Raw genomic sequence first — 288,358 nt, 5'->3', positions numbered from 1 at the left:
AGAGATTGAAAAACTGGAGTGATTAGACAAAGTCCTGATGCTGGTAAGAGAGCTATAACATCCCTCCCCTGGCAGGGGAGCCTGGAGGAAAGAAGGGGAAGGGGTAGAGCTGGCTGTTTGCCTGCGGGAGACTCAAGACAGTGGGTCCTTAGCAATGAGAATACACAAAAGGCAGCGATCGGAGAAGGGGCCCTGGAAAACCCACCTTCAGGAGTTTTAAGGCTAAAGAAAAGGAGGAAGAAGGGAATGAGTTAGTGAGAGAGTACACAGAAATTATCAGATCCAACTGTGTGGTAGTAGCCAGTGGGACAGACACAAATTAAGAGTGCATGGAATTATGAAGGGCTGGACATGGTGGCTCACGCCTGTAATCCCAGCATTTTAGGATGCCAAAGCGGGCAGATCACTTGAGGTCAGGAGTTTGAGACCAGCCTTGCCAACATGGTGAAACCACGTCTCTAATAAAAATACAAAAGTCAGCCGGGCGTGGTGGCGAGTACCTGTAATCCCAGCTACTTGGGAGACTGAGGCAGGAGAATCGCTTGAACCCGTGAGGCGGAGGTTGCAGTGAGCTGAAATCGTGCCATTAAGCTACAGCCTAGGATACAGGGTGAGACTCCATCTCAAAAAAAAAAAAAAGTGCATGGAATTATGAAGTCAGGACTGTGGTGTGGTCTGGGCTGGCAGATGACCAGAAAACAACTGGCCCATGTAGGTATAAATACAATTTATTGGAGACCATTGGTTTGGACTGAGCTCCTGCACTAGGTCCAACAGACCAAACCAAAATGAAGTTACTCATGCTGAAGTTTCATGTCACCAAGCTGAAACTAAGTTTATCTGACCTTCTAAGAAATCAGGAGAATGAGAGATAATAGCCAAATTTCCAAAAAGGCCAGTTTTAGCCAGCGTGATAAGGAAGTCCCCTCTGCTTTAACCTTTATGAGAAAAGTAACTTTGAAACGATGAATCCACTTTTCGTTTTGTTTCTGCTTTCTTTCTCTAAAACCAACCTCCTCTGCTCGGCTCATGGGAACATTCACTCTGCCTTGTAGAATGAGATATTGCCCAATTCTGGAATTTCAAATGAAAGCCAGTTAAAATGTTTAAACTAAATTTGTTAGAATTTTGTCTTTTGACGTGGGAATCAGTGGGAAGGTATTGGGACTCTGGTGTGAATGCCCAGAATCAAGAGTGGAGAGCTGGGCAGAGCTTGGTCTCAGGCCTAAAAGCTTTGATATCAGTAGAGTTTGAATAAGAGCTGGTCCCAAGGAACAAGGCAAAGTGAAAGACACTGATTTTTTTTTTTTTTTTTTTAGATAGAGTCTTGCTCTGTCGCCAAGCAGGATTGCAGTGGCGCAATCTCAGCTCACTGCAACCTCCGACTCCCGGGTTCAAGCAATTCTCCTGCCTCAGCCTCCTGAGTTGCTGGGACTACAGGCACATGCCACCATGCCCAGCTAATTTTTTTAATTTTAATGGAGATGGCGTTTCACCATGCTGGCCAGGATGGTCTCGATCTCTTGACCTTGTGATCTGCCTGCCTTGGCCTCCCAAAGTGCTGGGATTACAGGCAGGAGCCACTGCACCCAGACTTTTTTAAAAACAAGGTCTTACTCTGTCGCCTGGGCTGGAATGCAGTGGTATGATCTCAGCTCACTGCAACCTCTGACTCCTGGGCTCAAGCAATCCTCCCACCTCAGCCTCCTGAGTAGCTGAGACTACATGCGTGCACCACTGCACCTGCCATTTTTTTTGGATTTATAGAGAGGGGGTTTCACCATGTTACCCAAGCTGGTCTCAAACTCCTGGGCTCAAGCCATCCTCCGGCCTCAGCATCCCAAAGTACTGGGATTATAGGCATGCACCACTGCACCAGGCAAGGACACAGATTTTTATTGTTCACCCACAAAGTGCTTCACATGCACTACTTTGTCTGACCCTCACGACAACCTGCAAGGTAGGTATTGTATTCCTACTGTACAGATGAGAAAAACTGAGACTCACAAAGGTTAGTTACTAGCTCAAGATCATGTATGCCTCAGTGGCAGGGCCAGGATTCAGAGCAGGGTGGCCTGGAGGTCTGAGGTTGGAAGCAGGTGTCACCTTAATGACTTAGCAATGAGGTCAGTGTCAGTGTCCTCCAATTATGGTGCCAGGCTCAGTCTCTACCAATGCCTGGAGAATATGTCAGCACTTACTGTAGCTTCATGTTTAGGCCAAGAAAAGGCTGAGATGAGATGATCCATGAGAGTTTTTCACAGAAACACAGACCAAACACAGAAGCAAAATCTTGGTCTTCATATTGCCCCAGACTTGTTCTCTTCTGGGACTGAACCTAGTGTTAGAATCCTGCTCTGCAGGAATAGGGGGGTGTCTTTACATTTCATTCTGGTTATTTGCCTAAAGCAAATCCCAGAGATACCCAGAGAGGGAAGACTTTCCTCTGCAGATGGTGGAAGATGCTGGCGCCCAGGCCATCCTATGTCATCTGTATCCAGACACAGATTCCAGATCCCTGTTCATGCCTCTGAGGACATGGAGCGGGCCTTTTAGCTCTCTTCAGAGCTAGAGTTTCAGGCATATGGTTGCTGCCCTGGATGACAAGGGTAGCACATGGGTGGGAACTCCAGATGCATGTAAGGGAGCAAGAAGCTGCCCACTGAGGAGAATGCTGGGATAGCGCAGGGCTGGGCTGGCCCAACTAGTTCAGCTCAGCCAGGAAAGGGCAGGTCAGATCTGGCTCAGCAGGGGAGGCTGTGTAGGGGAGTGGTGCTGACTCAGGGCCTGGTGAGTCAGGTGACAGCCAAGGACAGCTGTTGCCTGGGTGTTTTTAGAAAACTTTGGCTGCCAACCACTCTCTCATGGGTGCTTCTGCACCTACTCAGAAGCAGGCAGAAAAAAGGAGGGCATCTTCTGTATAAGAAGCTCTGGGTGAGGGGTATTAATATCTGGCTCTACTTATGTTGATCCTTCCCATGAAGTACCTAGAAAACGGAGCAGAAATTAATTGAGAGGCTTCCAAATCCCTTCTGAATTCTCTGAAAATCACTTATCTTTTCTGCTTAGCTCTTTTTAGGCACCTTGCCAGGTATCCAGCATAAAGGTTAAGAGAGCAGGCTCTGAAGTTAGGAGGGCCTGGGATCAAAACCTAATTTCATCATTTATAGTTGTATGACTTAGATCAGACTAAAAACAACTTTTAATTATGGAAAGCTTCAAATATATATGAATGACACACATTAGTATGATGAACTTCCATATACTCATTATCCAGCTTGAATAATCATTAACCCACTGTAACTTTATTTCATCTATACTCTACTTATCCCCCTTGCTCCCACTTATTTTGAAGGAAATACCAGGCATCATCACATTCCATCTTTTTTTTTTTTTTTTTTGGAGACGGAGTCTTGCTCTGTTGCCCAGGCTGGAGTGCAGTGGTGCAATCTCAGCTCACTGCAGCCTCCTCCTCTTGGGTTCAATGATTCTCCTGCCTCAGCCTCCTGAGTAGCTGAGATTACAGGTGCCCGCCACCATGCCTGGCTAATTTTTGTATTTTTAGTAGAGATGGCGTTTCACCATATTGGCCGGGCTGGTCTCGAACTCCTGATGTCAGGTGATCCACTCTCCTCAGCTTCCCAAAGTGCTGGGATTACAGGCATGAGCCACTGCACCCCACCTTCCATGTCTTTTCACATCTTTTTCTTTTCTTTTCTTTTCTTTTTTTTTGGAGATAGAGTCTTGCTCTGCTGCCCAGGCTGGAGTGTGGTGGTGCAATCTCGGTTCACTGCAACCTCCGCCTCCCAGGCTCAAGCAATCCTCCCACCTCAGCCTCCCTACCAGCTGGGACTACAGGCGCGTACCACCGTGCCCTGCTAATTTTTGTATTTTTTGTAGAGACGGGGTTTCACTATGTTGCCCAGTCTGGTCTTGAACCCTGGGCCTCAAGCAATGTGCCAGATTTGGTCTTCCAAAGTGCTGGGATTACAGGTGTGAGACACCATGCCCGGCCTCTTTTAACCTATTTAAACACTTGTTTCTTCATCTGAAAATGGGGATGATCATAGTTCCTACATCAATGTATTATTGTGAAGTCATGCCTCTAAAGGGCCAGAACAATGCAGGAACTCCATAAATGAAAACTCATGTTGTTAGATAAAATATAAAAATACCCCAGGCATGGTGGCTCATGCTTCTAATTCCAGAACTTTGGGAGGCTGAGGCAGGAGGACTGCTTGAGGCCAGGAGTTCAAGACCAGCCTGGGAAACATAGTGAGACCCCATCTCCACTAAAAAAAAAAAATAATAAAAATAAAAAAAAAATAAGCTGGGTGTAGTGACTCACACCTGTAATCTCAGCTACTTGGGAGGCTGAGGCAGGATAATCACTTGAGCACAGGAGTTTGAGGCCACAGTTAGTTATGATTGAGCTATTGTATTCCAGCCTGGGTGACAGAGTGAGACCCACCTAAAAAAAAAATTAGCTGGGTGTGATGGCACACACCTGTAATCCCAGCTACACGGCAGGCTGAAGCAGGAGAATCAGCTTGAACCCAGGAGGCGGAGGTTGCAGTGGGCCAAGATGGTGCCTGGACAGAGCAAGACTGAGTCTCAAAACAAGCAAACAAACAAACAAGCAAACAAACAAAAAAGGGAGCCTCTGCAACTTTCCTATCTCTTTGCCTGTGTCCCTCTTTCCTCCTGGTGACCCTCCCTTCCAGCATCTGAGGACTCTGCCCTGCCAGCACGAGGCCCACTGCTGACATCATGACAGGGTTAGGATGACTGCCCAACCTGTCTAGGCCTCAGGATGGGCTGGGAGCACAGGTCACCTGAACCTGGGGTAGAGGGGGCTAGAAAGAGGCAGTGGAGACCCAGGAAAGAGGAACCGAGGCTGCAGCAGCCTTGGAGGGCAGGCAGGAGCCAAGTTTCAGCAGAGGTGCAGCACATTCAAGTGGCAAGGTCAGCAGAAGGTGGGAAAGAGGAAGTGGACGTGCACAAATGTCAGGTAGAGCTGGAGTCATCCTGGGAATTTTACCAGAAACAAGTGTATCAGTCACGGGTTTTGGTTGCAACAGAAACTGATATTTGGCATTTAGAAGCAGAACATACATTTACTGAAAGGCTATTGGGAAGCTCTCAGAATTACTGGGAAGGCTAGAGAAACAGGCTCAGGGATCTGGGGAAAGAAACAGGCCACAGATTCAGTCTGTTAGGCCAAGCAGTGAGTCCATCACTGCCCCTGCCGCACCCCAAAGAGATTCTGTAGCCTATAGCACCATGGTGGCCAGCACTGGACTTGTGATCCCATCCAGCTCTGGGGTCCAGAGGTGGCCCAGAAACCAAGTGCTACTGCTCTCAGTCGCCCTCACTGTGCCTGCTTCTTTGTGTAGCTGTACACCTGTAATCCCAGCTACTCAGGAGGCTGAGGCAGAAGAATAACTCGAACCCGGGAGGTGGAGGTTGCAGTGAGCTGAGATTGTGCCACTGCCCTCCAGCCTGGGCGACTGGGTAAGACTCCATCTCAAAAAAAGAAAAAAAAAAAAAAAGAAAGAAAGAAATAGCATCCTTATTTGGCCTTCAAGGACACAGGGCAGGTTTGCCCTGTGGACACCAGTGCCCTGAGGGAGGGCAAAAGGTAGTGGAACCCTGAATGCATAAGCTACATGGGCAAAAGTCTGGCTTCCTCTTGGGAGTATTTTTTCTTTTATTTTTATTTTCAATGTTTGTGGGTACATAGTAGGTGTATATATTTATTGGGTACATGAGGTGTTTTGAAACAGACATGAAATGTGAAAGAAGCACATCATGGAAAATGGGGTATCCATCCCCCCAAGCATTTATCCTTTGAGTTACAAACAGTAAAATTATACTCCTTTAAGTTATTATTATTATTTTTTGAGACAGAATCTTGCTCTGTCACCCAGGCTGGAGTGCAGTGGCGCGATCTCAGCTCACTGCAACCTCCACCTCCCAGATTCAAGCGATTCTCCTGCCTCAGCCTCTGCAGTAGCTGAGACTACAGGCGCACACCACCATGCCCGGCTAATGTTTTGTATTTTTAGTAGAGACAGGGTTTCACCATGTTGGCCAGGATGGTCTCAATCTTCTGACCTCGTGATCCGCCCACCTTGGCCTCCCAAAGTGCTGGGATTACAGGTGTGAGCCACTGCGCCCGGCCCCTAAGTTATTTTTCTTGGAGGTATTTTGGACAACAGAGATGGCTGCTTTTAGATATTGTCTTGACAGTGACTGACTCAATTAGCAGGTGTGTAAGGGCTTTTGATAACCTATACTTCTACTCTTTCTCTGGCTCCAGGAAAAAGGTGAGGTAGCTTGCAAATAACTGGATTTTTCCAAACAGCTAGCACCAGACAGGGAGGGGAAAGAGCTGACAGCTGAGAGTTGAGCACCAAGCTTCAGAAACTGACAATCCCATAAAGTCCATGGCCAAGTTCATATGATGAAATAAATCTGTCACATTTTTAAATTTGCATGACTATTGTTATGCTATGTGGCAGTTAGGCATAAAAGCAACAGCCAGAATCTATATTTTTTGTATTGATCCAAACCAAATATTTAGGGTTTTTCTTCTCATTTTGATATTTTTCTGCAAATGATAACTATAAAGAGTATCAATATCAATGTCATCTACCTCCATGTGCAATTTGATCTTCTCAATTTGTTTAAAAATTTAGATCTGGGATGCTGAGCACTGAGTTAATCACATTCCTCACTTTCTAGCACATTGACCACTGACTATGTGGTCTGTGCAAGGTCCTACTCATTTTATATTTTTCCCCCTTCTTTTTTTTTTTGAGACAGAGTCTTGCTCTGTCGCCCAGGCTGGAATGCAATGGCATGATCTCAGCTCAATGCAACCTTCACCTCCCAGATTCAAGCAATTCTCCCGCCTCAGCCTCCCGAGGAGCTAGGATTACAGGCACCTGCCATCATGCCCAGCTAATTTTTGTATTTTTGTAGAGACGGGGTTTCATCATGTTGGCCAGGCTGGTCTTGAACTCCTGACATCAGGTAATCAGCCCGCCTCAGCCTCCCAAAGTGCTGGGATTACAGGCGTGAGCCACTGTACCCAGCCTATTTTTCCCCCTTCTTCCCTCTCATTGCCTTCTTCTTCCATAGGTTTCATGTGTAATATGTTTGATGTATGTTATTAAACATGTGTGAAACCTCATAAAAGAAAGTTGTTGTTTGTAATTTACCTGAATGGCATTGTATTATAAATCTTTTTTTTTTTTTTTAATGAGATAGAGTCTTGCTCTGTCACTCACGCTGGAGTGCAGTGGTATGATCTCAGCTTACTGCAACCTTCACCTCCCAGGTGCAAGCAATTCTGTCTCAGTCTCCCGAGTAGCTGCGATTACAGGCGCCTGCCACCACATCTGGCTAATTTTTGTATTTTTAGTAGAGACAGGGTTTCACCATGTTGGACAGGCCAGTCTCAAACTCCTGACCTTGTGATCTGCCTGCCTAGGCCTCCCAAAGTGCTGGGATTACAGGTGTGACCACCACGCCCAGCCTATAATTCATTTTCTGTTTCCTTTGTTTCAGTTCACTATGTTGCTGAAGGTGCAGCTAGTTAGGGGCTTAATAGTGCATGTGGGATAGGCCACGGGCAAGCCTGCTATCGGCCCAAAAATACAAGAAACTTTCTTATATGGTATACGGTTGGCCCTTGAATGCTGACCTGGCCTCCTCCTGTGGTTAATCCTACAAAAAAAAGCTAGTCCCAGGCTGGGCGCGGTGGCTCACGCCTGTAATCCCAGCACTTCGGGAGGCCAAGGTGGGTGGATCGCCTGAGGTCAGGAGTTTGAGACCAGCCTGGCCAACATGGTGAAACCCCATCTCTACTAAAAATACAAAAATTAGCCGGGTGTGGTGGCATGCACCTGTAATCCCAGCTCCTCGGGAGGCTGAGGCAGGAGAATCACTTGAACCTGGGAGGCGGAGGTTGCAGTGAGCCGAGGTCACGCCACTGCACTCCAGCCTGGAGAATAAGACTGAGAATTTGTCTCAAAAAAAAAAAAAAAAAAAAGCTAGTCCCAACTCTAACCTCATTAGACCAGTTTTCTCCCTATGAATGTGGGATAGGCCATGGGTAAGGCCTGCGGTGATCACCAGAACTTAGGCATGTTTCTGTGAGGAACTAGAAAAGCATTGTTCTTTGCTTATTTGTGTTCTTTGCTTATGTGCTTATTTCACATTGCATGCCTGTATCATTGTTCTTTGCTTAGCTTGTTTGCCAATTTGTTATTTTTATTTTTATATTTTTTTTGAGCGGGAGTCTTGCTCTGTCACCCAGGCTGGAGTGCAGTGGCATGATCTCAGCTCACTGCAACCTCTGCCTCCTGGGTTCAAGCGATTCTCCTGCCTCAGCCTCCCGAGTAGCTGGGATTACAGGCCTGCACCACCGCGCCCGGCTAATTTTTTTTTTTTTTTTTTTTTAGTAGATACGGGGTTTTACCGTGTTGTCCAGGCTAGTCTCAAACTCCTGACCTCAATTGATCCACCCGCCATGGCCTCCCAAAGTGCTGGGATTACAGGCTTAAGCCACCGCACCTGGCCCAGTTTATTAATAAACAGAAGTGCTAACAACCTTAACTTGGGTCTGAGTTGTCGTAATAGCCAATTTTCAAACCCAAGCCAACCCTTTCTGATCTGCTCTAAATCAGTGAGCATCCATTGTATTTTATTTACTTATTCTCCTAGTAATAGATGCTTAGATTGGTTCCAATCCAACATCTAGCTACGACAAAGCAATGATGAACCTGTGTGGGAATTTCTCTTGGATGCCCCCAGGAATAGTGCTGTTGAGTCACAGATATGTACATTATTTATTAAATATTGCCTTGTTGCTTCCCAGAATGGCTAGACCAGATTGAATTCCTGTCAGCTATGCATGAGAGTTCTCATCTCTTCACATCTTTACCAACACTTGGTATTATCCATCTTTCTAATTTTTGCCATGCTGATGGATGGAAAATATTATCTTATTGTTTAATTTTAATTTCTCTGTTTACAAACTTGAATATTTTGTTTCAGAACATTTCTTCATATAGTCATACACTTCTGTTAATTGCCTGTTCTTCTTCTTAATTTTATTTTTTTAGAAGAGGTCTTCCTTTGTCTCAGATTTGAGTGCAGAGACACCATCACAGCTCACTGCAACCTTGAACTCCTGGGCTGAAGTGATCCTCCTACCTCAGCCTCCTGAGCAGCTAGGACTACAGGCGTGAGCCACCATGTCCAGCTAATTTTATTTTTTGTAGAGACAGGGTTTTTTTTTTTTTTTTTTTTTGAGACAGAGTCTTTCTCTGTTACCCAGGCTGGAGTGCAGTGGCGCTATCTCGGCTCACTGCAAGTTCCACCTCCCGGGTTCACGCCATTCTCCTGCCTCAGCGTCCCGAGTAGCTGGAACTACAGGCGCCCACCACCAGGTCCAGCTAATTTTTTTGTATTTTTAGTAGAGACGGAGTTTCACTGTGTTAGGCAGGATGGTCTCGATCTCCTGACTTTGTGATCCTCCCGTCTTGGCCTCCCAAAGTGCTGAGGTTACAGGCGTGAGCCACCGCACCCGGCTGAGACAGGGTCTTGCCATATTGCCTAGGCTGATTGGGATCAAGTGATCTTCCCTCCTCAGCCTCCCAAAGTGTTGAGATTACAGGCACGAGCCACTGTGCCTAGCCTTCTTGGTCTATTTTAAATTTGTAAATGTGAAATGTAATTTTAATCATAATTTATTGTATAGCTCTTTAGTTACAATGCAGTTAACCTGGAAGGTGGTTTTGAAACCATCTTCATCTTAGATATTTCTACTACCTGCCAGTGGTAGCTTGATCTGGTTATTTCCATGGGATTATGCCCTCAACTCAAACATAATGTTCAATTATGGGTGTCATACTCTAAGAGAGACATAAGCAAAGCAGAATGATGGTGATGATAGTTTTCTGAGAATCGTCTTATATGAAAAGAGTTTCAATACCTCAGAAGGGGAAGAAAAAGAGAGAGGGTTAACTTGAAGCAGCCTAGAGGAAAACACCAATACTATGTTCAGATAGTTAAAGCACTGTCATGTGAAATTACGGAAAGATTTATCCAGTGTTGCCCTAGAGGATGGAATTAAAACAAATGGGTGATGTTATAGACAAACATAGTTACTCTCAGTCTGTGGAATGCTTTTTTGTCACAAATACCTAGCCCTGCAATCAGCTGTCTGCAAGGCAAGCTCACTGGCCATGTTGATATAGAGGCTGGTTGGGGCATTTTTTCATGGAGCAGGAAATTAGTTACAACTTCCAACATTTCTCCCAATATAGATATAATTTAATTTAACTAAAGTTTATTGAGCTCCCACTACATGCAAGACACTGGGCCAAGGTAGGAGGATTACTTGAAGCCAGGAGTTCAAGACCTGCCTGGGTGACATAGTGAGAACCTATCTCTACAAAAAAATAAAATAAATTAGGCATGGTGGCACATTCCTGTAGTCCTAGCTGCTTGGGAGGCTGAGGCAGGAGACTCGATTGAGCCCAGAAGTTTACTGTGGGAATACAGAAGATAGTGTGGGAAAGAAGTCTCGTTCAGCTTCTCTGAAGATTAGCATATGGAAGCTAGGATAGAAAATAAGACTTGTTGGCGAGGGCCTGGAGCCCCTCAACAGCCAGCTGAGATCAGCATTTCAGAACTGAGGCATCCTTGGCAGTGGATTAGAACAAACATATCCAAAGGACTGGGGAAGACTCCCGGGGCAATCATTTTCTTTTCTTTTTTTTTGAGACAGAGTCTTGCTCTGTCACCCAGGCTGGAGTGCAGTGGCACAACCTCAGCTCACTGCAACCTCTGCCTCTTGAGTTCAAGTGATTCTCCTGCCTCAGCCTCCCGAGTAACTGGGATTACAGGCACGCGCCATCATGCCCGGCTAATTCTTTTTTTTTTAGTAGACACAGGGTTTCACCGTGTTGGCCAGGCTGACCTCGAACTCCTGACCTTGTGATCTGCCTACCTCGGCCTCCCAAAGTGCTGGGATTACAGGCGTGACCCACCGCACCCGGCTTTGTTTTTTTTTTTTTTTTTTTTTTTTTTTGAGACAGGGTCTTGCTCTGTTGCCCAATCTGGAGTACAGTGGCGGGATCTTGGCTCACTGCAACCTTGACTTTCCAGGCTCAAGCAATCCTCCTGCTTCAGCCCCCTAAGTAGCTGGGACTACAGGCATGTGCCACCATGCCTGGTAGGGCAATTATTTTCTAACAAGAGGAGGCCTAAGTCAAGATATGCAGGCAGAGCAGAATACTGACGGGCTGCCAGCCACTAGGCAATCAGTACTTAGCATCAGGAAAGTCTAACCAAGATCTATCCTCATGAAGTCCCTGCAGGAAGACTGTGGGTGTGAACACAGGAAATAAGCAGTAGTAAATACACAAAGTCCTGGAGACTGGAGGGGAAGGTTTCATAGCAAGGTGATGACGTAGCAGTCGGCTGGCCCTTCAAGGGAAGACTCGATTCTCTCTTTTTTTTTTTTTTTTTTTGAGACGGAGTTTCCCTCTTTTTGCCCAGGCTGGAATGCAATGGTACGATCTCGGTTCACTGCAACCTCCGCCTCCTGGGTTCAGGCAATTCTCCTGCCTCAGCCTCTCAAGTAGCTGGGATTACAGGCATGCACCACCATGCCTGGCTAATTTTGTATTTTTTAGTAGAGACAGGGTTTCTCCATGTTGGCCAGGCTAGGCTGGAACTCCCGACCTCAGGTGATCCACCTGCCTCAGCCTGCCCAAGTGCTGGGATTACAGGCGTGAGCCATCACGCCCGGCCTGGAAGACTCAATTCTTATGAAGAACACGGAGAGCAAGTTGGGGAGGGATAAAAGAGTAAGAAATCAGGTATAGAGACTGAATATGCATGGGAACAGTGGTAAAGATGATCCTGCTTCAATATCTTTTGAGGCAGGAGTTTTTTATAAGGTAGACGCAGGTCCTAAAAGCTTAAGTTGAAGACTAGAACCATAAACTGGTCAACTATGCTTTTTCTAGAAAAATATAGAGATAATACCTTAATTGATAGTATAAACATATAAATATGCCTCTTTTTTCTTGGCTTTGCAAATATTTGGACTACTACTTTCTCTTTTCCTCCCTCCCTCCTTTATTTATTTATTTATTTATTTATTTATTTATTTAATTTATTTTTTTGAGACAGAGTTTCGCTCTGTCGCCCAGGCTGGATTGCAGTGGCACGATCTCGGCTCACTGCAAGCTCCGCCTCCCGGGTTCACGCCATTCTCCTGCCTCAGCCTCCTGAGTAGCTGGGACTACAGACGCCCACCACCATGCCCGGCTAATTTTTTGTATTTTTAGTAGAGATGGGGTTTCACTGTGTTAGCCAGGATGGTGTTGATCTCCTGACCTCGTGATCCACTTGCCTCGGCCTCCCAAAGTGCTGCGATTACAGGTGTTAGCCACCGCGCCCAGCCTCCCATTTATTTATTTATTTTTTATTTTTATTTATTTATTATTTTGGTTTTGAACCTTTAATGAGAAAAAATATATAATATCGAGCTCAAGAACACTGTGTGTTTGGTGTCATCGGATCAAGGGTTGGGGATACACACGGCAGAATTCGGAAACGGTATATATCAACAAAAATACACACAGTCATAACAAGAAAAACTGGCGCCTGGCACAATCAACTCTCAGTTTCCTCTTCACTCAGCAGCATGTTGGGGATCCCGCGGCTGATGGGGAACATACGTCCAGATTCCGGGCACTGCAGGGTGCCCTCTATCACTTCCACCTCCAGCAGCAGGTGGTGCATGGTCCTCAGAAACTCTTCATTCTCCTCATATCCCTCAACTGGCCCTTTAGGCACCTGGATCAGGCGCAAGCTATCGGCCGCCTCCAGGAACGCCGACCACTCCACCTTAGGTATCATATGTACCACGTATGATATGTGCCACGTATGATGCCACGTAAGTTGGGGGTTGAACTCCACAGGGCAGATACGGACCTTGGTGGCCTGGAGGCACAGGGGGAAGCCACGGGACCCCACCCCCCGCACATGCGAGCTCAGCAGATTGTGGGTGAGCAGTTTCATGTCGCCACACAACTATTTTTTATTTTTTGAGACGGAGTCTCACTCTGTCGCCCAGGCTGGAGTGCAGTGGCGTGATCTCAGCTCACTACAACCTCTGCTTCCCAGGTTCAAGCGATTCTGCTGCCTCAGCCTCCTGAGTAGCTGGGACTACAGGTGCACGCTACCAGGCCCAGCTAATTTTTATATTTTTAGTAGAGACAGGGTTTCACCATGTTGACAAGGATGGTCTGGATCTCTTGACCTCGTGATCCACCCGCCTCAGCCTCCCAAAGTGCTGGGATTACAGGCGTGAGCCACTGTGCCCAGTCTATTTATTTTTTTGACAGTGTGTCTCACTCTGTTGCTCACGCTGTAGTGCAGTGGCAGGATCATGGCTCACTGCAACCTCAGCCTCCCAGGCTCAAGCAATCCTCCCACCTCAGCCTTCCGGAGTAGCTGGGATCACAGGAACTCATCACCATGTCAGGCTAATTTTTTCTTACTTTTTTTAGAGATGGGGCTTCACCATGTTACCTAGGCTGGTCTGGAACTCCTAGACTCAAGCTCTCTGCCTACCTTGGCCTCCTAAAGTGCTGGGATTACAGGCATGAGCCTCTGTGCCTGGCCTGGACTACATTTTTTGTTGTTGTTGTTGAGATGGAGTCTCGTTCTGTCACTCAGCCTGGAGTGCAGTGGCGCGATCTCGACTCACTGCAACCTCGGCCTCCCAGGCTCAAGCGAGTCTCCTGCCTCAGCCTCCCAAGTAGCTGGAATTATAGGTACCTGCCACCATGCCTGGCTAATTTTTGTGTTTTTAGTAGAGATGGGGTTTCACCAAGTTGGCCAGGCTGGTCTCAAACTCCTAATCAAGTGATCCACCCGCCTGGGCCTCTCAAAGTGCTGGGATTACAGGCATGAGCCACTGCACCTGGCCTCTGGACTACATTCTTTATAGCGCAGTTTTGAAAAAAGCATAACCCCTAAACTAGCAGTAGATTGGCATTTTTTTCACTGTTTCCACTTTTATGAAATATTTCTTCATAACTCTAGGTTTATCCTTTAGGCCTGTGTAGATCCCCATTTTACTCTTCTTTTCTAGAGTCAGAGATCTTCCATACCTTGATCACTTCTGCTTGCTTCACTGGCAGATATAGCTTGATGCTTAGGCCTCACTCCAGCAAAACCTTTAATTAACTTTAGAGAATCCAAATGCTAAGTACTGGCCGAGCCTCTCAATCCTCGCAATTCTCACCTTGAGGTAATACGGTGTCCTGTGGAGGTTTTCTTCTCTTTTCCCTTGCCCGTATAGTCCAGGCTCTGCACTAACAGTGTGACCTCTGGGAAGGCCCTAACTTCTCTGAATCTTAGACTCCTCACCTGTGAGTTACGTGCAGGGGTCAAATTATGATTTAAAATATATGGTGGGGCATGTTGGCTCGCACTTGTAATCCCAGCATTTTGGGAGGCCAAGGCTGGCAGATTGTTTGAGCCTAGGAGTTCAAGACCAGCCTGGGCAACATGGCAAAACCCCATCTCCACAAAAAATATAAAAATTAGCTGGGCGTAATGGTGCACATCCGTAGTCTCAGGGACTTGGGAGGCTGAAGTGGGAGGACTGCTTGAGCCCAAGAGGCTGAGGCTGCAGTGAGCCATGATGGTTCCACTGCACTGCAGCTTGGGTGACAGAGTGAGACCCTGCCTCAAAAAAAAAAAAAAAAAAGGTATGATCCTGGCCGGGCACAGTGGCTCACGCCTATAATTCCAGCACTTTGGGAGGCCGAGGAGAGCGAATCACTTGAGGTTAGGAGTTCAAGACTATCCTGGTCAGGCATGGTGGCTCACGCCCTAGTTTAGGGCTTATGCTTTTTTCAGAATTGCTCTATAAAGAATGTAGTCCAGGGGCTGGGCGCGGTGGCTCATTCCTGTAATCCCAGCACTTTGGGGGGCTGAGGAGGGCAGATCACTTGAGGTCAGGGGTCTAAGAGCAGCCTTGCCAACATGATGAAACCCCATCTCTACTAAAAATACAAAACTTAAGACAGGCGTGGTGGCGGCGCCTGTAATACCAGCTACTTGGGAGGCTGAGGCAGGAGTTTCACTTGAACCAGGAGGCAGAAGTTGCAGTGAACCAAGATTGTGCCACTGCACTCCAGTCTGGGTGAAAGAGTGAGATTCTATCTCAAAAAAAAAAAAAAAGTCTATGATCGATAATTTGTTAATAAATGTAATAATTCCTAAAGTTTCAGAATATGAGTTCATGGGGAAAGGTTTCTAAGTGATAAAATTGTTGGTTACAGGATAAAAAATAAAGTGAAAAAATCTTTTTTACTTATATTTGTACATATTAATGGAAGTACATGTGATATTTTGATACATGCATACTGTGTGTAATGATCAAATCATTACAAATGAGGTTACCCATCACCTCAAACATTTATCATTTGTGTTGGGTTTTTCAAATTTTTCAACTGTCCATTATCCCCAAAATTTACGTAGTGGTATTACTCTCCAAATTAGGCTTTTTTTTTGAGATGGACTCTTGCTCTGTCACCAGGCTAGAATGCAGCGGTGCAATCTTGGCTCACTGCAACCTCCGACTCCCTGGTTTAAGCAATTCTCCTGCCTCAGCCTCCTGAGTAGCTGGGACTACAGGTGCATGCCACCATGCTCAGCTAATTAATGTATTTTTAGTAGGGATGGGATCTCACCATGTTGGCCAAGATGGTCTCGATCTCTTGACCTCAAACGATCCACCCACCTCGGTCTCCCAAAGTGCTGGGATTACAGGTGAGAGCCACTAGGCCCGGCCCAAATTAGGCCTTCTACAGGAAAAAGTCTTGGCTGGGCCTGTTGGCTCACACCTGTAATCCCAGCACCTTAGGAAGCCAAGGTGGGAGGATCGCTTGAGGCCAGGAGTTTGAGGTTGCAGTGAGGCCTCCACACTCCAGTCTGAGAAACAAGCAAGACCCTGTCTTAAAAACAAACAAAACCTTTAACACTTAATTTTTTCACAGATGGAGTCCACTCTGTTGTCCAGGCTGGTCTCAATCTCCTGGGGTCAAGCAATCCTCCCTCCTCAGCCTCCTGAATAGCTGGGACTACAGGTTCAGTCACTGTGCCCAGCTTAAAAACTTTCAAGACTTTTAAAATACTTTGTAACATTGAGGCTTGCGTTAATCTAACTTATTTTGAAAGGATTAATCAAGGTAGCAAGATTTTCCTTCTGACGCTGAATTGACGACACACCTGTGCTGCACTGACCATCACTCACTTTGTGATTTGCATAACTAGTCTATTTTAGAATTGTTATTATCGTAAGGCATTCCCGACTAGAGTCAGAATGATTCATAGAGGATAAGAAGGTTTAAGTGAGGCCAGGCGCAGTGGCTCTCACTTGTAATCCCAGCACTTTGGGAGGCTGAGGCGGATGGATCATCTGAGGTCAGGAGTTCAAGACCAGCCTGGCCAACATGGTGAAACCCCGTCTCTACTAAAAATATAAAAATTAGCCAGGCTTGGTGGCACACGCCTGTAATCCCAGCTACTAAGGAGGCTGAGGCAGGAGAATCACTTGAACCCGGAAGGGCTGCAGTAAGCCGAGATTGTGCCACTGCACTCCAGCATGGGTGGTAGAGTGAGAGTCTGTCTCCAAAAAAAAAAAAAAATGTTTAAGTGACAAGACTAGGAGCAATTGGAGAAAACAACTGAAGAGAAAGCTGTATTAGTGAAGACAAGTATCTTCGGTAAGGACGCTTTAGGGGTGGTTGAGAAGAAAGGAAAAATGTAAGACAGAAATGTAAGACGGAATTGCCTGAAAGTCTAACTTTAATTACATATCAAATACACATTTTGGTGATTTGGCGATCTTGGGGTGGTGTGTGTGAAAATGTAGTTTTTACTTCTCTATCCCTGTTTCTTGTTTTCCATATACTTCAGCGTTTTCCACTTTATCAGGTTGAACCAGCTCACCAGGTTCAACTCCTGTGCCATCACACCTAGGTGTGCTTTGAGGGATGGATGTCCCTGAGAATGGAAGGTCAGCAGCATGCATACTGCAACTACAGAAGGGTAGGAGAGAAAAAGGGTGGCGTAAACAGGACTGATGGGGAGAGAGAACAGAAGGTAAAGCAAATGCAAAGAAAATGCGAGGGCCCGGGCGCGGGGGCTAACGCCTGTAATCCCAGCACTTTGGGAGGCCGGGGCGGGCGGGTCACCTGTCAGGAGTTCGACACCAGCCTGACTAACAGGGTGAAACCCCGTCTCTACTAAATACAAAAAATTAGCCGGGCGTGGTAGCACATGCCTGTAATCCTAGCTACTTGGGAGGCTGAGGCAGGAGAATCACTTGAACCCAGGTGGTGGAGGTTGCAGTGAGCAGAGATTGTGCCATTGCACTCTAGCCTGGGCAACAAGAGCGAAACTCCATCTCAAAAAAAAAAAAAAAAAAAAAAAAAAAAGAAAGAAAGAAAAGAAAAAAAGAAAAAGAAAATGCGAGGAAGCAGGCTGTGTCGGACTGGGAGTAGGCTTGACCACCTTTCAATTTTCAACCCAGTGGTACGACGCTGGCGGCAGGCAGAGGCCCCACCTCCTCTGCAGAGCGCTCTCGGATTCTCCCGGATTCCTAAAGGACGGCAAAGGCCTGAAGCAGGTTCTCTGAGCACCGCACAGAACCTTCCGCTTCGCAGGGAGGTTCTTCCTGCGCCCAGGTGTTCCTCAACCTTCCTCTCCTCGCCCAGGAAGAGGTTGTGAGGATTACCTCATCCCAACCCGAGCAGCGTGGCCAGCTTTTCCATCTCAAACTCTTGCTCTTTAAGTCAATCCGGATGGAGCGCTCATGTTTCCCCGTCAGGGCTGGCCCTGGAGAGGGGGCACGCCGGGAGGCGTCTCGTTCTAGCAAAGAGGCTATTAAATGACCCAGGGCGCGGCTTTTTCTCGCGTTTACGAGCTCCACCTACACGGGAACACATGGCCACCCAAGCCCGTCGCTGCGCCAAGACCTCCAGCTCAACACACCCGACAAGCGCTGTGCAGAGAAACCGCAGCGCAGTCCAGCGGGAGACCCCGGGAGGGGAAGGAGGTGCTGGGCTCTGTAAGGGTGTCCCGGGGAGCGGGGAGCGGGGGGCGGGAGGCGGGGGGCGGGGGGCGGCGGGGGGCGCTGCGCCTGCGCAGTCGCTAGGCAGCTTCTCCCCCGGGGCGTGCTCGTAACGCCGCGCACCCTATCAGGCGGCCACAGGGAGCGCGCCCGCGGCCTCGCCCTTTCTCGCCCCTCCCTTCTCCCCTCTGGGTCCAGCCTCAGACTGAGGCTTGGAGACCGGAGCATTCCACTCGCCACTTCGGCGCGCCCCCATGCCCTCTTGTGCGCGTGCGCAGAGGCGGACCGCAAGGCTAGGGCGTGAGGGAAGGGCGGGCGTACGTCCTTGCGTGCGTCTCAGGCAGCGCGCACGCCGGCGTGGGAGGGCACGGGGAAAAGGTGGCTCTGGCCGGGGTGGCTCGGTTTCCTGGGGCTATGTAACTGAGCTCGTTGACTTGGGGGTCCTTCTTCGCTGCCCTCGCCGCGTGCTAGCAGGGAGTTTCCGCTCGGGAGAGAGACTGTCCTCACGCCCGCTGCGCCTCCTCGACGGCAGAGCAGGCTTGCTCGCCCGTGGGAGCGTCCCGGCCGAGAAGCCCTGAGGGGGGAGGGGAGGCCATTTTGTCCCGACCGACTCCCCGGAACCGGGCGGAGCGGCTGGGAGAGGCTGCGGAGCCGCGGTCGCCGCCCTCGCCGCCCTCGGAGGCACTGGACGCCGCCACTGTCGGGGCTTCCTCAAAGCTGTTCGTAGGTCGCCCGCGCCCTCTCGAGCCTTTTTCCCACGCTTCCCCGGTCCTCCGACCTGAGAACGCCCGAGTGAGGAGTTGGCCGTAGTGAGAGGGACCGATCCCTTGGGGCCGCCGGCGGCGAGAGCCCGAGCCGCTCCTCCCAATGGCGAAGAAGACGTACGACCTGCTTTTCAAGCTGCTCCTGATCGGGGATTCCGGAGTGGGGAAGACCTGCGTCCTTTTTCGTTTTTCGGATGATGCCTTCAATACTACCTTTATTTCCACCATAGGTAAGACCTGTGGGAGGACGGTGTACGGTCTCGGTAGCTGCATACCGTTTATTTTGCTCCAGACATCTTGCTTCCCGTAATATACGCCTTTGTTTCAGTGATTCCGATTCCAAACGACACATCCAAGTTACTGTTTGAATCGGCATCGAGCTTACTGGGGCGGGGTCTTCCCATGATTTCCATCCAGTCTTTTGCTTTCGAGTCTCCCACTATGCTCAGTGCCTTCTGTTACAAAATATGCATCATTTAACCATGTTCCAGAACCTTATTTCTTCAGGCGACTGGACTGGCTTTTTCCACATTTGCGTGGAATTAGTAGATGTGTGATATTTTTAAGGTATTTATTTCAGTGGTTGCGATTGAAGCAGTACTAGCTATTTGGGAAAGGCCTGAATTTATACTTTGGGGCAAAGAAAAGATTCCATATGGTGATAACTTAGAGTAAACTTGAGGGTTTCTGAGAAGAATAATTAAGGTAAATTAGAAGGGAAGAGTGAGTTGCCCTCATTCACTAATCCATTGATGTGTCAAACAATCGGAGGCTCTTCGCGCTTGGGGTGGGATTCTGGCATATTTGCCTCAGTGCTTTTCGAGACATCAACAGAAGCAGTAATCTGAGGGAGATGATCAGTTTCTGTCCTCAAACCCAACGGAGTGAAGTCAAGTTCTCTCTTCTATTTTATTTGACTCTAGTATTTACAGGAAAGTATTTTGCCAGTCATAGCCCTATGGACTTACAATGCACTTTCACCATGTTTCAGAATTACTTAGTGTGGAAGTAAGAGCTAAAGAGTGACCTTTTTAATCGAATTTCCCGTTTAGGAAAGGAAAAGGGAAGGCTCTAGGAAAGTCCCTTTTGAATCTGGTTAGAAAATTTAAGTGGCATTGACGCTAATTGTGCTATATTAATTGTGAAACCCATCCGCTCCGCAATAAATTTCTTAAAAGACACATGGCTCTCAGCATTGTGGCGGTGCAGTTGAACCCATTTTTAAATGTACTTTTATATTGAGACGCTTTTAAAAAGCAACTGCAGTCGTCTTTGAACTCTGGGAATTGTCAAAATTAAGCTGATTTGAAACAGTTTGTATAGCGTTACTGAAATATTTGGTTTGGGTTTTCTTTTGTGACAAATACCTGCTTCATTCTCACAAAAGAAATTATACTGAAATTAAATTGGACAAGTGATTTTTTAAATAGATTTTTATTTTGCTTACCTTTTTTGGGAGGCAAATTATCATAATCCTTATTTCCAGAGTATCATACTGTTTTCTTGGTCTGTCATAAATTTCATGAAACTTAGAGCTTGTTCTCTAACTTGTGGGTTAGAGAATACTAGCACTTAGCGCTAGCACTTCCCTAGCACTGTTTGCTTTTAACACTCCACTTTTAGCTGTAGCTGGCTAGGGTTAGGTGATCAGATGGGTCAGCAAATATTTATTGAGCACCTAATGCTGGGCACTGTTTTTAGGCACTGGGAATAAATGATGAACACAACAGACCCCTTGAGGAGCATTCCGGTGAGATCAATCATAATAGTGTGGAAGATGCTACAATAGTAAGCACAGGGAGGAAGAGTGGCTAGTCTAAATCGTGAGGAGTTTGAGCAGGCTTACGTAGAGATGATACCTAAAATGAAGTCTGGGCCGGGCGCGGTGGCTCATGCCTGTAATCCCAGCACTTTGGGAGGCCTTGGCGGGCGGATCACAAGGTCGGGAGGTCAAGACCAATTTGGCCAATATGGTGAAACCCCGTTTTTACTAAAAATACAAAAATTAGCTGGGCGTAGTGGCAGGCACCTGTAGTCCCAGCTACTCAGGAGGCTGAGGCAGGAGAATCACTTGAACCTGGGAGGCGGAGGTTGCAGTGAGCTGAGATTGTGCGCCAGCCTGGGCAACAAAGCCAGACTCCGTCTCAAAATAATAATAAATAAATGAAGTCTGAAGGACTAATAGGAATTGAGTCAGAGGGGTAGGATAGGGCCTTTCTGGAAAAGGGAGCATAGAACAAATGTATAGTAAGGTTGAGGATTTAATTCATGTGGTCAACTTTATTTATTTATTTTGAGACTGAGCCTCACTCTGTCGCCCAGGCTGGAGTGCAGTGGCGTGATCTCGGCTCACTGCAACCTCTGCCTCAGGGGTGCAAGCAATTCTGCTTCAGCTTCCTGAGTAGCAGAGACTACAGGTGCCCACCACCACACCTGGCTAATTTCTGTATTTTTAGTAGAGATGGTTTCACCATGTTGGTCAGGCTGGTCTTGAACTCTTGACCTCAAGCAATCCACCGCCCCAGCCTCCCAAAGTGCTGGGATTACAGGCGTGAGCCACCACGTCTGGCTGTGTGGTCAACTTTAACCTATCCTTAGGAACAGTGTGGAGTAGGAAGCAAAACATTAACTCTGTCTACTCCAATCTTTTTGTAAAGGGTGCATGCCCCCAACTAAAACTCAATCCTGTAAGATAATGGTATAATCTTTTTGTAGCCCTTTTACTTGGGAAGATGTGTGATGATTTTGGATCAAGTCTGCTGGGTTGGAATCTTGTTTCCACAGGTTACTAGCTGTGCAACTTTGGCAGATTACTTAACCTCTGTCGGCTTCAGGCTCTTTAAGAGTGTTAAGGCTGGGCACGGTGGCTCACTCCTGTAATCCCAGCTCTTTGGGAGGCCGAGGCAGGCGGATCACCTGAGGTCGGAAGTTCGAGACCAGCCTGATCAACATGGAGAAACCCTGTCTCTACTAAAAATACAAAAATTATCTGGGCGTGGTGGCGCATGCTTGTAATCCCAGTTACTCAGGAGGCTGAGGCAGGAGAATCGCTTGAACCCGAGAGACAGAGGTTGTGGTGAGCTGAGATCGTGCCATTGCACTCCAGCCTGGGCAACAAGAGTGAAACTCTGTCTCAAAAAAAAAAAAAAAAAGTGTCAATCATAATATCTACCACATAGGGTAGTTGTGAGGATTTTAGGGGTTAGTGAGAGTAAAGCACTTCACATGGTGCCAGGGCCAGGCACTTTGTAGGAGCACAGTGCATATTAGCTATATATAGAATATGTGACTCTTCTGCTGTGGAGGTGTGCCAGAACATGTTATTTTATGGATTGAACATCCTGCACACCGTGGTACCCAAGTATTTGTTGGTGCTCCACTAAACAATTTCTTTTTTTTTTTGAGACGGAGTTTCGTTCTTTTTGCCCAGGCTGGAGTGCAATGGTATGATCTCGGCTCACTGAAACCTCCGCCTCCCAGGCTTAGGTGTTTCTTCTGCCTCAGCCTCCCAAGTAGCTGGGATTACAGGCATATGCCACCACACCTGGCTAATTTTGTATTTTTAATAGAGACGGGGTTTCACCATGTTGGCCAGGCTGGTCTCGAACTTCTGACCTCAGGTGATCTGCCCGCCTCAGCGTCTCAAAGTGCTGGGATTACAGGCGGAAGCCACCACACTGCCCTCCTTTGTTTTTTTTTTTTTTTTTTTTTTTTTGAGACGGATTTTCGCTTTTGTTGCTCAGGCTGGAGTGTAGTGGCACAATCTCTGTTCACTGCAACCTCTGCCTCCCAGGATCAAGCGATTCTCCTGCCTCAGCCTCCTGAGTAGCTGGGATTACAGGCGCGCACCACCACGCCTGGCCAATTTAGTATTTTTAGTAGAGGTGGTGTTTCATCATGTTGGTCAGGCTGCTCTTGAACTCCTGACCTCAGGTGATCCACCTGCCTCAGCCTCCCAAACTGCTGGGATTACAGGCATGAGCCACTGCGCCCAGCCTAGACTCTGACATTTTCATACTTTCAGGTAAAAATGTTTTCATATATAAGATGTTGAATAGTGTAAGTTGAGAAAATAAATGATTCTGAGTACAGCTTGAACACATACATGTATTAGCTCTGTGCACAGGTTTAAAATACCATTGGGCGGGGCGCGATGGCTCACGCCTATAATCCCAGCGCTTTGGGAGGCTGAGGTGGGTGGATCAGGAGGTCAGGAGATCGAGACCATCCTGCCAAACATGGTGAAACTTCGTCTCTACTAAAAATACAAAAAATTAGCTGTCCGTGGTGGTGGGCGCTTGTAGTCCCAGCTGCTCGGGAGGCTGAGGCAGGGGAATGGCATGAACCCAGAAGGTGGCGGAGCTTGCAGTGAGCCGAGGTCGCACCACTGCACTTCAGCCTGGGCAACAGAGCGAGACTCTGTCTCAAAAAAAAAAAAAAAAAATCTACCATTGCGTTTAACCAGTGCCGTTCAAAAGAAATAATGTGAGCCACATATATTACTTTTAATAGCCACTTTTTTTTTTTTCTTTTTTAAGATACGGAGTCTTGTTCTGTTGCCTAGACTGGAGTGCAGTGGTGCAATCTTGGCTCACTGCACCCTCCGCCTCCTAGGTTCAAGCAATTCTACTGCCTCAGCCTCCCAGGTACTTGGGATTATAGGCGTGTGCCACCATGGCCAACTAATTTTTGAATTTTTTAGTAGAGACGGGGTTTTACGATGTTGGCCAGGCTGGTCTTGAACTCCTGACGTCAGGTGATCCGCCCATCTTGGCCTCCCAAAATCCTGGGATTACAGGCATGAGCCACTGTACCTGGCCAAATAGTCACATTTTAAAAAGTAAAAAAATTTTTTTTCTTTTTGAGATGGAGTATCACTGTGTTGCCCAGGCTGGAGTGTAGTGGCGCGATCTGGGCTCACTGCAACCTCCGCTTCCCAGATTCAAGCAATTCTCCCTGCCTCAGCCTCCCTAGTAGCTGGAATTACAGGTACCCACTACCACGCCCAGCTAATTTTTTTGTATTTTTAGTAGAGATGCGGTTTTGCCATGTTGGCCAGGCTGGTCAAGAACTCCTGACCTCAGGTGATCCACCCACCTCGGCCTCCCAAAGTTCTGGGATTACAGACGTGAGCCACCACACTTGGCCTAAAAAGTAAATTTTAATAATATATTTTAACTCATATCTAGAATGTTACTTTATTGTGTGATCAAGATTTAAAAATTGTTGAGGGCAGGTTCAGTGGCTCACACCTGTAATCCCAGCACTTTGGCAGGCCTAGGTGGGAGGATTGCTTGGGCCCAAGAGTTCAAGACCAGCCTGGGCAACGTAGTGAGACCCTGTCTGTATGAAAAAAAATTTAAAATTGTTGAGATATTTCACATTCTTTTTCTCTGGTTTGTAAGCTATGCTTACAACTCATCTCAATTTAGATTAGGCGTATTTCTACATGGATGTATATTATGTAATGAAAAAATAAATTTTAAAGAGGCATATTTCAAGTGATTAATAGCTACATGTGGCTTGTAGCTACCATACTGGATGGTATGTGTCTAAACAATGTAAAGTAGCCAGTTGGTCAACGTGCAGATGACTAGAAATACTTTGAATGTAGACTACTTTCAGGAATGTGTTAAATGTTATTAAGTGACGAGGGTTTGTTGTTGTTGTTTAAAAGATTAAATCTCACTCTGTCACCCAACTTGGAGTGCAGTGGTGCAATCATAGCTCACTGTAGCCTCGAACTCCTGGGCTTAAGCAATCCTCCTTCCTCAGCCTCTCAAGTAGCTGGGACTACAGGCGAGCACCATCGCATCTGGCTGTGTTGTTTTTAAAATCTAGAGCATTCTCTATAAATGATAATGAAATTTTTGAGTGGTCACTTGATTGTTAAAACATCCTGAGGACTGGGCGTGGTGGCTCAAACCTGTAATCCCAGCACTTTGGGAGGCTGAGTTGGGAAGTTCACTTGAAGTCAGGAGTTTGAGACCAGTCTAGGCAACATAGACCCCCATCTCTGCAAAAACAAAAAATTAGCAGGACATGGTGGCATGTTCCTGTAGTTCTAGCTACAGGGGAGGCTGAGGTGGGAGGATCACTTGAGTCCAGGAGTTCAAAGGTGCAGTGAGCTCGGATCACACCACTGCACTCCAGCCTGGGTGACAGAGCGAGACCGTGTATGATAAAACAAAAACAGAAAACATCCAGAGGTTTGTATAGAAGTAGTTATCTTGCAGGAGTTCAGAAGGACCTGACTGCCAAAATAAGGCAGGCCCTCATTATTTCAGGTGCAGTCATTTAAGTTTCTTATTGGCTATTGGTTTTTTGAAGAAATAATTTTTATAGATTTATAGGATGGTGTTCACAAAGACTACTGTATTTGAATTTTTCTATATATTTTCAATTCTCATACATCCGTATTAGAAATTATGTATTGTATTTATGGTCAGATTTATTGGAGACTGCTGCAAAAAACAAATTACTGGTATGGTACACTCAACCAATCTCAAAACGAATCCAAGGGCACCAGAATATAAGTTGCACAAAGGCAGAAATCTTTGTCTTTTTTTTTTTCTCATGTGTGCTAAACACCTGGAAGAGTACCTGCATTTAATGGGTGCACCATAAATAATGAATGAAGGCAGGCAGGTAGGCAGACAGGTGGTACAATCAGGATCCTCTTAATATGAATTGGGGGTAGTTTATGTAAAATTTTTCCTTTTTACCTACTTTCTGATCATTATATGAAGTAGATTGGGATCGGACTTACCAATATTAGCTGTGGCCGGGCGCAGTGGCTCATGCCTGTAATCCCAGCACTTTGGGAGGCCAATGCAGGTGGATCACCAGAGGTCAGGAGTTTGAGACCAGCCTGGCCAACATGGTGAAACCCCGTCTCTACTAAAAATACAAAAATTAGCTAGGCATGGTGGTGTGTGCCTGTTGCCCCAGCTGCTTGGGAGGCTCTGAGGCAGGAGAATTGCTTAAACCCGGGAGGCGGAGGTTGCAGTGAGTCGAGCTCGTGCCACTGCACTCAAGCCTGGGCGACAAGAGTGAGACGCTGACTCAAAAAAAAAAAAAAAAAAAAAATGTTAGCTGTTTGGCTTAATAGGGCAAGACTGCTCTTAGAAATTGAAAGGTTGGGGCTGGGTTTGGTGGCTCACGCCTGTAATCCCAGCACTTTGGGAGGCCGAGGCAGGCAGATCACCTAAGGTCAGAGTTCGAGACCAGCCTGGCCAACATGGTGAAACCCTGTCTCTACCAAAAATACAAAATTAGCCGGGCGTGGTGGCGCATGCCTGTAATCTCAGCTACTCTAGAGGCTGAGGCAGGAGAACCGCTTGAACCAGGGAGGCGGAGGTTGCGGTGAGCCGAGATCGTGCCATTGTAATCCAACCTGGGCAACAAGAGCAAAACTCTGTCTCAAAAAAAAAAGAAAAGAAAAAGAAATTGAAAGGTTGTTTGAAAAATAGTCTTAAGAGAGTTACTGCTTTTGGATGAGAAGATTTCAGTGGTTGATTTGACCATAACCATCTTGGTAGTATGAGCTCAGGAATGAGTTACTTATTAGTGATGTGGGAATTACATGGATTTGTCCCCAAAGCACAAGCTTTTAGTGGGCTGCTTCTATACTGGATGTGCTACCTTTTGGTGTCATTAATCCTTTCTCCACCACAGGCTTACTCATTTTTTAACAGGGAATATTTTTCACTGGGAATTGGAGTCTCTCAGCTCCATGTAAGAAATCAAGTTGGTAAAGGCTCTTGTCCCTAAGAGAGGTATAATACATACATTTTGTTGTCAGGATGATTTTGCTAAGTTTTGGAAGAGTAGGTTGGTTCCACTAACCTGCATTTAAGAAACGATTGATTAGGCTGGGTGCTGTAGGCTCACACCTGTATTTCCAACACTTTGGGAGGCTGAGGCAGGAGGATAGCTTGAGCTCAGGAGTTCGAGACCAGCCTGGGCAACTTAGCGAGACCCCATCTCTACAAAAAAAAGCTTTTAAATAAAAAATTAGCTGGGTGCGGTGGTGTACACCTGTAGTCCCAGCTACTCAGGAGGCTGAGATGGGAGGATCACTTGAGCCCAGGAGTTTGAAGCTGCAGTGAGCTATGATTGTACCATCTCACTCCAGCCTGGATGACAGAGTGAGATTCTGTCTTAAACAAAAAACCCCAAAAGACCATCCAGAGTGCTTGTCTCGGTAGCATATATACTAAAATTGGAAGGATATGGAGAAGATTAGTATGGTCCCTGCGCAAGGATGACACGCAAATTTGTGAATTGTTTCATAATTACTATTTAAAAAAAAAAACCTCTGTAGGTATTTCTCCAAAGAAGCTAAGCAGATGCCCAATAAACATATGGAAAGATGTTCAGCATCACTAATAATTAGGGAAATGCAAATCAAAACCACAGTGAGATGTTATTTTGTGACCATTTAGGATAGTTATAACAACAACAACAAACGACAAAAGCAAGTGATGAGGTTGTAGAGAAATTGGAACCTTGGTGCATTGCTGGTGGGAATGTGAAATGGTGCAGCCACAGTGAGAAACAATAGGGTGGTTTCTCAAAAAATTAAAAATGAAATTACCGTATGATCTAGTGATCTCACTTCGAGTTATATCCAGGATAATTTAAATCAAAGATTCAAACAGGGCCAGGCAAGGTGGCTTATGCCCGTAAATTCCAGCACTTTAGGAGGCCAGATCACTTGGGCTCAGGAGTTCAAGACCAGCCTGGGCAACATGGTGAGATCCTGTCTCTACCAAGAAACCCCCCAAAATTAGCTGTACATGTTGGCGCATGCCTGTAGTACCAGCTGCTTGGGAGGCTGAGGTGAGAGGATCACTTGAACCCGGGAAGCGGAGGTTGCAGTGAGCTGATAATCATGCCACTGTACTCCAGCCTGGATGACAGAGCAAGACCCTGTCTCAAAACAAACAACAACAAAAAAGACTCAAACAGCTATTTGTACACCAGCATTCATAGTAGCATTATGCACGATAGCTGAAAGGTGGAAACAACTCACATGTTCCTCAGTGGATAAATGGATAAACAAAATGTGGTATACACATAGAATGGAATATTATTCAGCCTTAAAAGGGAGGGAAATTCTAACATGCTACCACATGGATACGCCTTGAAAATAGTTTACTAAGTAAAATGAGTTGGACACAAAAGGACAAATAATGTGTGAGGTACCTATAGTAGACAAAATTAGTGGAATAGTGGTTACTGGGGCCTGGGAGACAGAGTAATGGGGAGTTATTGCTTAAGGATCACAGAGTTTTAGTTTGGAAGGATGAAAAAGTTCCAGAGAGGAATAGTGTTGATGGTTGTATAACAGTGTGAATTAATTTAATGCCACTGAATTGTACACTTAAAAATGTTTGAAATGCATGAAAAGACAAATACTATGTGATTTCATTTATATGAATATGAGGCTATCTAAAGTCAAATTCATAGAAACAGAAATAATGGTGATTACCAGGGGCTGGGGAAGAGGGAAATAGGCAGGTGTTTAATGAGTATAAAACAACGCATTACAGTTTTGCAGAATGAAAAGGCTCTGGAGATCTGTTGCACAGTGGTGTGATACACTTAACACCTACTGAACTGTACACATTAAAAATGGTTAAGATGGCAAATTTAATGTTATGTTTTAGAAAATGGTTTAAATGGTAAATGTTTTAGATATATTTTCCCCACCGCTCAACAAAACCCAAAAAACTAACACTCCACCCAGTTCTCTAAAAGAGCATTTGATCACAGACGGCCCCTCCTGTTCCAGGTGTTAGCTACTGTTAACCAGTGGTTGTGAATCAAGAGGATCCTTTATGGTACTTTCCCATGCTTTAATATCACTGGTCTGTACTTTCAGTTGTTGAAGGCAGATTTGTCTTTTTGTTGTCTGTATTTGCATAGACCTTCTTGGAATGTTAGAATCACAGAATGTTAGTGCAGGAATGAACCCTTAAATGAATTTTCAAAGTGGGAAAACTGAGACTGGTGAGGTGAAGTAACTTCCAGAAGGCCAAAAGGCCACATGGCTAATTTTTTTTTTTTTGAGATAGAGTTTCACTTTTGTTTCCGAGGCTGGAGTGCAGTTGCGTCATCTTGGCACACTGCAACCTCCACCTCCCGGGTTCAGATGATTCTCCTGCCTCAACCTCCCGAGTAGCTGGGATTACAGGCATGAGCCACCACTCCTGGCTAATTTTTGTATTTTTAGCAGAGACAGGGTTTCGCCCTGTTGACCAGGCTGGTCTCAAACTCCTGACCTCAGGTGATCCACCTGCCTCGGCCTCCCAAAGTGCTGGGATTACAGGTGTAAGCCATTGCGCCCCGCCAGGAGTTTTTATTAGAATCTACAACCAATCTTATTCATAACCACATTGCTCATTCTGAGAATTTCATTGTTGTGTTAAAAAAAATCAATGATAGTTTTCCTGCTCATCAATTTCAATTTGAAAAGTAGAGTTGCTGTGGTTTTGTTTTTGTTTTTTTTTTTTTGGAGGGGCACGAATAGGTAAGTAACAAGTCTTAGAATAAAATATCAAGGATTTTGTTCGGGTTACTTGTCCTTTGCCATCTTAGTGCATAATAGAGAAGAGCCGATGATGTTTCTTTTCAAGAATTGTGGTGTATAATGACGCACAAGCATGGCAAAGGAAATACTGGTATTCTCGTTTTGTTTGCAAAAGGGAGAGGCTAATAAGGGAAATACTGGCAATCTCTTTCAACTTTTTTTTTTTTTTTTTTTTTTGAGACCGAGTCTCGTTCTGTCGCCCAGGCTGGAGTGCAGTGGCACAATCTCGGCTCACTGCAAGCTACGCCTCCCGGGTTCACGCCATTCTCCTGCCTCAGCCTCCTGAGTAGCTGGGACTACAGGCGCCCGCCACCACGCCCGGCTAATTTTTTGTATTTTTAGTAGAGGCGGGGTTTCACTGTGTTAGCCAGGATGGTCTCGATCTCCTGACCTCATGATCCGCCTGCCTCTGCCTCCCAAAGTGCTGGGATTACAGGCGTGAGCCACCGCGCCCGGCCGTCTTTCAACTTTTAACAGTAGAAGGTTGCCCAGGCAGAGCTGTGGTAGCAGTTGTGAAGAACGGAGGAGTAGGAGCTTGTTGAGTGTTGATTTACAAGTAAGAGACCATTATTTAGCACAAAATATAAATTGTATGATTAGCTGAAGAGATTTGCCTGGGAAAACTGTTTATTGAGATGGTTAAGTCATAAAGGAGGAGTTTCATTTTTATTTGATTTGATTTTTGTAGAGACAGGGTCTTGCCGTGTTGCCCAGACTGGATCAAATTCCTGGGCTCAAGCAGTCTTCCTGCCTCAGCCTCTAAAGCCACCAAGGCCAGCTTTTTAAAACTTTTATTTTATATATAAAAAAAGAGTTTAAAGGAGTTACAAAGGATGTTGAGGTTAACAGGACATCTGAACCCAGAAGACTAAAAGTCTTGTAAAGGTCATAGAGGTGGGTCCTTCAAATAGATGAATAATTGAGGGTTTATGAAATTAGTTCATTAAATTTGGACTATAAGAAAAGGAATTTGAGGCCCGGTGCGGTGGCTCACGCCTGTAATCCCAGCACTTTGGGAGGCCAAGGCCGGCGGATCACCTGAGGTCGGGAGTTCGAGACCAGCCTGACCAACATGGAGAAACCCCGTTTCTACTAAAAATACAAAAATTAGCTGGGCATGGTGGCGCATGCCTGTAGTCCCAGCTACTCGGGAGGCTGAGGCAGGAGAATTGCTTGAATCTAGGAGGCAGAGGTTGTGGTGAGCCGAGATCACATCATTGCACTCCAGCCTAGGCAACAAGAGTGAAACTCCGTCTCAAAGAAAAAAAAAAAAAAGAAAAGGAATTTGAAAAGTTGATTAAAATGAAATTTTAGTGAAGAAAACTCAGTCTTAAGGGAAATCTGAAATGAGAAAAACGTTTTTATTTGAAGACAGTGCAGTGTATTTTGGGTTGCAAGCATAAGTGATTGCTTGATGTTTATTCTTCTTTCCAGAGCTGAAAAATAATATTTTTGAGGAAAACAGCAACTATTAATGGAATGCTACATTTCTTTTTTTATTATTTATTATTTACTGTTGATTAAAAAAAATTAATAGAGATGGGGTCTCGCCATGTTACCCAGGCTGGTTTCGAACTCCTAGGCTCAATCAGTACTCCTGCCTCAGCCTCCCAGAGTGCTGGGATTTATAGGTGGGGACCACCACGCCTGGCCTAGAATGCTGTGTTTCACATATGACCCAGAAACAGAGCTTCCAAGGTTTAAAACATTAGAAAATGGAAAAACCATTATTCTGGAGACCCAAAAAGTACATCATATCAAAATTAGAACAAAGGACAGTGTTGATTTGTTTCTTTCATATAATTAGCAATGCTTCTGTACGGACTTTTTTTAAGTTGAAATTTTTATTAAGATAATTGTAATTTCTCATGCAGTTGTAAAAGATAATACAAAGGGATCTCTTGTATACTTTGCCCAGTTTCTTCCAATGGTAGCAGTTTTGGGAAACTTTTATAACATCACAACCAGAATATTGACATCTGGTGTAGTACACCAGCCTTATTAAAATTCCCCAGTTTTATTTTTATTCATTTGTGTGTATATGAAATTTGGTACAATTTTGTCATTCATAGGTTCATGTATCCACCACCATAGTCAATATACAACAGTTCCAAGGAACAAGGACCCTTCATGTTCTTTTGTAATTATAGCCTCCCGATATTTCTACACTCCAAACCTTGGTAACTATGAAACTGTCCTCCATTTCTAAAATTTTGTCATTTTACAAATGTTGTATAAATGGAATCATATAGAATGTAACCTTTTGGGATTGGCTCCCCCCCACCCCCCAACTCAGCATAATTCCCTGGAGATTAATCCAAGTTGTGTGTATCATTTGTTTTGTTTGTTTGTTTGTTTGTTTTTTTATTGAGACAGAGTCTTGTTCTGTCGCCTAGGCTGGAGTGCAGTGGCACAATCTCGGCTCACTGCAACCTCTGCCTCCCAGGTTCAAGTGATTCTCCTCGCCTCAGCCTCCTGAGTAGCTGGGATTACAGGCACCCACCACCATGCCCAGCTAATTTTTGTATTTTTAGTAGAGATGGGGTTTGACTACATTGGCCGGGCTGGTCTTGAACGCCTGACCTCGGGTGATCTGCCTTGCCTGCCTCGGCCTCCCAAAGTGTTGGGATTACAGGTGTGAGCCACCATGCCTGGCCTGTTTTTTTTTTTGGAGACAGAGTCTCACTTTGTTGCCCAGGCTGGAGTGCAGTTGCACAATCTTGGCTCACTGCAACCTCTGCCTCCTGCGTTCAAACAATTCTCCTGCCACAGCCTCCCAAGTAGCTGGGACTACAGGCATGCACCACCACACCCAGCTAATTTTTTTGTATTTTTAGTGGAGACGAGGTTTCACCATGTTGACCAGACTGGTCTTGAACTCCTGACCTCAGGTGATCTGCCGGCCTCGGCCTTGGCCTCCCAAAGTGTTGGGATTACAGGCGTGAGCCACCGTGCCGGGCCCATTAGTTTTTTTTTTTTTTTTTTTTTTTAATTGTTGAGTAGTATACTTAATGGTATGTACCATTTTGTTTAATCTTTACCCATTGACTGACATCTGGGCTGATTCTAGTTTTTAGCTAATATGAATAAAGCTGCTAGGAATATTTTGTGTACAGGTTGTGTGATCATAAATTTTTGTTTCTTTGGAATAAACACCCAAAACTGCAATTGTTGGGTCACATAGTAATTGCATGTTTCGTTTTATAAGAAACTGCCAGACTGTTTCCAGAATGGCTATACCATTTTACACCCCCATCCTCAGCAGTGTATGAGTGCACTTTCTCTGCATCCTCACCAGCATTTGATAATGTTATCATACTATTTTGTACTTTAGTCATTCTGATAAGTGTGTAGTGATAATCTCATTGTGGTTTTTAATTTGCATTTTCCTGATTGCCAAAGGTGTTGAAAAGTCCTTTTATGTGCTTATTTGCCATCTTTGGAAAAATGTCTGTTCATGTGGTTGCCAATTTTCTAATTGGATTGTTTTTTAACTGTTGAGTTTAGAGAGTTCTTTGTACATTTAAAATTCTAGTCTTGACCAGGTGCAGTGGCTCACACCTGTAATCCCAGCACTTTGGGAGGCTTAGGTGGGTGAGTTGCTTGAGACTAGCTTGGGCAACATGGCGAAACCCTATCTCTACAAAAAAGAAAAAAATTAGCTGGATGTGGTGGTGTGCACCTGTAGTTTCAGCTATCTGAGAGACTGAGATGGGAGCATCAGCTGAGGCCAGGGAGGTTGAGGCTGCAGTGAGCTGTGATCACTCCAGCCTGGGCGACAGTGAGACTCTATCTCAATACAATAAAATAAAATTCTAGTCCTTTGTTGGATATGTGGTTTACAGATATTTTCTTCCAGTCTGTAGCTTGTCTTTTCATCCTCTTCACATGGGCTTTCACAGGGCAAACATTTGGAACTTTGATGCGGTCCAATTTATAAATCATGCTTTTGGACTTTCCTCTCTTTTTGTGGATCATGCTTTTGGTATTTAGGAACTCTGTCCATCATAGATCCCAAATATTTTCTTCTGTGTTTTCCTAAAAGTTTTATAGTTTTATATTTTACACCCTATTTTGAGTTATTTTTGTATATGGTGGGGGGTTTAGATTGAGGTCGACTTTTTTTTTTTTTTTTTTTTTGCTTGTGGAAGGGATGTCTGATTGCTCCCGTACCATTTATTTAATATGAAGGCCTTTTCCCCTCTCCTAATTTCATATAGTTAATCAGATGATGTAGGAGTTCTCAAGATTTCAGAGATTCTGTATGACCTGACAGGAATGAAAATTGACTTAGTGGTTGACTCTTGCCATAATTTACACTGCGCTTTCTGAAAGTTTTTTTTCCCTCTTTTTTTTTTTTCTTGAGATGGAGTTTAGCTCTTGTTGCCCAGGCTGGAGTGCAGTGGCACGATCTCTGCTCACTGCAACCTCCACCTTCTGGGTTCAAGTGATTCTCCTGCCTCAGCCTCCCAAGTAGCTGGGATTACAGGCACGCACCACCACGCCTGGCTAATTTTTGTATTTTTAGTAGAGATGGGGTTTTACCATGTTGGCCAGGCTGGTCTCGAAATTCTGACATCAGGTGATCCTCTTGCCTCAGTCTGGGATTACAGGCATAAGCCACTGTGCCTGGCCTAGATGAGAATTTTAACCTTTTATAATCTCATCCCACTCTCTGTTTCAGTTCTTTGTTAAAATGGTATGCAGTGGTTACATTACTATGCCTGTATAAATATTCCATTTAGTTAAGTAGCCTACTATATTTCCTTTGTTCTGAAGTTAAAAATTCCTCTTTATTTGATTAATCTCCATCTTCCTATGTACTCCAGCAACCTCTCAAAATGAATTTCCACATAGCCAAACCACCAGATAATAATCTTTTGGTTTCTGTTGTTTTCCTGGACACCTCTCTGCTAGATACTTTCTCTGTCCTGCTTCAATAATGGACTGGTTATTAATTATGCCTGGTTGCACAATTAATGCCTTGGGAATTTCCTAAGGGTCTCTCCTGTATGCGATACCCTGTTTTTTTGCAATACCTTTCTTTGTTGGTTTACTGCCTTTGAGCATATCATCCTATCGTAGCTTTTTGCTAAAAGGGTACATGGTAAAGGAAATTTTTTGAGGCTTTCCATGTTTGACAAAGTCTGAATTCTTCCCTTTTCACTCAGTCCAGTGTTTGACAAGGCATAGAGTTCTAGGTTGAAAACAGTTTTCCCTTAGGACTTTGAAAACATTACTCCATTGTCTTCTAGTTGCTGACAGTTCTGATACCATTCTGATTCTTTATCCTTTATTTGTAGGATAATTATTTATTTATAGTAGCCTAGTTTATCTTTGGAAGATTTCTAATTTTTTAAGTTCTTAATAAAAAATTTCATAATTACGTACCTTGGTAGGTGGGTCTTTTTTATAAATCTGTTGTTCTGGGTACTGGGTGGGCCTTTCCAGGTCCTTCCAACTTTGTTAATTTGTTCTACTGCCTGGGAGATTCCTTTGACTTTATCTTTTTACCTTTATATTGAAGGTTTTCAGCTGTCATATTTTTAATTTCTGGTAGTTTTTTCTTGTCTATTCCTTAATTTTTTTTTGGAGACAGGGTTTCACTCTGTCACCCAGGTTTGTGACAGCCTTACTGCACCTCAACCTCCTGGGCCCAAGCAATCCTCCCACTACAGCCTCCTGAGTGGTTGGGACCACAGGTGCATACCACCACACGTGGCTAATTTTTTCTCTTTTTTTTCTATACATGGGTCTCATTTTGTCTCCTGGGCTCAAGTGATTGTCCCACTTCAGCCTCCCAAAGTGCTGAGATTACAGGTGTGAGTCCTTGTGCCTGTCCTTAAATTTTTTTGTTTGACTTTTCTTTTTAGAGACAGAGTCTTGCTCGTCTCCCAGGCTAGAGTGCAGTGGCGTGATCAGGGCTCTCTGCAGCTTCAACCTCCCGGGCTCGAGAGATCTTCCTGGGTTCAAGTGATCTTCCCACCTCGGCCTCCTAAGTAGCTAGGACTACAGGCATGTGCCACTGCATCTGGTTAATTTTTAAATTTTTTGTAGAGACTGGGCCTCACTATGTTGTCCAGGCTGATCTTAACTCCTGGGCTCAATTGATCCTCCTACCTTGGCCTCCCAGAGTGCTGGGATTTTAAGTGTGAGCCACCATGCCTGGCATAAATTTGTTTTTTAAAATTCTTGTTTTTTGAATATACTATTTTCTCTTCTTGGAGGATAGCTTATTTGATGTTTTCTTCTATTTCTTACTTTCTCTTCCCTTCCTTCAAGTCCTCCCTTTTTGCCCCCTCCCCCTTGTTTTATTGTAAATTTTTTTTGGAAGCCTTCCTCAAATGATTGTTGATTTCAGACTGCACATTCATAATTAAGAATGAGTCATTAAAGGCCAGGCGCAGTGGCTCACGCCTGTAATCCCCGCACTTTGGAAGGCCAAGGTGGGTGGATCACGAGGTCAAGAGATCGAGACCATCCTGACCAACATGGTGAAACACCGTTTCCACTAAAAATACAAAAAAAAAAAAAGCCGGACGTGGTGGTGAGTGCCTGTAGTCCCAGCTACTCGGGAGGCTGAGGCAGGAGAATCACTTGAACCCAGGAGGCAGAGGTTGCAGTGAACCGAGATTGCGCCACTGCACTCTAGCCTGGGTGACAAAGCGAGACTCCGTCTCCAAAAAAAAAAAGAGTCATTAAGGCCAGGTGAGGTGGCTCACGCCTGTAATCCCAGCACTTTGGGAGGCCGAGGCAGGTGGATCAGGAGGTCAGGAGTTCCAAGACCAGCCTGACCAACATGGTGAAACCCCGTCTCTACTAAAAATACAAAAATTAGCTGGGCATGGTGGCACGCACCTGTAATCCCAGCTACTCAGGAGGCTGAGTCAGGAGAATCACTTGAACCCGGGAGGCGGAGGTTGCAGTGAGCTGAGATCCCGCCACTGCACTCCAGCCTGGGCAACAGAGCGAGACTCAGTCTCAAAAAAAAAAACCAAAAAGTCATTAAAAAGATGTTTGCAGCAGGACGTGGTGACTTATGCCTGTAATCCTAGCACTTTGGGAGGCTGAGACAGGAGGATTGTTTGAGCCCAGGAGTTTGAGATCAGCCTAGGCAACATAGGGAGACCCCGTCTCTACAAAAAATTTAAAAAAAGAAAAGTAACTGATCATGGTGGTTCACGCCTGTAGTCCCAACTACTTGGGAGGTAGACGTAGGTAGATTGCTTGAGCCTGGGAGGTTGAGGCTGTAGAGACCCATGATCACGCCACTATTCTCCAGCCTGGGCAACAGAGTGAGATGCATTCTCAAAGAAAAGATGTTTTCAAGGTCTAAACATGGGCAGGGCTTTTCACTGGTGGGCTCTGCTACAAGATGATGGAACCGTGAGCCAATTTTTTTTTTTTTTCCACTGAGAGATTCCAAGCATTAATGTTTGTTGGTCTTGTTTCTGGAGCCATTCTGTTTCTCCAGAGAAAGACTCAGATCACCTGCCTCGAATTTGGGGAGGAGAATGTAAGCTTGACTGCCTGCTTTCTTGAATCTGAGCAGCTAAAGGAACTTGGGTGGGCAGGTGTGGGGTTAACTTTAGTTTCATTGTACACATTTGTATTTAATCTTATTTTTTCAAATCTCCTATCTGTAGTCTCATTCCCATACTCCATTTAGCCTGGTGTTGCTGAGTGTATCTGTTGCAGATTTTCTAGAGAATGAGCCTTTAGACACCTGCTTGGTCTTGAGGGATGACAATATTGGTATGTGAGATGGAAGCTATGTGTTGGGGTGTCCTTATATACACCCCTCACTTTCTGCCTTGGTGTCTGATATCTCTTACTGCTAAACCCTCCCAAATGAATTGACTTGTTCCTCTTTGATGTCTTCAGTGGGCCTTGAAGTCATAAGCTTGTTTTCATCTACTGTGGTTACAGTTGCAATGTCTATTCATTGAAATGGAGGAAAAGTTTATATTTCTTGTTTTCTCTATGTTGGTGTGACTTTGGAGAGAAGGGGTTAGAAAGATCTCTCTGCTGTCTCAACTGGAGGTTGAGGTAATTTTTGACTTCAAATGATTTTTGACTCCACTTTTTTAAAACTCGTAACATTAGTAGAGTTGGGGTGAATGATATTTTGCTATTGTTTTTGTAAATATCCAGTCCTCCTTCAAAATAATGAGATTTTTGTTCTTTAGGATAGTGGAATGTAGTATTGAGTCCAAGTAGTTCCACCACTATCCAGATCAGTGACATTTAAAGGAGACAGCTTTAATTTAGATGTGTAATTTTAAGCTGATTTACTTGGGGGGAAATGGAGTATTTTTGCTTTTTGAACAAAGTAGAACTGTAGTCTTAAATTTCAATCTTATGATCTTGATGGATACTATTTTATAGAATACTGAACAGCAAGTGATTCAGCAAATTCATAATCTATTAGAGGATTTCAGTGGGTCCTATATATCATAGCACTTGGCATTGAATAATAAGTTATCATTCTTGATTTTTTGCTGGTTTGAAACCTGGTAAATATTCGTGCTTACAAAGTGGGAGTATTGTTCATCTACCTCTTTATATATTCTTAGTCTTACATAAATGCTTTTGCTTTCCTTAAATTAGATATTAATGGACAAGTGTATATTTCTTTTTTTTTTTTATTTTTTGAGATGGAGTCTCACTCTTGTCACTCACGTTGGAGTGCAATGGCACAGTCTCGGCTCACTGCAACTTCTGCCTTCCGGGTTCAAGCGATTCTCCTGCCTCAGCCTCCTGAGTAGCTGGGATTACAGGCGTGTGCCACCACGCCCAGCTAATTTTTGTATTTTTAGTAGAGACAGGGTTTCATCATGTTGGCCAGGCTGGTCTAGATCCTCCTGCCTCAGCCTCCCAAAGTGCTGGGATTACAGGTGTGAGCCACCACACCCGGCTTCTTTTTCTTTCTTTCTTTTTTTTCCTTTTGTTCTTTTTTTTTTTTTTTCCTGTTTTTTTGAGCTGGAGTCTTGCTCTGTCGCCCAGGGTGGAGTGCAATGGCGTGATCTCGGCTCACTGCAACCTCTGCCTCCCAGGTTCAAGCAATTCTCCTTCCTCAGCCTCCCAAGTAGCTGGAATTACAGGTGCCCACCGCCACGCCCAGCTAATTTTTTTTTTGTATTTTTAGTAGAGACAGGGTTTCACCATGTTGACCAGGCTGGTCTGAAACTCCTGACCTCAGGTGATTCGCCTGTCTTGGCTTCCCAAAGTACTGGGATTACAGGCTTGAGCCACGGCGCCCGGCCTAATGTTTGTATTTTTAGTAGAGACGGGGTTTCACCATGTTGGCCAGGCTGGTCTGGAACTCCTGACCTCAGGTGATCCACCTGCCTCGGCCTCCCAACATGCTGGCATTATAGGCGTGAGCCACCACACCTGGCCGGATAGGGGTGTAATTCTAAAAAATCTAGTAGTTTCTTTTTGCATATTTTAATGTGGGGATATATATTCAGCATAGTTAATAGGCAAGAGTGCTATGGAAGGTAAATATAATATCAGAATAGTTGTTCAAACATTAACTCTCTAAGAGATTAAGCATTTTTAAAACTTTTTCATTATTTTGAAAAATTTCTAACCTGCAGGAAAGTTAGAACACTCATTACGATGAATCCCGTTAGATCTTCCAGATTCACCAGTTGTCAGCATTTTGCTACATTTGTTTTTATATCTCTCAAGAGAGTTTATTTTGCTTGTGATGTAATGTCTGATTCAAGATAGATTAAATTAACCAAGTCTGATGGCACACGCCTGTAGTCCCAGCTACTTGGGAGGCTGAGGTGGGAGGGTTGCTTGAGCCCAGGAGGTGGAGGTTGCAGTGAGCTGAGATCACATCACTGCACTGCAGCCTGGGTGACAGAGTGAGACCCCACCTTAAAAAAAAAAAAAGATTAAAGATCTGCATTTTGAGATGAGCATAGTCTTTTTTTTTACGAACTAGAAAATTAAGTTATAATCCCCTGTGTTTGCCATTTATTGAAAAAAAAAATTGAGGCTTTTAATATGTTAGGCACCCTCTACTAAGCACTAGGGATGCAATGGTGTGTAGTATACAGTTGGTGGCTGCTCTTGTCTAGTTTCAGTTCTAGTGGAGGATTGTTAGAAGTGCACTAAAATCCAACTACTTTCTTATCATCTGAAGTTAGAATATGATTCTCAGTATCTTTGTTGCTCTTCTAAGACATTTTACATTGTGGGAAATACAGGCTTTATGCCTTTTAAGTCACTATTTTTGTTTTTTGAGACAGTAGCTGGGATTACAGGCATGCGACACCACACTTGGCTAATTTTTTTTTTTTTTTTTGGAGATACTCACTCTTTCTCCCAGGCTGGAGAGCAGTGATGTGATCTTGGCTCACTGCAACCTCTGCCTCCCGGGTTCAAGTGATTCTCTGGCTTCAGCCTCCTGAGTAGCTGGGACTACAGGTGCACACCACTGCGCCCAGCTAATTTTTTGTATTTTTAGTAGAAATGGGGTTTCAACATGTTGTCCAGGCTGGTCTTGAACTCCTGACCTCAGGTGGTCTGCCTGCCTCAGCCTTCCAAAGTCCTGGAATTACAGGTGTGAGCCACCCTGCCTAGCCTAATTTTTGTGTTTGTAGTAGAGATGGGGTTTTGCAGTGTTGGCCAGACTGGTCTCAAATTTCTGGCCTCAAGTGATCCACCTGCCTTGGCCTCCCAAATGCTGGGATTACAGGTGTGAGCCACCATGTGCCTGGTCTGTGTTTTTTTGTTTTGTTTTCTTACCTTACATAGTTATTGTTGATGTACCTCCAGAAAGATGTAGAACTTTTTTTTTTTTTTTTTTTTTTGAGACAGGGTCTCACTCTGTCACCCAGGATGAGCGCAGTGGCACAATCACAGCTCACTGCAGCCTCAAACTTCCAGGCTCAAGCGATCCTTCCACCTCAGCCTCCCAAGTAGCTGGGATGACAGGCACACACCACCACACCTGGATTAGTTTTTTTTAGTAGAGATGAGATCTCTCTATGTTGTCTAGGCTGGTCTCGAACTCTTGAACTCAAGGGATCCTCCTGCCTCAGCCTCCCAAAGTGTTGGGATTACAGGCGTGAGCCACCGTGTCTGGCCTTTCTTTTTCTCTTTTTTCCGTTTTTTGAGATGGAGTCTTGCTCTGTCGCCAGGCTAGAGTGCAGTGGCGTGATCTCGGCTCACTGCAACCTGCGCCTCCCGGGTTCAGGCAATTCTCCTGCCTCAGCTTCCTCAGTAGCTGGAACTACAGGTGCGTGCCATCACACCCGGCTAATTTTTGTATTTTTAGTAGATACTGGGTTTCACCTTGTTGGCCAGTATGGTCTCGATCTCCTGACCTCATGATCCACCCACCTTGGCCTCCCAAAGTGCTGGGATTACAGGTGTGAGTCACCGAGCCTGGCCCTTTGTTTTAAGATGTAGAATTTTAAACACTCAGTTTAGTAAGACTACATTTATCTAGAAATTAGTCTTTTATCAATCTTTGAGTACAATCCAGACTCAAAATAAACAAGATATATTTTAATGTATTCCCTAAATTATTTATTTTTCTTGAGACAGATTCTAGGTCTGTCACCCTGGCTAGAGTGTAGTGGTGTGATCATAACTCACTGTAACCTTGAACTCTTGGGCTCAAGCAGTCTTACCCATTAGCCTCCTGAGTAGCTAGGACTACAGATGCATGCCACCACACGCAGCTAGATTTTTTTGTTTTTTGTAGAGGCAGAGTTTTGCAGTGTTGCCCAAGTTGGTCTCGAACTCCTGGCCTCAAGCGATCCTCTTGCCTCCTAAAGTGCTGGAATTACAGGTGTGAGCCACTGAGCCTGGCCCTAAAAACTGTGTGGTGCCAACTATGAAGGACTCTGATCTGACAATAAGCTTGTACTTTGCTATATAGAGGCGTCGTGAGTGGCAGCATTAGTTCTATGCCACGTATTTCTGGTACTGCCACTGGCTGGGCCAATTGGTGCCATTAACTTAGGGAATATGCAAGAAGGAGCAGATCTGAGAGGCATGATATTCCACCCTGTGACATGTGCTTGTAGGATATCTAAGTTAACGTGTCCCGTAGACATTTGTATGTTATGTCTGGGAGGTAAGGAGTAGAATCTAGTCTTGAGAAATAAAACTACTTGAAGTCATAGTGGCTTCAATGAGCATGGAGTGAGAAGACCTCCAAAAGCTAAGGAAGCTGAGCATGGTGGTGGGTGCCTGTAGTCCCAGCTACTGGGAGACTGGAGGCAGGAGGATTGCTTGAGCCCAGGAATTCGAGGTTGCATTGTGCACAGTTGCACCTATGAATAGCCATTGCATTCCAGCCTGGGCAACATAGACAGTCTCTAAAAAAAAAAAAATTAAAAAATAAAAACTATAAGGAATACTAACATTTAAGGTGTAGACAGGATAGGAATCCAGCCAAGAAATTAAGAAGCAGTGGCTAGAGTGGTTGGGGGTATGGTGTAGAGAAAAAGAACATGGATTAGTTAAAATTTGTTTTGTCCCTTATTTGACTAAAGGCAAGTTTCTTTCTTTCATTCATTCATTCATTCAGAGACGGGGTCTCACTCTTTCCCCAAGGCTGGAGTGCAGTGATGCGATCTCTGCTGACTGCAACCTTCATCTCCCGAGTTCAAGTGATTCTCTCACCTCTGCGTCCCCAGTAGCTGGGATTTACATGCAGGCGCAACCACACCCGGCTAATTTTTGTATTGTTAGTAGAGACGGGGTTTCACCATGTTGGCCAGTCTGGTCTCAAACTCCTGACCTCAAGGGATCCACCTGCCTTGGCCTCCCAAAGTGCTGGGATTACAGGTGTGAGCCACCATGCCTGGCCTAAAGGCTAGTTTTAAAGTCTCTCTGAACTTCTCTTTTAGATAGGGGCTGATAACCCCTACTTTGAAAAAATTGATTGAATTAAATGGAAAGATGTGAAGTGTAGTACAGAACCTGGACCATAGTAGATACTCAGATATTTGTTAAGAAGACTAAAAATCTTGGAGGTATCCTTGATGCCTCCTTCACTTGTATCTCACATTAGCAGATTCTTTTGGATTAACCTCCAGAATTTCCCTGCTTCTCATTATCTCCGCTGCTACCAGCCTGGTCCATGACACCATCATGTTGCCTGGATTATTGTAAGTTCTTAGCTGGTCTCCTTGCTTTCTTTCTTGTCCTCTACAACCCCTTCTTGACAAGGGGGCACCTATAATGATTCATTTAAAGTTGAATTCATATATGTCACTCTTCTACTCCTCTGCTTAGAGCCTTTAGTGGCTTTCAATCTCAGAAAGAACATGTAAGGCTCCGTGTCCTTACATGATATCCTGATGCTTTTTTCTTTTCTTTTTTTTTAAATTGAGACAGGGTTTTGCTATGCTGCTCACTCTGGCCTGGAATTCCTGGGTGCAAGCAGTCCTCCCACCTCAGCCTCCTAAGTAGCTAGGATTACAGATTTATACCACTGTACTGTGCCCCGGCTAAATCTGATACCTCTTTGCTTTGAGCTTCAACTCCTAACTTAGATTGTTTGTTTTGTTTACCCTGCGGCAATTCATCTTTGCTCTCTTTTGAACTTGCCAAGCACACTCCTGCCTCAGGACCTGTGTGCTTGTTGTTCTCTGGCTGTAGCCACTCTGCCTAGGTACTTAACTTGCGTGGCATATTCTCTCATTTCTTCCAGGTTTCTGCTCAGATAGCATTTTGTCAATGAAGTCTTCCCTTTCTATCCTATAATAAAATAGCAACAGCTCCCCTCTTCCAGTTCAGATCTACCATTCTGCTTACCTGACTTCTACACAGTAATTAATATGACTTCTGATTAAGTTTTACTTGTTTTGTTAATTGGCCATCTTTAGAATCTGAACTGCTGAGGGCAGGGATGTCTGCTCACCTCTGTATCTCCCTAGGACAATGCCTGTACATTCTCAAATATTTGAAAGACAAAAATGATTTAATATCTGTTTCTAGTGATCTCTAAATCATAGACCACATTTAACAGTTCTGTATCTTAAATACAGTTCCTTGTATATAGTAGGTGCTTTATAAAAGTTGATGTTGCAGTGTGAAGTATTACACTAATTGCTTTACCAGTTTGGAAATCTGTACTTGATCATTACAGTGGATTCTTTATTTAGGAGCCCAAACAAACTTAAAGTTGGAGATGCAGTATATTTTTGTTTTGCTAATGCATTCATTCATTCGAATGTTTGAATAGTCCAGTATGTGCTAGATATTGGGGATATGGCAGCAAAGTTCTTATGAAATTTTATTCTAGTGGGAGAGACAGATGTATTAAATAAACACAATGTACTAGAATATAACTTCTAACATTTAGTAGCATAAGCAAGGATACATTAGAATAACCCTTAGTTTAGGGATTTTGTTTTTTTAACCTAAATGCAGAATTTGAGAAGCACATGGTAAGTAAATATTTCAGAAATTTGTTGGGGTAAAAATTGTGAGTACTTTGGTATTAAAATTATAATTACTCAACAAATTAAAAATGGAATTACCATACGATGCAGCAATCCCACTTCCAAGTATATATCCCAAAGAACTGAAAGCAAGGTTTTGAGATCTTTGCATACCCATGTTATAACAGCACTATTCACAATAGCCAAGAGGTGGAGACAACTTAACTGTCCATTGGTGGTTATCAGGAGCTGGGGGAGGGAAGGGATGAAGGGGAGTTGTTTAATGGGTATGGAGTTTCATTTCTGCAAGATGAAAAAGTTCTGGAGATACGTTTCACAACACTGAAAATTGCTACTGAACTGTACACTTAAAAATTGTTAGTGGTAAGTTTTAATAGCTTTGATGTGTTTTAAATTATGTGGTTTTTTTTACCACAATAAAAATATTAAAAGATTGTCATAACTAGGTTGGGATTGCATAGCATAGTTCAGGCCATACCATCATGGTCATGTTCTAAGAACACATAATAATAGCTAGAATTGGAGGTAGAGGCTGATTACTTATAATGCCAGTCTTTCAAAATCCTCCTTAATTGGCAAGAGTTTGAAGAAGCTTATTTGGATTTAGAATTTGTGAATTCGTGTGAATGCCATGAATTCTCTAATATGGAGGGGGAAAGAGAAGGAAATTATTGAACAACTGCTGTGTGCCTGGCACTGTGTGAAGTGCTTTTATATCTATTACTCTTTCATTTTGTTCTCACAGTAGTTCTTTTTTGTTTTTTTTGTTTGTTTGTTTGTTTTTTCAGACGGAGTCTCGCTCTGTTGCCCAGGCTGGAGTGCAGTGGCACGATCTCGGCTCACTGCAAGCTCTGCCTCCCAGGTTCACGCCATTCTCCTGCCTCAGCCTCCCGAGTAGCTGGGACTACAGGCGCTCACCACCACATCTGGCTAATTTTTTGTATTTTTAGTAGAGATGGGGTTTCACCGTATTAGCCAGGTCTCGATCTCCTGACCTCGTGATCTGCCTGCCTCGGCCTCCCAAAGTGCTGGGATTATAGGCATGAGCCAACGTGCCCGGCCTGTTCTCACAGTAGTTCTCTGAGGAAAATTGTATATCCTTATTTCGCCAGTGAGAAAATTTTGGATTAGAAACATTAGGTAATTTATCAAAGAAGGTTATGTAGCTAATAGTAAGTGGTAGAACCAGAATTGCTAATCCAGGTCTGTCAGACTCCAGAAACCATGTTCTTTCTATCACATTATGCCAGAGAAGCTGGAAATAGATATTTTCTTTTAAAAAAGTAAAACTTACTAGTTACAAAAACACAACAATAAAAAATCTGCTGGCCCGACTTAAATGTCTTTCAAGATGGCTACAGAGCTTCCATTTTGCTACTTGAAAAAAACTTCGTTGAAAAATAGCTTCTAGATGAGTGATTTCTTCAGTTACATATAATTTTGGGAGTGGTTATAGACAGACTAGATGTAGTTTCTTTATATACAATAACTTGATTTGCTTCTTTAAAAATATAGGTTGAAAGAGCTGATACTCAGTTGAAAATTTTTTTTTCCATTTATCTCTCTCTTTTTTTTTTTTTTTTTTTTTTTTGTTCGTTTGTTTTTTGAGACAGGGTCTGGCTCTGTCACCTGGGCTGGATTGCAGTGGTGCCATCTCAGCTCACTGCAACCTCTGCCTCCCGGGCTCAAGCTATCCTCCCACCTCAGTGCCCCCAAGTAGCTTGGACCACAGGTGCACACGACCAGGCCCGGCTAATTTTTTGTGATTTTTATAGAGACGGGATTTTGCCATGTTGCCCAGGCTGGTGTTGAACTCCTGAGCTCAATTGATTTGCCCACCTGTGCCTCCCAAAGTGCTGGGATTACATGTGTGAGCCACTGTGCCCAGCCCTGTTTTCTTTTGAGAGACAGGGTCTTGCCCTGTCACCCAGACTAGAGAACAGTGGCACAGTAATAGGCCACCACAGCCATGTTGGCTGCCCATGTAGCTAATATTACAGGTGCATGCCACCATGCCTAATTAAAAAAATTTTTTTTTTGGTAGAGACAGGGTCTTGTTAGGTTTCCCTGGCTGGTCTCGAACTCCTACCTTCCATTAATCCTCCTGCCTTGGCCTCCCAAAGGGCGGTGATTATAGGTGTGAGTCATTGTCCCCAGTCTTATTTTTCTCGCTTAACGGTAATTTTAAGCAGTCATCTCTCTTCACTTCATATCTGCTCCCCACCCCACCCCCCCCTTGTTTTTGAGACAGAATGTCACGCTGTCACTCAGGCTGGAGTACAGTGCTACGATTTCGGGTCACTGCAGCCTTGACCTCCTGGGCTCAAGTGCTCCTCCTGCCTCAGCCTCCCATGTAGCTGGCTAATTTTTTTTTATACAGGCAGGGCCTCACTTTGTTGCCCAGGCTAAACATCATATGCTTTTAAAGGAACCTGCTGAAACAGCAAAGTCTCTTACCATGAACAGTTGATGGTTCTAGGAGCTTGGGGAAAAGGGGTGGAGTTGGGGTTTCTGTATGTGATGTCTTTTTTGGTTCAGAATAAATTTTTTGTGTGTGTGGTAAGTTACTATAGTAAGGGTAATTTCCCATAATAGGCAATAATATATACATCTGTTTTTGTTGGAATTATATTTAAACTTAAATTTTAAAAAGTAGTGCCTGTTAGTTTAAAAACATAGTAATAGATTGTATAGCATAGAAAGTATAAATACTATAATCCTTCATTGCAGCCCATCCTCTGCTCCATAGCCTTAGTGTAATTTTGGTGGCAATACTTTTTCCAGCGGATCTATGTATTATGATGCTTTTATTTGGAAGTGACAGCCCATCCCCTCCTCCCCAAACAAACAAAACTACAAAAGTGCTGCTGGGCATGGTGGCTCATGCCTGTAATCCCAGCACTTTGGGAGACTGAGGCAGGCAGATCATTTGAGGCCAGGAGTTTGAGACCAGCATGGTCAACCTGGTGAGACCCCAACTCTACTAAAAATACAAAAATAAGCTGGACCTGGTGGCACATACCTGTAATCTCAGCTACTCGGGAGGCTGAGGCACGAGAACTGCGTGAACCACGGAGGTGGGGGTTGCAGTGAGCCGAGATCATGCTACTCCACTCCAGCCTGGGCAATAGAGCGAGACTCTGTCTCAAAAATAAATAAATAAATAAATAAATAAAGAAAGAAAGAAAGAAAGAAAGGAAAGGAAAAAAACCCTTCAAACTGGCTTAAACAACAACAAAAAGTTTAAAGAACTTTAACCTTCTAAAGAATTGCCACTTCTAGGGTTAGTTTGTTCAGCAACCTCAAGAATCTAAGTTATCTTGGCCAGGTGTGGTGGCTCATGCCTGTAATTCCAGCACTTTGGGAGGTTGCAGCGGGTGGATCACCTGAGGTCAGGAGTTCGAGAACAGCCTGGCCAACGTGGTGAAACCCTGTCTCTATTAAAAATACAAAAATTAGCCAGGCATGGTGGCAGGTGCCTATAATCCCGGCTGCTCGGGAGGCTGAGGCAGGAGGATGGCTTGAATGCAGGAGGCAGGGGTTGCCGTGAGCCGACATCACACCATTGCACTCCACCTTGGGTGACAAGAGTGAAACTCCATCTCAAAAAAACAAAAACAAAAACAAAAAAAAAGAATCAGGAATCTAGTTATTTTTAAAATCTAATGGTCAATCTATTAGACTGTCCTCCTCAGGCTCGCTTTCTTGTGTAGATAGCCTTGGCAGTTTTAGACTCCAGTCATGTTGGACAGATCGTCTGGGAGAAGAGGGACCATCTGTTCCTTATGTCCCTTTTCCCTTTCAGCTTTTTATTTTGAAAAGTTTCATACCTACTGATACTCTGGAAAAATTGTGCAATTGAACATATACCCTTCATGTAGATTTTCTCATTATTACCATTTTATTACATTTGCTCACTCACATTCTTTGTGTGATTTTTTTTTTTTTGCTAGACCATTTGAAAATTTGAAAAGTAAGCTACAGATGTTTTGACACTTCATCTCTAAATACTTTAGCATGTACCTCTTCAAAACAAGAACATTGTCTTACATAAGCACAGTATCATTACATGCAAGAAGTTTAACATTAGTAAATAACATATACTTTATAATCTTTATTCAAGCTTCCTCAACTTTTTTGCATTTTGGCAAGTGGTGGTTCTGGTAAGATGTCTAGAGTTCAATTCAGGATCATGCATTGAATTTAATTGCCTTATCTCTTTATATTCCTTAATCTAGAACAGATCCAGTCATTACATTGACATTTTTCGATGAGTCTTAATAGAATGTTTCACAATTTGTTTTCTCACCATTTTTTTTGGAGAGACAAGAGTCTCACTCTGTCGCCCAGGCTGGAGTGCAGTGGCGTGACCTCAGCTCGCTGCAACCTCTGCCTCCCGGGTTCAAATGAGTCTCCTGCTTCAGCTGCCCAAGCAGCTGGGACTACAGGTGTGTGCCATTATGCCTAGCTAATTTTTGTAATTTTTAGTAGATAATGGGATTTCACTATGTGTTGGCCAGGTTGGTGTCGAACTGCTGACCACAGCTGATCTGCCCGCCTTGGTGGTAATGTCTTTCTCAATTCATCCAGTAGGAGCTGCTTAATGTCCTTTTGTTCTATTTTTGGAGATAATAAATTTGAGCTTTTTGGTAGGATATAGCCTGCCATATTTCTTCATTGAAAGTACTCTTCCCCTTTGTAATTAATAAATAATAATGAGGTCCAAATCCTGTGATAAAGCGAAGGATGTATAAGCACAGAAGCTTTTGCTTTGGTGATTGCAGACGTTTATTTTTGCTTTAATGAATACAACTGTATTTGAAAATAGTTTTTGTAGAGTGTTTGTTTTTGTATTTTGAGATGGGGTCTCCTTCTGCCACCCAGGCTGGGATGCATTTCTGCTCATTGCAACCTCCACTTCTGGGCTCAAGCAATCCTCCCACCTCAGCCTCCTGAGTAGCTGGGACTACAGGGGTGTGCCACCACGCCTGGCTAATTTTTTGGGAAAAAAAAATTTTTTTTTCATTTTTTTGTAGAGATGGGGTGTACACCATGTTGCCCAGGGTGGTCTCAAACTCCTGAGCTCAAGTGAACCGCCTGCTTTGGCCTCCCAAAATGCTGGGGTTACAGTGCTGGGAGCCACTGTGCACAGCCTGAAAATAGTTTTTAAATAAGTAAAAATGAACAAATTATTCAACAGATGAACAAATATTTCAACAAATTATGTAATCATTTTAACACCCTCTTTCTCTTTCAAGAATGTTTCAGTTTGGGCTGGGTGTGGTGGCTCATGCCTGTAATCCCAGCACTTTGGGAGGCTGAAGTGGGAGGATCTCTTGAAGCCAGGAGTCGGAGACCAGTGTAGTCAACCTAGCAAGACTCCTGTCTCCACACATGTGCGCACACACTCACTGTCTTAGCTGGGTATGGTGGTGTGTACCTGTAATCCCAGCCACTCAGGAGGCTGAGGCAGGAGGATCACTTCAGCCCAGGAGTTAGAGGCTGCAGTGAGCTCTGATCGCGCCACTGCAGGCTCTGTAGCCTGGGTGACAGAGCAAGACGCTGGCTCTTTAAAAGAGTGTTTCAGTTTGGATAATAAGTCACATGGTCATTCCAGCCATTAGGCATTCTCAGTTTTTCATTGTGCCCATAGTGAGTATTCAGTGTGTTTGTTGACTGACCAAACAGCAGTGCTTGTTAAAAACATGACTCTAAGAAGAAAGAAAAAAAGAAAAAGAAAAAAAAACATGACCCAGGTAGAATCATTCTTTGTGCATTTTCATGTGCCTTTATTAGCTGTATCTCTAATGCCATGTTCCTTGTGTTTTTCTGGATTGTTTTCTCCAGTATGGCTATATATATTTAATATAATTTTTTATAGCCCTCTAAGTTGTATTTTATGGTTGATAAGTTGGAAATGGTCAACACTTTCATTTGGCACTTCCCTGTTTGCAAGCTTTTGTTTTCAACAACTACAATTTGCCAAAGACTTCAAAACCTGAAGGTTTTTTTTTGTGGCACTTCAGTTTATTGAATACTTTGATTGAATATTTCCAACTGATTAGAAGATATTTAATGATTTTAAAAAACATTCAACCAAAAATCAGAAGACTCATTTATAAAACTTGATACCATTGTAGGACACTTAAGTTGATTTATGAAGTAGTTCTTCAAAGGCTCAAACATTTCCAAAAATATCATTGACATGTAACAGAAATCACATGCTGTCATTTATATGTATTTAATATGTAAATTGTCATCTTGATCACAGATTTTATAGTTCAGTTACTATGTATATTTGTACATTTCCACATCTACAGCGTATCTTTCAGTTGGTAAAATATTATAGTCTTTTTGCATATAGTTATGAGTAATGTATACTCCATAATCATTTCAAGTATATTTTTTGTTTTATCCTTTTTTTGTTTTAGCTTAGTGGGAATATTGTTTTTACCATGACAGTCTACTTAACCAATATTTGTATTCTCATCATCACTAAAACAAAAATTTTATCTTCAGTGTTACATGTTTTTAAACAATTCACAACATACACAGTAATGAGAGATGTTTTACTTTGAACAGAGTTAACTTTCAAAAGCTTTATTTTGATTCCATGAATTGGATGAAAGAAATCAAGCAGTTAATGTGATGATGGTTTTTCTATGGAAGAGGTCTCATGGTAGTGATAAACTTGCATCAGTTGTCTCTGGGAATTTCTGCTAGTGAAGCCAACATGAACAATTACTGATTTTTTTTTCCAGTGGACAAGAAAACTTGGAATTGAAAAAAAAAGATTAATTTAGAAGAACAGTCATTGGATCTAATTACAAGTTACGTTTCATAGAATGTTTTGTAAAGGCATCTTTTACAGCTGCATGTATTGTCATTTTCAGACACAATTTTACAATAACTGCTTATTGCCTTTGAATTAAATGTTGATTGTATTAGTCTATTCTCATGCTGCTATGAAGAAATACCAGAGACTGGGTAATTTATAAAGAAAAGAGGTTTGATTGACTCACAGTTCCACATGGCTGGGGAGGCCTCAGGAAACTTACAGTCATGGTGGAAGGCAGGGCGGCAGGAGAGAGAATGAGAGACGAGCAAAGCCCCTTACAAAACCATCAGATCTTGTGAGAACTCGCTATCATGAGAACAGCATGGAGGTAACCACCCCCGTGTTTCAATTACCTCCCACCGGGTCCTTCCCATGACACTTGGGGATTATGGGAACTACAGTTCAAGATGACATTTGGGTGGGGACACAGCAAAACCATACCATCAATTTTTTTTTTTTTGATACGGAGTCTCACTCTGTCACCCAGGCTGAAGTGCAGTGGCACAATCTCGGCTCACTGCAGCCTCCACCTCCCAGGTTCAAGTGATTCTTCTGCCTCAGCCTCTTGAGTAGCTGGGACTACAGGCACATGCCACCACGCCAGGCTAATTTTTGTATTTTAGTAGAGATGGGGTTTATCCACATTGGCCAGGCTGGTCTCGAACTCCTGACCTCAAGTGATCCACCTGCCTCAGCCTCCCAAAGTGCTGGGATTATAGGTGTGAGCCACCATGCCGCTCTAATTTTTGTATTTTTTGTAGAGACGGGGTCTCCCTATGTTGCCCAAGCAGGTCTCAAACTCCTGGGCTCAAGTGATCCTCCTGCCGTGGCCTTCCAAAGTGCTGGGTTTACAAGTGTGGACCACCTCACCTAGCCAAATGTTGATGCTTCTTCAGATTTGCTGCTTGAAGTCATTGTTACCACTTTAAATATATACTTGAGTGCATTGCTATCTAAAGGGCTTATTTCAAAATACATAGATTAGTTGTAGATATACACTGTGTAACAATGAAAAGGTCATTGTAGCAAAAGGGTTTTATACTGTATCTGCATACTCTATGAAAGGACCACTCATACACATTTCCTATGTATATATTTTTTCCATGTTTCCTACTGATCTCACTGACAGTATTTTGATGGCTTCTTGTTGGCTGAGGAACTGGCCATGGCACAGATGATGGATGGGGGCAACAGCCTTGAATATTCTCCTTCCAGCAACTGTCAAGACCTGAAGGAGGGAGTTAGCTGCCTGTTACCATACTGGATATTGACTTGGTGTCCTAAAAAGGAAAATGTCAATTGTTTCAAATTTGTAAAGGGTTAAGAAAAGAGGCAGACTACCACTAGTCATCTTGTTAGATTTAATCATGTGTTAAAATGTGATAGCTGTTTACAATGCACATCTCACATGACTACTGTGTAAGACCTTGTCAGAAGTTAGAAACACCAATTCAATGTCTGTGAAACCATCAATACTTATTTTGATGCAACTTTGTTAAAAATGTAAAGTCTAAGACAGTAGATTTGTACACGATGTTTGGAAACACCAATCATAAATGAAGACTTGAGGTCAAACAGACTTATGGTCACCATACTTGCAGCAGAATTTGCTGGGGGGGTGATATATGTTCATCAAGTAAACAGAAACATCAAACCAGAGTAGTTCTCTAGTTAGTAAAATGAGAATAAACAGGTTATTAATTAATCTATTTCAGAGGATGGTCAGGTGGCCTAGAGAATGCTGTCCTGGGGAAATGACATTTATACTGCTACATGAGATATGATTAGAAGTTAGGTAGAAGAACATCATTCCAGGCAGAGGGAGTGGGCACAAAAAGGTCCTTAGTAAAGGAGCTTTTTGAGTTCAAAGAACTGAAAGATGATGTGTGTTGCAAATGTGACTTGTGAGGCTAGCAGAAGCAATAGATGTTGAAGAGGTGGGTTTGAGCCAGATTGTGCAGAGCCTGGTAGTCCATGCTAAGGATTCGAATTCCATGGAAGGTTTGAGCAGGGATGTGACATGGTTAGTTTCAATTTTTGAAAGATGGTTGGCCCAGAAAATGTGGAAAATGGATTGGAGTTGGAATTTTCTAATTAAAGACTTATCAAAGATGTATTTAAACTCTTACTGTATATTATTTAATCTTTAAGGATTATGAGCGATTATATGTGAAAATACCTGTCAGTGACTGTGACAGTGAGCCTTTAATTTTTTTTTTGAGGTGATCTTTTTAGTGCCAAATACATCAGACAATCCTGAGCCAAGAGACAGAGTTCTAATCATAGTTAATTTGGTTTGTGAGCTTGAGCAAGTCATTTAAACTCTGAGCCTCTTTCTTTATCTGTAAATTGGGCATGTTTGAGAAACGTGTGCTTAACTCTAATTGTGTTAATCGCTTAACTCTGGTTAACATATGGGCTGAGTCTTGCTGAGTCATTTCCTCAGACGTTGTGGGCAAGGCTTAAAACCAGCTAAGCAAATTTAGTGACGACACATTTTACCTCTTCTGTAGAAGTCAGATGAAAGAGCTGTTTCAAAAATGTTTCATTTATTGTTTTCATGCAGATTATCTCTTCGTGGGGGAGAGAATACAGTACACATAGCTCAGGAACTACTGATGCACTGCCTTCCATTTTAGTGGCAGTTTGAAGTTAAGAATTTCTAGTTTGTCTTAAGCTTTTCTGTAATCTCTCACATATATATTCTTAATTTCAACTGATAATTTCTTTCTTAATGTCTAATATAGCCTATTTGCCCTCTGAACAGCATTGAGATGCTTTGAAATTTTAATGCCCAAAAAGTTGGCTTTGGTAAGGTGGTTTTCATTTCTGCAGTAGAACCATGGTTGAGGCTAATGGTCCCATCAGCATTAGCAGGCCTTTGGCTAGTTGCACAGTAAACTGCATGTTTCCCACTAGTAAAAGAGATAACCCCAACAGTTTTAGGATTAATGCTGAGTCGTAGTGTTCTTTGGGATTTACAGATTTTTTTCTATAATTTAAACTTTTTGAGACATATCCTGAGGATAATAGAAGGGCATTTAAAAAAACCAACTGGCTGGGCTTGGTGGCTCACACCTGTAATCCCAGCACTGTGGGAGGATCACAAGGTCAGGAGTTTGAGACCAGCCTGGCCAATATGGTGAAACCCTGTCTCTACTAAAAATACAAAAATTAGCTGGGCATGGTGGTGGGCGCCTGTAATCCCAGCAACTTGGGAGGCTGAGGCAGGAGAATCACTTGAACCCAGGAGGTGGAGGTTGCAGTGAGCCCAGATCGCACCACTGCACTCCAGTCTGGGCGACAGAGCGAGACTCTGCCCCCCTACCCCCCCAAAAAAAAGAAAAAAGGAAAAACAACTACTCAGATACTTTTTTTTTGAGATGGGGTCTCACTCTGTTGCCCCGGCTGGAGAGCAGTGGCATGATCTCATCTCACTGCAACCTTCACCTCTCAGGTTTAAGTGATTCTTCTGCCTCAGCCTCCCAAGTAGCTGGGACTACAGGCACGTGCCACCATGCCCCACTAATTTTTGTGTTTTTAGTAGAGATGAGGTTTCGCCACGGTTGCTGCTCTCGAGCTCCTGACCTCAAGTGATCTGCCCTCCTCGGCTTCCCAAAGTGCTGGGATTACAGGCGTGAGCCATCACACCTGGCCTCCGATACTTTTGACAGTAATCTTGGTTTGGGGGAGCTATGTGTGTGTCAGTCTTAGATTTATATTCACTCTGCATTGTGTGTTATATTGAGCTATAATGGATGTGCAGCTACACGAATTCTTCTAGAGATCCTTGGACTTGAAGTTATGCGTCCTTGGCTTTATCACAGGATGTGGCCTTCTTGGCCTCAGTTTTTCAGAGTAGAGAATTTGCTTTTGGCTCTTCTAGGACGTGTGCAGATGAGAACTTGCTACAGGCAGATAGGCTTGAGAGCTCAAAAGGAAATGGTGGGAAAAGACTAGATTAAATCAAGTAGTTGTGTGATTTCAGTGAAGTAGTATTAAATCTGGTTTTATCTGTTTTTCACCTGTTTTAAAACATAGGTACATTTTCACAGTCACTTAAAGTGACTATCTTTTTGAACCTCAAGGATTTTTTTATTCTTGGAATTGAGTTTTGTTCGTTTCATCGTACTTAAAATAGTTTAAGAAAAATTTTAGAGTACTGTTTTCCTTCTTGTGAACCTTGTACAATATTATGAAGAGGGCAAGCTACGTAGGTAACTATTATCATTTTACAGGTAAGGAAGCAGAGTTTAATGACCTGCCCTTGATAATATGACAAATATATCAGAGCCAAATCTTAAACATAGCGATGGAAAGCTTTGTAATTATAGAAACATTTGGATTTGTCTTTTGGTTCCACCTAAATTTTCTTACAGTTTAAAAAATGTCTTTTAAGATTATTGCAAGGAGCAAATGAATACATAATAGAAGCATCCCATTGTATGGCATGTAAATTCTCACCAAGTGTGATTGTTTCTCAGTGGTTTTCAACATGTGGATCCCCACTGACCACCACCTAGGGAGTTTTTTTGACCAGAAGGTCAAAACTTTTCATAATAATTCTAAGACATTTGCCTTTTTCACTATGTTGATGCTTGTACTGATGGTACAGAAGCAATGGTATGTAAAATTGCTGACCTTAGCATGAATCAAGACAATGGAACCAAGCTGGACTAGTAGTCATTGTATTTACCACCATGTACTCACAAGAGAAAACTAAAATAATTTTCCTCAAGAATATCCTTGATGAAGTAGAATTAATTTTTATTAAATCTTGACCTTTGAGCATATATCTTTTTGGTGTATGATGAAATGGGAAGTAAATATAAAGCACTTCTGCCTCATTTTGAGACAGTGATGGTTGTCTCAAGCAAAGGCACTTGTGAAATTGTTTGGATTGGCCACCATTTTTATAGAACATCATTTATCCTTGAAAGAACAACTGGCAAACTATGGTTATTCAGACTTGAGTCCTTGGCAGATACTGTCTTGAATGAATGAAGTGACAGTATTTGTTGCCACTGATAAAATTTATGCTTTTAAGATTGGAATTTTGGCCAGGCGCGGTGGCCCACTCCTGTAATCCCAACACTTTGGGAGGCCAAGGCAGGTGGATCGCCTGAGGTCAGGAGTTCAAGACCAGCATGGCCAACATGGTGAAACCCCATCTCTACTAAAAATACAAAAATTAGCCAGGCATGATGGTGGGCACCTGTAATCCCAGCTACTTGGGAGACTGAGGCAGGAGAATTGCTTGAACCTGGGAGGCGGAGGTTGCGGTGAGCCAAGATGGCACCACTGCACTCCAGCCTGGGTGACAGAGTGAGACTTCATCTCAAAAAAAAAAGGAAGTTTGGAATTTTGAGCCAGTCAAGGTCACTCTTGCCTGTAATTCCAGCTACCCAAGAGGCTGAAGCGGGAGGATTGTTTGAGCCTGGGAGTTTGAGCCTGAAGTGAGCTGTGATTACGCTACTGCATTACAGCCTGGGTGACAGAGCAAGACTCAGTCTCTTAAAAAAATAAATAAATAAAATATATTTGGAAAACTTGTGTCTGCTGCTGTGTGACAGCTTTTCTGTACATACTCTCTTGATGAGGTCCATGGTGATAATATTATTTTTTTCATATTGTATAATGAAATACGCCAACATTTGGAAGAACTGTGTTAATGAACTATTAATTTCCAAATGACCAATACATGCTGTTATAAAATTGTGCACAGATAAAAAGACCTATTCAGAGTGCAAAGTAACTGATGGATTTTAATATAATAGAACATGGCTGGGTGCGGTGGCTCACGCCTGTAATCCCAGCACTTCGGGAGGCCGAGGCGGCTGGATCATGAGATCAAGAGATTGAGACCATCCTGGCCAACATGGTGAAACTGGTCTCTACTAAAAATACAAAAATTAGCTGGGCATGGTGGCACCCACCTGTATTCTCAGCTACTCGGGAGGCTGAGGCAGGAGAATCACTTGAACATGGGAGGTGGGGGTTGCAGTGAGCTGAGATCAAACCACTGCATTCCAGCCTGGCGACAGAGTGAGACTCCATCTAAAAAATACATATATAATAATAATAATAAAAATAATGATAGAACATGAAAACACCATTGACAGGGTTTCAGATTCTACCTTGCAACTAATGTTTAAGAAATTACTGCTTGTTCCTTGTGACTCGTGAAAAAAGAAGAAAAAAAGAAATTACTTGCTGAGCTTTGTAGTGTTGAAGAATAATATTTAGGATTATCTGAATAGGTTCTTAAAATACTCCTCCCTTTTCTAGCAACATATCTGTTTGTAGCTAGATTTTCTTCATATACTTCATATTCTTTGTATGCTTCATCAGCCAAAACAGCATATTACAACAAATTGGATGCAGAAGCAGGTATAATCCAAGTGTTATCTATTAAGCTAAACATTAAAGTTGCAGTTGCAGTTTTGGAAAATATAGTAATTTTTAACAAAATGTCATTTATGTTAACATGGATTGGATTTATTTTAAATTGCATTAAATACTTAAATTGTTTTCTTAGTTTTAATTTGTAATATGGTAAATATGAATTTATGGAACCTACACAGAAGTTTGTTGAGATCCTCAGGAACTTGAGGAGTGTAAAGGAGTTCGCAGAACAAAAAACTTGAGAAGCAGTGGTGTACTTCTTTCATTGCTTCTATGTAATAGATTTGATCCAAGTTTCAGTGATGAGATTTATCTCAAGCTTATCTCTTAAGCTTGAGAGAGTAAGAGATTTGGTGTGTATTGGTAGTTAGTGTCCCATCAGAAAAACAGGAACCACTTCAGGTTTGATTTGGGAATAGTGTTGTTGATTTTAAAAGTAGAGAAGGATTTAATGCAGGAATTGTTTCAAAAGTGATGGAAGGGCTAGAGGAACAAATGGGAGAAGGGGCTATTAACCAGAGATCAGCAAACTGCTGTTTTGTCTGGACTGGATCTCCCTAAACCTGTACTTGTTGCTGAGCTGCTAGAGGTATCCCTTTGCTAATTAAGCAAGAACTGTTCTCGTTGCTACTACTGGTAAACTATTGGGCTATTGCCATTGTACTGGGCTTCCCACCATTGTGTTGCCTATGAGCTCAAGCCGCAGCCAGTGACTATGTTGTAGCTGTCACCAGGATCAGATGGATTTTCCTTTTGTCCTACTTTTTAGTTTTCTGCCAGTTCCTTTCATTGGCAGAACCTACCCAGAACTCAGCTTGCAAGGGAGTCTGGGAAATGTAGTTTGTAGGCTTTCAGAGCTTGGCAGCATAGATAAGAAAACAGAAGAGTAAATACAGTGCTAAGAGCATCAGATAGTTACAGTCAGCTATGAACACTGCATAAATAAGAAAGGACTCCACAGTTACCTTCCAGTTCCTAGTCTGGTTGCCATATTACACTGTAGTAAAGGGAGGAAAAAGTACAGAAGGGAATGATTCGAGCTCAAGTGTTATGAAGAAAACTAAAAATGGATGTAGATAAGATTTGACTGAATAGGAAGAATCGGAGGGTTTCTAGGCAGTTAGTTGATCAATATAAATAAAGGGAGATTACAATGGGTACATTGATTACAGTTTAGAGGATGTTATATATTTTAGAGCAATGAGAAATCAGGTTGAATATGTAGACCAGAGGCAGTTTATGTGGAGTGCTGTGAAAAACTGGCAACGGAATTTGGACTTTGTCTAGTAGAAACGTCAGCAAGATTGACATGATGGAAGGCATCTTATATTAAGATCAGAATGATGAGAAAATGCAGGACGATACAGAAGAGGAGACAGTATCAGGAAGATTGCCTTGGAGGTCATTGGTAATCTGAGCCTGAGATGATGGTATGGTAATGGAGAAAAGACCCTTACAAAGAGTATTTTGAATGAAACAGATTTGAGAACTTTCTAGATTATAAATGGTGGAATGAAGGCAAATTAGAGATGACTTAAAATATTTTAAACAGCTTCTCTCTAATCAAATTGTATAGTTGGGATTGGAAGCAAGTGATTGTGGAATTGAGGGCCTAGAAACGGTGAGAAGTGTACTTTTAAAGTATTTTATTTTTTTAATTTTAATATTTTATTTTTTTGAGATGGAGATTCACTCTTGTCGCTCAGGCTGGAGTGCAATGGCATGATCTTGGCTCACTGCAACCTCTGCCTTCTGCGTTCAAGCAGTTCTCCTGCCTCAGCCTCCCGAGTAGCTGGGATTACAGGCACCTGCCACCACGCCCAGCTAATTTTTGTATTTTTGGTAGAGATGGGGTTTTACCATGTTAGCCAGGCTAGTCTCAAACTCCTGACCTCAGGTGATCCACCCGCCTTGGTCTCCCAAAGTGCTGGGATTACAGGCGTGAGCCACTGCACCTGGCCTTTAAATGTTGAAAAAAGTGAGAAGGAGCGTTCATAGTTAAGAGCATGGGATCTGGAGTCGAACTCATGTCACTTATTAGCCTCGTGTGCCTGAATAAGTTACTTAACTTCCTTCTGCCTTCGTTTTTCTCATCTATAACACTCCTTAAGAGCTGTTATGAGGATCGAATGAGTAAATACTTGTAAAATGCTTGGAACGGGTCAGGCATGTAGTAAGCACTATAAATGTTAATAAAAACAGTAATAAAAGCCAAGGGCTTTTGGGAGGGACAAAAACTTGGGAAAGGTCGAAGTTCTTCTCTCACATTTCTTGGGAGTAGAAAATAAGATTAATTGGTAGCTCTTGGAGAGACTGGACTGGTTCTAAATTTTGGAGCAGCTAGATGGAGTATTATCGGAGTACAGGCTTCCTGGAGAGCAAAATACAAAAGATGCCAAGGTGAGATAAGTTGAAGGTAAAATATAGGTAAGGAATTAAAGAACATTGTGTTCAATTTTTCCTAGTACCTTTCTGTCTCTTTTTTTCCCAGTCATACTTTCTTAGCAAATCATTGTACCCTAAATTCTTTAGTACCAAAAGTAGAGCTATTCTTTCTTTCTCCAACAGGGAGAACAGTCCTTATCTCCTCCATTAAGTCATGTATTGCCCGATACTGTTTGAAGATACTTCCCACCCACCTCCTCCCTCTTTGTTGGAATGAACTGTTTTTGTGCTTTGACTGGAGGGGTCTTGAATGGATAAGCACAGGTTTAACTTGTTTAAGCAGATGTTTTGTCTCTCTGATTAAAAAAAGCTCAAGAACAGTTTGCTTGAAAGGTTTTACAAAATTTTTTAAAAGGAAAACATAAAACCTGAACTGAAAGCTAGAAGGGGAGAAGGACGGAGGTAAACAAATCAGCAGGAATTTAAAGTGGTTATGTTTCTTCTAATACAGAATAATCATGACCAAGGGACAAGTTGTCATGACATTATGTGGGAAGTAAGCATTATACACTAATAAATTTGAAACAGTTAATCAACAAGTCTTGAATTCTGAGGATTTGGTGGCCTTTAAGGATAATATCTGAATTCATTTTTCAGTGATGTAGAAAAATATGAAAACTTACAAATGTCCTTAAAAGGTGGAGGGTTGGGGGTGGAAGACAAGCAGGGGGTTAGGAGATAAGTAAGCAGGTTCTGAGAAAATTGAGAATAGAGTTGCTGACCTGAGAGTCATGGTGTTTGGGATACAGTTTGGGCTGGATCAGGGAGATGTATCAATAAGGGCAGGCCAAAAAGAAGGCAGACATTTGGCTCACTAGTGGCAAAGGGATGGATTGGGAGAAGGCTGAAATTGAGTAGCTAGAGTAGTATCCAGAAGCAAGAGAATTTAATAGCTTAATTGAGGGCTGTTTATGTACCCAGGCCCTGTCCTAGGCTTCCTATGATCTCATTTAATCCCCATAACATATTGGAGATAGAAATGATAATACCCACTGTAGGTGGGGAAAACAGAGACCTGGAGAAGTTAAAATTTCACCTGATGCCACAAAGCTAGAATGTGGCAGAGCCAGAGACCATGTTTTTCTGAATTCTCTTAATTACTACCTTCTGTACTGCTTTTCTTAATTCTGAAAGTGAATCTACTGTTGACATTAAACTTATATTTGCTTATTGGTGTGTAGTTTATAACCTGACACCATCACAATTTTTTGGGAGTAGCTTTGTAGGAATCCAGGTAGTTATTTGAGGCAGGATTACTCTCGATGATCTCCTCCTGATAAGGACATAAGATACTGCCATGTTCTGGAGAACACCTTCTTTTGGAAGGTGCCCCCAAAGTATTAGATAGTGGAGGTGACAGCAAAAGCGGCAAAATGGGGTTTCATCGCAGAATCTACTTAGTTCTTTTACACAAAAAAGTTTCTCCTATATTTAGAAAAGTGTCAAAAGAGGTCAGGCACGGTGGCTCACGCCTGTAATCCCAGCACTTTGGAAGGTAGAGGCGGGCAGATCACCTGAGGTCAGGAGTTCAAGACCAGCCTGGCCAACATGGTGAAACCCCATCTCTACTAAAAATACAAAAATTAGCTGGGCGTGGTGGCAGGTGCCTGTAATCCCAGCTACTCGGGAGGCTGAGGCAGGAGAATCACTTGAACCCGGGAGGTGGAAGTTGCAGTGAGCCGAGATCACACCATTGCACTCCAGCCTGGGGGACAAGAGCGAGGAAAAAAAAAAAGAACAGAAAAGTGTCAAAAGAGCACTATAAAGAGAGCTCAGAAATAAAAGGAATGAAGGAATTCATTAGGAACTCAAGGAATTAATTACACATGCCAAATTTGAAACCACCTCTGGATATACATCTTAGGACTTTTGTGAAATCTGCATTAATTTCTACTACACTAATTTTGAATTCAAAATAATTCAGACATATGATTGTGTTTTTTTCAAAGCATTTGATTTTTTAAAAAATCATGTGAAATGTAAATTGTTTATTTTTTTGTTAAAAGTACATGTGTATTACAAATATAGATATTAAAGAAAATTTTAAATTGTCAAATGAGAAAATTTCTTATTCTGGTGGAGTGTGAAAGTCAACACATCTTTTGTGCATAGAGAAACACATTAATTTCCTGCTTTTGTGGTGTTGCTTCTCTTGCTTTTGTATTATTGTCCATTAGCTGGTACTGTGGAATTCATCAGATTTCTGAGAATCTTAATGACCTTATGAATCTTTCTAAAATAATGCGTAACAAACAAGACTTTCTTTATTCTGACTTACATCTATTGATTCAACAGTTTTTAGGCATTAAGAATTTATGATACATTACTGTGTAATGTCAGCTTCTTTTGTTTACTTGGATGACTTTTTTATTAGAATGACTTTTGTTTTAATTTGTAATACAATTTTAATGCCGTATAATGTGCAGGAACTTCAGAATAGAATTGCTACCCTGCTTAAAGTCTGTAGATGGGAGGCTGGGCACAGTGGCTCAGGCCTGTAATCCCAGCACTTTGGGAGGCTGAGGTGGGTGGATCACGAGGTCAGGAGACAGAGACTATTCTGGCTAACACAGTGAAACTCCGTCTCTGTTAAAAATACAAAAAATTAGTTGGATGTTGTGGCACTCACCTGTAATCCCAGGTACTCAGGAGACTGAGGCAGGAGAGTCACTTGGTCCCGGGAGGCGGAGTTTGCAGCGAGCCAAGATCGCGCCACTGCACTCCAGCCTGGGCGACAGAACGAGACTCCTTCTAAAAAAAATAAATAAAAAAGGTAAAGGTCTGTAGATGGGATATACAAAAATCAGTTGTGTTTCTGTACACTAGCAGTGAATCATCCAAAAATTAAAGTAAGACAATTCCATTTACAGTAGCATCAAAAAGAATACCTAGGAATAGATTTAACACAAGAAGTATAAGACTTAATGAAAACTAGAAAGCATTGTTGAAGGAAATTTTAAAAGATCTAAGTAAATGGAAGGGCATCCAATGTCTGTAGACCAGAAGACTTAATATTGTTAAGATGGCCATGCTACCCAAATTGCTCTATAGAGTCAATGCAATTCCTATCAAAATTTTTGATTACAGAAATTGACATATGGCTCCTAAAATGCATATGGAAATACAGAGGACCCTGAATAATGAAAACAGTCTTGAAAAAGAAAAAGTTGGAAGCCTCAAATTTCCTGATTTCAGTACTTAAAAGAAAGCTGTGGTAATAAGACAGTGTGGTGCTAGCCTGAGAACAGATGTACAGATCAGTGGAATAGAATTGAGAATCCAGAAATAAAACTTTAGATTTCTGGTCAGCTGATTTTTGACAGGTATTTACTGCTCAGTAGGCAGGACTAGGGTGATTTCTAAGGTGATACATGTAATTGGAGTCTAGGAAAAGAGGGGAGGGGTTGCGGAAAAAGTATGAAGAAATAATGGCCAGCTAGAGTTTCCACATATGATGAAGGCTATAGACCTGATGAACCTAGGTAGGGTAGATACGAAGAAAATCACATTGAGGCACATCCTAGTCAAGTTACTAAAAGCCAGAGTAAAAAAAGAACATATTATATAGAGGAGCAAAGATAGGAGCTGTTGACTTTTTTCTCAGAAACACTGCAAGCCAACAAATGAACAGCATAATCACACTGAGGAAGAATAAAAGAATAAAAGAAACTTTGGAAAATATTTTGACTTGGCCAGGTGTGGTGGCTTACACCTGTAATCTCAGCACTTTGGGAGGCCGAGGTGGGCAGATCCTGAGGTCAGGAATTCAAGACCATTCTGGTGACATGATGAAACCCTGCCTTTACTACAAATACAAAAATTAGCTGAGTATGGTGGTGCCCGCCTGTAGTCCCAGCTACTCTGGAGGCTGAGGCATGAGAATCGCTTAAACCTAGGAGGCGGAGGTTGTGGCGAGCTGAGATTGTGCCATTACACTCCAGGCTGGGCAACAGAGCAAGACTCCATCTCAAAAATTTTTTTTGTGAACTACATACTGTAAGGCTAAAGAGAAAAAGAACCACATACATGTATTTTATTCTAGTTAGTAAATCTGGTTCCTCATGGGGTGGGGGTAGGAGCTAGCAAGTTTGAAACACACACACACACACACACACACACACACACACACACACATTATATACACATACTAGGATTAAACATTTAAGTAAAAATTTGTAGATAATGACAGCTGGGTTTCTCATTGTTGAAGAAAGAAGTTGAAAGGAAGAAGGCTAGAATGAACTGTGGTATTGGATTGGAATTGGAGGTATCAGTATGAACTCATGGTTCAATATAGATACGTAAATGTAAATATTTCCTCTCTCTGCTGGGAAGTCATAGAAGAAATGATGCTGAGGTAGCAGTAAAGACACTTAATGCCCAGATCTTGGACTATAAATACAGTTCTTTCCTCCATCCCTCCTCCCTTTTCTCCCTCCCTTTTCTCTTCTTTCTTTTCCTTTTTTGACAGAGTCTCACTCTGTCACCCAGGCCGGAGTGCAGTGGTGGGATCACAACTCACTGAAGCCTCAACTTCATGGGCTCAAGTGATCCTCCTGCCTTAGCCTCCCTAGTAGCTGGGACTACAGGCATGTGCCACCATGCCTGGCTAAATTTTGCATTTTTTGTAGAGACGAGGTCTCATTATGTTGCCCAGGCTGAACTCCTGGGCTCAAGCCATCCACCTGCCTCAGCCTCCCAAAGTGCTGGGATTATAGATGTGAGCCACTGCTCCTGGCTTAAATACAATTTCTTAATAAAAGGAACTAGGGCTCCCTGAAGAACTCGTTTATTTCAGAGCTGGGGTAGGAGAAATACAGAATGATCCTGGAACATCTTGTGATCCTAGAAAACAAAGAAGTGCTCAGAAAAGGATGGGACATGTTAGAAGTACACAGGAGCTGGCTTGAAGGAGCTGTTAATGGCCAGAGCTGGAATGAAATAATGGTAGTATTGAATTAAAACCAATAGAATAAAATATCTTTGAGTCCATAGTAGCAAAAATAAATAATTGAATAGACAAATGAATGGGGTGGAAGAAACAACTTGCAAAAGCAGAATTTCAATTAAGAACTGTAAAAAGAATGAGAGAAACACCGAGTCACTGTTAGGCAAATACTACACTAAAAGTTGTTGCGGCAGGAGCCAGGAATGGAATGTAAAATCAGTGGGCAAAAATATGATGAGAAACATGATAATTATTTAGTCTGAAAGGATCTTCTCCAATAATTTTTTTTTGTCGTGATACATTCCTGACTTCTCCACCCCCAAATGCAAACAAACCTAAATTGAGGGAAATTCTATGCAATACCTGACCATTATTCATCAAATGTACACAGGAGTACAGTGACACAATCATGGTTCACTGTAACCTTGAACTCTTGGGCTCAAGTGATCCTCCTGCTCATCCTAAATAGTTGGAACTACAGTCACACACTACCACACCTGGCTAGTGTTTTGTTTTGTTTTGTGTTTTGTTTGTAGAGATGGGATCTTGCTATATGTTGTTGCCCAGGCTGGTCTCTTAACTCGTGGCCTCCCAAAGCAATGGCATTACAGGCGCTTGGCTCCCAAGAAATTTATTAATTACCAAGTGGAAGACAGTAAATTTGCAATAGAGAGAAACTCTGTAGATACCACCTTAACCAAGTATTTGAAGTGTATTCAGGGTTAATAGCACTAGTAATAAGACCTGTTGATATGGTCTGGCTGTTGATATGGTTTGGCTGTGTCCCCACCCAAATCTCATCTTGAATTGTAATTCCCACAGTCCCACATGTTGTGGGAGGAACCTGGTGGGAGGTAATTGAATCATGGGGACGGGTCTTTCCTGTGATAGTGAATAAGTCTCATGAGATCTGACGGTTTTAAAAATGGAAGTTTCCCTGCACAAGCTCTCTCTTTGCCTGTTGCCATCCATGTAAGATGTGACTTGCTCTTCCTTGCCTTCTGCCTTGATTGTGAGGCCTCCCCAGCCATGTGAAATGTAAGTCCATTAAACCTCTTTCAATAGTAAATTACCCAGCCTTGGGTATGTCTTTCTCAGCAGCGTGAAAATGGAGTAATAGATCTGTTCATAGTTTGTACTCCCTGATATGATCAACTGAGAAAGGTAAAACTTCATATCTGTGATGTTCTGTGACATTCCTGACTCCTCCACCCCAAAATGCAAACAAACCTAAATTGAGGGAAATTCTGTGGAATACCTGACCATTATTTGTTAAATGTATGAAGGTCATGAAAGAAAGGGAAAGACTGAGGGACTGTCTTAAGTTGGAGGAGACTAAGGAGACATACAGCTAAATGCAATGTGGGAACCTGAATTGGATCCTGAAACATAAAAAAAGTTTAAAAAAAATCTGGCGAATTAGGTTTGTAGTTTAGTTAATTGCACCAATGTTATTTTCCTGTTTCTGATTGACGTACTTGGGTTATATAAGTTATTAACATCAGGAGAAGTTGGATAAAGAGGTATTTGTGAACTGCGTACTATTTTTTCAACTTCTCTGGAAAGTTATTTCGAAATAAAAAGTTTCTTAAATTTACTTTCAAAAAAGGAACTTAAAAAAGGAAACAATGTAAGCCGCAAGACAATGGAGTAATATTTAAGTTCAGAAAGGAAAAGCTATCAATTTAGAATTCATTCCTGACAAAAATATCATTAATAAAGGCAAAATACATTTTTCAGACAGACAAAAGCTGAGAGAATTTTTTACCTGTGCTTTTAAGAAATGTTAAAGGAAGTGTTTTAGCCTGAAAAAAATTATTCCAGATGGAAATCGAAACTTACACAAAAGGAATGAAGATGACAGGAAATGGTAAAAATGTGTGGAAATAGAAAAGATTTCTTCTCAATTTTTAATTTATTTAAAAGATAATTGTTTACAGTAAAATATTTTAATGTTTTATAGGATTTATAGCACTTAGCAGTAAAATGTAGAAGTGTAACAAAGAAATTTTTAAAAACAATAATAGCCCAATGATGGGAGGGGGAAAAAATGGAAGTATAATTCTGTAAGGTTCTCATATTATGTTAAAAGTGGTATAATACCATTTGGAGGTAGATGGTACTAGTTACGATGTTTATTATGAACCTTAGAGAAACTACTAAAAAATATACTGGGCACATCTAATCAGCGACCAAATCTTAAAGTTGGAGTGCTATATTAATATTAGACAAGGTAGATTTTAGAGCAAGGAGTATATTTCTAGAAATAAAGAGGATCTTTTTATAATGATAAAGGGGTCAGTTTGTCATATATACCTAATAACAGAATATCAAAATACTTGAGGCAAAAACTGACAGAATTGGAAGGAGAAATAATCTATAATTGTATAGTTGGATATTTTAACAGTCCTCTCTTAGTAATTGATAGAATAAGTAGACATATATTAAAGAAATGAGATCTTAATTTAAAACCTTTCTGAAAGAAACCTCAGGCCCAAATGGCTTCACTGGTGAATTATATCAAATGTTTAAAGAAGAAACAATATGAATCTTAAACTCTTCCAATAAATGCAAGAGGGTATGCTTTCCGAGTTGTTTTATGGGATCAGCCTTGTCTTGGATACTAAAACTAAAGATATGACCTATCCCTAATGAACATAGAGATTTTTTTCAAGAACATAATAATTATTAACTAAATAATTGCAAACCAAATCCAGGAATTTATGAAAAGAATAATACATCATGACTCAAATGGACTTTATTCCAGGAATGCAAGGTTGGTTTCACATTTAAAATCAAAGTAATTAGCTGCCTTAATGGAGTAAAGAAGAAAAATCATACCATCATAGTAGGCATAGACAAAGCATTTGATGAAATACACCTCATGATAACTCAGGAATCTAGGAACAGGAACATTTGTTTAATGTGCTAAATTTTGTACAGTTAACACACTTTAATGGCAGAGCATTTAGTCTAGAGCTTCCTAAGGTCAAATAAAGAACAACAGTATATTAGAGGTTGTAGATAATAAAATAAAGCAAGAGAAATAAGTCAGAAGATGTAAATGTGCCTTTATTTAGACTGTGTTGTTATATACATAGAAAATCCTAAATAACCTACCTTCTCCACAAAAAAAGAGCAACTAGAATTAATAAGCGAATGTAACAGGTTGCAGGATACAAGGTCAGTGTACCAAAACCAATTGTATTATTTTTCTTTTTTCTCTTTTCTCTCTTCTCTCCCCTCCCCTCCCTTCCCCCTCAGCCTTCCCCTCTTCCCTCCCCTCCCCCAAAACCTTCCCCTCCTTTCTCCTTTCCTTCCCTGTACTTTCCTTTTGTCTCACTCTGTCACCCAGGCTGGAGTGCAGTGGCACCATATCAGCTCACTGCAACCTCCACCTCCCAGGTTCTAGCAATTCTTATGCCACAGCCTCTGCAGTAGCCGGGATTACAAGTGTGTGCCACCACACCCGGTTAATTTTTTGTATGCTAGTAGCTGGGATTACAGGTATGTGCCACCACACTGGGCTAATTTTTTGTATCTTTAGTAGAGACTGGGTTTTGCTGTGTTGGCCAGGCTGGTCTCGAACTCCTGGCCTCAAGTGATCTGCCCACGCCGGCCCCACAAAGTGCTGGGATTACAGGCGTGAGCAGCTGCACCTGCTTAATCAATTGTAGTTCTGTGTTTAGCAGCAATGAGAAAATGAAATGTAAAAATATATTATTTACAATAGCATCCAACAAATGAAAATGAAATGGGGATAAATTTTAAAAATATATGCAAGGCTTAGACATGGAAAACTACAAAATATCGCTGAGAGAACTAAAGACAGCCCAAATAAAGAGAGCTATACCGTATTCATGGATTAGAAGGCTCACATCACTCTGCTCAAAATGCTCCCTGTGTTTCTTGAACATGCCAAACATATTTGCATGTCAAATCCATTGTACTTGCTATTTTCTCTGCCTGGAACACTCTCCCCAAATAGTCACATGGCCTGTTCCCTTACCTTAAGGTCTTTGCTCAAATATCTCTCAGTGAGTCATTCCTTGGCCACCTCATATAAGATAGCTCTTCCTCCTGTTCTTGTTCATAGGATTTATTATTACTAACATCAGAGATTTGAAATTGGGGGCAATGGGTAATCCCCTTTCATAAGTTCCCCCAACAGAAGGACTTTGCCTTATTCATTGCCAAGTGTGTAGTAAGTGTGGTTTACCCTACTGAAACTCATGTTACTATAATGTGAATTAGCTCATAGCCAATTGTTAAAAAGTGAATGATATCGCAATAATGAGGAAATCATGTTGGGTCATATGTGCTTTTCCCTAGTGTATTATGTTTTGGTACATGGTACACCATGTTTTGGTACATGGTACATGTTTTTGGTACATGGTATACCAAGTACATTATTATTACAGTTGATTGCAGCAGTATGTCCCAGAGGAATACAAAAGTGTGCACATGGAATTCATCCCTCAGCCTTGCCATTGGTACAGTTTGGCCAAGGGAAGTTTATAAGGTTCTATGTAATTTTTGTACATTTTACCCCTTCTTTCATAGTTCTGCAGTTTCAGTTGTTATATCCCTTTTCATCGAGTTACCTTCATCTTTTTTAAGGGTAAAATTCGATACTTATTATGGTTGCTTCTTTATTAAGAATTCATGTATTTTTAATAGTGCTAGTATTTTTAGTTTTCTGGACAAAGTTGCTTATGAGTAACTACCTCAAACCTAACTTTTCTTATAAGCCTGATTATTTTTAATTTGTGATTTTGCAGAACTAAAGGGTTATTTAGGAATGTGTATATTGCATTGTACTAGAAATGCTTGTGTTATCCCCAGTTACAACTAGTCTCTTAGTTGTAGTTGGCAAAAGTTCAATTTAGCTTTGATTCTGTCACCCAGAATTTTTCAGTATCAAGGAACTTCTTCCATCTCAACCCATTTCAGAAATCAAAATGAGTGGAGCTACAGCATGTGGCAAAAGGAATAATGGATAAAATAATTGGACTTCATCAAAATGAACTCTTGTGCATCAAAGGGCATATTAAAGTGAAACAACAGGCCGGGGGCGGTGACTCACGCCTGTAATCCCAGCACTTTGGGAGGCAGAGGCGGGTGGATCACTTGAGGGCAGGAGTTTGAGACCAGCCTGACCAACATGGTAAAACCTCATCTCTACTAAAAATAAAAAAAATTAGCCGGTTGTGGTGACGCGCGCCTGATATTCTGGCTACTCGGGAGGTTGAGGCAGGAGAATCGCTTGATCTGGGAGGCAGAGGTTGTGGTGAGCTGAGATTGCGCCACTGCACTCCAGCCTGGGCGGCAGAGCAAGACTGTGTCTCAAAAAAAAAAAAAAGTTATGCAAAAAGACAGCACTTTCAGGTCACCAGCTTGACCTTCTTCCAAGTGTATTTTCCTTCGCTTTGTTCCTGCTCTAAAGCTTTTTAATAAACTTTCACTCCAGCTCTAAAAAAAGAAAAGAAGTAAAAAGACGGTACAGAATGGAAGAAAACATTTGCAAGTCATGCATCTGATCAAGATTAAGATTCCAAAATATATAAAGAGACTGGGCGCAGTGGCTCACACCTGTAACCCCAGCACTTTGGGAGACTGAGGCGAGTGGATCACCTGAGGTCAAGAGTTCGAGACCAGCCTGACCAACATGGAAAAACCCTGTCTCTACTAAAAATACAAAAAAATTAGCTGGGCATGGTGGCGCATGCCTGTAATCCCAGCTACTTGGGAGGCTGAGATAGGAGAATCACTTGAACCCAGGAGGCAGAGGTTTCGGTGAGCTGAGATCACACCATTGCACTCCAGCCTGGGCAACAAGAGCAAAACTGTCTCCAAAAAAAAAAAAAAAAAGTGGGCAAAGGGGCCCGATGCGGTAGCTCACGCCTTTAATCCCAGAACTTTGGGAGGCTGAGGAGGGTGGATCACCTGAGGCCAGGAGTTCAAGACCAGCCTGTCCAACATGACAAAACCTCATCTCTACTAAAAATACAAAAAAAAGTAACTGAGTCTGGTGGCAGTCCCCTGTAATCCCAGCTACTTGGGAGGCTGAGGCTGCGGTGAGCCGAGCTTACACCATTGTACTCCAGCCTGGGCAACAAGAGCGAAACTCCGTCTCATAAAAAATGGGCAAAGGACTTGAGTGGAGTTCAAAGACGTACAAGTGATCAACAAACACATGGAAAGTTCTCAACATCATTAGTCATTAAAGAAATGCACATAAAAAACCACAATGAGGTATCATTTCCTACCCACTAGGATGGCTATTTAAAAACACAAAAGGAAAGTAACAAGTATGATTGAGGACGTGGAGAAATTGGAGCCCTTATACGTTGCTCATGTGAATGTAAAATGGTACAGCCACCATGGCAATTCCTTAAAAAGTTAAACTAAGGTTTCCCATGTGACTCAGCAGTTCCACCTGTTGTGTATGCCCAAAAGAATTGAAAACAAATACTCAAATACATGTATATGCATATTCATAGCAGCTCTATTCATAAAAGCCAAAAGGTGGAATTTAACAGCTCTATTCATAAAAGCCAAAAGGTGGAAACAATTTAGATTTCCATCAGGAGATGATTGGATAGACAAATTATGGATTACGCATACAGTGGAGTATTCAGTCATAAAAACGGTATACTAATACGTGCTGCATAATACAGACGGACCTTAAACATACTAAGTGAAAGAAGCCAGACACAAAAGCTTACATGTTGTTTGCTTCTATTTCATGAAGTATCCAAAATAGGTAAATCCACTGAGACAGAATACAGATTAGTGGTTTCCAGGGACTGGAGGGGAGGGGAGAATGGGAAGCTGCTGAATGGATATGGGGTCGTTTTGAGGTGATGAAAACATGTTGCAACTATTTAGAGGTGGAGGTTACACAACATTATGAATTGTTCACTTTATTTTTTTCTTTTTTTTTGTTCGCTTTAAAGTGGTCAGTTTACTGTGAATTTTACCTCAAAAAATAAAAATGAACAGAACTTAGTGTAGGTTAAAAGCATGCGTGGTATGAATCAGACATGGTACTGAATACTGGTTCTGCCATCTGTTAATCCTGCAACTTTAAGTAAATTACCTTGAACTCCCTGTTTTATAAAATAGGCATATTGGTACTCTCAGGATTTTTATGAATAGTGAGACAGTATATGTGAAATGCTTAGCACTCTTAGTAATTACCTAGTAAACATTAGTATTACTGCTGTTATTGCTGCTGCTGCTGCTGTTGTTGGTGTTACTATTATTATGACGAATTTTCGCTCTCGTTGCCCAGGCTGGAGTGCAATGGTGCAATCTCGGCTCACCGCAACCTCTGCCTTCTGGGTTCAAGTGATTCTCCTGCCTCAGCCTCCCTGGTAGCTGGGATTACAGGCGCCTGCCACCATGCCCAGCTAATTTTTGTATTTTTAGTAGAGACGGGGTTTCACCAGTTGACCAGGTTGGTCTCGAACTCCTGACCTCAGGTGATCTGCCCACGTTGGTCTCCCAAAATGCTGGGATTACAGGTGTGAGCCACCACGCCCAGCCTTTCTGCTGTTACTTTTTATTTTATTCCTCATTTGCAGAAAGGAAATAATACTATGAACTAGGATTATCCTGAGGTTTTAATGAGTTAATCCATGCAAAGATCTTCTAACAGTGCCAGGCACATTGTAAAATGTTAACTATGCTGTTACTATTATTACACAAAAGGATCTTTAGAGGAAACTTTCACATTCTACATTTTCACATCTGCATACAGATAAAGAAACAAATACCCATATTGGAAAATGACCTTTTCAAAATGTATACTGTTAGTAACAAAGCTAAGACTAGAACCTGGTCTTGAAATCCAGTGCCTAAGCGGCATTCAAACGATATAGGTGTATGATTATTTCCTTTCCAGGTAGGTGGAAAACACTTGATTTTCACTTGTTAAAAACCCCAGAAATTGATCATTTAACTATAAATGATGGTTTGGTTATTTGGTTGGTTGGTTCTGCCTGCATTAATTACTGTGTATTGATAAGTCATCAGAAGCCAAGCTCTGGAAAACTGATATTTAGAGTGGCTAGAGGTTGCAGTTACTCCTCTTGCCACTGGATGGTGCTTCTGCAACATCATTAAGGCAGATATGGTGGCTGATACTGTTTTTCTCTTGAGCAGCTAAAAATTGAAATACTCTTGAGCTGGGCCCTAGGAATCTGTAAAAAGTGAGAATTTCCTTTAGTGTGTTTTTACATAAGCAAAACCAAAAAAGGAATCACTGTTTGGATCAAACCCTGTGATTTCTGTGCTAATTTAGCAAATGATAATGTTGCAGGAGAGTCTGATTATTTCTTCTGACAGAATTTCAGAGGGTGGTAGGCTTTTCTAGCATCTCTTATTAGCTGAGCTATTGACTCCTCTCATCTCTCAATTTTATAAGCTTTTCCACCCTGTTCATCTTTAGTTTAACTTGCCCCCCCACCAAGATGGAGTCTTGCGAATCTTGCTGTGTCGCCCAGGCTGGAGTGCAGTGGTGCGATCTCGTCTCACTGCAACCTCCTCCTCCCCGGTTCAAGTGATTCTCAAGTGATTATCCTATCTCAGCCTCCTGAGTGGCTGGGATTACAGGCGCCCGCCACCATACCCAGCCAATTTTTGTATTTTTAGTAGACACAGGGTTTCACCGTGTTGGCAAGACTGGTCTCGAACTCCTGACCTCGTGATCCGCCCACCTGGGCCTCCCAAAGTGCTGGGATTACAGGCATGAGCCACCATGCCCGGCTTATCTTCAGTTTTTCTTAGGTGTTTGCATGTGGGTATATAGGGTGGGGGAGGGTGGAAAGTACACACTAATGAAACCATGATATTTACTTGAAAAAAGTTTAGCGCTATGAAAGTTGTGTTTGAATGTGACTACAGGAGAAAAACTGGAGGGAATAAGACTGGAGAGGTGGCTTGGGGCCATGCTCAGAAATATATTTATTCATAGAGAGTGATGATTGAGGCCGGGCACGATGGCTCATGCCTGTAATCCTAGCATTTTGGGAGGCCAAGGTGGGTGGATCACTTAAGGTCAGGAGTTCAAGACCAGCCTGGCCAAAATGGTGAAACCCTGTCTTTACTAGAAACAAAAATTAGCCGGGCATGATGGTGGGTGCCTGTAATCCCAGCTACTCAGGAGGCTGAGGCAGGAGAATTGCTTGAACCCAGGAGGTGGAGGTTGGAGTGAGCAGAGATTGCGCTGCTGCACTCCAGCCTGGGCGATAGAGTGAGACACTGTCTCAAAAAAAAAAAAAAAAGAGAGTGAGAGTGATGGATTGAATTGAAGTGGTTAAGCAGTGGAGAGAATGCATTTGTAAACATACCTCCTTCTCTGTTAGCCTAATTTTTATTTCTATTAATAGGTACAGATTTTTAGAAGTCTTATTACTTAAGGGCTGTGACAGTGAAGCAGCAACTGCAACAACAAATTCTTGCCCTGTATGCACCTGTGCCTTACCTTTCCCACACATTTTTAGGCTTTTTCTTCTGTTATTCAACTCCATATTCTCTAGTCATATGTTTCTAAACTTTAAAAAAACCTAGTCTTAGAAACACTCTTCTTGTTATTGAAGATGAGAATTTAATACTCTTACACCACCAGATATTCCTGGCACCTCTTTCTTAATCATTTCAATTAGTAATAAATATTTTGGTTAACTGCTAAGCCAAGTAGTGTACTATAATTGCATTTTCTTTGTCGGACAACTTTTTGTTTTTATTGTAGTTTACAGTTCGTTGTTACATTTGCCTAGATTTCAAGGCACTGTCTCTTCTTTATCTCATGTAGAATTGTCAGATCCTTTTGTTTTTCATATAAATTCTAATACTGTTTCCTCCTTCCCACTCCCAGGAAACATCCCCCCTGGAACTTTTCTGTTCTGAACTGGTTGCTCTCTAGGCAATTTTGTCTACCCTTTACTTCACACTGTTGAATGGATTTCATTTCTTCCTCTTTGTTGGTTTGGTAAAGCAATTTCTTAGTGCTATCTTAGAAAGGATGCATGGGAGCTAAATATTTTGAGATCTTCCGTGTCTGGGAATGCCTTTCATTTGGTTTTGGCTGGATATAGGTTGAAAGTATTTTTTAAAGATACTGTCATTTTGTCTTCTGGATTTTAGTGTTATTGAGAAGTTGAGAGTTGATCTTTTAAGGTGGCTTAGTTTGTTTCTGCGCATACTTTTATAAACTATTTCTGGTATTTTGAAGTTTCATTGTGATGTACTTTGGTGTAAGTTTTATGCTTATTGTTCATTATGCTAGGTTCTTGGTGGGTTTTTCAGTTTAGAAGTAGATTCTTTTAGTTCTGTTTTCTTGCCTTTTTTTTTATTATTTTCTATATGTCACTTTCTCTGTTCTTTTTCAAACTTTTGTTAGATGTCAGACCTCTTGGTTTGCTTTTCTAATTTATTATGTCTCACACTGCCTCTGTTAACTTTTTTTTTTTCCTTAATTGTTTTGATATCTGGCTGGACGCAGTGGCTCATGTTTGTAATCCCAGCACTTTGGGAGGCCAAGGAGGGCGGATCACATAAGGCCAGGAGTTCAAGACCAGCCTCCCCAACATAGTGAAACCCCCTCTCTACTAAAATTACAAAAGTTAACTGGGTGTAGTGGCACAGGCCTGTAGTCCCAGCCACTCTGGGCACTGCAGCAGAAGAAAGGCTTGAACCTGAGAGGTGGAGGTTGCAGTGAGCTGAGATCATGCCACCGCATTCAAGCCTGGGCAAAAGAGCGAGACCCTGTCTCCCCCCACCCAAAAAAAAAAAAAAAAGTTCTGATATCTCATTGGAACCTTTGGCCTGAGGCGCTAAAAAGCTGATGGAAAGCAGAGTAGAAAAGGGTGGGGCTTGTCAAGTGATATTTCAAATTAAGGGCAAAACATGTTTCTCAGGGACTCTTTAATTTCTCCAGAAAACATCATTTATCTGTTTATTCGACAGATATTTCTTGGATTGCCTGCTAAATGTCAGGTATTGTTCTAGGTATGGGGAATTTAACTCAATTAAACAGATAAAAATCTCTACCCTTTTCAGTCTCACATTTTGGCAATGAGAGATGAATAATAACAGAAATAAGGACACGTTAAAGTTTAAAAGTCAGGAAGAAGGTTAGAAGTGTTAATAGACAATGGGTGGGAAACATAGAGAAATATTGCAACTTAGGGTAGCTAGGGGAAAGAGCCATGATGGATGAGAAAGGTAGTCAGAGGTTAGGGGAATAGTACCTTTATGGAAAGGTAGTGAGAGGCGAACCTGGCTGTCTTGTGCATAGAGCAACAAAAAGGAAGTCAATACAATTAGCTAGATCAGAGTGAGATGATGTAGAAAATGTTGAGGGCAGGGTAGAAAGGGGTAGGTGGGAGAATATGTAGGGCCTTATTTATGGATTTAAAGAGTTTTCCTTTTAGTCTTTGTAAGAGATGGGATATGGAGATAACTAATAAGCAGTTGGGTATCTTGGGTTTGGAGTTCAGGGGAGAGTTGAGGTGAGAGATCATCAGTGTGTATGTGGAATTTAAAGCCATGAAACTAGGGAATGCGTCAAGATAGAAAAGAGAAGTCCACTTCAATTTTTAGGGGTCAGAGAGATGAGGAGAAACCAGCAATGAAGATTGATGAGTGGCTAGAAAGGTAGGAGAGTCAGGAGTTTTCATGCAAAAAAGAGTGAAGAATTCCTTTATCTACAGCTAGTAAGATCAGATGAGGACCGGGCATGGTGGCTCATGCCTGTAATCCCAGAACTTTGGGAGGCCAAGGTGAGTGGATCGCCTGAGGTCAGGAGTTCGAGACCAGCCTGGCCAACATGGTGAAACCCTGACTTTACTAAAAATACAGAAGTTAGCCATGTGTGGTGGTGCGTGCCTGTAGTCCCAGCTTCTCAGGAGGCTGAGGCAGGAGAATTGCTTGAACTTGGAAGGCAGAGGTTGCAGTGAGCTGAGATAGTGCCACTCCACTCCAGCCTGGATGAAAGAGTGAGACTGTGTCTCAGAAAAAAAAAAAAAAGAAAAAAGATCAGATGAGGACTTAGGAATGATCATTGGATTTGGGAACATGGAGATCATTGATCATAGTGAGAGCTGTGTGTGTGTGTGTGTGTGTGTGTGTGTGTGTGTTGGGGTGGTTAATAATAACAACAACAACAAAACCTGTTTGGAAAGGATTCAAGAGGTGAGAGGAGAGAAAACTAGAGACAGCACATATAGGTAACTTCGAAGAAGTTTGGTAAAAACAAAAAGTGAAATGGAGAGGAAACTTAGTGAAGAAGGATCCTTAACCTCCAAATTTAAAAGATTTAGTAATAGAACCTAGTAGTTGTGATTATTGACTAGAAGAAATGTGAGGGAAACTCAAGGAGTCCAAAATGAGGCTTCTATCTTGACCAATTAGATTAAGTAGTTACCTGAAAACAGCCCACATTCTTAGACATTTTCCAGTGATGCCTAGTTTCCATCCCAGGGGGTTTAGAGCTTTCAGATTGTATCCTTATTTCATCTTTCTTCAGGCAAGTTTCCTGAAATAGTATCAGTTGTCACACTTGTCATTAAGATTAATTAATAAATTGTATACCTAGCTGAAGTTGTTGGTCATGTTCAGAGTTAGTCTAGACAGCCGGGTCATTTTAGGATGATTTTCTGAGAAATTCTTAAAGAAAAACAATATGGACTGTAGAAATAGGGTTAGGTTAAATGGTGGGTAAATGACCCTTTTTTCTTTTGATTGTGTGTGAGAAACATAATGGGGCAAGCTGAAAGATTTTGACTGATTAAAAAGCAGACTGGCTCAAATTAAGAGGGGAGCAATAAGGTAAACCCAAGAGTTTGAAGGGATAGGGGCATTATTGTAGATTCTAGGGATAACAGGTTTTGTTGAAGGTTGGTGTTAAACCATTTCTTGGTGAGAGGTTAGTTATGAAAAATGAGATGCAGAGTAGAGCTAAGGTATGGGCAGGAAACTCACTGAATGATATTGTTTCTTCCTTTTATATGGTGAGCATTTCCCTACCCCAGGACCTCTTTGCAGAAGTTTATGGGCAAGGACTTTGTTTTCTTTTTTCTTCTGTGGATCCCCAGAATATTTGGACCAAAAATAATTTTTTCCCTGGAAAAATGTATGAAGTCTTTATTTGAAGTTTTAATTATTGGTGTATACTATCATCCATCTGCCATGGAAAGACAATGTCAGCAATATGGATCAAACCAATATTCTTTAGAAACACATAACAGGTTTTAATTATCTCATATATATATATATATATTTAAGATTGCAGCACATATTTTCTTCTGAAGTTCGATTTACCTTTAGGTCTGTTTATGTATTTAGATTGCTTAATTAAATGTTCACTATCAGTTGAGGCTTGCATAGATACCTCTTTTGTGTTTGTTCCACAGGAGCAAAACTGAATCTCGAAAGATAAATGAAGTTTACCAGGAAAAGAAAACTGGGATGAGGAGAGGATTTAGGAAGTAGCATATGCTAAACGAGAGACATGAGAAAACATGATGATCAGGGATGTCATGTAGACTGAAGACTTTGATACTAAGAGGCATTTTCACAATTTTATCCTGAAAGCATAGAGAAAACAAATCAACTTGTCATTTTCAAAAACTTACTCTGGCTGTAATCTCAATAAAAGGACATCTTTTAAAGTCAAGCTTTATGAAAAATTTACTACCTTGTTTTTGTTTTTCTCATGTTTATTATTTTATTTATTTTGAGGAGTGGGGTGTTAACTGTGTTGCTCAGGCTGGAGTGCAGTGGCATGATCACAGCTCACTGCAGCTTCAACCTCCTGGACTCAGGTGATCCTCCCACCACAGCCTCCCAAGTAGCTGGGACTACAGGTGTGCACCACCATGCCTGGCTAATTTTTTTGTAGAGATGAGGTTTTGCCTTGTTGCTCAGGCTGGTCTTAAACTCCTGGACTCAAGCGATCCTCTTACCTTGGCCTGCCAAAGTGCTAGGATTATAGGCATGAGCCACCACACCCAGCCTTTTTCCTTACTTAAAAAAAAAAGCCCCCTTATTTTATCTATTTCATTTCATCTCATTTTTTCACTTCATTTTATGTTTTTGAGACAGAGTTTCATTCTTGTCACCCAGGCTGGAGTGCAGTGGCACGGTCTTGACTCACTGCAACCTCCACCTCCCGGGTTCAAGCAATTCCCCTATCTCAGCCTCCCAAGTATCTGGGATTACAGGCGCCCACCACCACACCCGGCTAATTTTTATATTTTTAGTAGAGATGGGGTTTCACCATGTTGGCTAGGCTGGTCTCAAACTCCTGACCTCAGGTGACCCTCCCGCCTCAGGCTCTGAACGTGCTGGGATTACAGGCGTGAGCCACCGCACCTGGCCGTATTTATTTATTATGTATTTTTTTGAGACATAGCTTTGCACCGTTGCCCAGGCTGGAGTGCAGTGGTGCGATCTTGGCTCACTGCAGCCTGCGCCTCCCGGGTTCAAGCAATTCTCGTGCCTCAGCCTCCCGAGTAGCTGGGATTACAGGCATGTGCCACCATGCCTGGCTAATTTTTGTATTTTTAGTAGAGACGGAGTTTCACCACATTGGCCAGGCTAGTCTTGAACTCTTGACTTAAAGTGATACCCCCGCCTCAGCCACCCAAGGTGCTGGGATAACGGGCGTGAGCCACTGTGCCCGGCCCCCCTTAGTAATTTTAATCATGTTAAGTAATTATTGCATTTGAAAATTTGGGGGTTCGGTTGTCTTTGTTAACTTACTCAAAATGGGTAAGTTTTATGTGGCGTTTAATGTTTCTTAATTTAATAAGCTAGTATTAAATAGAGTTTTATTTGTGGGAATCCTGTAGGGTCTGAAGAAAGGATTTGTACCTTCAGACAGTTTTTACGTTTGCTGTTAATAGCCAAGGATCATTTTTTATGTATTCGGATTGTCAAATCTGAACCATGAGGCCTGGTATCAGAAACTTCCTTATGATCGCCCTTTGCCAGTGAATAGTTGTGTTTTGTTTTTTTCCCTAGGCAACTCTCACTAAGATTGTAGTCCTTTCTGGGTTTCAGGCAAAGAATGTATTGGTTCCAATTACTTAAAGCCTCCAGACCTAGACCTTTCATCGTGTTCTCAGTATGGCTGTTAAAAATGCAAGCTCAGGCCGGGCGCGGTGGCTCATGCCTATAATCCTAGCACTTTAGGAGGCCGAGGTGGGCGGATCACGAGATCAGGAGATCGAGACCATCCTGGCTAACACGGTGAAACCCCGTCTCTACTAAAAATACAAAAAATTAGCCAGGCATGGTGGCGGATGCCTGTAGCCCCAGCTAGTCAGGAGGCTGAGGCAGGAGAATGGCATGAACCCGGGAGGCGGAGCTTGCAGTGAGCTGAGATAGCGCAATTGCACTCCAGCCTGGGCGACAGAGTGAGACTCCGTCTCAAAAAAAAAAAGCAAGCTCAGGTTGGATGCAGTGGCTCACGCCCGTAATCCTGACATCTTGGGAGTCTGTGGCAAGAGGATCACTTGAGCCCAGGAGTTGGAGCACCAGCCTGGGCAACATATTGGGACGTCGTTTCTACAAAAAATACAAGAATTAGCTGGGCAGGGTGGCACATACCTGTAGTCCCAGCTACTCAGGAGGCTGAGGTGGGAGGATCACCTGAGCCCAGGAGGTCGAGGCTGCAGTGAGCCATGACTGACACTGCACTCCATCCTGGGTGACAGAGGGACAGCCTGTCTCCAAAAAACAAAACAGAACAAAAAGCAAGCTCTTTGGTTTTGTTCTCACAGCCCTGCCACTGCCGAAGTGCAAGTAACGCCTATTTATCTGCTCTGGTTTTCAGTTCCGTCTTTATTTCTGGTGTACAGCAATTTCTCTTGGAGAAATTTATTACCAGTGTGCTTGATATATGAAACATTTCTGGATGTTTTGTAGTGAAATAAGTTTCAGTTTATTGGGACTGCTCTATTGCTGGGATTGAATAACTCTAATTTGTCTGCAAATTTACTTAATATTCCTTTTATAAACAGATGTTAGACCTGTCTTTCACTTTGCTTTTTACTGTCTTTTTACTCCACTTATTGCCTTCAAGTCAAATGGACTATTGCTGTCATTCATAACATGATACAGTCACAGAGCAGCTTCAGAATTCTGATGTAGAAAGTGTAAGGATGTATGCCAGAACTTTAGAGTATTTTTGTAGCGTGCTTGCCATAGTGGGTGGGTGGGTGGATGGATGGATGGCTGGCTGGATGGATGGATGGATGGATGGATGGATGGATGGATGGGTGGATGGATGGATGGATGACTGGCTGGCTGGCTGGCTGGATGGATGGATGGATGGATGGATCTTCTAGTAATGTTTAGTTTGCGGCTTATGCCTTTTTCTGGATTGACTTTGTTTTGAAGGTACCTTTTTCTTTCTCTAGTAACTTCTTTTCTACTCTGTCAAGTTAAGCCCTATAGGGAACTACTTTTGAAAACTTGGCTTTTTTGATCTTTGGAACATACTTTAAGAATTACTGACTTAACCTCTTCTTTTGGTATTTGACCCCTTCTGAAACAATGCTTGAATTTTGTTACAGTTTTATTTCCTAATGTGAACTATGAATACTAATATAATACTATGAATTTCTCTCTGAAACATTGCTTTAGCTGTATCCTACAAATTTTGATATTCTCATTTTAATTCATTTCAGAAATTTTCTAATTTTCACTATAATTTCTTTTTTGACCATGAATTTCCAAATATTTGGGAGTTTTCCCAGATGTATTTCTGTTATTGATTTCCAGTTCAGTTTTGTTGCAGACAGAAAACATACTTTGGGCTGGGTGCGGTGGCTCACGCCTGTAATCCTAGCACCTTGGGAGGCCAAGGCCGGTGGGTCACTTTGAGCGTTCGAGACCAGCCTGGGCAACGTGGCAAGACCCCGTCCTACAAAAAGATACAAAACTTAGCTAGACATGGTGGCTCGCGCCTGTGGTCTTAGTTACTTGGAAGGCTGAGGTAAGAGGATCACTTAAGCCGGGAAGTGGAGGTTACAGTGAGCTGAGATCATGCCACTGCACTCTAGCCTGGGTGACAGAGCAAGACCTTGTCTCAAAACAAACCAACAAACAAAAAACCAGAAAATGAAAACATATTTTGTATGACCTCAATACTCTTTTCTTTGTTTGTTTTTGAGACGGAGTCTCACTCTGTCGCCCAGGCTGGAGTGCAGTGGCGCAATCTCAGCTCACTGCATCCTCCACCTCCCGGGTTCAAGTGATTCTTCTGCATCAGCCTCCCGAGTAGCTGGGATTGCAAGCATGCCCTACCACACCTGGGCATGGTATTTTTGTGTTTTTAGTAGAGACGGGGTTTCATCACATTAGCCAGACTGGTCTTGAACTCCTGACCTCAGGTGATCCGCCTGCCTTGGCCTCCCAAAGTGCTGGGATTACAGGCGTGAGCCACCGTGCCTGGCAACTTCAATACTGTTAAATGTGTTGAAACTTCTTTTACGACCCTTATGTTTTCTCCTGATACATACTCAGTCTGCACTTGAAAATGGTATGTATTCTGTTGCTGTTAGATGGAGATTTCTGTATATGTCAGTTATGTCAAATTGGTTAATATAGTGTGGTTTAAGTCTTCTGTATCATTATTGATTTTTCTGTCTACTTAAAGAAATCTGGTTTTGAGGGAAAGGATGTTGAAGTCTCCAACTATAATTGTAGGTTTATGTATTTCTCTTTGCAGTTCTATTAATTTTTGCTTCATGCTAAACATTTGTATTTTTATCCCTTCCTAAAGAATAGACTGCTTTATCATTATGAAATGACCCTCTATCCTTGGTAGTTTTCCTTTGTTCTGCAGCTTAGCAAAGGCAATATTTTTCCCCCACTAGGAACCTTTTTATTCGTATGTGTTAGAATATTAGATATTTTAAATTTTACTTTCTTATATCCTAATTTGTAAAAACTCACTCTTCTTTTTCTTTCTTTCTTTCTTTCTTTTTTTTTTTTTTTTTTTTTTTGAGACATGGTCTTGTTCTATTGCCCAGGCTCAAGTGCAGTGGCACAATTAAAGGCTCACTGCAACCTCTGCCTCTTGGGTTCAAGGGATTCTTCCACCTCAGCCTCCTGAGCAGCTGGGACTACAGTTGTGTGCCACTATGCCTGGCTAATTTTTTGTGTTTTTAGTATTTTTGTATTTTTAGTAGAAACAGGGTTTCACCATGTGCCCAGGCTGGTCTCGAACGCCTGGGCTTACACCATCTGCCCACCTCAGCCTCTCAAAAGTGCTGGGATTAGAGGCGTGAGCCACCATGCCCAGCCCAAAACTTGGTCTTTTCTGTATCTATTTTTCCTCCTATCCTGGATCTTGTATTACTCAGGTTTAAAATTGGATACATTTGCTCAGTGTTGCATACTTGGTGAATATCTGGAATCAATCAAACAGACAAGTTTAAAAGATGTGGGCGTTTTTACTGTGATTAATTTTAGTATAGCCAAATGTAAAGCCACAGTTACAGTTTACCTTTTTTTCTGCATTGTAGGAATAGACTTCAAGATCAAAACAGTTGAATTACAAGGAAAGAAGATCAAGCTACAGATATGGTAAGTGATGCTAATTTACTTTATGTAGCAGAATGTCAGGTTCCTTAAGGTTTCACAGTGAAATTCTTTTTTGTCACAGGTTTAGATTCTGTGAGACTTTTGTTTTTAAAGCAGGCAGCGAGGTGACCTTTTTGTGCAGTAAAAACCATTGCATGGACTCAAGTCCATGAGATCTAATAATCTTTTCTACTTACCATGTGAACTGAGGCAAGTTATATACTCATTATTAGGCTTTTTATCTTCATATGTAAAGGGAGATAGTAACACTCGTCTCAATGGATTGTTATAAGGATTACATGAAATAATATATGCAAAGTTTTTAGTGAAATGCATTGCGAAAATGTTTGTTTTCTTTAATATGTTTTTAACTTTTTATGGGCATTATTTTTATTAGTTTGTGTTAGGTTTGCCTGAAGAAGTACAAACCTTTGAATTTGTATTTGTCTGAATCATAGAATTTAGAATTATAATGGCAATATTTTCCAGCAAATGTGTTTTATGTGTATTATGTATATTAACCCATTAATTACTAAAAAGGACCCTGTGAAATCTGTTACTCCTTTTGAGAAAACAGCTTTATTGAGGTATAATCTAACTGATACAGAATAAGTGCACATAAAGTGTAAAATTTGTTAAGTTTTGACATACGTGTAAACCTGTAAAACAATCACCAGTCAAGATAGTGAACATATTTGTCACCTCAAAAGTTTCCTCAAGCCTCTTTGTGATCTTTTGTAATCCCTTCTTCCCTGCTACCCCTGGTCCCCAGGCAGCCACTGTGCTTTCTGTCACTGTATTTCTGTTTCTTGTTTTTTTGGTTTTTTTTTTTTTTTTTTTTTGAGGTGGAGTCTCGCTGTGTCGCCCATGATGGAGAGCAGTGGCGCTATCTCGGCTCACTGCAAGCTCTACCTCCCCGGTTCACGGCATTCTCCTGCCTCAGCCTCCCAAGTAGCTGGGACTATAGGTGCCCGCCACCACACCTGGCTAATTTTTTTTGTATTTTTAGTAGAGATGGGATTTCACTGTGTTAGCCAGGATGGTCTCGATCTCCTGACCTCGTGATCCGCCCGCCTTGGCCTCCCAAAGTGCTGGGATTACAGGTGTGAGCCACTGCGCCTGGTCAATTTTTTTTTTTTTTTTTTTTTTTTTTGAGACGGAGTCTCGCTCTGTCGCCCAGGCTGGAGTGCAGTGGCGCGATCTCGGCTCACTGCAAGCTCCGCCTCCCGGGTTCACGCCATTCTCCTGCCTCAGCCTCCCGAGTAGCTGGGACTACCGGCGCCCGCTACCACACCCGGCTAATTTTTTGTATTTTTAGTAGAGACGGAGTTTCACCGTGTTAGCCAGGATGGTCTCGATCTCCTGACCTCGTGATCCGCCCGCCTCGGCCTCCCAAAGTGCTGGGATTACAGGCGTGAGCCACCGCGCCCGGCCTCGGTCAATTTTTTTTTAACATTCTAGATCCCATTTTCATTTATGTATTTCAAACTTTTATACTTTTCAACATGACTGTATCTACCCCGCAGAATGACCTAGCTCCTTGATTTTAAAGTATCCTTTTCCTGGGTCCTGTCCTGGGTCCTACCCGGACTCTGATTATACCATCCCCCACCAGTTGTTAAGGCAATCAATAGTTTATTTCAAATCAGGGAACAGGGTCCTTGCCTCACTATTTCTAGGCTTACTGATGATCTGTTGCCCAGGGCTAAAAATAGCCACAGCTGCTTGTTTATTGGTGACATTATTTTTAGGTTTGCATACACACATATGCCCAAGTCTAATCCAGTCCAGCAGGTCAAATCCAATAAGCAAAAGAAGGTGTTAAATATCTGAAGGGACAATTAAACATTGTACATGTTCACAGTATCTTTTTATGTCACCATAATACAGGTTTCTAAGCCTGCTTTCAAAACTACTCTCTTATCCTCTGCCATTAAAAAATTATTCCCTGACAGTCTACTTAGTAAGATCAAGTTTCTGAAATTACAAGACAATGAGAATAGAATTGTCCTTACTTAAAGTAATAAATAGACAGCCAATAATTGCTGTGAAATCCTACTTTTCCCACTGACATTATAAAAAAGAAGTGATATGTTTCTAGGAATTAAAAAGGTATATTTCCTTAATTGTTAGTACCACACTTGGGGTTGGGGAAGCTGTATACTCTGGCTGTTATTGTGACAGTTATTTTTGGTCTGGGCACTGACAAAACCAGTACAGGCCAGAGGCATATCAATCTGCTCTGCAAGGCAGAGACCCCAGATTTCATAACTCTGTGTTTTCTGGTAACATAATGAAGTTATTCCTTACCTTATAAATTAGGATGTCAAATTTCTCATGTTGCATTTTATTTTAAGAAGACCTGGATTTCTTCAGAGATAAACAATTTGTCTATACCCAAAATACCATGAACTTAAATTATGTTTGTCTTCATTCAAGGATTTTTTTTTTTTCCCCAAAAGTAGACAGCTGACACCTGCCCTGTCAGAGCTCACACCCATAGGGACAGGAGCAAACAAGTAAATAAATATATCACAAATTGTGATAAATGCTAGCAAGGTGAATAGGGTAAAGTGTTGGAGAATGGGGTAAGGATGAGGGAGGAAGTGATCTAGATAGAATGACCAGGGAGGTCCTCTCTATAGAGGTGATGTTTAAGATGAGAAGTGAAATACGAACAGTAAGCAACCAAAGTCATTTAGTCAATAAATGTTTGTTGAGTATGTATTTGCCAGGTGTTGGTGGTAGGAATATAAGCATAAATCAGACAGATAGGAGCCCTGCCTGCAAAAGCTTACATTTTAGTGGGGTAAGTCTAGATCTTACTATGCTTTTTACCATGTTGCCCAGGCTGGACCCTCTCCCTTTTCAGAGTCCTAGTTAATTCACTATATTTTTCTTGTATAAAAGCACTACATAGCAGCCACAGCTGGAGCCTGGGTCTTCTTCATGGAGACTCCGGTATGGGTCTTACAAGATGGTCAGTGAATTCCTGATAGGGAGACTCATTGAACATGTTGTCTTTCTTGAGGTGTTGGGGATGAGATAGCTATAGGTCTTGAAGATAGTATTAAAGGTGACCTTGGCAAAGGTGCCTAGGGTAGCAGTGTAGCTCCTGGTGGAGGTGTAGCAGTCATTGATAGGGGCCATCAGCAGCAGCTTTTGGGCACAGGGGTGGGCAGTGCTTCTAGGGACTGGGATGAGGCCACCAGCACAGAGCTGCAGCGGTTACCTGGCAAGGGACTGTGGGTCTTAATGATCTTGTTCCCCAGGTAGCCTCACTGCACATGGGAAATGGAGAGGTTGGCCAGTGAATGGTGGCCCTGCAGATGGCAGGGACTACTTCCTTTGAATACCTAACACACAGACTGATGTGACTCTTGTCCCTGACTGTGACAAATCCCTTGAACCTGGTCCACTGGCCAGCATAGGTCTCTTTTTGCATGGGCATAATCTTCAAAACCTCATCTTTGAGGACATCCTTAGGAAAAAGTGAACAATCTCAGACTCCTTGATGGGCGGGGAGAATAGAGAGATTTCCTCCAGGAACTTGTCATGTCTTTGATCAGGTAACCCACCTTGGTGACAGAGAGCTATTCCTTGTCCTTGTCCTTGCCTCCTTGAGCTCCTAGGCCTCAGCAGCAACCCTGGCCCAGTCACCACTCCTGAAGCCTCCCAGTCTAGGGCCCCTAGTGCCTTCACACCCTCCCATAATAGTGGCAGGATCTGCCATTTGGTATTTTCTCTGAGAAGGCTTAATCTCTTTTCTTGCTCTGCTTTCTGTTTCCTTAACACTTAATAATTCTCTGACATTCCATAATGTTTTATTTATGTGTTTATCTTTAATAGGCAGGAATTTTTATTTCATTTACAGCTTTATCTCTTGCGCCTGGAATAATGTCTAGTGTGTAGTACTTAATAATACTGGTAGAATGAAAGAATGGGATATTGTCTTATTTTCCAGGGCAGATCTATATATTTTGAGATGAAATGAGCAAGTGACAGGGCTGTGATTTTTTTTTCTTTTTTTTTTTTTTTGAGACGGAGTCTCGCTCTGTCACCCAGGCTGGAGTGCAGTGGCGCTATCTCGGCTCACTGCAAGCTCTGCCTCCTGAGTTCATGCCATTCTCCTGCCTCAGCCTCCTGAGTAGCTGGGACTACAGGTGCCTGTCACCACGTCCAGCTAATTTTTTGTATTTTTAGTAGAGACGGGGTTTCACCGTGTTAACCAGTGTGGTCTCGATCTCCTGACCTTGTGATCCGCCCACCTCGGCCTCCCAAAGTGCTGGGATTACAGGCGTGAGCCACCGCCCCTGGCCAGGCTGTGATTTTCTTAAGATTAAAAAGTCCAAGTCTTTCACTTAGCTAAACACCATTTTATTTTACTTACATAGAAATAGGCTACAGGCAAAGCCAGGGTTTTCCTTGTGAAGCAGCTTTGAGTACTGCGTAAGCACAGATAAATATTAACTTGAGAGCTCTTAATACCATAGAGCATCTGTCTGCAAAGATGGTCTTGACTTAGAGCATTGTTAGGACATCTTAAAAACATAGAATGAAATTTTGAGTCTCACGGTGACATTATTGCAGCCTTGCGTATTTTTATGGAAAATATTTCTTATTGTTCATTATCCCTCCTTATTGTTTATAAGTGAAAACAACAACAACAACTACTAAGGTCCAAGGAAGCTAAGTACATTCAAGGTCACTAAGCTGGGAGGGGTAGAACCTGAGGATAAACTTAAGCCTGACCCCAAACCCATGTTCTGTGTATATTCTTGCATAATGCCCAACCTATAGTAGACATTCAGTTAATATTCGGATTGATGGATAAATGAATAGATGGCAGATATGTGAACATGCTAAGTGCATTTAAGATATGAAAAGATTTTGAGAATCCAGTCATATGCAGGTAGTGGGAACAGATCTTGCAGAAGCTCTTAGTAGGAACAAACTTACGAATTTAAAAATGGTTTCTAGTGATTGGGGAAAAGAGTACCTCAAAATGAGAGGAGCTGGAGAAAGGTTTAAACTACTGTAAGGCTTTGTAATCCCCAGAATAAAGAGTTTGGAATTGATTCTGGTTATAATGAGTTTTTATTGGAAGTTTTCTGTTTTTACTTTTATTTTTTTGGAAAGCCTAGTCATATTTTCAGTTTGTTTTATAATGACTTTTTTATACATAATTCACATACCATACAATATACCCATTTAAAACAATTTAATAGTTTTTAGTATATTCACAAATTTGTACAACCATCGTTACCATTTCAGAACATTTTTATCTCCCCTACAAGGAAACCCCATACCTGTCACTCTTTATCCTCCCAATCCCCTGGCCAGGGAAACCACTGATCAACTTTGTCTGTATAAAATTTATGTGGACTTTTCAAATAGATGTAATCTTATAATATATGGTCTTTTGTGACTAGTTTCTTTCACTTAGCATGAGGTTATCAGGGTCTGTCTGTGTTGTACATGAATCAGTACTTCATTCTTTTTTTTAATGGCTGAATAATACTCCATTGTATGGATATACCACATTTTATTTATCCGTTCATTAGTAATGGACCTTTCAGTTGTTCTGCTTTTTGGCTATTATGAATAATGTTGCTGTGAACATTCACGTCTATGTTTTTGTGTGGACATACAAGTTTTCATTTCTTTTGGTTATATACCTAGAATTGTTGGATCATATGGTACCTCCATGTTGAACATTTTGAGGAACTACCTGACTGTTTTCTAACATGGCTGCATCATTTTACATTGTCACCAACAGGGTATAAGGGTCCCAGTTTCTCTACATCCTCACTAACATATATTGTCGTTTGGGTCATAGCCATCCTGTGGTGGTGGGGAGCTAGGTTGGTATCTCATTATGGTTTTTATTTGCATTTCACTAATGACTAAGGATGTTGAGCATCTTAAGTGTTTATTGGCTATTTGTGTATCTTCTTTGGATAAATGCCTGTTTAGATCTTTTGCTGATTTTTAAGTTTGGTCATTTGTCCTTTTATTGTTGAGTGGTAAGTTATTTGTATATTCTGCATACCCAAGTCCCATATCAGACACACAAGTTTGCAAATAGTTTCTTCCATTCTGTGGGTTGTCTTTTCACCTTGTATTGTTCGCTGAAATACAAGTTTTTAATTTTCACGTCCCATTTACCTGTTTTTTCTTTTGTTGTTTGTGCTTTGGTGACATGTTTAAGAAACAGTTGTCAAATCCAAGATTTGAGGATGACCCCTATGTTTTCTTCTAAGAGTTTTTATAGTTCAGCTGTTGGATTTAGGTCTTGATCTGTTTTGAGGTAATTTTTTTTTTTTTTTTTTTTTTGAGATGGAGTCTTGCTCTGTCGCCCAGGCTGGAGTGCAGTGGCACTATCTCGGCTCACTGCAAGCTCTGCCTCCTGGGTTCATGCCATTCTCCTGTCTCAGCCTCCTGAGTAGCTGGGACTACAGGTGCCCACCACCACGCCCGGCTAATTTTTTGTATTTTTATTAGAGTTGGGTTTTCACTCTGTTAGCCAGGATGGTCTCAGTCTCCTGACCTCGTGATCCACCCGCCTCGGCCTCCCAAAGTCCTGGGATTACAGGCGTGAGCCACCGCGCCCTGCCATTTTGAGGTAATTTTTATATATGGTATGGGGTAGAGGTCCAACTTACTTCTTTTGCATGGATATATTCAGTTGTTCCAGCACCATTTGTTGGAAAGCCTGTTTTTTTCCCCAATGAAGATATTAGAAGTTTTAAGCAGAATAATATGATCAAACATAACGTTTAAAGAAGATCACTCTGGCTGGTGTGTGGAGAACGGCAGTCCATCATCTCTGAATCTTAGAATGCCAACAACAGGTATTGTGAACAAGCAGCCAGTGACTTAGAGACCAGAAACTTATCCAAAGAGTCATGAGAATAAAATGTTACAAGAAGAGAATGCAGTCGGCTGGGCACAATGGCTCACACCTGTAATCTCAGCACTTTGGGAGGCCGAGGCAGGCAGATCACCTGAGGTCAGGAGTTTGAGACCAGCCTGGCCAACATACATAGTGAAACCCCATCTCTACTAAAAATATTAAAATTAGCTGGGTGTGGTGGCACACACCTGTAATCCCAGCTACTTGGGAGGCTGAGACAGGAGAATCACTTGAACCCGGGAGGCGGAGGATGCAGTATGCCGAGATTGTGCCACTGTACTCTGTGAGACTCCGTCTCAGGAAAAAAATAAAAAGAAAAAAGAGAATGCAGTCAACTGTGTAGAATCCTACTTAGTGATTAAGATGCAGTCATACAGTGCATAATGATATTTTAGTCAGTGACTACATACACAATGGTTGTCTTATCAATATTGTAATACCACATTTTTACTGTACCTTTTCTATGTTTCGACATATTTAGATACACAAATACTTATTGTGTTACAGTTGTCTACTGTATTCAATATAGTCACGTACTCTACAGGTTTGTAGCCTGGGAGCAATATACTATATACCACATAGTGCAGGTATGTTGTAGGCTCTAATCATTTAGGTTTGTATAAGTACGCTCTATGATGTGTGCACAATGATGACATAGTCTAATGATGCATTTCTCAGAATATATCCCTGTCATTAGTAGGTGGATGATATATAAAGAGGAAATAGCTATTGGATTTGGCATCCAGGTTATTGGAGACCTTCTGAAAAGGAGTAATAGCAATCCTATTAGAATCAGTTAAGGACTGAAAGTGGGAAAACAGCAACTAGAGAAAACTCTTTAAAGAAATTTGCTGGGAAAATTTTTATGTAAATATAGACAAGCTTATCCTAGTATTTATATGGGAAGGCTAGGGTAGCTAAAACAATTTGACAAAGTAAAATAAGTGGGAAGAATCAGTCTATCTGGTTGTAAAGCTTTTTATTTAGCCATAGTAATCTAGGACAGTATGGTAATGGAGGAGGCCTAGACACATAGGAGATTGCAACAGAATAAAGAACCCAGACACAGATTGAACTGTGGTATGGCCTGCAGATTTTTGACAAAGGTACAAAAGCAATTCAATGGAGCAAGGTTATTACTTCGACATTTCAAGCAAATGGTGTTTGAGCAATAGGACATTCATAGAAATGTCCTATTTGAAATTAACTCAAAATGTACCATCGGTTTAATAAAACCATAAGGTGGCCGGGCACGGTGGCTCACGCCTATAACCCCAGCACTTTCGGAGGCTGAGGTGGGCGGATCATCTGAGGTCAGGAGTTCAAGACCAGCCTGGCCAACATGGCGAAAACCCATCTCTACTAAAAATATAAAAATTAGCTGCACGTGGTGGCACGTGCCTGTAATCTCAGCTATTCCAGAGGCTGAGGCAGGAGAATCTCTTGAACCTGGGAGGCAGAGGTTGCAGTGAGCCAAGATCGTGCCACTACACTCCAGCCTGGGCAACAGAGCGACACCCTGTTTCAAAAAAAAAAAAAAAAAAAAAGACTAGGTGAAGAATTCTTAGACATAACACTAAACACATGATCTGTAAAAGAAAAAAAAATCAGTAAATTAATTAGACTTTCACAAAATTAAAAGCTTCCTCTCTACAAAATACCCTGTCAAGGGAATGAAAAGACTAGCTACAGACTTGGAGAAAATATTTACAAGCCAGTGTATCTGACAAAGGACTTCTGTATAAAAAGAACTTTCAAAAGTCAGCAGTAAAAAGACAAAAAAACTGACAATCCAGGCCAGCCACGGTGGCTCACGCCTGTAATCCCAGCACTTTGGGAGGCTGAGGCAGGCTGATCACCTGAGGTCAGGAGTTCGAGACGAGCCTGGCCAACATGGTGAAACCCCATTTCTACTAAAAATACAACAGTTGGCTGGGCGTGGTGGTGGGCGCCTGTGATCCCAGCTACTTGGGAGGCTGAGGCAGGAGAATCACTTGAACCCAGGAGGCAGAGGTTGCAGTGAGCCGAGACTGTGCCATTGCACTCCAGCCTGGGCGGCAAGATCGAAACTCTATCTCAAAAAAAAAAAACCCAAAAACAAAAAACTAACAATCCAATTAGAAAATGGGCAAAAAAAAAAAACCAGACATTTCACCAAAGAGGACATGTGGATGGCAAATAAACACATGAAAAAATGTTCATCATCTTAGCCACAGGGAAATACAGATTAATGTGATGATGAAATATTACTATGTGCCCTGTTAGAACTACAGAAATAAAAAAGTGACAGCATCAAATGCTGGTGAGGATGCAGAGAAACTGGATCTTTTATATGTTGCTAGTGCAAATGTCAAGTGATAGAGCCACTCTGGAAAAAGTTGGCCAGTTTCTTACCATTATACACTTACCATATTACCCATAAATAACATTCCTGGGCATTTATTTGAAAGAAATGAAAAATTATGTCCACATAGAAACCTGTAAATGAATATTCTTCGAACTTTGTTATAGCCAAAAACTGGAAACAACCCTGAATGTCCTTCCATGGGTGAATGATTAAGCAAATTGTGATACAGACATACCATAGAATGCTACCCAGCAATGAAATGGGACAGACCAGGATTATGTGCAAAACTTGGAGAGGACTTCAAGAGCATTATGGTGAAAGAAGTGTTAAATGCCGATTTCAAAAGGTAGCATACTACATGATTCCACTTACGTAACATTCTGGAAATGAAAAAAATATAAACATAGAAAACAGATTATTGATCAGAGTTTAGGGACTATGGGGAGTAAAGAGGTGATGTAATAGTTCTTTGTCTTGTGGTAGTTACACAAATCTGTACATGTAATAAATTGTAGAGAACTATATATACACACATACACAAATAAGTGCATGTAAAAAAAAAAAAAAAAACCCTGAAATCTTAATAAGGTCTGTAGATTGTATCCAATGTCCATTTTCTGGTTTTGCTATTATGCTGCAGTAATATAAGATGTTATCATTAGGAAAAGCTGGGTGAAAGGTACCCAGGACCTCTCTGCACAGTTTTGTAACTTCCTGTAAGGCTGTAATTATTTCAAAATAAAAGTTTTAAAAATATTAACTCGAAAGAGGAGCGGGGATAGTTGGAGAGATACAGGGTTGAGATTGGGGTCTTTTGCTTTATTTTTATTTATTTATTTATTTATTTTGAGACGGAGTCTCGCTCTGTCACCCAAGCTGGAGTGTAGTGGCACCATCTTGGCACACTGCAACCTGTGCCTCCTGGGTTCAAGCAGTTCTCTTACCTCAGCCTCCCGAGCAGGTGGGATTACAGGCACGTGCCACCATGCCAGGCTAATTTTTGTATTTTTAGTAGAGATGGGGTTTCACCATGTTGGCCAAGTGTCTTGAACTCCTGACCTTAAGTGATCTACACGCCTCAGCCTCCCGAAGGGCTGGGATTACAAGTGTGAGCCACTGCGCCCGACCTTATTTTTGCTTTTTTAAAAAAGATACTAAAACATGTTTGTAAGCTGATGAGATGATCCATAAAAGAGCAAAATGATGATACAAATGAGAGGGCATAGTTACAGGAGCAAAATACATCTTACATCTTTGGCTTTAAGCATTAAATAATGGAAAATACTACTATTTACATTTCTGTCTTATTATTTATAAGTGAGGTTATCTTTACAACTTTTGGCTAATGATTCTAAATGTAAATATGACTGTACTATGGTATAGTTCTCTAATGTTCTAAAAATCCTACCTGCTTTTGTGTTACATTATGGAACTAAATTATTAAATAAAATGAAATTTTAAGAGTTTCTATGGTGTTTGCTAGTGCTTATTCAATAACGTTGAGTTTTATGTGTCACTTCCTACTGTTTTCCCTTTCAGATTTTCATCCAGTATGGGTAGGTTATTAATTTCCTTCAACTAAAAAGTTTTTATATATACTTAGGAAAAACTATTCTTGTTTTGTCCTTTATGTGAAATGTAGTAATATCAAAATGCTTAATAGAAATTATTGGCTGTTTATTTCAGGGATACAGCAGGCCAGGAGCGATTTCACACCATCACAACCTCCTACTACAGAGGCGCGATGGGTATCATGCTAGTATATGACATCACCAATGGTAAAAGTTTTGAAAACATCAGCAAATGGCTTAGAAACATAGATGAGGTAAGACCTAGAACTTGTATAAACCCTTCATGAACACACATTTGTGTGCTTGGTTAGGAAGAATAAATATTCCAACTGATCTTCAGGATATAATGTACTGTTGAAGTCATTATTATTGAAGTATTTCTATTTTCTAAAAGTTAATGTTGGCCGGGCATGGTGGCTCATGCCTGTAATCCCAGCACTTTGGGAGGCTGAGGCGGGAGGATCACCTGAGGTCAGGAGCTAAAGACCAGCCTGGCCAACATGGCGAAACGCCATCACTACTAAAAATTACAAAAATCAGCTGGGCGTGGTGATGTGCACCTGTCGTCCCAGCTACTCGAGAGTCCAAGGCAGGAGAATCTCTTGAACCTGGGAGGTAGAGGTTGCAATGAGCCAAGATCGCGCCACTACACTCCAGCCTGGGCAACAGAGCAAGACTCCGTCTCCAAAAAAAAAAAAAAAAAAAAAAAGTTAATGTTGTTATTTGCTAATTTTTTCTTAAGTTTTTGGACAGTCTATCTAGAGCCCCATTCAAGACAATTAGTAAATTACTCCAAAACTCTGTATAGCCATCTTACAAGATGACCCCAAATAGAAGCTACCAGTGATTTTACAATGATTTTCTGGAAATGAATTTTTTCTTAATAAATTTTTATTGAATGAATGAATGAATGAAATGTCCAGTAGTAATTTTTTAAAACTTTATTTTTCATGTTATAGAAATATAATATTGCTTCTAGGCATTTTGAAATATATGGAATACTAATATAGTAAAAACCTAACTAAGAAAATAGTTCCATTGCATGTGAAAATGTTGGTTTTTTTCTGTATTCTGGGTTTTTTTGAGATAGAGTCTCACTTCATCACCCAGGCTGGAGTGCAGTGGCACAATCTTGGCTCACTGCAATCTCTGCTTTCTGGGTTCAAGTGATTCTAGTGTCTTAGTGTCTTGAGTAGCTGGAATTACAGGTGTGCACCACCACACCCGGCTAATTTTTGTATTTGTAGTAGAGATGGGGTCTCGCCATGTTGGCCAGGCTGGTCTTGAACTTCTGGCCTCAAGTGATCTGCCCACCTTGGCCTCCTGAAGTGCTAGGATTGCAGGCTTGAGCCACTGCACCCAGCCTGATGTTACTTTTTATAAGTTAAAATTATGTATCAAAGCATGTCTGTTTCTTTGCTACAGCATAGGTGGCTTCTTGTTAAGAGTTGTTTTTCATGCCTTATTGCTACCTTCTAGGCTTTGAGTTTTGTTAACAGTAACTCTTTGAAGCAAATTTTGGCCAGATACACAAAGACCAAGTCTTAAACCAATATTAGACCCAAGATAATACCCCTAATGGTAGCAATCCTAAGGGCTCATTACCACTGTTTTGTTGCTACAATAAATCTTTGGGAGAAGCTTATTATTTTTTAATAATTATTTAAAGATACACAGATCTTGGCTGGGCGCGGTGGCTCACGCCTGTAATCCCAGCACTCTGGGAGGCCGAGGTGGGCGGATCACCTGAGGTCAGGAGTTCGAGACCAGCCTGACCAACATGGAGAAACCCCGTCTCTACTAAAAATACAAACTTAGCTGGGTGGGGTGGCACATGCCTGTAATCCCAGCTACTTGGGAGGCTGAGGCAGGAGAATCGCTTGAACCCAGGGGGTGGAGGTTGCAGTGAGCTGAGATCACGCACCATTGTACTCCAGCCTGGGCAACAAGAGCGAAACTCCATCTCAAAAAAAAAAAAATACAAATCTTAAAACAAAAAAGCTTTATTTTGATTTCCTTATTCTTTATTTTATTGTTCAGGTAAGTAGTCTGTAGTAAGAGCGGTTTAGAGATTCTGCAGTATGTTTCCAACAACCACCAATTCTCTGATTCTACCACATGAACTGGTGTCCTGCTATTCAATGCTATTCTGACACTGACTACCCTGAATTAGTATCAGACTCCACAAGTTTAAGGACTCATTCCTACAAAATTGCCCTCACTTGAGATGCCATTTGCAAGTCCTGGGTCCCCAGGCTTACCCACATTTCTGCCTTCTGTCCAAGCTGGCTATAGATTTTGGGGATGCCAACAATGCCCCTCCATGTGATCATTTGCTAGAGTGAGTCATAGAACTTAGGAAAATGCTATACTTAGGATTACAGTTTTATTATAAAGTATACAATTCAGGAACAGCCAAATGGAAGAGAGGCATATGTGGGGAGTAGCAGCAGGGCTCCAGAGCTTCCATGCCCTCTCTGGATACGCCACCTCTCCCAGCACCTTGATGTGTTCACCGAATTGGAATATTCCTTACCCTCAGTTTTTCAGATTTTTGAATTGAAGTTCCATCACTTAGGCATAATTGATTAAATCATTGACTTCTGGTGATTGAGTGTAATGTCTGTCTCCCTTCCCCTCCTAGGAGGTCAGGAAGTGGGACTGAAATTTCCAATCCTCTTATCACTTGGTTGGTTCCTCTGGAGACCAGCCCCCATTCTGAAGCTAGATAGGAGCCTTGTCATCAGTCACCTCATTAGCATAAACTCATTATAGTCAAAAGAATCTTGTTATGAATAACAAAAGACAACCCTGTCACTCAGGAAATTGGGAGGTCAGTGACAGGAACTGGGAACAAAGACCTAATATATGTTTTTATTATACCGCAGACTTAAACATCTGACATGGTAGACTGGATGGTTTGTTTCCCAAGATAAACTGAGAAACATACAACCCAGGTATCAAAAAGGAAAATTGTGGGTGTGGTGGTGCACACCTGTGGTCCCAGTTACTTGGGAGGCTGAGGCAGAAAGATTGCTTGAGCCCAAGAATTCAAGGCTGCAGTGAGCTATTATCATACCACTGTGCTTCAGCCTGGGTGACAGAGTGAGACTCTGTCTCTGAAAAAGAAAAGAAGTAAAGTTATTTAAAAAGAAAATCTTGGCCAGGCGCAGTGGCTCATGCCTGTAATCCCAGCACTTTGGGAGGCCGAGGCAGGCGGATCACCTGAGGTCAGGAGTTTGAAACCAGTCTGGTCGACATGGTGAAACCCTGTCTCTATGAAAAACACAAAAAATTAGCCGGGCATGATGGTGGGCACCTGTAGTCTCAGCTACTCAGGAGGCCAAGGCAGGAGAATCACTTGAACCCAGGAGGCGGAGGAGGCTGCAGTGAGCCAAGATTGCACCACTGCACTCCATCCTGGGCAGCAGAGTGCAACTCCGTCTCAAAAAGAAAGAAAGAGGAAATCTTGTTTCTCTGGTGTATTAAAGGATTATATAACATGATCAAGAGGAACTTACCCAGGAATGCAAGGGTCAGAACCTGTCAATGTAATACACCATATTAATAGACGACAAAACCATACAGTTATCTCAGTTCACACAGAAAAAACATTTGACAAAATCCAACATTCTTTTATGATTAAAACAGTCAGCCAAACGCAGTGGCTCACACCCGTAAATCCCAGCACTTTGGGAGGCCGAGGCAAGTGGATCACCTGAGGTCAGGAGTTCGAGACCAGCCTGGCCAACATGGTGAAACCTCGTCTCTACTAAAAATACAAAAATCAGCCAGGTGTGATGGCAAACACCTGTAACCCCAGCTACTCAGGAGGCTGAGGCAGGAGAATCGCTTGAGCCCAGGAGGTGGAGGTTGCAGTAAGCCAAGATCGTGCCATTGTGCTCCAGCCTGGGCGACAGAGCAAGACTCTGTCTCAAAAAAAAAGTCAACAAACTAGGTATAGCAAAGAACTTCCTTAATCCTGTAAGTGACATCTATAAAAATACCATAGCTATTATCGTACCTGTCCCCTAAGATCAAGAGCATGGCAAGAGTATCTACTCTGGCCACTTCTGTTCAACATTATGCTGAGATTTCAGCCAGAGCTAAAAAAAAAAAAAAAAGAAAGAAAGAAAAAAAAGCCATCCAGAGTGAAACAACTATTTATAAATGGTAGAATATTTTATATAGAAAATCCTTAAGAACCCACAAACATATACCCAGAAAACTCTTAGAACTAATAAACAAGTTCAGCAAGGTTACAAGAAATGAGATCAACATATAAAAATCAGCTTTATTTCTGTACACTAGCAATAACCTAAAAATTACATTGAGAATAAATTTCCATTTGTAATAATATCAAAAGGCAAAAAATACTTAGGAGTAAATTTAACCAAAAGAGTGTAAGACTTGAACACAGAAAACCACAAAATATTGTTGAAAGAAATTAAAGATCTAAATAATTAGATAGCCATTATTTGTGAATTGGAAGACAATATTAAGATGGCATTACTACCCAAAGTGATCTACAGATTTAGTGCAATCCCTATCAAAATCCCAATTGCTTTTTTTAAAACTCCCCCGCGTAGAAATTGACAAATTGACCCTAAAACTAATATAGAAAGGCAAGGGACCCAGAGTAGCCAAAATAATCTTGAAAAGGAAGTACACAGTTGTAAGATTTATACTTTCTGGTTTTAAAACTTAACCGCAAAGCCACAATAATCAAAACATTGTGATACTGACATAAGGATAGTCATAAAGATTGATTGAATAGTATTGAGAGTCTAAAAATAAACTCTTACATATATGGTCAGTTGACTTTTAACAAGATGGCTAGACAATTCAATGGGCAAAAGAATAGTCTTTCCAACAAATGGTGCTGGGAAAACTGGCTATCCTTGTGTGGAAGAATGAAAGTTAGACACCTACTTCATACCATACAGAAAAGTTAACTCAAAATGGACCACGAAGGTTGGGTATGGTGACCCACACCTGTAATCCCAACATTTTGGGAGGCCAAGGTGGGTGGGTCGCTGGAGCCCAGGAGTTTGAGACCAGCCTGGGCAACACGGTGAAACCCCATCTCTACAAAAATATACAAAAACAAACAAACAAACAAAAACAATTAGTCGGGTATGGTGGTATACACTTGTAGTTCCAGCTATCTGGGAGGCTGAGGTGGGATCACTTGAGCCCAGGAGGCCGAGGCTGCAGTGAACCATGATTGCATTACTACAGTCCAGCCTGGGCAACAGAGTGAGACTCTGTCTCAAAAAAAGAAAAAAAACCAAAAAGGATCATGGACCTACATGTAAGATCTAAAGCCATGAAGTGGCAAAAGAAAAGAAATGGATAAATTGGGCTACATCAAATTTAAAACCTTTGTGCTTTGAAGGTTCTACCATTTAGAAAGTAAAAAGCCAACCCACAGAATGGAAGAAAAGAGGACAGACTCTAACAAGCATTCATAAAGATGGAGAGAAATTGTAACCCTCATATATTGCTGGTAGAATTGTAGAAAGATGCAGCTGGTTTGGAAGATATTTTGGCAGTTCTCAAAATGGTTAAACATACAGTTACCTTATGACCAGCAGTTCTACTCTTAGGTATTTACCCAAGAGAATTAACAATATATATCCACAAAAGGTGTACACAAGTATTTATAGCAGCATTATTCACAATAGCCAAAAAAAAACCCAGAAACAACCCAAACATCCATCAACTGATGAATGGATAAATAAAATGTGTATATTCATATAAGGGAGTATCACTCAGCCATTAAAAGGCATGAAGGACTGATACTTGGTACAGTGTGGGTGAACCTTGAAAACCTTATGAAAGAAGCCAGACATAAAAGGCCTTACTTGATTCCCTTTAAATAAAATGCCCCACATTGACAAAAACATAGAGACAGAAAGTAGATTCATGATTGCCAGGTGCTGGGGGTGATGTTTGGAGAGAAAAGAGTGGTTGCTATGAGTACAGGTTTATAGGGGAGTGATAAAAATATTATAAAGTTAGTAGTGGTGATAGTTGAACTGCCTCGTAAATAACTAAAAAACACTGAATTGTATATTTTTACAGGGTGAATTTTATGATATGTAAATTTATAAACTCAAAACTGTTATTTTTTTAAAAACTGAATTGAGCTTTAATACCTTTCCTTACGATTACAGTTGACCCTTGAACAATGTGGGTTTGAACTACACAGGTAGAGTTGTTATTACTGTTTTTTTTTTTTTTTTGAGACGGAGTTTCGCTCTGTCGCCCAGGCTGGAGTGCAGTGGCGCCATCTTGGCTCACTGTAGTCTCCACCTCCCTGGTTTAAGTGATTCTTCTGCCTCAGCCTCCTGAGTAGCTGGGACTACAGGTGCATGCTGCCACGCCCGGCTAATTTTTTTTGTATTTTTTAGTAGAGACGGGGTTTCACCATCTTGGTCAGGCTGGTCTGGTCTTGAACTCCTGACTTCGTGATCTACCTGTCTTGGCCTCCCAAAGTGCTGGGATTACAGGCATGAGCCACTGCGCCCCACCAGTTGTTAATATTTTTTAATTAAAAAATATTTTTGAGATGGGTGTCTCACCATGTTGCCCGGGCTGGTGTTAAAACCCTGAGCTCCAATAATTCTCCCATCTCAGCCTTCCTGGTAGCTAGGACTACAGCCATGTGCCACCATGCCTGACTCACAGGTCCACTTAATATACATTTTTTTCAACTAAAGGCAGATTGAAAATATGAATTTTGATACTCACATATAATATAGGGTGGTGTGGAGCCTTCTTTGTATATGTCTGTTTCACAGGGCTGGCTGCAGGACTTGAGTATGCGTGGATTTTGATAAAGGAAGTAGGGTCCTGGAACCAATCAGCCATTCCCCATGGAGACTGTATTTCTTTTCTTTCTTTCTGTCTTGTGTTTGTTTTTTTTTTTTTTTTTGAGACGCAGTCTTGCTCTGTCGCCCAGGCTGGAGTGCAGTGGCGCTGTCTCAGCTCACTGCAAGCTCTGCTTCCTGGGTTCACACCATCCTCCTACCTCAGCCTCCCGAGTAGCTGGGACTACAGGCACCCGTCACCGCACCCAGCTAATTTTTTGTATTTTCAGTAGAGACGGGGTTTCAACGTGTTAGCCAGGATGGTCTCGATCTCCTGACCTCATGATCTGCCCACCTCGGCCTCCCAAAGTGCTGGGATTACAGGCGTGAGCCACCACGCCCGGCCTTTTTTTTTTTTCTTTTTCTTTTTTTAAGAGAGAGGGTCTTGCTGTGTTGCCCAGGAAGCTGGTCTCAAATTCCTGAGTTAGCTGGACTTCAGGCGTGTGCCACTGTGCCACTCTTTGTATTTCTTTAGCAAAAGGAGACAAATACAAGTTTTCTGTTCCTTGGAATAGAGATAAGAAGAATTTATATACTCTTAAATCTGTGTTTTCTGAAGCGTGTTCTACTTTTTAGTAGTATTACTTGGCATATGACATTCTGTGGACAAATACGTTAAATAGGTATTTTTATTCAATTTTTATATGCTTTAGTGTGTTGCGAATGTCCAAGAGGGGGAGTTGTTATATGAAGGTTTTGAAACTTGTTGAGGTGAAACTTTACATCAAGGGACAACTCTTGGGATCAGTGTTTTTGAACTAGGCTGGGGATGCAGCGTAAACAACATAAATGATCCCCTACTTAGTGTTAAGAGTTGGGAAGGTCCGGGCGCGGGGGGCTCATGCTTGTAATCCCAGCACTTTGGGAGGCCGAGGCTGGCGGATCACCAGGTCAGAAGATTGAGACCATCCTGGCTAACACGGTGAAACCCCGTCTCTACTAAAATAAGAAAAAAAATTAGCCGGGCATGGTGGCGGGTGCCTGTAGTCCCAGCTACTCAGGAGGCTGAGGCAGGAGAATGGCGTGAACCCAGGAGGCGGAGCTTGCAGTGAGCCGAGGTCGTGCCACTGCACTCCGCTGCAGCCTGGGCGACAGAGCGAGACTCCGTCTCAAAAACAAAAAAACAAAAAACCAAAAGAGTTAGGAAGTACAAAGTTGTTAACATGTAAATAAAACAAGTACCTAACTAACATAGCCTGGGAGGTGAGAGGAGCAACTTTAAACTGAGACCTGAGGAGATGAGAAGTTACCCAGATAAAGATGGGACTGATAAAAAAGTGCAGTGGATTCCAATTTAAGAGAGATCATATATGTTAATTTACTTTGGGTAACTGGGGAACATAACTACCTTGGCTATAGGAATATTTAGAGAAACGTACTTTGGACCAAATAACTTAGCTTAGGAAGGACAAATCCTTAGGAAACCCAAGTCTCAGATTATTTCTCTAATAGATATAAAAAGATGTTCTTTTTTTTTGAGACGGAGTCTTGCTCTGTTGCCCAGGCTGGAATGCAGTGGCGCAAATCTCAGCTCACTGCAAACTCCACCTCCCGGATTCAAGTGGTTCTCCTGCCTCAGCCTCCTGAGTAGCTGGGATTACAGGCGTGTGCCACCACGCCTGGCTAATTTTTGTAATTTTAGTAGAGACGGGGTTTCACCATGTTGGTCAGGCCAGTCTCGAACTCCTGACCTCATGGTCCGTCGTCCTCAGCCACCCAAAGTGCTGGGATTACAGGCGTGAGCTACCACGCCAGCCAAAAAGATGTTCTTTTAGCTCCAATTTTTACAAAGTAACGTCCCCTCCTCCCCCTTTTTTTTGAGACCGGGTTTCACTGTTTCCCAGGCTGGAGTGCAGTGGTGTGAACACAGCCCACTGTAGCCCAGACCTCCCGGGCAAATAAGTGCTTTAAAAAAAAACAAAGGCCGGGGGTGGGGTGGGGGTGGGGAATTAACAGGTTCTCATGTACCTAGTCAAATATCAGAACAACTATGAGGCTTATATTTGTGAAACATATATTGGTTTCTGAATGGTTTCATTATTATTAAACTTCAACATCCTTTTAAAGTATTTGTTGTTTCTATTTAATGATAGACAGTGATCTCTAAATCTGTGATTCTCAGTCAAGGACAGTTTTACATTTGTCAATATGTGGAGATATTTTTGGTTATCACAGCTTGGGTACAAGAAGAATGCTGACCCAAAATGTCTGTATGGCCGAAGTTGAGAAACCTTGGTCTAAATGCACCTCTCTGTATTAGTACTTTGGGAAAATTAACCATATTTTAAGCTAGTTACAGTCTGCATGTGTAATTCATAGAGATGTGTGTCCTCCTGCATAAACATGTCTCTTTATGGATATGTCTGTGTGGTGCAACTACCAATCTTTCTTTGGGTGTTTTTGCCGTAAGTGGTTGTAAACACAATGCGTATCCGACTGAAAAAAGATTAATGTGCATGTTGGCATAAGAAAATGTATGAGAGAAGTTCTATGTATTCTGAGTGCTGTTTTATTGGTCCCCTGGCTCAGCAGTGAAGTCTTTAACCTCATCATGCTTGCTGCTTATTGTTAGTAAGATCATCCAAGTAAGGATGTATAGGGCCGTGCACAGTGGCTCACACCTGTAATCCCAGCACTTTGGGAATCCGAGGTGGGAGGATTGCTTGAGTTTAGGAGTTCGAGACCAGCTTGAGCAACATAGCAAGACCTCATCTCTACTAAAAAAGTTTATTTTTTAAAGTCGGATATGGCGGTGAGTACCTGTAGTCCCAGCTATTTGGTAGGCTGAGGTGGGAGGATCACCTGAGCCCAGGAGATCAAGGCTGTAGTGAGCTGATTATAGCAGTGCATTCCAGCCTGGGTGACACAGCGAGACCCTGTCTCAAAAAAATAAAATAAATAAATTTTAAAAAGAGTTGTATAATACTATTTTGACCTTTTTCTTAGTTTTTGTGTTTTCTTATTCAAAGAAGTGTATCCCAGGTCTTTTCAGGTCTTAGCTTTGCTTTTTTTTTTTTCTTTTTAAAGACAGGGTCTCACTCTGTCAGGTTAGAGTGCAGTGGCACAATCACAGCTTACTGCAGCCTCTACCTCCTGAGCTCAAGCTATCCTCCCACCCTAGCCTCCCAGGTACCTAGGACCACAAGCGTGCTCTATCATGTCTGGCTAATTTTTATTTTTGTGGTGATGGGGTCTCACTATGTTGCCCTGGCTGGCCTCAAATTCTTGGGCTCAAGCAATCTTCCTGCGTTGGCTTCCCAGAATGTTGGGATTATACACATGAGCCACTGTGCCCAGCAGGCTTACTTTCAAATATATTTTTGAGCTAGAATTATATTTATGCTCTGAAATGGTACACATGTATAAAGAATTATACCTATTTCCTCACTAGCCCCAGAATACTGATGTGAGTTGGCGTGGAGGTGTAGTAGGTTGTAAATTGGTGGTCTGATTGCTAAAGCTTTTTTAAAAAAACAGGCTGAAAATATCTTAACACTTATAAATTTATATATAAGGTAATTTTCCCTTTTTTATACTTCGTTGATCATTTATTTATTGGCTTCGGCTTCGTTCCATCAGCCTGCTTGCACCTAACTTACAGGTGTTCTTAGTAGAAGAGTGACTTCTAAAGCTACAGATAATTTATCTTCTCTTTGAGTGGAGGTTCATGTTAGTGGCTCTGGTAACTTGCAGTGTTTAGGATGTGGGTAGATTATTACAGGTCACTGTGATAATTTGTCCATTTAGCAGCTGGGAGCTTTTAAAACCATGCTTCTGTACTTCTTTGGGATCATGGACCCCTTTGAGAAATTAGAATCTTACCAGAATGATGTACTTATACAACTTGCAAAGTTTTATGTGTGCTCCTTGGAATTATTGATGTCCCCGAAGTCCATCCTTAGATTCTGAGATCAAAATGCCTCTTACTTTTAGCACATGGCAGGATTTTAGGAGCACCTGGTATATTGCTGCTTATTACTGGATATTTGCCAAGTTGCCTTTGTTTTAGCAGTAACATAAATTAAGAGGCACTAAATTCAGATAAGACCATGGAATCCCTAAATAGGGAGTTTCTTTTTTTTTTTCTTGAGGTGGAGTCTTGCTCTGTTGCCCAGGCTGGAGTGCAGTGGTGCTATCTTGGCTCACTGCAAGCTCTACCTCCCGGGTTCACGCCATTCTCCTGCCTCAGCCTCCTGAGTAGCTGGGACTACAGGGCATCCATCAACACACCCAGCTAATTTTTTGTATTTTTAGTAGACACGAGGTTTCACTGTGTTAGCCAGGATGGTCTCAATCTCCTGACTTCATGATCCGCCCGCCTCGGCCTCCCAAAATGCTGGGATTACAGGCGTGAGCCACCGCATCCAGCCAGCGAGTTTCTTTATAGTATATTATAATTTTTTTTTTCCCGAGACAAAGTCTTGCTCTGTCACCCAGGCTGGAGTGCAGTGGTATCATCTCAGCTCACTGCAACCTCCACCTCCTGGGTTCAAGTGATTGTCCTGCCTCAGCCTCCCAAGTAGCTGAGATTACAGACGTGCATCACCACACCCGGCTAATTTTAGTAATTTTAGTAGAGACAGGGTTTTGCCATATTGGCCAGGCTGGTCTCGAACTCCTGACCTCATGTGATCCACCCGCCTCAGCCTCCCAAAGTGCTGGCTTTACAGGCGTGAGCCACCACATGCAGTATAATTTTTCTTTGTTAAGCTTGTGATTCTACTAAGGGTATCGTCCTTGCAACAAAAGAGTTGTTTCCTCCCTAATCCCACCTTTGTCTACCCCCTTTTAAACTGTCATTGACCCTTGAAATGCAGGTTCACTTACACATGGATATTTTTGTTTAAAGAGATGGGGACTCGCAGTGTTGCCCAGGCTGGTCTCAAACTCCAGGGGTCAAGTGATTCTTCCTTCTCAGCCTCCCAAGAAGCTGGGATTACAGGTGTGTGCCACCACACCCAGCTCTATAAACAGGTTTTTAAAAACAAATCTTTTGGAAAAAATGTTAGAGACTTGGCAACAATTTGAAAAACTCACAGACAAGCCACATAACCTAGAAATATTGGGCGGGGGGTGGGGGAGATTAAGAAAAAGTTAAGTATATTATGAATGTCTAAAGTATATGTAGATACTAGTCTATTACTACCATAAAATATACACAGATTATTATTATTTTAATTATTATTTTAATTATTATTAAAACTTTAAATTTATTAACACTCAAACACACAGAGCCCATACATGGCACCTTTTGCATCAAGAGAAATGTAACAGAGATGCAGTATTAAATCATAATTGCATAAAAATAACTAATACATACTGTACTACTGTGATAATTTTGTAGCCACCTCCTGTTGCTATTTTGGTGAGCTCGTATGTTTCCAAGTGTCTGCTTAAAACACCATGTGATGCGGATCATCTCCCCATGAACAGTTTGTGTCTCCATTAAATCCCATATTGCAATCAAAAGAGGTCTTTTGTGGTTCTTGCGTGTTTTCATCGTGTCTAGTGCAATACCATAAACCTTGAATAACACCATCAGACCTATACAAAGTGCCACTAGTGATGCCAGAAGCAATCCTGAGAAACAGAAAAGTCATGACATTACAAGAAAAAATTGAATTGCTTAATATGTACTGTAGAATGAGGTCTGCAGCTGTGGTTGCCCGTTATTTCAAGATAAATTAATCCAGCATAAGGACCATTTTAAATAAAAGAAAATTTGTGAAGCCATCACTGCAGCCACAGCAGGAGGTGTGAAACCTTGCACTTTTTACAGAATACCTTTTTATCTCATGTTGAAAATGCAGCTTTTATGTGGGTACAGGATTGCTATAAGAAAGGCATACTTGTAGGCTGGGCGCGGTGGCTCACGCTTGTAATCCCAGCACTTTGGGAGGCCAAGGCGGGCGGATCACGAGGTCAGGAGATCGAGACCATCCTGGCTAACACATTGAAACCCCGTCTCTACTGAAAATACAAAAAATTAGCCGGGCGTGGTAGCGGGCACCTGTAGTCCCAGCCACTCGGGAGGCTGAGGCAGGAGAATGGTGTGAACCCGGGAGGCAGAGCTTGCAGTGAGCTGAGATCACACCACTGCACTCCAGCCTGGGCGACAGAGCGACTCTGTCTCAAAAAAAAAAAAAAAAACAAAAAAAAAGGGCATACTTGTAGACTATGATATTCAAGAAAAAGTGAAGTTATTATATGACAACTTAAAGCAAAACGGAAGAGAAGCTAGAGGAGTTAATGCCAGCAAAGAATGGTTTGATAATTTTAGAAAGAGGCTTGGCCTAAAAATGGCAGGCTAACAGGAGAAGCAGCTTCTGCTGACTAAGACACAGCAGACAAGTTCCTGGGCACCGCTGAACAAGTCTTTAATGCAGTTAAAAGTGTCCTATTCTCGGGGTGGCAGGGAGGGGGGCAGGCCACAAAGGACATGAGTGTTAGGAAAAGAAGAAAGCACAGGGAATTAAGGCAGGAAGGGATAGGCTAACTACTGTTCTGTGCAAATGCAATTGGGTTTATGATCAGGACTGACTGCCCTTACGTATAAAGTTGCTAACCCCCAAGACTTGAAGGGAAAAGTCTTTTGAAGCTGCCAGTTTTTTGATCATTCAACAAGAAGACCTGAACACTGAGAATCCTTTTTCTGGATTGGTTCCATCAATACTTTGTCCCTGAAATCAGGAAATACCTTGCCATTATGGGACAGCCCTTTAAAGTTCTTTTGATGTTGGACAGTGCCCCTGGCCACCCAGAACCCCATGAGTTTAACACCGAAAACATTGAAGTGGTCTACTTGCCCCCGAACACAGTCTCTAATTCAGCATCTAGATCAGGGGGTCATGAGGACCTTTAAGGTTAATAACACACGGTACTCTAACCTCAATAGAACATCATGAAAATCTGGAGGAATTACACTGCTGAAGATGCCATCGTTATAGAAAAAGCTGTGAAAGCCATCAAGCACAAAACAGTAACTTCCTGCTGGAGAAAATAGTGTACCGATGTTGAGCATGATTTCACAGGATTTGTAGCAGAGCCAGTCAAGGAATTTATGAAAGAGACTGTGGATAAGACAAGAGCTAATAGACATCAACCAGAGGAATCAACAGAAGATGATTTAATGAAGATGCCGGTGCTTCCAAACCAGCGTTGGACGATAAGGAAGAAGGCAAAGAAGTAGTGCCAGAAAACAAATTGACTGTAGACAATCTGGCAGAAGGGTTCTGATTATTCAAGACTGCTTTAGACTTACTGTACAACATGGACCATTGTGTGATACAGGCACTGAAACTGAAGCAAATGATGAAAGAAGGATTGGTTTTGTATAGAAATATTTTTAAAGAAATGAAAAAAAAGAAATTACAATGTTTTTCCATAAAGTTAAACTGAGTGTGCCTGCCTCCCCTTCCACCTTCTCTACCTCTTCTGCCTCTGCCTTCCCTGAGACAGCAAGACCAACCCCCTCCTCTTTCTCCTCCTCAGCCTACTCAATTTGAAGACATTGAGGATGAAGACCTTTATGATGATCCACTTCCACTTAATGAATAGTAAATATATTTTTATTCCTTATGATTTTCTTAATAACATTTTCTTTTCTCTAACTTTATGGTAAGAATACAGTATAGAATACATATATAAAATATGTTAATCGACTGTTACTGATAATACTTCTGGTTAGCAGCAGGCTGTTACTAATTAAGCGTTTGGGGAGTAAAAGTTATACATGGTATACCCTTACCCCCATTGTTCAAGGGTCAACTGTATGTTGTTTTAAATCAGCATATTTTATAACTTTCCTAGTTTTTTTTTTTTCTTATAGCTACAGGAAATGAAGTAACCGCAGCCATTTGGCAGTTTTGTTGCTGTTATTTTTCTTATTGTTGTTGTTGCTTTTTTTTTTTTTTTTTTTTTTTTTGAGACAGGTTCTTGCTTTGTTGCCCTGGCTGGAGTGCAGTGGCAGTGATAATAGTTCACTCCAGCCTTGAGCTCTTGGGCTCAAGTGCTCCTCCTGCCTCAGCTTCTTAAAGTGTTGGGATTACAGGCATGAGCCCCCGTGCTCAGCCTATTGTTGTTTTTGAATACTTTTTAAAATTGTGGTGAAATACATACAACATGAAATTTTCATTTTAACTATTATTTTGGTGTATAGTTCAGTGGTGTTAAGTACATTCTACTGTTGTGCAACCATCACCACCATCCATTTCCAGAACTTTTTCATCTTTCTGAACTCAAGCTTTGCATCCATTAAACAATGATTTCTGTCTCCCCCTTTCCCCATCTCCTGGCAACTGTCACCATTCTATTTTCTATGAATTTGACTGTTATAGGTACCTCATATAAGTGGAATCATATAGTATTTGTTCAATTTGTAAGTAATTTACTTCATTTAACATAAAGTTTTCAAGGTTCATCTACATTGTAGCATGTGTCAGAACTTGTTTATTTTTTGAGGCTGAATAATATTCCATTGTTTTTATATGCCATGTTCTGTTTATTCATTCACCCATTGTTGGATATGTGGGTTGTTTTCACCCTTTTACTATTGTGAATAATGTTGCTGTGAACACTGGTGTGCAAATATCTGAGTCCCTGCTTTAAATTCTTTTGCGTGTATACCCATGAGTGGAATTGCTGGATCATATGATAATTCTATGTGTAACCTTTTGAGGAATCACCAGACTTTTCCACAGTGATTGCACCATTTTACATTCCTACCAACAGTACACAAAGGTGTCGGTTTCTCCACATCCTCGCCAATATGTGTTTTCTGTTTTTTTAATAGTAGCCATACTAATGGGTATGTAGTGGTATCTCTCATTGTGGTTTTTGATTTGCATTTCCTAATCTTAGTGATATTGAGCATCTATTCATGTGCATATTGTTTGTTTGTATATCTTCTTTGAAGAAATGTCTATTCAAATCCTTTGCTTGCTTTTTTTTTTTTTTTTTTTTTAATTTTTTCCAGACAGGTTCTTGCTCTGTTCCCCAGGCTGGAGTACAGAGGCATGATGATCATGGCTCACTGCAGCCTCAACTTCCCAGGCTCAAGTGATTCTCCTACCACAGTCTCCTAAGTAGCTGGGACTACAGGCACACACCACCGTGCCTGGCTAATTTTTAAATTTTTTGTAGAGATGAGGTCTCACAGTGTTACTCAGGCTAGTCTCGAACTCCTGGGCTCAGGCAATTTTCCTGACAGCCTCCCAAAGTGCTGTTGTTTTTTGTTGTTGTTAGGAGTTTTAGGTGTTTTTTATATATTCTAGGTATTATTCCCTTTCAAATACATGATTTACAAATATTTTCTCCTTTTTGTGGGTAGTCTTTTCATTCTCTTGATAGCGTCCTTTGTTGCACAGTAGTTTTTAACTTTGATGAAGTACAGTTTAACTACTTTTTCTTTTATTGCCTGTGCTTTTGGTATCATATCAAAGAAACCATTGCCAAATCCAGTGTCCTGAAGCTTTTCCCTATGTTTTCTTCTAAGAGTTTTATAGTTTGAGGTCTTTGATCTATTTCAAGTTAATTTTTTATATGGTTTAAAATAAGGATCCAGCTTCATTGTTTTGCATGTGGATATCTGGTTTTCCTAGTGCTATTTATTGAAAAGACTGTCCTTTCCCTATTGACTGATTTTGGCATCCTTGTCGAGGATCATTTGACTAAGTATGTGAGGATTTATTTCTGGGCTCTCTATTCCATTCCATTAGTCTGTGTATCTGTCTTTATGCCAGTTCCACACTTTTTGATTTGCAGTAAGTTCTGAAATTTGACTCCCCCAGCTAATATTATTTTGGCTGGGCTCAGTGGCTCATGCCTGTAATCCTAGCTCTTTGGGAGGCCGATGGGTGTGGATCACTTGAGGCCAGGAGTTTGCGATCAGCCTGGCCAACATGGCAAAACCCCCCGTCTCTACCAGAAAACTATAAAAATTAGCTGGCATGGTAGTACACACACCTGTAGTCCCAGCTACTCACAGCTACTCAAGAGGCTAAGGCAGGAGAATCGCTTGAACTCGGGAGGCGGAAGTTGCAGGAAGCCCAGATCACACCACTGCACTCCAGGCTGGGCAACAGAGCAAGGCTCTGTCTCAAAAAGAGAGATTCTTTTGATGTTAGATTCCATATGAATTTTTGGATAGATCTTTCTATTTCTGCAAAAATTGTCATTGGGATCTTAAGGGGACAACCACTTGTTTTTAACTGATTTTTCTGCATGGACCTCCTTGTGCCATAGCAGCACAGCTATTTGAGAGTTTAAGGGCTCTATAAAATTTTTAATTAAGGCTTCTATAGGGTAGTATGCATTATAAAATCTGAAATGATCCAGCCTGGATTTAGATTATGCAAGTTTCTTTGCTTGTATCTTCTCTTTTGGTAAGAAAGAACATACCTAGAAAGTAGACAGCCTCCTTTAGGGAGGAAATAGTATTTGACATGGATATGTCTTGGGAATTGCGTTTCTTTTGCTAGGTAATCTAAGAATTTGTGTAGGCTTTTAGTATGGAGTAGTTTTAGGGTGACTGCTTTAAAACTTTAAAGCTATAGAAATGACCCTCTAAATTGAGAGAATAAAGTCACTTTTAAAGACTGTTAAGCCGTACGTAATTCATGGTAGTATGTAAAAGTAAAATTTTATTTCATTTTAGCATGCCAATGAAGATGTGGAAAGAATGTTACTAGGAAACAAGTGTGATATGGACGACAAAAGAGTTGTACCTAAAGGAAAAGGAGAACAGGTAAAAATCTGAATTAAACTGATATTCTGCTCTTTCTTTGTAAAGGTAATGCTACTTTTGATTATTTTTATAGTAATAGTGATCGAACACACTAAGCTAATTACATAGTTTTTAAAATGCTTGTTGGAAATAATATTTTATCATTTGAGTGAATTTTTTTTCAGTGCATATTTAACATGTATGGGAGAATCAAATGTGCCCATAGTATTTTTAGCCTTATTTAAACTACAAAGAGAGAAAAATATAAGTCATTAATCCTCAGTTTTTAAACTTAGGACTTTAAGGAAATGTATCAATTAGTATGGTTCTAAAATGTGACAATCAGGAGCCTATGGTGAGCAGAAATTAGACCCTAAGGAGTCAGGTTGAGCTTCTCATAAGTTTGCCCCCAGTGTGAAGTATCTGACTTAGAATATCTGAAATAAACTTTTGGGGTAAGGAGATTACTTTTCCTTTGTTTGTTTTATGAAAGAGCTTGACTTGCTGAAATATTCTGTGTTATATATTCTAGTTGGGACCACTGCCTTCAGAATAAGATTAATATTTAAGATGTTAAAGTCAGCAGTTGGCAACCCATGCTTGATAATTTTACGATGATATTTTGTTTCTGTTTTAGATTGCAAGGGAGCATGGTATTAGGTTTTTTGAGACTAGTGCAAAAGCAAATATAAACATCGAAAAGGCGTTCCTCACGTTAGCTGAAGATATCCTTCGAAAGGTAAGTTCCTGTTTTTATATCCTGCCAGGTACCTGAGTATCTCTGTTGAATATTTTGTCTATTCTGAAGTACTGGATTTACATACAGAATTTGAGTTTGGGTGGTATTGTTTCTGTAGGGCAGCAGTCCCCAGCCTTTTTGGCACCAAGGACTGGTTTCATGGAAGATAATTTTTCCATGGACCGTACTGGGGGGTAGTTTCACCCAGAAACTACCCCACCTCAGATCATCAGGCGTTAGATCCTCCTAAGGAGCACGCAACCTAGATCCCTTGCATGTGCAGTTCACAGTGGGGTTTGCACTCCTGTGAGAATCTAATGCTACCACTGATCTGATGGGAGGCGGAGCTCAGGTAATAATGCTCACTCACTTGCTGCTCACCTCCTGCTGGGTGGCCCCGTTCTTAACAGGCCACGGACCGGTAAGAGTCCACAGCCCCAGGGTTGGGGACTTCTGCTATAAGGAACTGGGGAAACAGAAAGCCATCTAGAAATCTGAAGGATCTAGTCAGTGGTAACCATTAATATTCTGAGCTCCACAGTCACTGTCTAGTCCCTAGTTCAATTATTTTTTCCAGCTTTTTGTCTTTTCTAGCCTTTTTACTCTTGGACTCATTTCTCTTAATGAGTACTTTGCATTCTCAAAGATAATTTAGGAAATTTTAAGATAAGAAATGAATCTATTAAGTAGTTATTGCCACAGAATTGCTATTCTGCCATATTAGTCACTTCTCAGGCAAATAAAGGGCGTGTACATATTCTGTACGTACTGAATAAAACCTATTATGTAAGAAAATAAATAATGCTGAAAATGTGATCTTGGGGAATTCATGTTTTACCTCAGGTTTGTTTCTGGGTTTAAGATTTGTGACTCTCAATATTTGCTAGTGTAAGTAACATGTAGTCAAATTAGGAAATCGGATTTTCGTATTTTCCCTCGAGTGAATAGGTATAATGCATGGATTTGGTTATGAGTCCTGAATTCTCTGTTCAATCTGTTGAAATTTTAAATGCAAATAAATACAGATAAAATCTGACATACATTGGCCAGGCGCGGTGGCTCACGTCTATAATCCCAGCACTTTGGGAGGCTGAGGCGGGTGGATCACGAGGTCAGGAGATGAGACCATCCTGGCCAACACGGTGAAACCCCATCTGTACTAAAAATACAAAAATTAGCTGGGTGTGGTGGCACGTGCCTGTAATCCCAGCTTCTTGGGAGGCTGAGGCAGAAGAATCCCTTGAACCAGGGAGTCAGAGGTTGCAGTGAGCCGAGATCACGCCACTGCATGCCAGCTTGGGGACAGACCAAGACTCCATCTCAAAAAAAAAAAAGAAAAAAAAATCTGACACACATCCTAAAAGAGAAGCAGATGTTGTATAGGAGAAAATGTAATTACATTTGGTAACCTTTCTATTTTTATATTTGAAATATTAATATATTTTTCTAAAACCAACCTATACATAAAAGGTAGATGTTTGTTTTTAAATTTTCTTAACCAACCAGTTTTCTTTCTCCACTTTGGAAGGACAGAGACATTAGCTGTAGTAGAGGTGGTATGTCACATATAAATCTAGTGAAATTTCTGAGCAATTATAAGAGATTGAGTTGAGATATTTACATTGAAGTAAATTATATAGAGGCATTAAAACTAAGGGACCTAATTTTTAGAGTGAAATGTAGGTATCTGTTTACTACAATTGAATATTCAAACTGGAAAAAACAGTCATCAGTTATTGCTCTTCAATGGGACTAAAAAATTGGTGCCCTTTTGAGTCTGCCAGCTTCCTTGCATATCATATTTTGGGATTTCCTGCTTTAGGAGATGTTTTTCTATGAGAATCCAGTCAGATCAAAAATTGAATTTTATTTCAGAGAATGAGAGAGGCCGACAGCAATTAAAATAAGTATAAAAGATCTCCATAGTGTATTGAGTGATAAAAAGCAAATTAGGATATAATATGTGAAGTGATCTCATTTTTCAAGATTATATGATACCAAACATACATATGTACACGCAGATACATTTTGTTATTTTTAGCAACTAGAGAACTGGAAGGGTAGATACCAAAGTCTAAATAGCACTCCAAGAGAGTGATGGTGGTAAGGGGGAGGGATCATAGGGCAGATTCATTTACCGACTATAGGCAGTTTAGTTTTGAAATTTCAACAGCTTTCTTTTTTGAATTATAAAAACAATTTTAAGATTTTTTTTTAAAGAATAGTCTTTCACAATTGAGTTAAGGTGAAACCCATTAGAATTTCTTGAGAAAATAAATCTATATTATTTATTGTTCTTTTGAAGAGCAAAAGAATAGAAGAATACAACTAGGAAAAAATGTGTTTCTTTCTTTCCTTTTTTTTTTCTTTTTGTGACAGGGTCTCACTGTGTTTCCCAGGCTGAAGTGTAGTGGCTGTTGGCAAGTGTGATCATGCTGGCCGTAGCCTCAAACTCCTGGCCTCCAGTGATACACTAGTAGCTGGGACCACAGGGGTATGCCATCAAGCCTGGCTTGGTCTCTCTCTTTTTTTTTTTTAAATTGATGGGGTCTGACTATGTTGCCCAGGCTAGATTTGAACTCCTGGGCTCAAGCCATCCTCCTGCTTCAGCTTTCTGAGTAGCTAGGACCATGAGGACACATCACCATCCCTCACTAATTTTCAGATTTTTTGGTAGAGATTGGGGGTGTCTCACTGTTTTGTCCAGGCAGGTCTTGAACTCATGGCCTCAACTGATCCTCTCACCCTGGCCTCCTGAATTGTTGGAATTACAGGTGTGAGCCACGTGCCAAAAATTGTATTTTTAATTAAATGAAGGGAATAAAAGAAATAGAAAAATGCTTGTTTTAAACTTGGTGGAAGGTACTTTGTATTTCAGACATTAATGGGTCAGGATGAAACATTATCCAGTATTCACAATCGAGTTAAAGACCAGGATAAGACTGGCAGGAGTTACTGCAAGACCTAGCGAAACACTCTTGTCTCTGTGTCCTTTCTCTTTCTGGGCTTTTTGGTCTTCGTGGTTTCTGCTTACTTTCTGTCTATACTATGTCCTTTGATCTTCTCATCAGTCTTGGCTTTTTTTTTTTTTTTTTGAATAGTGCTATATAGCCATTATATATATAATTTTGTGCCCCAGTGAGATAGAGCTTTCCTTATTATCATTATTAAAGGTTAAAGTATGAGTATACTATTAAATAAAGATCTCAGTCTAGACTTGCAGGGGTGTCCAATCTTTTGGCTTCCCTGGGCCACAGTGGAGAAGAAGAATTGTCTTGGACCACATATAAAATACACTAATACTAACCATAGCTTGTACGCTAAAGAAAAAAAATCACACACAACAAATCTCATCATGTTTTAACAAAGTTTACGAATTTGTTGTATTGGCCTGTGTGCAGGCTGCAGGTTGGACAAGCTTGGTCTAGAGTTTTCCCCAAGTAAGCAGGCCCAAATACTAGGTAGCAATTTTTTTTCATACACATCCATACACTTAGATGTGGTGAAGTTGTGAGTTAAAACAGCAAATGTAAACTTCCTTCACATTAGAATTAACTTAAAATGAAAGCAATTTAAAACATCTTTTAATTTAATTATTTGGCTACATGATTCATTCTCTTGCTTCAAACATTTTAAAAGGAGAAAAAAAAAGGATACAGAAATTTCCCACCTTGTTCCCTTTAATTCCCTCAATGTTACCAATTCCTCATTTCCCCCTTACTCCCCAGGTAACTGATGTAATTACTTTATCAGTTATTACTCTGAGTAAATATGAATATATATTTTTGTCCCACCCCACCCCCACAACCTTTTCTTTTTAACAGATGAGGTAACATACTCCACTGATTGTCACTTTGCTTATTTCACTTACTATAAGCAAAATAATTTTACTTTTTAAATAATTACATGCTATTCCTTTGATTGTTTATATCATAATTGAACAAGTCTCCCAGTGAGGGACATTTAGATTATTTTCAAACTTATGTGCACATTAACTGTGTGTGTAGTACATAATCTTGTATTTAAATTATTTTCCACACGCACATACATTTGAAGGACAGATTCTGAGAATTGGCCAAAGAGCGTACATATATGTACATTTGCAATTTTGATAAATACAGCCAAAGTCTGTCCTGAGGGTTATACCCATTTACACACCCACTTGCAGTATATGAGAATATGTGTTATTCACACCCTGGTCAGCACAGTGGATTTACAAGACTCAGATCTTTCCCAGTCTAACAGGTTAAAAGATGTAGATTTAATTCACAGGTAATTTCTGAGTAAGGCTGAGCATTTAAAAACATTTGTTTGTTTTGAGACGGAATTTTGCCCTTGTTGCCCAGGTTGGAGTGCAGTGGCACGATCTCGGCTCACTGCAGCCTCTGCCTCCCAGGTTCAAGAGATTCTCCTGCCTCAGCCTCCCAAGTAGCGGGGATTACAGGAGCCCACCACCACGCCTGGCGAATTTTTATATTTTTACTAGAGACAGGGTTTCAACATATTGGCCAGGCTGGTCTCGAAGTCCTGACCTCAGGTGATCTGCCCACCTTGGCCTCCCAAAGTGCTGGGATTACAGGCGTGAGCCACCACGCATGACCTGAAAACATATGTTTAAGAATCACTTTTACATTTCCTTTTCTGTAGTTTTTTTTTGTTTGTTTATTCCTTTGCCCAATTTTTCTATTTGGTTATTGGCTTTTTCTTATTCTTAGCTAGGAGCCAGCCTAAAACTTTTAATAAACTTAATTAAAACTCAACTTCAACTTAATAAATATTTTGGCTGTAAAAGATTTTGCTCCGCAAGAGATACCCCCCCCCCTTTTTTTTTAAATCTGTTTCAAGGATCTAAGTTAAATTCTAAAAAGATAAGAAAATCAGTGTAGGAGCCTCCCTGGTTGTCTTTAACCTGACTCATACCTGGAAGTTCCCAGAGAGAGAGTATTTTCAGTGCAACTGTACTTTTTTTTCTTGCTGGATGATGGTCTGCCCCTTTTTCTTCTTTACATTTTTCTCAAAGATCTGTATTAGGAGCAAAGTCACTTGTACTGGAAACCCCACAGAGGTCTTTTTAATGCATAATTTTCTGCTTTAACATACATGGAGGAGAAGAATCCCAATTAGGCAGTGGGAGTAAGTAGGAGAGCTCTAAGGGCAAGTAGCAGTGTCACTTCAGTATGAGTTAACTAGGCTTGTCTTAGGCTACTTGAGGTTTTAAAATATTTTTAAAATATTTTAATTTTTTCCCTCTTGGGCTACAAAAGCCCTTAACTTTATATTGTTTCCATGAGAGAATAAGTTCTCAGGTACGTCCTAGCTTTCAAAATGTTGTGATGAACTACTGTTCTATACAATAGCATCGATAAATCTCAAAGACTGATACTGAGTGAAAGAAGCCACAGAGAAGAATATATTCAACTATGGTTCCATGTATATGAAGGTTAGGAATAGAAAAAAACTAATCTTAGATGATAGAAATCAGAATATTGGGTAACTTGAAGAGAGCAGTACTGGCAGGAAAGGGGCACAAGGGAGCCTTCTTGGGAGTATTATGTTCTATATCCTGATCTGGTAGTTTGACAATATATACTAAAAATACATCAGGCTTACACTTAAGCTTTATGTACTTTTCTGTGTGTAAGGTATCACTTTAAAAATATTTTTAATATATAAAAATGGGCCTACCCTTTTAAAATACTGTATTCTTCTGATTTTTTTCTTTTTCTTTTTCTTTTTCTTTTTTTTGATATGGAGTCTCACTCCGTCGCCCAGGCTGGAGTGCAGTGGCGGGATCTTGACTCACTGCAACCTCTGCCTCCCAAGTTCAAGCGATTCTCCTGCCTCAGCCTCCCGAGTAGCTGGGATTACAGACGTGCAACACCACACCCAGCTAGTTTTAGTAATTTTAGTAGAGACAGGGTTTTGGCATGTTGGCCAGGCTGGTCTCGAACTCCTGACCTCAGGTGATCCACCCGCCTCGGCCTCCCAAAGTGCTGGGATTACAGGCCTCAGCCACGACACCCGGCCCTTCTGATTTTCAAAGTAATATTTAGTGTTGGGAAAAAGCAGAATTATACTAAGAATAAAATTAAATCAACCATAATTTTACCACCTAAGGGTTGCTACTGTTAGTATTTTGTTGTATCTCCTTTGGGGTTTTTCGGTGTTTTTAGAGGAGTTGGGAGGAGTCTTACTCTCTTGGTCTGTTGCACAGGCTGGAGTGCAGTGGAGTGATCATAGCCCACTGCAGCCTTGAACTCCTGGGCTCAAGTGATCCTCTTGCCTCAGCCTCCTGAGTAGCTGGGACTACAGGCTTGAGCCACTGTGTCCAGCTAATATTTTAAATTTTTTATACAGATGGGGGTCTTGCTGTGTTGCCCAAGGTGGTTTTAGCTCCTGGCCTCAAGTGATCCTCTCACCTTGGCCTCTGAAAGTGCTGGGATTACAGGCGTGAGGCACTGTGCTCAGCCATCTATATCCATTTTTAACATGAATTAGATAACTACATTTTGCTCCACTCCTTTTCCCTTAATCAGTTGAGGTTGCCTTTTTAAAACTATGATACAGTAATAAAATTGGTCTAAAAAGGCAGATAACAGAAAAGGGCAGTTTTATTTCTGTGACGTTACATATACCTAACACTGGTTTCATACAACTTGCTCCACAATGCCTTTTAAGTACTAAACATATTCAGAGGTCAGGGCTAGAAGATAACAAAATCTATTTAAGAGTTAGAGCTGAGAAGATTTCAGAAGCTTTATAAAGGCATGCCAGGAAATGTCTACAATATTTCACAGCTTGGAGGAAGCAGGCAAAAAGAAAATCAAAACAAAGCTTCCAAATCTTTACTTTGCACGGAGGGGAAACCTATCTCCTGTGATTGTAGTTGTATTTTGTTGTATAAATTGACATGAGAATATTCCTGTTGAATCTTGATTTTATCCATGGCAGTGTTTTTTCATGAGTTATTTTCCTTGTGTGTTTGTTGCAGACCCCTGTAAAAGAGCCCAACAGTGAAAATGTAGATATCAGCAGTGGAGGAGGCGTGACAGGCTGGAAGAGCAAATGCTGCTGAGCATTCTCCTGTTCCATCAGCTGCCATCCACTACCCCGTTTTCTCTTCTTGCTGCAAAATAAACCACTCTGTCCATTTTTAACTCTAAACAGATATTTTTGTTTCTCATCTTAACTATCCAAGCCACCTATTTTATTTGTTCTTTCATCTGTGACTGCTTGCTGACTTTATCATAATTTTCTTCAAACAAAAAAATGTATAGAAAAATCATGTCTGTGACTTCATTTTTAAATGTACTTGCTCAGCTCAACTGCATTTCAGTTGTATTATAGTCCAGTTCTTATCAACATTAAAACCTATAGCAATCATTTCAAATCTATTCTGCAAATTGTATAAGAATAAAGTTAGAATTAACAATTTTATTTTGTACAACAGTGGAATTTTCTGTCATGGATAATGTGCTTGAGTCCCTATAATCTATAGACATGTGATAGCAAAAGAAACAAACAAAAGCCAGGAAAACACTCATTTTCGCCTTGAATATGTAAATGGGATTAATTTTGTCCTGTGCCTTATGTGGAAAGGAACTTCTTTGGTTTTCCTTTTTTGTTCTGGTGGAAGCATGTGCAGGAGACATATCATCCAAACATAAACCATTAAAATGTTTGTGGTTTGCTTGGCTGTAATTTTCGAAGTAGTTAATTGAGGACAAAGGGTAATGCAGAAGTGATAGCTTTGGTTTGCTGAGTCTTGTTTTAAGTGGCCTTGATATTTAAAACTATTCCTGCCACCATTTCTTCTCCTTGGCCACTTCTTCCTTGCGTCTCCCTGCATGCTGCTTTATTTGCTTCTCCCTCCCCAACCACCTCATGGTATATTTAAGAGTGAAAGGGACAAACTAGTAGGTTTGTCAAGTTTAATATAAAGCACTGATGTAACTTGCTAGGTAAACGGAAAGATAAGTTCTAACTGCCTACTATCCAATGTCAGTTAATTGGTGTCTTCCCCCCTCATTTGCTCTCTTCCCTAAAATGTGTCCCAGATGCCTTCATTTGCTGTTTTATTTCTATGTTCTGCTTTTCCTCCTCTCTTTGTTCCCTTCCTGTCTATCCATTGAGTTTATGAAATGGAAGAGTTAACTGCATGCACTAGTGTTTGGAGGGTGTTGTGGTTTGTCTTTCTAATTAGGTGTATAGCCTATTCACTTTCCTAGAATAAATCTCTTAACCTAAATTTGAGTAGTCTGCATTTTGGCAACTCCTCTAGCAGCTTGGTAGCCTAGTACAGGTGGTTTTTTTAAAAAAGAAAAAGCAGGAAGGAGGAGTGAATTTTATTAACATGTTTGCCAAATGTATTGAGATTTGGCCTCTGAAGAACACTTTTTCAGTGTTAAGTTTCTTTACCTTAAGATTCAGAAATACTTTAGAATATTATTAATTTTAAGTCCTGTCTTTACATCCTTTTGGAAAACTTGTATTACCATGGGTTTGGAAAAAGGACAACGAAAGGCTTTTCATGTAAAGATAAGATCTTTAGCTATCTCTAACCCTGTCCTTTTTTCACTGCATTTTTTCTAGTTTTGCTTCATTGCTTATCATTAGGATAGGGTAAGTGAAGTTTGCTATGCTGCTAGCATCCTAAGATGATACCTTTGTTGAAAGAATTGTGAATAGCATGATTCATTTCTAGCAGAGGCTGAGTTTAGGACAGCAGCTTCCATTGAGAAGTCTTTCTGTGTCGTGAATAGCATTTTAATGACCTCTTGGCTCACATAAGCAAACAACATAGGGATGTATCTGCTATGAAAATCCACAAATTTTTCAGATAGTGCCCTAAAAACAATTTTATATGCCTCACTGGTTGTTATTCTTAGGTTATTCCCACACTTGACTTTATCATTGTTTACTACTAGTAAAAAGCAGCATTGCCAAATAATCCCTAATTTTCCACTAAAAATATAATGAAATGATGTTAAGCTTTTTGAAAAGTTTAGGTTAAACCTACTGTTCTTAGATTAATGTATTTGTTGCTTCCCTTTATCTGGAATGTGGCATTAGCTTTTTTATTTTAACCCTCTTTAATTCTTATTCAATTCCATGACTTAAGGTTGGAGAGCTAAACACTGGGATTTTTGGATAACAGACTGACAGTTTTGCATAATTATAATCGGCATTGTACATAGAAAGGATATGGCTACCTTTTGTTAAATCTGCACTTTCTAAATATCAAAAAAGGGAAATGAAGTATAAATCAATTTTTGTATAATCTGTTTGAAACATGAGTTTTATTTGCTTAATATTAGGGCTTTGCCCCTTTTCTGTAAGTCTCTTGGGATCCTGTGTAGAAGCTGTTCTCATTAAACACCAAACAGTTAAGTCCATTCTCTGGTACTAGCTACAAATTCGGTTTCATATTCTACTTAACAATTTAAATAAACTGAAATATTTCTAGATGGTCTACTTCTGTTCATATAAAAACAAAACTTGATTTCCAGCTGTGTGGTTTGGTTTTCATTTATTTATGGAATTGGAAGATTACTTCTGAAAAAAATGTGGAATCGCAAACTAAAAGAGTTGACAAAAATGGGAAATCACTGTCAACCTATGGAAAACCGGAAAGGCAATTTCAAGAACTGTCTTTGCTGAGAAACTACATTAAAAAATAGAATTATCTCTGGGATCCTAAAGCGGAATCATCCTTGTGCCAAAATAGGAGATGCCACGATCCTAATCACACCTGGCTTACACTAGTTGGATGTGCCAAAGGCCACTACAGCTGAGGTCACCTGATTCCTCAGGGGGACCAAGCTGGGCTCCTCATACTGGAGGGTAAATCCTTGTTTTAGCAGCAGCTGGCCTCTTACTAAGAAACAAAGTATTGGCCAGGTGCGGTGGCTCATGCCTGTAATCCCAGCACTTTGGGAGGTCAAGGCGGACGGATCACGAAGTCAGGAGATGGAGACCATCCTGGCTAACGTGGTAAAACCCTGTCTCTACTAAAAATACAAAAAAATTAGCCGGGCGTCGTGGCGGGCGCCTGTAGTCCCAGCTACTCGGGAGGCTGAGGCAGGAGAATGGCGTGAACCCGGGAGGAGGAGGAGGAGGCTGCAGTGAGCTGAGATAGCGCCACTGCACTCCAGCCTGGGCGACAGAGCAAGACTCCGTCTCAAAAAAAAAAAAAGTATTGGCTGGGCGCTGTGGCTCACGCCTGTAATCCCAGCACTTTGGGAGGCCGAGGCGGGTGGATCACCTGAGGTCAGGAGTTCAAGACCAGCCTGGCCAACATGATGAAACCCCGTCTCTACTAAAAATACTAAAAGCCGGGCATGGTGGCGCATACCTGTAATCCCAGCTACTCGGGAGGCTGAAGCAGGAGAATCACTTGAACCCAGGAGGCAGAGGTTGCAGTGAGCCGAGATCGCACCACAGCACTCCAGCCTGGGCGATAGAGCAAGACTCCTTCTCAAAAAAAAAAAAAAAAAAAAAAAAACAGTATTTCCTGCTTTTATTATACATAGCAACAGCCTTGTCTTTATGTGTAGGGAAAAGAAATGTTTGATCCTATATTCAGGCTTTATTAGTCAATAATAAAGATAAATATTTGTTGACAAGATTTTCTCTGCTGAAAGTATATGTAGAGTTTTTCTCAGATGCAGTGATTTTAAGAATCACATGGAGTGTTTTTAATGTTCTATTCCTTCCCCCCAACATACTTGTTTTGTTGGGACCTACAATTCTGCCTTTGCTGGGTGCGGTGGCTCACGCCTATAATCCCAACACTTTGGAAGGCCAAGGCGGGTGGATCACCTGAGGTCAGGACTTCGAGACCAGCCTGGCCAACATGGTGAAACCCTGTCTCTACTAAAAATACAAAAATTAGCCGGGCATGGTGGCGCATGCCTGTAATCCCAGCTACTTGGGAGGCTGAGGCAGGAGAATCGCTTGAACCCGGGAGGCAGAGGTTGCAGTGAGCCGAAATCATGCCACTGCACTCCAGCCTGGGTGACAGAACAAGACTCTGTCTCAAAAAAAAACAAAAAACAAAAAACAAAAAAAAAAAACACCAAGATTGGTGTAGGGAAATAGGATATGGTCTCCCCCCTTAAATCGATGGTCTAGTTTAGAAAACAAAAGTAATTCATCAAGTTAAGCATATACAAGAGCCAAATAATTGTAATCTGGATTTTAATTGCTGTATTAATATATCAAGTTCAGTTGGTGAGAATGGGATTGCTTTTGGGGGGAGGAGGGACATTAATTGGTTCTTCGAAATGTCGATTCACTGGCTAGGGCAGATGGGGAGGTCATTGTAAGAAGAGACCAGAGAGACTAGACAATGACAGGCCCTGGGGAGTCATGGTAAACTCGAGAGTGGCGAGAGCAGTGTGTTTGTGGAAAGCAAGTTTAGATGGATTTGAATAGGAGAAACAAGGGTTCTAGAGGTCACATGGGAAGTCGTGTTAATCAAGGTTTCAATAAGACCGGGCTAAAATGGCAGAGGGAAATGCAGGGTTGAAGGCAAAGGTAGTGTGTGAATGGGGGCGCGGTGTATTTCTGGTGAGCCTGCTAGGTGCTTTTTTGGCACTGCTCTAGGTACTTTGGGTTAGGTCTTCAACGTCCTTGTGAATTAGTACCCAAGAAGAAACGGCCTCAGATTAAGTCATTTCCTTAAGGTTGCACAGCCAGTTGGTGCTGGAGTCGGATTTTGAAACCAGGCCAACACCACTGTCCCTCCTGTGTTCACTTCACCTTATCACAGTTCTCAGGAGGGCCTGGGGTAATGAACAGGTGGCAGAGACAGCAGGAAGAGTCTGGAGTGGTTGTGTGACCATTTAGCCCAAACTTGGCACCTTCTAACAAAGAGTAATACCCTCGAAGTATACTTCATTTACTACTGTTTCTGCTTTATATTACCCCTCAGCATCTCGCGCAGAAGAAAGCAAAGGGAAGCAATGGGGCATCTGATTGGTCTGGGAGCTCCAGATAGCCAGCAGGTACTTGAAGGCTGCAAGCCAGCTTGAGAGCGGTGGCTGGAACTGGAAGGGGTGTGCACACTACCAATAGCAAGTGAGCAAGAGAGACCCACAATAAACTGAAGGTTATTACAGTACTACAGTAGGCTCTAAGAAAGTCCCTTCTCCCACTCTAAGAAACAGGGCTTTTTTTTTTTTTTTTTTTTTTTTTTTTACTTTTAAAGGAAACAATTTATTTGCTAGAAAAACCTAAAAAAAAAAAAAAGATTATATACAAAATGGTTGTCTGAATGTGGATTTTGTACTGCAGCAAAAGCAACCCAGCTCTGGAACTCTATTCGGCTTCCTCAGTTATCAGGTACATCATGCTGCTGATGAAGGTGAAGGCGAAGGCCACCCACGCCAGGATGTAGGAGTAGCCATAGCTGCCTTCTTTGGTCAGGTAATAGAAATCCGTTGTTTTGCCACGCCTGTCTGTATAAATGGAGGCTGCAATCATGAGGCACAGATATGACATTGTAGCATGGTGTACTCTTTTTTTTTTTTTTTTTTTTTTGAGACGAGTTTCGCTCTTGTTGCCCAGGCTGGAGTGCAGTGGCGCGATCTCGGCTCACTGCAACCTCCGCCTCTCGGGTTCAAGCGATTCTCCTGCCTCAGTCTCCCGAGTAGCTGGGACTACAGGTGTGTGCCACCACACCCGACTAATTTTGTATTTTTAGTAGAGATGGGGTTTCTCCATGTTGGTGAGGCTGGTCTCAAACTCCCGACCTCAGGTGAACCGCCCGCCTCGGCCTACCAAAGTGCTAGGATTACAAGGCGTGAGCTACCATGCCCGGCCGCGGAGTGGGGTACTCTTTTTTTTTTTTTTTTTTTTCTTTTTTTTGAGACGGAATCTCGCTCTGTCGCCAGGCTGGAGTGCTGTGGCGCAATCTTGGCTCAATGCAACCTCCAAATCCCTGGTTCAAGCGATTCTCCTGCCTCAAGCCTCCTGAGTAGCTGGGATTACAGGCACGCGCCACCACGCCCGGCTAATTTTTGTATTTTTAGTAGAGACGGAGTTTCATTATGTTGGCTAGGCTGGTCTCTATCTCCTGACCTCATAATCCACCTGCCTCGGCCTCCCAAAGTGCTGGGATTACAGGGGTGAGCCACCGCGCCCGGCCCATGGAGTACTCTTTAAAGCTGTCATTGATTACTGTACACTTCGTGTTTTTGGTACATATTCTCCAGACATCTGCAAAAAACTCATTTCCTACCCACCAGGCATTGTCGATGGTGGCGATGAACAGCAAGGCCGCAGAGGTGATGTGGAAGGCGATGGTGAAAGTAAGAAGCACCAACATTTTCATAGGGCAGGGCGAGGCGAGGGGTCACGTTTAAAGCCCAGAGCGGGATGTGCCGGCGCTGGCCGCTACGCAGGCTGCTGGACCGATGGACCGGCTGGGGTGCGAGGCAAGGCCGCCGGGCTATTTTGAAGCTCTGGGCTGGGACTGTGCACCCTCCCTCCTCTGAAACCAGGGCTTCTTGAAATGGCAGATTCCAAGTTTGTGTCAGGAAAGGGGTAAAATGAGCCTGAAATAGCTGATTACATCAGATCTCAAACTCAAAATCTAGGGATGTTATCAAGATGGCTTGGGAGTTAACTTGAAGATGCTCACTCTGGCTAAAGATGGGACAGTCTGAACCTGTTGAATATGTGTAAATCCATGAGTTTATGATGTTACCAAACACACATGCACACACCCCTAATTGGTCACTATTGGAGAATGCCAGGGAAATAGCTCTTCCCTCCCCCTCCAACTCCTCTGGTGGTAAGTAAAAGAATCAATGATTAATCTTACCTTTCTTATATGAACTATACCACTGCGTAACTGAATAGTCAACAAGATGAAGTTTCTCTGTACAGAAGTATTCCAACAACAACCAAAAAGAAGAAGTAATAGAGTCTTATCTCACAACCTCTGATGAATTCATGGATCTAGGCAACGGTCGATGGCTACTAACATCACAAAAAGATCCAACAAAACAGACATTTATGTTCCTTCTGACCAAGAGCACCATGCTTATGAGGAGGCCATGCCTGATCAAAAGATCAGATCTGTAGTTTAGAGCCAACTGCTAATTTATAGGAAAAACGAGCACAGAACATGTTATACTAAATCAATCAACAAAATCCAGACCGTAAACTTTACAGGACAATTGCTTCAGCCTCTTCAAAATTCAATTTCAATAGGTAGAGAGAGAAAAGCAGGCAAAGCTGAACTATAGTGCGTTTAGGAAAGTACAGCATAATATACTAATGTAAATTAAGAAAATCATCATCCTAGAAGTCAGGATAGGGATATTATTACTATTTTGAGACAGAGTCTCGCCCTGTCACCCAGGCTGGAGTGCAATGGCATGATCTTGGCTCACTGCAACTTCTGCCTCCCAGTTTCAAGTGATTCTCGTGCCTCAGCCTCCCCAGTAGCTGGGATTACAGGCACCCACCACCACGCCTGGCTAATTTTTATATTTTTAGCAGCGATGGAATTTCACCATGTTGCCCGGACTGGTCTCGAACTCCTGACCTCAGGTAATCGGCCTCCCACTCAGCCTCCCAAAGTGCTGGGATTACAGGCGGGAGCCACTGTGCCCGGCCAGGATAGGGATATTCTTAGCAGAGGGTTCCTAGGATAGCAAAATCTTTTCACATGGATATTGGTTGCAAGGGGGTTTGCCTTATAACAATTCATTAATCTACCCATTTGTTTTATTAAGTTTTAAAATTTGTATTATAAGGGCTGGGCGTGGTGGCTTATGCCTGTAATCTCAGCACTTTGGGAGGCTGAGGTGGGCGGATTGCCTGAGCTCAGTAGTTCTAGACCAGCCTGGGCAACATGACGAAAATCTGTCTCTACAAAAAATAACAAAAATTAGCCAGGCATGGTGGTGTGCATCTGTGGTCTCAGCTGCCTGGGAGACTGAGGTGGGAGGATCAGTTGAGTCCTGGAGGTTGAGGCTATAGTTAGCCAAGATTACACCACTGCACTCCACTCCACACTCCAGCCTGGTTGATAAAGTGAGACCCCCATCTCGAAAAAAAAATGTATTATAAGTTTAGCCCTAAAGGGCTGTGAACGTGTGTGTCTACGGTTATACTGGGTAGCTCCTAGTCTCTAAGACCATAGAATCAGTCTTAAAGGCTGTGCACCAAGATCCGGGTGTGCCCTCCAAAACAACAACAAAAAAGATTGTGCATCAAGACCAGTGCTCAAAATTAGACTTAAAAGAATTGGTCTGCTAAGGCCCTGTAGTCACTGCTGATCAACACAGACATCACGCCCCAAGAATTGTCCCTGCTGCCTCTGAAAACTGGCTGCCGCCAGTGCCAAAACTCCTGCAAAGGTGGATGGATACTGTATGGATTCTGCTTTGTTTCAGTGGCTTCTTGTTCACAGTCTGGATGGTTATTGGTTGGTGAAGCCCAAAATACATGCCCCTGCCCCAGGTGCCAGGGAAGTGGGGAAAAGGGAGAATCTCTTGTTTTCAGCTTCAATAGTGGGAGGTGGCCTCTGACTCTAAGATGGGGGATTTAGGTAACTGGATGGGCAAAAAGAGTGACAAATATCTACTATGCCAGTGGTGTGCAAACTTTACTGCACATTAGGGGAGTGCTTTTAGAAATACAAGCACTGGCTCTGTGCAGTGGTTCATGCCTGGAGTCCCAGCACTTTGGGAAGCCGAGATGGGAGGACTGCTTGAGGCCAGGGGTTCAAGACCAGCCTGAGGGTATAGTGAGACACTTTCTTTACACAATAAGCAAACAAACTAATGCCAAGGTTGCACCCCAGAATTCCTGAGATGATAGTGGCTTTTTGTTCGTTTTTAACTTCCTATGTGATTCCCATGTGCAGCCAAGTTCATGAACCAGTTCCCATACCCTTGCTACTCAAAGTGTGTTCTTCAGATCACCTGCATGGGAATCACCTGGGAGCTTCTGAGAACTGCAGCTGCTCTGCACAATTCACACCTATGATTACACAAAAGCCCCAGAGGAGTCTCACACAAATTACAATTTGAGAAAGGTGGCCCTATGCTATTTTCCCAAGGCCAGCCCGAATCCCACCAGCAGGTATATTCCCCACTTCTGAGCAGAGCAGTTGCCTTTCTCTTCTAAATCCCGAGAAGAATACATTTGGCCTGCTTTTCCGTTGGGCATTTATTGCCTACTTCCTTGTTTGTGGTTAACTGGCTTATCTCTTTAATGGATTGTGAGCGAGTGGTGGGCAGGGACTCTAGTCCTTTCTGTGTTTTCACAGATCTTATTGCATTGCTGTCCACGCAGCAGGTGCTCAGAACATGCAGTGAGTGAACCGGTGACGTTCCTTCACCTTCCCTCTCCCACCACATTCAAGCAGGGGATGCAGCGGCCTCCTTTTCCCCACCCCCACTTCCATACATTCACAGTCCCATCTTGATTCAAAGGCAACTTCAATTATAACTTTTAGTCTGGGCACAGTGGCTCACGCCTGTAATCCCAGCACTTGGGAGGCCTAGTCTGGCGGATCACTTGAGGTCAGGAGTTTGAGACAAGCCTGGCCAACATGGCGAAACCCTGCGTCTACTAAAAATATAAAAATTAGCCTGGTGTGGTGGCACGTGCCTGTAATCCCAGCTACTTGGGAGGCTGAGGCAGGAGAATCACTTGAACCTGAGATAGGTTTTAGTAAGCCGAGATCATGCCACTGCACTCCAGCCTGGGCAACAGAGCAAGACTGTCTCAAAAAAAAAAAAAGAAAGAAAAAGAAAAAATGCGGGGCCTGGTGGCTCACGTCTGTAATCTCAGCACTTTGGGAAGCTGAGGTGGGAGGATCACAATGTCAGGAGTTTGAGACCAGCCTGACCAACATGGTGAAACCCCGTCTCTACTAAAAATACAAAAATTAGCCAGGCATGGGAACGCATGCCTGTAATCCCAGCTACTCAGGAGGCTGAGGCAGGAGAATCACTTGATCCTGGGAAGCGGAGGTTGCAGTGAGCCGAGATCACACCACTGCACTCCAGCCTAGGCAACAGAGCGAGACTCCGCCTCAAAAAAAAAAAAAAAAAAAAAAAAAATTTAAAGTTCAAATTTATTCTTACTACTTCCGGGTATTGGATACATTAGTTGACTCCTGTGAATCATTTCCTTGTCTCTAAAGGAGATGGACTTGAAAGCTCTCCAACAGTTCAATGGAAATATTCTACAATTCTGTAGTCCACCTTGCTGGATTAGCCAGGACTCCAATACCCCAACTCTTGTGGGGTTGGCAGTGGGGCTTGCATGGAGAAACTATAAATTAAACATAGGGTCGCTCCGCCACCGTGTGACCAATGCTGGAAACTGCATTTCTTCAGTGTGCCATGAGAGATTTCTCAAAAGCCCATCAAGATTTTAGGGTAATATATAGCCACACAAAATTAAATGATCTCTCCCTACCCCCACAGCATGGCAGACACGGAATTTTAAAAGTATAAACCTACAAAGATAAAAATTAGGGAGCAAGAGACATCAGCAAGTGAGAATTAAAATTTTTATGTATGTAAATATTAGTCTTTAAAAAATGGAAGATGGAAAACAGAGCTAACTGACATGGAGCATAAGTTACAACCTCATTGTTTTCAAAGGGGGATGTCGATAAGAAGTGGGTATATTTTCTCTGATGGGATCCCAAGAGTTCCAGGATTTATAGGTACCAGTTACCATGGACAACTGAAGCATATGGCAATGGGCTAAAAATGGAGCAAGGAAATAACGGATCCCAAGTGTCCCTTCCCACCCCTCACAGCCAGGAGTTGCTGTCACCCCTCTTCAAGCCTTATTATTTGCAGAAATGAAACTATAGAGGCTTCAGATCTGAGGCACCCAGGCCCAGAGAGAGGTGGAGGTGAGTCATAGTATCAAAAACAAGGAATGAAGTGGATGCCTGTCTTGAATAATGGGCTCCTAAGCTTCTTTCCTTCATTCTTCCTTCCCTTTCCCAGAATTTTAGCAGCCAAATACATGTACTCAGGCAGAAGATTAGGAAGTCCTTCTGTCACATGGAAGTTCACCAACAAAAAGGCCCCTTATAGCAGATTCCTCCAGTTCTGAGGACATATAAACACATACAAAGTTTCCAATCTACCAAAACCGTATATACGAAATCAGTCAACATAAAGAAAAGTATAGGAAAATGAATAACAATCTACAGAAAAAAATAGCCGGGCATGGTTGCACACACCTATAATCCCAGCCACTCAGGAAACTGAGGTAGGAGAATTGCTTGAACCCAGGAGGTGGAGGTTGCAGTGAGCTGAGATTGTGCCACTGCACTCCAGCCTGGCAACAGAGCAACAACGTCTCAAAAAATAATAGTAATAAAAATAAATAAACAAAATAAATAAAAATAACAATCCACATACCTGACACCCAGATTGAGTCAGATATTCAGTTCTTCATGTTGACATAAAAGAGACAGTAAAACAACTAACAAACATAAAAAGGAGACTTCAGGGGAAAAAAGGTAAGGAAAACCAAAGAAAAACCCCAAACTCACTTTAAGCAATATTTTTGAATGACATGGGATCCATAAATTAAGAATAGGATGCTATAAAAAAGAACAAATAATGAAAAAATGATCTCTAAAATAAAAACTATCCACTGAAATAAAATGATTCAAGAGAAGAATAGGCCAGGCACAGTGGCTCCTGCCTGTAATCCCAGCACTTTGGGAGGCCCAGGCAGGCAGATCACTTGAGGACAGGAGTTTGAGACCAGCCTGGCCAACATAGTGAAACCCCGTCTCTACTAAAAATACAAAAATTAGCTGGATGTCGTAGCACATATTTATAGTCCCAGCTACTCGGGAGGCTACTCTGGAGGCTGAGGCAGAAGAATCACTTGAATCCAGGAGGCGGAGGTTGCAGTGAGCTGAGATCGAGCCACTGCACTCCAGCCTGGGCAACAGAGCAAGACTCTGTCTCATTAAAAAAAAAAAAAAAAAAGTGGGGGAAATAAATTTCTGTTCTTTATAAATTAGCCAGTCTATAGTATTCTGTTATAGCAGCACAAAACAGACTAAGACATAAAGTAATTATCAGTGAGAAAATACAAAAATAGAAAAGGAACTTACTTGTCAAATGTAAAGGCAAAATAAATGACATATTCAGATATGCAAACAGGTAAATGTTTTTTTCCCTTGCTGTCCTTCTCAGGAATCTACTCTAGGAAAAGGAAAGAGTACACCAAGGAAAAGAAAAGCCGGAGACTCAGAAAACAGGGACTCAAGTGTGGGCCAGTCCTGGAGGGGCTATGTAGTTGGACTTGGAAGCAACCTACCCAGAGGGGAGCAGGAAGACAGTCTCCAGGAAAACCAGTGGAAGAAATAATATTGATAGGTCGGTGATATAGCTGAGGGACAGTGCAAAATCATGAGGATAAAAAACAAAACCTTTCTCTCTGCTGGGAGCAGCTCTCTGAGAGCTAGGATAAAATCTGTCCTGCCTCACACAGGATCCCCAGTGCCTGACTATTCCTGGCACATAGTAGGTGCCCAAGAAATATTGTTAAATGAGGCCAGGCATGGTGGCTCACACCTGTAATTCCAGCCCTTTTGGAGGCCAAAGCAGAAGGATCTCTTGAGCCCCTGAGTTTGAGACCAGCCTAGGCAACATAGGGAGAGACCATCTTTACAAAAAATAAAAAATTAGCTGGGTGTGGTGCTATGTGCCTGTGGTCCCAACTTGAGGTGCTAAGGTGGGAGGATCACTTAAGTCTGGAGGTCGAGACTGCAGTGAGCCATGATCACACAACTGCACTCCAGCCTGAGCAACAGAGTGCAGACCCTATCTCAAAAAATATATATATATGTGTGTGTGTGTGTGTGTGTATATATATATATATATATATATATGCATAGTTAGATGAGTGAATGAATGAATGCATGAAGGAGAGCAGATCAAGCTTCCCATTTGTGCTTTAAGCCGGGTGCTAAAGCAGACCAGCTAACCTGAGCACCTGAGCGCCCCTCCTCCACTACAGATACCTTAGAAATACAACATCAGTATAATTTTGAATGCATAATCAAGTCCTCAAGAAAGCAAAGATAATCTGAAGGAGAAACAGGTCACTTACAAATCATTTTTGTTTTGTTTTTATTGTTGACATATAAAAAAACCATACATATATGTACACATCTTTATGTATACAGACCCTAATAGATCTGCCTTGCCCACAGGCTTTTTTTTTTTTTTGAGACGGAGTCTCACTCTGACGCCTCGGCTGGAATGCAGTGGCGTGATCTCAGCTCATTTCAACCTCCGCCTCCCAGGTTCAAGGGATTCTCCTGCCTCAGCCTCCTGAGTAGCTGGGATTACAGGCACATACCACCATGTCCAGCTAATTTTTGTATTTTTTGGTAGAGATGGGGTTTCACCATGTTGGCCAGGCTGGTCTCAAACTCCTGAGCTCAGGTGATCCGCCTGCCTTGGCTTCCCAAAGTGCTGGGATTACAGACACCTCTTTGTGGTCTCTGCTCAAATGTCCCCTTGTCATTGAGACCTTCCCTGGCCACACTGCATAGGACAGGAACAACACCTCTCCCAGTCCTGAATTCGCTATCCTTTTCACTTGGCTTTCTTTTTTCCTCCACAGCTCTTTCCACCACCTGACATATTAACATTTACTGTTCATTTGTTTATTGCCTGTCTCTGCTAGGATAGAAGCTCCAAGTGGGCAGGGGCTCTTTCTGTCTTATTCATGGCTCTGTCTTCAACACCTAGAACAGCACCCACTGCATGAACGATGCTATTTGTTGAATGAATAAACCTGATCTCTTGTGCCCCTACTTCCTACTGGGAAATCTACAGTGAAGAGAGGAGAATAAAACTAACATTTTTGCAGCATTTTCTTAGGGTCATGGAGGGATTCCTAGTGTCCCGAAGGTGCTTGTCTGAGTCCTGAAAGTGAAGGGGCTATTTGTAGTAAACAAACAAACAAACAAACAAACAAACAAACAAAAAACCCACTTTAGGACATAATATAGGAAGTGGGCTGGGCTCAGTGGCTGGTGCCTGTAATTCAGCACGTTGGGAGGCTGAAGTGGGAGGATCACTTGAGCCCAGGAATTCGAGACCAGCTGAGGCAACAGTGAAGTCCCATTTCTACAAAAAATTAAAAAATTGGAGGGGTGGGCATGCATGGGATAAAGGGAAGTGAAGCCAGGGCTTGGGGCACTTTTTCTGCCCATGAAGTCTCAGATTCATTCTTAAGGAACTGAGAACTTAATCTTCCAAAATGTCAAAAAGACCATCTTATGCCCCAACTCCCACCCCAGCTCCTGCAACACAAATGTCCAGTACACCAGGGTTTGTGGGATACAATCCTTACAGTCATCTCACCTACAACAACTACAGGCTGGGAGGCAACCCAGGCACCAATAGCCGGGTCCCAGCGTCCTTTGGTATTATGATTCCAAAACCCCCAAAGCCACCAGATAAGCCGCTGATGTGCTACATGAGGTACAGCAGAAAGGTCTGGGACCAAGTAAAGGCTTCCAACCCTGACCTAAAGTTGTGGGAGATTGGCAAGCTTATTGATGGCATGTGGGGAGATCTCACTGATGAAGAGAAACAAGAATAAACAAATACAAAGCAGAAAAGATAGAGTACAATGAATCTATGAAGACCTCTAATTCCACACGAACCTTGCTTACATAAATGCAAAAAGTCATGCAGAAGCTGCTTTAGAGGAAGAAAGTGGACAGAGGCAGTCTCGCATGAAGAGAGGAGAACCTGACGTGAGCATTCAGCTTGCTGAAGATCCAGATAATTGTGACGATGGCTTTTCATTTCTTTCTTTTTTTTTTTTTTTTTTTTTTGAGACAGAGTCTCGCTCTGTCGCTCAGGCTGGAGTGCAGTGGCGTGATCTCAGCTCACTGCAACCTCCGCCTCCTGGGTTCAAGCGATTCTACTGCCTCAGCCTCCCCAGTAGCTGAGATTACAGGCACGCACCACCACGCCTGGCTAATTTTTTTTAAATCTTTAGTAGAGATGGGGTTTCACGATGTTGGCCAGGCTGATCCTGACCTTGTGATCCACCTGCCTCGGCCTCCCAGAGCGCTGGAATTATGGGCGTGAGCCACCGTGCCGGGCTGACAATGGCTTTTCAATGGAGCATACGGACACCGCCCGTTTCCAGAGAAATCATGGCCGCATCAGTGAAATCCTTAGTGACAGTGTGGTGCCAGACATTCCGTCCGCTGTCACAACAGCTAGCATGCAGGTCCTCAAGAGACAGGTCCAGTCCTTAATGGTTCATCAGCGAAAACCAGAAGCTGAACTTCTTCAAATAGAGGAACGGCATCAGAAGAAGAAGAGGAAATTCCTGGAAAGCACGGCTTCATTTAACAGTGAACTTAAAAGGTTGTGCGGTCTGAAGGTAGAACTGGATATGGAGAAAACTGTAGCTGAGATTGCACAGGCAGAGAAACAGGGCCGCAAAAGGCAGGAGGAAAGGGAGGAGGCGGCAGTGCAAGCTGAGCCAGTCAGAGCAGCCTCGTTCCTGAGGAAGAGCAAGCGGGCAACAAAGGCGAGGAAAAGAAAGACGACACGAACCTTCCAAGGGAGACAGAGGAGACACACTCTGAAGAAGAGCCAACGGAACAGTGAAGAAGGCATGTCTACTCCTGAGGACAAGGAGAGTGGGTAGGAGGGGTCGACTGTATGGCAGAGAAGGAACCAGTGATAGTAACACTGGCTTGGAGAGTAACAGCCAACAGTGGAAGAGCCACCAACAGATCCCATACCAAGAGACGAGAAAAAAGAATAAATGTGGCCTTGTTTTATGTGTTCTAAATACTTTTTTTGTTTGTTTGTTTGTTTTTGTTTTTTTGGAGACAGAGTCTTGCTCTGTCACCCAGGCTGGAGTGCAATGGCCCGATCTCGGCTCACTGCAACACCCACCTCCCAGGTTCAAGCTAGTCTCCTGGCTTAGCCTCCGGAGTAGCTGGAATTACAGGTGCCAGCCACCACGCCCGGCTCACTTCTGTATTTTTAGTAGAGATGGTGTTTCACCATGTTGGCCAGGCTGGTCTTGAACTCCTGACCTCAAGTGATCCTCACCCACCTTGGCCTCCCAAAGTGCTGGAATTACAGGCATGAGCTACTACGCCTGGCCTTAAATACTTTTCTATTTTTATTTTTATGTTATTATCTTATTTTATAATTTTATTTTTATTTTTGAGACGGAGTCTCACTCTGTCACCCAGGCTGGAGTGCAGTGGCCAGATCTTGGCTCACTGCAACCTCTGCCTCCTGGGTTCAAGTGAATACATACTTTTTTTTAATGAAAAAATGTTTTTTGGTTTAAAAATAAAAAAACTGGCCAGGTGCGGTGGCTCACGCCTGTAATCCCAGCACTTTGGGAGGCTGAGGCAGGTGGATTACTTGAGGTCAGGAGTTTGAGACCAGCACGGCCAACATGGTGAAACCCCATCTCCACAAAAAATACAACAATTAGCAGGGCATGGTGGTACGCACTTGTAATCCCAGCTACTCGGGAGGGTGAGGCAGGAGAATCACTTGAACCGGGGAGGCAGAGGTTGCAATGAGCCGAGATTGCACCACTGCAGTCCAGCCTGGGCGACAGAGTGAGACTCTACCTCAAAAAAAAAAAAAAAAAAAAAAAAAAAAAAAAAAATTAAAGAATTAGCCGGGCATTGTGGTGCTTGCCTGTAGTCCCAGCTACTTGGGAGGTTGAAATAGAAGGGTCACTTGATCCCAGGAGTTTGAAGCCGCAGTAACCTATGATCACACCACTGCACTCCAGCCTGGGTGACAGAGTGAGACCTTGTTTCAAAAAAAAAAAAAAAAAAAGTCCATATACTATATTATCACTGGATATGGAACTTTACCCTGAACCATACAAAAGTATATTATATACAACTGATTAGAGTTTATAATTTCTTTTTTCAGAACTAAATGTTTTATTAACATTTAATTTCCCATAATATTATAATATTAAATGTTCACATAAAGAAAAACCAGAAGAGGCTATGGACATTTATAAAATAGGATTACACTAAACAGGTCCCAATAAGTTTTAAAAGATTAAAATCATAAAAAGTATCTTCTATGACCACAATAGAAAGTAGAAATCAATAGCAGAAAGAAAACTGGAAAATTTACAAGTATGTGGAAATTACATAACATATGTGGAAATAACTAATTAGTCAAAGAAGAAATCACAGGTGAAATTAGAAAATTCCTTGAGATAAATAAAAACTAAAATGCAACATACTAAAACTTATGGGATACAGCAAAAGCAGGGCAAACAGGGAAATCTATAGTTGTAAATGCCTATATTTAAAAATGAAGAAAGATCTCAAATCAGCAATTTAATTTTACACCTCAATGAACTAGAAAAAGAACAAATTAAACCCAAAGTTAACAGAAGGAGAGAAATGGTAAAGATTAGAGTGGAAATAAACAAAATAGAGTGTAGGGAGACAATAGAAAGAAAATCAACAAAACTAAGAGTTGGTTTTTTGAAAATAACAGCAAAAGACAAACCCTTAGCTAGATTAAGAAAAAAAAAAGACTGAAATAATAACTAAAATTAGAAATGAAAGGAGACTTCATAAATGATGCCACAGAAATGGAAAGGATTAAAGAGACTATGATGAATAATTATATGTCAACAAACTGGAAAACTTAGAAGAAATGGATAAATTCCTAGAAACATATAAGCAGCATGACTAAATAATGAAAAAATAGAAATCCAAACAGACCTCTAAGTAGTAAAGACATTGAATTAGTAATCAAAAGCCTCCCAAAAAAGAAAAGCCCTGGACTGGATGGCCTCACTGGAGAATTCTACAAAACATTTAAAGTAGAATTAACAATTCTCAAACTCTGCCAAAAAAAATTAAAGAAAAAGGAACATTTTCAGTCTCATTTTATTAGGCTAGCATTATCCTGATACCAAAGGCAGACAAGGATCCTATGAGAAAACTACAGACCAATATCCTCGATGAATATTGATGCAAAAATCTTCAACAAAATCTTAGCAAACTGAATTCAACAGCACACAAAAAGTTCATACATCATGACCAAGTGGGATTTAGCCCTGGGATGCAAGGATGGTTCAGCACACAAAAATCAATAAATGTAATACACAGAATGAAGGACAACAATCACATGATCATCTTAATTGTTGCAGAAAAAGCACTTGACAAAATTCAACACCCTTTCATGATAAAAAAACACCCTACAAACTAGGATTATAAAGAAATTACTGGCTGGGTGCGGTGGCTCATGCCTGTAATCCCAGCACTTTGGAAGGCTGAGGTGGGTGGATCACCTGAGGTCAGGAGTTCGAGACCAGCCTGACCAACATGGTGAAACTCCATCTCTACTAAATACAAAAAATTAGCCGGGCATGGTGGTACATGCCTGTAATCCCAGCTACTCAGGAGGCTGAGGTAGGAGAATCACTTGAACCTGGGAGGCGGAGGTTGCAGTGAGCCGAGATTGTGCCATTGCATTCCAGCCTGGGCAACAGAGTAAGACTCTGTATCAAAAAAAAAAAAAAAAAAGAAGTTTTCTCAACACATTAAAGGTCATATACGAAAAGCCCACAGCTAACAGCATACTCAAAGGTTAAAACAAAAAAATGAAAATGGAAAAGCTTTCCTTTTCTTAAAGGAAAATTTAAGATCTGGAATAAGGCAAAGATGCCCACTCTGGCTTCTTCTATTCAACATAGTACTGGAAGTCCTAGCCAGAGCAATTAGACAAGAAAAGAAATAAAAGGCATCCAAATTAGAAAGGAAGAAGTAAAATTATCTTTATTCACAGATGACATGCTCTTAAATGTGGAAAACCCTAAAGATTCCACAAAAGATTCTAACAAAATAACTGTTAGAGCTAACATACAAATTCAGTAAAGTTGCAGGATACAAAATAAACACTTGTATACAAAATAGTCATTTGTATTTCTATATGCTAACAATGAATAATCTGAATAGGAAATTAAGAAAACAAAACAATTTACAATAGCATCAAAAATAATAAAATACTTAGGAATAAACTTAACCAAGGAGGTGAAAGACTTGTAACTGAATACTACAAAGCATTGCTGAAAGAAATTTAAAAAGACAAATAAATGGAAAGACATCCCATATTCATGGGTTAGAAGACTTAATATTGTTAAACTGTCCATACTACTCAAAGTACTCTACAAATTCAATGCAACCCCTCTCAAAAATCCCCATGGCATTTTTTTGATAAATAGAAAAAAAAATTAAAATTCATGAGTAATATCAAAGGACCCAGAACAGCCAAAAGAATTACAAAGTTGGAGGATTTACACCTACTTCCTGATTTTAAAACTTACTACAAAGCTACAGTAATCAAAATAGTATGGTATTGGCATAAAGACAGACATATAGACCAATGGAACAGAATAGAGAGCCCAGAAATAAAGCCTCATGTTATATGGTCAAAGAATCTTTGACAAGGGTGCCAAAGCTACACAATGAGGAAAGATTAGCCTCTTCAATAAATGGTGCTGGGAAAATTGGATATCCACATGCAAAAGAATGATGAATCCTTATCTTATACTATATACAAAAATTAATCCAGAATAAAGGCCTAAATATAGACCTAAAATTATAAAACTCCTAGAAGAAAACATAGGGGAAAAATCTTCGTGACATTGGACTTGGCAATGCTTTCTTGGATATGACACCAAAAGCACAGATAACAAAAGCAAAAATAGGACAAATTGAACTACATCAAACTTAAAAACTTTCACACAGCAAACAATCAAAAGAGTGAAAAAGCATCCTACAGAATGGGAGGAAAATATTTGTAAACCATATATCAGATAAGGGAATAATATCCAGAATATATAAAGAGCTCCTATAACTCAATAATACAAAACTAAATAATCTTATTTTAAATTGGGCAACAGACTTGAATAGACATTTCTCCACAGAAAACATACAGATGGTCAACAAACACAAGAAAAGATGCTCAACATCACTAATCATCAGGGAAATGCAAATCAGAACCACAATGAGATACCACCTCATCCATTAAGAGGCTCACTATAAAAAAGGAAAAAAAAAACAGAAAATAATAAGTGTTGGAGAGCATGTGGAGTAATAGGAATCCTTGCGCATTGTTTGTGTGATTCTAAATGGTGCATTTGCTACGGAAAACAGTACAGCGGTTTCTCAAAAAATTAAAAATAGAATTACCATATGATCCAGCCATCCAAATTCTGGATATATAGCCAAAAGGATTGTAAACAGCAGATATTTGCACATCTATGTTCACTGCAACATTATTCACAATAGCTGATATGTGGAAACAACCTAAATGTCTATCAATGAAGGAATGGATTTTAAAAATGTGTTATGTACATTACAATGGAATATTATTCAGCCTCAAAATAGAAAGAAATCGTGTCACATGCTACCACATGGATGACATACCTTGAGGACAGTATGCTAGATGAAATAAGCCAATCACAAAAAGACAAATAGCCAGGCGTGGTGGCTTATACCTGTAATCCCTGTACTTTGGGAGGCTGAGGTGGGCAGATCACCTGAGGTCAGGAGTTCAAGACTAGCCTGGCCAACATGGTGAAACCCCGTCTCTACTAAAAATACAAAATTGGTTGGGTGTGGTGGCACATGCCTGTAATCCCAGTTACTTGGGAGGCTGAGACAGGAGAATTGCTTGAACCTGGGAGGAGGAGGTTTTGGTGAGCCAAGATCGCACCATTGCACTCCAGCCTGGGCAACAAGAGTCAAACTCCGTCTCAAAAAAAAAAAAAAAAAGACAAATATTGCATGATTCCACTTATATGAGGCATCTAATGTAATGAAACTCAAAATCAAAAGCAGAATGGTGGCCAGGGGCTGGGGGGAAGGGAATGGGGAGTTGTTCATGGGCACAGAGTTTCAGTCATACAAGATGGAAAAATTCTAGATATCTATTGTACAACAATATGCATTTAATTAACAATACTGTACTGTACACTTAAAAATTAAGAGGGTAGGCTGGGCACAGTGGCTCATGCCTATAATCCCAGCACTTTGGGAGGCTGAGGTGGGAGGATTGCTTGAGCCAGGAGTTAGAGATCAGCCTGGGCAACACAGTGAGACTCTGTCTCTACAAAAGAAAAAAAAAAAGAAAGAAAAAGAAAAAGAAAAAAATTAGCTAGGTGTGGTAGCACATGCCTGTACGGGAGGCTAAGGCAGGAGGATTGCTTGACCCCAGGAGGTCGAGGCTGCAGTGAGCCATGATCACGCCACTGTACTCCAACCTGGGTGACAGAGCAAGACCCTGTCCCCACTAAAATAAAATTTAAAAACAAAAATAAATTAAGAGGTTAAAATTTTGTACTTTTTACCACATTTTTTTATTTTATTATTTATTTATTTATTTGAGACAGAGTTTGCTCTGTTGCCCAGGCTGGAGTGCAGTGGCACGATCTCGGCTCACTGCAATCTCTGCCTCCTGAGTTCAAGGGATTCTCCTGCCTCAGCCTCCCAAGTATCTGGGATTACAGGTGCCTGCCACCATGCCTGGCTAATTTTTGCATTTTTAGTAGAGACGGTTTTGCCGTGTTGCCCAGGCTGGTCTGGAAGTCCTGAGCTCAAGTGATCTGCCCACCTTGGCCTCCCAAAGTGCTGGGATTGCAAGCGTGAGCCACTGCAATCGGCCCACAATTTTTAAAAATTGACAAAGAAAAAATTTTAAAAATTTAAAAAAGACAAAGAACAAAACACAAGGCAAAAGTTTTAAATAGACATTTCTAAGGAAGATAGACAAAGGGCCAAAATCACATGAAAAGATGTTCTATATCATTGGTCATTAAGGAAATGCAAATCAAAATTACAGTGAGAGACCACTTCACTCCCATTAGGACGGCTATAACAAAGCCAAACCAACAAACAGGCAAACTGTAAATTAAAAACCAGAAGACAGGCTGGGCGCGGTGGCTCACACCTGTAATCCCAGCACTTTGGGAGGCCAAGGCGGGCGGATCACGAGGTCAGGAGATCAAGACCATCCTGGCTAACACGGTGAAACCCCGTCTCTACTAAAAATACAAAAAAATTAGCCGGGTGTGGTGGCGGGCGCCTGTAGTCCCAGCTACTCGGGAGGCTGAGGCAGGAGAATGGTGTGAACCCGGGAGGCAGAGCTTGCAGCGAACCAAGATCGCGCACTGCACTCCAGCCTGGGGAACAGAGCAAGACTTGGTCTAACAACAACAACAAAAAAACAGAAGACAACAAGTGTTGATGGAGATACGGAGAAACTGGAACCCTCATATGTTGCTGATGGGAATGTGAAATTGTTCAACTACTACTGTGGAAAACAGTTTGATGATTCCTCAGTAAGTCTAACATAGAATTACCAAACAACCCAGCAGTTCCACTCCTAGGTATTTACCCAGAAGAACTGAAAACAGGTATTTAAACAAAAACTTGTACAAGAATGTTCTTACCAGCACTATTCACAATAGTCAAAAGGTAGAACAACTCAACTGTCCGTCAACTGCTGAAAGGATAACACATATGGTATATCCATACTTTAGAATATTATTCAGTCATAAAAAGTAACATAGTATTGATACACACTACATTATAGATGAACATGGAAAACATTATGGTAAATGAGTGAAGCCAGACACAAAAGGCCACTTGTTATATGATTCCATCATATGAAATAGCCAGAAGAGGTACATCTATAGAGACAGGAAACAAATCAGTGGTTGCTAGGGCTGAGGATTGAAATGGGGAGTGACTGCTTAATGGGCAAGGAATTTCCTTTTAGGTGATGAAAATGTCCTGGAACTAGTGAGGATGATTGCACAACATTGCAAATGTACTAAATGCCACTGAATTGTCCTTTTTTTTTTCAGAGATAGGGTCTCTCCCTTTCGCCCAGGCTGGAGTGAAGTGGCTTGATCATAGCTCACTGTAACTTCGAACTTTTGGGCTCAAGTGATCCTCCTGCCTCAGCCTCCCTAGTAGCTGGGACTACAGGTATGTACCACCACACCTGGCTAATTTTTCTATTTTTTGTAGAGACAAGGTCTTGCTATATTGCCCAGCCTGGTCTCAAACTCCTGGCCTCAAGCAATCTTCCTGTCTCAGCCTCCTGTCTCAAAGTGTTAAAATTACAGGCATGAGCCACTGTGCTTAGCCTAAATTGTAAATTCTTAAATGATGAAGTTTAAATTTGTTGTGAATGTAAATTTATGTGAATGTTACCTCGATTTTAAAAAATAGTGTTACATAATTTAATCAATGGTTCATTAGTAAATTAAACAGTTTCGTTACTGATGGAAGATATCTGAGTTACCTGGAGTTACCCACGGTGAATCTGTACGGATCTGCGGCAACCTTAATTCTTGCCTCCTTGGAAGAAAGAATTCAACCGAGGGGCATAGGGCAGAAGAGACAGAGGCATGTTTCAGAGCAGGAGTGGAAGTTTATTAAAAAGCTTTAGAACAGTAAGGAAAGGAAGGAAAGGGAAAAAAAAGAAGGAAAGTACAACTTGGAAGAGGGAAGTGGGATGACTTGAGAAACCAGTGTGCAGCTTGACCTCTGGACTTGGGGCTTTATATATTGGCATACTTCCGGGATCTTGCATTATAACTTCTCCCCATTCCTGAGATCTTACTGGGAAGCTGCTGATCAGTTTCAGGTATTTTCTATCTATTAGGAAACTGTCCTTCCCTGGCACCAGCTGTGACGAATTATTACTTTAGAGAAACAGGTGGCCGGGCACAGTGGCTCATGCCTGTAATCCCAGCACTTTGGGAGGCCGAGAAGGGCGGATCACCTGAGGCCAGGAGTTCAAGACCAGCCTGGCCAACATAGTGACACCTCCCCCCACCATCTCTACTAAAAATGCAAAAATTAGTCGGGCTTGGTGGCGCGGGCCTGTAGTCCCAGCTACTTGGGAGACTGAGGCAGGAGAGTCGCTTGAACCCAGGAGGCAGAGGTTGCAGTGAGCCGAGATCATGCCACTGCCCTCCAGCCTGGGTGACAGAGCAAGACCCTGTCTCAAAAAAAAAAAAAAAAAAAGAGAAACAGTTAACAACCACCTGACCATCACCTGACAGGTCTCCCAACACGCCTGGTCTATGTGTTGGTGGGGAGCACTCTCCGGCGCTGCTCATACCTGACTAGCTACCTACTGTAACAATTTGACTTAATAAGATTCCACTGACTGGCCGGGTGCAGTGACTCCTGCCTGTAATCCCAACTCTTGGGGAGGCCAAAGTGGGTGGATCACTTGAAGTCAGCAGTTCGAAACAAGTCTGGCCAACATGGTGAAACCCTGTCTCTACTAAAAATACAAAAATTAGCTGGGCGTGGTGGCACGAGTCTGTAATCCCAGCTACTTGGGAGGCTGAGGCAGGAGAATCGCTTGAACTTGGGAGGTGAAGGTTGCAGTGAGCCGAGATTGTGCCACTGCACTCCAGCCTGGGGGACAGAGCAAGACTTTGACTCAAAAAAAATAAAGATAAAAATAAAAATAAAAAATAAAAAAAGAAAAAGAAGAAAAGATTCCACTGACAATACAAATAAATTGAAATCTGTAATTTGATTAAAAAGTAGAGATTCTCATGTCATGTAATAGTGATTTCACAGTGAGTTTTGAGTTTACACTAGGTTTACTAGTGAGGTCAGGACCATAACATGAAAGATAATCCAATTGACCATGAAGGCGTTCCCATCAGTTGTTCAGTCACTCTGTAGGTGACTGGGTGGGGGCTTTCCCACAACTTCTGGAAACTCCTTGGTGGGCGGATCACCTGAGGCCAGGGGTTCAAGACCAGCCTGGCCAACATGGTGAAACCCCATCTCTACTAAAAATAATTTTAAAGAAAGTGAGCCAGGCGTGGTGGTGCATGACTGTAATCCCAGCCACTCGGGAGGCTGAGGCAGGAGAATCGCTTGAACCCAGGAGGTGAAGGCTGCAGTGAGCTGAGATCGCACCACTGCACTCCAGCCTAGGTGACAAAGCCAGTGAGACTGTCTCAAAAAAAAAAAAAAAAAGTACCAATTATGCTATGGTTTTGTGCTGGGAACAACTCCATTTCCCCAGGAACTAGGGGATCTCGCTCCTTTTCCTGTTCTGATTCCAATGGAATGCCAATGTGTCAACTCCTAGGATTTGCTGCCATCTTCAAGACATCAGGTCTTAAATCTGGAGAAGGAAGCTACACCACGCTTTTGGAGCCATGCATATTATTCAGGTCTATCTATTGCTCAGATTGGCAGAGGAGTGCTTTTGGTGTTTATCTTAAAGTAAGTTGTCACCCAACCCAAGGTCACCTAGATTTTCTCTTGTGTTATTCTCTAGGAGTGCTATTATTTTATATTTTACATTTAGGTCTATGATTCATTTTGAAATAATTCTTGTGAAGGATGTAAGGTCTGTGTCTAGATTAGTTTTTTTGTTATATGTATGTCCAATTGTTCTGGAACCATTTGTTGAAAAAGACTGTGCTTTTTCCATTGAATTGCCTCTCCTCTTTTGTCAGAGATCAGTTGACTATATTTGTGTGGATCTATTTTCGAGGTCTCTATTCCACTCCATTGATGTATTTGTCTTATTGCACAGATTGGAATTTCAGGGGAATTGTTGGACAATCTGTTTCAGGCGACAAAGGCAAAGCTGTTGGATCCCCAGCTAATTATTGACTTGGCTCACAGAAAAGATGTTGGATTATTTCAACCGGTTTTATTTTTTTGTTTTTTGTTTTTTTTGTGTGTGAGACAGTCTCGCTCTGTTGCCCAGGCTGGAGTGCAGTGCGCGATCTCGGCTCATTGCAAGCTCCGCCTCCCGGGTTCACACCATTCTTCTACCTCAGCCTCCCAAGTAGCTGGGACTACAGGCGCCCGCCACCACGCCCAGCTAATTTTTTGTATTTTTAGTAGAGACGGGGTTTCACCGTGTTAGCCAGGATGGTCTTGATCTCCTGACCTTGGGATCCGCCTGCCTCGGCCTCCCAAAGTGCTGGGATTACAGGTGTGAGCCACCTCGCCCGGCCTATTTCTACAGTTTTACTCCATCATTTGCAGTCACTTAAGCCCAGATGACACCAAGTCCATCTGAGATGTTCAGGCAAGTGTGATTCTGAAATGGTGTGAAAGACCACTGACACAAAACCTCTCTTTTGGGAAACAGTTTGAATAATTTTTTTTTTTTTGAGACAGAGTCTTGCTCTGTTGCCCAGGCTGGAGTGCGGTGGCATGATCTTGGCCCACTGTAACCTCTGCTTCCTGGGTTCAAGCGATTCTCCTGCCTCAGCCTCCCGAGTAGCTGGGATTACAGGCACCCACCACCATGTCTGGCTAATTTTGCATTTTTAGCAGAGATGGGGTTTCGCCATGTTGGTCAGACCACCTCGGCCTCCCAAAGTGCTGGGATTACAGGCGTGAGCCACCATGCCCAACCCGAATAAAGTAATTTTAAAAGGATTCTGAAACTTGCCATGTTTTGAAAGTAAAGAACACCATTTAAAAAGCAAGAGATGGGCTGGGTGCAGTGGCACATGCCTGTAATCCCAGCACTTTGGGAGGCCAAGGCGGGTGGATCACTTGAGTTCAGGAGTTCGAGACCTGTCTGGCCAACATGGTGAAACCCCATCTCTACTAAATACAAACATTAGCTGGGCGTGGTGGTGCACGCCTGTAATCCCAGCTACCTGGGGAATAAGGCATGAGAATTGCTTGAACCTGGGAGGCAAAGGTTGCAGTGAGCCAAGATCGCTCCAGCTGGGGTGACAGAGTAAGACTCTGTCTCAAAAAAATAAAATAAATAAATAAATAGGAAGAGATGAAAAGGATAATAAAGCTTCAGTTTAAAAATGTCTTAGAATGAAGCATGCATTTTTGTTCTTGCGCCCAGCTTCTTCTCGCCTGGCACCTTAGCTTCCTGGTATTGGAAGAAGGGACCATCCTCTTCCTTGTCCCGGCCCCCTAAATCCTGCCATTGAAAGGGTTGAATGGTGGGGACCGGAGGTGTGCTCAGCAGCAGCAGGGGTCCCCAGATAATCGATGCCAGAAGTAGCAGTTGCTAGAGAAGCATTCTGCCCGCTTCACTATGGCGGCACTTCCTCCAGACTCCTGGCAGCCACCCAGTGTTTACTTGGAGACCAGCATGGGAATAATTTTATCGGAGCTGTATTGGAAGCATGCTCCAAAGACCTGTAAGAACTGCTGAGATGACTCGTCGAGGTTACTACAGTGGCACAAAATTCCACAGAATCATCGAAGATTTCATGATCCAAAAAGGTGACCCAACAGGGACAGGTCGAGGTGGTGCATTTATCTATGGCAAACAGTTTGAAGATGAGCTGCATCCAGACTTGAAATTCACGGGGCCTGGAATTCTCGCAATGGCCAATGCAGGGCCAGACACCAATGGCAGCCAGTTCTTTGTGACCCTCGCACCCACTCAGTGGATCAACAGCAAACACACCATTTTTGGCCAAGTGTGCCAGGGGATAGGAATGGTGAATCGAGTAGGAATGGTAGAAACAAACTCCCAGGACCGCCCTGTGAACGCTGTGAAGATCATTAAGGCATACCCTTCTGGGTATGCCTTGCTGCTCTCTTGAGCAGGTCTTCTGAGATGGCCCCAGTGAACCAGCTTCCCAATGACCTAGAATGACATGTAATGCTAAATTTCATTTTGGCCTTGCAAATCACGATGCTTAGGAAGCCTGCATCCTAAGGTGAGTTAGGGATGGAAGTGCATTTTAATAGGATGCTTCTTTTCTCTTCCCCCATTGCCTAGGTTGACAGAGCATTTGCACCGATGCCCCTGTTTATCCATAGGTTACTACTTACTGCACATGACCCATAATGCTCCTTGTGCCTGGCTGCTCTGATATTCTTGGAACAAAATGCAGCAGACGCTGTCATTTCTCAGTGTTTTTGCCTAACCAAACTTCTTCCTGATTTATATTCTGGCCTACACTGCAGTCTTTGATGGCTGACAGTCACAGAATTCAAAACCAAGTAGTAGCAGTGTCTATCAGCCCTCTTAACTTTGTGCACACCATATTTCAGTCTCCTATGTTTGTTCTTCTAGGGGATGTATGCATCTGTCTCTATATTTTCCCTCTCAAAACCAGAACATCTGCCGGGCACGGTGGCTCACGCCTATAATCCCAGCACTTTGGGAGGCCGAGGTGGGCGGATCACCTGGGCTTAGGAGTTAAAGACCAGCCTGGCCAACATGGTATAACCCGGTCTCTACTAAAAATACTAAAATTAGCCAGACATGGTGGTGCATGCCTGTAGTTCGAGCTACTGGGGAGGCTGAGGCCGGAGAATCCCTTGAACCTGGGAGGCGGAGGTTGCAGTGAGCCAAGATTGAGCCACTGCACTCCAACCTGGGCGACAGAGCAAGAATCCGTCTCAAAAAAAGAAAAAGAAAAAAAAAAAAAAACCCACAAAAGCCAGAACATCAACCCTGCTGTTTCTGACACCTAGACATCCCACGCAAAGCCACACTGACTTTTTGCCAAATGAAAAACATATCCAAAAATCAAGTTTCTAAGAAGTGGGGAATAATAATGTGTAATAATCAAAAAATGAATTTATTAAAAGGAAGCGGAAGAATTGACCATCTTTGTCCCAGAGAAGAGGGAAATCTGTAGTGAGCACAAGGACAGACTACGAATTCTCCGTAAAAAGTAGTACTCTCAAAAAGGAGAGGTGTCACTTAAGTTTTCTTAACCTAAGACTTTAGAGAAATTAGATATGAGATTTTTATACATTAAGTTGTTGGACTTTTTTTTATTCTTTCTGGATTTTGGAGGGAGGAGTAGAAGAGGAAGAAAGTTAATATAATACCTATGTAATACACAGAAACTTCTAAAATAAAATGTCATCGATGGTTGAAATTGCAAACAAACAAAAATGTCTTAGTGATTACAGAGCTTAATTAAAATCAGTTTTACAAAACTAAAAATATAGAATGAACCAGGTGCAGGGGTGAGTGCCTGTAGTCTCAGCTCCCTGGGAGGCCGAGGCAGGAGGATTGTTTGAGACCAGGAGTTCAAGGTCAGCCTGGGCAACAAAGTGAACCTCATCTCTAAAAAAATAAAAATTAATTAAATTAAAGTAAATAAAATTTAGAGTAATGAATATAATGAAACATTATAATTTATGACATTTTCCCTTAAATTTAAAATACTATTTCGAGACAAAGGTTTTATTTCTTTTGGCTAAACATGCATTATTTGCTTAAAAATAATGGACTTGGATAATATTCATGGCTCCAAAAGCATGGTATAACCTCCTTCTCCAGATTTAAGACCTGATGTTTTGAAGGTGGCAGCAAGTCCTAGGAGTTGACATACTGATTCCTTATATAACTGGGACCTATTTCTGTTGCCCATTTCAGGGAACTGCCATGGTATTGTAACTACAAACCCTGCTGCCAACCCGAGGACATCAGCTGACAGCCATCTGAGGACACAGTCACAATTCTGAGTCTGTACAATGTCCAGCCAGAGTTGCTCAGTGGGGTAAATAATTACCTCAATCATATACCCCATACACTGTCTAATCCTTAATCTTGTAAAAGAGAACCTGGAGGAGAATAGAAAATACAGTTTGAACAAAATGTTGAAACTGTATCCATGGAAATTACTTACTGATTGTGAATGAAATGAAAGACAACTCCAAACAAATCAAAAGGTAGGTTATGTATGTTCGGTGCAAGTAATAAATGCCTACATTTGAAATAAAGATGTAGTGAAAGACTTTCTCTCAGCAAAGAAACTTAGGGTGAATGAGGGCACAGTGGTCACCTCCCTGGGTGACCTTTGAGGTGGCCAGCTGGCTGTGCCCTGCTGTGGAGGACCCCCCATCCCCACAAACTCGCATCTTGACCCGTTTCCCAGGGACTCTGCCCAATAAGCCTTTGCTCCAGTGGGGAACAGCTGGGCTGTGAGGCCCAGTGCTACCATTCTTTCTTTCTTTCTCTTTCTCTCTTTTTTTAATTTTTTGAGACAGGATCTCGCTCTGTTGCCCAGGCTGACAGAGCCTTGGCTCACTGCAGCCTCGACCTCCCTGGCTCAAGTGATCCTCCCACCTCAGCCTCCCAAGTAACTGGAACACAAGCTTGCACCACTACACTTAACTAGTATATATATATATTTTTAGAGATAGGGTCTCGCTATGTTGCCCAGGCTGGTCTGGAACTCCTGGGCTCAAGCGATCCACCTGCCTCAGGCTCCCAAAGTACTAGGATTACAGGCATGAGCCACTGCACCCTGCTATGAGGACTCTTTTAATTCCTATTTTACAACGAGAGACAGTGGTATGCTGGCAAATGTTTTACAACCACACTCCAGAAAAAAAAAAAAAGAGTCCTGATTCGTAAGATTTGCCAATTTCTGTAGTGTAAATACACCCACCATGGTCAATTTCAAGCTATCAACATGCTATCCCTGGACACAGAGCTGGGAAGAAATGGATAGTAGCACAACATTATATAGTTTTTCTACTGTGCAGATATGATGGACATAAATAACCCCAAGAGCATAGAAAATAGTAAAATGGGCCTGGCGCAGTAGCCCAGCTGTCATCCCAGCACTTTGGGAGGCTGAGGTGGGAGGACTGCTTGAGCCCAGGAGGTCAAGGCTGCAGTGAGCCATGACCGGGCCACTGCACTCCAGCCTGGGCAAAACAGCAAGACTCTGTCTCGAAAAAGAAAAGAAAAGAATAGAATGTAATAAAATAATGAGGAAATGATGAGTCAAATATTTATTATGGTTGTCACATAATTTACTTCTAACTTTTTATAATTTAATTTAAAATAATGGCTATCTTTAATAATCTACTTGCAAAATTCCTGAAATTTTGACAATTAGCTTTTTTTAAAAATTACTATTTATTTATTTATTTATTTTGAGACAGAGTCTCACTCTGTCACCCAGGCTGGACTGCAGTGGTATGGTTTCTGCACTGCAACCTCTGCCTCCCGCGTTCAAGTGATTCTTGTGCCTCAGCCTCCCAAGTAGCTGGGATTACAGGTGGGTGCCACCATACCCAGCTAATTTTTGTATTTTTAGTAGAGACGGGGTTTCGCCATCTTGGCCAGGCTGGTCTTGAACTCCTGGGCTCAAGTGATGCACCCGCCTCGGCCTCCCAAAGTGCTGGGGTTACAGATGTGAGCCACTACGCCCGGCCTGACAATTAGCTTTTGCCACCACTGGGCAAGTAACTTGCACAGTCAATCATCCTTTCAGTCATAGGCCACTTTGCCTCATCTGCCGATGCCTGCAGTTAGCCAGGCACCACATTAGTCCTTGTGGGGAATCAATTTGGAATAGATACATATCTATTCTCCTACAAGGATAGACATGGTGTCTGGGGAGATGTATACAAGTAAATGACTAAAATGTAGTATAATAAGTGTTATGGCAGTGGTGTGACATGCACCACTGATTAATCTCACCTGAGGAGAGATTAATCTGATTTATCTTGGGGAATTAGACTGTTTTATTTGTTTGTTTTATGAGACAGGGTCTCACTCTGTTGCCCAGGCTGGAGTGCAGAGCCACAATCATGGCTCCCTGCAGCCTTGACCTCCTAGGCTCAGGTGATCCTCCCACCTCAGCCTCCCGAGGAGCCGGAACTATAGGCAGGTACCACCACTTGGCTAATTTTTGTAGTTTTTGTAGAGGCAGAGTTTTACCATGTTGCCCAGGCTGGTCTCAAACTCTTGGGCTCAAGTGATCAACCCGCTCAGCCTCCCAAAGTGCTGGGATTTCAGGCGTGAGTCACCATGCCTGGCTAGACAGCTTTTTTTTTTTTTTGAGATGGAGTTTCACTCTTGCTGTCCAGGCTGGAGTGCAATGGTGTAATCTCAGCTCACTGGAACCTCTATCTTCCAGGTTCAAGCGATTCTCCTGCCTTAGCCTCCCAAGTAGCTGGGATTACAGGCACCCGCCACCATGCCCAGCTAATTTTTTGTATTTTTAGTAGAGATGGGGTTTCACCATGTTGGCCAGGCTGGTCTCGAACTCCTGACCTCAGGTGATCCACCTGCCTCGGCCTCCCAAAGTGCTGGGATTATAGGCATGAGCCACCATGCCTGGCCCTAGCTAGACAGCTTTAAAGGAAAGCATAACCAATGATTAACAGATCGCTGACATCACAAAAAGAGAAACAACCTGACATTATGTGCATCCTGATCCTGATGGAAGAAACACCATCTCCTATGACATGTTATGTCAAAAAATAAAACTCAATCTGAATTTTAAGTCACTACATTCTATTACCAATGTAAAGAAAACCAGAAGAAAGAGCAACATGTTAAGCTACCCTAATTTAAAATAATGGCTGTCTTTAATAATCTACTTGCAAAATTCCTGAAAATTTGACAATTAGCTAAGGGATGGAATTAACAAAATGCAGACTGTAGGAAACACTATAAGAGTAATGATCCAGTTTCTTTTTTTTTTTTTTTTTTTTTGAGATGGAGTCTAGCCCTATCGCCCAGGCTGGAGTGTAATGGCATGATCTTGGCTCACTGCAACCTTCACCTCCCAGGTTCAAGTGATTCTCCTGCCTCAGCTTCCCAAGTAGCTGGGATTACAGGCATGCATCACCATGCCCGGCTAATTTATTTTTGCATTTTTAGTATAGACGGGGTTTCACCATGTTGGTCAGGCTGCTCTTGAACCCCTGACCTCAAGTGATTTACCTGCCTTGTCCTCTCAAAGTGCTGGGATTACAGGCATGAGCCACTATGCCTACACGTGGCTGATTGTTAGGTTTTTAGTTGTGAAGTATTACTGTGGTTATAATGTAAAAAAAAAAGTTTCTAAGCTGGGCATGGTGGCCCGTGCCTGTAGTTCTAGCTACTCAGTAAGCTGAGGTGGGAGGGTCTCAGGTTCCAGCCTAGCCTGGCAAAATAGCAAGACACCATTAAAAAAAAAAGTTGCTATCTTTAGAAGTAGATATAGAGATATTTAAAGATAAAATACTGGGCTCAGTGGCCCATACCTGTAGTCCCACCCACTTGGGAGGATTGTTTGAGCCCAGGAGTTCAAGACCAGCCTGGGAAGTATAGTAAGACCCTCTTTTAAAAAATACAAAGAAAGGCCAGGTGCGGTGGCTCACGCCTGTAATCCCAGCACTTTGGGAGGCCGAGGCAGGCAGATCACCTGAGGTAGGGGTTCAAGACCAGCCTGGCCAACATGGTGAAACCCTGTCTCTACTAAATAATACAAAAATTAGCCAGGCATGGTGGTGGGCACCTGTAATCCCAGCTACTTGGGAGGCTGAGGCTTGAACCTGGGAGGCAGAGGTTGCAGTGAGCTGAGATTGTGCCATTGTACTCTAGCCAGGGTGACATGGTAAGACTGTCTCAAAAATAAAATAGAAAAACAAAAAGAAAACTAGATTGTAATGATGTTTGCAAGATACGATGAATACTAAAAACACTAAATGGTAAACTTTAGATGGGTGAATTGTATAGTATGTGAATTATATTTCAATAAAGTTGTTTTTAACACTCCAACATGGGTGACGGAGGGAAGACCCTGTCTCTAAAATGAAAAAAAAAAAAAAAAGAAAACTTTTTTTTTTTTATCCAGTGAGGAAGGGGTGTAAGCAGGTACACAAAAATCAGATCAGCCGTGGGTTGGTAGGTGCTAAAGCTGGAAGATGAGCACATGGGAAGTCACATGCTATTATCTCTAGTTGTGTCTACATTTAGAATGTTCTGAAATAAAAAGTTAAATACAATATTACCTAAATTTCTCATAGGTGCTTTCCTAAATGTTTCCTGGCCTCGCCCAGTTCATGATCCCAGAAAAGGCCATCTGTCCTCCAGATGGGGTGGGGCAGGGTACTTTATAAATAATAACCCTAGCTGCTGTGGGCAGCTTTCCCTGCCTCTACTCCACTGACCTCTATGATCCGCTCACGGGCAGCCTGGCCAGCCTCTGCCACAGCCTGGCCTCTGGGTCAACACTGGGCCTCTGGTAGGGCTGTGACCCCTCCCTACTTTTTCCTCCCCTCCAGCCAATAGGGCTCTCCTTCTTAAAATTTTTTTTATTTTTGAGACAGTGTCTTGCCCCATCACCCAGGCTGGAGTGCAGTGGCATGATCACGGCTCACTGCAGCCTCAACCTCCTGGGCTCAAGTGATCCTCCTGCCTCCGCCTCCCGAGTAGTTGGGACCACAGGAGCACACCACCATGCCTGGCTAGTTTTTGTATTTTTTGTAGAGACAGAGTTTCACTATGTTGCCGGCCTAGTCTCAAACTCCTGGGCTCAAGTGATCTGCCCGCCTCAGCCTCCCATAGTGGTGGGATACTATGCTGGGCCAGGCTCCACCTTCTACTTGTCACTGCCAGCGCTGTCAGAGTGGAGCCCACCGCAGAGGAGCTGGGATCCCCTTGGCTGGGCTCTTTCTTCTGTTCCTCCTCCCTCTCTTTCCCCCAGCTGACTCTCCTGGAGCAGGAAGCACAGGCCCAGCCACACACAGCACCTAGGCCCCAGATTCTCCCACGGCCACACCCAGCCACACAGCCTGGCCTCTCTGCCCAGCATCTTCCTCCCTCTTGGTGCCCTCTTGGCTCTCCTTCCTGCAATCTCAGTCCAAGGAAAGATCTAAACATTTCTGCCTCCAAGAGAAGCTGAGTTCCTTCCTGCAGGGCTCCTGAGCCTCAGCAAATCAAGTGATGTATGTGTCTGGACACTTGTGTCAGGTCCCTGGAGACTTGACAACAGTTAAGAAGCCCTGGAAAGGCTCTGGAACATTCTGCAACAGTGAGGAGGTGGGTCTATTTAAGAAGCCCTGAAGAGGTTCTGGAACATTCTGCAACGGTGAGGAGGTGGGTCCATTTAGTTAGGTGAATCTGCCTGGTGTCTCACAGCGGTGTTGTCCCTAACTCAGCCGAAATCCAGGGTTATAGGTTTTGGGTGTGAAATAGGCAGGTTGCCTGGGGGAGAGAAGATCCAAACTGTGAACGAAAGCCTGGCTGGGACTGGAGCTCCTGGGAAGAGGAGGCTGGGGCTCCATGACACCTGGTGGAAGAGGAATTGCCAGCACTTGGTGACTAGTTTGGTATAAAGGTTAGGGAGAAGATTTCCAGGTTGGGAGACCAGGGTAAAGGAGATGTCCTCAGCTGGGATAGAAAATAAAAGGGGACCCGGTTCAAGTGTGATTGTGGAAATGGAAGTGGCTGTGAACGCCTTTTGGGGGCGAAGGGGTAGAGCTGGAAGTTGAGGTCGGGAGCTGAGGAGAGCCGGCCATGCTGAGTAAGAGAAGACACCGTAGATGTGGCGTCTCTGTCCAGGGCGCAGGGAGAAGGTGACCACGTGGCTCAATGCCAGTTTATACTTGCTGTCTGGAGCCCAGGCTACCTGCACCTGTTGTCCTAGCTGGGTGGGGAGGCGGTTAGTACCGGCTTCCCTCTTAAAAGTCTCCCAGTTAGGATGATACACGGTCACCCTAAAGAGAGACCCTACAGGGTAGGGGAAGAAAAGTGAATCTAAGGCAGCACCCTTCTCATTCACTTGCTTCTTCCGGCCTTTTCGCCCTCCTGTCTCAGACCTTCCATTCCCTTCTTTTCTTTTTTTTTTTTTTTGAGATGGAGTTTTGCTTTGTCACCCAGGCTGGAGTGTAGTGGCACGATCTCGGCTCACTGCAACCTCCGCCTCCCAGGTTCAAGCAATTCTCCTGCCTCAGCTTCCTGAGTAGCTGGGATTATAGATGTACCTGGAATGGCAGACAAGCACCACCATGCCCGGCTAATTTTTTGCCTGGATAATTTTTGTATTTTTAGTAGAGACAGGGTTTCACCATGTTGGCCAGGCTGGTCTCGAACTCCTGACCTCAAGTGATCCACCTGCCTTGGCCTCCCAAACTGTTGAGATTACAGGTGTGAGCCACCGTGCCTGGCCCATTCCCTTCTTAAGACTCCTATATTTTCACTGTATTTTCTTTTCTTCTCCTGCCAGACTTCACCTTCCCACTTCCCTGGGAAAGAACCCACCCCACCCCTACAGACTCAGGAGAGTGGAGTCCATCTGGGCTGCCTGAGTCACCGGGGTGAGCAGCTCCTCCCTGGCCAGGGTGAGCGGGCTGGGTTTGGGCCAGGCTGGGGAAGGGCCTCGGTCAAGTTGGTAGGCAGGGGTCCTGCCTTCTGGTCACAGCGCTGCCTCTTTCCTGCCGTGTGACCTTAGAGCAAAGCATTTCTGCTCTTGGAGTCTCAGTTTTTTCCTCTGCAGCAGATGAGGATTGAACCACTGATCTAAAACGTCTTCTCGCTGAGAAGTGGTGTTCATCTTGTCGGCTGCCATTTCTCATGGGATTCAAGCCATAAGATGCCAGGTGTCAGTCACCTCAGAAGAGAGGGTTTTGTTTGTATTTGGTGGGGTTCTTCCGGGGGTACCGAGGCTGAGGACTGATGGATCGAGGCGGGTGGATCACTTGAGGTCGGAGTTCGAGACCAGCCTGGCCAACATGGCGAAACCCTGTCTCTACTAAAAATACAAAAATTAGCCAGGTGAAAAATTAGCCGGGCATGGTGGTGCTTGTCTGTAATCCCAGCTACATCTGTAATTCCAGCTACTCAGGAAGCTGAGGCAGGAGAATTGCTTGAACCTGGGGGGCGGAGGTTGCAGTGAGCCGAGATCGTGCCACTACACTCCCGTGAGGGAGCAGCCTAGGGACTAAGGCCCGCTGGCTCCGCAAGATCAGCCAGGCCCGCATTATCCCCCAATTACCTGCAGAGGGCGCCGCAGACACAGAGAGGGCGAGGCCGAGGCCGAGGCCATCTAAGCTTCTGGGAAGGGGGTCCCAAAGGGAGGCCCCGAGCTGGAGTCCAGGGGGCTTGGAAGGAAGAGGTGAGGACAGCAGAAAAGGAAACGCAAATTAAAAGAAGGGAACGAAGGCTGGGCGCGGTGGCTTACGCCTGTAATTCCAGCACTTTGGGAGGCCGAGGCGGGCGGATCGCTTGAGGTCAGGAGTTCAAGACCAGCCTGGCCAACATGGTGAAACCCCGTCTCTACTAAAAATACAAAAAAATTAGCCAGGAGTGGTGGCAGGTGCCTGTCATCCCAGCTACTCCGCAGGCTGAGGTGGGAGGATCGCTTGAGCCCGGGAGGTGGAGGTTGCCGTGAGCCGAGATCGCGCCACTGCACTCCAGGCTGGGCGAAAGAGTGAGACCCAGTCTCAAAAAAAGAGAAGGAAAAGAGAGAAGGGATGGTGGCGGTGGGGGAGGAAGGCGGTTTTTGTAACGATCCGAGAGGAGACCGCAGCACCGGTTACGCCCTCGAACCTCGGCCTCCTCATCTGCAGAATGGACGCAGTCCACACCGCGTGCTGTGGAAGGGTTGGAGCGCCGGTTTACATGACACAGGGCTATCGGCTAAGGGGGCGCTGGGAACGTGGAAGGTGCTCTATGGTGGGGCGCTGTAGGGTGCTCTTGGGCAGTAGGGTTGGAGTCAAATCTGGGTTGAAGTCCAACCTAGGTTGAAGTCCTGGCTGCCCCCTGACCTCTGCCCCTCAGTTTGCTCATCAGTAAAATGGGGTTAAGGAGGCTGCCTCGCCCAGCTCCACGGAGCCGGAGGTGATGAAGGTCCTGGAAGAGCAGAATTCAGAACCCGAGCTTTGGGCGGCGGAGCAGGACAGGGCGCGGGTGGGCGCGGCCTCCGGGAGGCCAGCACGAGGGGGAGCGGCGGGGCCCGGACATACCCAGCCAGAAAGAGGAGGCCGAGCCCGCGTCGACTCCGCAGATGCCGCTCGGGACTTCGTTGTCCCTCCAGGCGCCCGCCCTGGGGTCCTCCATCACCCGCCGTCACCTGGGCGCGGGGAAGCTGGCGGGAGGGGAGGCGGGGCTTGGCGGCGGCGGCGGGTGGGGGCCGGGGAGCGGGGGCAGGGGCGGGCGGACGGAGCGCGGGGCTGGGGACCCGGGGTCCCAGAAGGGGGCGCGGGGACGGGGTCCGAGGAGAGGGGGCCGGGGCGGGGCGGGGCAGGGCGAACAGGGCTGGGGGCGGAGGTCCGGGGGTGGGTCCGGCGGCGAGTCCGGGTCGGGGCGGACAGAGCAGGGGGCGGGGGTCCGGGAGGAGGGGTCCGGGGTCCGGGAGGAGGGGGCGGGGCCCGGGGGCGGGGCCGGGGTCGGCGCCCTGCGGGGAGGCCGGCCACGTGACGCCCGCGGCCCGGCGGGGCTGCCAGGCGGCGAGCGCCGCGGCGGCCCCGGGAGGTGGCGGCGGGCGCGAGAGCCTGGGCCGCGCGGGACTGACCGTCGGGGCCCCGGGACGGCGGCCCCGGGGCGCCCATGCCATGGAGAAGCTGGCGGCCGGGCTGGCCGGCCTGCGCTGGAGCATGGGCGCCTTCCCGCTCGACCTCATCGTCAGCCGCTGCCGCCTGCCCACGCTCGCCTGCCTTGGGCCAGGTACCGGGGTCGCTGGAGATGGGGACCGGGGTCCGCGGGGAAATGGTGGGCTCTCCAGCCAGGGGCAGAGGGATCGTGAGGAGGGTGCGGCATCCGCACCCTCCCAGCTCCCCGGCGTGGGCCCCGAGCGGTTCCTGGCGCGCCTCCCGGGAAACGCGGGGCCCACCCGCCAGGTCCGCCTCCTGGGCCCCGCGGACAAGCACAGGCACAGACACCGGGGACAGGGCCCGGGACAGAGTTTTCCCGCCCAGCTGGAGTCCGGAAAGGGGCCAAGCCCCTGCTCCCGCCCCGTCGGTTGCCCCCCTTTCCCCCGCTGTCCCTGGGCCCCCCGCCCCGGCCGCGCCCCCTTGGTCCCTTTGTCCCTGGCCTCTCACCTCTGTCTTCCCTCATCCCTGGGACCCGGACTCTGTCTTCCCCTTACCGCCACCCCTAGTCCTGCTCCGCCCCTCTGGGGACCCTTCTTGCACCTCCTTTCTCTTCCCTAGGAGCAGCCTCGGTGCTGGGGCGGGCAGGCCACCTTCGGGAGAGGCCGGCGGGAGCCGGGTCTGCTGCCCGGCGTGACCCCCAAACTCCCGGCCCTCCCCCAAATCTTGTCCCACTTCTTAATAGGACCTGGGGCCCCCAGCCGCTCGGCTGATGGAACCACGCATGGGGGCCCGAGAGGGTACGCCCGGAGGCTGCATGGAGCGAGGGGACCGTTTGGGGAGAGGGGGGTGCTGCTTGGTTGGGGGATGGGCGGTAGCCGGGGCTGGCAGCCAGGCCGGGGGTTTTGTGTGTGAGAAGAATAGGGGTTTGGCCCGCGTTGGCACACTCGCTTCCATGAATGCTAATGGGGCCCGCGGCCGCAGGCTCCTCTTCTCCCCGTGGGGCCCGGCAGCCCCTCCTCCGTGGCGGCCAGGAGTGGGCACAGTGGGCGTCAGCTGTCCCGGGAGCAGGCTCATGGGGGAGCATCGGCGCCCCGCCGTCGGGCAGGCCAGCGTCTAGTTCTCTGGCTCGCGGCCGAGTGGTCAGAGTGTGGTACTGTGTCTGCCTGTGAATGGAGGTCGCTGCCCTGGGGTCTTCTGGCCACTTCCCACACATCCTTTTTGGCATCTCCCCTTTCTGGGCAGCTTTTCTGAGCTCCTCGGTCTGCGTAGGGCCTCCTTTGGGCTCCCCTGCCACCTCATGCCAACTCTGGCTTGTCTCCTACTGTGCACCCCATTATAATGGTCAGTTTATTGTCTTTAGACCTGGCTGTGGGCTCCTTGAGACCGGGCATCCTTGCCCAATAAAGATTATGGATTGAATGAATGGGTGAGTGAATGAACAACTGGTGTGATGGCCCAGCTGTCTGTTGTGTGTGACGGTGTGTGGCTATGGCTGGGTCACCATCAGGGTGTGAATGTCTGGTCAGAATTGTGTGGCTTGAAGGGTAGGTCCCTGTGTGCCTGTGCATTTGGGGGCCCCTTGGCTGGAGACTGAGTTATGTTGTTTGGGTGACAAGCATCTGTCACTGTGGGCTATTGTGGTTCAGCTGTTGGTGGTCATGAGCCATGGTTACTGCTGTGTGCCCATGTGGCTGTGAAGATGGGGCTAGGACCCAGGACAGCTCTCAGAGGAGGGAGCAGAGTTGGAGGAGAGCTTCTTGGGCCCCCGGAGGTGAGGAGGTACAGGGGAAAGCTTAGACAACACCCCCAACACACACATAGTGGGGGCCAGGCCCTTCCTGCGCGTCTTGAACCGCCCCCCACCCTGCCACACACACACACACACACACACACACACACACACACACACACACGCCCACCCCACATGTACACACTTTATGGAGCCCCCAGCCATCAGAGTAAACCATTTCCCATTTGATTGGCAGAAATTTTGTAAGTTGTGCCTGAAGGAGAAAGGAAGGAGGTACTCCCTACCCCCACCCTCCCCACCAGCTGCAGCCCGGACACAGCCCCTTCTGCCTCCTGGAAGCTGGGCTGCCCCTCCTGCTCCCCTGGAAACCGTTGCTGGGGTTGGAGCCTCCAGGCCCAGACCCCTCCCAACTCCCAACACCTCTGCCCCAGAGCAGCTTCCCCCAGGCCCCAGGGCTGGGCCTCCCACTCCTGCCTTCTAAACCTGCTCTCTCAACCCCTCCAACCCTCAGCCATCACCCCTGTAACTGGGAGGATGAGGGGGCGTTGGAGGGGGTGTCAAGGAGCTGCTTCTCTGAGATGGGGTTGGGGGTTTCTGGGGACTCCCCCCTCTCCTTCGAGGTCCCCTTGACAAGGCAGTGGGTGGCTTCTCTGAGATGGGGTTGGGGGTTTCTGGGGACTCCCCCCCTCTCCTTTGAGGTCCCCTGAACAAGGCAGTGGGTGGAAAGGAAGGGCTGCCCTTGGGAGAGGCAGTAATCAGCTGCTCTAAGCCCTGTCATTCTCCTGACCCGAGCGACCCGTGGCTCTGGGGGAGCTCTCACAGCTGGGACCTTATAAGGGACAGTCCCGTCCGGGCCCTCTCCACTGCCCCAGTAGGGCCCTTCTTGCAGGGCCTAGGCCCTGACTGGGAAGCACAGCTCCAGCATCTCCTGCTCAATAAAGTCTCCCTTCGCCACCCCACCCCCAGCTGGAGCCTACTGCTGCCCTCCGGGTCCCCAGACATACTCCAGTCAGTGCCTCAAACTTGCCTAGTCTCTGGTACATCTCTGCCCACCTCCCCAGGGCCCTAAGGGCTCCTGGAGGGCAGGGGCTGGTCTGAGCTCATCCATGGGGCGCTCCCTGCTCCAGCTCAGAGCCAGGGACAGCAGGCATTCCAGCCACTGATGAACGAGGGGCCCCGTCGGGAGTCACAGCCCTGAGAGGCTCACAGCCAGCCCCACAGCCCCAGGCCCCAGCTGGCAGCCCGCCTGTCCCTTGAGCTTTGCTGACCTGGACAGGGATTGTGTGGAGCTGTCCCTCAGGGGGGCGGTCTTGGTGAGGACGTCACTGTCTGTTCTTTCTGCCCCTTCTAATGTCCTGTATTCCTTCCCCTCATCCTCTGTCCTCCTCCCCCTTCCCAGGGGAGTACGCCGAGGGCGTCAGTGAGCGAGACATCCTGCTCATCCACTCCTGCCGGCAGTGGACAACGGTGACAGCTCATACCCTGGAGGAGGGCCACTATGTCATCGGGCCCAAGATCGACATCCCCCTGCAGTACCCAGGTGTGTCCAGCCAGGACAGATGTCATAAAGCCTGTAGGGGGGTGTAGGCAGGAGGGACTGGGGCCAGGGGTAGGGGGAACGCTGGGACTAGCGAGGCGGTGATTAGGGTTAGGGTTGGAGTCAGAGCCCAGCAGTTTTCATTCTGTTCTGTGGCACTCTGGGTTTCTGGAGAGGTGGCTCACAGGTTTTTTGATTCACATTTTATTTTAAAGTAGATCTGAAACTAATGATTAAAAAATACCCACACTCTTAAATTACTACAAATCAGAGCTTAACCCTAATCAGAGGCCTTCAGGGTATACCTTCGGCTGCCACGCTTAGCCATTTTTGTGCAGACCCTCCAAGAGAACATGTCCTGCCAGGACCTTTTCTGTACCGTGCAACCAAATACCGCAGAAACCAGCGAATGCCCAAGCTGGTTACATGGCTGCACCTCTCCGCGCTGATCCTGTTTTTCCCAATTTTTGCGTTAAACCTATTGTTTCCATTGGTTGACTTTATAAGTGAATATTAAAAATTTTAGACTTTTAAAGATTATGCTAATGGACTACCTTTATTAGTTTTATATGTGATGTTGACATATAATAAGATTTTGTTTGAAGAAAGGATTCTGTTACCAAAACAGAGTACAGCCCCTTCATTTTACAGATGATGAAACGGAAGGCTTGGGGGAGGAGGTGACTTGCCCCGTGTCACACATCTAGGAAAGGAAGAGCCTGGCCAGATCCAGGTATCTCAGCTGAGGGCTGGTGTCCGCTGCACCACACCAGGAGCGTGTGGTTGCTGTCCCCTGTGTGGGAGGGATGGGAGTCTGGTGGCCCCATCCCAGAGACGTCCCCGTGTGAGCCCCGGATCCCACATCTGCCATGTGTTAAGCATGTGCTGCATGCCATATGCTGGGCCGAACATTTTTGCCATTTCATCCTCATGGCAACCTGATGAGAAAGTCTTGTCAACTCCATTTAACTCACCAGGAAACTGAGGCTCCAGGAGTTTCAGTGGCTTGCCCAGTGCCATGTTTTTTATTTCATTTTTTGTGTTTTTAGAGATGGTCTCCTTATGTTGCCCAGGATGGTCTCAAACTCCTGGTCTCAATGAAGCCTCCTGCCTCAGCCTCCCAGAGTGCTGGGATTATAGGTGTGAGTCACTGGGCCAGGCCCAGTTCTGTGTGTGTGTGTGTTTTTTCTGTTGCTCAGGCTGGAGAGGAGAGGCGCCATCTTGGCTCACTGCCTCCGAGGTTCAAGGGATTCTCCTGCCTCGGCCTACCAAGTAGCTGGGATTACAGGTGCCTGCCACCACTCTCTGCTAATTTTTGTATTTTTAGTAGAGACAGGGTTTCACCATGTTGGCCAGGCTGGTCTCAAACTCCTGACCTCAAGTGATCCGGCCGCCTTGGCCTCCCAAAGTGCTGGAATTACAGGCGTGAGCCACCAAACCCAGCCCAGTTCTGTGTTTTTAATTGCTGTGCCCAGCTGCTCCTGACAACCCCCTCACCAAGGCTGGGAAGGTCCCATTGCTTCTTCACAGGTACCCCTGCCTCCTCTGGCCCTGGGTCTCCCTGAGCCAGGAGGACAGGACTGAGCCCTTTACAGAGGCTTCTGTCTTTTACAGCCTGTGAAGTTGGTACCTGTGTACTCCACCCCCCAAACCCTTAAAAGATGCGGAAACTCACTCAGATTTCTTTCTGACCTGGGGTTCTATCTTGGGCTTGGAGCCCACTGGGGGCCTGCTCAAGCTAGAAATTTCCAAGCTTGGTTCAGGGGGAGGTCCCAGGTCTTCTGGGGATAAAAAAAGCAAAAGTTGCCTGAGCAGTGGCTCTTATATGTAATCCTAGTGCTTTGCTGAGACAGGAGGCTCCTTTGAGGCCAGCAGTTCCAGGCCAGCCTGGGCAACATAGTGAGAACAAACAAAAACAAAAACAAACAACCCTCCCCCCCCCCCCCAACAACAAATAAATTAGCTGGGTGTGGTGGCGCAGGCCTGTAGTCTGGCTACTGGGGAGACTGAAGCCAGGTGGGGGGGATCCCTTTAGTCCAGGAGGTTGAGGCTACAGTGAGTTATGATGGTACCCCTGCATTCCAGCCTGGGAGACAGAGCAAGATGGTGTTTCTAAAATAAATAAAAATTAAAAAGAAAAGAGAAAAAGAAAGGTTGGGAAAATCCCTCACTGAAAAAAACGTGACTTTAGGGACTTCATTTTGGTTGTGTCATTAAAACTCTGGGAACCCGAGGCACAGTCTCCCAGGGAACCGTGGGTCCGGGGGCTCCTAGCTCTTCCTCCCATCTCTCTGGCGCCCCTGCGTGCCTGTGTACGGTGGTGGTCTTGGAGGGGTGGTGGTCTTGGGGGGCGCGGCCCCAGCCCCATCTTTTCACGGGGCTGCTTCTGTCCGCCCGCACGGGGGAGGGGAGGCGGAGGCGGAGGCGGAGGCGGAGGCCCCTAGGAGGGCGAAGGCCGGCGGGTTAACGAGGAGGCGCTGAGTGCACGGCTGGGCTCCACGCTGATTTCTCCTAATGAATTAATAATGGCGCTCGGGCGGGCGGGGGTGGCCGGCTGCGGACCGCGGAGAGAGCGGAGGGGAAGGCCGGGGAGGGAGGAGGACGGCGACTCGCGCCGGGTGGGGCTGAAGGCACTGCTGGGTGACTCGGTCTCCAGGCTGCGGCGCTCTGCTCCGGGAGTCAGGGAGACCTGGCCTGGCCCCGTACTGTCCCCCGTCCCAGCCCCCGCCCCTGGCCCTGCGGGAGTGGCCAGGCGTCTTCCCTGAGCATGGTGCCACTTCCCCAGTGTTGGCCTTGTTTCCTGCTCAGCGTTTGGCAGATGCGCCTCTGGCCCAACTAGGATGTTTCCATTTTACAGACGGGAAATCCGAAGCCCAGAGAGATTAAATAATTTGCCCAAGGTCACACAGCTGGCTAGTGGCAGGGTGGGATTCAGCCAGATTTGTCGCACTCCAAAGCCTGAGCTTTTGCCCACGTTCTTTACTGAGTGTGTGCTGTGGGGCAGGCATGGAGAAGGGTGGTCAGCAATCCCCTGCCACAGCCCTCAGGTGCTTGGGGCTGGAAGGGAGGAGCGAGGCAGCCATGTGCTCTGAGGGCAAGGACGAGGAGGAGGGGCAGGTCAAGATGGAGCAGGTCCTTAGAGCCGTGGGGGACCTCAGGTTCCACACAGGGGGAGGCAGGAGAGGAAGCCGCCCCTGGGCTGGCGGGGAGGAAAAGGCTTCCAGGGTCCAGAGCATCACTCCCTGGAGGGCTCCCTTCCTTCCTCCCGCAGTAATGACCGGCGCTGGGCTTCAGGCTGCCGCGGAGGGGGATGGTGCTGGATGCCATGGTTACATCGATCTTTCCTGCCACATCCTCCCCCAGCTCCAGCCCTGACTTGGCTCCAAGTCGCCCCACAGGGGGCAGTGGGCATTGCTCCCTGCCTGGCTACTTGTGGTTGGGGCAGGGGCGGGGGTGGGGGGTTGTGTGTGGACTTGGGGGAGGAGGCGGGAGTGAGGGGAGGGGGCTACTCAGTGCCTGCAGTTCCTGCTTCCCAAGTCCTAGACCCCTGCTTCTTGCCTGCCCCCCTCCACATTTTTCCTCTGTTGCCCTCTAGGGCTGTGGCACTTCAGAGGCCTCTTCCCAGGAGGGTCCCAGGGCGGGGAGGGCAGGCCTGGGGGCTCCCCCGCCAGCGTTCTCCTAGCCATTTCCCCTTGTTCTGGGCTCTCATTTCTCTCCCTGCTCGGTGATGATGCTTCAGGCCCTGCCCTCTGCTCCTAACCCTGCACCATGGGTGTCTTCATCTGGGTCTCTCGCTGGGTTTAGGGGTCTCCAGGAACCCCCAGCACTGAACACACAATTGTGTGTGTGTTCATGCTAGGAGCACAGTGTGGGCATTTTTCTGGGATGAACATCCCCAAAGGGTCAAGCCCCGTGCTTTTCCTATTCCCTGAGCCATCTCTCTTGCCTCACAGCCAAGGCTGCCACCTGTGGGCTGGTGACCTTCAGTCTATTTCACTGGCCAGGTGTCCCCAAGTTCTGCATACACACTGGTGGCACCCACCCTAGGAGCACCACCTGAAGGCCCCTTTCTTGGCCTCTCCAGGATCTGCCTTGGCCCCACAACATGTTTCTTCTGGGTTCCCAGTTTTGGTTAACAGCTCTGCCATCTCCTTTTCTTTTCTTTTCTTTTTTGAGACAGAGTCTCGCTCCGTTGCCCAGGCTGGAGAGCAGTGGTGTGATCTCAGCTCACTGCAACCTCTGCCTTCCAGGTTCAAGCGATTCTCCTGCCTCAGCCTCCCAAGTAGCTGGGACTACAGGTGTGTGCCACCACACCCAGATAGTTTTTTGTATTTTTAGTAGAGATGGGGTTTCACCATGTTGGCCAGGCTGGTCTCAAACTGCTGACCTCAAGTGATCTGCCCACTTTGGCCTCCCAAAGTGCTGGGTTACAAGCGTGAGCCACCGTGCCTGGCCTGCCATCTCCATTTCTGACCAGGCTGGTGGCCTGAGTACATCATCCTGAGTCCCTTCCTTCCCCACCTCCCCCTTCTTCTGTCACCCAAGCCTGCTGGGTCTCTCTTCCCAGTATCTCTTGGTCTGTTTCTAATATTCCGTAGCTCTTCTCCAGAACCCCTTACTGGTTTGTTTACCTGACTGGTCTCCCGGTTATTTTAATAGAGCTGAACCTGGATCATGGTATTTCTTTGCTCGAAACACTCCAGTGGGTCTCATGTTGTACAGAATAAAGTTTTACTGCTTTAGCAAGGCATTCAGAGCCTTTCAAATCCCAGTTGCTGTCTGCATCCCCTCCTGTCCTCCCTCTCCCTGAGTCCTTCCCTGCAGGCACGCACCATCTCGGGCAGGTGGTCTGATTTTGTGTCTCTGTGTCTTTGTTTACAGTGTTTCTTCCACAGGGAATGCCCATTCTGTGAATTCCCTTTGATTCTTAAGGTGCAGCTCAGTGATCCTCTCAGATTCCGCCAGGCAGGTTTTGCCTACCTAGCCGTCTTGTAACTCTTTTGTCACAAGTCTGTTGTAGCACTTATCACATCCTGCCACCATTGGGTACTCATCGTCTCACCCATTATATCTGGATTTCTTTAAGGGCAGACTGTATTTTACACAGATTTGTACCCTCTGTGTGGCCTACCATAGTGTCTGACACATAGTGAGTGCTCCATCAATATCTGTGCAATAATTAAATGAATGAACTGTGACAGAAGCAACTACCAAGGGGGCTTCAGAAGCTAAAGAAGGCCCAGCACGGTGGCTCACACCTGTAATCCCAGCACTTTGGGAGGCCATAGCAGGAGGATTGCTCGAGCCCAGGAGTTTGAGACCAGCCTGGGCAACATCATGAGACCTCATCTCTAATAAAAATAAAAAATTAGCCAGGCATGGTGGCACATGCCTGTGGTCCCAGGTACTTGAGAGGCTGAGGCAGGAGGATCCCTTGAGCCCAAGAGGTTGAAGCTGCAGTGAGTTGTGATCATGCCACTGTACTCCAGCCTGGGCGACAGCAAGACCCTGTCTCAAAAAAAACACCCAGAGGCTAAAGAGTCACCTTGTCTTCTCTCGACTTGTTCCCTCACCTATTCATGGCTCTCTTCCTACTGTATAAAGCTTGAGAAGAGGCCATCCATCAGATGCCAGGGCGGCTCAGAGCTTGTTTTGTGCTCATGTGGGTATGCATATAACAGGTGTGTGGCCAGTGAGGTGAGAGAGCTTACACAGGGATGTCAGCTTCACAGACTGGCAATCACTTCCGTAAAGTCTGTGTCTCCTAGGGGCACGTGCTGAGCTTGGCAAAGCACGCAGCCCCAGACTGCAGGTTGGGAAGGCCTACTCTCAGGGAGGTGGCTTTGCTGGGTTCAGGTCAGAGCCTCTGGGAGAGTAGGATTGGATATCGGACCAGGGCAGGGTGTGGGAACAGAGCTGGGGTCAGAGTGGTTCTCCCAGGGCCTTCAAGGGCTGGGCCAGGCCCTGGTTGGCCCAGTGCCACCACCATGTGGATCAGCAGCCCAGGGCGATGCACAGGATGCCAGATGCAGGTAGGGCCCACGATCATCTGTCCCTACCCCCTCAGATGAGGACCCAGAGGCCCAGAGAGGGAAAGGAACTTGTCACGGCAAGTCAGAGGTCAGGCCGGGACTGAGCAAGGAGCCAGCATCCCGGTACCACACTGATAGTTGATCAGAGGCCAGCTGTGTCCACATGTTTGGGGCTATTTGCAGTTGGGTTTCTCTGGGCAGGTAGCCGCTAGCCTCACTGCATACCCACAGGCTCTCTATGGGGGGAGGGCTGGGCTATAGTTGCTAGGGATCTGTGCTCACCTTGCTGAGGCTGGAGCCAGATGACCAGCCCCCTTCAGCCCATGCCAGTGGAAACCTGCCTTTTGGCCCTCCTGAGTTCTGAGGGGCTGGCCGAGATTATGGTAGCAAGTGACCATGAAGGCTCTTGGGACGCAGGCTAGACTCCCAGCAGGCAGGCCCACTCCAGCAACTTTTGTCACCCACTATGCAGGGAAGTTCAAGCTCCTGGAACAGGCCCGGGATGTGCGGGAGCCAGTGAGGTACTTCAGCAGCGTGGAGGAGGTGGCCAGTGTCTTCCCTGACCGCATCTTCGTGATGGAAGCCATCACCTTCAGCGTCAAGGTCAGTCACTCCCTCACCAGGTGTGGTGTCCCCACACTACTCCTTGCCTCAGGGGCAACCCTGACTCTGGTTGGAAGGTTGCCCTCAGGATCCAAGAAGGAGAGCGGCTCCTGGGGAGACCCCTTAGGGGTCTTTGGCACAATCAAGCCATGTCAGAAGGGTGGGGAATAGGACCCACTGGGCTGAAGGACTTCCTATGAAAGGTAGTGAAGCAGGAGCGAGTGTCTGGAAGGGTCATGTTCTGACTTGGAGACTTTTCAGGGCAATCTGTCCCTAGCTGCCCCAGCACCCACTTGTAGAGGCGGTGGTTGTGGTGAGCAGGCAATGTAAATAGACCCCTGCTGTGGGGTGGGAGCAGTGGCTCATGCCTGTAATCCCAACACTTTGGGAGGCTGAGGAGGGAGGATCAACTGAGGCCAGGAGTTAGAGACCAGCCTGGGCAACATGGAGAGACCCTGTCTCTACAAAAAATGTTAAAAAAATTAGCTGGGCATAGTGGTGCGTATCTATAGTCCTAGCTACTTGGGAGGCTGAGGCGGGAGGACTGTTGCCAGGAGTTTGAGGCTGCACTGAGCTGTGAATGTGCCACTGCCCTCCAGCCTGGGCGACAGAGCAAGACCCTGTCTCAAACAAACAAACAAACAAACAAAAACAACTAAAAGCAGTCCCTGCTATGTACAGATAGTGCTGTTCTGTTTACAAACCCTTTTCTTATCCATCAATTCATTTCTCTTCACTTAGCCTTGTTGGATGGGTAGGGCATTATGATCGCCCAAATGGTAAAGACAATGATGATAAAAGTCGCCATTTACTGCATACTTTAAAATATGTTGCTGATCCAAGTAGTGGGGAAGAAAAGAAAAATATGCCACTGCACAGTCTTTTTAATCCTATAGCAGTTCTTCGAAGTAAGAGTTATCAGATATGGTCGCTAAGGCGTGGAGGGGCAACTCATTTAAGGTGGCACAGCTGCTAGTGGTCTCTCCAGGAGGAACGTGGATCTCCTGGCCTACCATCTGGTCCGAGCCCCGGGAGGGCGGAAGAGGAAGGCTGTTTTCCCTTTCCAGTCTCTGGGAGCTGGCCGTGTGGCTTTCCCTGGGACCTGGCTAAGGCCCTGCCCTGTCTCTGGGATCCCCAGGTGGTGTCGGGAGAGTTCAGCGAGGACAGCGAGGTGTACAACTTCACGCTGCATGCGGGCGACGAGCTCACTCTTATGGGCCAGGCGGAGATCCTGTGCGCCAAGACCACCAAGGAGCGCTCGCGCTTCACCACCCTCCTGCGAAAGCTGGGCCGGGCTGGGGCGCTGGCCGGGGTGGGCGGCGGCGGCCCAGCGAGCGCGGGGGCCGCGGGAGGCACTGGCGGCGGGGGCGCCAGGCCGGTCAAAGGCAAGATGCCCTGCCTCATCTGCATGAACCACCGCACCAACGAAAGCCTGAGCCTGCCCTTTCAATGCCAGGGCCGCTTCAGCACTCGCAGCCCGCTGGAGCTGCAGATGCAAGAGGGCGAGCACACGGTGCGCGCCATCATCGAGCGCGTGCGGCTGCCGGTGAACGTGCTGGTGCCCAGCCGGCCGCCGCGCAACCCCTACGACCTGCACCCGGTGCGGGAGGGTCATTGCTACAAGCTGGTTAGCATCATCTCCAAGACGGTGGTGCTGGGGCTGGCGCTGCGCCGCGAGGGCCCGGCGCCGCTGCACTTCCTGCTGCTCACGGACACGCCGCGCTTCGCGCTGCCGCAGGGCCTGCTGGCCGGGGACCCGCGCGTCGAGCGCCTGGTGCGCGACAGCGCCTCCTACTGCCGCGAGCGCTTCGACCCCGACGAGTACTCCACGGCCGTGCGCGAGGCGCCAGCGGAGCTCGCCGAAGACTGCGCCAGCCCGCGCCGCGCGCGCCTCTGCCTGCCCGCGCCGCGCGCCCCCGGGCTCGCCCGCGCCCCCGGCCCGCTAGCGCTGGCCCCCGCCGGCGAGGGCGACCAGGAGTACGTGAGCCCCGACTGGGCAGCCGCGCCCGAGCCCGCCGCGCCGCCCGCCGAGATCCCCTACGAGGAGTTGTGGGCGCACCAGGGGCCCGAGGGCCTCGTCCGGCCGCCCCCAGGGTCCGACCTCATCTCCTTCGGGGCCGCGGGACCGCCGCGTCGGGAGCCGGAAGCGCCGCCGCCTCCAGTCCCTCCCAAATCCGAGGCGGTGAGTGAGCGCGCTGGGGGCCGAGTCCCGGGTCCAGCCAGGGCCCAAAGCCCGTTCTCCTGGGCCCCGGCCCCGGAGTATGTGGCAGACGAGGTGTCTTCCTCGGCGGGGTGGGGAAGGGGAGAAGGAAAGGGCAGAAACATGCCAGGCAAAAGCATTTGTAGTAAGGGGCACTGGGGCGAGCGGTGGCGGGAGAGCTGTGGGACAGAGATGCGTGTAGGTCCCCAGCCTCAGAGGATTTGAGAGGAGCCCCGAAACACTGTTACCCAGAAGGTACCACAGAACAGGGGTCCTTTAAGTTGTTCCGTGAAAAGAAGGTTCCTTGGCGAAGTAAGCTTAGAAATGCCGTGAATGATTCCCAACCCTTTTTCCCTCCTCATGTTGGAGTCACAGAGCATTGGTAGATTAAAGGCTCTGAGAAGTCCTGCACTAAGGAATCCTGTTTATCAGAACATTTTTTCCCTGCCCGTAACACCCGTCAGCATCCCATGGAGTCCTCTTTGGGGTACACGACTTGTAGGGAGGGATGCAGGTGGCAGACGCTTCCTTCCCTCTGTCCCTTTGGCTTTCCTTTGTCCTCTGCTTTCTCTCCTTTTCCTTGAGGAGAGAGCACGTCTGCTTAACCTGTTTTGATCTACCTTTGTGTTCTTTTTCTTAACATCCATGATGGATTTCCAAGGAACAGGAAGGAGGCTGTGGGACAGGGTGTGGGTGCGTGAGATAGTCTGGGAAGGCTAGGAAGGGTGGGGTGGCTGGCTGACTGGATGAGCAGTTGGGGTGCAAGGCAGCCTATTGGCAAAGTGGGGCAAATGTCAGGCCCAGACAGCCCCCTCGCCCAGCTGCTTGGGAAGGGGAAGATAAGGAGTGCCAGCTGTTTGGAGTCGAGGTGGAGTCACCGCCCTCTGCTTGTAGGTGAAGGAGGAGTGCCGCCTGCTCAATGCCCCTCCAGTGCCTCCCCGGGGTGGCAATGGCAGCGGCCGGATCTCCAGCAGCCCCCCGGTTCCCCCTCGCTTCCCCAAGCTGCAGCCGGTACATTCCCCCAGCTCCAGCCTCTCCTACTACTCCTCTGGCCTCCAGGATGGGTGAGTCCCTGCCTTCCCTTGGTCCTGAGTTCTAAGGTAGATCGAGGCAGGGAAGGGTGAGGAGGGGGAACTACAGAGCTGAGTAAGAGGAAGTCTTGAGGCCTGGGAGATTCCCGAGGGTGCAGCTCCCTGTGCAGTGGCTCAGGGAGGGGCACTGCTGTCTGGGTGTCTTGGGGCCTGGGGCCCAGTGGCCTGTTCTGCCCACTTCAGCTTCTTTCTCTCTTAAATGTTGAGGAATGGATGGGAGCGTTGCCCTGGTCCCCTCAAGGTGGGGACTTTGCTGCAGGATAGAGAGAAGAGAGCTCCTTGCTGTTTTGAAATTTTGATTAAGTTCAGGCCAGGTGCGGTGGCTGATGCCTGTAATCCCAGCACTTTGGGAGGCCGAGTTGGGTGAATCACTTGAGGTCAGGAGTTCAAGACCAGCCTGGCTAACATGGTGAAACTCCATGTCTTCTAAAATACAAAAATTAGCTGGGCATTACGGCACATGCCTGTAATCCCAGCTACTCGGGAAGCTGAGGCAGGAGAATCGCTTGAACCCAGGAGGTGGAGGTTGCAGTGAGCCAAGATTGCACCACTGCACTCCAGCCTGGGCAACAGAGCGAGAACTCCATCTCAAAAGAAAAAAAATTGAAAGAAAATATTTTTATTAATTTCAGTTTCGTTTCATTTTTCCCCTGTGTTTTCTGACCTGGGCTGGGGGATGCTGGAAGGAAGAACATGGCCATTCCGGAGGGTCTTGGGCCGGGGCTGGGGTGCAGGCCCGTGTTGCTGAGGTCATAGTGGTGCTTGGTTGCAATGCATGTGTGACCCTATCGGGTTCCCTCTCAGCCTCACCTGTCCTATGTGTGTGTCTGTCTCTGTCCACAGGGCGGGTTCCCGCAGTGGCAGTGGCTCCCCATCGCCGGACACCTACTCCCTCTATTGCTACCCATGCACCTGGGGAGACTGCAAGGTGGGCGAGTCCTCTAGCCGCCCAGCCCCCGGTCCCCTACCCTCAACCACACAGCCCAGCCAGGCCTCCCGGGCCCTCACAGAGCCTCTGAGCGGTCGAGCCGCCTCCCTTCTGGGGGCTGACACCCCTGTTAAGACCTACCACAGCTGCCCTCCTCTATTCAAGCCCTCACATCCCCAGAAGCGCTTTGCTCCGTTTGGAGCTCTCAACCCTTTTTCCGGGCCTGCCTACCCCTCAGGCCCTTCAGCGGCCTCGTCTTCTGGGCCCACAACCACCTCGGGTCCTGTGGCTACCTCTGGCCCTGCGTATTCCCCAGGCCCAGCCTCGCCAGGCCAGGCCTATTCAGCTGCTCCCCCCTCCTCCTGCGCCCCCTCCTCCTCTTCTTCTGAATGGCAGGAACCAGCCCTGGAGCCCTTCGATCCCTTTGAGCTGGGGCAGGGCAGTTCTCCAGAGCCTGAGCTGCTGTGTTCTCAGGAGCCCAGAGCAGTGGGGACACCTGGGCCTGGACCCCGCCTTTCACCACTTGGCCCCTCCAAGGCCTTTGAGCCTGAAGGTTTGGTGCTGCACCAGGTCCCCACCCCACTGTCACCAGCTGCTCTGCAGGGACCTGAGGCGGGAGGAGCACGACTTTTTCTAACCCAAGGGCGCCTGGAAGGGCCTCCTGCCAGTCCCCGGGATGGAGCCGCAGGCTTTGGAGTCCGAGATGCCTCCTCCTGGCAGCCCCCTGCTGACCTGTCTGCGCTCTCCCTGGAGGAGGTCTCTCGCAGTCTGCGTTTCATCGGGCTCTCAGAGGATGTGGTGAGCTTCTTTGCCCGAGAACGCATCGATGGTAGCATCTTTGTGCAGCTCAGTGAGGACATCCTGGCAGATGACTTCCACCTCACCAAGCTGCAGGTCAAGAAGATCATGCAGTTCATCAAAGGCTGGAGGCCCAAGATCTGAACTGCCCAGCTGGAGCTGCACAGCTGGAATGCTGGTATGGGGGCCCCAGGTACAGCACTCCGGAGGAGCAGGTGCTGCCTGCAAGAAGGATCTATGTCGAGACTGAGGCTGCTCAGCAGCCACTGGGTGGATCCAGGGGAGATGCATGTGGAAATGTGGTCCTCTGGGGTCAGGCCCCTGCACGGGACATCTTGCCTTTGAGTGTGCAGAGTACATGGGGAAGGGGCTGGGGGCACCACTGTGTACCTGGGCCCAGTAAGGCATTTGCCGTGATTCCCACAACGGGGTCAAAAGCTGGCCTTCAGGTTGACCTAACACCTCCTCATGCCCTGCTATAGACCTTCACAAACGACTTCCACTGCTGAAGCCTGTAGGCTCTGTTTAGAGACAAGAAGATGGCTGGTAATTTAAGCACCGATTTCCCAAGTGCCCACTCTCCTTTGTGCTCTGTTGGCTTTTGGCCTAAAGCTGCCCCAGAGTGAGGGTGTAGATGTCTGTGTCTGTGAGATGCCTTTCCCTTCCCCCTCTGCTCCACCGTGGTTGAGGGGGGTGGCGCCTGGCCCCGCACACAGGTGAGTCGTGTACAAGCCTAACCCATGGCACCTCAGAGGCTCCACCTGTGGGTCCTGGTTCATGGGTGACAACTTTGGAAGAGCACAGCTTTGCAATTGACCCGACCCACTTATCTAGTTAGGAAGCCAGACACTGCCCAGATGACTCTAGCACCCTGGCTTCTGCTCTGACTTTACTGCAGTTAGTCATCCATCCGTCAGGTGGGGTTCAGTCTCAGAATACTGATTCCGTGGAAGAGCAGGTTGATTTAGGTCAGCTTCTCCTTGATTCTAGAAGCAAGCGGTAGTCAACCACCTCCAATTCTGCCAATCTCTTGCCCCCATCATTTGTCTCTGACAATACTTGGTGTTTTTCCCTGGTTTTCTGTCACTGGCACAAGAGGGTACAGTTGGGAGAGTGCGTTCCTGGAGCTCAGTCCTGCATTTGTTCACGTGCTTCACAGCAGGTCTTTGTGCCCTTGAATCTCAAACATGGGGATCTGCTTGGTACTCAGAGCTCTGGTCATTGTGTCCAACCACACACCCCACCCCACCTGTGTCCTCCATCTCACCCAGAACCACAGGGTGCCCACTAGTGTCAGGGCCCAAGGTGCCAGCCTTCTCTTCTGCCTTACCTAGTCTACCTATTTATTTCCTCCACTTTTTATCTTAAAAGTAGCTAAGCCATGCTGGTGCCCATACTCCAAGCAGGCTGCCTCAGCTCAGAGAAGTGGTCAGAGAGTAGAGCACAGGACCTGTGATGTGGGGACATTTGGTTTTCTTGCAGATCATTTAATGAATCCTCAAGGACTAATGAAATAAATGCTAGACTGCTGAAGATGAGTACAAGTGGCATTCTGGGTGCCAGCTGCTTTCTTCTTTTGAAAACAAGGCCATGGGGACCCATGGGCACAGTGTATATGCCTTCTGGCAGGAGAGGACTGATGGAGGAATGATGTGTGTGTGTGGCCATTCCCATGTCTGTGGAGGCGGCTGGTGGCAGCCTTCATTCCCTTCTGCAGGGCCCTCGCCAGCCCCTCCCTACCCTTAAAGAACCCCCACCCCAGCTTCCACTAGTTTCAACATAATTCACAACTACCTGGTGTTACTGAAGGGAAAGACCCAGGCTCAAAGCTGAATGCCACCAGCCAGGGCCCAAGCTTAGCTTCCTGCATTGGCAGAATGCCGGCTTCAGGCTCTCTCAGACCAAATTTGGAAACCTGTTAATGGCTTTGGTGCAAGGGATCAGCTCCCTACTCTGGTCATCTGAAAACCTCAACTCAGAGGTGACTTGGTTTTAGAGTCTGGCTTCCTAGTGACCAAGCAGAGCCAGACCTGATCTCCTTGCCTGCCAGTCCCAGCTACAGAGCTGGGACTAGGGACATATTTGAAGTACAACTGGAGCAGAGGCAGGAGTAACTGGTAATATCTGACAGTTTAGAATGCAGAATGTGATGGGACTGGAATTACGATTCCGCACACACTCAGCGTGGATCCTTCTGCCAGACCCAGTTAGCCCCAGTGCTGTTTACCGAGACTGGGCACTGCTTCTGTAGGAACTTTCCACCCCAGGGGGTGGGGTGGGGAGGGGCTGAAGCTTTGGGGGAGTGCAGGTGCTGTGGGGGTCAGCACTCCTCATGCTGCTCCTGTGCTGCCTGATTGCCGCACAGGCATTTCTGGGGCAGCCCCGATATGCAGGATCTCCGAACATCAAGGGAGATGTCAGCGCCTCTGCTTAGCACCAACGTTCCCACAACCATCCCAAGAAGCACCTATGAATGAGGCACACCCAGAAAAGAAATGGGTAAGATCACACAATGAGGAAATCCAGGCTGGGGAAAGAGCTTTAATATTCCGGTACACTGTGGTGAGAAGCCTGGGCAAAGCATCTGCACAGACAGGTGTGTGTGGTTGAGCCCACCAGGTCCCACTTTCTCTCATCCCAGTCCCTCCCTAAGGTGCTGCCTAGAATTCTGCACACACATTCTTACTCCCCCAAAGCACAGGGCTTTCTTCCAGATTGCTTTTTGAAGGAGGCGTTTAAACCAGAAGGGCAAAGATGCTGACACAGAGTTTGGTTTTTATTGTTATGTGTTTGGCTGGGTGCAGAACTGCCCTCACCACCCCTGGCCACCCTGGCCTCTTGGGAGGAACAGGCAGAGAGGTGGCTTCAGATGGCTCTTGGCTGCCACTCTAGGCCTCGGGGCTTATACAATGAGCAGTGGGCTCTACCTTCCAACAGGAAGTGCAAACTAATTCGAAGTCACACTTCACCAGGAGGGAGAGATAGTCTTGGCTGAAGGCACTTTAATCAGGGAGCAAACCCAGTGCCGGAGTTTGTCTTCACGTTACTCTGATAAATCTAGACAGACACCACTCTGTTGGAGAACCAGCACTGCCGGCAGCTGGGGTTAGTGCACTGACTGAGCGAGGCATGAGGCCTGCTCACTGGTAGAACTTCTTGTTAGGGCTGTTAGCATGGTCAGCTAGCAGCTGGCATGGGGTGAACTGTTTTCCATAGGCAGCTTCATACTTCTTGAGCCGGTCCACTATCTTCTGGGCGCCATACAGATCCACAAAGCGGAAAGGCCCTGAATAGAGAAAGAGGACTTCGTTGAAGGAGACGCAACACGGGCTCCAGGCGAAAGTGAGCTACCTTCCCAACCTGCGAGACCAACCTCCAAGACAAGGTGGGAAGCCAAGCCCAAAGACGGCTCCGATGTCTCCCTCTGCAGGTGTGGCCAAGATCCCCTCTTGCAGGCACATGACTGCCTCATTCACAAATCTTGTCACCAGGCGGAACTGGATGTCTTCGTCTGATGAGCTGCCAACAGAAAGAGATGTTTAGGTAGAAGAAGAGGAAAAGGGGAGGAAAGCCAGAGCCGCAGATGCAGAATGGAAGTCGGGATGGGTGCATGGGGAGCTCTGGGCCGGTTGGTGCTGGCCCTCAGAGAAGATGCTGCCTGGGTGAACCAAACTTTCCCATGGAAAAAGTGGAGAGTAACTTGCCTTAATTAACATGAAACTGAGCACCTAGATCAGGGCCTGGTGCCGAGAAGATAATCAGTATCTCTTTGACGTCAGCAACAGTCAGCTGCTCACAAATGATAATAAAGATCTGCGAGGGTGAAGGGGCCAAGGAGAATCTGTCCTTCCAGCGGCTCTCTGGGACCTTGCCAGAGAAGGCTGGAGCAGGGGAGGGCCTTCGCCAGACGTGGCCTGGTTCTCACCTAGATGCTGGGCAGAGACCAAGGAGCATGTGCGAGGGCCTTCCACTTGGAAAGCACCATGCCAGCATCAGGAGTGGTCCTCCTGTTCAGGTATGGTGGTCACAAAGAAAACGGAAGACAGCACCATGGCACGTGTATACCTATGTAACAAACCTGCACATGTATCCCAGGACTTAAATAAAGTATTATTAAAAAAACAAAAAAAAAATGGAAGAGGGGCTGGGAAGCTTTGGGCTGTCAGAGAAAGTCAATTTCCAGGCATTAGCCACTCAAATGGACTTACACTTCAGACTTAGGAGGCAGCTTCAGACTCGCTAAAATACTATCCATGTCAGAATTCAAATCCTTCCTCTTCACACCCTCCTGATAGATGTAAAAGCCCTTCCCAGATTTACGACCTAAAAGAGGCAAGAAAAGGGAGTGTTACTATTTGTTCTCAGAACCCTGGCCTGGCCAGGCATGGTGGCTCACGCCTGTAATCCCAGCACTTTGGGAGGCCGAGGCGGGGGATCATTTGAGGTCAGGAGTTTGAGACCAGCCTGGCCAACATGGTGAAACCCCATCTCTACTAAAAATACAAAAATTAGCTGGGCGAAGCAGGAGGATCGCTTGAACCCGGGAGGTGGAGGTTGCAGTGAGACGAGATCATGCCACTGCACTCCAGCCTGGGCGACAGTGTGAGACTCTGTCTCAAAAAAAACAAAAAACAAACAAAAAAGACCCTGGCCTGAGAATTCTTGTCTCTGTTGGTCTATTATAAAGCTCTGGCCTCTTCTGAATTCCTGAATTTGTATGTCTAGCTAACCCTAGCAAATTAGTCTTTGTCAGAAGAGTGGGCAGAGAAGGAAAGAAGATCTTGTGACCCGGAGCTTGGGCATCTGTGTACATGGATGAGAAAGGCCACCTGGGTGAGTTTTAACATCCCCATATGCAGCACCAGGCCCTAGAACACCCAGGTTGTAATGCTGATTTTGCTGTTTTGCCGAGACAGAAAGTCACCTCTCTGTGGGCCTCAACTGTATACTGTGTATGGTGAGCTTATACATTCTCCTCGCAGGTGGCCAGACAGCATGGTAAAGCCCGGATGCAGAGCTTGCTTCTGCACTATTGCAGATTTCATCTCTGGGGGATAAAAATGCTTGTCCATCTGGCATAACTTGGACCAGGTGATGCTAGAGCCCCAGAAGGGTAGAACTCTGCCTTTTGTCCATAATCTATAGTCCTAGCCCTTAGAAGGTTCACATGACATCTTTTTTTTTTTTTTTTTTTTTTTTAAAGAGAAGGGGCCTCGCCATGTTGCCCAGGCTGGCCTCACACTTCTGGGCTCAAGCGATCCTCCCGCCTCAGCCTCCTAAGCAGCTAAGACCATAAGTGGTTGCTACCACACCTGACTCATGAAATCATTTTTGAAATCTCCAGTGATAAGGGCTCTGTGTTTAGAAAACTTTCTTCCACGAGGGCTTCTGTAACTCTTTGGTCTCAGGAACTGCTTAGAACTTTGTAACTAATGGTGCTAGTTATGTTTCCTTGAGGCTACTCACCTAGGAAGCCCTTGGACACCATCTGTGTCAGCAGTTCTGGGTTTCCACCTCCAAACCGCTCCCCAAAGACTTTGCCCAGATCTTCCGCCACATGTTTCGCTACATCCACACCAACTTCATCCACCAGTGTGGCGGCACCCACAGGAAAGCCAAAGCTTGTGGTCAGGGAATCCAGCTTCTTCGGGTCAACTCCTTCCTGAACAGGAAGCGAAGCAGGGACCTCAGGGGAAGAGCAGCCCAAATCCCCCCAAAGGGCTCCCTGTACTGGCTCCAAACACTGCCTTGTGTAAAACCCACTTCTGAGTGTCACCTGACCAGGCCCAGGACTGGTGCTATTTCATTCAGGGAAGCACAGAGAAGTTAGGGGCCACAAGTGGAAAGTCTGAGCCTTCTCTAATCTACAGCACTTTAAGGACGTTTAGAGATGACTAAATTCTTCATTTTCTTCTTGTTTGCATTTCTGAATCTCAATAATAAGGAGATTGCATGACAGACGGCTGAGTGTGTCATGACCAACAGAAGAAACATCATCAAAGAGGAGCACTCAGAGCCCTGTGATCCCCAAGTCTGGGTAAGTGCCCAGTGAGGAGGATCCCTCTCCTTTCCTGCCAGAATGACCTCAATGGCTACTGGAGGGGTCTGTGTGCTGCGGAAACAGATGCAGCACCAGTTGAACCAAGCGGGCCCTGTTCTGGATGGTCCCTGCCTCAGAGAGGTGCAGAAACAGCATAGAAGACATGCTGGGGGGTGGGGCGCCTTTAGCTTGCTGGAACAGTGAGGAGGCTGTGGGGCAGAGGGAAAGCTCTGCCCCTTTCAGTGCAGTATAAGCCCAACTTCCAACTACTGTGCAGAGAGAGGGCACCAGGGACCTTCCTAGACAAGAGCAGGAGTTGGTGTATCAGAAGGAAGCTTGGTCCTTATCTTGACATTATGAGTTTTAGAGTGACTGAAGGAGTGGAAGATGCTGCAAACACTCTGGAGAGCAATACCAACCTGGAGGATTCGGATGACTTCAGACATCATGGGCGCAAGACACCTGGTAGTATAGAAGCCAGGTCCATCCTGCCAAGGAAGAGAACATGAGCTCACTGGCCCTGCTGCTGGGACTGAGTCTGAAACACTCTACCTTTCCCAGGGTCACTTCAAAGTCATTTGAAAGTCACTGTAAAACTTAAGGTGACTTAAAATCTCAATCAGAATCCTTAAAAATGAAATTGCAGGGGAAGCCATACTAGGGGTAGCCTGGCTTGAATCAAACAGTACAGCAGGTAGTTTCATGGTCACCTTCAAGGTCTGGGATGGCTGGGAGAACCCTGCCACATCCTAGATACTCCCCACTCCCACCTTGACTCAGTGGGACAGTCAATACCACCGTCCATCCTGGAGACAACCCAGGGGAAAATCATATCAAAGTCTGGTCATTTGCCCCAGAATATTTATAAGCAAGCCTGGAGGTAAAAGGAGTCTTATTAGAACTTTTCAAAAACTCTGCAGCTCTGTTATACAGCCCCTTACCTTAACCACAATGATGACCTTCCCCTGCTTGAGACCAACTGCTACAGCTGAAGCACTAGTGTCTTTGGAAGTTTTCTCGGTCGTGATAATCTCCAGCAGCTGCATCTTGTCCACGGGAGAGAAGTAGTGCATGCCAATCACCTGGCAAGGGGAACCAAAAGCCAACAGATTGGAGAATGCGGGTGAGGAACCTGAGAGCATTCCTTCTCTGCTAGGAAAACACTAGAAAGAAAGGTGGCTGTGATATAGGAATACTGCTTGACATAGCTGAGTGGTTTGGTTCCATGGGTCTTTGATAAAAGTTAGTATGTTTAGGGAGAGCACATTGGAATCCTCCTCTTCCATTTGCTTCTAAGGTTTTTCACTACAGACATCTGATCCTCCCAACAATCAGTGCCAAAACCACAGCTCGAGGCCAAACTACATTTATTGGGGAATGACGGATGAAGGTTCCACTTATATTAATGATACTGATGGTTTAGATAAGAGGATCCAGTTTTTTTGGGCGGGGGTGGGGCAGGCAGAAGAATTAATGTGTTGGACTGTCAGAGAAGTATTTGCATTTTACACAGATGGGTCTCACCACCAGGATACTAGGTTTAACTAACACTCCTCAACAATCAGATGCACTTAAGACTCATTAAACCAGCAGTTCTCCAAGTGTAGTACCCGGACCCAACAAGCACTGTCATCACCTGGGAGCGTTAGGCCTGCACATTCTCAGGCCTAGCCCAGCCCTACTGAATCAGAAACTCCATGGGTGGGGCCCAGATTTGTTTTAATAATCCCTCCTGGTGATTCTGATGCATGCTAAGGTTTCAGAGAACCCCTTCATTGAGCTAACAGTTACATAGTCTTCCCAACAGAACTGTGGTGAAAGAAGTCTAATTCATTAATTTATAGTTTTGCTTTCTCCCTCTCACTTTAGCTATAAGGTACAACAAGTGATATCTGTAATTTTTGGCTGCTCATTATCTACCTGCTCTTCAATACATTTACCACCTATTCCTTACATTTAATCCATTACAACCCTATGAACTGGTCAGCCTAATTATCTAGATGAGGAAAAAAGGTATCAAGAGGTTAGTAGTTCAGAGTCAGTCAGCATATGACGGGGTGGGATTCCATCACAGGTCTGTCTATCTCCAATGCCATTATGTAATACACAGATCAATTAAATGTTATATAAACTTATCAATCCAAAAGTTGTTTCTAACCCCTAAAGTGTTCTTTTACTTACATCTGAAATACTTAGGACCTGACTCAGACTCAGTACTCCTGAGCAAAAGGAATTAGCCTTTATTGATGTAGAATTTCTATATAATAAAATGCACAGATCTTAAAGTGTTCACATCAATGAGTTTTGACAACTGTATATACATCCATATAATCACTAACCCAGCAAAATACATTTACATCACTCAGAAAGTTGTGCCAAAGATGACCAACTCATCCTGGATGGCTGGGGATTTCCCAATTTGTGGCACTGAGGGTCCTGTATCCCTTGGTCCCGGGCAAACCAAGATGGTTGGTCACCCTATTTTGTCTTTTTGGCCTACTTTTAAATGAATGACAAAAGGCAAGCAGGTGAGAAAAGCTATCCTAGATACTTGGAGGCCAGAGCTGCAAAGTGTGATGCTTGCTCTGCTCCGATGGCGGGGAGAGGTTAGCATCAAATGAACAGCAACGGCATCGCCTGTACTGATTTTAGATGCCACACAGATTTCTTGAGTGATATGACACGGCCAGACTGTCCATCTGTAGACTATCGGCTGCCACTTCTCCCTATGACCTTTAGCCTGCCATCATTGAGCCTGCCTGTGTCAGGTCCCCGCATCACTTCTAATCTGCTGTGTGCTAGGAAACTAGATTACCTTGCATTAGCAAGCTCGAAGAGTAGGAATAAATAGGCTTTTGTGTTTTCAGTACATAGAATTTGTATTAACACTTTCAGCTGCTTAAAGTTCTTTTATAATTCCTGCCTACCTTTGGCTGGTTCTGGTTAGCAGAGGCTAACTGGTATCCTCCAGAGAAGTGAGTTGTTTTACTTCTCTTTGAATGATTTCACTTCCCCTTAATTACTCTGGTTGAGAGCAAAAATAAATTTCTGGGCATCGTTCCAAATACTCACAGAAAGTGCTTCTATACCCAGCCCTTTCATGTCCCGGGGTAGAAGGTGTAAGCAAACCCACAGGCAGACACATCCCACCATTCCTGCCATTCCCTGATCTGGAGGTGGAACCAAACCTGTTCTAAACAGTCACTGACTCTGCTCTGTAGCCAAACTGGTATTTTGGAGCATCCTTTCTTAAGGCCTATCCTTCAATGCCTAATTGTAGGATACAGGTGGGCTTTATATCCTGAACCTGAAAAATAATGCCCATTTGGGATCCTTGAAAAGGATATTTTTTGTTGTACTTAACTTACTCCTGCATCTCACACTAGTCATGGTATTAGCATTTATTGTGTCCAGTGTTTAGGAACCACCCGCATCCACTCCGTAATCCAGACGGTCTCTTCTGTACTCAAGCTGTAAGACTTTATCAGTGAATCTGAAGCAATAAAACATCTCAGGGTTTTTCTCTGTTCCGAGTTTACCTTCTCAGGTCTTTTGCTGACAGCAGCGATTTCACTGATTGGGAGAGCAGATGTGTTACTGGCAAAGATACAGTGATCTGGAATCACCTGCAGGGGAAAAGCATTTAACAACGTGTCAGGTAGGCCTGGGAGATGATTAGAGGCCACAGCAAAGCTAATGAGTGACACCTGGGCCCAGCCCACTCTGTCCCCCACAACTGCTCAGACAGTAGATGTCACTCACCCAGACATTGACGGATCACCTAGGGGCTTTTGTGTCGGGGAATATGTTGACCTTCTTCCTTTTCCCATTCTGCCTTCCTCTAGTTATGGCCCATCATAAGGTCACCTTATCCTGACCTGGAGACTGCATCTCAGCAGTTGGGTCAATAAAACAGCTTAGAACAACACTGAAAAGACGGCCTTGAATCACAATTCATTGATTTCAACACCCAGCATGGGTGTCACCTCCTCTTTTGTCTGGATCTGCCCTGAATCACTCCCCGCTTCACCTTTATAAGAACAAGCCAAAATGTGCATGCTTGTCTCATTTTATACAGTGTGTTACTAAAAAACGGCATACCACTATAGTTACAGCTACAGTACACAAATACTATTAACTATTAGCTTTATCCACCTGGAGAATAGTTCTCTAATGCAGATTGTCTCAGCATTCTGGCCACGATCCCAACTTATTCATGTTTTTTTTTTTTAAAGACAGAGTCTCGCTCTGTTGCCCAGGCTGGAGTGTAGTGGTGCAATCTAGGCTCACTGCAACCTCCGCCTCCCAGTTATTCATGTTTTTATTCAGATGGTTGGATGAGAAACGTGGAAGGGACACTTGTCAAATGTGTGCAAATCTGGAACAGGCAGAATCCTAACAGAGATGAGAATCAAGGAGGAAGACACATTCAACACACTGAAAAGCTGAGTACAAAATAAGATTATAATGCAATAAAAGTAAAGTACTGCCTTAAGATTTAAAAAAAAAAAAGGAAAGAAAAGAACTGTATAGGTACTTGAAGGACAAGACCTGGCTTGGCAGTATTTGTGATAAAGATCCCATGATTTTAGTTAATCAAGAGTGGAGGGTGGGCATGGTGGCTAAACAACTATAATCCCAACACTTCAGGAGGCCAAGGATGGAGGATTGCTTGAGGCCAGGAGTTCAAGACCAACCTTGGCATCATAGTGAGACCCTATATCTACAAAACATAACTTTTTTTTTTTTTTTTTTTTGGAGACAAAGTCTTGCTTTTTCGCCCAGGCTGGAGTGCAGTGGCGCAATCTCAGCTCACTGCAAGCTTTGCCGCCTGGGTTCAAGCAATTCTCCTGCCTCAGCCTCCCGAGTAACTGGGATTACAGGCGCCTGCCACCGTGCCTGGCTAATTTTTTTGTAGTTTTTAGTAAAGACAGGGTTTCATCATCTTGGCCAGGCTGGTCTTGAACTCCTGACCTCGTGATCCACCTGCCTCAGCATCCCAAAGTGCTGGGATTACAGGTGTGAGCCACAGTGCCCGGCCCTACAAAAAATAACTTTAAAAAACTAGCCAGGCATGGTGGTACATACCCATAGTCCTAGTTACTCAGGAGGCTGAAGTGAGAGGCTTGCTTGACCCCAGGAGTTCAAGGTTACAGTGAGCTGTGATCATGCCACTGCACTCCAGCCTGGGTGACAGAGTGAGACCCTGTCTCTAAAAACAAACAAACAAAAAAACAAAACAAAAGTGGAATGAATTGACAGTACAGCATGACTGCCAGAAAGCTTACGTAGTGTCAGGTTACTTTCTTAGTAATATAGTGTCTAATGCTGGTGGTGAAATCCTTTCTGAAGAACAAACTAATGTCTCCAAAGCTGGCTGGCAAACATTCTTCCCTTCCTTGGACATGTATGTCTTTTCTCCCAGCTAGAAGTAGAGTCTGTTTCCCTTCTCCTTGAATCTGGGCTGGTCTTGTGACTTGTTTTTATCAACAGAATGCAGCAGAAGTTACCCTGCCAGTTCCAGGCCTACCTAGACCTGTGGGGCCCGGTAGCCTCTTTTTTTAGTTTTTAAATTATTTATCTTTTTTTCTTCCTGACAATAAACTTAGGAAGCTCAGTAGCTTCTGCTTTTGTTCTCTTGGAAGCCTGCAGCCACGCTACAAAGAAGTTCTGGTGAGACGACTAAGTGAGGACGGACTATGAGAGATGTGGGGGAAGCAGTGAGGTGCCCCAACCGAGCTTCCTGCGGAATGCAGCCCAGGAGTGACCCCAGCCTTGAAATCAATGGACTTAAGCACCACTGTCTCTGCAGAGCCCTGCCCAGATTGCAGAATTGTGAAAAGATAGTTGTAAACACAGCAGTAGAACACGGAGACATGAGGAAGATACTAGAGAGGACAACCGAAACAGGGTGGTCTAGAGATCATGCCTGTGGAAGATTGTCCAAGGAATGGGTTTTGTTAGCTCTATGGGCAATAAGAGAAGATAATGTTTGTTTGTTTGTTTATTTTGAGACGGAGTTTTGCTCTGTGGTACTCTTATTTTTTGTAATGAGCTCACTGCTCATTATATCCAGCATGTTGCCAAGTCAGAATCATTTCATGTTCACCTTTCAGTAACCCACATTCTGTTTATCCAACTGTAGACTAGCTTAGGCCTTGGTCCTACCTCATGCCTGAATTACTGCTATTACTCCTTCTTGGGGCTTACTCTTCCTACTCCCCACTTCAAGTACTTGTTTTGTTCATGTCAGCCCATCTCAAGAAGTGCCTATGGAGAACATTTGGGAGCTGGGCCAAAGCAGCATTTCCACAGAACAAGCATCTGGACGAACTGTCTTCCCTATTTCCTTTGCAGCCTTAGACCTGAAGAGGTTTGTTTATGGCTTTCGGCTAACCAAAAAATCTCAAAGCATCTGGCTATACTCTGTGAGGTTATCTGTATGTTTGGGTGACAGAGCTCCTACATGAATAAGGTGAACGAACCCTAATTTTCTTCCTTTAGAATTTAGATCTGACCTTTATAACATATGCAGTGTGCATGAGCACACATAAAAACTTAACGTTTGATAACAAAAAGTCTTTTTTTTTTTTTGGAGATGGAGTCTCGCTCTGTCACCCAGGCTGGAGTGCAGTGGCGTGATCTCGGCTCACTGCAACCTCTGCCTCCCAGGTTCCAGCGATTCTCCTGCCTCAGCCTCCCGAATAGCTGGGACTACAGGTGTGTGCCACCATGCCCGGCTAATTTTTGTATTTTTTAGTAGAGATGGGGTTTCACCATATCGGCCAGTCTGGTCTCGAACTCCTGACCTCGTGATCCGCCCACCTCAGCCTCCCAAACTACTGGGATTATAGGCGTGAGCCACCGTGCCCAGCCTTTGAATAGTCCTTTTTATAAAAGCAATCATGAGTTTCCTATAGCTCCTTTAAAAAAAAAATCTCTGTGTTTTCTGTTCACTACACTAGGATTCAAGTACAAGAGCCCCTTGCTTACCGCTTCTACTTCCTTTAGCACTCTGTGCTTAAGACTAAGGTCCTCAAACACAGCTTCAATCACCATGTCGGCCTTTTCAAAACCTTGGTAATCAAGCTGCCCAGTCAAGTTGCTGAAGATGGAATCCCTTTCAAATGATGTTAGAGCTTTCTTCTTCACTTTATCATTCAATCTAGAAAAAACACATTCCTAGTTAGATGGGAAGAAAAGGAAACTAACGTTTATTGAATGTCCATGGGCCAGAGCACACCTGTGTTTTTCACCAACTCTGTGAGGTAGTTATTCTATTACTCCCATTTTGAGGGAGACTTTCAAGTTGTTTAAAGAGTTTCAGAGGGACCTGTGGTCAAATAGCTTGATAAGGGAGGGTGCTAGCATTCAAAGACATGTTAACTCCCAAGTACACATTCTTTCTACCATAGAATGCCTCCAAATGCCCAACTTACATAAACTAAATCACTCTTAAACCAGTTAAATTTGCCAAGAGGAGTAAATAACATGAATACTAGAATGGCAAAACAAAAGAGCAGTTCTGGTAATTCTCTACCTATGACAGGGGAAGCAGCCAAAGTGTGTCTGAGACCACATGGTTTATATTTGCTTATCGCAAATATATAATTTTATGTTATTCTGTAGTTGTAATCTTTTTTTTTTTTATTTTTATTTTTTTGAGACAGAGTCTTGCTCTGTTGCCCAGGCTGGAGTGCAGTGGCGCGATCTCAGCTCACTGCAACCTCTTGTCTCCTGGGTTCAAGCAATTCTCTGCCTCAGCCTCCTGAGTAGCTGGGATTACAGGCGCCCACCACCAGGCCTGGCTAATTTTTTTTTTTTTTTTTTAGTAGAGATGGGGTTTCACCATCTTGGCCAGGCTGGTCTTGAACTCCTGACCTCGTGTTCCATCCGCGTCGGCCTCCCAAAGTGCTGGGATTACAGGCGTGAGCCACTGCGCCCAGCCTGTGGTTGTAATCTTCTAAAGAACAGAGACCAAGCATTATTTCCTATATTCTCCATCTACTTCCCACTCATTACCTAGTAGCACATTGCACTGATTACATAAAATATTAACTCAAGGTTTCTTTTTTCCCATAGGGAGCAGAAAAGGATTCCTGTTATTCAGACATTTAACTGATTATTTTTCGTTGCCAAGGGAAACAGGTTCTCTTAGATTCCATCTGACCACACTTTCAGAATAAATTACCTACAGTTTTCCTCTAAATGAAGAATGAAGCTAAACCCCATTCACTAATTTCCTTAACCAAAAGCAAAATTAAGGCCACAAGATAAATACAAAGGAGTATTCAAAGAAGGTCTTAAGGGCCGGGCATGGTGGCTCACATCTGTAATCCCAGCACTTTGGGAGGCTGCAGCAGGCGGATCACTTGAGGCCAGGAGTTCAAGACTAGCCTAACCAACATGGTGAAATCCCGTCTCTATAAGAAAAACAAAAATCAGCTGTGCATGGTGGCGCATGCCTGTAGTCTCAGCTATTCGTGAGGCTGAGGCATGAGAATCGCTTGAACCTGGGAGGCAGAGGTTGCAGTGAGCCAAGATTGCACCATTGTGCTCCAGCCTTGGTAATAGAGTGAGACTCTGTCTCAAAAGAAACAAAAACATCAAATAAGGTCTTAAAAGTATGGGCTCAAAGCTTTTGTTTTTGACAATCATGACAGCAGTCAGCAAACAAGATACTTGTCAGCATTCAAAACATTATCAGTTGCTCTAATTCTAATGCCTGATTAAACTATTCCCAAGAGAGGACAGGAACTATTATGTCCCAAGTCAGCAGTGTGGTGAGTGGCACTCGCCAGAACCTGATGTTTCTAAGACAAAAAGGGGAACCCAGGACACTATTCAAGAGAGACTGGGGGAGGAAACTATTTTAGAGCAACAATTTCTTACTTTGGTGATGGTATGGAATGCTGTTTGGGATGCTTGCATGCTAGTTTCAGGGCACTGCTGCTATCTAGCACACGTCATTTTTTTGGTCAGAATCTTCTACTACAACTTGTTATCTTACAATAATCTGCCAACACGATGAAACCTGCCAGGTCCTGGTTAGCATTATGGCAGCAATATGTGAGCTTCTCTGCAGAAAAGGGATAACAACATGCTTAAGCTATCTAATCCATTTAAGAAACAAAAAAGCTCACTCAGCTAAAAGTCACATGCAGGATGCTTTAAGTGCAGCCAGCTTGTCCATTAAATGTGAGCAGAAAACTGATCAAACCAACCCTCCATTTGGCCAAGCTGCTGCTCCACCTTCCCCTCTGCAAAACAGGCAGCATGTGTGTGATGGTGAGAGAGGCAGGTGGTGAGGAAGGGGAATAATATTCCCCCTTTATTAATTCAGAGGTAAGATGGAGATAGTCTGTAAAGCCCCAGACACTGTGGAGGAATCAGTTCATGGCTTCTCTCTGTAATGCCAGTCAGGAAATACAAGGCTGAAGAGTCCTGATCCCGGCCCTGCCTTCCCCCTGCAGTTACTGCCCATTTCCTTACATCCTAACCTCACTCAGTCTTCTCAACAGAGACAGTCATGCTGTTTCAATAATCCTTAACAATAGAGCAATTACCTGCAAACTATATCAAAATCCGCAGGCCTGATACGGAAGTGTAAAATGGCATTAAGTATCTACTAGATAAGATTTTCCCTTCTGCATTCAAAGACTACAGACTCCAAGGATGTTAATTGTCTATGATATCTATAACAAAACGAAGTCAAAGAAGGAATTGGCATTTCTAATAATCAAAAGAAACTTGGCTTCACTACGGAGTATCTAGAACTCATTATGTTCAGGAAAAAGGAATCCGTGATGGCAAGAACAAACAAACAAAAAAACCCACCAAGCCACCACAAAAAACAACTAACCAAGAAACAAAGGACATTCTAACTCTTGCAAAGAGAGAGAGCAGGCTTACCCTTTGAACACTTGTTGCTGTCCTCGGTCTAGCGCAGTGAGGGTGGCATCTTTAAGTATAGTCTTTAGCCCCTTATCCACGGAGACTTGGGCGATGCCTGCTCCCATCAGCCCTGCACCAAGAATAGCCAGATGCCTGCAAGGAAAGGACGAAATGACTTTCGGTAAACTGATCTTAATCATTTCAGTCAAAGTGGAAGATTGCCTAAGTTATTCAATAAACCAACTAATGCAGGCACAACTATAAGGTGTTTCAAATAATTTTTATTTATTAAAAACACAGCTTTAATAAATGATTGATTTTAAAAGTTAAGTGCAAAAACCCACCAGGTCTAAAAGAACTGGTCTACCCAAGAAGACAGAATTATACTAATCTTCAATCATGCTTCGAAATCACTGAAAACAAAACAACCAGTTTACATTTAAGTCAACATGAGTATTTTTGTTTTTCGAACAAAAAGACCAACCTCTTTTCTTATTGAACAACTTATTTGTTAGTGATTTTGACTATTTGCCAGTCATCTTTCTTTTTTTGAGAGACATGGTTTTGCTCCCTTACCCAGGCTGGAGTGCAGTGGTGCAATCCTAGGTTTACTGCAGCCTTGAACTCCTGGGTACAAGTGATCCTTCTGCCTCAGTCTCCTGAGTAGCTCGGACTAAAGGTACATATCGCCACTCCTGGCTACTTTTTAAGTTTTTTTGTAGAGATAGGGTCTCACTATGATGCCCAGGCTGGTCTCGAACTCCTGGCCTGGCCTCAAATGATCCTCCCACATCAGCCTCCCAAAGAGTTGGGATTACAGGTGTGAGCCATCGTGTAATCTTTCATTTCCCCCAAAATCTGTGCCTTTATCACTCCTCGTCTGGATGAATTCAAAGTCTCCTCCATGGTCTCTTTGCTTCCAGACCTTATCCCTTCCTTAAACACTTCCACATATGCACATTGCTACCTTTTTTTGCCCCTGAATTCCTCTAGAACTTCTCAGGACGACTTGATTTACCCCAGAGTATCCTGGAATGGCTTCGTGTCCATTATTTGTCTCCTCAATTAAATTCTAAGCCTTTTGAGGACCAGAGATCATATCTGCTTATTCATTTTAGTTCCCTATAGTTCTGGAATAATTTGCCATAATCCCATAGTAAATAACTAAGAAAAATTTTTAAAGAATCTCTTCATAAAAGAAGCCCAAGTTTACAGCATTGTTATCCAAATTGGAGTTGAAATGAGGGATAAAGTTTCATTCTTAACCATTCTGATTGTAATGTTCAAAAATCATACTAAAGTCCTGAAAAGGAAATCTAACTTCAAGTCCTAGGAGCATCTTCTAAATGCAGCTTTGTAATGGTACAAATATTTATATGGTGAGTGATAAGTAATTGCAGGACAATGAGAAAATACAGTAGAGAAACAAAAAATAGGGACTGAAAAAAAAGACTGACACATTTGCTACATCAAAATTAAAAATTTCTGTTTTGGCTGGGCACAGTGGCTTACGCCTGTAATCCCAACTCTTTCTTTGAGGCCAAGGCGGGCAGATCACAAGGTCAGGAGTTCAAGACCAACCTCACCAAAATACAAAAATAAAAAAATTAGCTGGGTGTGGTGGTGTGCACCTGTAATCCCAGCTACTCAAGAGGCTGAGGCAGGAAAATTGCTTCAACCTGGGAGGCGGAGGTTGCAGTGAGCTGATTGTGCCACTGCATTCCAGCCTAGGTGACAGAGTGAGACTCCATCTTTAAAAAAAAAAAAATTATGTTTGACAAATGAACCCACAAAATTAAGACAACCATAGAATGGGAAGAATTTGTGACATATACAGCAGACAAAGGATACTACTGGAAAAACAGAACATGCATATAGTAATTTAAAAAGACAACGAAATAAAATGGGCAAGGGATATAAAGCAATTCATAAAAGAACAAAACAAATTGTCAGTAAAGATGCTCAATTTCAGCCAGGCACGGTAGCTCATGCCTGTAATCCTAACACTTTGGGAGGCCTAGGAGGGAGGATCGCTTGAGCTCAGGAGTTTGAAACCAGCCTGGGCAACACAGTGAGACCTCATCTCTATTACGAAAATAATAATAATAATAAAAAGATGTTCAATTTCCCTAATAATTGGGGCAATGCAAATTAAAATGAGATGCATCAGACTGGCAATTTTTTTTTTTTTTTTAAGATGGAGTTTCACTCTTGCCGCCCAGGTTGGAGTACAACGGTGCGATCTCAGCTCATTGCAACCTCTGCCTCCCAGGTTCAAACGATCCTCCTGTCTCAGACTCCCGAGTAGCTGGGATTACAGGTGCCCACCACCACACCCAGCTAATTTTTGTATTTTTAGTAGAGATGGGGTTTCACCATGTTGGCCAGGCTGGTCTCGAACTCCTGACCTCAGGTGATCCACGCACCTCGGAATCCCAAAGTGCTGGGATTACAGGCGTAAGCCACCACACCTGGCCAAAAATTTTAAAGTATCAGTTACGATGTACAAAAAATTAGTTCTTTCATGCATGGTTGACGGAAGTATACTTTGTCCTACTTTGGGGGGGGTTCTTTGGTTTTGTTAAAACCAAGAACTGCATACTGTATAACATAGTAATTCTACTCGTCATTATCTACTTTACAGAGATGCACTTATACACAAGATGACATGCTGTGATGAACAGCTATATAATAATGTTTGTAATGAAAAATTGTAACAGCCAGTAATTCGTCAACAGGGGATTAAAAGGAAGGAGTTACCTGATATGTACTAATCTACATCTCCAAGTCATATCACTGAGTAAAAAGTGCAAGCTACAGGATCCATACAGAAGGATTCCTTTTATGTTAAAACATACCATAAGTATAGGCCAGGCATGGTGGCACATGCCTATAATAGTAGTGCTTTGGGAGGATGAGGCAGGAGGACTGCTTGAGGCCAGAATTTTGAGATCAGCCTGGGCAACTTAGCAAGAACTCATCTCTACAAAATATTTGAAAATGAGCCGGGTGTGGTGGTGTGTGCCTGTAGTCTCAGCTACTCAGGAGACAGAGGTGGGAAGACTGCTTGAGCCCAGGAGTTTCAGGTTATGGTGAGCTGTGATTATGCCATTGCACTCCAGCCTGGGTAACAGAATGAGACCCCGTCTCTAAAAAAACAAACCCACCCCTTTCCCCCAACAAAAAAAAATCCCATAAACACAAAAGAGTATCTTATAATCTTATTTATGATAATTTTTTTGAAAGGAGAAAAAGAATGCATTATTTAGTAGGTTTTTTTTTTTTTTGTGGGAGGGCATTTGCTGGAATGTTAACTTTAGCTGTTAATAACAATAATAGTAAAATCTAAAACGTGTTTAAAGCTTTTTTGGTATAACAGAATCCACAGCTAAAATATTACTCATTTCTTAACTGTTATGCTCCGCTTCATTAACACCAGAATTTTCATGATGGCTTTATAGTTGTTTAATATTTGTCTACAACAATGTAGAGTTAAATTAACACACTTCACAATCTACAGAATCCTTCTAATAAACATCTTCAGCACCCTTGAAATGACCCACTTGTGTAATTACCCAGCAGGCTAACATCTATGGTGCACGATGCTTTATAAGCCAACTGCTGGGTGACATGAACTTTTGAGGGTTGATTACCCAGAAATGTTGTGATTTGAGGAATGCATAACATGGTACCTTGTCTGTATACTAATTTGTAGCTCAGTATTTTTTTTTTCATAAGTACTGCTCTTCACTTATTAGAACTGATGGAATGCATTATTCATATGAAAGATTAATTTGTAAAGAGACAATAGATAAGGAATTCCAGTTATCATCCAAGGCAAGGGGGAAGGGGCCTAGAGAAATGAAAGTGGAAGAATTACTGATAACTGGGAAAGCAGGAAGGGGGACACCCTATCTACAATGTTCATTATTCAATTTTCAGTTTAACATATTTTGCCTTGGGTATCTTATAGCTTATTCTTCATTTCTAAGATGATGCTAACTTTTTCTTCAATGTCTTTCCCAAGTTAGGTCAACTCCTATATTTATCCTGTTTTTCTGTCCATTTAGTTCTGAGTTTTTGAATTTTTGATTCAAGGCAGTTTTTTTCTGATTTGCAAATGCTGATTTAAGAATATTTAAATCAAGTTCTGTTATAGTCTTCTTCTGCACTGTGGTTGTTTTTTGGGGGACAAAATTTTCATAAACTTCAGTATTCTGATTCTCATTTTCTCTTTTTTTCTTATATTAGCTTTTTGTGGGTGCTGTCTTTCTTTTTTGCATACTGACTACACAATACCACCTTTTCCAAGGGGTATTTTATTGTTACATGGAGATGTATACTATCTCCATACGACAATAAATGCTCAGGCAGGAGGAGTCTGGAGTTAATAAATTAAGACACTAGGTTTTTAAATTTAAGAGTACCCTCTTCTGTTGCAAAGTGCAGTTTCTTTAATTGACAGCATTCTTTGTGTACATGGAGGGATACGGTGGGGAGGGGTAGAAGTTGGTGTATCTAGGTTTTGTAATTTTGCAGGATGCTTCTCTGCCTTCTATTTATGCCGTGCACAGGGAATGGGTGGCTTTGTTTTCCTTATTAATCTGTTGATTTTTGTAGAATGTGTAAAGAGATACAGGTTTAAGTGGCCATAATTTTCCTCCTGCAACATGGAAGTAATTTACCCTGCTCATCGAATGCAAGGTACTATCAATGTTAGGTGGAACAAATGCAATTGGCTCTTCAGATGGGATTGATAGCAGTCACTAAATGTTTGAGAGAAGCAGTTAAGGTTGTATTTCAGATTCTAATTGGAAATCAGCCCTCTTGGTTAGAATCTTACCTGTTTCACCCAGACTTCTTATCCATTTTATTTTGTATTTTGTATTTGTAATCTCATTAAAGGTGAGAGGATGGAGAAGGCAGTATCATTAGCTGCTTCTGTTAAATCCCCCACTGCAGTTCAGCTAGAACAGCTGAACCTCAGGACTACTGACATTTCAAACTGGATATTTCTTTATGGTGGGGACTATCTGTGCATTATAGGATGGTTAGCAGCATCCCTGGCCTCCACCCACAGATGCCAGTAGCATCCCTCCCTCCCTAGTTGTGACAACCAAAAATGTTCCCAGGCATTGTCAAATGTCCCCCTGGGAGGCAAAATTGTCCACGCTGAGAACCACAGAGCTACAAGTTACATCATTAAACATAGACTCTGAAGAGCTATTAGGCAGCGTAATATGGAAAAAGGCTGGCTTATGGCAATACACATGAAAGAGGCAAACAGACTTTCCAATACTTAGGTTGTAAGCTAAAAGAAGGACAAGATTTTAACAATTACAATGAGGTTTTATGTTTTTTAATGAGGAAGAAGTGTGAGTTCCCAGAGATGACATCTCAAATCACAGGGAGAGAGATGATTATTGAACAGTGCAGAGGGAGTGTGTGGTTTGGGAAGGGGGACCTAAACCAGACTTCTAGGCAACATCAATATGTGACAAGAAAGCCTCTATAGGAATGACCAGAGGGGTTTGGAAAAAACTCAGAACAGGCAGAACTTTGAAAGCCAAAAAGTTTTTAGTAGACATAAGGGCTCAAATGTGCTCAGGAAAGAAGTTGAGGGCAAGACTGAATTAAGATACAGATCTAGCTCTGTAGATCTTCAAAGCCTCTGTGAGCTTTGCACACAGTAAAATTCACAAGGGCTTCCTACGTGGAGTTTAACTTACTTAACATCCTTCTGTGGAGCTCCAAATTTATTCTTCTTGCACAGGACCTGACCATGGTAGAGTCCCATCAAGGCCTTTGATTCTTTGGTCATTACAAGCTCTCCAAATTTCTGAAAAGTAAAGGGGAATGAGAAAAGGTAGAACTTCACAGTCTAGGTTATATGGATTCCTTCAGTTCAGGTTCCTCTGAAGAGCAGAGGTAATGCATGTGAAGCCTGAGTCCCTGGGGATGCGGGGGAGTTTGGGGGTTCAGTGCTGCAGAAGTCTGTCTCTCACTGATGTGTCTTGTCTTTACTTGTCTTATCTGGAGCACTTTCCAACTACTGTGTTGAAGAAAGTTTTGGATATAACTAAGCTCTCAGATTCTTTACACCAGAGGTGTGGTAACCTTTTTCATAAAACTAGAGTCTCAGGGCCAAAATGAGCCTCCACAATCATCTCAAACCAACCCTCTCATTTTACAGATTGGGAAGAGGAGGGCCAAAGAAATGGAGTGACTTTGCTCAAGGCTATACTGCCTCAAAGTGGCAGAAATGGAACTTGAACCAAGACAGTATGACTCTGAACTCCAGTTCTTTTTTTTTGAGATGGAGTCTCGCACTGTCACCCAGGCTGGAGTGCAGTGGCACGATCTCGGCTCACTGCAAGCTCCGCCTCCCAGGTTCACGCCATTCTCCTGCCTCAGCCTCCTGAGTAGCTGCGAGTACAGGTGCCCACCACCACGCCTGGCTAATTTTTTGTATCTGTAGTAGAGATGGGGTTTCACCGTGTTAGCCAGGATGGTCTCGATCTCCTGACCTCGTGATCTGCCCGCCTTGGCCTTCCAAAGTGCTGGGATTACAGGCGTGAGCCACCGTGCCTCGCCTCGAACTCCGGTTCTTTTTCCACTGTAGCAGGCTGCCCACGTGGGACTTACCACTTTTAAAAGTAGCTTAATTTATGGAGAAAAAGTCTCAACTTGGTGGTTAAAGGCATAATATCTAGGATTTGACAGATCCTGTCTCTGCCACTGCCCCATTGTGAAGCTTTCTTCATCCTTAAAAATGGGAAAAACAATACCCATTTTACAGTATTGTTCTGGGGGATTAAATGAGAACACTAGTAAAATGACCAGGGTCTCAAGGTTAGCTATTATTAATATCACTAGGATATACTGGTAAGATTGCATGGTTACAAAGAGCATTTCAAAAGAATCCCTCTAATAAAGTTGCTTTCATGACCCAAAAGAACATAAAATGACAACACAATCAATGCTTTACTAATCTTGATACAGGATGTTTTATCTAATAAACCAGTGATTTTCAAACATGGGCAAAAGATTCATCAATGGTCAGAAATTTAGTGGGTGGCAATAAGCATTATATATATAAAAAGAGGAATACACAGAAAATACTGAGCACAATGCACACAGGACAGTTACTGATTCGTGAAACTTATTCCTCAATTTTTCTGTACGTATGTTTATGTGCACTTGGTTATATTTTTAAAAAATCAGAAATGCCCAGTGAGACATCTAGTACCAGAAGTGTTTTTCTGGTACTTGTCCTGAGCTCTTCAGATTTTTTTTTTTTTGTCCTTTTACAGGTTGAGCATCCCTAATCTGAAAATCCAAAATCCAAAATGCTCCAAAATCCAACTTTTTGAGTGCCAACATGATGTCATGGGCAAGATATTACACATGTTATGAGCTGCAGTCAAAACTGTTTTATGTGAAAAATTATTAAAAATAATGTATGATATTACCATCAGGCTATGTGTATAAGGTGTATATGAAATTAATTTCATGTTTAGACTCTGATCCCATTCCCAAGATCTCTCATCATATATATGCAAATATTCCACTATCTGACAAAGTCTGAAATCTGAAATGTTTCTAGTCCCAAACATTTTGGATAAGAGATATTCAACTTTATAAAAGAGCAACCATTCTTCGATGATCGTTTAAAACTTAAAAACAAACACAAATCACTTAAATCTGCAACATCACCAAGTTGCTAGAAAAGTACACAGGTAAAGCTGGTACATACATCTCTTCTGTCTTTGTCTTTTAGTGGGTACAAGATACTTCCTTTTCTTTTCCAATTTACCAAAAAATTCAATTTCATCATCTCTAGGCCTTAACATGTAAGAAAAATATTTTTCTATCTTTGTATTTATTTTGTCTCAATAAAACCTGCCCAAGTGCAGAACAAAAAACACCCAAGTGACTTGTTTTGAAAGGATTAGAACTCTGTTCCTGCTCTTTGTAGAGACAACCTTATTACTAAAAGTAAATTCAAACATCTGCAGACCATAGGGTTTTTTCTTTTTTTTCTTTTTTTTCCTTTTTTTTTTGGAGACAGGGTCTCACTTTGTCACCCAGGCTGGAATGCAGTGGTGCGATCTTACTTAGCTCACTGCAGCCTTGACCTCCTGGACTCAAACAATTCTCCTGCCTCAGCCCTGCAAGTAGCTGGGACTGTGGGTGCATGCCACCATGCCTGGCTAACTTTTGTAGTTTTTGTAAAGATGGGGTTTTGCCATGTTGCACATGCTGGTCTTGAACTCCTGAGCTCAAACCATCTGCCCACCTCGGCCTCCCAGAGTGTTGGGATTACAGGGGTAAACCACCACGCCTGGCCCCATTAGGGTATTCTTAGCATCCACTTGCTCACTGAGATTAATCATAAGAGATGATAAGCACTGGAAGAAAAAAATTTTTACTAGGCTTTGGATATTTTTTTCCTTTTTCAGCTTTATACAGAGGATTGGATCTTTAGTTTTCCTTTAACTGATAATAAAACATTGAAAGGAAATAAGTTTACCTGAGATTCAGAGAGATAACCGGCATCACTCCCTTGCTCAATTCCAGTCTTTACCACCTAAAAAACATATAAAGCACTTGCTCAGCGTTGGAATAGATTGGCGAGATGTACAATAATGCTAAATAAAATTGCCAGTGTTGTTAGTCCTCAAAGAGTAAGTCAAAAGTCTAGACTGGAATGAGAAAGAGAAGAGGACTGAGGATCTGGCTGCTCTCGACTCACTTAATTCTCCATCTTTGAGGCTACTGCTAAATCTAGCATAACATGGCCATGAGAAGGAAAGACAAAGCTTGAATTACTCTTCCGGCTTCTCTCCTGATCTTCAAATGTAGGCAGATCCTCAACTTCCACTTTCAGCCCTTTTCACTCTCTACACTTTCTCCCTCAGATGCATGACCTAGTTTATCACATTAATGAACTCTACAAAATTCAATGTAACATTTGGGGTAAGTACTATCCTAAGTACAATGGCAAATATAAAAGATGAAAAAAATAACCCTGTACTTACTCACTATCATAATTTATGAGAACGACAAATTTTTAGAAATAAGCAAATTGACATCTCTAACTCTGACTTCTCTGTCTAAACTACTGTTGCTTGAATTTCCCAAAATATCTGAACCCAATATATCTGAACCTAACTCATAACCTCTCTTTGGCAAGCCTGTTGCTGCTTTCCTATTTTTACTATTCTATCTCAGGGCCTTATTCAAAGCTCAAGCCTGGATTATCAGGATAGTTTTGCTAATTCACTGCTCTGCTTTGTCTCTCCTTCGAAACCATTTTTACCCACTACCATGAAAATGGCTCTCTAGAATCTTTATCGGACAAAGGTAAAATCTCTCAATTCATTATTACCAACCTTCTAAAATCCAGCTTCAATCTGCCTTTCTTCAGACTAACATCTCATTATCCCCCACAAATACTGGTCTCACTAATGTTCCTTGAAGAGCCTGTTTTCCAGCGTCCATAACTTTGCTCTAAATGCCCACCCTCCTTGGCAATACTTTCCCTTCACCTATCCTCCACCCAGCTTTCAGGGTTGGGGTCAGATCCCATGAGGCACTTACTGATCTCTTTGTCTCATGGTAATTGTTGCCTCCTCTGTCCCACTCATCTGGCATTAATCTTATGCTGCCTTATATCTCTTTAAGGCTATCCACCTTAACACATATATATATCTAACTTCCCCAGTCCAGCCTGTGAGACGAAGGCAGGTGGGGGCATGTTTCATATTTTATGTGCTTTGGTGCCTTCTACTCAAGATATACTTGCTGACTGACCCATTCACCAATTCTGAAGTCTTTGGTTATATACTCTCTTAATCTTGGACTTTCCACACTGAAAAGTTCTAAGTTTTAAAGTCTACTGTTGGAGATTTCTTGAATCCTGTGATCATTTAAATTATTCTCATTGATCTTTTGCAGAGCTTCTCTACATCATTATATCTTTTTTATAATTACAGCAATGAAGAAGTCCTTGAGGGATTTTAGGTACTGACAATGATGTTGACCAAGAATAGAACAGAGCCATCAATTTTGTTTCTACTACTTTTTGGTTAGTGCCTGACACTCTAATGGCTTTGTTATACTGATATGACTTAGGTTCCTTTCCTGGTTTTCTGGTTTGTTACTGATACATTTAACTGCATCAATCAATGAGTAAGTCCAGCACTGATTTTCCCCAAATATATCACTTTATATGAGTCCTTACAGCTTGCTATGCCCTTTCCTTATTTTTGGTAAATACTTTAATAGCAGAATTAAGAAATTTAGTACTCAACATACATGGTCCAGAATGGCAATAAGGAGGAGTGATCTATATAAAGGAAGGAAATATGAGAAAAGTGGGAATATTGGGTAAGACTCACATCAATTATTTTCAGAGGTGCAGGATAAAGGCCTTTAGTCTGCTTTCGCACTTTTTCTTCCACTTTTTTGTAAACCTGTTGCCTGACAAATGGAATAGTCATGGCATACGCTGTCAATTCTGTAAAATAAAATGCTTTTAGATATTTACTATAAAGAGCCTAGATTCCCTTGTTAGTTTATCCTCTAAACTCTATAAAAATGAAGTAATTCTAGCTATCTGCAAGAACTGCTCTTTATTCTGATACACACAATATAAATTTCAACCTAAGCACTACCTTAAACATGCTAAGTGATGAATGTTAAAGCTGGGCCTTGGGTACATGAGTGTTTATAACACTGTTATCTAGTCTTTTTGTGTTCATGCTTAACATTTTCTAAAATGAAAAGTTTTCTATGACTCAAGGGTCATCATAAGGAAAAAAAAAGGTTTTAAAAATTGGCTTTAACTGGATAGTGTAAAGTTGAGGAGTTGTTACATCTCCTAAGGCTGACTTTATGCTTTGAGTAAATAATGCATTTACCACTTCCTCATTTTGAATCTACAGCAAATAAAATTAAATTCTCAGGAAAGAAGCTTTGCCTTTGTTCTTTAACAATGATACTCACTTTCCACCAATCCCTTGTCTCTCTTTGGAGAGATCTTCTTATCAGCTAGTCCTTTGGCAAAAGTAATTGCAACTTCTTCTAGGTATTCTATTGTCCGTTCCTCTGGAGGTTTTAGTCCTGGTCCTATAAAAATGAATGCAACACTGGAATGCAAATCAGGCTTAGACCAGTCCCAGGTAGTGAAAAACCCAGACTTGCCAAAGCCAAAGGCCCTAGCACAGCGTTCCATTTCAGACTGGAGACTGGTAGGTGGCAAAGTCATAAACCAAGAAGTCAAAGAAGGGAAATCACAATGAATAGAGGAGAAACAATATGCTCTAGGTAGAAAACGCGGTCTTAAACTGTTTCATTTGGCTTCCACTTCTGAGTAGAATGTAGTATGTAACACACACAAAAGGAATGCATTATGTCTACTGCAACCTGCATTCTTGCTGCAAAACTGGAAAGAAAAAAGAAGAAATCATGAAATCATTTGTAAAGACACTGGGGAGCTATGGAAGTAACAAGGACAACATGAACTAAAATTCTAGAGAGCAAGAGCCTATCTTAGCTGAACTGATGATTGCTCATCATTTTCTTTTCAGGGATGTGTAATGCTTTGGGGTATGGACTGAAGACTGGACTTGACTCAAGCAGAAGGAAAGTGAAACCATCACAGTTTTTGGTGGTCATGTACAACAGATTAGAAGCTAGAAGAAACCAAGTGCAAAGCCAGTTTTCCCCAAGGAACATTTGTGAAAGTCCAAGACGGTACACAAGGAGGAAGGGGCTAGCTCAGAGAGGTTGAGTGAAATCTCTCATAGTATCATGATGTTTAATAGATAAGGTACTTCTATGGAGAAGGGGGCCTGAAACCAATATGCAACTGATTTTCCACGCAAGGCCTCTGCCAGATCTTGAACCTGCTTGGGGCAAGAGGTTACAGAGCTAGGCTCAAAAAATCTGAAGAACAAGTGCAGTGGTTCATGCCTATAATCCCAGCACTTTGGAAGACTGACACAGGAGGATTGCTCAAGACCAGCCTGGGCAACATAGTGAGACCCCACCTCTATTTAAAAAGAATCCAAAGAACACAATTTATAGTGCTGTGAAAACAGACACCTACCAGGCTCTCAATCAAAAGTCTGTAAGAGCCACATTGGAGGAGGTGGCTAGGGTCAAAATGGCAATCTTGTGCAGTACTGTGGTACTTAGGAAACAAAATCCCAACTGAGGGAACCCATAGCAGACATACAACCAATCTCTCCCTTAAGACATTTGACCTATTTTTTTTTTTTTTTTTTTGAGATGGAGTCTCACTCTGTAACCTAGGCTGGAGTGCAGCAGTGTGATCTCGGCTCACTGCAACCTCTGCCTCCCAGTTTCAAGCGATTCTCCTGCCTCAGCCTCCCGAGTACCTGGGATTACAGGTGCATGCCACTGTGCCCAGCTAAATTTTCTATTTTTAGTAGAGATGGGGTTTCACCATGTTGGCCAGGCTGGTCTTGAATTCCTGACCTCAAATGATCTGCCCACCTCGGCCTCCCAAAGTGCTAGGATTACAGGTGTGAGCCACTGAGCCTGGACCATTTGACCTATTTTGAACCTGTGTGGGGAAGGAGGAATAATAACTAAGCCCAAAACTTTGGAGTGACAAAAGTTCAGTGTCCAGAAAAGTCCTAACACAGTCATAATCCTGAGGGAGGCCAGGGCAGCTGGAATCTGTGACGTGAAATGCTGGAGAGCAGCTGCTGCACAACAGGAGAGCTCCAGAGCTCTAAAGAGCGGTCCTTGAAACTCTGGCCGAGTATTGTTCTGCATGTGCATGAGGGGAAACTATCTGCAGCTGAGGAAAGAACCACCATAAAAGGCATGAAATGAAGCAAGGAAAGAATGACCCATAGCCAGGAGACAGATCAATAAATAGACACAGATTCAGAAATGAAAAAAATGATAGAAGGAGGAGACATGATGTTCAAGACTACTGTAAATTCATGCTGTATGTTACAGAAGGTAGAGGAAAACAGGACGATAATGAGGAGAAACTGAAGATATAAAAGTGAATCAACCCCAGCTACTTGGGAGACTGAGGCGAGAGGATCACTTGAGCCCAGTAGCTCAAGGACCAGACTCGGCAAGACCCCGTCTGAAAAAAAAAAGTGAATCACATGGGATTGGATTAACAGCAGGGATACATGGAAGAGGGAAACATCAGGAAACTTGAACACATGGCAGTAGAAATAACCAGAATGAAAGAAGACCTAAAACAAACAACCCAGAGCTTCATTTTTGGGCAATATCAAATGACCTAACAATGTGAAATTGGAATCTCCAAAAAGGGGAGGGAGACAGAAAAATATTTGAAGAAATAATAGCCAAAGAAGTCTCCAATTTTTACGAAAACTATAAGCCCATATGTCCAAGATGCTCAATGAATCCCAGACATAACTTTAAAAAAAATCCCAACAAACCAAGGCACATCATAATCAAATTGCTAAAACCAGTCATAAAAGGAAAATCTGAAAGCAGACAGAGGAAGGGAAAGGCACATCATATATAGAAGTATAAAGAAAAGAATGACAGCTGGGCACAGTGGCTCATGCCTGTAATTCCAGTGCTTTGGGAGGCTGAGGTGGGAGGATCACGTGAGCCCAGGGGTTTGAGACCAGCCTGGGCAACATGGTAAGACCTTGTCTCTACAAAAAGAATTTTTTTTTTAATTAGCTGGGCATGGTGGTGCATGACTGTAGACCCAGCTACTCGAGAGGCTGACATGGAAAGATTGCTTGAGCCCAGAAGTTCGGGGCTTCAGTGAGTTATGATCATACCACTGCACTTTAACCTGGGCAACAGAGCAAGACCCTGTCTCAAAAAGAAACAAACAAACAAAAAAGTGCCAAGATAAAAGTGACAACAGACTTTTCATCAGAAATTATGCAAGCCAAACACAATGGAGACATTTATAAAGTACCAAAAGAAAAACATTAGCCGGCCAGGTGTGGTGGCTCATGTAATCCCAGCACTTTGGGAGTCCACGGTGGGCAGATCACTTGAGGTCAGGAGTTCAAGACCAGCCTGGCCAACATGGAGAAACTCTATTAAAAGTACAAAAATTAACCAGGTGTGGTAGTGGGTGCCTGTAATTCCAGCTATCCAGGAGGCTGAGATAGGAGAATCATTTGAACCCGGGAGGTGGAAGTTTCAGTGAGCTGAGATTGTGCCACTGCACTCCAGCCTGGGCAACAGGGTGAGACTCTGTCTCAAAAAAAAAAAAAAAAAAAAAAAAAAGAGAAAAGAAACATTAGCAATCTAGGAAAAATATGTTTAAAAATGAAGTGGGAAATAGACTTTGTCAGACAAATCAAAAGGTAAGAACAGACCTACACTACAGAAAACACTAAAGGAAGTTCTTCAGGTTGCAAGAAAACCAAATGAGATGGGAATCTGGATCTACCTATACAAAGGATAAAAAGCACTAAAAATGGTAACTATGTGGGCAACTATAAAAAAGATCTTTTCTAATTTTTTATTCTCCTTAAGAGATAATTATCTAAAACAAATATACCAATATATACAAGAATTTATAATGTATGTAGCAGTAAAATGTATAACAACAATAGCAAAAATGGGGAGTATACAAAATAAATGCATACTCTTTTAAGGTTCTGACACCACAGGAAAATATTATCAATTGAAAACCGGCCGGGTGCGGTGGCTCACACCTGTAATCCAGCACTTTGGGAGGCCAAGGCAGGCAGATCACTTGAAGACAGGAGTTTGAGACCAGCCTGGCCAAGACAGTGAAACCCCATCTCTACTAATATACAAAAATTAGCTGGGTGTGGTGGTGTGCACCTGTAATCCCAGCTACTGAGGAGGCTGAGGCAAGAGAATTGATTGAACCTGGGAGGCAGAGATTGCAGTGAGTCAAGATCACACCATTGCACTCCAGCCTGGGCAACAGAGCAAGACTCCGTCTCAAAAAAAGAAAGAAAGAAAGAAAGAAAGAAAATAGACTGTGATGGGTTAAAAATGTATACTGTAAAACCCCAGAGCAACCATTAAAAGGGAAAAGCAAAGTAAAAGGCCAGTAATGAAGACAAAAAATATATATATATTTTTGAGATGGAGTCTCGTTCTGTTGCCCAGGCTGGAGTGCAGTGGTGTGCTCTCGGCTCACTGCAACCTCCACCTCCCAGGTTCTAGTGATTCTCCTGCCTCAGCCTCCCAAGTAGCTGGGATTACAGATGTGCCACCAGGCCAGGCTAATTTTTTGTATTTTTAGTAGAGATGGGGTTTCACCATGTTAGCCAGGACGGTCTCCATCTCCTGACCTCGTGATCTGCCCACCTCGGCCTCCCGAAGTGCTGGGATTACAGGCGTGAGCCACCGTGCCTGGCCAATAAAAAATTATTAATCCAAAAGAAAGCAGGAAGAAGAAAAAAGGAGCAAAGAACTGACAGGTCACCCTGGAAGGGTTAGAGGACGCACCCTTCACCACCACTGTGAGAAATCAGTTTGTGAGGTGAGGCCCAGCATCTTTGCTCTGTGGTTGCTTTTCTTTGTAGGTCAGAAATTACAGTGGGAACTGCTACCATCAACTGGGATCCCTAAATGCAATGGGGATAAAGGAATCCCGGGGTGGCAGGGCCCAAGTAGCAGCACCATGCCAAATCAAGGTGGGCATAGTTACCATAATAAATAGTGGAGCCAAAGCAGTAATCAGAATAGTCTGACTTGCTGAGACCTATAGCATTGGGTGGTTGATCATGGTGTCCCTAGAAAAGAAATAGATGGGCAGTCTACTAACTCTTACTTGATCTGTATAAGCAGAAGAATTCTAGGTCTGGTAAACAGAAGTATAACTTGAATCACCTGAAGAGAGTCATGGCCCCTTAATCAATTCCCAGAAATGAGCTAGTTTACAGACCCAGAATCTCCTTAATGAAAGGGAAGCTGTGTCCTCTTGAGGAGACTTTCCTGTTTATCTTTCTCCTACCCTTCCCCAAAGGGACCTATGGCTATTTGCCTTGCAGAAGGGGAAACAATGATTTTTGGGGGATTACTAGACACTGGCTTCTGAACTAACACTAATTCCAGGGGACCCAAACTTTGCTGTGGTCCAGCAGTCAGAGTAGGGGCTTATGAAGTCAAGTGATCAATGGAGTTTTAGCTCAGGTCTGTCTCAGTGGGCCTAGCAGGTCCCTGAGCCCATCCTGCGGTTATTTTCCCAGTTTCAGAATGTACAATTGGAACAGACATACTCAGCAATGAGTAATATCACTATATTCTCTGACTTGTAGAGTAAGGGCTACTATGGTGGGAAAGGCCAAGTAAAAGCCACTAAAACTGCCTCTACCTAGAAAAGAGTAAACCAAAGCAACACCACAATCCTGGAGGGACTGCAGAGATTAGTGTCACCATCAAGGACTGAAAGCGGTAGGGGTGGTGATTCCCACTTCATTCTCATTCAACTTGCCTACTCTGGACAGTGCAGAAAACAGATGGATCCTATAGAATGACAGTGGATTACTGTACATCTAATCAGGTGGCAACTGCAATTCTAACTGGTGTTCCAGATGTCGTTTTATTGCTTGAACAAATTAACATACATCCTTGGACCTGGTATGCAGTGACTGATCTGACAAAAGCTTTTTTTTCTTGGTATCTGTTAGTAAAGACCACCAGAAGCAGTTTGCTTTCAGCAATATACCTTCAATGTCTTACCTTAGGGGTGGGTGTATTGTTTTCAACCATATATCATAATTTAGTCCACAGAGAGCCTGATTACCTTGTCCTTCCACAAGATACCATGCTGGTTCATTACACTGTGATATTATGCTGAATGGATCTGGTGAGCAGGAAGTATTAACTACTCTAGACATACTGGGGGTAAGACATGTGTGTGTCAGAAGGTGGGAAATAAATCCCTCCAAAATTCAGGGCCTCCCATGTTAGTGAAATTTCTGGGGATCCAGTGGTCTGGGGCATACAAAGACATCCCTTCTATGGCAAAGGGTAAGTGTTGCACGTGGCCCCTCCTACCACAAAAAAACACGGAGAACACCTGGTGGGCTGCTTCAGATTTTGGAGACAACATATTACTCATTTGGGTTGCTACTCCAGCCCATTTACTGAGTAACTAAAAAAGCTGCTAGTTTAAGTGGGACCCAGAACAAGAGAAGCTGTTGGGCCATTTGGGCCACGTGATTCAAACCTGATGGCGCCTGAAGTGTCGGCAGCAGACAGAGGTGCTGTCTGGAGTCTTTAATAGATCTCTATTAGGTGAATCACAACACAGACCCTTAGGATTTTAGAAAAAGCCCTACCATCCTCTGTGAATAGCTACTCTCCTTTTGGGAAACAGTGTTTGGCTTGTTAGTGGGACTTCACAGAGACTCAAAGCTTAACCATGGGGCATCAAGTTACTGGTGACCTGAGCTGCTGATCATGAAACAGATATTGTCTAACCTACTAAGCCATAAAGTGGGGTGTACACGGTAGCACTCCATTATCAAATGGAAGTGGTATATGTAAGACTGGGCTTAAGCAGACCCTAAAGGCACAAGCTGCATGAGGAAGTAGCCAAAATACCCCACGGCCCTGTTCTTCTTTGTCTCTTCCAGCCTGCACCTATGGCCTCATGGGGAGTTCTCTATGGCCAGTTGATTGGTAAAGAAAAACTCAGGCCTGGTTTGTAGATATTTCTGTGTGATACGCAGGTACCACCTGGAAGTGCACAGCTGTAACACTACAGTCCCTTCTGGGACATCCCTTAAGGACAGTGGTGAAGGGATAGCCTCCCAGTGGGCAGTACTTCTGACAGTGCACCTGGTTGTTCATTTTGTCTAGAAAGAAAAATGGCCTGAGCTAAGGGTCTACTCTGATTCATAGGCTGTGGCAAACGGTTTGCCTGGGTGGTAAGGAACTTAAAGGGAACACAGATGAAAAACTGTTGGCAAGGTGTTATGGGCTGAATTGTGTCCCCCCTACCTCATTCATATGTTGAAGTCCTATCCTCCAGTATCTCAGAATGTGACTGTAATTGGGGATAGGGCCTTTAAAGAAGTGATTAAGTTAAAATGAGGCCATTAGGGTGTACCCTAATCTAATCTCACTGGTATCCTTATAAGAAGAAAAAATTTGGACACACAAAAGAGATGCCAGGGACGTGCAGACACAGTAAGAAAGCAGTGCCATCTGCAAGCCAAAGAGAGATGCCTCAGAAGAAACCAAACCTGCTAACACCTGATCTTAGACTTCCAGTTTCCAGAAATGCGAGAAAACATGTTAAGTTTCTGTTGTTTAAGCCACTCAGTCTGGTATTCGTTATGGCAGCCCTAGCAAACTAATATACAAGGACACCTGGGGAATAGGTCAGTGGATCGACCTCTCTGAATAGGCAAATAATGTGAAAACACTTGTGTCCCATTAAATGCTCATCAAAGAGTGACCTCAGCCGAGGATTTCAATGATCAAAATGGATGAGATGACTCGTTCTATGGATACCAGTCAGCATCTTTCCGCAGTCACTCTTATCACTGCTTCATGAACAGTGGCCATGATGGTGGGTGTGGAGGTTATGCATGGGCTTAGGCAATATGGACTTTCACTTACCAAGGCCCATCTGGCTACAGCCACTGTTGAGTGCCCAATCAGCCAGTAGCAGAAACCTACACTGAATCCCTCATATGGAGAGTCTTCAGGGTGATCAGGGAGCCACCTTGTGGCAGGTTGAATACTTTGCACTGCTTCTGTCATGGAAAGGGCAGTGCTTTGGTTCTTACTGGAACATTTACTGTGAATATCAATTTGCCTTCCTGGCATGCAATGCTTCTGCCAAAACTACCATTTGTGGACTTATAGAGTGCCTTATGGTATCCCACACCATTATGGTATCCCACAAAGCACTGCTTCTTATCAAGGAATTCACTTCTCAGTAAGTGAAGTGCAGCAATGGGCCATGCTCACGAAACACTGATCTTACTACATCACCGGGAAGCAGTTGCCTTGACAGAATGGTGGGATGGACTACTGAAGACTCCATCACAGTGCCAGCTAAGTGGCAGTATTTTGCAGAGTCAATGTCCTCCAGGATGCTGCTATGTTTTAAGTCAGCTTCCAGTATAGGGTGCTACTTTTCCCACAGCCAGGATTCGTGAGTCCAGAAATCAAGGAAAGCAAACAGAAATTACCCAGTTCACTATTACCCCTAGTGATCTAATCTACCAGCAAAATTTCTGCTTCTTGTCCCTGCAACTTTGGGCTCTGCCTGTCTAGAGGGCTCAGTTCCAAAGGGAGGAATGCTTCTACCAGGAGACACAACAATGATTCTACTGAACTGTTAGTTAAAACTGCCATCTGGCCACTTTGGGCTCCTCATGCCTTGGAATCAACAGGCAGCAGAGGGCGAGTACTGTACTGGCTGGGGTGATTAATCCTGATTAGCAAGGGGATATTAGGTTGCTACTATACAACAGAGGTAAGGAAGAGTATGTCTCAAATGTGGCAGATCTCTTAGGGTGTCCCTTAGTACTAACATGACCTCTAATTAGTCAGTAGAAGATCACAACCCAGTTCACATGGGACTGCTAGTGGCCTAGAAGACATTTTAGGAATGAAGGTCACCCCACCAGGCAAAGAACTAGGACAAACTGAGGTACTTCCTGAGGGCAAAGGGAATATGAAAAGGGGAGTAGAAATATCACCCTTTCCACACCAAACCTGGTACACAGCCAGTGCATTGCGGTGTCATCTGAGGGAGCTGCAGTCAAGGACTTGGGTCTCTGGGGCTGGCTAAGCTCTTACACAAATGTGCATTCCTAGCCTAGACGCCTTCTATTCCTAGGTCTTTTTATATGGGGACTTTGGCTGAGGCCTTCTTCAGGTGCCTCTGCTGAGACCTTGTCAAAGGAGGAAGGGGAAATCTTTTATTTATTTATTTATTTTTTTGAGATGGAGTTTCACTCTGTCGCCCAGGCTGGAGTGCAATGGTACAATCTCGGCTCACTGCAACCTCTGCCTCCCGGGTTCAAGTGATTTTCCTGCCTCAGCCTCCTGAGTAGCTGGGATTACAGGCATGTACCACCACGCCTGGCTAATTTTCGTATTTTTAGTGGAGATGAGGTTTTGCCATATTGGCCAGGCTGGTCTCGAACTCCTGACCTCAGGTGATCTGCCCGTCTTGGCCTCCCAAAGTGCTGGTATTACAGGCATGAGCCACTGCACCTGGCCGGAACGGGAAATCTTAGACACTTCTCCCAGTCTACTCCACTCTCCTCACCCAGGGTCCATCCGCAGGAACCTTTTGTTCAGGGCTTTCACAACAGTGAGATGTCCCCCACTTGTATGCTAATCTACCAGATCCTCAACCAGTGTACCATTCCATGGGGAAAACGGTACTGGGGGGAAAAAGGAGCTGGCACTTTCTTTGGTTTTTAGCCTTTTGTGTAAACTATCACAGTAAGTGAATAAAGGCTCCACTGTTACTTTCCTTTTGGGTTGTTTAATTATTTACTCTGATATTTGATAGCTCAGTTCTCTTTCCAGATCAGCTGAATACTGATCTGGAAATATTATAAATATTCATTTCTGAATACAGTAATGAATACTGTACTATTTATGAGGATTTCTTATTTTGTTATGAATGTATATAATTAACCAAATATTTGTGTTTCTTCTCTATCTCCTTATCATCTAATATAAGATGTATCCATAATGGTTAACTTTATATCATAGCATTTATGTTACAGAATATGAGAGAAGAGTGAATTTCACCCAAGGACTCTGCATCCTCTTCTAGGGAAAGGATTAGTGTATTTTTGGTTGCATAAAGGAGAATTACATTATGTCAGGATGAAGTATGACTCCTGTCATTGCCTTTATTTGAAGACTATGTATGGCTTTAGGAGATGTGTGTGGGTGTCAAACAGACAAGGGGTGGAGTATGATAGTCTTCAGATATGTCAACTTGGCTAGGCTACAGCCCAGTTATTCAATAAACATTAACCTAGATGTTACTATGAAGGTATTTTATAAGTGATTAAAGTCCTATCAGCTGATAAACTATCAATATCAGGAATGAATGAGGAGACATCAGTATAGAGTATAAAAACATTAAAATGACAAGTATTATGAACAGCTTTATTGCAATAAATTTGGCAAATTGTTAACAGATGAACAAATTATTTGAAAGACACAAACTACTATCATAGCTTACTCTAGAATGGAGAACCTGAATAGCCCTATATCTATTAATTGAATTCATAAGTAAAAATTTTCCCAACAAAGAAAACTAGGAGCCCAGGAATTACTGGTTAATTCTATCAAGTATTTAAGAAATAATACCAACTCTACATAAAATCTTCCAGAAAATATAAGAGGAGGCCAGGCATAGTGGCTCACACCTATAATCCCAGCACTTTGGGAGGCTGAGGCAGGTGGATCATGAGGTCAGAAGATTGAGACCATCCTGGCCAACATGATGAAACACTGTTTCTACTAAAAATACAAAAATTAGCCCAAGATCTCGCCACTGCACCACTCCAGCCTGGCGACAGGGTGAGACTCCATCTCAAAAAAAAAAAAAAAGAGGAGAGAACACTCCTCAATTCATTTTATGAAGCCAGCATTATCCTGATGCCAACACCACGCAAAAATATCATAAGAAAATTATCCTTGAGATTTTATCCCTCATGACGACATAAAAATCCTTTATAATATATGACAACAAAATGGAGTTTATTCCAAGAAGCAAGGCTAGTTCAATATTCAAAAATCAATGTGACTGACATTATTAATAGACTAAAAAAGAAGAAAACCCCACAATTATCTCTGTAGATGGAGAAAAGGCATGACAAAATTCAATACTCATTCTCAGCAAACCTGATAAAGAGCACATATGAAAAACCAACAACTAACATCATACTTAATACTGAATGCTTTCCTCCTAAGACTGGGAACAAGTTGACAATACTTGTTCTCATGACTTCTATCCAATATTGTACAAAGGTCTTAGACATTGTGGTAAGTCAAGAAAAAGAAATAAATGGCATCTATATTGGAAAGAAAGAAGTCAAACTGTCTTTACTTACAGACAACATAATTATCTATGTAGAAAATCCTCAGGAATCTATTAAAAAAAAAAGGCTACTAGAACTAGTAAATGAATTTAGCTAAACCACAAGATACAAGGTCCATGTCCAAAAATCTTTGTATTTCTATATTCTAGTGAGAAATTAAAGTTAAAAAAGTAAAACAGCCTACAAGTATGAAATACCTAGGCATAAATTTAACAAAATGTGTTCAAGATCTATTCACTGAAAAGTACCAAACACTGCTGAGAGAAATTTAAAGACCTAAATAAACAGAGAACTTTACCATGTTCATGGATGAAATGACTCAATATTTTTAAGCTGTCAATTCTCCCCAAATTTATATACTGACTCAATGCAATTCCAATAAAAATCCTAGCAGGTATTTTTGTAGATATGGACAAAATGATTATAAAATTTGTACACAAATGCAAAGGAACTAGTATGAGCAAAATAATTTTGAAAGAAGGGACCTGAGTTGGAGGACTCATACTGCTTAATTTCAGGATTCCCTATAAAAATACAATAATCAAGACAGTGTGGTATTGGTTTAACAAAAAGACGTATAGATAACTAGGAATAGGAAATCCAATTGGCCCAAACAGATAAGGTCAGTTGATTTTTGATCAAGGGATCAAAGTAGTTCACTGAGGAAATAGTAGTCTTCTCAACAAATGGTGCCAGGACATTTGGATATTCATATGCAAAAAGGGAAGAAAAGGCCCTCAATCCTTACCTCACACCATATACAAACTTGAAATGAATCACAGACCAAAATGTAAGAGCTAAAACTAGAAAATTTCTAGAAGAAAGTATACAGGAACATCTTAGTGATATTAAGTTAGAAAAATACTTTTTAGATCCCACACTAATAGCATGATCCATAAATACTCCAAATGGATCACAGACCAAAATGTAAGAGCTAAAACTAGAAAATTTCTAGAAGAAAGTATACAGGAAAATCTTAGTGATCTTGAGTTAGAGAAATATTTTTTAGATACCACACTAATAGCATGATCCATAAAAGAGAAACTTGATAAACCAGACTTCATTAAAATTAAGAATTTCTGCTCTTATATAGTGAAAAGATAAGCCAGAAACTGTGAGGAAATATTTGCAAATCATATATTTGATAAAGGACTCATATCCTAATATATAAAGAACTCTGAAAACTCGATAATAGGAAAAACACTCAGTCCAAGAAAATGGGCAAAAAATTTGAACAGATGCTTCTTTATCAAATAAGATATACAGATATTCAATATCTTTGGTAATTAGGGTAATATAAAAACCACAATGAAATATGACTACATTCCAGCTGGGTGTGGTGGCACACGCCTGTAATCTCAGCACTTTGGGAGGCCGAGGCGGGTGGATAACTTGAGGTCAGGAGTTTGAGACCAGCCCTGACAACATGGTAAAACCCGATCTCTACTAAAAATACAAAAATTAGTTGGACATGGTGGTGGGCGCCTGTAGTCCCAGCTACTTGGGACGCTGAGGCAGGAGAATCGCTTGAACCTGGCAGGCAGAGGTTGCAGTGAGCCAAAATTGTTCCACTGCACTCCAGCCTGGGCAACAGAGCGAGACTCTGTCTCAAAAAAAAAAAGAAAAAAGAACTGTTACTACATTCCTGTTAGAATGTCTAAAATTAAAAAGATTGACCATGCAAAGTGGTTGGTACCTAGAACTCTCATACACTGCTGGTGGGAATGCAAAAGAGTATAACCACTTTGGGAAAACAGTCTGACAGAAAAGCAAAACACATACCTAGCAAATGCTAGTGGCATATGCCTCGTAATCCCGGCTTCTTGGGAGGCTGAGGCAGGAAGACTGCTTGAGCCCAGGAGTCTGAGGCCAGCCTGGGTGACAGAGCAAGACTCAAAGTCTCATCTCTAAATTTTTTTTTTTCTTCCCAGAGATAAGGTCTCCCTCTCTCACCCAGGCTGGAGTGCAGTGGCCTGATCATAGCTCCATGTGACTTCAAACTCCTGGGTTCAAGCAATCCTCCTGCCTCAGCCTCCCTAGTAGCCAGGACTACAGGCATGTGCCACCACACCCAACTAGTTAAAACTTTTTATTTTGTTGAGACAGAGTCTTGCTATGTTGCTCAAGCCAAACTTTTTTTTTCAAAAGCTAATATATATCTGTTATATGGACTAGCCAATCCACTCTTCAGGACTTACCCAACAGAAATGAAACATTTGTCCACATAAAGACTTTTTTTTTTTTTGAGACAGAGTCTCGCTCTGTCACCCAGGCTGGAGTGCAGTGGCACAATCTTGGCTCACTGCAACCTCCACCTCCTGGGTTCAAGTGATTCTCCTACCTTAGCCTCCCAAGTAGCTGGGACCACAGGTGCACACCACTACACCTAGCTAATTTTTGTATTTTTAGTAGAGATGGGGTTTCGCCATGTTGGTCAGGCTGGTGTTGAATTCCTGACCTCAGGTGATCAGCCTGCCTCAGCCTCCCAAAGTGCTGGGATTAGAGGCTTGAGCCACCACGCCCAGTCACGCCCACATAAAGACTTAAAGATGAATGTTCATAGCAGCTTTATTCAGAACAGCCCTAAATTAGAAACAACTCAAATGCTCATCATTTGGTGAACGGATAAACAAACTATGGTACATTTCTACAATGGAGTAACACTCAGCAATAAGGACAAACTGCTGATATATGCAACAGTATGGATGCATCTCAAAAGCATTATGCTAAGTGAACGAAGATTAAAACAAACTACATACCAGAAATGTTTAAAAATTTTTGTTTAAAAGATGGCATCTCACTCTGTTGCTCAGGCTGGAGTGCAGTGGTGTGATCATAGCTCACTACAGCCTTGAACTTCTGGGCTCAAACAATACTCCTGTCTCAGCCTCCTGACTAGCTGGGACTACAGGTATACACTATGATACCCAGCTAATTGAAAAAAAAAAATCTTTTTTAAGAGATAGGATCTTGCTCTGTTGTCCAGGCTGGTCTTGAATTCCTGGCCTCAAGCAATTCTCCCACCTCAGCCTCCCAAAATGCTATGATTACAGGTGTGAGCCACCATGCACGGCTATTTTTGGATTGTGGCAGTGTTTACACAGCTATATACATTTTCAAAACTCAAATTATACATTAAAAGTTGGTCAATTTCACCAGACACAGTGGCTCACACCTGTAAATCTCGGCACTTTGGGTGGCTGAGGGAGGAGGATTACTTGAGCCCGGAGTTTGAGACTAGCCTGGAAAACAGAGTGAGATCTCGTTTCTACAAAAAATAAAAAATTAGCTGGTGTAGCAGCGTATGCCTGTGGTCTCAGCTACTCGGGGGGCACAAGTGGGAAGATCATTTGAGCCCAAAAAGTTGAGGTTGCAACAAGCTATATTCACACCACCATATTCCAGTCTGAGCAACAGAGTGAGACCCCAACATGTGCGCACACACACACACACACAAAATTAATACATTTACTATTATGTAAGTAATATCTCAATAATGCTGATTTTCAATAAATATAAGAGGGTAATGAACACACAAGTCAGAATAGTGGCTTCTTTGGATAAAGGGAGGCAAAGAAACTGAATGGGAGGAAGTAGCCCATCAGTAGATATCAATTATTGTTAATATTCTCAGGTTGGTTGTTTCATTTATTATATTACTAAAACAGACACAAGAAACTGAAGGAAGGTTATGCATGGATAATGATACAGGTAATTTAAGAACCAAAAATAATGACTTGACTGAATTCTGTACTCCTAATGTTCTAATTATAAAGCAAAATAAAAATCAGGGTGATGTTGAAAATGATTTAGTATTAGCTATTTTAGAAAACTTCCTTCCTTAGAATAATGACTCATTTCTTAAGAGTTTGAGCTTCTCTCTGTGCTTCCTGTGATATTCAAGAGGTTAACCGTTTTTTCTTTTGAGATGGGAGTCTGGCTCTGTTGCCCAGGCTGGAGCACAATGGCATGATCTTGGCTCACTGCAACCTCAGCCCCACCAGGTTCAAGCGATCCTCCTGCCTCAGCCTCCCAAGTAGCTGGGACTACAGGTTTGCGCCACCACACCCGGCTAATCATTTTTAGTGGAGACAGGGTTTCGCCATGTTGGCAAGGCTGGTCTCAAACTCCTGACCTCAAGTGATCTTCCCGCCTCAGCCTCCCAAAGTGCTGGGATTACAGGTGTGAGCCACCGTGCCTGACCTAAGAGGTTAACTCTTTAAGAAAATAAGTAACTTTATAAGGTCTGACTCTGAGATGTGCTAACACTTACCCAGGGGTTCCACCAGTTGGTCAACCAGTCCCATTTTCTTTGCCCTGTCTGCACGAATGCTTCTACCAGTCAGCATCATGTCCAAAGCAGCAGGCACACCCACCTAACAGGCAAGCAAGGATGAGAATATAGGGGGAAAAAAATCAGGGTGATAATTATATAGTTTACAAATCATCAAATGAACAAATATTAAAATGAGAAAAGTCAAGCCATATGTTTATGCTATTTGTCAATAGCATAGATAAGTTATATTTAATATACTGATATACACTTGGGTAACTTTGGGGATTAGATACCTCTAGCTGAAGCAAAAATGTCTTTATCTCTTAATTCAATATATAGGATTCTTATACTAATAAGGTAAAGAATTTCATGTTTCCTAAAATTGTACATTTCTGTTATTCTGAGGGTTTTTTTTCTATCATATATATAATATGTAAAATTCTGGCCAGGCACGGTGGCTCACACCTGTAATTCCAGCACTTTGGGAGGCCAAGGCAGGCGGGTCACCTGAGGTTAGGAGTTTGAGACCAGCCTGGCCCGACATGGTGAAATCCTGTCTTTACTAAAAATACAAAAAATTAGCTGGGCATGGTGGGGCACACCTGTCATTCCAGCTACTTGGGAGGCTGAGGCACAAGAATTGCTTGAATCCGGAGGCAGAGGTTGCAGTGAGCCGAGATCATGCCACTGTACTCCAGCCTGAACAACAAAAGTGACTCTGTCCCAAAAATAAAATAAAATAAAATTCTCATATTGAAACTAGCGAAGACTGTGAGAAACCTGATAGCTTTGACAAAGTCTTTAAAAAGAATTTTAAGCTTAACAAAAATAGAACTCAGCTAGGGCTGCTTATATGGCATACTAGAAGAAAGGCTTCTAGCAACATTCAAATACCAGCTATAGTTTAAGAAAAAAAAAAGAAGAAAGAAAGAAACTCAGCAAATATTTTTGATACACATATATGCATATTCATTCTTTCAATAAATCCTTATGACATTCCTATGAAGGAAAGCACATTATTATTATTAGAAAATTAACACCATAAACCTTGTTTTCTTTTGTGCTCAATTGAGATCAACTTCCCTGCAAAGAGTATTTCTGTTGAGCCTTGTTTTCACTGAGGAATCTAGAGTGCCAGAAGCTATAAGGTTCAGTGGACCCTTGAGTTGACATTAAGATTGCTCTGCAGCATCCAGGTCTGACTGTCCTTCCCTTCTCCTTGGAATTCAAAGCCTGCTGAGCCTCTTTTGGTTCCATACAACACAGCAGTGAGAACATCCAAATCAGACAATGAGGGAAAAGGTCTGCCTCTTATATTTGTAATGAAATATTAATATGACTCATGGTTTTGAAAAACTGTTAAGATGGTACTATGTGGAAAAGGAACCAATTAAACCATAAGCTCCAGAAACGCAAGACATGCATCTTAGTTATCTTTATCCTTCCTCAGAGACTAACAAAGGACCTTGATCAATAATTCTGTGGAATTAGGCCAGGCGTGGTGGTTCATGCCTGTAGTCCTAGCACTTTGGGAGGCTGAGGCGGGAGGATTACCTGAGGTCGGGAGTTCAAGACCAGCCTGGCCCACACGGCGAAACTCCATCTCTACTAAAAAATATAAAAAATTAGCTGGGTGCAGTGGTGCACGCCTGTAATTCCAGCTATTGGGGAGGCTGAGGCAGGAGAATCGCTTGAATCTGGGAGGAGAAGGTTGCAGTGAGCTGAGATCACACCACTGCACTCTAGCCTGGGCTACAGAGCAAGACTTTGTCTCAAAAAAAAAAAAAAAAAATCTGTGGAATTGAAAAAATAAGTACCAGGAATAAAGTCTGTCATTGATCCTGTACACTCATATTTTATTTGGTTTTTTAATTCTACAATGAATGCCCATATTATGCATTTTATACAAGAAAACAGATCTAAAGAGGGCATATAGGTTCACAAAGGGGATGTTAGACTCACCATTTTGGGCAGCCTTTGTGTGCCTCCTGCTCCTGGTAAGGCCCCCAGCAAAACTTCAGGGGTACCTAATACTGTTTTTCTGTCTTTTGTTGCTATTCTGTATTGGCATGAAATGGCAACCTTTGAACAAATGAAAGAAAATTAGAATGTTAGAAAATGTAACTTATAGCAACTTGAGATGGATAAGGGTCTAAAGATTATTTATAAAGCAGGAATGTGCTCACAGAATAAACTGAAATTCCTTAGGCTGGCATTTAATAATTTCTAGAATTTACCTTTTTAGCCTTTTTTTCATACTTTTCCTCTAATTTACTAACCTCTTTTTGGGCCGTAGATCTCCTAAAAAATCTACTGAAAGCTAGAGAAGCTCTCAAGAGAAAAATGCATACACAATTTTATATGGACCCCAGGTTAAAAAGCCCCGGACTCTCCAATCAAGCACGTCTACTTACAGTGTCCTAGTTGGCTTTGCTTTTGCCTTTGCTCACACCATACCATATGCGGAATTGTTTTTCCCTCCATATTCTGGTTAATCAAATTCTGCTTATAGTTTAGGACCAGGCACAGGTTTTCTTAATTAATATAGTCATGTGTCACATAATGAGGGGGATATGTTCTGAGAAATGTACCATTAGGCAATTTTGTTGTTGTGTGAACATCGCAGAGTGTACTTACACAAACCCAGATGGCAGAGCCTGCTACACATCTAGGCTATATGGGATAGCCTATTGCTCCTAGTCCAGCAGTCCCCAACCTTTTTGATGCCAGGGACTGGTTTTGTGGAAGGCAATTTTTCCAAGAACTGGGGGTGGGGTGGGAGGGAGTGGTTTCAGGATGAAACTGTTCCACTTCAAATCATCAGGCAATAGAGGCCAATGGAGTGTGCAACCTGGATCCCTCTCAAGTGCAGTTCACAACAGGGTTCCAGCTCTTATGAGAATCTAATGCCACTGTTGATATGACAGGAGGCGGAACTCAGGTGGTAATGTTCACTCGCCCACTGCTCACCTCCTGCTGTGGGGCCCAGTTCCTAACAGGCTATGGCCTGGGAACTGAGGACCCCTGTCCTAAGGGGCCACAAACCTGGACTGCATGTGACTATTGAATACTGTAGGCAACTGTGGCACAGTGATAAGCATTTCTGTATCTAAACCAGAAAAGGTATAGAAAAATGTAGTGTTACAGTCTTATAGAACCACTGCTGTATGTGCAATTGGTCATTGAAACGTTATGTGGTAAATGACTGCATATGTGAAAGTGTCTGGCACAGAGTTCAGCATGTGAAAAGTGCTCAATGAATGTTTCCTTTTCCCCTTCTTTTCTTTCCTACATGTTCGGGTCTACTAAGCATCTCTTCTCTCAAATCTTCTATTATTTACCGTCTTTATTACTGACAAAGCACTTATATTATGCTTTATGTGTCTCAACCAGACTTAAGCAGCTTAAGAGCCTAGATCACACTTCTGAATCTTTGCCCTGCAAACTTGAACAAGATTTTTACAGCTGAAAAGGACATTACAGATGCAGTTCAAATGAAAACATCACACCTTCATTTACTTGCTCTGTGCCACTTGCTCTGTGTCATGTGGATTAAGGATTAACACCTATCCAGAAGTTTGATAACTAAAAACAAAGCTATTTAGGCACAGTGGCTCACACCTGTAATCCCAGCACTTTGCGAGGCCGAGGCGGGAGGATCACCTGAGGTCAGGAGTTTGAGACCAGCCTGGCCAACATGGTGGAACCCCATCTCTACTAAAAATACAAAAATTAGCTGGGCATGGTGATGCACACCTGTAATCCCAGCTACTGGGGAAGCTGAAGCAGGAGAATTGTTTGAAGCCAGGAGGCGGAGGTTGCAGTGAGCCAAGATTGTGCCATTGCTCTCCAGCCTGGGAGACAAGAGCAAAATTCCGTCTCAAAGCAAAAAACAAAAAACAAAGCTGATTCTCCTCCAGAAACTTTTTCCAGGCAAAGCAGTAGCCTAAGGGTTTACAGCTGATGAATGCCACCAATGAGTTGGACAGTGTCTCAATAACTTTAGAATATCTATACCTCAAGTCCTCCTCCCAGGCAGGATCCATTGATGGCAGCCACAATAGGCTTTGTGGACTTTTCAAGTTTCTCAACTATTCTCTGTGCTTCTTGTGATAGCTGTGTTACTTCTTGAAGGGTCTTGCAAGCGGCTAACATGCTGCATTATCCATAAAAGTAGAGAACAGAGAAAAAGATAAAACTATAATTTATTTGGTTCAATACTTATTCACTATACACTTATCCTATCATGCATGCATCAATATTTGATAACAAATCTTCAAATAGTCAGAAGGTTAAGAATGATTTTGCTTCAAATAGCACGATAGCAGCAACATCATTTCTCCATAAAGAGTGTTAAACTTCTGGATCCATGAGACCATCCCGGCTAACACGGTGAAACCCCGTCTCTACTAAAAATACAAAAAATTAGCTGGGCATAGTGGCGGGCGCCTGTAGTCCCAGCTACTCGGGAGGCTGAGGCAGGAGAACAGTGTGAAACCGGGAGGCGGAGCTTGCAGTGAGCCGAGATCGCGCCACTGCACTCCAGCTTGGGCGACAGAGTGAGACTCTGTCTCAAAAAAAAAAAAAAAAAAAAAAAATTCTGGATCCAGAAAACATAAATGTGTTGCATAATTTATTTTTACTTCTGTAATAAATCATTAAATTACAAAGCTTGGTACAAGGGAAAATCATCTTTGGTAAATTACTTCACTATCAGATTAAACATTTCACTATCAGGTGGTTAACAGCAATAAAAATGACGCAAAAGAAAAGCTTCCAGGTTGTTTAGAGAAATCTAAAACATTTTAACAGATCCCACTAATGATTAAAAATGACCAGGTAGGCCAGGCATGGTGGCTCATGCCTGTAATCCCAGCACTTTGAGAGGCCAAGGCAGGTGGATCACCTGAGGTCAGGAGTTCGAGACCAGGCTGGTCAACATGGTGAAACCGCGTCTCTACTAAAAATACAAAAATTAGCTGGGCGTGGTGGTGCATTCCTGTAGTCCTGGCTACTCGGGAGGCTGAGGCGAGAGAATCACTGGAACCTGGGAGGTGGAGGTTGCAGTGGGCCGAGATCGCACCACTGTACTCCAGCCTGGACAGCAGAGGGAGACTCCGTCTCAAAAATAAATAAGTAAATAAAAATGATCAGGTGCAATGATGTTCCACTCAATGTCCTTTAATTTCAGTTTGTTTCATTTGCTACTTTGTGAACACATTTAGGATATGGATTTTGTACTTTTGACCAAGGATAACTAGTATATTCTGTAATTTTATACACTGAGAGTTGCTCAGCTGGCCTCATAGAAGCTACATGCATTTTCCTCTGGATATAGGTAGCTACTGCCAGGTACATCAGTGTCTTGTTAGACTTTACAAATGTTCTGTTTAATGTTGATTTTTTAGAAGACCCAAAATTATCTTATCAAGTGGTTTTTCTTCTAGCTGAATTATTTGTGCCTAACAAGAGACTGATTACTACACATAAATAATTACACTTTCAGTACAAATTACTAAACCTACAATGCTGGCTATCATTGTCTAAAATACAAAGAACATAACAAATACCCATATTTTAATGGAATTGACAACTTAACATTTTAACCTATTAAACTGACACTAAAATATCATTTCCCCTCCTTATGTATGTGTAAACAATTGTAAATAAGTTAATGTAAGCACACATTCCACCATTTAGCAGACGAAAAGAAAATACTAGCTGCATCTGTAAAGCTGCCTTTAACAATCAAGTCCTACCACCCACTTCATTTCCCCAAAGCAGCCATCTTCATGTTTGTAGTGTCTCCTTCCAGACCAACTACGATTGTGTCCATAAATAGTATCAAGAATTATTCCATGTTTGGTTTTAAAACATTTATAGAAACTATATACTGTATGAAACATTCTGCAATTTGCTTTTCTTTTAACTTAACCTTATGTTTTTGAGTTCTAACATCATATTGTGGATCTAGTTAATTCCTTTTACCTGTTTTGTAGTATTCTATTGTGTGAATAGTCCACATTTTACTTACCCATTTTCCTACTGACTGACATTTGGTTTTAAATTCTTCATTATTTTACACTATACAGGACCAAACATCCTTGTACACTGGTTCTTATAAACAAGGGGTGAGATTTCTCTAGATCACATGATGTATGTGTGTGTGTGTGTGTGTGTGTATATATATATATATACTGTGTATGTGTGTGTGTGTGTGTGTATATATATATATATATATATAATACTTTTTTTTTTTTAAGACAGTCTCACTCTGTCACCCAGGCTGGAGTGCAGTGGTGTGATCTCGGCTCACTGCAACCTCTGCCTCCCAGGTTCAAGGGATTTTCGTGCCACAGCCTCCTGAGTAGCTGAGATTACAAGCGTGTGCCACCATGCCTAATTTTTGTATTTTTAGTGGAGACAGGGTTTCACCATGTGGGCCAGGCTGGTCTTGAGCTCTTGGCCTCATGTGATCCACCTGCCTCGGCCTCCCAAAGTGCTGGGATTACAGGCAAGAACCACCACACCCAGCCTGATACGTACATTTTCAATTTTACAGGCCTGTGTCACTGTGCCCAGCACTTCTACTTTCTTTTAAAAGAAGAAATTATTAGGCCTAAGAAACACACTATTAACCAAGATAAAAGGTGACTTCAAGTTTCCTAAAACTTACTTGATATCAGCACCTGCAATAAAGCAGCCTGGCTTTGATGAGATAAGGACGGCACTTCTGATTTGATCACTAGCCCAGATTTCATTCATAACTTCTGAGAACTCTGAATGCAGCTCTTTACTCAGTGTATTTACCTGCCAAAGGGAAATATATACAGGTAAGGGTTTAAATTTGAAGCACTGGATGTACATACCACCATCAAATGCTATTTTGATTATAAGAAATATACTTATCTGGCAGAAATATACTGTTAGAAGAGAGTAAGAAATATCATTCTCCCAGCAAGTCAGTAGCTTTCTATTCAGGCAGCTTTGGCCCACTACAAGCACCCCTTCCTTTAAAAATAGGTCTTCTCAAAGGAGAAACTCAGGGTCATCCTCAGAGTTTGAATCATATGTAGGCTATAAACAAATAGGTCTACAAACATTTATTGGCATGGAAAAAATCTGCATAATGTTAAGAAAAAAATGAAATACAAATAAGACATATAGGCCAGGCATGGTGGCTCATCCCTGTAATCCCTGCACTTTGGGAGGCCAAGGTGGGCGGATCACTTGAGTTCAGGAGTTCGAGACCAGCCTGGGCAACATAATGGAACCTTGCCTCTACAGAAAATACAAAAATTAGCCGGGCCTGGCAGCACACGCCTATAGTCCCAGCTACTCAGGAGGCTTAGGTGGGAGGATCACCTGAGCCTGGGGAGGCTGACGCTGCACTAACCTGTGACTGTGCCACTGCACTCCAGCCTAGGCAACAGAATGAGACCCTATCTTCAAAAAAAACCATATAGTATGATCTTAGTTTTGTAAATATTATTCATTGAAACTGAATTAAATGTGATTATCCCATGGAAGATACCAAGAAAAAGATGTGGTTATCTTTAGGTTTGAATTATGAATGTTTATTATTTTCTTCTTTATAATTTTTTATAGTTGAAAAATTTTCTACCATTGACATATATTACTTTTGTGTTCAGGAAAAATGTCCAACCTAAGAAAATTCTGAAAAAATATCTTAAGCTTGAATCATTGGTTAGTGAGTGCTAAAATTTACTCTAGTAAAGGGGAATGGCTCTTATTTACCTTAATTTGTGATAGTTGTCAACTGCTTCCATCTAGGTCTTATTACATCTAAGCCTCTGGCTATAAGTTTGTTGTTGTTGTTTTTTAGAGAGACAAGGTCTTGCTCTGTGGCCCAGGCTGGAGTGCAGTGGTGCAATCATAGCTCACTGTAACCTTGAATTCCTAGGCTTAAGTGATCTTTCCACCTCAGCCTTCAGAGTAGCTAGCACTACAGGTGAACATCACCATACCCAACTATTTTTTATTTTTTATAGAGACAAGGTCTTGCTATGTTGCCCAGGGTGGTCTCAAACTCCTGGGCTGAAGTGATCCTCCTGCCTCGGCCATCCAGTGTTGGGATTATAGGTGTGAGCCACAGTGCCCAGCCTGGCTACAAGATTTTTAAAGTGAGAATACACCAAATTTAGATGGGGGAAAAGCATGGACTCTCACAATAAAGCTCTTCTTGGCAAAAGAATGGATTACTGTTACACACTTTATTGAAGCTGCCAAAAACAAATGAAGTTTCAATTCGAACAGAACTTGATTTCCAATATGTGAATTGCATTGAGTCATTCAGATCCCTCAGGAAGCTTAAGAGCCAAGTATCCACATTTCACCCAGCCAACTTACTATGAATAGTGACTTATGTCAGGCAAGTAATGAAGAAAATGGATTAACAACCTCATATTTAAGATGGGTAGGCAAATTTTGAGTCTTATAAACAAAGCTTGTACTCTGGTTCTTCTCTAATAAGTCACCTCCTCATTCTACACTATAACCAGGAGGCTAGTGGCACCTAAGGTCAACAAGAGGAATTCTTAGGCAAGAACCTCTGCTTTAGAAAACTGGCTCCCTTGGCAATCTGTCAAAGTTTAACATAACTGTCAAAACTGTAAATTTATGTAAGATTACTGCCAGATTGGTAGATTTGGGGAAATATGGGATACATCTTTCCCATTCAGGACTAGATTCATAATGCGGTTAGCAGAAAAAAACTGCAAATTAAATGAGATACCTTTGAATTGGGAGAGTTAATTCGAACAACTGCCACATCCCCTTTGACTCCATAGTTAATATGGGTTCTGGCTAAAAAGAAAAGAAAGATTTATTTGTAAACATATTTATTGCAACATAAATCCAAAAAGCAATGTAAGCATACACATTAAAAAGAAATTAAACTTACTCAGCAAAGCAGAAGACCCTGTAAAATTGCGGCATATATAACCTGTAAGAAAAGACATTTCAAAATTAATTTGCGAAACAATTTCTGTAGTACCTTTTATATATAACAAAGCTGTAATTTACAATAATAACAACAACAAAACCCCCAAATCTGTACAATGTATTCTAGGCCATATGACTACTGCCATATTTTTTCCATTTCAGTTGTTAGGTCAGATGATTATTTGGATACTAAAAGAGGAAGACTGGCCCCCACAAAGGGATCTACATCCCCAGAACCTGTGAATATGTTAGGTTACACAGCAAAGGGGGGATTAAAGTTGCTAATCAGTTGGCCTTAATAAAGAAAGTTTATCATGGATTATCCAGGTGGGCCCAGTGTAATCACAAAAGGGAAGAGGGAAGCAAAGAGAACCAAAGAGATAGCAATGTAAGAGGCACATGGGAACTACTGACTGGAAAACCCAGTGAAGGCGGAGTGGAATAGGGGAGGATCATCAGTAGGTCGCCAAGGCTCTTGCTGCCTCCATATTTTCTCTTTATCCCCCAGTTCCTTACGGAAAGGGAAGAGAAGGCACAAAAAATAGCAGCTTTATACTGGTTGGAAAGGCAAGGTGACATATTAAAAAAAAAAAAAAGAAAGAAAACTGTGGTTAGCACCAGAAGCAGAATGGGGTGATTTCAGGTTCTGCCTGCATTTCTTCTTTAAGCAATCCAAGCCAGCCGACTTAGTGCAAAGGCAAAGGACTTGTGTTCAACCATCAGGTTTATTTACTAGCTGTGTGACTGTGAACAAGTCTCTTACAAGTGAACTTCAGTGTTTTAAGATGGGAGAAGCCAGCCATCTCCTCAATCCCCAGTGCCTCTACTTGACTAATAGTATGTTTCCTGCTTTGCTTTTCCATCATTTGAAATCTGTGTCATCTGTATTTACCACTCTTCCTTCTTTATATTTGCATCATGACTCCAGTCTTTTCCACAAAACCTCATCTTCGGATTCTGTCTACAGTGATCTTTCCTTTCCTTGCCTGCATTTTTATTTTATTATTTAATGTTTTGTCCTCTAACTGCTGCATCTGTAGCAGGTGTTTCACCAACCACATTGTAATCTTTTCCAACATAATCTGTTATTCATTCAACAAAAACATATATTGTGACCTCCATGTGCCATTCACTGTTCTAGGCACTTGGAGTACAGCAGGACATTCAGGGTGAACAAAAAAGACAAAAATCCCTGTCTTGGTGGAGCTTACATTCCAGGTCAGCAGGGGATATGATATCTGGGAAGAATCAGTTCCTACTCAGTGAAGATAAATGAAAAGTGAAAATAGGCCTGGCATAGAAAAAGTTTTCCTGCAAAGTAGAAATTCCAGTGGGAAGGGAAGAAGGGGATAGGTAATTCTAGCAAAACAGGGTAAAGTGGATTAGAGTGGGAATGAACTGATTGGGAATGCAAGAAACACAAATATGTTAGAAAATAAGCACCTAAGCAAAAAAAGGAAATAGAGTGAGCATGGGTTGCAATATTTCAAAAACATTTTTTTTCTTTGAGACGAGGTCTCCCTATGTTGCCCAGGCTGGTCTTGAACTCCTGGGCTCAAGTAATCTTCCGGAGTAGCTAGGATTACAGGCATGTGCCACTATGCCCCACTGGGTTGCAGTTTTAAAGATCAAATATTTGAGATAACAGGTTAGTGGTCATTAGCCAACAGTTTAAACCATTTTAACTCCTGTCCACTAATCTACCTATGCTGCCCACACACTCATACACAAAACCTCTCCAAGATCAAGACAAATAGAAACAAATAGAAAACCAGTATATACATGAACATACTTCGAAAATAATTCCAAACCAGAGTCAACCAAATCAAGTCACACTACAAGGTAGCTTTGCTTTTGGAGTCTAGCCTTACTCACTACCTAACTGCAGAGCTTACCCTATGGCAGCTGAGTGAACTTTAGCCTACATCTACTGTGCCAGCAAAGTAGAGAGAAACCTTTGCCCCACTTTTTAATCATCTTTGTAATGTAACCTAAGAATACCTACAAAACCTCATAAGACTACAGTCAGCGAAGAGAGCTGGATTATGCTAACATAAATTTCAAATGTGAAAACATTACTTTGGTTGTAATAATCAACAGCTTTTCTCAAGATTCAACACTGGGAGAAGGGATGAGATTAAGGAAGTGAGAATCAAATTTAAAAATACACAATCTATGGCCGGGCACGGTGGCTCACGCCTGTAATCCCAGCACTTTGGGAGGCTGAGGTGGCTGGATCACCTGAGGTCGGGAGTTAGAGACCAGCCTGGCTGACATGGTGAAACCCCGTCTCTACTAAAAATACAACAACAACAACAACAACAACAAAAAACAAAAAAAAAGTTAGCTGGGCGTGGTGGCAGGAGCCTGTAATCCCAGCTTCTCTGGAGGCTGAGACAGGAGAATCACTTGAACCCGGGAGGCAGAGGTTGCAGTGAGCCAAGAGCGCGCCATTGCGCTCCAGGCTGGGTGACACAGTGAGACTCCGTCTCCAGAAAAAAAAACCAAAAAACAAACAAACAAAAAAACCATCTATTAAGGTATTTGCCTCTAAATTCATCTCCTGTGAAATTATTTTACTACTAATACCTATTTACTACTAAATACCTAATTAGGAATTTAGATTTAGGATAGGAGTGGGAATTAGACAACATACTCTGGTCAAGAAGTGATTTTCATTTGATATTCACATTCAGAATTATAGCACTTGTAGAGAAGGAATGCTTTAAAATTTCAAGAATTACAAGTCTCCTTCAAGATAATTTTTTTTTTTTTTTGAGATACGGTCTCATTCTGTCGTCCAGGTGTGATCTTGGCTCACTGCAACCTCCACCTCCTGGGTTCAAGCGATTCTCCCACCTCAGCCTCCCGAGTAGTTGGGATTACAGACGTGTGCCACCACACCTGGCCAATTTTGGTATTTTTTGGTAGAGATGGGGTTTCACCATGTGGGCCAGGCTAGACCTCAAGTGATCTGCCCACCTTGGCCTCCCAATATACTGGGATTATAGGCATGAGCCACCGCGCCTGGCCCCTTTCAAGAGAATTTTATCATCCACCAGCAAAGGTCATAATCTCATTAAATGTTTGGCAAAGCCTTGCACAGACTTTTACTGTGAAGGATCTATTGAGTCTAAATAGTAATATAAGGGTGCAGGTCATTTTAAATTCACTTTCCAGACTTTTTTCCAAAATTTATAAATTGCTATTAAGGGACCAGTAACTACAACGAATGATACTTTCTTACTGGTGAAAACACAATGCAAAGTATATATTTACGTGTCTATATATTTCTATGCAGAAAACAGAAAAATTAGGTTGGTAGCTTTTTATTACACACATAAGATGTACAAATTACTTTTAAAAACTCTCAGATATATACAATCGTATTTCTTCCAGGCTGGAGTTAATAATATTTACTGAGTGCTTACTCCATGAAAAACTGCTTGATATCTAAAATAACTCCTTTCCATCACACAAGGTGGTATTATTCCCCATTTTACAAATGAGAAAACAAACACAGAAATTAATTGCCCAAGGTCATCAGAGGGTAAAAGGCAGAGCCAGGTCCAAACCCAGAAGTCAGACTCCAAACAATGTTTTTTTTGTTTGTTTGTTTGTTTTTGAGACGGAGGACCAGGCTGGAGTGCTGTGGCGCGATCTCGGCTCACTGTAAGCTCCGCCTCCCGGGCTCACGCCATTCTCCTGCCTCAGCCTCCCGAGTAGCTGGGACTACAGGCGCCCGCCACCACGTCCGCCTAATTTTTTGTATTTTTAGTAGAGACGGGGTTTCACCGTGTTAGCCAGGATGGTCTCGATCTCCTGACCTCGTGATCCGCCCACCTGGGCCTCCCAAAGTGCTGGGATTACAGGCGTGAGCCACCGCACCCTGCCCAAACAATGTTTTTAATTGCTCTGTCATGCTACTTCTCATGCAAAGGAAATCCATCATCTCAATCATTCATTTTGCAGATGAGGAAAATAAAGCCCATTTAGTTTAAGGCATTTGTCCAAAGTAACACAGCTAGTTAGTGACTAGAACCACGTGCCCTGGCTACCACTTCCGAGTGACATCAGCTGCCGATCCATAAGAAATACCTTCAAACCAATGCAGGGGTAAGATAAAAATTACACATGTGACTTTTCAAAAGTGTTGTGAAAATAGGGGAAAAAACCACCAAACCTGTAAGGAAACATAACCGAAGGCTAGTAGGTAAGCATATGAGTAGTAAGACAATGGGTGATTCGTTTTTTTTCATCTCTTTCCTCAATCCTTACAGCATTTCAATGTTCTATAATGTGCTTATGTTATAATTGGCAAATACATGCTACAGTTTTGTGGAGACTAAAAACAGCTGTTGAAAAAAGGGAGCAGAAAAATATTCAATCATTTAAAAAATCCCCTTACAGTAAGGGATTTCAGCTACTTGTCTAAAAAAAGCATACTACTTCAGCGGTTCCGGAAGAGGGAAGAGAGGTAATTCATATTACAAATTAAATTAAAAGTTAAAATTTCTAGTTAAGTAACTTATTAAGCACAACATGCAATAAAACGTTGTCCACTTTTGACTTTACAGATTTGGGATGGAAAGAAAATGCAACGTTTCCTACAACCACCCACTTTAACCCTTTCACTGCCAGTTTGAAAAGGAAAAAACACTAGCTAATACAGGCTGACTGGGAATCATCAGATTACAAATCGTTCTCAGAACGATCTAACATTTTATTGCTTAAGGTAGAGATATTAGTGTATTTTTAAAGTGTGTCTTCCAGTAAGTTGCAGAACCTCCCGCTGAAATTCAAAATACTATACGTTCACACTGGCATTACTGAAACTGCAAGAGTTGAGCTCCCTACTTGAATGGGGTAGTAAGGACAAAAATGGTTTTGAGGGAACGGAGCAGGGAGGGGCAGTGATCTGCAAGGCTGATTAATCCCATACAAGACAGCGCTTGTTGCGGGGCAAGGTGCTGTTTTTAAGACAGCTCTTGTTGCGGGGCAAGGTGCTGTGGAGCCACAAAGATGCGACAGAATGGATCCCGATTCTCCTGGAACTCCGGATCAAGAAAATATGAGGGGCGTGAGCCCACAAGTGCGACGCAAGAGACCCGCGGAAAGGTGACAGAACGAGTGGCACCAGACTCAGAAAGTTGGGGAGTTAGGAAGCCTGAAATCGCCGCAGGAGTCATGAGAGGGGAAGTGACAGTCTCTTCACAAGGTCACGGGAAACCGGGTCCCAGGGCAGTATCCCCACAGAGGGCTGCGTCTCCGGGCTGGGGCAGGCGGCAGCGAAAGGGAGACGCGGCTCCGGGGCCACCCCAGTCTCCGCAGGAGTTCTGCCCGGAGGTCTGGGATGCCCTCGGCCAGGCCTCACCTCGGGAGCGGAGGATCCTGAAGGCAGAGAAGCGGCTGAGGATGCCAATCGCCCGGCAGGCCACCATCTTGAGCTGAAGAGGACAGCAGTGGCGAGCGCCTCTAACGGGTGCGGCCGAGCGGAGGACTTTTCTCCCGTAGCCTGGCAGCCAGGCGCCTGGAGCACTGCCTGACTAAAACCCAGATGCCGAGTGGCCGCCGGCCCCTTAGCCCTGCCCCTCGCTCCTGGCTAACATGGCCGAAAGGTCGTATTCTCCGGGGGAGGACGGGGGCCCGGAAAGGAGGGGGTGGAGTGCCTGGTTTTCCAGTCAGGCGGCCGGAGGGCAGCCCTCAAGAACGGCTCTGACCGCCCGCGGGGTGAGTCTGGGCAGGACCCGCCCCTTGGTCCCGCAGAGCCTTGGTACTTGGACCTGAACCTTGCTCCGAGAGGGAGTCCTCGCGGACGTCAGCCAAGGTGAGACGGCGAGCCCTCAGCTCTCCGCCCGGGCTTTCCCAAAGGCGAGATCCCACTTCCTTCCCCGCAACTGTCGCCGGTGCCCCCGGCCCCCTCCCCTCCCTGGGAAAGTGGGAGTTGAGGGAGCGGAAGGAAACTCCTCGGACAAGGTCGGCAGTGCTAGCTGCAGTTAGGACAGTGACTTGGACTAGCGTTCCAGCTGAAGTTCGGGACAGTAGTGTCACCTGCGCCCTAATTTATCATCACAAGTTAACGAAGTCTGGGGGTGTGGGGGTGTGTGTGTGGGGGTGTGTGTGGGCGTGTGTGGGCGTCGGCGGGCGTCGGCCTTAATGTAACCCTGGTCTGCGTGGGAGTGTGTGTTGTTTCGCCTGCTTCCCCTGTACCCAGGTCGGCGGCTATAGAGATTGTGGACGGCGCCATGGCTTTGCCCGATTTCTGCTGTAAAGAATAAGACTAGGTCAGGTGACCTTTCGGGGCTTGAGTGTGGGAGGAACGGAGACAATCCTCCATCCCGCTCGGTTATCCAGATAATCCTGTGCTCTCGGGGGTTTTCCGATCTGGATGATTATCTGTCTGGTCGTTCACACCTCAACTCACTTAAGCGGTGAAGAAACTGCCTACGAATCAGAGAGAGTGATTTTACCCATGGCCATATGTAGTAGAAATAAGACTGGAGCCTAAGTCTACTAACTCCTAGTGAAGAGTTCTTCATTGCATGGTAGCTGTTTTTGTGCTGGAATGATGGGCTGGAGTCCTGGAATAAAGTGATTGATTTCAAAAGGAAGTCACATTGAGAGCCTGCTGTGCTCTGGTCACCTTCATACCTTTTTGTTTAGTCCTCACAATCCCCAAATTATTATCATTTGCATTTTCTAGATGAAGTTTGGGAAGCTCAGAATATATACATTTTCTAGTCTATGACAGAGCTAGCATTCAGACATAAGTCTGAGTCTCATTACTCGCCAGACTGACAGCTCTGCAGGACAGGAAACAAGGGGCATCGAAGTTAAGACTGAAATGAGTGTAGAGACAGAGTAGAGAGGTTTCTGTTTAAAGCTCAAGTTGCATAGTGAGTGCTCATCATGTGAGCACTTTAAGCAGAAACTGGATGACCTGACCACTTCTGAATAAATTGCAAAAAGGATTCTTGATAATCTTACAAGGTTTTTACAGTTCAGAGCCTGCCTCCTGCCCATGTAATGCTTTCTTCAACACCTAACTGCGTGTAACACTTATTATTTAGGTCAGAAGTGGTAAATTTTGTTGTTGTTGTTGTTAAAGGTCCAGACAGTAAATAGTTCAGGATTTGCAGGATCATTTTGGTCTCTGTTATATATTGTTTCTTTTGTTTTGTTTTGTTTTGTTTACAACTTTTTTTTTTGAGACAGTTTTGCTCTTGTTGTCCAGGCTGGAGTGCAGTGGCGCGATCTTGGCTCACTGCAGCCTCCTCCCGGGTTCAAGTGATTCTCCTGCCTCAGGCTCCCGAGTAGCTGGGATTACAAGCGCACACCACCACGCCGGGCTAATTTTTTGTATTTTTAGTAGAGACGGGGTTTCACCATGTTAGCCAGCCTGGTCCCGAACTCCTGACCTTAGGTGATTCGCCCACCTCTGCCCCCCAAAGTGCTGGGATTACAAGTGTGAGCCACCACGCCCGACCTTACAACTCTTTAAAAATGTGAAAAACTATTTTTAGCTAGAGGCCCGTGTGTTGTAGTTTGCCAATCCCTGATTTAGATCACTCATTTGGCTCCATTTTTTTGCTCCCTGTGCTTTCTCTACAAAACTAAGCTCCATCAGGGCAGAAATGTTATAATGTTTCTTTGATCCCTAAGCACTTTAGTCCAATGGTTTATATAGAGGGAAACAGTACATTTGTATCACCATCCCTACTGGTAATAGCAAACACAGGTATACCCCTAACTGTCTATCAAGCACTGTTTTAAGTGGTGTGTGCACATGTGTGTGCGTGTGTGTGTGTGTGTGTGCGCGTGCGCGTCCTATGTGGTTAAGTAACTGGCTTAAAGTCATACAGCTAGGGTGAATCAGGATTTGGACATAGTCTGGCTTTAGTTCTCTTAACCATTACGTTGTGTTTCAAAGTTGTAATAATGAGCTGTTAGAGCCACCCCATCTTGCTTTTGTTTTCATTACTTGCCTAGACTCTTCTTTCTTTCCCTTGCTCCCAGGTGCCTGCAGCTTCGTGTATCTTTCCATAGTTCACACCTTACTCAGGCTTACCGTAACCAACTCGATCCTACCCTACCCTACCCTGGAGTTTCCATGCTTTGAATATTCTTACCAAAATTTCTGTTTTCTGAAGTTTAGCAAATGACAGAAAGGTCAGCTCTGCTATAGGATAATTTGCTTAGTCCCTCTTACTTTTGAAATCTCTATTTTTTATTAATTATTGAAGGAATACATATTCCATGTAATTTTTTATTCAGAAACTACAGAAAAGTCTAAAGAAAATCTGTAATTCCACCACCCGGAGATAACTACTTTTAACATTTTGATGTGTATTTTTCTGGACTTTTTAAAATGCATTTGTATATTTGTATATATTTATATAAGATATTGATGTACAGTCGGCCCTTGGTATCTGTGAGTTCTACATCCTCAGATTCAACCAATGTCTGAGTGAAAATGTAGTTAGGCCTACAGTGGTTTCATTTGTCCTGAACATGTACAGACTTTTTTTCTCATCATTATTCCCTAAACAATACAGCATAACGACTATTTACATAGATTTACATTGCATTCCGTATTGTAAGTAGTCTAGAGATGATTTAGAGTATGCATGAGGATGTGTATAGGTTCTTTGCAAATAAATACTATGCCATTTTATGTAAAGGACTTGAGCATCCTTGAGGTTTGGTATCTGAGGGGGGTTCTGGAACCAATCCCCCATGGATACTGAGGAACAACAGTATATATAGATTTTAAATAAAACTAGAATTATGCATAAGTAAAATGCTTATTTTAAAAAAATTAAAGAGAACAGAAGAATATTAAATAAAAGCCTTTCTTTATCCTTCCATGTCTAGACTCATAGCTTCATGGACTTTCTTTTCTCTTTCTCTCTTTCTGTCACAAAATGAGTGTTGTAGTAGGGTTTACTTACCCATTTCCCTATTTTCCAGTTATTCTAATCTATTATTCTAATTTCTAATACACATTGTTCTGTAGCTTGTTTTTTCATTTAATATATATTATGGACATTTTTCCATGTCAGTATATATACATGTACATCATTTTGTTTCATTTTCTTTTCCAAACTGTCAAACAGTATTCCATGGTGTGTTTATACTATAACTTACTTAACTGTTTCCTACTGATGTGCATTTAGATTAGTTACGGTTTTCCACAAATATAAACAGTGCTATAGTGAACACCTTGAGTATTTCTTTTTTTTTTTTTTTTTGAGACGGAGTCTCATTCTGTCTCCTAGGCTGGAGTTCAGTGGCGTAAGCCACCACCCCTGGCCCACCTTGAGTATTTCTTTAGGCTAGAGACCTATATATGCTATACATACATTTTGAATATTTCTATAGGTTAGAGACCAATAAAAGGCATTATTGGACTCAAAAATTCACATTTTAAATTCTGATCTATAACTACAAAATTGTCATCCCAAAAGGCCTTAGCATTTTACATGTCTTCTAGTGTATGGAAGTGCCTATTTAGTTAGATGCATTCTTACTAGAATTATATATTAACCATATTTTCAGTGTTTGCCAATCTGAAAACCACAAAATGATACCTTGCTTTGATTTAAAAAACAACAACAACAACAACAAAAAGGCTGGGCGCAGTGGCTCATGCCTGTAATCCCAGCACTTTGGGAGGCAGAGGCGGGCGGATCACCTGAGGTCAGGAGTTCAAGACCAGCCTGGCCAACATGGTGAAACCCCATCTCTGCTAAAAATACAAAAATTAGACAGGCGTGGTGGCACGTGCCTGGAGTCTCAGCTACTCGGGAGGCTGAGGCAGGAGAATCGCTTGAACCCAGGAGGTGGAGGTTGCAGTGAGCCGAGATCGCGCCATTGCACTCCAGCCTGGGGGACAAGAGTGAGACTTTGTCTCAAAAAAAAAAAAAAAAAAAAGAAAATCACAACATTTTGTTAGTGAGGTTGAACATTATACATTTTGTTTATTTGGCATTTTAATTTCTTCTGTGAATGGCTTGTTTTCTCATTCTTGCTTTTGGTCATGTATCAGGAAGGAGTCTTTCAGTTGCAAATAACAGAAAATTCAAATCAAATTGGCTATCTTAAAGGGGATTTATTAGTCCGGGCGTGGTGGCTCACGCCTGTAATCCTAGCACTTTGGGAGGCTCAGGAGTTCGAGACCAGCCTGATCAACACGGTGAAATCCTGTCTCTACTAAAATAAAAAAAATTAGCCTGGCATGGTGGTGTGCGCCTGTAGTCCCAGTTACTCGGGAGGCTGAGGCAGGAGAATTGCTTGAACCCAGGAGGCAGAGGTTGCAGTGAGCCAAGATCGCGCCGCTGTACTCCAGCCTGGGTGACAGAGTGAGACTCCGTCTCAAAAAATAAATAAATAAATAAAGGAGATTTATTGGCTCACAGAACTGAAAAGCACAATGGGAGGTTGGGTTTCAGATGGGATTCAGCCAGGACTCTTCTTTTTCCAGAATTCTCAGCTCCGTACTCTTCTGCTTGTTTGGTGTTAGCTCTATCTTAGCCTAGCTTTGTTAATGTTTGCAAATTGCTATAGCCATGGCAGGCCTCAGAAGGAAAGATTTGTGTTCCAGAATTATAGGCAGAAGACTTGAGTGTTAAACTGATGAAACCATCCACAAATCAATACCAGTGGTCAAGGCAATGCCGTGCATGGTTGTTTGAGGCCTTGGTACCTGAATCAATGATCTTGGCAGAGAGAATGAGATTATTCTGATTGGTTTAAACCCTGGAGTTGGGCTGGATTCAATCCCATGTAAGCCACATACAGCAGCTACATTTGGGTGGAATGGATATTAGAGTACAAACTACAGATTCCATGATAGATTGTTTCTGTTTTTCTTTTTCTTTCTTTTTTTTTTTTTTTTGGAGATGGAGTCTTGCTCTGTCGCCCAGGCTGGAGTGCAATAGTATGATCTTGGCTCACTGCAACCTCCGCCTCCCGGGTTCAAGCGATTCTCCTGCCTCAGTTCCCAAGTAGCTGGCTTACAGGCATGCGCCACCAGGCCTGGCTAATTTTGTATTTTTATTAGAGATGGGCTTTCTCCATGTTGGTCAGGCTGGTCTTGAACTCCCAACCTCAGGTGATCCACCTGCCTGGGCGTCCCAAAATGCTGGGATTATAGGCATGAGCCACTGCGCCTGGCCTTGTTTTTCTTATAATTTGTACAAGTTCTTTATGGATTATGGGTATCAACCCTTTTCTGTTTTACATGTTACAAATATTTTCTCTGAATCTATTTGCCTTTTAACTTGATTTTAGTATATTTTACTGTGTGTATATTTTGAATGTTTATATGATCAGATCTATTAGTTATTATTTTCTGTTGTACTTCTGGGTTTTGTGCCATATGTTGAAATCCCTTCTCCATCTAAGTGATAAAAATATTCTCTGAGGCTGGATGTGGTGGCTCATGCTTGTAATCCCAGCATGTTGGGAGGCCAAGGTAGGAGGATTACTTGAGGCTAGGAGTTTGAGACTAGCCTGTCTCTAAAGTTTTTTTTTTTTTTTTTTAATTAGCCAGGCATGGTGGCATGTGCCTGTAGTCTAAGCTACTCAGGAGGCTGAAGCAGGAGGATCCCTTGAGCCCAGGAGTTCCAGATTGCAGTGACCTATGATCATACCACTGCACTGCAGCTTGGGCAACAGAGCGAGACCCTGTCTCTAAAAAATACATACACGTGTGTGTATGTATATATTATATTCTCCGATGTTTTCCTCTAGTACTTTTATAGTTAGAATATATATATTTAAAATATATACATTTAAATATTTAATCTATCTGGCATTTATTTGTGCTTTCGCTGTGAGCTGCGAACCTAAAATTTTTTCCAAATGTTTAGCCATTTTCCCAGTGAATTCATGGAATAATTTCTTTCTCTCAGCTAACTCAAGTGTTATATTTATTATACACTAAATTCTTACATACATGGGTCTGCTTCTGAACTGCTACATCCTGTTCTGTTGATCAGTGTCGTTTATTCCTGTGCTAAAGCTGCTCTGTTTTAATTATTGGTTCTTTCTAGAAAGTGTTTTGTTTGTTTTTTTTTGAGACAGTATCTTACTCTGTTGCCCAGGCTTGAGTACAGTAGCGTGATCATGGCTCACTGCAGCCTCGAACTCCTGGCTCGGGTGCTCCTCCCACCTCAGCCTCTTGAGTAGCTGCGACTACAGGCACATGCCACCATGCCCAGCTAGTTTTTTGTATTTTTTGTAAAGACAGGGTCTCACTAGGTTGCCCAGGCTGGTCTCAAACTCCTGGGCTCAAGTGATCCTCCCACCTCGGCCTCCCAAAGTGCTGGGATTACAGGTGTGAGCCTCTGTGCCTAGCCTAGAAAGTTTTGTTATCTGTTGCAACAAGGTTCCCCCTTTTGTTTTTCAACATTTTCTTGGCAATTTTCATGAATTTTATTTCAAGATGAACTTTATGTAAGGGAACTTGTATCCCAGACCCTTGTGGCATTGTAAGTAGCTTCTGAGTGGTGCCTCTCTCATGGGCCTCTTTGTGTTTCTCTGGCCAGAGTCCTTTGAATATCCCTAGGCTGGTGATCCTAAAGCTTGGGCTTCTCCATCTCTTTCCAGTCCACATGTTTGGAACATGTTTTGTTTTTTTCTTTTCGGAAGCTATAGGACCTCCTTCTTTTAGTCTCTAAAGACCCAAGAGAAGTTAAACCTTAAAGCTTTTGTATTATCTATTTCTGTGTAGCCAATTACCGCCAAATGTAGCAGTTTAAAACAATACATGTTTACCATCTCATAGTTTCTGAAGGTCAGGAATCAAGGGCACTTTAGCTGGGTTGCTCTGAGTTTCCCATGAGGTGGCTGTCAGAATGTTGGCAGGGCTGGAGTCAGCTGAAAGCTTGCCTGTGCTAGAGGCTCCGCTTCCAAGCTCACTCACATGGCTGTTGGCAAGAGGCATCAGTTCCTCACCACAGGAGCCTCTTCATAAGGCTGCTCAGGACATGCCACCTGGCTTCTCTCATAGTGGGTGAGCTGAGAGAGAGACCACGACAGATGCTGCAGTATCTCTTATAGCCTATCTCAGAAGTGGCATACCAGTACTTGTAACATACTTTTTGGTTTATACATTCTGTGATATGGAGAGGGAGGCAGCTAGACAAGGATGTGAATACCAAGAGGTAGAGATTATTGGGGGGCAACTTGGAGGCTGGCTACCAAAGTCTTTGTTGGTAAATCTTGTGGGATTTTTTTGGTTTTGATTTTTTGTTGTTGTTTTTAAAACATGCTTCAAAATTAAGAAATTATAAAAGGTGTGTGATGACAAGTCTTCCACCCCTGACCCCTAGTTACCCAGTTCCCTTTCTTCCAGCCAACAATTATTTTTAACATCTTTATTATACTTCCAGGGGGATTTTATACTGATACAAGGAAATGTACATAATATTTTTCCTCTTTTAACATGAATGATAGCATGCTGTACAGCTATTTTGCGTCTTGCTTTCTTCACTTAATGATATAGCTTAAAATGGTTCCGAATTGGTGCATAATCATTTCCTTACCTTTTACAGCTGCATAGTATTTCACAGGGGTGTTGTAGCATGGTTTACTTACCCATTTTCCTATTTTTTGGTTATTCTAATTTTTGACTATTACAGTAACAATATGGATTATGTCCCATGTGTGAGTAATATCCATGAAGTCAGTCCATGGAAGTGGAATTGCTGGTTCAAACATTAGGTGCAGTTATAGTTTTCATGGATAATTACCAAATTGCTCTCCCCATGGACTGTGCCAGTTCTCTTGGCAGCAGTATATGAGAATATCTATTTGCACATACTCTTACCTACACAGAGTATATATCAAACCTTTGAATCTTTGCTACTTTGAGAGACAATTATATCTGTGTGGTTTTAATTTGAATTCTTCTTATGAGTGAAATTGAACATCTTTTCATATATTTAAGAACCATTTGTATTTCCTTTTCTGTGGTCTGTTCATATTCTGTGCCTATTTGTCTGCTAGTGTTTTCCTTAGTAATCTGTAGGAACTCATTGTTAGAAATTTAGTCTTTTTTGGAGGGGTGGGGGGAAGTTGTTAATATATTTTACATATTTCTTAACATATAGGGTTATTATATGTTTTACTTTTTTATTGTTTTGAAACAATACAGTATCAAACTTTGAAAAAAGTTGCAAGTGCAGTACTACAAACTTTTTTTAGTAGCATTTGAGATTAAGTTGCTGACATGATGCTTCACCATCCCTATTTAGTGTGTATTCCCTTCAGATACAAACATTCCACAAAGCCTTCTACATAATCATAGTACAGCCTTCAGAATCGTGAAACTAATACTAATGGTTTTATTATCACGCCTAGCAGTCTCTCTGCTTCTTTGACCCTAAAGGAGAGGAGCACACACTCTAGAGGTAGACTTCCTAGGTTCAAATTCCAGCTCTGGGCCCGGTGCGGTAGCTCACGCCTGTAATCCTAGCACTTTGGGAGGCCAAGGCGATGGATCACCTGAGGTCAGGAGTTCGAGACCAGCCTGGCCAACATGGCAAAACCCCATCTCTACTAAAAATACAAAAAATTAGCCGGGTGTGGTGGCACGTGCCTGTAATCCCAGCTACTCGGGAGGCTGAGGCAGGAGAATCGACTGAACCTGGGAGGCGAAGATTGCAGTGAACCGAGATTGCGCCACTGTACTCCAGCCTGGGCAACAAGAGCAAAACTCCATCTCAAAAAAATAAATAAATAAATAAATAAATCAATAAATAAAAGTTCCAGCTCTGCCACTCACTAGTTGTAGGTCTTTTGGCAAGTCACTCAATCCTACTATGCCTCAATTTCCTTATCTCTTACAAAGGATGTAATAATCATGCCTCCTTTGTAGGTCATTGTGAAAATTAGATGGTTAATGCTTAGAATAGTGGTTGCTGCAATGTGAAAACCATGTTGGTGTTCCTATCATAATAATATTATTGGATGAAGAATAGTTGATAAGATTAAGTTTTAATGTTTTCTAGTAGCCATGGATGAGGTTATCAGAGTTCATAGACTACAATGTAAACTACAAATTGTTCAGCTAATCCAGGATATACTTTTGTTCTTCTCTTTTTAGATTCCAGAATGACTACTATCTTGACTTACCCCTTTAAAAATCTTCCCACTGCATCAAAATGGGCCCTCAGATTTTGTAAGTTTATTATTATTTTTTTATTTTTAGAGATTGGATTTGGATTTATAAACATCTTGCACAGATACTGAATGGTATTGCTTTTTGTAAACAGTTTATTTTGTCTTCCAGCCATAAGACCTCTGAGCTGTTCCTCCCAGCTACGAGCTGCCCCAGGTACAGTAATTTGTAAAATAAAGATTTCTGATTTAAATGTTAGATTCCAGATTCTATAGTTTGTGAACTCTGAATAAAAACCAAAACTAATTTGCTAATTCTCTCCTTTTTATGAGCAACATGAACATCTCTGTTGCCTTCAAATTAAAAAATTATAGGTCCAATCAATAATGATACTACATTATTTAGGATTAGGCTTGAGGATGTTGATGGGAGGCTGTTTTCTGGGATTTGAACCTGCTGGAGTCATGGAGGTTCCATAAACCTCGTTGGTCAGTTTATTTATCCTCTTGCTGTCTGTCCTGGAGATGAATGGCATACAAATGCTCTTGAGACCTGCTATGGAACCAAAAGTTAACTTTAAATGTGCAATTTGTGAAATGCTTCTCTATTGATGAATATCTTCTTCTCCCATGTGCAAGAGGGCCCATTCCTGAAATAGAAGTGATTAGGAACTAGTTAATAACAGAAAGTTGTTTAGTTAATACGAAATGAAAGAGTAAGGAAATGTGTTGATTTTATATGGTCATTTACACCCTTAGTAAACCCAATGAATTAGGCTTCTTTACTGCAGATTTTTGTAGAATCTGCTGTAGGTTTTTATCTTCACTGGCTAGTGCTAAAAACACCCTGACAAATTCTTAACATTTTTCTCCTTGCCTAGATTCTGTATTGACCCATGCCTTTGATTTTGGTTTTATTATGGTATTTCTACCTGTATAATAACTTAATAGAAAAAATACCTTCCAGGCTGGGTGCGGGGGCTCACGCCTGTAATCCCAGCACTTTGGGAGGCTGAGGCAGGTGGATGGCCTGAGGTCAGGAGTTTGAGACCAGCTTGGTCAACATGGCGAAACCCCATCTCTACTAAAAATACAAAAATTAGCTGGGCATGGTGGCATACGCCTGTAGTCCCAGCTACTTGGGAGGCTGAGACACGACAATCTTTGAACCCAGGAGGCGGAGCTTGCAGTGAGCCGAGGTCACACCACTGCACTCCAGCCTGGGTGACAGAGCGAGACTCCGGCTCAAAAAAAAAGAAAGAAAGAAAGAAAGAAAGAAAAAATCCTGGGATTTGGTTCCCAGGATTCAGAAGACCTGTACTCTCTTCCAGCTCTACCTCTTTCTGGGCAGTGTGGCCTTGAACTGGTCACTTTACTTCCCTGTGCTCGGTTTCTTCATCTAAAAAAGAAATATATAATAAGTCTAGTCTTGTCAGCCTCATATAGTTATGAGATATCTCAAAGCACTTTAAAAACTATAAATTCACTGTAAGTGCAAGATGGTATTTTTTATTATTGCCTAATCCCAACTAGAGAAGTTTCATATTGTCATATAACAAATATATTTCCTGTGGCCTTTACATTCTAACTAGAATATAGGTTTGTAGTAGCCCCATAAATAATTCCTGTCTGTCTTGTTTTGCCTTTTCCCTAATTCTAATGTTGACCCAGGTCTTTGCTTTGCAAAGTCACACAAATAGACCTGATCCTTGCCAAGTGGGAGAAGGTCATTCTGAATACCAGCAGAGGAAACCAAGTATCTGGTGTTTAAACTATTCCTTATATTGCTCTGTAACTGTTTCTGATGTTTGTGTCTCCCCAACTGTATTGTAAGCCCTGTGAGTCTTTAGCTTTTTGGTATCCCCAGTGTATAACATGGTGTTCTGCAAATACAACAGTGTCCCACAAGTAACTTGCATTAACGCTGATGATGGTAGTGGTACCAGAAGGCACGTGATAAAACAATGGGAAGTGGCCAGCTGATTTGAGGGAGGAAGCAGGCATGTGCCTGTGCTGAGCAGGTTTTAGGTTGCAGTAATTTTTTTTTGTTTTAACTGGCATTCTGGTTTGAAGATTGCAGTAATTTTATAACTAATTCCTCTTGAAGCTTGTGTGAATATCTCTTCTTGACAGAGCTGTTAGGATGAAGGAATTAAAATAGAGGGGTACAGAATTTATGGATGTTTTTAGTCATCTGATGGACTGGAAATGTAAGTGTCTGATGGAAATTTTGACTGATTTGATGGTTATGTCTATGTATAGATGTCTTTCTCTCTGTGTGTATATATATATATACACACACACGTATAATAGTTGTATAATACATGACACATTTAGTATCTTCTTTGATTTTAATTGTTTTTAAAGAGTATAGAATGTATATCAGTCAGCCATTGAATTGTAGGTTTTGGAGTTGGTTAGAGCCTTTGAGGTCATCTAGTTCAGCTCTAATATTTGCAAATAAGAAAATCGTGGCAGAGTAGGCCTACAACCCAGATATTTTAGCTCTCAATTCAGATTCTTATAATTCATTACTGCTGTGTGCCCAGAGCACTGTAGAATATATAAAATGGAGCTGTATTGTCTTGCCCTTGAGAAAATTTTGATGTGCTTAGGAGCCAGTGTGCACATGAGGCAGAATGAGAGTCCTTAGACCATTATTAGAGTCCTTGGCCGTTATTAGAAAGGGGTCATACGGTAGTTGTCTGCTGTGGCCTCAATCAGTCCTCTCGTAAATGTGCTAGTGGCTCTGTTTTCTCTAATGCTTTTTCTTATTTCTTTATAAGTGTTGAAAGTAATGAGTTCATGTACCCGATTGCCTTGTTGATCTTGCATCACTGGGAAGGCTAAGAGCTCCCCTTCTTTTTTTTTTTTTTTCTTTTTTTTTGAGACAGAGTCTCGTGCTGTCGCCCAGGCTGGAGTGCAGTGGCGCGATCTCGGCTCACTGCAAGCTCTGCCTCCCAGGTTCATGCCATTCTCCTGCCTCAGCCTCTCGAGTAGCTGGGACTACAGGTGCCCGCCACCACACCTGGCTAATTTTTTGTACTTTTAGTAGAGATGGGGTGTCACCGTGTTAGCCAGGATGGTCTCAATCTCCTGACCTCATGATCTGCCCACCTCAGCCTCCCAAAGTGCTGGGATTACAGGCGTGAGCCACCACACCCGGCCAAGATCTCCCCTTCTAATGCTGCTTGCCTAAGACAGGGTCCCATAACTGTAGTATATCCATTGTCTTCTTCCCAGTTTATTGGGGGAGGGGGCTCAGGAAAAACCTCTGTCTCCTCTGTGGCACCTTTACCCAGTAACGGCGGGGCTGAGGGAGGAGGAGGTGGTAAGGTAGGTGATGGTTCCTCTTCACTTCTCTTTTTAGGCTCTTCTGTGTAGAGCAGGGCCAAAGCAGCCCTAACTAAGGCCCACAACGTTAAAGATGTTACTGGGACCTGTTGCCCTTGTGCATGATGTCATTTAAGATTTCTTCCCACTTGTGGCTGGGCGTGGTGGCTCACACCTGTAATCCCAGCACTTTGGGAGGCCAAGGCAGGCAGATCACGAGGTCAAGAGATGGAGACCATCCTGGCAAACACGGTGAAACCCTGTCTCTACTAAAAATACAAAAAATTAGCCGGGCGTGGTGGCAGGCGCCTGTAATCCCAGCTACTCGGGAGGCTGAGGCAGAAGAATGGTGTGAACCCTGGAGGCAGAGCTTGCAGTGAGCCGAGATCGTGCCACTGTACTCTAGCCTGGGGACAGAGCAAGACTCTGTCTCAAAAAAAAAAAAAAAGATTTCTTCCAACTTGTTCCCAGAACTCTAGGTCTAGTGTGCCTTCTTCTGGGAACCGTGGGTTATGGAAAACAACAGTTTGCATTAGGTCCCTTAACTGAGCCTCCGAAACGGAGGCTGTGCTGGCTTCAAGCAGCTGTTTCAATACTTTTATGTACTGTTGCTGTTGAGCTGATAACTCAAGTCCCATTGTTACCGGTGGGCCTTTGTTCTTAGAGCTCCCAAGATGGGGCAGGCGGCTCCCAAGATGGCGGCAAGCCTTTTTTTCTCTGACCTGAGGCTCTTGGCCTCATGGATTCCAAAGAATGGAACCTTGGGCCATGCGGTGAGTGTTATAGCTCTATTAGAAGCCATGGGTCATGGAAGAGAATCGTGGAACCCAGCGACGAGCGTTGAGCTCGATTAGGACGAACCTGGGCACTTAGCCGCACAGAAACAATGGCGAGCCTCTAGCCCAAACGGGAATGGCACTGGGTGCCTCGCTGGATCAGAAACGCAGCGGACACCCTGCCAGATCCGAGGGGTGGAAGTCAACAGCGGGTCTGCGACGGTGGCGAACAGCGGGTCTGTGACAGTGACGAACAGCAGTGGTGGAGGGTGAGCAAAAGCTCAGCTCGAGCCAGAACAAACACGGACCAGAAGAGTGTGCAGTTGCAAGATTTAATAGAGTGAAAACAGAGCTGCTATACAAGGGTAGGGGATCCAAAGGGGGTTGCCCCTCCTTGCTCAAATGCCTGGGGTTTATATCCCAATCATTGTCGCTCCCCCTGTGCTCTCAGATGATAGAAGATTTGACTATTTCTTTACCTCCTGCTTTTAACCTAATTGATATTTTAGTGAGCCTTCTTTACCACCTGATTGGTCGAGTGTGAGCTGAGTTACAAGCCCCGTGTTTAAAGGTGGGTGCAGTCACCTTCCCCAGCTAGGCTTAGGAATTCTTAAGTTGGCCTAGGAAATCCAGCTAGTCCTGCCTCTCACCATGATGAAACCCTAGCTTGAACATCATGTCCCATGATGAAACCCTAGCTTGAAAATCCCCTCGAACTTGGAAATCCTGAGTGGGCACCAATTACTTACTGCACAGTCACTTCACTTTCATTTTCAAGGGTTCTGTCGTGATCCATTGCAGCATGTCTCACACGGGGCACCACCTGCCGGGTCTGTCCCACAGACCCTGGCTGACTGACAGATGAAATGAGTACTCAGACACAGGTATGCAGTGTAAGAGCAGCTAGGGGTCTGCCTGGCTCTAGTGGCCAAAGTGCAGCAGCCCTGAGAAGCTGGAGCTCCTTGCTTTTATTCAGTGTAGGCACAGTGATGAAAGCCTGGAGCAAACACCATCTGTGGGTAATTAACGTTTATTTCTCCCCTTCCAGGAACGTCTTGCATGGATGATCAAAGATCAGCTCCTGGTCAACATAAATAAGCTAGTTTAAGATACATTCCCCTACACTCCCTTGTACCTACTCCTTGCCCTCTGCCTCAGGGTTATAGAACAGCTGCCTTCAGTTATTCTCCCCCAGGGCTCTGCAGAACCTTCTGACCTTTTAGAAGGCCTGCATCTTTCCCTATAGTTTCTCCCACCACTCCGATTGATCTCCTACATATAATAATGAATATTTTTTTAATGTGCCTTGTAGAGTTAGTTTAATTACTTTATAATATGCTAAATTATTTGGAATGGCCAGTGTGCCCTAGAGGTTGCCCAGAGGTTTAGAGGCAGGAACCATCAGTAACTGTAGTTATCAGGGAAGGCTTTACTAGGAGGTAGAATGTGAACGAGGCCCAAGAGACAGGTAAGAATTAGATGGGCAAAAAAGGGGCCAGGCAGATGGGAGGTCCATAAGTAAAGGCAAGGAGGCTGACCTGAGCAAAGCTGTAAAGGACTGGGGGCTGGCTCATCTTGTTCTATTTTGAGAAGTAGTGGAAAATACTTAAGGTGGAACCGAGTAAAACAAGCTATTTGTTAGAAGAGTTAAGAATTTGAATTTTATCTGAAAGTATATAAAAGGAATATATGGTCAGTTTTTTCTGTTTTTTTTTTTTTTTTTTTTTTTTTTTTTGAGGCAGAGTCTTGCTCTGTCACCCAGGCTGGAGTGCAGTGGCATGATCTCAGCTTACGGCAACCTCCACCTCTTGGGTTCAAGCTATTCTCCTGCCTCAGCCTCCCCAGTAGCTGGGATTATAGGAGCGTACCACCGTGCCCAGCTAATTTTTGTATTTTTAGTAGAGATGGGGTTTCACCATGTTGGCCAGGCTGGTCTTGAACTCCTGACCTCAAATGATCTGCCTGCCTCAGCCTCCCAAAGCGGTGAGATTACAGGCGTGAGCCAGCACGCCTGGCTTGGTTAGTTTTTAAAATGTGGAATGACATGATGGTGTACCATTCGACCTGTCACCTGCAAGGTCAGTCATGAATAGTGTGCAAATCTTCAAATTTAGTGACCTGTTTTCTGTCTGCTCAAATAAGGATTCTCCTTGAGGACCGATGCATTTAACCATCTTGTTCTCCTTGACACTCTCCTGCCTTTGATCTTGTGTACTGTTCTCTCTTGATTCTCCTACTACCTCTCAAGTTACTGTTTGTCTCACATATTCCCTCAGCCTTCTCATTGTAGGGACATCACAAAGCTAAGGGTTTTTTGGTGTAGTAATGGACCCTCAAGTTAAGGATGAGAAGGTTTGTGTGTACTACAGCTGGAAAGGTGTTAGGAACCAAGCAAGCAGCTCTAGGGGCCAGCTACTTTGTCTCACACACCACATGGTATGCCCCTTTCCTGGTCTTTCTGCTTCTATCATTCTTCATTCTGGCTGGCTTATTTGCTCACTTATGGTTTACAAACTCTGGCTTACGAATGACATCAGTTTACCATCAACCTGTTCTTCCTCATGGCATCTTTTCAGCTTCAACTAATTGGCATTTCTTTCCATGCTTCTTTGCCTAGAGAGAGAATCTGACCAACACAGTTGATCACTTGTAGGTAGATGACACTGGTTTCTGGTTGGCTCCTATATGGATGGATCATTGGTGAGTCCAGTACCTACTCTGAATCTAATCAGCTTTTATATTGACTTAGGGATGTGCCTATGGCTTCCCCTTTGGCAGGGACTGTAAGCAGGGCAACTCCCTTTAGAGGGGCCTGTGGGATGTCCAAAACAACAACAACACAACAAATACCCCCCCATCCAAACAAACAAAAAAAGTATCTTTTATTGTTAAAGAGGAAATAGGAAATTTAAAAATAAAAGAAATAGAGGGGGCTGTGGGAGAACAGGCATTGCAGAATACATCTCTGCTTTCCTTCTGTATTCTAAGCTTCAATATTTCATGACTTTCTAATCTACACTCATTTCTCTTCAGAGGTTTTGCTTTGCATCTTCTAGCTAACTGTGGAATTAACATATCCACCTGGTTGTCTCTCTGTCACCTCAAAGTTAGCGAGTTTAAAAATGAGGCCAGGCGCAGTGCCTTATGCCGGTAATCCCAACACTTTGGGAAGCCAAGGCGGGCGGATCACTTGAGGTCAGGAGTTCAAGACCAGCCTGGCAAACAAGGTAAAACCCCATCTTTACGAAAAATATAAAAACTAGCCAGGTGTGGTGGTGTGTGCCTGTAATCCCAACTGCTTGGGAGGCTGAGGCAGGAGAATTGCTTGAACCTGGGAAGTGGAGGTTGCAGTTAGCCGAGATCATGCCACAGCACTCCAGCCTTGGCGACAGAGCAAGGCATCGTCTCAAAAAAAAAAAAAATTAAGTCCCCTTTTTTTTCCAAAACCAGTTCTCACTTTGTTTCAGGTAGCTAGGTATTCTTAGTCTCTAAGATTCCTTTATAATCCTGTTTTCCTCTTTCCTTTCTTTCTATATCTGATTGGTTGCCAACATACCTTGTTTTCTTTTATAAACTTCCTCTTTACTCATGTTAATACTGCCTTTATCCTGGCCTTTTGTGCCACATGCTTGGGTTTGCCACAGTCTCTTTGCTTACCTCCTTGTTGCCTTTATCTCCTTCACCAGCAGCACTTCTCCATGAATGCTGCCAGCGTCATCTTTATGCCCTATTTTATCATGACTATTAACTCTCACTAATATTTCTTTAAAGTTGGTTGTAGATGTTTACTATAAATACTTCTCTGTGACATTAACAGGTGTGGTAAGGTCGTTGTTGACATTGCATTCCGAATAATTTAGGATTTTTTTCTATCTTTGATAAGGAATAATGATAGAGTAGGTAAATTCCAACGTTAACAAAAACAAGAAAATAATGAACTAGATTTTGATATACTAACATGGAATGTTCTTCCAGCTATATTGTTAAGCCAATAAAATATACATAATATACAAGTATATGCATGTAAGTGCACTAAAAGAAACGATTTGAAAGTATATACACCAAATAAACAGACTTTACCTCTTAGAAGAAAATAGTGTGGTAGGCGAAGGCATAAAGAGGGAACTTTAGTTTTTACTCTCCATAGTTTAGTATTATTTACTTTTTTAAAAAAACCATAGGCACATATTTATATTTTATTCTTTAATTTAAGAAACCTAAAGGAAGTTTGCTTTTTTGAGATTAAAAAGTATTTAGGCATGTAGATTTTTGCAGAATAGCAAGTCACCAACCAAGGGCCCCTTATTTCCACATAGAAAGGTAAGAACATCAAGCTATGTGAAGAGTGAACAATATCAATCATTGCAACTTCTAATATTAAGGGTAGATTTGCGTGTAAATTTGGTTACTTCTAATGAAATAGGTTGTCAAACACTTAGTAAAAATGAACTATTTTGTTAATGGCATAAATTCCCTCATCATTGGATATAAGCTTTGTTTATCTTAAATATTATTTAGAAACTTACAAATGCTAGTCAATTTCTTAGCCTTTTTAAAAAAAAAATTAAAGTGGTTTAGTAAATGGCAAATGCAGGTTGGCATTAATGATGTAATAATTCTTAGAATGACTATCTTAAAAAATGTAAAAGTAGGCCAGGCACGGTAGCTCACATCTGTAATCCCAGCAGTTTGGGAGGCTGAGGTGGGCAGATCACCTGAGGTCAGGAGTTTGAGACCAGTCTGGCCAACATGGTGAAACCCCATCTCTACAAAAATACAAAAATTAGCTGGGCATGATGGCAGGTGCCTGTAATCCCAGCTACTCAGGAGGTTGAGGCAGGAGAATTGCTTGAATCCGGGAGGCAGAGGTTGCAGTGAGCCAAGATCACGCCATTGCACTCCAGCCTGGGTGACAGAGCGAGACTCCATCTTAAAAAAAAAAAAAGTAAAAGTCATCAGACTTTATATACTTTAATTAGTAGTTTTTGTTTTTAAACTTTATCTTAAAGCTGTCCAGACCAAAACGAAGAAGACGTTAGCCAAACCCAATATAAGGAATGTTGTGGTGGTGGATGGTGTTCGCACTCCATTTTTGCTGTCTGGCACTTCGTAAGTATGACATGATCATATTATTTTTTTCCTTCTTTTAAGACACTTTCAAAAGTAGTCTTTGTAAATGTAACCCAGTAGGTAATAATATTGTTAGTGGACTAATATTTGGATAGCAGTCCCATGAAATTAATATAGAATAAGTCAAGACAGTGGTGAAATAATATGGCAACATTTGTTTTTTATCCTTCTCATGAATAAGTCTAGCGTAGTTTTACTTGAAACAGCTCTATTTTGAAAACCTAGAGGTCCAGATAGCTTGCTTCCAACAGAGCTGTCCTTTCCTTTTCTGGAGACAAGTACATTGTCCCTGTTTCTCCTCAGAAGTTTGAGTGCTGAAGATGTGGGCCATGGGCATTCTGAAGGGCCTGTATAATCCACTGGTTTGGCCTCCTGGAAATTATTAAAATTGGAGTTGATAGGGCTGGTCCAAACCCCCGGCATAGCACAACCCCAAGTGTATGGGACCAGAATGGTCCTAGACCAGCTCCATAATTCCCTAGATCCAAATTGCTCTTCTCCTTGGCCTTTTATGCTTCTTTTCTGTCCCCGAGTGAAGGTTAGTCTATCCAAAAGCTGATAATGGACTTTGATAACAAGGTTTAAACTGTTCATTCTATTCTGTTTAGATTGTTTTAATGTTTATATTTTGAATAGGTAGTTGCCAGCTTTAAAAAAATGCTGCAGAATGTTAGGCATCTGTTAAAAAGAATGAGACCTATCTTTATATACTAATATGGAAGACCTAAGATCTCGAAGATATGTTAAGTATAAAAAGCAAGGTTCAGGCCGGGTGCAGTGGCTCACACCTGTAATCCCAGCACTTTGGGAGGCCAAGGCAAGAGGATTACTTGAGCCCAGGAGTTCAAGACCAGCCTGGGTAACATAGCAAGACCTTGTCTCTGCAGAAAATAAAAAATATTAGCTGGGCATGGTGGTACATACCTGTAGTCCCAGCTACTCAGGAGGCTGAGGTGGGAGGATCACTTGAGCCTGGGAGGTCAAGGCTGCAGTGAGCCGTGATCATGCTACTACCTATACTCCAGCCTGGGTGACAGAGCAAGACCCCATCTCAAAAAAAAAAAAAAAAAAGCAAGGTGCACAGTATCGTGTATAGTGTGCAATGACTTATGAAAGATACACGTGTGTGTGTGTATGTGTGTATACACACACAACAAAGGTTCATTTTTAAACAGATGGTTTGGGACCTACAAATATATTTTCTTATAGAAGTAATGCTATATGTTGGCCAGGCACGTGGCTCATGCCTGTAATCCCAGCACTTTGGAAGGCTAAGGTGGGTGGATCACTTGAGGCCAGGAGTTCATGGCAAAACCCTGTCTCTACTAAAAATACAAAAATTAGCTGGGTGTAGTGGTATGCACCTCTAGTCCCAGCTACTTGAGACACTAAGGCATGAGAATCTCATGAACCCAAGAGGTGGAGGTTGCAGTGAGCCAAGATCATGCCACTGTACTCCAGCCTGGGCAACACAGCGAGACCCTTTCAAAAAAAAAAAAAAAAAGAAGAAGAAGAAGTAATGCTATAAGTAAATGGTAGTGACGTTTCTTTATTCATCCTATTTTATCAATATAGTAATCCACTTAACAATGTTTCTATAGTCTCTTTCCTGTACTGACACAACAGTCAAAGTAAGAATCAGAAGGCTTTAGCAGCAGGAAGAAGATGATGTCCTCCTTTTACTCAGCAGCAATAAAATAGAAAAAGTTCCCTCAAGACATGAAAGTTCTTGGCTAGGAAGACTTTTTTTGTAAGGATCATTATATATTATGTAGGTGTTTGATACTGTTTTACTACCTGTTAAAAAATACAAACAGGCCAGGTTCAGTGGCTCACACCTGTAATCCCAACACTTTGGGAGGCCAAGGCAGGTGGATCACCTGAGGTTAGGAGTTTGAGACCAGCCCGGCCAATATGGCAAAACCCCATCTCTACTAAAAATACAAAAATTAGCTAGGTGTGGTGGTGCACGCCTGTAGTCCCAGCTACTTGGGAGGCTGAGGCAGGAGAATCACTTGAACCTGGGAGGTGGAGGTTGCGATGAGCTGAGATTGCGCCACTGTACTCCAGCCTGGGTGACAGAGCAAGACTCCATCTCAAAACAACAACAATAACAACAAGAAAACACCCAAACATACTCAACTGTTTCATTTACTTTTATTAAACATTTGATGATTAGTATTTGCATGAAGTTTAATTTGAGGTATTTACCAAATTGGCATAGGGTTGTTCCTTTCTTTGTTGTGTATTGTGTTTTAGTTTAATTCAGGATTCTGGTTCATGAGCAATCTAGTGGTACAGAGAAGAGAAAAACATTGAGTAATGTAAGAAATGATAGTGAATAGGGAAGAAAGAATCAAAAGTATTTTAAGGCAATATTCATGTAAAGAACAAAAGTCACTAAAAAATAACATTAGAGGCCAGGTGCAGTGGCTCACACCTATAATTCCAGCACTTTGGGAGGCGGAGGCGGGAGGATCATTTGAGGCCAGGAGTTTGACACTGGCTTGAGCAACATATGAGCAACATAACTAGACACCTATCCCCAACCCCTCCTCACCCCCTACCTCCCAGTCCTATCTCTACAAAAAAAAAGAAGAAAAAAAAAAAGGTGTTTTAATTAGCCAGGCATGGTGGTGCATGCCCCTAGTCCTAGCTACTTGGGAGGCTGGGGCGGGAGGATTGCTTAAGCCTAGGAGTTTGAGGCTGCAGTGGGCTATGAACGTATATGAGCTATGCTATTGCACTTCAACCTGGCTGACAGAGCCAGACCTTGTCTCTTCAAAAAAAATTAATAATAATAACATAGAGGGAAAATGTATAAGGACAACAATTTTTACATTATTGATGTTAGGATTGAAGTGCCAAATGAGTCTTCTGTAATAGAAGATCATTTTCTAAGTGGAAAAAGTCTTTTTCTGTTCAATTTGCAGAAACGTTGCTTTCAACTTGAGTATTATTTGGAAGGCCAGGTTCTTATGGGTAGGGGCATTTGGGAAGCACTCCCGGGAATAGACTCTAGCAGTGGAATTCAGAAGTCTGTCAATCATTCAGGTAGAGGAATGTGAGAGTATGAGAATAAAGATTGTAAATGATAAGTTGGCTGGGCGCAGTGGCTCACGTCTGTAATCCCAGCACTTTGGGAGGCTGAGGCGGGCGGATCACCTGAGGTCAGGTGTTTGAGACCAGCCTGGCCAACATGGCGAGACCCCATCTCTACTAAAAATACAAAAATTAGCCAGGCATGGTGGCGTGCGCCTGTAATCCCAGCTACTTGGGAGGCTGAGGTGGGAGAGTATCTTGAGCCCAGGAAGCACGTTGCACCACTGCACTCCAGCCCTCCAGCCTTGGTGATGGAGTGAGACTCTCTCAAAAAAAAAAAAAAAAAAAAAAAGGATTGTAAATGATAAATAATTTATGGCTTAGGCATTTTCAAATTGACACGTGACTTTTCCCCAAATAATTCTGTCCTAAATTTGAGGAAACTGGATTTACCTATGAAAAATTTGGAAAACTACTCATGATTCTTCTGTGATTCTGAGTGAAAATGACAGTAAAAATATTTTGGAGTTTTTAAGTTTTAATTTTCAGGGACTTGAAGAATGAATCTTCTTATTTAATCCAATGATTAAATCTCTGACTTAAAAATAAAGAGAATTTATTTTTGATCTTTAAACAAACAAACAAATAAATAGAGTTCATACCCAGATCTTGGTTTCTAAATAGCATTCTTCAATACAAAGAACCAGAGCTCCTTTGAAGAATGATTAGGGCTGAGCCGGAGAAAAGACAGGATGAGCAAGGAGAACTTGTAGTGCCGGAAAGCAAAGAAGTACTTAAAAAAAAGAGGGGTTCAGGGGGTCATGTCAAAAAGACACAGGTCTGACCTGCAGGAGCTACCGGTCACCAAAACTGCAATGATTTGAGCAATAAAATAAATTGCAATAGTATTGGAACATAACCCAAAGAATAAAACAAATGCCTACGAGTCTAATCTGATATAAATAAGTGAATAAATAAATACACTTTGGGAGGCCAAGGTGAATGGATCACTTGAGGTCAGGAGTTCGAGACCAGCCTGGCCAACATGGTGAAACCCCTTCTCTACTAAAAATACAAAAATTAGCTGGGTTTGGTGGCAGGCGCCTATAATCCCAGCTACTCAGGAGGCTGAGGCAGGAGAATTGATTGAACCCGGGAGGCAGAGGTTGCGGTGAGCCAACATCGTGCCACTGCACTCCAGCCTGGGCAACAGAGTGAGACTCTGTCTCAAAAAAAAAAAAAAAAGAGTAAATAAATGAGAAAGAATGAACAAGTCTTCCTTACAGAAGAATTTTGATTAATAAATATAGGAGGACTGTGTACAGTGGTTCACACATGTAATCCCAGCACTTTGGGAGGCTGAGGTAGGAGGATTGCTTGAGGCCAGGAGTTCGAGACCGGCATGGACAAAGTGAGACTCCATCTCTGCAAAAACTAAAAATGAAAAATTAGCTGGGGGTGGTAGCAGACACCGGTAGTCCTACCTACAAGGGAGGCCGAAGTGGGAGGATCGCTTGAGCCCGAGTTTGAGGCTGCAGTGACCTGTGATTGCACCACTGCATTCCAGTCTGAGTGACAGAGTGAGACCCTGTCTCAAAAAATAAAAATAAATAAAATAAAGAATGAGAAAAATAACCATTAGAATACCACATAATACTTGCTGCGAGATCTACAAATGAATGCTAAAATTAGGTGAAATGCTAAGAAGAAACAGAATATTTGCATAGTCTCAGAGAATCTCCCCCAAAATATGTATCAATTACTATGATGATTTCGACATACGTCTGCAAAGTCTGTGTTATTCCTGCCACTGGAAGGTGGAACTTAATTCTCCCCTCAGAATGTGGGCTAGACTTAGTGACTCACTTCTAACAAATTGAGATAAGAAAGGAAAAAATAGTAACTTTATAGTGGAGTAAACTGGCAGACATCACTTGACCCAAATCATCACGTTAACATCACTGGTAGTAAGTCATGTTGATATCATGTGCCCCCTGATACGAAGCTAAGAGAAATACAGTTTACCTCTGTGATATTCTTCCCCTAAATCCATAACCCCAGTCTTCAAAAGTGTCAAGGTCATGAAAGACAAGGAAGACTGAGAAACTGTCACAAATTGGAGGAGACTGAGGAGGCATGACAACTAAATGCAACATGGTATCTTGGATTGAATCTTGGAACAGAAAAAGGACATTAGTGGAACAACTGGTGAGACTCAGATAGTTAGTAGCTTAGTGCATAGTATTGTGCCAATGTTCATTTCTTAGTTTTAATAAGTATATCATGGTTATGTAAGATGTCAGTATTAGAAAAAGCAGGGGAAGGCTGTGCGCGGTGACTCACGTCTGTAATCCCAGCACTTTGGGAGGCCAAGGCGGGCAAATCACCTGAGGTCAGGAGTTCAGGACCAGCCTGGCCAACATGGTGAAATCCCATCTCTACTAAAAATACAAAAAAATCAGCTGGGCGTGGTGGTGGGTGCCCGTAATCCCAGCTATTCGGGAGGCTGAGGCAGGAGAATTGCTTGAACCCTGGAGGTGGAGGTTGCAGTGAGCTGAGATTGCGCCATTGCACTTCAGCCTGGGCAACAAGAGCGAACCTCCGTCTTTAAAAAAAACAAAAACAAAACAGCAGGGGGAAAAGAGGAACTCTGCTCTCTTTTTCCAATTCTTATTTATGTATTTACACAGGGTCTTGCTCTGCTGCCCAGACTGGAGTGCAGTGATGTGATCCTAGCAGCCTCAAATTCATGGCCTTAAGCAGTCTTCTCACCTCAGCCTCCCAAGTAGCTAGGACTACAGATCCATGCCACCACGCCTGGCTGATTTTTAATATTTTTTGTAAGAGACAGGGTCTTGCTTGCTATGTTACCCAGGCTGGTCTTGAACTCCTGGCCTCAAGTAGTCATATCACCTCAGCCTCCCAAAATGTTGGGATTCTAGGTGTGAGCCACCATGCTCGGCCTCTTTCCAATTCTTTGGTAAATCTCAAGTTAATTAAAAGCAAAAAGTTTCTTCAAAAGTCCTAATACATCACCTATAGCCCTGTAGGCATTACAAAATAAATAAATAATATACTTTTAAAATAAAATGTTTAAAGGAAAAGAGACCTCAAAGGTGGGGCTTCACTTTAAAGAAAATTTAGCGTATGTTATACTGAACATTAAGGTGTTGGACAACATTTTTTTTCGATTCTTAGCAAGCTCAGGAGGAGTTAAGGCTTGCTAGACTTTTAAGGATGACAAATAGCGAAGTCACACTATTTCTTCATTTGAAATGATGGACTGCCTTGGATAGTAAAGTTAAGTGTGTTTGTAGCAGCATGTGTTTGATGATCTCTGGGTATTTCAAATAGAATGAAAATTTTTCATTGAAGCTCTAGGGTTTTGGTTTAAATTACTGGTTTTCGTTCCCCAGATATAAAGACCTGATGCCACATGATTTGGCTAGAGCAGCGCTTACGTAAGTAAATGCAGTTTCATTTCCGTTCTTATTTCATTAAAGGCACTTTCTCCAGTTTTTACACATAAAATAGCAATTTGTTCTTATTTTAGCCATCTGTACTATACAAATTTAAGCAGCTTATGAATATTGTCAATCTTTATTTTGCAGGCCTAACAGTGTCTTAGCCTGACAGTGTACTTTAATGCTACCTTAGCTAGCCACAGGACTCGATTGATCAGCCTAAACACAATACATATATTTGATGATTGCCTTAGGAACTTGTATAAGGGTAGCTGAACAGATTATGTAGATATTTACCTAGAAAGAAGCCTAAAAGACACCTGAAGATTCATGTGCAAACCAAGTAAAAATGTAAAATTAGATGTAGTTAAATAAGATTAGGCTGGATGAATAATTTGGTTGAGAATCATTAAATGTGTTGCTGTTTCATAACATGTAAGGCATTATCTCTTCATTTTCCACTGACACTTTGCCTTTGTGTCTTCAACCAGCCACAGTTCTTTCTTAGTTTGGAGAAACCCTTCAGTTGACCTTTCTGTCCATTCTTACTCTATGTTTGTTTGTTTTTCTTCCTGCAATACCTCAAGCATGAGTGAAAGAGCAGTTGTTTCTGTTTCCTTATTATTAGTTTCCTCTGTCTAATTATATGATCATTATTTCCATTTTCCCTTTGTTTTACAGAAACCATACTTTAGAATCTTCTCTTAATAATGGTTTTATGATTGCTAAATGTACTGATCCTTTCTCAGTCCTCTGTCTCTGTACTTTATAGCACTTGACACTGTAAGCTATAATCACCTCTCTTCTGTTGACTTCTTAGTAATATGCCTTTATGATTTTTCTTTTTCTTCTGTATCCTGACTGATTCTTCTGTATCTTTTTTTTTTTTTTTTTTTTGAGACGGAGTCTCGCTCTGTCACCCAGGCTGGAGTGCAGTGGCGTGATTTCGGCTCACTGCAAGCTCTGCCTGCCGGGTTCACGCCATTCTCCTGCCTCAGCCTCCCGAGTACCTCGAACTACAGGCGCCTGCCACCATGCCCGGCTAATTTTTTTTTTCTTTTTTTTTTTTTTGTATTTTTAGTAGAGACGGGGTTTCACCGTGTTAGCCAGGATGGTGTCGATCTCCTGACCTCGTGATCCGCCCTCCTCGGCCTCCCAAAGTGCTGGGCTTACAGGTGTGAGCCACTGCGCCCGGCCGATTCTTCTCTAGCTTAAAAAAAAAAAATTGGGCCAAGCACGGTGGCTCACGCCTGTAATCCCAGCACTTTGGGAGGCTGAGGTGGGCAGATCACCTGAGGTCTGGAGTTCAAGACCAGCCTGATCAACGTGGAGAAACCCCATCTCTACTAAAAATACAAAATTAGCTGGGCGTAGTAGCGCATGCCTGTAATGCCAGCTACTTGGAAGGCTGAGGCAGGAGAATCCCTTGAACCTGGGAGGCAGAGGTTGCAGTGAGCCGAGATCACGCCATTGCACTCCAGCCTGGGCAACAAGAGCAAAACTCCGTCTCAAAAATAAAAAATAAAAAACCACACACACACACAACTGGATCTCTCCCTCTTTCTCTTTTTGAAAGGTGTTTTGCAAGTTTCATTCCTTAGAGCTTTGCATTTCTCTGTATGCATATTTTCCTTTAAAAATCTCATCTACTAGCTAGGCATGGTGTCTCACACCTATAATCCCAGCACTTTAGGAAACCAAGGCAGGAGGATCAAGGTAGGAGGATCTTTTGAGCCCAGGAGTTTGAGACCAGCCTAAGCAACATAGTAAGACTCTATCTCTACAAAAAAAAATTTTTTTAATTAGCCAACCAAGAGAATTCAGCTCAGGAGTTGAAGGTTGCAGTGAGCTATGATTCCACTACTAGACTCCAGGCAGGGCAATCGAGCAAGACTTTGTCTCAAAAAAAAAATTTTTTTTTTAATTTTTAATTTATTTTTTTCTGTATGGAGTCTCACTCTGTCCAAGGCTGGAGTGCAGTTGCTTGATCATAGCTCACTGCAACCTCGAAGCCTCCCAGGTAACTGGGACTATAGGCGTAAGCCAATGTTTCTAACCCTCTTTTTAGTTTTTTTAATTGATAAAAAACTACAGATTTTACAGATTTTTATTTATTTATTTCATTGTAGCCAAGTTTAGTCATTACTCATTTTGAAGCTCAGCTTATTCCACATTTTATCTGGCACTCCTTCAAGTTGGCTCCTGTGTGCCTTTTGTTTTTTAGTATAATACTGGTTGTTGATATATAATTTGCATGCAATAAAGTGCACAGATTTTAAGTGTATAGTTTGATGAGTTTTGACAAATGTATATACCCCGTGTTCCTGTTTTTGATATGGTCCCATTTGTCTTTTTTTTTTTTTTTTGATACAGAGTTTCGCTCTTGTTGCGCAAATTGGAGTGCAGTGGCACGATCTCGGCTCACTGCAGCCTCCGCCTCCCAGGTTGAAGCAATTCTCCTGCCTCAGCCTTCCGAGTAGCTGGAATTACAGGCACATGCCACCAGTCTTGGCTAATTTTTTTTGTATTTTTAGTAGAGACGGGGTTTCGCCGTGTTAGCCAGGCTGGTCTCGAACTCCTGTCCTCAAGTGATCCGCCTGCCTCGGCCTCCCAAAGTGCTAGGATTACAGGCTTAAACCACTGTGCCTGGCTGATATGGTCCCATTTGTCTTTGAGTGCTTCCTTACTTTTGGCACAAAAAAGATGGAAATTCACTTTGTACTTTCTTCTGGACCTGGTATCAGTCATTTCTTAAAAAACCTTTTGTCCTTTTAATGGGGAATGGCATTTAGAAACCAAGTCTGGGGCCGGGTGTAGTGGCTTACACCTATAATCCCAGCACTTTGGGAGGCCAAGGCTGGTGGATCACTTGCAGTCAGGAGTCCGAGACCAGCCTGGCTAACATGGTGAAACCCTATTTCTACTAAAAATACAAAAATAAGCCAGGCATCATGGCAGGCGCTTGTAGCCCCAGCTACTCAGGAGGCTGAGGTGAGAGAACCACTTAAACCCAGGAGGTGGAGGTTGCAGTGAGCCGAGATTGTGCCAGTACACTCCATCCAGCCTGGGTGAAAGAGCGAGATTCTTATCTCAAAAAAAAAAAAAAAAAAAAAAAGGAAACCAAGTCTGGGTTCAGGGAGTGCTCATTCCTACTGGAGTGTTATTGTGTCTAGTTTCTATTCATGGGCACAACTAGAATATATGTATTATTTCAATCATTTGTTGATACTGATATTTCAAACTAAAATTTAACATACCCAGGACTTCTTTTTTTTAATTTTTTTTTTTTATAGTCTTAAGGGAGACTTTGCTTTATCTCTTTGATTGAATATTTGTCTCTCTTTTTCACTGCAAACTTTGGTTTCTACTAACATTAATTAACATTAATTTATAGGTTTCTTATCTATTTTATTCTATTCCAAATTATTTTTTATTCTCTAACTTCTCTTTACCAATTGAGCATCAAATGTTGACTTTTAAAATCACTCTTTCATTCATTTCTTCTTTGAGAAGGTGCCAAATGCTTGTCAAATTAAAGAAAAGATACAGTCTCTGTCCTTTTAAATTCAAGGCTAACCTTTTTCAAGGAGCGCAGTGTTTTGTGTGATGATCTCTGGCACTGCCTTGATGTGTGAAATGTTTCTTTGCTTTGGATTTCTACTTCCAGGGGTTTGTTGCATCGGACCAGTGTCCCTAAGGAAGTAGTTGATTATATCATCTTTGGTACAGTTATTCAGGAAGTGAAAACAAGCAATGTGGCTAGAGAGGTGAGTAAAACAAACTTTATGTTGTTTAAAGAGTGATAGGAGAATCACTTTGAATTTCAATTAATAGAAGTTACTTTATAAAAGCCTTTAAAATCTATTCAGTTACATTTGACCTAAAATGTGATTTTACAGCTTGGGTAATGCGTTATTTAATATGTAAAAGAATTCTAATATAAATCAAATGACATACACTATATTAGTGTATATTCATACTTTACTGTAAATCAAATAAATTATTTGAGCTGGTTTAGGACATTGTCTCTTGTGTTAGGAAAATAGAGATCAGCAAAGTGTGGCTGATAGTATTTTTAGTAATGTTAGATATCATGGCTTCCAATTAATTTAAAATTTCAACATGTTGCAGAGAACTAATTTCATAACTTGACTTTTGTTAGCTGGAAGTAGCCTTGCTTACTCATTTGTTCCCATCAACTAGATGGCACGTAAGGCAGCTTGGCTTTTTAAAAACTATTTCACAGGAGTTTACTTTTGCCCTAGTTGGCATAGCTCCATGTAGTGTCGATTGGGCAACCAAGATAATGACAGGCCTTGGAACTTCTAGGATGTGTCCTACAGGCAAATCCAAACACGTCTTCTGGGCTGTGTTTTGATTTAAAATCGATTGGATGAAGTTGGCACCAAAAGCACATTTCACTGTACTCAGTATTTTCCCTAGTTCTGGTCTGTGCTTGCCATATTGTTGGGTTCAGTATCACTGTCAACTGAGAGACAAGGGCAAATGAGCAGGACTGAAAGTATTTGTTCTGTTCCACCTCCGTACCTGGCAGAAATGTTAGAACTGCCAAAGGCCTGGCATGACTGAAGCCTACGAAGATAACTGTGTGCTGTTGAGGGGCAGGAAGGAATTAACAATAGGAAGAGATTTTATTTCCCTTCTGAAATTTTTTGTTTTTCCTTGAACCTTGACATTTCTGAATGTTTCAAATATGATAATTTCATGAGTACATCAAGCTGCTCATAATACATTTTCAACTTTTATATTCTGAAAATAACCAAGTGACTTTTATAAGAGCACTTAAGATGTAAATAGTAAATTTTTTTGCTGTTTTCTCCTCTTGCTCAGCTTTTTATCACATCCTTTTTTCCTTCTCCTCCTCCTCAAAAAATAAATAAATAAATAAATAAAAATAAATATTTCCATTTTCTCTGTAATTCAGTTCTTTTTTTCCTAAAACTAAAGCCATAATGTTTTCCTCTGAAATTTTTCCTGGAAATTTTACATCCATTTGCAGATCTCAGCTATTGATTGACAGGAGGTAGATTCCCTCTGCCTGCCCTGCACTAATACCAGTTATGTTGTGCTCCAGGTAATTTTTGCAGCGTCTGCAGGGAGAGATTGGGTTGAGGGGGATACATTATGAGAATGTCACTCTAAAGCTGTATTGCAACCTAAAAGCTAACATAATTTCCAGCCAAAGAGTTTCTTAGGCCCTATTGCCTGTATTAATAATGTTAATATACAGTCCTAAAAGGCTTCTGGTGTTCATGAACCTGACTTTGTTGAAAGGTTCAGCATATTCCCCTGTTCTCCAGCTTAAAGACATCTTCCTCCTTTTCCCTTAGTGCCCTGAGAGCTATTCAAATTTCAATAGAAGTGTGTGGACAAGGGTCACCAATAGCCACCTCTATTTAAAGCTCCTTCCGTCCTGAGAGTCATCTAGGGCCAAGGGCAACACAAATTAGAAAGGCCCTTGTGAGAATCGAGCCATTGCAACCTAAGTGCCCCTTTGACACTTGCCCCTTTGCAGAGCTCTTCCCTCCTGCCCCCCGAGATACTTGCGTCTCTCTTCCTTTCCGATTGGTTTACGTTGAGAGGCTGATGCACAGGTGCCTGGCAGAAGTTCTCAACAAAGCAGGTTGGGCATTTAGTATCAGGCCTACCTGGAAAGACCAGAATGAGGTCATGTTGCAGTTACATCACTAACACATTTCTGTTTTTATAGATTATGGTAAATAGCATAAAAGTAAGTATAAAGGTAAAAATCAGTTAAGAGACATTGAATTTCTAATTGAGACTTTGGAAACATTTATTTTACTAAATTATAGGAGAGTTTGTGTTCTGAGGATAATTAAATAGTTTCAGGGAAAGACTACTAAAAATGAATTCCCTATAATGGGATCCAGTATTTCATAGTAAATAGTGTGTGGGTGTGTATGTGGGAGGAAATCTGGAAGCTTTATTTCTAAAGTAAAACTTTAATATTATAAAAATAAGTATTTTATAATTGCACCTATGCATTAATTATTTACATAAACAAAAATGGAATCAGACGTTGATTGGTTTTTGACAGCATAATTTCCCCCAATAAATAGTATAATAAAATTATAGATGTGCTCATTTCATGTTTGACTTTCACTGTGCCATTATAATAGAGGCCATTTTTAAAAGATTAATAATGACCTCAGTTTTTCTTAAAGCCGCTCAGATGACAAATTATTCTCTTTGTATCACGTATTATGCCATCATCCTGGCCACTTGTTAATTGGTCTGACCCTTATTTGTTCACAGACTCACTTGTAACTCAGGCAATTCTCCAGTTTCTTTCATTGAGTTGAGCTTCTGTATAGTTGGCAAGTTTTCCAGTTCATCTTTGCGTTGGGTCTGCAGTGTGCTATCTGAAGTATCAGATGGTCAGTAAGAGAAACCAGCTGGCAGTGAGCAGAAAGATAGGTGTAAAGCAGACAGGGTCTTGAGTGGGAACTCTGTTTATGAAGGGTCAGTTCTTTAGAAATCATTTTCATGTTTAATCACTTTTGCTTTGCTGCTAAGCTTTGTGACTGATCATGAGACCTGATAACACAGATAGTGAGGACTCCACCCCATAGTATATTTCATCATCATTCCAGCAACCATCTTTAATAGGTTCTTTTAAGTATATTTGAACATTAAACAAGTTAAAATCAAATTATATATTGATATTCTTGAAGGCCCTGAGCAAAACATCGATAAGAAATTAGGTGAGTTAGGAGAGTATCATAGCCTCGTGTCTGCACTAGAAACCAGCCAGCAGGAATTTTGCATATACCTGTCAATTAATGGCAAGATTAAATATTAATAAACCATTTCTGTGATGGACTTCATTTGATTTTAAATATTGCTCTGGAGAATGTTAAACTGAAACCGTTTCCAGATGACTATGAAGATTAGTGCTCAAAGCATCATTTACATGATGCCCTTCCCTTATAGTGATCATTTCATTCACTCTATTTCCTAAAGGCTGCCCTTGGAGCTGGCTTCTCTGACAAGACTCCTGCTCACACTGTCACCATGGCTTGTATCTCTGCCAACCAAGCCATGACCACAGGTATGTTTAAATGGAAACAGACAGTACATGTTAATTCTCCTTTGTCTTTTACTTGATTATAAAAATGTACTTTTTTTTTTTTTTTTTTTTAAACACAGAACCTCACTCTGTCACTCAGGCTGGAGTGCAGTGGTACCATCATAGCTCACTGCAGGCTCAAACTCTTGAGCTCAAGAGATCCTCCTGCCTTAGGATCCCAAGTAGCTGGGTCTACAGGTGCTAATTTTTAAATTTTTTGTGGAGACGGGATCTTGCCATGTTGCCCAGGCTGGTCTTAAACCTCTGGCCTCAAGTGATCCTTCTACCTCAGCCTCCAAAGTGCTGGGATTACAGGTGTGAGCCACCATGCTCATCCCAAAAAGTACTCTTAACAGAAGTAAAAGATTAGCACAGATCTCTATACTTGTGTTTTTTAAAAAGTAAGGTCAGGTTTAAAATTTGGGGGTTCTAACCGTAGTTAACCTCTTTTTTTGCTCTCCATACCTGAGGAACATTACCATTGGCGTGGTTCCTCTGTGAATAATGTGGCTGGCTGCAGCAGGGATTATCAACTGGAGGAGTGTGTCTCTAGGAAGGTACTTCAGCATCTGAGGCATGAGTAAATAGTTTACAACCTGCCAGGCTTTCAACCTAGGTGCTTCAGATATGATATTTTCCCACAAAGATATGGTCTTCCTTCCTTCACCACTACCATACTTGTAAATCATTGCTTTAGATGGCACAGCTCTTTCCTTCACTTTCTCCTTACATCCTTGGCATTTTTATAAATCACTGAAAACCCCACTAACAAACTTTAGCAAAACTGTGGGATATTTTGTAGCATCAGCTCTTAGTGTGAGGAGGCAAGGAAGCCTGAAAGATTTAGTAATCATGTGCTCATCTAGTAACATCAAGGCCTAGGTGGGCACCCCACCTCATGTGTGGCGGGGAATGATGCCCGTGACTGGGGGCGTTCGCCACTCTAGGCAGCATGTGACCAACTCCTGGTTAGAGAAACAGAATACTGGCCAGTGGCCATAAGGAGAGAGGGGGCCTGCCTTACATTTCAACAGCTGTAATTTCTCTGCTTTGCAGCAGAAGTTAACATTCTCTTTATAGGATAAAAAATCTTTATTAAAACTAAAGCTGGGAGCATATAAATATGCAAGATGTTCTGGTTTGGAATATGATTTGTTCAAGAGTTGGTCCAATGGATATTCCTAGAAGTTGATGTCCATATGGCAGGAATGAAACTTGTTTTTCTCTAACGTGTTGAATGTGTTTTTAGTCATTTAAGAAAATTACCTTAATTCTTCTGAAAAGTTGAAAACTTTAATTACAGATGTTGTACAAAGCTGATAACTGTCATTCAGCTTTTTAATCAAGAAGCTTAAATTGGAATGGTATGTTATTTTCTGTAAAAGATATTCATGAAGTATAACCTGTGCCCTGTAGGTGTTGGCTTGATTGCTTCTGGCCAGTGTGATGTGATCGTGGCAGGTGGTGTTGAGTTGATGTCCGATGTCCCTATTCGTCACTCAAGGAAAATGAGAAAACTGATGCTTGATCTCAATAAGGCCAAATCTATGGGCCAGCGACTGTCTTTAATCTCTAAATTCCGATTTAATTTCCTAGCACCTGAGGTAAGGCTTGTGTTTGCAGGGCATCTCACTGCAGAGATTTAGAATTAGGTATGGCAGTGTGGACTCTGCTATGCTGTAATAGGTGTAGATTCTGTAGTTACAGGAAAGGGTTAATTACTTGCTCAAGATGGAAAAAAAAGATAGTGGTTAGAAAACTTTAATTTGTGAGCCCTCTTTAGAGATCCTCTTTAGAGATCCTCTGCTTGTCTTGGTCTTGATTGATTAATGGTAGACAAATAGATTTTAACTTTTCCAAATAACACAGAACAATCCTAGGTGTTAGAATAACACCAGTTAACAGTGTACCTGCTCCTTGGATATCTCCTTTCCCAGCTCCCTGCGGTTTCTGAGTTCTCCACCAGTGAGACCATGGGCCACTCTGCAGACCGACTGGCCGCTGCCTTTGCTGTTTCTCGGCTGGAACAGGATGAATATGCACTGCGCTCTCACAGTCTAGCCAAGAAGGCACAGGATGAAGGACTCCTTTCTGATGTGGTACCCTTCAAAGTACCAGGTGAAATGAAATGCTTCATGACACTTATTAGGGAGTTCTGAATTGCTCCTAAAACTCAAAAACATCCCGAGTGATTTTTCCATAAGTATGTTGGTTCTGTTTCCGAAGTATTCAGCCTTTATTCTTAAATATGGACGCAAATTTTGATTTATGTTGTAACAATAGGTTAACATTTTTTAAAGTTTCTATAAGAGTGTCCTTTTAAGATCTGAGCACTAATCTCAGCACTTTGGGAGGCTGAGGCAGGAGGATCGCTTCAGGCCAGGAGTTCAAGACCAGCCTGGTCAACAGCGTGAGACTTCATCTCTAATTAAAAAAAAAAGAAAAGAAAAACAAAGAGAGTCTCCTTTTAGATCTTGCTGATATATTTTAGTTCTTACATACATGCCTGTTTTTAAAATTCCTGAATCGTCTGACTTCTATATAGAATAGCCAACTGTGAATGAATGTCTTAAGAAAATAGGGTGTCCTATTTTTAGTAAAGCATTTAGATGATTTCCCAATTGTCTTTTAAGACTTTAGTTTAAAATTTGATAATATGATAATTATAAAACACTTTCCTTCTAGTGAATAGGTAAGGTTTATATTTCATTTGTTTTTGTAATTTTTAAAGCATATTTCTGTGGAGAAGATATATAAGGCTTGTGGTTCCATAGAGTTAAAAAAAAATTCATTTTTTTTATAGGAAAAGATACAGTTACCAAAGATAATGGCATCCGTCCTTCCTCACTGGAGCAGATGGCCAAACTAAAACCTGCATTCATCAAGCCCTACGGCACAGTGACAGCTGCAAATTCTTCTTTCTTGGTAACTGTCAATGTTATTTGTATTTAGTAGTGACTTTTCTATTTCTGTACCCTCTGTAGAAAAGCCTAATATAACTTTTTGTGTGTGTTATGAATAGAGGGTTAAAAATATAGTTATTCATTTTAATGTGAAAGTGGAGTCATTAAAAAAAAAAATAGAATCATGGTTTTAAGGCCCGAGAAGTCACCTAATCCAGCCACCATTCTGCCACAAAAACTCTTCCTTTCAGGCACTTAACCAGTCAAAAAACTTCTATTGCTTATGGTGGGCCCTGGAAATGAAAAGAATAGACAATTGCAATATAGTGAGATGCTGTGATGGCTGTAAGCATAGGCTTAGGCTTAGGTCGAACCCCTGACCCAGATGGGGGGACAGTCAGAGAGTCTTCTTGGAAGAGGTAACACTTGAGCAGAAAATCTTGAAGGAAGAGTAAAAGCCAACTCAAGAAGGATTTTAAAAGGCATTTCGGGCCGGGCGCGGTGGCTCACGCCTGTAATCCCAGCACTTTGGGAGGTTGAGGCAGGCAGATTACCTGAGGTCAGGAGTTCGAGACCAGCCTGAGCAACATGGAGAAACCCCGTCTCTACTAAAAATACAAAATTAGCCAGATGTGGTGGCACATGCCTGTTAATCCCGGCTACTCGGGAGGCTGAGGCAAGAGAATTGCTTGAACCCTGGAGGCGCGGAGGTTGCGGTGAGCCAAGATCGCACCATTGCACTCCAGCCTGCACAAGAGCGAAACTCCCATCTCAAAAAAAAAAAAAAAAAAAGGCATTTTGGACAAAGGGAATAGCAAATGCAAAATCAAGGAAGTATGAGAGCAAGGGGTTCTTTGGGGAAAAGTTAGGTTGGAGCATAAGGTATGAACTGGGAAGTCGTAGAAGACAAGGAAAAGCAGGCAGAAAGAGTAACAGGATACCTCTTCCAGCCCTGATTGTTAGAAAACTGCTTTACACTGACCCCAATATTATTTTCCTGTAAGCATCATGGAACAAATCTACCACTGTTTGTTTTGTGTTTTTTTTTTTAACTTATCAACATGTAGCTTCATATCCTTCCATGCTTTTCTGACTCCTCAATTAAACATCTTTATTGATTCTGCTGCTGCTTGTAAGATGTGATTTCTCTTCTCTTACCACCTTGGGTATAGTCTTCTGGATATAGGCCGTCTGGTCAGAGTTTCTCTTACAATGTAACTCTCCTACCTGGCCATAAAGTCTTGAAAACATACGCAGATGTTTGACATATTTGCCCATGGTAAATGACTAATTAATGCCTGCTCTTGATAGGCTAGGGGAGTGGAATCTGGAGTAGTTGCAACAGGATGGAACACCACCCTGTTAAGCCCAGGTGGTGAAGAGCTGGTTAGGTTGGTCATTTGCAAAACCGAATTGGATGATAGAGCCATGTGGCATGGACTACACTTGCCAGATCTGAATCCTTTTGATTATTTCCAGGGTATGCTAAAGGTCCAGGTTTATTTAGTGAGAATCAGAGACACAAATCATCAGAGGTGACACATCACAATACATGGATTTTGGGGACTGCATTAGTGCCCCACATTCATTGCAATTTTGCACAAGGGCACATTGAACCTGTTATTAATGTAATGTCTGTAAACCATTTATTCCACATGGTCACCTATGTCTCCAGACTTTATGGACACCCTATTGGTGGCTACACAGTCTCTTCAGGGTTGCCGAGTTATAAAAATATGACAGAATGTGGTAGAACTTATTTTGATTTTACAAATTATGAAGAATAGTTTCCTTTTCTTTGGAATTCTGAAGTTTCTGGGGAGCTTTTCTTCTTTGAAGTATGGTAAAGGACGCTTTTTCAGTAGTACTTCTTTGTCCTCCAGCTTCTCGGTTGTCATTTGGGAAGAAATGTATGGGGTGTATCCAAAGAGGGAAGATTGTGGTTCTCATGTCCTCAGCTGGTTCTCCCATTGGTTTGCTCGTTACAGAATATAGAAGTAGAATAAAATGACCTGTAAGCCACGGGCAGAAAGCAGCTGAGAGCCCAGAAAATGTAAAAATAAATAAATAAGAGATATGTTTATTTTGGTTCATATTTTGTGCCAAAAGCTAAAAACTTTGGCTTAAATAAGTGTTTAGTGTTTATTATGAGCAGTTCTTTCTTTCTTTTTTTTTTTTTTTTTTGAGACAGAGTCTTGCTTTGTCACCCAGGCTGGAATGCAGTGGCACGATCTCAGCTCACTGCAACCTCCGCCTCCCAGGTTCAAGCAATTCTCCTGCCTCAGCCTCAGCCTCCCAAGTAGCTGGGACTACAGGTGTGTGCCACCACACCTGGCTAAGTTTTTGTATTTTTAGTAGAGATGGGGTTTCACCGCGTTAGCCAGGATGGTCTCGATCACCTGCCTCATGATCTGCCTGCCTCAGCCTCCCAAAGTGCTGGGATTACAGGCATACAGGCATGAGCCACCACGCCTGGCCATGAGCATTTATTTCTAAAGTTACCTCTTCTATTGATTCCTTTTGATTATTATGATACTTTTGAACAGCCTTCTCTACCCTCATCCTCCAAAAATGAGTCAGCGTGTGTATGTTTGAATTATGATTTAATGATGGATACAGTGAAGTAAGTGTTGTTATATAGAATCACTGTGTAAGTCTAATGAGTTAATAGATTCAGGTACAGATATATAAGATGGCTGGAGAAAGACCTCCAGACAGGCTGAAGAATTTTAACATTGTGCTGGTTAACATTTCAGACTGATGGCGCATCTGCAATGTTAATCATGGCGGAGGAAAAGGCTCTGGCCATGGGTTATAAGCCGAAGGCATATTTGAGGTAAAGTAAATGTTCAAACAAATCATCTCTGATTTCTTTATTTTATTACCAAAGCTCACCTCTCTATTTTTTTACCTAGGGATTTTATGTATGTGTCTCAGGATCCAAAAGATCAACTATTACTTGGGTAGGTAGCAGTTTGTATCCTTGGACTATAATCACAAGTATTTGATTGCCTATGTTTTATTATACTGGTTAATAAATGATTAACACTGGTTTATTATTTATTTGTTTATTACACTGGTTTGAGAGTATATTAAGCCCTGAGTTCATAATTGGTTTATGTGGTGGCTTTTTTAAAAAAAATAATAGTAATCTGGCCGGGCACGGTGGCTCAAGCCTGTAATCCCAGCACTTTGGGAGGCCGAGGTGGGCAGACCACGAGGTCAGGAGATTGAGACCATCCTGGCTAACACGGTGAAGCCCTATCTCTACTAAAAGTACAAAAAATTAGCCAGGCGTGGTGGCGGGCGCCTGTAGTCCCAGCTACTCAGGAGGCTGAGGCAAGAGAATGGCATGAACCCGAGAGGCGGAGCTTGCAGTGAGCCAAGATCACGCCACTGCACTCCAGCCTGGGCGACAGAGCGAGACTCCGTCTCAAAAAAATAAATAAATAAATAAATATAATAGTAATCCTTTCCGTTGGTATATCATTTTACAGTTTTGGATTATTTTCCATTTTTTTCCTATAAGTTTTACGTATATATATATATGGACACACACAACTTATATTCTTTTTCATTAAGATATCATATGCATTTTTTCATATGGCTACACACCCTGCTACACAATCTTCCTCATATAGCCTTTTATAAAAGCCTCCCCATGTTTAGACTCTGTTCCGCTCCCTCACAAGGCTGTAGCCTCTAGCCTCCACTGTGACGTTCACATCAGTCAAGCCCTTTCCCTTGCCTTGCTCTTTGAACTCTGTTCTTCCAGTTCTTCATGTTATTAGCTTGTCCTTATCCCTCACTGTTTATTTATTATCAGTTTCTCTGACTCTGCAACATAATAAGGGTAGAGGGCATGTCTGTACAGTTTCACTATTTTATCTTTAACATTTCATTAATCAGTACAGAAAAATCAAAGAATGAGTGAAAAGACATTAGAGTACCTATGTAAAACTCAGTTTGGGGAATATGAAGGAGCTCTTAGTTTAAAAATTAAAGTTTTAAGATATTACTTATTTTTTCTTTGCAGACCAACATATGCTACTCCAAAAGTTCTAGAAAAGGCAGGATTGACCATGAATGATATTGATGCTTTTGAATTTCATGAAGCTTTCTCGGTAAGTAATTTGAAAGACACATATGAAGGGACTATAGTCATAAAAAATGTCATCCATATTTGTGAGAGAGAGCAAGGCATGGTTTATGATGTGAGTAGAGCAGGAGTGGACCTGCATATTTTAAGTACTGATTGACACTGCTGGGAGGGGCCTGAGGGGAGGGAAGCAAGGGCCACACATACAGTGTTGGAGAACATACCAAATTGTTTCTTTAGGAAATTGCCATTGAAAACTGATACAAAGATTTGTTCAACTTTACTTTTTTTTTTTTTTTTTTTTGAGACAGAGTCTTGCTCTGTTGCCCCAGCTGGAGTGTAGTGGCACGATCTCGGCTCACTGCAACCTCCGCCTTCCAGGTTCAAGCAATTTTCTTGTCTCAGCCTCCCGAGTAGCTGGGACTGCAGGCGCCTGCCACCATGCCCGACTAATTTTTTTTATATTTTTAATAGAGACAGGGTTTCACCATATTGGTCAGGCTGGTCTTGAACTCCTGACCTCAGATGATCCACCCGCCTCGGCCTCCCAAAGTGCTGGGATTACAGATGTGAGCCACTGTGCCTGGCCGATTTGTTCAACTTTAAGCCATACCTAAAGTTGTTAAACTTTCACAAACCATTCCTATAAGAAAGCATAGAGGAACATGAATGACGAGGTTCTTATTCGATTATTTTCTCTTCCAGGGTCAGATTTTGGCAAATTTTAAAGCCATGGATTCTGATTGGTTTGCAGAAAACTACATGGGTAGAAAAACCAAGGTGAGTTTCTAATTTTAAAAAATGCGTGAATTTTCAAAGCACGTTAATAATTGGATCTTAGTTACCTGTTCTTAAGAATATGAAGGGAAAGCTTCTCTTTCTTTTGAAGAATTTTGTCTTTCATTAAAGATATTTATTTCTTAGTGTAAAAGTAGAAATTCTTGTATTTCATTAAATATATTTATTTCTTAGTTTAAAAACAGAAATTATTTAGCAAAAATAAAATTCTGTGTTGTCTTTTGTTCCTTGCATTCTGACATTAGATGAAAAATAAATGGACTCCTGACTTTTAATATTGACCTAGACTTACTTTCTTTTGCAGTAAAATTATTTGTAATATGTCTGACGTTACGTATTTTCCTCTATCTCTCTTACTTCGTAGTACTAAGAGCCTAGCTTGATTCTGATCTTAAGTAAACTTATCTTTACATTTGTGTCTTTGGGGGAGCCAGGTTGGATTGCCTCCTTTGGAGAAGTTTAATAACTGGGGTGGATCTCTGTCCCTGGGACACCCATTTGGAGCCACTGGCTGCAGGTTGGTCATGGCTGCTGCCAACAGATTACGGAAAGAAGGAGGCCAGTATGGCTTAGTGGCTGCGTGTGCAGCTGGAGGGCAGGTACGTTGCAGTGGTGTCATAGGACCCTCCAGAGAGTCATTTTCTTGGAATGACTAGAATGTATGATTTAGTTTGAAACCTTCTTAAAGCAATATTTTTGATGACCTGGGGGTGGGGAGTGGGGAGGGATAACAGCTGTAATTCTGATAAAACTTTTTGTTTTTTGGGTTTTTTTTTTTTTTTTTTTTTTGAGACAGTCTTGCTCTGTCACCCAGGTTGGAATGCAGTGGTAATATCTTAGCTCACTGCAACCTCCACTTCCCGGATTCAGGTGATTCTCGTGCCTCAGCCTCCCGAGCAGTTGAGATTACAGGTGTGCACCACCGTGTCCAGTTAATTTTTGTATTTTTAGTAGAGACAGAGTTTCGCCATGTTGGCCAGGCTAGTCTCGAATTGCAGACTTCAAGTGATCCACCCTCCTTGGCCTCCCAAAGTGCTGTGATTACAGGCATGAGCCACCATGCCCTGCCATAATTCTGATAATTCTTTGGAAGGAAACAGCTATTTAAACCCAAGCTATTTTTCCCCAATATAATGTTTATTTTTTACTTATAAATATATGCTGATTATGAAAATTGTGGAATATATGAAAAGTATATAGAAAAAGTTAGAATCATCTATAATCTCCCCGTCAGACATTAACATTATTAACATCTTGATATATTTTCTTCTTTAATAATTAACTTTTATTTATGTAGTCACCATAAGACTTTATAAAATCTCTCCAAGAGAGAAACTATCTTTCTAGAGAACTGAATTATACCTTAACTGGGGAGTTAATTTACTTCTGGATAACTTACTGCTGTTCAGCTGGGGAAATATATTGTTGACAGATTTTTTCCTTTCTACTTCACTTGCATTAGAGACCCAACTTCCTGACTGCTGTAGCATCTCACTCTAGGAATAAAATCCAAAAGGAAGATTGTAGTTTGTTTTTTGTTTGTTTGTTTTTTGAGACAGAGTCTCACTCTGTCCCCCAGGCTGGAGTGCAGTGGCGCCACCTCGGCTCACTGCAACCTCTGCCTCCCGGGTTCAAGCGATTCTCCTGTCTCAGCCTCCTAAGTAGCTGGGATTACAGGTGCTCACCACCAAGCCCGGGCAATTTTTTTTGTATTTTTAGTAGAGACGGGGTTTCACCGTATTGGCCAGGCCGGTCTCGAACTCCTGACCTCAGGTGATCCGCCTACCTCAGCCTCCCAAAGTGCTGGGATTACAGGCATGAGCCACTGCGCCTGGCCTGTTTTTTTTTTTTTTTTTTTTAATCCCGATGTGAACAGATTTTCTCTTCCTCTAGATTACAGAAACTTCCCGTTCCTGATCAAAATGAATAAATATTTAAAAGCATAAACAGGCCGGGTGCAATGGCTCACGCCTGTAATCCCAACACTTTGGGAGGTTGAGGCAGGTAGGTCACTTGAGGTCAGGAGTTCGAGACCAGCCTGGCCAACATGGTGAAACCTTGTCTCTACTAAAATTATAAAAACTAGCCTAGCGTGGTGGTGTGCGCCTGTAATTCCAGCTACTCGGGAGGCTGAGGCAGGGGAATCGCTTGAACCCGGGAGGTGGAGGTTGCAGTGAGCCGAGATGGCGCCATTGCACTCCAGCCTGGTGACAGAGAGAGACTCTGTCTCAAAAATAAAATAAATAAAATAAATCTTACATTTAAAAGCCCTTTTTCATGGATTTTCCTCAGAGACTTTGCAGAAACCAAGGGGTCAGTTATTTATCAGTTGGAACATTTTGGACTTTATGATCAGAAATGCTTTTTAATCTGTGTAACTTCATCTACAGAAAACCATGGTCCATTAAGACTAGAGCGATCCCTCTATCTCTTCATGCCAGGCTTCTACCAGGGAGATAACTTGTACACATTACTCACTAGCATAGTGCGTAATCCACATAGGGTAATGTCTGCAGATTTGAGTATGTGTTCCCTAATTCTTTATCTAGCATGTAGAGTATAAATAACACAATACTGGATGCTTTTATGGATGAACAAAGAATGATACCTAGCACCTTTCTTCTAGAAGTTTATAGTATCATGAAGAGTGAAGATAAGATGCATCTGAGAAACTAGATTAAACTTGACATTGTTTGATCAAGAGCCACGTGAGCAATACCAACATGGTTGGAGACAGAGGAGAAATCCATCGTGGTGAATCTAGAGCAGGGTTTCTCAACTTTGGCACTAACATTTTGGGCCAAACAATTCTTTGTTGTGGGGGGCTGTGTGTTGTAGGGTGTTTAGCATGGCCTCTACCCATCAGATAGCAGTAGCAACAAGCTCCTCCCCACCTCTGCCCCAGGTACACATGGTTGGCATAACCAAAAGTATCTCCAGGTGTTGCCAAATCTGATCTAGAGCAAGAAAAAACATGGAACATGAAAACAGTGTGTTTAAAATAAAGCTAGAGAGGGCTGGGTGCGGTAGCTTATGCCTGTGATCCCAGCATTTTGGGAGGCTAAGGCAGCTGGGCGGCTTGAACGCAGGAATTCGAGACCAGCCTGGGCAACATGGCAAAACCTCGTCTCTACCAAAAATACAAAAATTAGCCAGGTATGATGGCACGCACCTGTGGTCCCAGCTACTCAGGAGGGAGGTGAGAGGATTGCTTGAGCCCGGGATGTTGAAGCTGTAGTGCGCTGTATTCACACCACTGCACTTTAGCCTAGGTGACAGAGTTGCCTTGTCTCAAAAAGCAAATAAAGAAATTAAAATAAATAAAAAATAAAATAAGCAAGCCAGAGAGGAGTATTCTACCTTATTATGAATTCTTTCAGGACAACCCCCAAGTCAGTCAAACCTTCCTATCCCTGCTCTTTTTTTGTCTGCTTGTGCCTTTTCAATGTACTTAACATGCCAGGTGTGGTAGCTCATGCCTGTAATCCTAGCACTTTGGGAGGCCGAGGTGGGCAGATTGCTAGAGCTCAGGAATTCGAGACCATCCTGGACAACATGGCAAAACCCCATCTCTACTAAAAATACAAAAACTAGCTGGGCGTGGTGGTGGGTGCCTGTAGTCCCAGCTACTCGGGAGGCCGAGGTGGAAGTATCACCTGAGCCCGGGAGGTTGAGGCTGCAGTGAGCCGTGTTCAGGCCACTGCACTCCAGCCTGGGTGACAGAGGGAGGCCCTGTTTCAAAAAAAAAAAAGCAGAAAAGCCAAGTACTTAACAGTTTGTTTTGAACTCTAGTGTATACTTGATTGAGGACAAAGACCATGTGGCAAATCTTTAAACCTGCAGTGTTCAACTTGGCACTTTGTAAATAATAGTTTCTTTTATTTACTTTTTTGTTTTTTAGAGACAGGGTGTCTAAAAATTCTATGCTAGGATTCAGACTCATCTAAACTAAGGACATAGCTAGTACATAGCACTGTGCATAGTGCTGGATAAAAGATATTCTACTTCTGGCCGGGCACAGTGGCTCATGCCTGTAATCCCAGCACTTTGGGAGGCCGAGGCAGGCAGATCACGAGGTCAGGATATCGAGACCATCCTGGCTAACACGGTGAAACCCCATCTCTACTAAAAATACAAAAAAATTAGCCGGGCGTGGTGGCGGGCGCCTATAGTCCCAGCTACTCGGGAGGCTGAGGCAGGAGAATGGTGTGAACCCGGGAGGCGGAGCTTGCAGTGAGCTGAGATCCCGTCACTGTACTCCAGCCTGGGCAACAGCGAGGCATGGTCTCCAAAATAATAAATAAAAAAAATAAAAAAAGGAAGATATTCTACTTCTTCCCTTTGTGGTCCCTCAGATCATTATCTTAACCTGTGTAGAATAGTGAAGAAGGGACAAGCCCAGCCTTTGGAATCATCTAGACCTGGTTTCAAATCCTGGCCCTGTTACCTTAATAGCTTTGTGATTTGGGTGAGTCACTTAACCTTTCAGAGCCTCAGTTTTCCCCTCTAGAAACTTACTTTTATTGGTATTTGCTGTATCATGTTTATGTTTATACAGTTAAAAAAGCCCCTGGATTTCTCATTTTAACAGCATCCATTTGTAGAGCATCACTAGGAATTAGATTCTGTACTAGACAGAGCCTGATGCATATATGTATACATGTATATATGAATGTATAGAAATATATATGTGTGTGTATATATATACACACATATACAAATATACTGTATGTTATGTGATGCCCACAAAAACTCTATGAAGTAGACACTATGAGCCCCATTTTGTAGAGGAAATTCCAGTTTAGACTGACTACAAACTTTCCCAAGATCACACAGTGATTGATTGGCAGAGCCAGGATCCCACTCCAAAGCCTGTACTTTTCTCCTTGTTCTCTGCTGTCCCTGTACTAGGTGGATTCATCACCATTCATTGCTCTAATTGGACTTTGTTTTCTTTACAGGGCCATGCTATGATAGTGGAAGCTTATCCAAAGTAATAGATCCAGAAGAAGTGACCTGAAGTTTCTGTGCAACACTCACACTAGGCAATGCCATTTCAATGCATTACTAAATGACATTTGTAGTTCCTAGCTCCTCTTAGGAAAACAGTTCTTGTGGCCTTCTATTAAATACTTTGCACTTAAGCCTTGCCAGTGTTCTGAGCTTTTCAATAATCAGTTTACTGCTTTTTCAGGGATTTCTAAGCCACCAGAATCTCACATGAGTTGTGTGGGTGGTTGTTTTTGGTCTCTGTTGTCACTAAAGACTAAATGAGTGTTTGCAGTTGGGAAAGAGGTCAACTGAGATTTGGAAATCATCTTTGTAATATTTGCAAATTATACTTGTTCTTATCTGTGTCCTAAAGATGTGTTCTCTATAAAATACAAACCAACGTGCCTAATTAATTATGGAAAAATAATTCAGAATCTAAACACCACTGAAAACTTATAAAAAATGTTTAGATACATAAATATGGTGGTCAACGTTAATAAAGTGGAGAAATATTGGAGAACTGTTTACCTCATTTTTTATTGGTCAGGGGAGGGTGGGTCTCTTGGCTTAGGACCAGATTTTTGCCTTTAATTACTCATTTATAACTTCTGACTATTTTGGTCAATGCTGAGGCTGCTGGGAAGATAAAGACAATCCTGTTTATTTATTTATTTTATTTATTTATTTTTTTTGAGATGGAGTCTCACTCTGTTGCCCAGGCTGGAGTGCAGTGGCGCAATCTCGGCTCACTGCAACCTCTGCCTCCCCGGTTCAAGCGATTCTTCTACTTCAGCCTGCCGAGTAGCTGGGATTACAGGCACCCACCACCACACTTGGCTAATTTTTGTAGTTTTAGTAGAGATGGTGTTTTGCCATCTTGGCCAGGCTGGTCTCAAACTCCTGACTTCAGGTGATCCACCTGCCTCGGCCTCCCAAAGTGCCGGGATTACAGGTGTGAGCCACTGCGCCCAGCCTGACAGTCCTGTTTTAGAATAACACATTTTGTTTTCCCCACTGCTGAACTGCAGAATGTTTATTTCACTGTTTGGAGATGCTTCTGTTAGCTAGGATTTAAATAAAGTGTAAAGAAGTTTTTTGTTTTGATCAACTACTCTAAATCCTCTCAGATTTTTGAAAACTACCCTGTACTAAAATAACATGGATGCGAGTGTTTAAAGAAACACTAGCTTCTTTTTATGGACATTTGTGTGACTGTTGCTTAGGTCTATGAAAGTTACTGGGAATCAAAATCACCCTGTAGTTCAGGGACAGATTGGGCAGGAGACCTAGTGCTAACCTCTTAAAAGGATATTTGAGAGTCCCAGCATCGTTTCCCCATGGTTTCCTTGGTAATTATAATGTGAGTTTTTAATACAAAAACCATTATATTTACATATATATCACAAAAATCAGGTATAGATAAGTTAAATATAAAATGTAAAAACCTTAAAATTTAGAAAAAAAAAATAACCCTGTGACCTTAGGTTGAAGGAAGAGAGGGATTTCTTGAAGAAAACATTGAAAATACTAATCATGAAAGATCTATAAATTTGCCTGTGTTGAAATAAGAACTTTTATTCTTCATGTGATGATACAGAGTGGTGGAGAAACAAACTAAAAGTGGAGCAAATATAGTAGATACAGCTTTAAAAGGATCCAGGATATATAAATAATTCCTACAAATCAGTAAGAGTAAAGACCACTCGGCTGGGCACGGCGGCTCACGCCTGTAATCCCAGCACTTTGGGAGGCCGAGGCAGGCAGATCATGAGGTCAGGAGTTCAAGACCAGCCTGACCAACATGGTGAAACCCCGTCTCTACTAAAAATACAAAAATTAGCCAGGCATGGTGGTGGGCGCCTGTAATCCCAGCTACTCAGGAGCCTGAGGCAGGAGAATCACTTGAACCCGGGAGGCGGAGGTTACAGTGAGCTGAGATCACGCCACTGCACTCTAGCTCTGTGCGACAGAGTGAGACTCTGTCTCAAAAAAAAAAAAGGCAAAAGATCTTAACACAATTTTTAGAAAATGATATGCAAATGGTAAATAACAAGATGCTTAATAGTAATCAGGAAAAACAAATTAAGATCGTAATGAAATACACCTGCCTGAATGGCAAAAGTTAACAAGACTGAGAATACCAGTGTTGGTCTTGGATGTGGACAAATTAGAACTTTATATGCTGCTGGTGAGAATGCAGATTGGCAAAACCACTTTGAAAAACAGTCTGGCAACTGGGCCGGGCGCGGTGGCTCACACCTGTAATCCCAGCACTCTGGGAGCCCACGGCGGGTGGATCACGAGGTCAGGAGATTGAGACCATCCTGGCTAACACGGTGAAACCCCGTCTCTAATTTAAAAAAAAAAAAAATTAGCCGGGCGTGGTGGCGGGCGCCTGTAGTCCCAGCTACTCGGAAGGCTGAGGCAGGAGAATGGTGTGAACCCAGGAGGCCGAGATCGCGCCACTGCACTCCGGCCTGGGCAACAGAGCGATATTCCGTCTCAAAAAAAGAAAAACAGTCTGGCATTATCTTGTACATCTGAATATAACACAAGGTCTGTGACCCAGCTTTTCTGCTCTTAGGAATATTCCCTAAGGAAACTTGCACATGAGTCCAGGAAATATGTACAAGCCTGTTCACAGCAGCATTGCTCTTAATAGCAAAATATTCCTGTCATGATCATTGACAGGAAAGTTTCAAAAACAAGCAAAACTAAGTATCTAAGATGCCTACAGACGAGGTAAAAATAGTTTCTAAAACAGCTAAGGGAAGGGAAAAGAGACACATCTTCCTTACTGAAGAATTCCAAATAATACGCGTAGATACTCCTGACTTCAGGAGGTGGAGCATCCCCCGCCCCCGCTTTGAGTGTGGGCTGGACTTAGTGACTCAACTCCAGTATATACTGTATGGAAAGGGAAAAAGGCAGCCTTACAGTGGAGAAACGGCAAACACCAGCTTAACCAGGTGATCAAGGTTAACATCATCAGTGCTGCCGTGTGGATGCACATGCCTCCTAAGATGTAATCAAGGTACACTTCACCTCTGTGGTATTCTTTCCAAATACCCATAATCCAGTCGAATCATGAGAAAACAGGCAAACCCAAACTGAGGGACAGTCTATGAAATGCTTGACCAATACTCAAAACTTGAAACTATCAAAGTCATAAAAAGGAAATACTGAGAATTTGTCTAGATCAGTAGAGGTTAAGGAGACATGACAACTAAATGTGATGTAATATCCTGGACTGGATTCTGAAACAGAAAAAGGACATTCATGGAAAAACTGGTGAAATCTGAATAAAGTCTGGAGTTAATAGTTTTTTTTTTAAAGCTTAGAAATAAATCCTCACATATATAGTCAAATGCTTTGTTTGTTTGTTTTGGGGTGGGGTGGGGGTTGGGACAGAGTCTTACTCTGTCACCCAAGGCTGGAGTGCAGCGGAGCCATCTCAGCTCACTGCAACCTCTGCCTCCCAGGTTCGAGCGATCCTCCTGCCTCAGCCTCCCAAGTAGCTGGGACTACAGGCATGCACCACCAAGCCCGGCTAAATTTTTTTGTATTTTTAGTAGAGATGGGGTTTCACCATGTTGGCCAGGCCATCATGGTCTTGAACTCCTGGCCTCAAGTGATCCACCCGCCTCTGCCTCCCAAAGTGCTGGGATTACAGGTGTGAGCCACTGCACTCGGCCATCAAATGCTTTTTGACAACATTGCCAAAAACAGTGCCAAGACCATTCATGGGGGAAAGGACAGTCTTTTCAGCAAATGGCGTTGGAGAAACTGGACATCCACATGCAAAATAATGAAGTTGGACCCTTACCTTACACCCTATGCAAGAATGAACTCAAACAGATCAAAGACCTAAAGAAAGATAAAAGCTAAAATTTATAGTTTTATAAACACTTAGAAGAAAACATGGGGGAAAATACATGACATCAGATTCAGCAATGATTTCTTGGATGTGACACCAAAAGCATAGGCAACAAAGGAAAAAATAGATTAAATTGGATTTCATCGAAATTAAAAACTGCATCAAAGGGCACAATTAACAGAGTGAAAGGGTAGCCTATGGAATGGGAGAAAATATTTGCAAACCATATATCTGAATTATATTAATTAATATTCAGAATGTGAAAAGAACTAAAATTCACACCCAGAAAACCCCCATTTAAAAATGGGCAAATAGGCTGGGCGCAGTGGCTCACACCTGTAATCCCAGCACTTTGGGAGGCTGTGGCGGGCAGATCAGGAGGCCAGGAGATCGAGACCATCCTGGCTAACATGGTGAAACCCCGTCTCTACTAAAAATACAAAAAATTAGCCGGGCGTGGTGGTGGGCGCCTGTAGTCCCAGCTACTCAGGAGGCTGAGGCAGGAGAATGGCGTGAACCTGGGAGGCAGAGCTTGCAGTGAGCCGAGATCGCACCACTGCACTCCAGCCTGGGCGACAGAGCGAGACTCTGTCTCAAAAAAAAAAAAAAAAAAAAGCCAATAATTTGAATATCTTCATCTCCAAACAAGATGACCAATAAGCACAGGAAAAGATGTTCAACATTACTAATCATTAGGGAGATGCAAATCAAAACCACAATGAGATACCTCTTCACATCCATTAATCCATTACTATGGTTACTATCAAAAGAACAGAAAATAGCAAGGGTTGGTGAGGATGTGGAAAAATGGGAATTCTTTTGTGCAGTTCGTAGAGATGTAAAATGGTGCAGCTGCTATAGAAAACAGCATGGCAGTTCCTAAAAAAATTAAACATAGAATTACCCTATGAGCCAGCAATTCCACTTCTGGGCATATACCCAAAAGAACTGAAAGCAGGGGGAGCAGGTGCAGTGGCTCATGCCTGTAATCCCAGCATTTTGGGAGGCCGAGGTGGGCGGATCACAAGGTCAAGAGATCGAGACCATCCTGGCCAACATGGTGAAACCTTGTCTCTACTAAAAATACAAAAATTAGCTGGGCGTGGTGGTGCGTGCCTGTAATCCCAACTACTTGGGAGGCTGAGGCAGGAGAATCGCTTGAACCCGGGAGGCAGAGGTTGCAGTGAGCCAAGATCGAGTCACTGCACTCTTGCCTAGCGACAGAGCAAGACTCTGTCTCAAAAAAAAAAAAAAAAAAAAAAGCAGGGGCTTGGAAAAATGTTTGTATATTCATGTTCATAGCAGCATTTGTCACAATAGCCAGAAGGTGGAGGCAACTCAAATGTCCATTGACGGGTAAATGGATAAACAAAATACAGATAAATTGGTATATATGTACAAGGGAATACTATGCAGCCTTAAAAGGGAAAGCAATCCTGTAACATACTACAACACAGGTGGACCTCGAGGACCCATCACAAAAGGACAAATTCTGTAGGATTCCACTGACATGAGGGACCTAGAGTAGTCACGTTCATAGAGACAGAAAGTAGAATGATGGCTGCCAGGGGCTTGGGGCCAGGGATATGGGGAGTTGTTGTTTCATGGATACAATTTTCATTTTCAAAGATGAAGAGTGTTCTTGAGATTGGTTGAATAATAATGTGAATGTATCTTACTAAACTGTACATTTGAAAATGGCTGCACTGGTTCATGCCTGTAATCCCAACATTTTGGGAGGCTGAGACAGGAGGATGGCTTGAGCCCAGGAGTTTGAGACCAGCCTCTACAGAATTTGTCCTTTTGTGACTGGCTTATTTCACTCAGCATAAGGTCCTCAAGGTCCACTAGTGTAGCTTGTCACAGGATTACCTTCCTTTTTAAGGCTGCATAGTATTCCCTTGTGTGTATATACCACAGTTAAACCAGGCTCTCACTGTAATTAGAGCCTCTGCTCCACCAACTAATCATTTGGCAGTAGAGCCTTTTATTTGTCCTCATCTTTCGTTCAAACTTCCCCCTATTCCCCGGTTGTTTGCTTCTGATGGTATCTGATTCTAAGTAACTGCATGTTCTTTCTATACTCTGTATAGTTTATTCATTTATTTATTCTATTGAGTGCCTTTTATGGGTCAGGCACTATTCTGGATGCTGAGGCTACAGCAACCAGGAAAACAGACCAAAATTCCTGCCCTTTTTGCTTCCCCCTTTCCAGAGCCTCTCCTCTCCTCCTGGCCTTTCTCAGTTGTGTTTTTCTCCAGGCCTCTCAAATGCTAGTCTTTCTTGAGGAATGAAAAGCAAGCACACAAGTTTATACTTTTAAATATGCAAAATATTAAAGAGAACTTTTCCAAAATCATTTTCTCTCCTTCCTCCCTTCCTCCTTCCCTCCCTCTCTTCCTTCTTTCCTTCCTTTTTAACAGTCTTGTTCTGTAGCCCAGGCTGGAGTGCAATGGCGTGATCTTGGCTCACTGCAACCTCCACCTCCCAGGTTCAAGTGATTCTCATTTTATTTTTTCTGATTCTCATTTTATTTTTTTCTAATGTAAGAAATACATGCTGGCCGGGCCAGGTGGCTCACACGTATAATCTCAGCACTTTGGGAGGCCGAGGTGGGAGGATCACTTGAGCCCAGGTTTTCGAGAACAGCCTGGGCAACATAGTGAGACCTTGTCTCTACAACAAAGAAAAAATTAACCAGATGTGGCAGCACGTCCCTGTAGTCCCAGCTACTTGGGAGGCTGAGGTGGGAGGATCACCTGAGTCCAGGAAGTCCAGGCTGCACTCCAGCCTGGGTGACAGAGAGAGCCCTGTCTCAAAAAAAAAGAAAAAACAAAAGCTTATTGCAGTTACATAGGATGAATAAGTCCGAGGGATCTGATTACACACACACACACACACACACACACACACACACACACACACAAGATGAGATGGACACGTTAATCAGCTTGACTTTAATATCAGTTCATGATGTATATATAATAAAAAATGCTCATTGCCAAAGAACAACTCAAATAATATAGAGTAGAAAAAAATGAAAAATCAAGTAGAGATACCCACTTACCCATTGATAATGCTTTGATATCTCTTCCTTTCGAGGCGCTCATACTTGTATGGACAAATGTGTCACCAGGCAGCTTAACTTCAAAGTGCATTTTAAAACTTTTTTTTGTCTTGAATTTCAAGACATAACCTGGAAGCAAACTGTAGAAACCCTTTCCCTTAGCCTTAAAACAGACTCCACGACCCTCCTTTTCTCACGATATATACTCCCTTCACATTTATCTAATTGTATACTAGTATCTAATTGTGCCTTCCTAGAACTTCCAGGGACTAATCTTGAGACAGACAGACCAAGCCTGGAGACCCAGCTGCAAAATTCCAGAGATGACTTCAAGGCAGCTAGTTAACAACCTGGCCATTGTTGAGATGACGCCAGCCCACACACCAGGTGGACTGGGACCCAGGAGAGCCACCAGAACAAGACACACATATGTTGTATTTACCACAGTTCTTGAATACCTTGCTTATCAAGTTTTCCCTTTTTAAACCCCTGCCTTCCCCTCAAAAATTGAAGTGGTTGCTTTGGATGGGAATCTGGCTGCTTTCCCTTTACTAGGTTTTTTTTTTTGACAGAGTCTCACCCTGTCACCAGGCTGGAGTGCAGTGGTGCAATCTTGGCTCACTGCAACCTTCGCCTCCCAGGTTAAAGCCATTCTCCCTGCCTCAGCCTCCCGAATAGCTGGGATTACAGGTGCCTGCCATCACGCCTGGCTAATATTTGTATTTTTTAGGAGCGACGGGGTTTCGCCATGTCGGCCAGGCTGGTCTTGAACTCCTGACCTCAGGTGATCTGCCCACCTTGGCCTCCCAAAGTGCTGGGATTACAGGCATGAGCCACCGCGCCTGGCCCCTTTACTAGTTTTGGATAATGAAATCACTTTCTTTCTACCAGACCTTGCTCTTGTTAATTGGACTCTGCAAGCAGCAAGCATCCACACCTGCATTCGGTTACATAGGGACCAAAATTGCATAGTATAATGCTGTTCTGGAATGCTGTTGTTTTACTTAGCTATATTGGAACAGAAATTAAAAGAAATTAAAGAATGTGTGAGCAAAAACTCAGTTACATGTAAAAAACCCAATTCCCCCTGAAGAGGAGAAAGAGCTGGAGTCCTTTAAAATTAACTGCCTGTTTTTCTGTGGCTAGTGAGCCTTCTCTCTCCCTTTCCCAGGCATTGTGAAGACTGTTTCTCTAGCTGTGCAGCTGTAAGGTCACTAGACAGATAATCTCAAGTCATAAAACATGTTGTTCCTTAAAAAGTAAAAAATAATATAATGCATGTCTCAGTTAAATAAGTCTTTGTTTCTCGCTTCTGTAATATGCTTCCCCCTGCACAGATCTCCCCTCACCTCACAAAATGCTTAAAAGGTAGCTTGACTCTTTGTTCAAGGCTCAGTCCTTTAAATGTTAATCCGACTCGGTCGGTGCATCTAAATAATTAAATAATTCCTCCTCAACCCCTCGGTCTCTCTGATTCTTTAATTATCCCACTGCATTTCTGGTGGCCCGTACAGGAACTGGAGACGACAGATTTACTGTCTCCTTTGCCTGCGGGACTTAGGGCCCTGGGGCTCGGGGAGACCCGGCATCCAAGGCGCGCCATCGGGGAGCTTCACCTGGATGGAGACTGGCTCTCCCCGCGTCCCAGTGCCCTGCCCGGCAGCGCAACAGAATCGGAGACGGGGCTGCAGGACGATACCAGCACTTCAGGAACCACGGTAAGGAAAAAAGGCCCAAGGCAGGAAAGCCCGTCCCATAGGGACGAAGGGGAGCTTGATCACCTCCCGGGGACCAATCACTAATCCAACCCAGAGTGGCTGGGGGCGGCAGGAATGGCCTGCCAATTTGGATGAAGCTTGTGTCCCCACTAATAAGGTGGAAAGGAGAAAATAGGCCGATAGAGCGGCAAGTGCAGCAAGGAAGAGCTTGCTGGCACTCTTGCCACCCCAACTGGGAGTGTGTGGGCGCGTGTGAACTGGGAGTGGGTATGTGCGTGTGAACCTACCCGGGACATGAGAGAGGCTCGTTTCGTCCAATGAGGAGTCCTGGGGTAGGAGTGGTGTGTCTATGTGTGTGAATGTGGGAGCCTAACTAGGCTCACCCGGGACATGGAGAGGCCTATTTCATCCGATGAGGAGTCCTGGGGCAGGGGAGGTGTGTGAAAGTGTGTGAAAGAGATGGTCTCGGGAGAGGCCAACGCGGGGAGTGACGTGGGGAGGCACAGATCCCTTAGCGCGGGTTGTGCTCCGAGGCCAGTGTCGGGGAAACCAGACCTAGAACGTTGTATACGGCTGATAGGACCAGGTCCACCGCTGCAGCAGCTGTGAGAGGGGAAGGCACTTTCCTGGCTAAGCAGTGTCCAAAACTCCCGTAATAGGACCCAGTCTGGTGGACCCGAGAGTAAAAGTGAGAGTGAAAGTGCGCCGCAAGGGAGGAAATGGGAGGAAAAGCGTCGAAACCAACTCCTTTGGAGTGCATGATAAAAAATTTTTAAAAAGGATTTAGAGGTGATTATGGGATGAAACTGGATGCTCGAAATTTAAGGACATACTGTGAATTAGAATAGCCCTCTTTTAGTGTTGGATGACTGGCCGAAGGCACTACAGAGAAATTGGCCGTGTGTTTTAAGGTGGTGACTAGGGTTGGAGGACAACCAGGGCATTCAGACCTAGTCTTTGTATTGATTCATGGCTAAATGAATGCAGCCCTGCCTAGCAGTTTATTGTAGAACGCTCGCAGCTCATGGCGAGAGAAACCAGCTGTGCTGGCAGCTACAGAGTTAAAGGGAAAGTCACAGAGCCTTGTAACTCCACAAGTAAAAAGTGAAAAGTAAAAGCCAAAAGTGAAAGTAAAAATCAGCTGTGCCAGGAACTATGGAGACAAAAGAAAAGTCTCAGGAAAGAGAAAACTGGTTTTGCAAGAACCACAGAAGGGAATAAAGACCCCTCCTCCCTACATTCCAATCTACCCCCCTTTACCAAGGCTAACTGCCCCTAAGGAGTTAAGTTCAAAGAAATACAGGCTCCCAGAAGAAAAAATCAGAGCTCCAGGAAGTTAAAGTGAAAGGTTACAAAAAAGTCAGGCAGGCCGTCTCAGGTCTGGCCGTGCCCAAGTTATGCTTATGCCTCTTAAGAGGACAAAAGGACCCCCACTAGGACCCAGATGATGCAGTCCAGCTTCAACCCCTACAAAATTGCCGAGAAGCACTTCTGCCAAAGGCTAAAGGATGGTAAAAGAAAAAGGTAACCAATATATATATTAAAAAAAAATCTCAGAGGTGCTCCAGGGTGCAGATAAAAGCACCAACCAGTTTTAAAAAAGACTTTGTGGGCATTTTGGTTGTACACTCCGTTTAACTCTAAGGCTGCTGAAAATCAGCACATGGTGGATACAGCATTTGTAAGACAGGCCCAAGGAGATATCCGGCATACATTGCAGAAGTTAGAAGCTCCGTAGGCGTGAATGCTACTCAGCTTATTAAGGTGGCTACCAAGGTGTACATTAACTGAGATGAAGAGGCAAAAAAGAAAGCTGATCGGAGGCTTAAGAAAGGCTAATTTACTAGCAGCAGCCCTTACAGGAAGAGAAGCTGGCTTTGCAAGGAGGCATGGACGTGGGCGTGAACACAGACGTGGAAAAGGCTAGTCTGGACAGGAGTTTGAAAGCCGGCCGAGGCTGGAGAGAGATTAATGTGCACAGTGCAAAAGGAAAGGACACTAGAAGGATAAATGTCAAAAGAATAAGGAAAATGGTCAATGGTCTAACACCCGAGTGCAGCGTTCGGTTGCTAGTTGTGATGCTTCAAAGGCAGATCCTGATCTGATCGGCTTAGCGGGGGCTGAGAATTTAGAGGACTGATAGACCGGGCTCCATCCTTTTAGGCCCCGGGGAGCCTATAGTCTCTATGGAAGTAGGGGGCCAATTAATGGATTTTTTGGTCGATACTGGTGCTGATTTCTCTGTGGTAACTCACCAATTAGTCCCCCCACAAAGAACTGTGCTACTATCGTAGGGGCTGCTGGGGCCAAAGAAAAGAGGCCTTTTTGCAAATCCAGGAGATGTATTATTGGGGGACAAAAAGTGCAGCATGAGTTTCTATATGTGCCAAATTATCCAGTGCCCTTGTTGAAAAGAGACTTACTCCAGAAACTGCAGGCACAAATCTCCTTTACACCTAAAGAGAATATGACACTAGAGTTTAGAAAGTTTAAGGCAATGGTTTTGACTATAACTGTCTCAAGAACTGAGAAATGGCGGCTCTATAAACTGTGTGCCAGAAGGCTACCGGAGACGGACCTACACAATATGCGGGCAATGCTTTTCAAGGTACCAGGTGTATGGACTGAGCACAACCTCCCTGGACTTGCTGCAAACAGACCCCCGGTCGTAGTAGAGCCTAGCCCTTATGTTCCCCGGTACAAGTCCGTCAATACCCACTACCCAGAGAGGCAATTGATGGCCTAACGAAACATTTAAATCGGCTCTATGAACATAGGATTATACTGAAATGCAAGTCCTCCTGGAATACTCCTCTGCTGCCTGTGCAGAAGCCAAATGGTGAATACAGGCCAGTTTACAAAGTGTCCAAGGACAAGGCAAAAAGTCTGTTTTCAGCAGGTTGGATAGCTAAGATTCATGGTATCCTAAAGCCAGTGCAGGCTTGGAAGTGCACGCAAGGAGGCTGTATGTGCATTGCCCACCCACAGGTCAGGGAATTTCTAGGTGCGGCGGGATTCTGCCGAATCTGGATTCCAAATTTCTCCCTTATAGCAAAGCCCTTATATGAGGCTACCAAAGGAAAAGAAAGAGAGCCCCTCCTATGGGAAAAGGAATAGGAAAAGGCCTTCAAAGATATAAACAAAGCTCTCATCCAAGCCCCGGCGCTAAGGTTGCCAGATATTAAAAAGCCCTTTTTTTGTATGTGAATAAACGAAAGGGAATGGCAGTTGGAGTCGTAACTCAGTTGGGCTCTTAGCATTGGCCGGTAACATACTTATCTAAGAGACTGAACTTGGTGGCCTTAGGTTGGCCCCACTGCCTCAGGGCGTTGGCAGCTACTGCAATCCTTCTAAAAGATGCCAACAAGCTAGCCCTAAGTCAGAAGTTAATAGTTCGGGTGCCGCAAGCTGTAGTCACCTTAATGGAGCAAAGAGGACCTCGTTGGCTGTCCAACTGTAGAATGCTAAAGTATCAAGGGCTTCTGTGTAAAAATCCCCAGATAACACTGGAGACTGTAAATACCTTGAACCCAGCTCCCCTGCTGCCTGTGGAGGAACCCGACTGGAAGGACGGTAGGTTGCCTCACTGCTGGCAGGACCTTCCCCACTGTTGCATAAATATGGTGGATGAAGTGTTCTCGAGTCAGGAAGATCTCAGAGATACCCCCCTTGGAGAGCCCAGATGTTGAATACTTCACTGATGGTAGCAGTTTCATAACAGTGGGGTGCGATATGCAGGGTATGCAGTAGTGACCCAACACTCAGCAGTTGAGTTTCAAGCCTTACCTTCTGGGACTTCTGCTCAGAAGGCTGAATTAATAGCATTAACTGGATCACTGTTATTGGCCAAGGGGAAGAAAGTAAACATATATACGGATTCAAGATATGCTTTTGCAACCCTGCATGCCCATGGGGCAATATACAAAGAGAGAGGACTTTTGACTACTAAAGGAAAAAAAAATTAAAAAAAAAATAAAGAGGAAATTTTGCAATTATTTGAAGCCATATAGGCTCCAGAAAAGGTGGCTGTCATTCATTACAAAGTACACCAAATTGAAAAAAGCTATGAAGCACGGGGCAACAGAAAGGCAGACCGAGAGGCTCTGCGGGCAGCAATGAGCAAGGCTTTACCTGAAGAAAGACCTCTAGCAATGCCTCTCCTTATAGAGCCCCCTTTGCCGGAGGTACCCAATTACTCTTCAAGTGAAAAAGCTTGGTTTGGTCAGGAAACAAAAAAATATATTAAAGGTGGATGGTGGCTCTGACAGGAGGCTAGCCATCCCAGAGACAATAGCCCCAAGGTTTGTGAAGCAGATCCATCAAGAAACACACATTGGAAGGACAGCTCTAGAGACTTTGATAGGTTGGCATCTCTATGTGCCATGGCTCTCTGCCATGACCCGTGCTGTTTGTGAACAATGTCTATCTTGTGCCCGGAGTAATCCAAAACGAGGACCTACTCAGCCTCCAGGAATTCAGGAAGTAGGAGCTGTGCCTTGTGAGAACCTGCTTATAGACTTTACCGAGTTGCCTCGAGCAGGAGGTTACCGGTATATGCTAGTGTTTGTTTGCACCTACTCAGGGTGGGTTGAGGCCTTCCCCACCAGAACTAAAAAGACAGAAGAGGTGACAAAGGTGCTACTGAAAGACATCATACCAAGGTTTGGGTCGCCTCTAACCCTAGGATCAGACGATGGTCCTGCATTTGTGGCAGAAGTTTTACAACAGCTAACTCAACTTTTAAAGATCAAATGGAAACTGCACACAGCCTATCGACCACAGAGTTCAGGGAAGGTGGAACGCATGAACCAGACACTCAAACAGCTACTGAAGAAATTGTGTCAAAAAACTCATCAAAAGTAGGATCAGGTCTTGCCCATGGTCCTCCTCCAAGTCAGGTGCACCTCCACCAAACAAACTGGGTATTCGCCCTATGAGATTTTTTTCGGCCGGCCACCCGCCCACCCATCATAAGACAGATTAAAATTCTTCTGTAAACTAGAAGAATTAACTTT

The 288,358-nt window shown here is 43.2% G+C and overlaps 5 protein-coding genes, 1 non-coding gene and 2 pseudogenes across 9 annotated transcripts; 6 read left to right on the top strand and 2 right to left on the bottom strand.

Annotated features, from left to right (window-relative positions):
• Nucleotides 1-12,657: 12,657 nt before the first annotated feature.
• On the bottom strand, nucleotides 12,658-13,116 carry LOC470331 (multifunctional methyltransferase subunit TRM112-like protein). Its single transcript, XM_054677739.1, has one exon. It carries the CDS (start codon nucleotides 13,108-13,110, stop codon nucleotides 12,703-12,705), a length of 408 nt encoding a protein of 135 aa, XP_054533714.1. The 5' UTR covers nucleotides 13,111-13,116; the 3' UTR covers nucleotides 12,658-12,702.
• A 5,863-nt stretch (nucleotides 13,117-18,979) lies between these two features.
• On the top strand, nucleotides 18,980-120,512 carry RAB10 (RAB10, member RAS oncogene family; the record flags this gene model as incomplete). The annotated part of the gene is given in 6 exon segments (NM_001280126.1): nucleotides 18,980-19,175; nucleotides 83,165-83,225; nucleotides 94,172-94,310; nucleotides 111,586-111,675; nucleotides 112,292-112,393; nucleotides 119,385-120,512. Coding segments are annotated over 6 exon segments (603 nt in total). The 5' UTR covers nucleotides 18,980-19,048.
• Nucleotides 27,140-27,246, top strand: LOC112208332 (U6 spliceosomal RNA). The gene has a single exon (XR_002942734.1). It is a non-coding gene; the product is annotated as a U6 spliceosomal RNA (small nuclear RNA).
• A 4,430-nt stretch (nucleotides 120,513-124,942) lies between the features above and the next one.
• On the top strand, nucleotides 124,943-140,237 carry LOC739603 (SWI/SNF-related matrix-associated actin-dependent regulator of chromatin subfamily E member 1-like; annotated as a pseudogene).
• An 80-nt stretch (nucleotides 140,238-140,317) lies between these two features.
• On the top strand, nucleotides 140,318-150,261 carry LOC129143101 (peptidyl-prolyl cis-trans isomerase-like 1; annotated as a pseudogene).
• A 7,350-nt stretch (nucleotides 150,262-157,611) lies between these two features.
• Nucleotides 157,612-174,213, top strand: GAREM2 (GRB2 associated regulator of MAPK1 subtype 2). 3 transcript variants are annotated; one of them, XM_016948193.4, is made up of 7 exons: nucleotides 157,656-157,857; nucleotides 160,874-161,014; nucleotides 167,516-167,646; nucleotides 168,785-169,828; nucleotides 170,741-170,910; nucleotides 171,781-171,865; nucleotides 172,262-174,213. In XM_016948193.4, exons 1-7 carry the CDS (start codon nucleotides 157,746-157,748, stop codon nucleotides 172,805-172,807), a joined length of 2,229 nt encoding a protein of 742 aa, XP_016803682.1. In that variant the 5' UTR covers nucleotides 157,656-157,745; the 3' UTR covers nucleotides 172,808-174,213. The 3 variants fall into 3 exon arrangements, with proteins under 3 accessions (XP_016803681.1, XP_016803682.1, XP_009440443.2); XM_016948192.4 differs by having other exon boundaries at nucleotides 157,612-157,857; nucleotides 171,781-174,213; XM_009442168.5 differs by lacking the exon at nucleotides 157,656-157,857 and adding an exon at nucleotides 159,305-159,495 and having other exon boundaries at nucleotides 171,781-174,213.
• A 1,205-nt stretch (nucleotides 174,214-175,418) lies between these two features.
• On the bottom strand, nucleotides 175,419-229,731 carry HADHA (hydroxyacyl-CoA dehydrogenase trifunctional multienzyme complex subunit alpha). Its single transcript, XM_515339.9, has 20 exons — nucleotides 229,282-229,731; nucleotides 223,867-223,908; nucleotides 223,699-223,769; nucleotides 221,620-221,753; nucleotides 218,961-219,099; nucleotides 216,906-217,025; nucleotides 214,941-215,043; nucleotides 199,608-199,730; nucleotides 199,001-199,119; nucleotides 197,131-197,187; nucleotides 194,327-194,436; nucleotides 188,616-188,750; nucleotides 185,697-185,868; nucleotides 182,243-182,329; nucleotides 179,645-179,785; nucleotides 179,123-179,191; nucleotides 178,130-178,325; nucleotides 176,872-176,986; nucleotides 176,037-176,182; nucleotides 175,419-175,949 (listed from the first exon to the last, which is right to left on the bottom strand). The coding sequence occupies exons 1-20, from the start codon at nucleotides 229,346-229,348 to the stop codon at nucleotides 175,804-175,806; spliced, it is 2,292 nt and encodes a 763-aa protein (XP_515339.2). The 5' UTR covers nucleotides 229,349-229,731; the 3' UTR covers nucleotides 175,419-175,803.
• Nucleotides 229,700-275,201, top strand: HADHB (hydroxyacyl-CoA dehydrogenase trifunctional multienzyme complex subunit beta). 2 transcript variants are annotated; one of them, NM_001034119.1, is given in 16 exon segments: nucleotides 229,700-229,734; nucleotides 239,020-239,094; nucleotides 239,206-239,250; nucleotides 248,152-248,251; nucleotides 254,731-254,775; nucleotides 258,446-258,545; nucleotides 261,784-261,871; nucleotides 263,306-263,493; nucleotides 263,827-264,007; nucleotides 264,693-264,814; nucleotides 267,549-267,628; nucleotides 267,708-267,755; nucleotides 268,829-268,916; nucleotides 269,597-269,671; nucleotides 270,124-270,288; nucleotides 274,651-275,198. In NM_001034119.1, coding segments are annotated over 15 exon segments (1,428 nt in total). In that variant the 5' UTR covers nucleotides 229,700-229,734; nucleotides 239,020-239,027; the 3' UTR covers nucleotides 274,687-275,198.
• Nucleotides 275,202-288,358: the final 13,157 nt, after the last annotated feature.

This window comes from Pan troglodytes, chromosome 12, assembly GCF_028858775.2.
Source record: "Pan troglodytes isolate AG18354 chromosome 12, NHGRI_mPanTro3-v2.0_pri, whole genome shotgun sequence".
Taxonomy (NCBI): domain Eukaryota; kingdom Metazoa; phylum Chordata; class Mammalia; order Primates; family Hominidae; genus Pan; species Pan troglodytes.
This window is presented reverse-complemented; position numbering and strand designations above follow the sequence as displayed.

Bases quoted from the DNA above. Each gene is read 5' to 3' on its own strand.
- GAREM2 (XM_016948192.4), top strand. From the start codon at position 157,746: ATGGAGAAGCTGGCGGCCGGGCTGGCCGGCCTGCGCTGGAGCATGGGC. The intron at 157,858-160,873 runs GTACCGGGGTCG...CCCCCTTCCCAG, and splicing joins GCTCGCCTGCCTTGGGCCAG to GGGAGTACGCCGAGGGCGTC. The intron at 170,911-171,780 runs GTGAGTCCCTGC...CTCTGTCCACAG, and splicing joins TCCTCTGGCCTCCAGGATGG to GGCGGGTTCCCGCAGTGGCA.
- HADHB (XM_009442084.4), top strand. From the start codon at position 239,028: ATGACTACTATCTTGACTTACCCCTTTAAAAATCTTCCCACTGCATCA. The intron at 254,776-258,445 runs GTAAGTAAATGC...TTCTACTTCCAG, and splicing joins TTGGCTAGAGCAGCGCTTAC to GGGTTTGTTGCATCGGACCA. The intron at 263,494-263,826 runs GTAAGGCTTGTG...CTCCTTTCCCAG, and splicing joins TTAATTTCCTAGCACCTGAG to CTCCCTGCGGTTTCTGAGTT.
- LOC470331 (XM_054677739.1), bottom strand. From the start codon at position 13,110: ATGAAACTGCTCACCCACAATCTGCTGAGCTCGCATGTGCGGGGGGTG.
- HADHA (XM_515339.9), bottom strand. From the start codon at position 229,348: ATGGTGGCCTGCCGGGCGATTGGCATCCTCAGCCGCTTCTCTGCCTTC. The intron at 199,731-214,940 runs GTAAGTGTTAGC...TCATTTTTATAG, and splicing joins CCAACTGGTGGAACCCCTGG to GACCAGGACTAAAACCTCCA. The intron at 188,751-194,326 runs GTAAGTTAAACT...CTTTCCTTGCAG, and splicing joins GCTCCACAGAAGGATGTTAA to GCATCTGGCTATTCTTGGTG.